Here is a 288,358-nt window from a genome sequence, read left to right on the forward strand (position 1 = left end):
GGCCGGAGCCAGAGTACACATCAGCATACAGGCAGCATACGTGATTAGAGAATTGCACCTGAAGTATTAGCTTGTGACTGAAGCAAGTGTGACACTGTAGACATAGTCTCTGAAAATTGATGAAAGTTGGCTCCTGGCTCCAAAGCTACAAATTGGATTTTGGCTCATAAATGGTATCATTACTTCAAAAATAGTGTTCTAGAGTAACTTTTTACGATAATAATGTAATCCTTCACTTAAAATCTGTGAGTATTACCTAAAATATTTGACCTATATTACAGTCATCCAGAAGCCAATTGGCTTGCCTAAAACCACAAAGTGAACTGAGGATAATGCTAGAAATGTTATCCAGCTCTCATGCTCCCAATTCCTTTCTTCAGTTTTGATATCTTTCAGATTTTTAGTATTCTGATAAGTGATTATAATATCGCACACTGGGAAATAGGATGGGGAGGCTCCCCTTTTGGCAGGTATCACAAGTATACGTGAGTGGTGTGCCTAACTCTTCAGTTGCAAATAATTACAATGCCAAACTAGACTGGGAATATGCTCAGCCTGCAACTCAGTGGTCTGCATCCTCTTGAATCTTAGTAAAGATTTAGTGTATTTACAATGGTAAACAACAACAAAATAATGATTTACGTGCATTCATACAGTCCATCTTACTGGCTTAATATTAAGAGATCAAACTAGAGATTCAGTAGAGTTGAATCTTTCTCACCTGACTTTCTCACCTAACTTTCTCATTTTACTCAAACTATACAGCTATGATTTTAGTTTAGATTTTACACAAAAATATTTCTTCCAAATACAAATTTGGAACACCAACTCTGTTTTGTCAAATATTGTATTAGCTTGGAGTTCTAGAATAGAATTTAGATACTGCAGTGTGCTGCGACGTGTAGCTTTGTCAATCATTTAAAAAAATCTCTGTTAGCAACACTCACTATGCTTCTAATTAAAAAAAAAAACCCACATTTCAGAATAAGTTTGTATCCATAAAGCCCCAACAAATGTGAAATAATCAGCAAGTACAAACACGACTTGTTTCCTAGTATGAGTAGAAGGGTTTGTTTAAATCAGCAGAGTTGATCTTTGCCCAAGTTAGGTCCATGTGCCAGAAAGCTGAAGGTCACCTCTGATTAGACTAGAACAGGATCAGCTGCAGCTTCAGAAAATGCAGTTGCTAATATGAACAACTGCCTCTTAGACAAAGTGGGCAGTGGAAGGTAAACCATGAGAAGGCAAGGACAGCTACTTGGTTTGGACCAGAAAGCACGCTCCTATTGTGACCGGGTCATTGTTACTCTTACTATCTGGCTTTGCAAATCCATTCAAATTTTTAATTCATCTTCTGCATAAAATCTCAGTCAAAGGATTTTCAGCAAAAATTATCAGCTGAGTTGATACGTAGGTGTTAGTTACGTTGGATGTCTTAAGTGAGGCCAAGAGGCTTCAGTCTCCACACAGGAAAACAGTAAATATCACTGTGTAATTCCTTTCTTCGTATGTCAAGCAAAGACAACCATTTCCGTTTCTTCCTGAAATGAATGTCATAAAAATCCAAAACTGCAATATTCACTGGGCTGCAGAAAAACAGAAGGATGAACAGATATCTCTAAGCATGCCTAGCAGTCTGAAAGATAGGTTCCCTGTAAACGAACATTTCAAGCCATGGCTAGTTTCTTGAGTAATCAAGAAAGCAGTTGATTAAATCAAAAGCAGTTGAAATATTTTATTATAGATGAATATAATTTCTTATAAGGCGAATATTTTAAATTTTTGGTAGTAGGATTGGTAGTAAAATAGGATTTGCTCTGTAATTCCTTTTTAAATTAGGGCTTGGGAAACATTAAAATCTCAGAGAAATGAGTTGTTTCATTTAATAGGGCTTGGAAACAGGAATGTCAACACAGGGCATCTATGGAAGTCTTATATCTCTAATTCTTTTATTCCTTCTCATAATTTCAGCAAAAGCTTTCAGCACAACATTTATCTGCAGTTGATGGATCACTGAATCCTTACAACTGAAGAAAATGAACATCAAAGATATCCAGTAAATTATTTTAATGGTTGGATCTTTCACAGAGCAAGCTTCACCTCTCGTATATTTTGTTTCCTATAAAAATACAGTTTATGTATGTTTTAAAGGCAGAATGTAGCTATAGCTTACTATTTGCTTTGATTTACGTTTCTTATAACTGAGCTGTAAGTGAACTTGACAGCTTTGTGGCCAAAGGGAAGTCCTGGTACTCAGGTTCCAGAACAAAAGGGCCTTAATGAGGTCAGAGTGGTAACAGAATGTAAACCAGAACATTTCTTATTCAATCTCATTATTACTGATGAGCCTCCAGTGGGTCCTCACTAGTTGTTCAGACTCCCAGTTTGGAATGGGGTGGGAGGAAGCAAAGACAGAAGTGAGAACAGGCATAAACTGTGACTAATATAGAAATTATTACAAATATTGAAATGTGTGTACCTGCTCAGAGTGAAATGCACGGACGTAGCCTTTTTTGGTCAGTACACCTGTGACTGACTAGCTTGTTTGGTTTTCAGATGAGTTATTTTCAGGGATATGAGTCTGAACCTTAATCTCTCTTTAAACGGTGAAGTCCATGACAATGGCATCTACTTCAAACTGGTTTCTGTTCATCTCATAAATGCTCACTGACTGCTTGTTTTGTTCAGGATACAGCAGGAACAGCTGCACACCCCTTTTCAGATCCAAAACTTGTTTAATGTTTTGTTCTCGTATCAGTTTGCAACATAACTCTTTAGCCTCAGAAATCTAGAAGTACAAAATGCGGGAGTGCAACAATAAGATATACTTTTAACGATAAGAAAAATAAATCTAGAGGAAAGAGGAGAGGAAAAATTGGCAATTCAAATTTAATAGTGCTTATGAGGACTTGAATGTGAATGATGGGTGTATGTACGATGAAATATTAAAAATTATCCCTTCCTTACTTACAAAGAATCTTCACACTGGTTGCTAAAGGCCTGAAGTTCTAGAGCTGTCATCTAGAAAGAGTTTATCATACCTTTTCAGATTGTGGTAACTGTTTCCATATATCCATATAGAAATGCTCTAGCCAAGGCTTTGGTAACTGAGAGTTATCAGCTCCTTTTTCTAGATCGTAATGGTAACATAACACTTTAAATTCAAATCTATTTGGGTTTTTTAAAAGTTTCTTCATAGTGCTTCACTTCACAAAAGGATTGTGGAATCCATTAGATGAATTTAAAACTACAGCTTGGAAATTGCACAGTTTGCAACAAGAGGAACAATAACTCTAGAAAAAAAAGAATGACTATTTGAAGGGGGAAGAGTTGAAAGATAACAGAAGACAAAGAGAGAGAGAGCTACATTAGTCCAGGCTCTAATGTGGTCAGTGATCACAGACCATAAGTCATAGTTTTTGTTCATCTTTTTTGTAACAGAACTTGAGCATGACTTAAAAAAAAGCAAAGATTTCTTAGGATGTACAAGAAAAACTACCTTATCTTTTCCTGCCACAGTAAAGCAAAATGATTTTTAGAATTACAAAAAAAGTTTTGGAGTGATACACTTAATTTGCCTTTTGCCCATACTTTTTTTGCACTTTGTCGAGAAAGGCCATACTGTCCCTGACAGATTTTTTTTCTGTTTTAATTTTAAGCTGCAAAGTAAACCTTGTAAGTTTGGCAGGAGGAGTCCATATATATTTCAGGGCAATATTTTGCAATTCTTGTTTTTACAGCCATAAACACCTTCTAATGCCAAAGGGGAAGAGGACTTTAGTCCAGATAAAATAAGATTCTTAAACACTGAAAACTGCACTCAGATTTATGGGCCAATTTTAATATTTGAGCTCCCATGCCAAAAGCTGCACATTCCACATGTGCAGCATGGGGTGTTGCTTGACTGGCTGCTTCCAAGGTCATAGCACATCAAGCTACATCACCCATCCAGAGTTACCCTAAAATCTATTCCACTAAATAAACTTGGAGTTTTGTTCTCAGAATGTGTTTGCCAAATGTTATTTCCATATTTACTTTGCCTTCTAGCCTTAAATCTTTTCATTTTTTTTCTTTTGTAGTATTTTTATCCTGTATCTTATTTAACACCTTTTAATAAGCTGAATTCTTACCAAGCGAGCACAACAACATCTGAAAGATGAAATCTATCTCTTTGATGGTATGAAACCATGACCCAACAGGCCCATCCTCTGCCTGGAGGGCTAGTAGGAGCTTCATGTTAGATTATTAAATCCTTTAGAAACTCAGGTATGTTTATTCATAATGCAAGGTATCTAGCCAACATTACAATTCTTTCCTCTTTTGAGTGCAAAAATAATTTACAATTAAAAAGTATTTGCCATTTTGCTTTGCCTAAATGATGCTCCCCTTTTATTCCCGAATAGTTTCAGTTGTCATTTGCTTCTCTCTGGTTTTCCAAATAGCTCATTTGCTTTGGTTCTACAGCATATTTAAATGAGGATTTACAATCGTGTCTCACAGAAACCAACAGGGCATGCTGGTGCACAAAACTGTTCCTTACCTCCAACTAAAAATAAACACGTTCCTTTGTCTTCCTTTGGTAGTTGCCTTTGCAAGATCTTGCTGGCCAGTTCACTCTATACTGAAACTTATACCTCTTACACCTTAAGTTCTCAAAGGCCTCTGTGACACATAGAGCATTCTCATTCTTTTTTTAGAAAAGCAAGTGAAAACTTGCTACCACAGCGACAGCGTTTTGACTGTCAAATGGGACATCACGTATGGGACTGCCTAAAGCTTTATTTTTTAATCTTATCTATTACTATCTTCAACAACTTTTATTTTTAGCATTACATTTTCTTGAAAGTAACGGTTTGCATTTTGCTATTTGCTTCATCCCTACCAGTTATACCTGAAATGTCATCTAAATATCACCATGATGTAGGAAAGAAATCAATCTACTTCTCTGCTCCTGAACTGTTTTTATCCTTCCATCCAAAGCCACATTGCTAGAGACCTTCCTTGTCTTTTCTCGAATTGATTCCTGGCAATTTAAACTTCACACGGCCAAATTTAGCCATCCTTTTTTCCTGACTCCCTCACACTTCCATCACTAGTAAAGGCACCATGCTACTAGTATTACTCTTTCTAACGAGTCAGGCACCTTTGACGCCTTCCTTTCTTTCCCTGTTCGTTCCTCTGTTCATACCACTCTTCACTGCTCTCACTCATCTCCTGCTGCTACTTCATCCGTAACAGTAAGAGATGACCTTTTCTCCGTCTAGGCAGTAAAAGACCTTGTCTAGGCTCCTTTTGCCTGCCACTGCTTCCTTTCCTGCCTCTCTTCTTTTACAATCCAGAGAACAAGGAGCTACTAAGATAATTTGTCTGGTTTTTGATAAAAATATAGGAGCACTTTCTTTTAACTCCATGTACAGCTTTACGTCTGCTTCACCAGAGTAAACTTAAATGTCTTATTCTTGTCATTATGACTCACCTATTAACTTGAGCTTTTTCTCTTTTCACTTTCCTAATGATATGACCTTCAGTTAATCTAAGTCCTCTATAACAGTTTGCAGATTTCTTTCAACATTATCTTGTAGGTGGAAAAACTTCCCCAAATTGGCTTTCCAGGTCATTAATCTTTCCTCAAACTGCTCCTTAATAGGTACCGCTAGTATAGTATTCATATGAGCAAATAAAATAATTTTCAGGGAATTTTCATGTATATAGCTCTCAAGAGATATGTTGAAACATTGACCTCTGCCATGTGTGTGCTTTTCTGAAGCCCCACACAATCCTGATCCTGAAACAGTTGTGCCTTGTGAGAAGCTTGTTCATGTAAGTAGTCCCAGTGACATCAACAGATTTAGTCAACTGAAGCTATTTATTTGTGAAAGGCATTTGCAAAATCCCTGCAGTATCCCTACTGTGGGGTCTAGCATCACATCTGGCAGTAGCCTACATTTGATCTTTTCTTCATCCTGGAAAAGGAAAAGAAACAGAAGCTCCGTGAAGTCCCAGCAGACTGTCCCTGCTGCTGTTGATTGTCAAAGGACAATGCTTAGATACTGATGAATGGTAGCACTATAAAAATCTCAGCATCAGTTGGGAAGGTTTGGAGTCATGTGGGCTGTGTTTGACTTGCTTTTGTGCACTATGAAATAGTCCATGTTATTAATTTTGATTAAAAATATACTTAGTTTCTATAGCTATTTCTATAGTTAGGGATGGTTGTAAACAGACTACGCGGATCTATCTTGCAGTATTTATTGATAATGGTGGTGAGCAAGGATGACTAATTCCAAGACCACAGTCTAATCACTAGCAGGACTTAAACTATGGGCCTCATGAACAACTTCTCTACAAACAAATCTTTTACTTATGTATTTATTTTCCTCTTAGATAGAAGTACCCATCCCTTTAGAAAATCAATATCTTGTTTTGAAATTCAGGTAATTTTTTATCTTTACTAGGAATAAATAAACTTACTAATGTAGCCATTCCTGTATCTTAATAAAACTAAAATTAAAATGTTAGTTTACAGGCAATCTGTAGATTATCAGTATTAAAAAAAAAAAAAACCAACACAACTATTCAGTATGGATTTAATGTGTGAAAATTTTTTGTTATTTTTTTATGTTAAAATTAGATGCTGTTAATTTCTTTATGCCAGTGAAGTAGTTTGGTTGTTTTGGTTTTTTTTTTTCCTCTTAAGTCTTCAATTTGTGGAAGTAAAGGTTTTTGGTTTAAAACCAAAATCATTACAAGTTCTTATTTATAAACACTTGAACAAAAAAAAGTAATTACTGGATGAATTAAAAAACACTTAAGAAATTAATGCAACCTCATAAAAAGTAGACAATGAGACCACTGGAAACAAACCTGAAATTAAGCTGTTCATCTGCACTGTATTACAAGAACATGCAATAGCAAACTGCATAAATCATGGACAAAGAACTTCTAAAACTCTTTGAGTTTCAGTAATGGTCAATGAAGTTACTAACTTGAGTAGAATTTATTTAAGAGCAACTCAAGAGCAGGGGGGAAACAAAATTATTTTCTTTGTTGCTTTTTGATATGTAGAATAGTTAAAGACCATTTGCTTGTATTACATTCATAATTTGGGTCTCATCATTCTCCCCCACCCAGTCCTTTCCATTGCTGGGTATTGTAAGCAACTGGAGAGGAAAATTTAGAAATATAAAAATGACACTTGATTAAATTAGACACAAGACAATCATTACTTATACTGCAAAAGCTAGAATTTGTGCTAGTGAATGACCATAATGTCTAACTCAAATAGGTGGAAAAATACATTTTGCCTAGAAATGAGTTGTCTTTGACATGAAATGTCAAACACTGCTTCTTTTTGACACTGACAAAGCTTGGCTGAACTCCAGTTCTGCTAGTGCTAGTAGTAAGGGCCAAACTCTCCATACCCAGAGTTGGGAGAGCCCTGTCTGAGTCTAGTGCTCAAGCCAGTTGTATTCCTCAAGTAAATATTCTTTTCATAAATCAGAGGTACTTGAAAGTACAGCAAAGTGGTTGTACTTTAAGACAAAATAAAACCAAGCAACTGCTTGACATTCTAGCTTTGCTTTAGCCTCCTGACATCTTTGTTTCTTCCTCCATGTTTAGTTTGAAGCATAAGCAACACCTGCTGGTGAAAACAAAGTCTATGAAACTGTTGAGCCATCCTCCTGGAAGAACAGGTTTGATCATTACTGGGAGCTCTGGGTAAATTGTTCTAGAATAAGAGAAGCTTGCCTATCACTATTTGGACTAATTTTGTAAGGGCAGGTAACTGGCTCCTTCCCAGAGTGCTTATCAGCTCTGTAGGGTGAAGGCTAAGTGTGACACAGCTGATCTCCAGGAGTCTGGAAATTCCTTTCTGCTTCTGAGTTTTGGAATTGCAGCTTGCAAGTTAGTACATTGGCAGAATTAATTAAAAAGTTCCTGTATCTTGCTACTACAGAAAAATGGTTATTTTGTTAAAGTAGAAATCCCAGCGTTATTCGGGGTTATGCCCTCATGTTCATTGATCAATTTTTAAAAAGAAGTAAAAGAAAACAGGGAATAAAACGTGAATACCCTGAGTTGGGAAACGCGTTCCACCACATACCATCTAGGATAATTATGCATGAGCAAGTGTCACTTGTACTTGTATATGATATCTGTAAGTGGAACAATTTCTGTTTTAAGTAACACTATTGTCAGAAGGCAGCAAGGGAACTTTCCTAGTTTGGTACCGTAAAGTGAATAATTAGACTGTAATGATTTCTCTTGTCTGTGATAACTGAATGTAATATAAAGTCAAGTAACTGGCAGACTACTTGAAGAGATGCGATCTTTTTTTCAGTTTAACAACAAAATGAACTTTGCCATGCAGGGACGCGGTCAAAATGTTTGACCGGTAGCCTTTCACAAATGCGAGCAGCAACTCTTCAACTTCAGAACATTGACTCATTACAGGTAATTTAATTATACTAGAAGTTTTTTAATTTAAAGAGTAGTTAACGTTCATAGGAATCCTGAAAAATGGCCAAAGCAGCACAGTGTGAGTATATTAACATTTCTCCCCATGAAAATGGATCTGAATCATGTGTTAGACCCCACACTTTCATGAGAAAATCAAGCATAATAAGTCATCTCTACTTGGAAGATCCAGAAGAGGAATGCTGACAACTGGAAATACCATTTGGAGGGCAAGCAGCATATGGAAGAAACATGAATTCTGCAGTGTCTAATTCTGCACAGTATTGTTAGCTTTCTCTGGGATAAGTAATAATGTGATTCTCGGTTTCAAAATATTTCTATAATAAGAAAATCATTTTTTCATGATAAGGGATGTTCTTTTATTCCAGAAATAGCGTGGATACTTCATCAAAGGGTTTGTTGGACCCTAGGCGTCATTTAGTGATAGGATGGATAACTGATGCTGCAGTGTATTTGCAAAGAACTGTACTATTTCGATGCAGAAGGGTGTGTTTTTTGGTTGGTTAATACATATTGCTTGACATATTTACAAGTGTCAGATTGTGTTCTCTGTTTATAAGACTTGTTGCCAAAAGGAAGGGGAGTAATATGGTCCAAAGTACTCCCCTGGGTCTGGAGTGCCAGGCTGTAGCAAGCAGTTTCTAGACAATGGCAGTTTGGCTACTTTGTCAGCTTTGCTCCTTACCAGTTCGGGGCTTTTACAGCATCTTTGTGCCGCTCTGTTTCTCGTAGGTGAACTGAAGGCGGATAAAAGTCTCTCCCTAGGATGAGTTTAGGCTTTGTTTGGCTTATAGGTGTAAAAAAATAAATAAATTGCAATTGTAGCTGAATGTGAATATTTAATTTGTGTTTGAAAACACTCTTCCTCTCACTAATATGGGCCCAGTCTTTGCAAGACAGAATTCCTGTTCGGTGTGACAGTGAAGGGCATGACGGATCGGATTTGTCAGGCGAAGAACGCACGTGGTAGGAACACTGGTCTTGGTGGAAATTTTCTTTTGGCCTAAATTCTATCTATCGCTCTGTGTACGTAATTTAGCTAAATGGCTGTGATGCTTGTTTGTGTTAGAGATTTGTTACTGTGAGGTAAGTCCAAACAAACTCCATTCAGTCATTAGAATAGATGCTAATCTCAATTTATTACGAAGAAAAGTAAATTGCAAAAAAGATGCCTAAATAAGATTAAAATCATGATAAGGAAAGCTGCCATTGAGCACAGAGAACTTTTTCCACTGAATCAGATCATTGAAAACGTCTGCGTTTCTGTGTTAAAGCTTAAGCTGGATCGCTAAATAATCGTCATCTTTTACGCAGCAATATTTGCTTTATATCACCTGTGGAACACTCCTGTCAGTGAGAAACTCAGGCAGGTGAGTTTTAATCTGGCTAAGCAGATCAGGTTCCTGCTGGTTAGAATCAAAGGGTCATTCCGAGCAGTGAAAAAATTGTTATGAATCATTTATTTTAAACAAAGTATTTAATATTTATTGTTTATTTTGCGTCTACCCTTTCTTCTTCTCCAGACCATGACTATTACAGGAATGAATTTCATTTGTTTATTTAACTCAGGTATTTTCGAGTTCCTTTTGTAAAAAAATAACTATACACAACGTCTTAAAAGCTGTTTCTAATGGAACGAATGTGGGACTGTTCGGGATTTTAGCGAAGTCGTGTTTCATGTGCTCTGCAGAACTTGGGCTTGAACTTGACTTTTAAAGGGGAGCTCTTGGGGGGGTGCCCTGATTTAAAAATTGGAATTAATACGTTTTGAAGCCAGTTTTAAACTAGTGTGAAAATTCGCAGGTGCTGTGGAAAAACCCGTCGGGTGTTTCGCGGTGGCGAACGGCAGAGCAGAGGTGAAGTGCAGCGGCTCAACAGATGGGAGCGGGGTCGGGCACGGCCGACGGCTCCGCCGCTGCCGCCGCCGCCGCGCCGCCCCGCACAACTTCTCTTAAATAACGTTTTCTGGCGGCGAGCGCCCCTGGGCGCGGGGCGCCCGAGCCGAGGCGGGGAGGGCAGGAGAGCGCCCAGGGCAGGCGCGGCAGAGCCCCCCGGGCCGCCGCTCCGGCAGCGCCAGCAACGAGAAAGTTTGTCCCGTCCCAAGAGGCGGAGGGCGGGACCCGCTCCCCGGCAGCGCCATCTCCGGCGGCACCCGGGAGCGGCGCGGCCCCGGCGGCAGCCCGCCGTGCGCCGCCCGGCCCCGGCCCCGGCCCCGCCGCCCGCCGCGGCCTCCCCCGGCGCCGCCGCAGCGCCCGCCCGCGCCCCGCTCCCGCGCGCCCCCAGCGGCCCGGCGGGCGCCGCCGCGGCGGAGGGAGGGGCCGGGGGGAGCCCCAGCGCCGGGCCCCCGCCCTCCAGCGGGCGTCACGTGGGGCGGCGGCGGCCAATGGCGAGGCGAGCTGCGCCTGGCGGCCGCCATTGCTGTCAGAGTGGAGAGAGGCAGAGGCGAGTGTGTGAGGAGGAGCGGGTGAGCGGGGCCGCTGGGCGGGCAGCGCCAGGCGGAGGGGGGCGAGGACGGGCAGGGACAGTGTTCCCTCTCTGGGCCGGGGCTGCCGCCCGCCGCCCGCAGCACCGGGAGCCCCGCACGGAGCGTAAACAAGGCGGCGGCGGCAGCGGCAGCAACAGCAGGAGGAGGAAAACACCATCCACCCACAGCCAGCGGCGGCAGCAGCGAGGGGCGGCCGGGCGGGGAGGGGAGGGGACACGGCCTCCGCCGGCACGCGAGACAGCGCCCCCCGCCCGCCGCCGCCGCCACTGCCCGGGGCCGGGACCCTCCCCCGCCCCGCCCGGCCCGTGTCCCGCAGGGGCCGCCGCCGGGCCGCGGGAGGAGACCCTCCCCTCTCCTTCCCCTCCGCCCTTCGCCGCAACGTGTGCCCTGGCCGGGGGGGGGCCAAACCTGGACGCGGAAGGAGGGCCCCGGGCCCCCCCCCTTCTTCTCTTCGCCCCGGCGGTGCTGAGGCGGCCTGGAGGACCGGAGGAGGCTTCCCCCCCGCTGCGTGCTGAGGGGCTTGGACCGAGACGCGCCCCGCCGGAGAGGGCTCCCGCCGGACCGGGCCGCGCGGCTTGAGGATTACCCGGCCGGGGACGGGTAGAGAGGATCGCGCCAGCCCCGTCCTCGGCGCCCGCCCGGCGGCCGGGCCGCCCCCCGCCCCCGCCGCGCCCCCTGCCGGCCGCGCTCCCCCGCTCCGCGCGGGCCGCCCGCGGCGAGGGGCCGGACCGCGGCTGCCGCCCCGGCCAGCGGAGGCGCGGGCCGCGGCGAGGAGTGCCTGCTGCTTCTCCCCCCCCGCCGGGCCCGTCTCCTCAGACATGCCCCGCTCTGGCGGCCGGGCTCGCCGAGGATCATGACTGCGGCGGCGAACTGGGTGGCGAACGGGGCCAGCCTGGAGGACTGTCACTCGAACCTCTTCTCGCTGGTGAGTGCCCGGGGGTGGGGAAACGGCGGCCGCGGCTTAACCGGGCGCTCCGCTGCGCGGCAAGTTTGCCGGTTGGGTGCAGCTGCCAGGGGCTTTATAGTCGGGGCCCGTGGGGCTGCTCCTCCGCTGGCCCCTCCCCCGGCCCGGCTCCCCGTGTTTATTTTGCTCTTTAACGTGGTTTGCTGCGAGTGTGTGTATTGCTCTCACAGCTGCGCTCCTCTGAATAGGAGAGCGTAGAGGCAACGGATTGTGTGTCCTCTGCCTGCGCTGCCTGTATGTACGACCATCTTCTCTGGTAAACTGTCTTTTCTCCCCGCCTCCCTTGGCTTTCCGTGCCCTCTGTGCTTTGTGCCTACCAAACTGTGGGGTTTTTCTCTCCTTTCACAATGACAAACGCCATTTCAGCAGTAGCAAACAGTCATGTAGTGTGATTGTCTGTCGGACTTATGCTCTGGGCTCTTGTGACTGCACGTCAGCTGTTGTTACAGCATCGTCTCCTCTTTGCATAGATCGTGCTTAGGGGCAAGAGGTAAAAAAAACCCCAAAACCAAACCTTTTAATTTTTTCTTCTCTGAAGAAGGACAGTGGCTGAAAATGTAGTATGCTGGATAGCTTGTTTGCATAGATGCTGTCTACCCATCTTACTGGTAATTGACAACTTCCTACTCATATTGCGTGGCTTAATGTTGCAGAAATTATGGTATCAGTTTTGACGAGCTACAGATTTGTAATTTATATTTAAAACAAGAAAACAATTTGTTTCTGTGTAAGGGCAAAGTCATTTGGAAATACCTTGTTTCACCTGACACATATCAGAACATTATCCCTTCTGGCTGGGCAACAGCTGAGTGAGCGAGAGGACTATTTGATCATCAAGAGCCTTCTAGTGCTAGCAGGGATAATGTCAGAGGGAAGGAGGGACTTTTTTAGTGCGTAGTATGGTGTAGTTAAAAAAAAAAAAACAAAAAACAAACTTGTAATGCAAGTTTGGGGATAGCACGTATGAAAGATTTATGGTAGATACCCCCTCCCTGCGTCAGAGCTCTGCCAGAATTGGAGGTGGGTGTATATGTTGTTGTTTTTCTAATAGAAAGGAAGAGATTGTTTTTAGCTCCCTTATAGGAATTAAGGAAAAAAAGAAAATTAGTTAAAAATGCAAATGATCAAGCTCTTTGTTTTATGGTTTTTACCTTTTATTGCTGTGTGTTTGTTAGTTTGCCTCTGTTTTTTTATAATGTATGTATGTTTGGTTTTTATTTTGCTCATACCTTTTAAGAATCTGGGACAAGAGCCGTAGTCACTTATGCTACTAGGAGACTGGCCCAGAGATTCTTCCGTGAGGATAAGTGCTTTGCCTTTTTATTGAACTTTTACATTGTATAAGTTTGTATCTATGCTTCTGTTTGGTAGCATTTTCTAATATTTATAAATATGTAGCAGTGCTATATGTATTGAGATGCAGGAATTGTTATGGTAATTTTGACTACACTGCTCTTACCCAGTAAGAAAAATAAAGCAGTAAGCATGACGGAGATAGTTGTATCTGATTGTAAGAGTAAGGTAGTGAATGGTTTGTCCTTTACAGAGAGAGAGTTGTGAAGTCCCCATTTATTAATGGAGAATTGAGTAGCATGTTTTTGAGAAGCGTAACTTTTCATGTAGTTGCAATCTGCAAATCTGTCACTGGTAAAAATAATTGTTGGTGTGTAATTAGCATAAATTATGAAGTGAAGTTATTTCATAGTTACTGTGGTTTGGTCTTCCCCCCACCCCACCCCCCCCCGACTAGAGAAATGTTAAATTTTAAATGGGTGTGTAATATCATTGAAATAAGTTTAGCAAAATTCTTTTGTAAGTGGATTTAATAATAATAATAGTGAGTTTAATGTGCAATTCTTTAATCTCCATACCTGTAATGCGGTGCTATGTATGAAACTAATGTTTTTATTGTTTTCTGGCTCTACTTGCAAAAAAAAAAAAGCAATACAGTAGTATTATTTTTTTTTAATATAGCATATATGCAAACTGTTAGGGTGATTTGTTTTATATTATGTTAGTATTTGTTAGGATTTATGCATCAGTGAAAGATACTGAGAAAGGAAATGCTAACTGGAAATATGTGGCCAACACCATTGACCCTTTAACCTCAAATTGTCATATTCATTTCAAAATTTATGAAGTGTTAAAGCTACAGTAGTGTGGATTACTAATTAGAGGAACTTTTGCTAATCATTCACTTTTTCAGTGTAACAGAACAAAAACATGCACAAACTAAATCAACTGTTGATGGGAATTAATTCATTTTTTAGGAGTGAGGTGGATTACAAATCTTTTTTTAAGCTGATTTTGCTATTGGAAGTTGACAATGCAGTTTTTTAATTTAGGCTTTGTTTTGGGTGTGAATCAAAGAAATGCTCTTGACTGGAGAATTACAGTTCTGAAATAGTTATAATCTACTTTGATTCTGTTTGTTTATGTTTAAATAATATTCCCACAAACATTTGTTTTGTTCAAGAGGGAACGCTATCTCCCCACCCCAGTTCTCTGTGGTGGGGGCTCTCTCAAGACAGAGCTCTGTGGTGAGTCTGTCTGGTTGCTGTAGTGAATTCGGGTTGGCTTTACAATTCATGATTTCTAGCTTATTTTTCCGTTGACTGTAGACAGTCTTTAGAGGGAGGTTAGGTACCACTGTTTCTTCTGAATCTTTTTGCAGAAAATATTTTCTAAAAGCTTTTCAGTAACTGATTCTCTTTTATCAGGGATGTCTAGAAAGTATAGAGGTCCTTAGTGTTCTTAGCTCAAAATATTTCACGTGAGGGGAAGGCACAGTCTTAACTTAAGGTTTTAAAGTTAGCTTTGAATATCCAGATGCTGAGTGTGATCTCAGGCTTGCATAGTTGGGTTTCATGAAGTGTCCCTCTGGACTTAGTGACGCAAAAGGCTGTTGTCTGTATTTTGTATTGCTCTATACTGAAGCAGGAATCCAGTGCTGTTCTAGAAAATGGGTTAATATTTGTATGCTCTTGTCAGGCAAAAAACCCAACAACCTACACAAAGAAATCTAGAATTTTGCTCTAAATGTAAAGCGTTTCTTAGTAAGATGATATAAGGGCCAGTTTACGTATTGGTTGTCAGAATACACCTCAGATATAAACTTGTTTATACTGGTATACACAGCAGATTAATAGATTTGCTCATTATAAATACACTTTCTGTCTGAAACGGCTATGTTTCTAGCACAGCAGTAGAAGAAATTATATTTATCCTAACTCTGTTTTTGCAGTAGTCAAAATGTCTGCTGCTGCTGCTTCGGAAAAAGAATGTCTGTTTATCAAAGCAGTATTTAATAAGCAATTGTTAAGGGCCACTTTATTTAAATACTAATTAAGAGTTGTCTAATAACTATTTATAGACAAAATGTTCTGAGGTAGTACGCTTTGTATTAAAACTTCAGACCCAGCTGGCAAACAGTCTTCCTATGAATAATCCTTAATCATAAAAGTAGTCTTACTGAAATTAATTTGACTTTTCCTGTGAGTAAGGGTTAATCATGTGATGGTGAGGGCTTGCATGAAATATGAAGATGTTTCCTCAACTGTCTAGCTTAGCTGCCATGGTGGATCCAAAGGCACAAGTCAGTGTGAAAACTGGGGTGAAGTTGCGTAACGTTTCATGTGCTGGAGCTGGAAAAAAGAATACAGCAAAGGGTGTCAGGAATGACCTAAAATTTGGAGTAGTTTTAATGTGGTGAAAGATTAGAGACTGTAGGAGTCTTCAGTCTGGAAAAGACATGATTGTGTTCGTGGAAAGTGAGACCTTTTTATAGAGGACTTTATAGAAACTGTTATAGAATATGTCGTGAGTACTTGTTTAAATGTGTTCTTACAGAAACGTGCTGCTAGAAAGGTCCAGTTAGTAGGAATTGTGTCTTTGTTCCAGTTAATGTTCAAAGGGAAATTTACAAACTGTAAAGGTCATTGCTGCTGTTGCCTTTTTTCAGTTTGCAAACAGGAACAGAAGTTGTTGCCTTCAATCAGTGAGTTTTGTTGCCGTTTTCAGAATGAAACTGAAAGGAGTCAAGGAAATCTGAGATGGCATTTGAATTATTTTCTTAAAGGTTTTTCATGGCATCAGAAAGTGAAGAATGCAGAGGTTGCCAGTGAGGTACTCTTTGGTGTTGCATAATTGTCAGTAAAGGACTTCATAGTAAATGGTTGATTGCCCAACCAAATCCTTAAGTAGTAGTAAATTAACCAGTAGTCATTCTTGCTTATTGTATTATCATAAATGCAGTGCTCCAAGCAGTAGGCTGTTATTTTGGCATGCAGGATGTTACATCACTACGTAGTAGATATCTTGCTTGTTTGAAATTTTATGTAGGTGTGAATTTGCATGTATATATATTTAAGAGATGGAATTAACCTCTCAAGTTTTCCAAAGGTATTTGATTCTTTAGTTATCTTTATCCTCAATTTTATTAGGTAGCGAGATAGAAGTAGAAAAATGACGTTAGAAAGCTTGCTCAATTCCTGCTAATAAAAGATTATTTCAGGTTTTAAATCACTTCAGTGGTAGGTTTTTATTATGTCCTGTCAGAGTATTTGACAGTTTAATGGTATCTATTAGGGTGTGAGTTTGAAGAAAATAGACCCAGATTAGCAGAGAGATTGGGACGGAGCGACGTTTGGTTAGCTTGTCCAGCTTTGGGAGTGGAATTAATGAATCTGTGTTGGGTAACTAACCTTTTCTGAATAACGCACAAAGAAAATCAGGTTCACAGAAGTGACATTTGCAGTTCAGGACAAAGCATGCTGAAGAATCTCAAGTTAGCCATTAAGAAATATTTGAGTGAGGTTTTCTTGAAATCCTGATTATCTTCTGAATGTACACATATACTGGGGCTGTGAATCCTTCTCCAATGACTATATTCTGATTTTGGTGACAGCATGAGTCCTTTTGTGAGACGGCTATTGTGAACATCAATGTGATTAAGAAAATACTCAAATATTAAGCTGGTGTATTAAAAAAAATAATCCTAGGTAACTACATCTTAAGAATCATAATTTTCGCTTGCTGTAATACTATCTGAAAATACATATTTCTGGATTTTTTGACATAATTAGTGCAGTATTGACATCATAACCCCAGTTCTTGAAACCCCTCCAGATTCATTTGGTCTTGAATTTTTTTTCCCCGTCTGCTTCTGAGAGCACTTCCTCTTGTGAAAGTGAGTAAAGAAGGAACTCTTTAATCCTGTATGTAGACCTTTCTTCTTTTATCTTCCTTCTTCACAATGCAATTCTTTTGAAAAAATCTGAAGAAACTGGAATTTTTGAGCTTCAGTGCAAGAAAAATTGTGGTGCATATGAGATATATCTGCTGAATATGTTAACTTGATTAACTTTGGTCATTAGATGAAGAAGAAATTTTTATGGATTTTGTTTTCATTTTTTTATCTAAAAAAATCTGTTCTCATCTATCTGGATGAGAATGCTTAACCTGTTGTCTCCACTTTTTCTTGATCATTCTAGGGAATTACACCCACTCCCCCGTGCCTCCCAGTCTTCACTTTTACATCCTTAGTCGCAGCAGCATCCTTTTATCAGGGTTTGACTAAAACATCCCTGCTCATGCCAAGAATGCTGCTACAAATTGTCTCTCGCATCCTCTGACTGGGACCATGTTGCACCTTTCTGTGTTCTTTCATTGTCTTCCCTTGTTGTTACATCGCCTCAAAGTTATTGTGCTTTCACTTCCAAAGCCTTGGGTCCTACTCCTTCTTTGCCTTTTATTTTTCATTTAGTACTGTCTGTCTCCTGACTCCAGTATACACCAGGATCATCAAATTATAAATTAGTATCTTTGGGTTTTTTTCCCAGTTGTTCCTTTGTATTTGTGGAAGGTTACCGGTTGATGTCCACAGACTTACTACATTGCTGTCCTACAAACCCTTTTCCTAAACTTGTTTGTCGGATCCTACAGACAACCTAGTAACACTGAATAGGTGGTTGATCTTTTCAGACTGTTGCCTTTAAGGCTGACAAGTATAGTTTTACATTCTTTCAAGTCTGTGTGTGCTCATTTACTGTTCTGTGGGTGAGTAGTGCACTTTTTTGTGTAGAGTCTAGCACAGTGGGATTTGCAACTTGTTGGTGCCATAGTAACAAAAATAATATGAAAAATACTGCTCTGACAAGAAGCGTGCTCATTTTAGTATTAAGTTGCCAATTTTAAAAGTGCACAAGTGTTTTCAGCAGAAGATCCCAAATCAAATCCAGAAGATTTGTTTATATGGAGTATGTATTTGCATGGGGGCATCCTTCTTCCTCAGACCAAACTTCTATACCGCTTTCATGTTAAACTCTAAGTATTACTTTAAAAATAGGTCCTCTTTCCCTGAGTTCCCCAACATCAACTGGTAGTTTCAAAGAGAAACCAGCTAATAAAAATATTCTGCTCTAACAGACCTCAAAATATTACTAAAACATTGTGTTAGATTCCCTCTGCACACAGTTGTGAAGTATATACCGCGGGGATAACAGGCCTGTGATACTAAGAATGACAGCTTGCATTGTTTCCTGCTGTGGCTTCAGCTAGTTATGCAGTCTTGCATTAGTATGATTGCTATACTGTAAAATGATAATGATGTCTGAACATGAACCACTTTGATACCATATAGTAAGTTTAACTTTTCAGATTGGGAGGGTTCTTAGCATTTTACTTAGTAAGATGATGCCTATTTTTTAGTATCTCACAAATGTAAAAGGTTTAAGCAGTCTTTCCTTTGTGCTGGGATTTTTGATTAATTTTGATAAATCGTGGCTCTCGCTTCCTACCTCAGTGTGTTAAAAAAATGTTATTTCTCATTGAGTCATGTGTGGCTTAATTCACTTTCCTGAGCAGGATTGCAATAGTGCGTATGGAAATGTGACTTGAGCTTTTAGTGGCATTCTCTCTTCTGTTTCTTTGAGAGAGGAAATTTTATTGTGTGTTGCTGTTGTATAATATGCCCCTAGGCAATATTTACGTTTATGTGACTAACACAGATGAGCTCAAACATACACAAAGACCTTGTCCCTATACTGAGGAATGTATTTAATCAGCTTATGAAAATGGAGAAAAATGGGCAGTCTTCTAAAATTAATTTTTAGTATGACACATGTATTTCTGTATCACTTCTCATTAGGCACTTACCTCTGCTTTCTTTAGTCAGCCAGTATTGCAGTGTAGTGTACTGTTCTTGTTTATGAAAAGAAAATAATGTTAATTACAGAGGAAAAGGTGTGGGTTTTTTTGCCCCCTCTTTCATTTTTTCTCCCTCCCCCTTCACTCTTCTTCCATGCCTTGGTGACCCCGAAAGGATTCATAAGCTCACATTTAAACCTGGATCATGGAACTGACCTAGTGAAAAACTGTTCCCCCTTCTCACTCCCTAGCCAGCTCTGTGTACCCCTTACTCCTCTCTTTCCCCACCAAGTTTTGGCAGCCGCATGGATTGAAGTGAGATCAAAGTGGCTGTGTAACCGCAATCCGTGTCTTAGAGAAGGAAATTTGAAGCCTGTTCAGTAAAACTTTATTTAATTCATCTTCTAGCTTTAAAAGAGCTATGCTGTGGTCAGTGCCTTGTTGTTGCCCATTCTTATAGCTCCATATTTGCCCATAAAATACAATATTTTGTGAGAACAGAGGAATGAAAACAAAACTTAGAGGAAAACTTCTGTACCTACTGACCAGGTATTGGCAACCTTCCGTTTTTTGTAACGATGCATTCATAGCTGACAGCTATGAGACATAAGTTTAAAAATGTGTTGGTTTGTTACAGTATAAAACCACGACTTTTTTCTTATGAATCTCTGGCTTGCTGGGAAGTTTTTGAATCTAGTCTAGTATATCTGTAATCTCTTAGTGTCAGGTTTTTATGAGTCTCACTTCGCGTATGTCCACAATGTTACTGAATTTGTAGGTGGTTCTGGGTGAGTTATAAAATTTATTCCAGGAACAAATTGTAGTGACCATGTCAAGTATTTTTATAAAAAAATTATTTCTGACAGAATAGGTTAATTGGTTAAATTACGTTATTCTGAATTTGCTGGTTTCATTTTCAGCCTAGTATTTCTGGTTATTTAATTTTGCATGTGTATTTTAATAAAATTTTGAGTTGAGTTCTCTGTGAATTTCCTTCTGGCAGGAGTTGCTGGATTCTTGTCTTTGCAGGAATGACAGTAAGAAAGCTGGCAAAATGAATCTACATGACCAGTCATGCAGGGGATTTATTTACTTCTTTCTATATTAAGGAAGATTCATACGAAAGAATTCTTGAGGTGGTGGTTTTTTTAAAGGTCTAAGGGATTTTGGCAGGCTACCTAACAATTTGAGCTTTATTTGATGTCACTGGTCAAGACAATGTTGATGTTAAAGAACCAGGGCTGTCTGATTGTATTTCTGCACTGTTACTGCCTTCCTAGCCTGGAGCCGGGAGTCTGGGCCAGGGCCCATTTGGGCAGGCAGCGTAGTTTGCTTTGCAGGTCAGTGATGGACACATGCTTAAAACGACTATGTGAGCTATTGTGGGTATTCACTAAGCAATGCTGCTTAGATGTGGTCTACAAAAATGTTCTAGTTCTGAGCTCTTAAATACAGTTTTTTGTATAAGGGAAGAAAAGGAACTGCATTCTTTAACTCAATATGCCAAAGTTTACTCTGCTTGGGTTGTTACTTCCTGCAGCTCGCCCCCCCCCCCCCCCTTTTTTTTTCCTGCCCATATGTCAGATTACTTGGTTTGGGAAACATCTGATAGCCCATTGTATGACTCCGATGTTTGACATTTCCTTCCTCCTTCAGTTTTAAAAAAAAAAAAAAAGTTAAAGTTGGGGGAAGAGAGAAGATTCCTTCATTTACTTGAAGATTTGCTTTTGTCACCTTTTTTCATGTGTTGGACTACTTTTCTGTAAGAGGGGATTTTTTCAATTTGGAAAATGGGCAGTTACTTAGTTCTGATTCTGTCTTTTTGAAGGGGACTTGAAAAACTAATCATTCACCCTGTCTTAGAATGAGGGAGGGATTCTTTGGCTAGCAAGTTGCACATTTGTTTGCTTTCTTTTGTGTGCCATCTGAAGCATGCAGTGGTAGTTTTCATTTTAACATCTGTTCTCAACCATCTACTCAGAAGTTAAAATATAATTGATTCCCTTTTGTAAAGAAACTGGCTGAAGTGTTATGGAACTCAGAGATGCCTTTTGGCATGCTCCATAAAATAGTGTCCGTAACCTGACCTGCAGGGTAGTTCACTACCTAAACCTAGGGTTTGTTAAAATGAAAAGAATGTATTCAGTTCCTTCTGTCTTTTATCTTGGAGATGGCATTTGGCTTCCAGTCATTGTATGCTTCCATTGCATACAGGCTACACTGGTATACATTCAGTTCTGACGTGGGTAAACTTCATTCCACTTCTTCCCCCTTTCCCCATAAAAACACCCAAACCAAATCAAAACCCACCATGTCTTATTTTTAAATGCTTTTGTCTGTCTTGGCTTTATCGGGTAGGTATGTTCTCCAGGTACATGGATAGGTCTTGCGTAGTAGCATCTTCTGAAACCTAGATTACTACCTATTCAGTACCTGTTTTGTTGTTCAGATTGGCTTTTCCATTTCCCATTCTCATGCTTGGTGGTGAGGCTCTAGCACAACTTCCCGTTTCATGTGTCTGTATTGGTGCAAAAGCCAGTAAGTACGAGTGTGTGGAAGTGCATGCCTATGTGAGTTTCAATCCCATGCTGACCTGAGAAGATGTTGCTGCCATCTTTCAGTTTACTGATATTTTTGTGTCTTGAATATTTTTGACTTGAAAGCATCTTTTCAAGTAATGGCTAAATCTCAGTCCTTTGGCTTCCAGCCGTGCTTATCATGCTATCCTTTTACATCTGTCTGATGAACTATTACAGCCTTTACAGTGGAAGAGAGCTGATGAGCCAGGCGCCAGTTTGGAACTGTGTACTGAGATTTGCTGAATCAATTAAGCGACTGGAGATTTGCTAACCAAAGCCATTCACTGAAGGTGAAAGATGTTGATGTAACTCAAAGGTCTTCTCTCAAAAATTCCTTCTTTTGTTCTTTTTTTTTTTTGGTGGTGTTTTATAATGAATTTTTTAAGAGTTCCCGGAGTCGGTCCTGAATGACTATTACTGTTTTATTGATGGATGTTTGGTACTGACTTGAGGATGGCAGGTCTGAGAGCTATTTTGAGGGTGATCATTGTCGCTGCTCCTCAAGTGTTGATAAAGATTTCAAAGATGCCAGTATGGTACCTGGCTAAACGACACGGCACGGGAACAGCTTTGTTGAGTCACAACAAAAATCCATCAAAGTGTCCTGTCTCCACAGTGGCCAGTGGTTGTTTGGCCTGCTGGATTTAACGAAGTGTTGTGTTGGTGCTTATCAGTTTAACAGCTGCTATGTTGTCAGTGACAGTAACCTGTATTGCGTGGCTTTTTGTATTTGGGAAGTCACCTAGAGGCTTGCTATAGCCACTTGTAGCAATGCTGCAGTTTTTCTGGGAGAAGAACAGGGGGCCCAAAAAATCTGTCGCAGAAGTGCACTCCCACTGTAAACATTAGCAGTTACCTGGAGAAAGATGTAAGAGTAGGTCAAGGACATAGTAATACTTCCCTTGAATCATCTCCCAGGCTCTATATGTATTTGGTTGAGAGATTTCTTGAACCAGGTAGATATTTAATAGACAATTTTTAAACTACTACCTAAGTTTTTATCCTGACACAGAAAGTTCAGCCATCTCGTTTTGGTTTGAGTCTGCATTCTGCTAATTTAATTTGATACCTGGAAGACACAACCAGCAGCTGTTCTCTAGAGACCCTCATCATTTCCCTCTTTTAGACCAAACAGTTTTAATCCTTGAATGCCTTTTGTTGTATGGAATATGTACTTTTTGACTACCCCTGTAATGTTTCTGTTTTCTCTACTTTTTGATGTGGCGAAACAGGAACCACAGTGAGCGATGAAGGTGCAGAGCTACACGTGAATCGTGATGGCCTAACAATTTCTGTGTCACCTTCTGTTTCTTTCATAAGAATTTGTAACACTCGATTATGTTTTGCCAACCTGTTTTTGCAGTGGACTCTAGGAGGCTACTGTTTCTCTTTCAGTATGTCAGCGTGTGCTCATTTTCCTTCCTTCTGCTGTGTTTTATTTTAGTCTTTTACTTCAGTATTTAACCTTGAAATTCTGTGATGGTTGGGATGCATATCAGCAATTTGGACCCTTTTATCAGATTACTCTTTCTTTTATGCTTGCCACTCAAAACTTCTTTGTTGGTAGCTTCTGCATCTGCCAGAACTGCTGAAATTTGAGCATTAATATTGGAGTCCTTTTATATTTTCCACTGGGAAAGATGGTACTTAGTTGCCACCTCAAATTCCTTTTGAGACTAGTCTGGCTTTTGTTTCTTTGAAACAATCTGTTAATCTTCCTGGCTGCCTCCTTTCCCACATAGCCAGAATCATACTGACATCTAGGAGAGAGAGGAAAAAATACCTCATTTGTGTCGGTACTGTTTACTTTTTAGACATAACAGCTCATGCTATTAGTTTGTGGCTTTTAATAATGGTATATGTGGACTCTGTTATTTTAGAAGTATCTTGAGTTTTCTGGTCCTTGATACTATGATATAGTATCTCAAATGTCCCCAGGTAGAGAAGTCCATCAGGAAGATATCTGATAATAGGATTTTGGTTACAGCTAAATCCTTCACTGAGACTTGGCAAAGATAAAAGATGACATACAAATGCCCTGACACTGTTGCTTGTCACAAACAGCTCTGAAGTAGTAGCATTTAGATAATCTGTTCCAGGGGGCATGAAGGAAGAAGGCAGCATGGTATGGAGTGAAGAGATTTATCCAGCAGAAAGCTGTTTCAGGTGCATGTGCTGCATGCAGTGGTGTGCTCAGTTTCTTGCTGGTTTTAAGAGCAAATGAACAACGACGACAACAAAAAAGTAATTTTTTTCATCCTTCATTTGTAAAAGATTGTTGGTGGCTGTCCTGTATCCTTTTTTTCCCAGCCACTTGACTCTGTGCTTATACAGGGAAAGGATTAAAGTCAAACATGTCATTCTGCTGTTGATTGGTTGCATGTTAAGAAGAATGATGCTCAACTCAGCTGATCATTCAGCTCTTTGAAGCACTAAGCATGGCACGGTTTTTCTGTTGGCCATGTGAGGCTCATTTCAGAATTAGGTTGGCTTTTTTTTTTAATGTGTTGGTTTTTTCCATTCTTGAATTCAGAGTATGAAAAAATTTAAAGAACTTTGTTTATGCAGTTATTGCAGTGCTTGTCTGCCGGTTGCTTGGCCTAACAGAAATGTCGTGTTGGAAGCTGAGCCACGGCTCATTCAGTGCACGGTAAGGCCTCTCTTCACTGCCATATGGTTTCTCCCTTTTTAAGGGGCAGAAGGGATAAGCCCTGAGGGAAGGGAACACAAACCATTCCCCGCTTTTTTTAAATGGATAGGATAAAGAGGGGAATGTTAATATGTAGTTTAGTAAATGATCTGATTTCAGGAGACTACACAGGGTTGAGATGGTTGGTTTGTTTTGGTTTTTTTAAACGAAGAGAATTATAGACCCAGGAGTAAAAGATGGGAGAATATCTGTGTACAGGTGCTTGCTGGTGCTTCAGTCTTACTGTAGAAAGTTGTGCTATCCAAATAGGAATCTTTCTCAGAGTGTAGAAATAATATATAGCTATGAAGAAAACTTTTTTTAGTTAAGCAATCTCCTCTGTTCCTTGATGTGTTTCTTGCTTCTGTTCTTTCAATTCACTTGACAGGGACTTAGGCAGATGTTACTAAATATTTTGTTTCAGTGGGCGTGGGGGACAAGAGTTCTTGTCAGCGTGTGTGTTTGCCTCCTCCATAAGCACGCGTTGTTACAGGGTATTTTCCAGTCGTCCTGTCTTTGTCCTTTTGTCCTTCCTTCGTAGTGAGGTGTATCAAGACGAGGTGAATTTTATCTCGTATTTAAATGGCTTGAGTAGAGTGTGAAATGATATTTTGTTGCTGTGTGAGGATGATGTAGTGAAATGAAACACTGTAACCAAAACAGATGGTGCTAATCTTGAATCTGTCTGCAAGATCTTATAGCATTTAATTAAAATGGTGGTGTAATTCCCATGACACCTTTAACTACAGTTTAAATCCTTGGACTATGAACTAAGGGCTTTCTTATGCAGATTTTTACTCATGTGAGTAGTCCTTAGTATGAGTCTCTAGTGGCTTCAGAATAGCTACTTATTTGAATGAAGCTCTCTAAGATGAGACTCTAATAAAACTGGCAAATATATATGGCATTTACATTTTTTATGTTCCAATTTGAAGCATAAATTGTAGATAAAGATACTTAGCAACTACAGTATCCTACATAGAAGCAAACAAAAATCTAGGTTAGAGAAATTGTTTAGATTATGCCTAACTTCAGAGGCTGGTAAATACAGCGTTTTAAGGTACCCTGGACAACTTAACATTTTCCCCTTGGTTAGAAGGGCATGTGATGAAAGCTTTTTCATTTTTATATTCCTTTTGGTTAACTGAAACTTGTTTGTAGACGTACCTGACTTCAGTGATGAGGTGTGTTTTGGTTTGGTTTTTTACATTACTTCCTTCTTTTCTTAAGAGAATTAGAGACACTTATGTTTGCACTGTGCGGACCTGAATTTGTCTGGGTAGCACCTTTTGGACAGGCAATTGGGAAGTATTTTTATACCTGGTTTTTGTTTTGTTTCAGGTAGGAGGATTGAGAAAGATAAAATGACCTGACCAATGCCATGTTGAAAGTCTTTGAGAGAGTCAGGGTTGGAGCTGAGGGCCTGTGTGATGGATATCTAGTTCTTATGCTCATAAGACCCTTCAAATCTTTTCTGTAGATATTTGCCTGCTTTTCAAGTATATCCTTCCTATTTTGGAAGTACTGGGGTGCTGATTTTCTACACTCTGGAGCCTGAATCTGCCTTAGCTTTTCTCACCTTTCTGTACTACATGAAGCAGGAAAAATAACATGTGATTATATAATTTTGGCCATTGTTTTTCATGTAGAGAAGTACAATAATACAGAAAGAACTCTGCCTTACATTTGGTGTGGCCAAATACAAGAATTTCTCAAACTTCTGATGCTCTGCCTTTTTCTGGTTCTGCTGTGTCTGTATTCTTGTATAATCTCTCCAAGGGAGCTTTGTGTATTAAAATGGGTGTAATTACTCAAGTCTTCTGGAGAAGTTAATTTAGAATTGGTCTGTCCATTTCCCATACAACATATATAGTTCAAAAAGCATTTGGTGGAGATGAGGAAAAAAAAGAGGAGGCGGAAGATGTGTTTTGTTTGTGTTCCATCTGCGAGGACTGCAGAAGAAGAAAATAGTCATAGTGGCTACACAGCACTAATTATATCTTCAGGGTTGCTGGTAGCACGCCAGAATCAAGTTGTGCAGTGTGAAATGTTACTGGGGAATTGTGATTTTTAGCAGCCTAAACTCTGCCAATCTGGAGCGCTGTGAGATCAGCAGAAGACCCTTCCTGCCTGTCTATTATTCTGATTTAAGCCTGAGGGGTGAAAAAGAATCAGAGCTTAGGTTTTATCTCTGCTAGGAATTTATGGTTCTGGATGCTGTCCTGGATTTAAAATGGCTCCAGCCCTCAGCTGTTGCAGATAGATGCGAAGGTGTCTGTATTTAGGGCAGCAGACTAATGGTTGTAAAAGAAAGTGCTAATTTGCTTTCTCTGTCTCTTCTGCTTGCTTGTGTGTATAGGGGTTATCAGAGGTTTGAATACTCTTAGTTCATTTCTTTTGAAGCCATTTCACTCTGCAGAGTGTAACGGTTAAGACAGTGACCTAGGAGGAAGGAAACCTGTGTTTGCGCTCCTTTTCAAAGAACTGTATATGACATTCTTTCTATGGCCATGTTTCTGAATGAAAGCGTTGGCATGGCTGTGTTTTCTTAATGCCTGTTTCTTGGGTATGTTTTGGATGCCTACATGGAATTTTGGGTTCGAACGCACTGTTCTATCCTGATAGCTGCTTTTGGTTACGTCAGAAACAGATCTTTTTTGTGTCTTGGGAATTTTACTGTAAGAAGTTGAATGTTGGTGAAGATTTTGTATATTACTGTTAGACGTTGAGATCTGATTTCTCTGTTTCCTTACAGGTTTGGCCCAGTGCATTTAGAACGGGCGTCTTACAAACACTTTGTTCTGTGTCCAATTGCAGCTAACTGAATTTAGAAAAAAATAATTTTGAAAAAGCCCCTCTTATCTGGGAAGTTGAACCCTTCACAGCACAGTCCTCCAAAACATATGTTCCTTTATAAACCAAAGCAAAACTCTCTTGCATAATGCATGATTTACTAACAATATTGGTTAATAGTAAGTATTTCTAAGTTCCTTTTTTGTCAGGCTTTTTAGTGTTAAGAACATTGTAGCAACCATAATAAGCCAAGACTATGCATATGGGAAAAGATGCAAGAAACACAGCAGATTACATCACCTAGCAAGACTTTTGCTTTGTTCTGCATTCATTTCTAAACAGTTGTGAGTAAAACAGCATGTTCACAGTTTTGTCCTCCGGCTGGCAATCTTGGTTGCTATCTCAGTGAGTGCTTCAGGCTGCTTTAAAACCAGCAGCCTTGCTAAAAGGAGCAGCTCTGCCCTCCCTGACCTGCTTTGCAGTCCTCTGTCTTACTGGTACAAGCATCTCTGTGGCTAGTTAATGAATCAGGTATGGGGACTGTTCTGACTAGAGGTAAAAACAGTTTAATATAATACTTCCAATTTTTAGTCAGTTCACCTCAGTATGAACCTATGCAAACAGCAGCGCTGCCATAAAGCGGAAGTGGTGGTAAAGTCAGAAGCAGATGACTGATGCAGGGAAGGCAGGCCAGTCCAGGACTGCTTTTGGCACCGGTGCTTGCTTGTGTTGGTTTAAGGTATATATTAACAACAGTCTCTGTGTGCAGTTTAATGTTCTGTTTTATCTGATTGGAGCTGTCACTGAAAGGGGAGATCCCACTCCGCTGCTGCTCTCAGCTGTGCGTTCTCACTCCTGCTCTTCTGTCTGCTTTAGTGATTATGTGGCTGCAGGGTAAGCTGTCAGTGTGCTGATCTGATAAACATTTTTCTTTCTTTTTGTTTCTCATCTTTAAATTGGTGAACTGATTCCATTCGCCCAGTGATTGCATGATCACTGGATCTAATGTCAGACTGGGAGACGGAAATGCATGGCTGGGGATGAGGAAGAGGCTGCCATTTTGGTAGCAGCCTGTGTTCACTGCTGATTAAGCATAAATGAAACAGTGTTTTTCACTTTGACCAGGAAATGATGTGAGAGATGTCGTTTTATGCTGCTACTAAGTCCAAAACCCCCAGTACTTGTCTCTTCCTTTTCTTGGGAGTCACTTTCTGTGTGGGTGGTCACTAGTGATCCTGGTTAGCTCTAGTAGTTAGTCATTCCTCACAGTCTATAGAATTAGACACTCCAGAAGTTTGTTAGTGTAGAATTAAATTGGATGCAGCTCTGCTGGTTTCTGTACGCTTTTCTGGACCGTATTTAATCTGTAATACGGATGGAATGTTACGAGTTGATACCTCTGAGCTACCAGAAAGCTGCAAGAGCTTGTCTGCTGTTTCAAACAGTTATTGCTGTGTTGATCAAGTGAGTGGTGCTGTTGAGTAACCTTTTTTGTTCGGCTGGGTTTTTTGGTTTTGGTTTTTGTTATCCTCCTATTCCATGTTTTTTGTGATGTACAACACGTTTGTAGTGGATTATGACATACAAACATTTAATGTTTTTTTTCCTAGGTTGCCTGTGCTGGCACTAATCTTTGGTGTTTTGTGATTCATAGTCCTATTCATTATACTATTTCAGAAACTCTGCACGTTCTTTTTCCAAGCTATAGATAGAGATCCATGTAGAACAGATGTAGATGTTTTGGAGAAGCATGTGTAAGTACTTTCTCTTAGAGTATTATGTAATGTGTTAGGTATTCCAGTGCTGCACAGCACCCTACTGGGAAAAAATAATTTTTGCCCTTCCCTTTTGCCGCCTCCTCCTGTGCTCCCATGCCCTCTTTTGTGCCAGGAACATGGCATATATGCTGTGCATCTTGGCCAGTCTTGACTATCTTTTCTGATTTGCTTTTCCATAGTTCCCCAACACTTTGAATGGATGATCAGCATTTCTGTCTGAGTGCAAAAGCAGTAGAGCTGGCTGTAGAAAGTCTTCAGCAGGGATAATCCAGTGCTGTCTGCGATTTCACCGCCATTGGTGTCCTGCTGACATGATACAGGATGGTAGCGTCGCCTCCGCAATGTGGAGCTGAAGATGACTGGTGGTTTAGGGGCACGCAAAAAATAAAAACAATTTCACTGCTGTTCAATGTTTTGTCAGATTTTTCCTCTTCCCAGTAGAGGTCAGCTACTGTATTGTGTGCCTGGTGAGGCCTCTGCAGAGGAAAATTAAATAGGCAATCTGGGTAATTCAGTGTTTGGGGAAATAGTCCTTGAGGCATAGTCACAGGAACTTTAGTCATGGGTCAGAACCCTGCTGTGCTAGGCAATGTACAGGCAGAATGAAGTGAAACTGTTTTAGAGGATATGTTTATAAGATCAAAGAAATACAAGTATTTTTTTGCTTGTGTTGTTGGTATGATGAACGTCACCTTCAGCTCCTCAGCAGTTAACCAGCTAGCTCTTGGACAAGTAACATCCTACTTCCAGTTATTGTGGTGAAGGAAAGTAAATTTTAGAGTTTAAACTTCTAAATGAACTAAGTTTGTGGACTTGAAAAGGGAGATCCTTTTGTACGTGACATGTAGTATGGGTTTTGGAGGAGCAATGTAGGCCAGTAGGTTAAATGTCCTTGTGCAGATGATGAAAATGGGAGGAATACGTGATTTGCAAGTCTTTTGTTTTCTTTAGGAGTAAAAATTCACCCTTTTTCTTGTTGATATTTTCTATATGTACTGTCCAGAGAAAGGAAAGGAATGTTTACTGTTTAAATACAGCTTAATTTATTACTGGTGGCAGGGCGGGCGTTCCTACAGCTAGTGTTGCCACTGCTGTGTCTTTCCCCTTCTCCCTGGCAATGACTTTTCTTGTTAAAGGTGTAGATGCTGTATTTGAGTTTTTGCAGCTCGTTGATGTAGACCAGCTGGCTTTTCCTGTAGGACCACTTTAGAGCTGAGCACGCTGGCTATTTCTGAGCAGCAAAGTGAAGGTGTGAATAGTGTAAATGAAGGTAATAACAGCAGTGAGAATGTGGTAACATGGGTTAGAAACTAGAATACAAGCCTACTGTGAACACAGAGTGTATATATACCACTTTTTTATTTGATAATGATGCTCATGCTAGCTAGACTAAAAGTCACACGAGTGTTCCCCCTTGTGTCCTGCGCAGACTCCCAGAGCCAGTGGAGAGTGGAGAGAAAGGAGAACGCAGCAACAGTCATAGGGACAAACTGAGAGTGGAGGAAAAGCGGAAGGGGAAACCAAGCAGCAGGCTGGGGAGGGGAGAGGAAGAGTGCGATGGGCAGGGTAATAGAAGTAGATGAAAAGGTAGCAATCTGGACACTTCAGAGACGGGAGGAACTGAATGTGATAACTGTGAATATCTGCTATTAAAAGTGAAAAAAAAAATTAGAACCATTGCTCTGCTGACCTGGTTCTAGCTGCCAACTCTTTCATGGTTTGATTACTTTGTCAGCTTCTTCCCTGGCAATTGTTTATTCACACTGCTATGCAGTGGGACACCTACACTCCTTCAGATTTTTACCCTGTGTAGAGGGAAAATCCTTCCCAAAAGTCTGGGTAGCCATTTTCCTGTTCTTTTTATTCTTCCTTGATGGTTAGTAAGAGAATTTGGTCTGGTCGAGAGACAGTAAATGGCAACTTTCCTTATTCTCTTTTTGTTCATTTGAGCAAAATAAAAAGCATGTGTGGTAAACCTGTAACATCACAATATGAAACTGTATTTCACCATTTTCAGTAAGTCACTTGTTTTCTTACGTCCTGTAGTACTTCCTGTTTGTGACTTTCAAGTGGTCAGTTTTTGGGCTGACACTGAACTCACGTGGCCACCGAGCAGCATGTAGGGAATGGGCCTTATTCCCTCTCCCTGTTTCTTTGTTTGTTTTTTTCCTTCTAATTTGTAAGATTACAATAAGATAACAAAAAGGTTAGAAATGAATGAATCTGCTGGAAATGAGTCAAGTTGTGGTGAAAAACCTAAATGCGGGGGTAAGTCAGGTTTATTCAGTACTGTTTCTAAGATTTCCCACACACCCCCCCTTCCTTGAGGGGGAACAGAGGAAAATATGGGAATAGGAGGAGTTTTTAACTTTGGCTGCTTAGAGCTAACTTCTAGGAATTAAACAGTGAAAATGAAACAAACCAGCACTATGAATATAACTAAATTTTAAAATCGTGATTTAATGGCTCTTTTTTTTTTTCCCCCCCATAGGCTGAACTCACAGGCATCAAATGGCGTAGGTACAATTTTGAAGGGCATGGGGACTGTGGCCCTATCATTTCAGCCCCAGCGCAGGATGATCCAATTCTGCTCAGCTTCATCCGCTGCTTGCAGGCCAATTTGCTTTGTGTGTGGCGCCGTGACGTCAAACCGGATTGTAAGGAACTATGGATATTCTGGTGGGGAGATGAACCAAATCTTGTAGATGTGATACATCGCGAGCTGCACAGTAAGTTATTCTCTTTCTTTGTTTCTTGATTTATTTATATTTTTTCCAGTGAAAAAGGAACTCTGTCGTTAAAGGCTTTAACTTACTACCATATGGGATTTTGTCACAATTTATGTATTAAGACCTAAAGGGGAAAAAAAAGCTTGTAAATTTGACTTTTCTGCTGCAAGCGATCTGCAGATAAAATGCAAAATAAAACTTTAAAGAACTTAGGACACCTATAGCCAACATCATTACTTAGATTTTTGTGACATCTTAAATGTGCTGTAAAGTTAGAATAAATTCTAGTTCAAAGAAAATAAACTCAGGCATAAGGTAATAGTTGATGGAATAAAACACCTATACTACAGAGTCAGGTAAACTCCAATGCACCACAGGTAAATCTGCAAGGTCAGAACTTGCCGTGTTGGTCATGCTAAAGGATTTGAACGTGAATGGAGGCAAGTGGCAACAAAGTGAATGTGATAAAGGGAAGGTAGGACAAAGGTGACAATGATCAGTTTACGTGATTGTGAGTTTTGTGCAACCTGATTGTCCTCAGTGTCTCCAGAATGTGTAGCCTTAAAATTAGAGAACAAAACTAACTTTATCTGTTGTGATCCATTTTGGCTATGACTATCATATGTATTTATATATATATTAATTGAAAAGCAATTAATATATAGTTGCAATTATGTATTGTTGCTATGAGTACACCTAGTTTGCCTGAAAACTTTAACTTTTAAAAGGTATTTTATTAGACTGCATGAATACTTGTCTCTTGTTTTACCTCTCATGTCTTGGATGAAAACAATGAAAGTTCACTAATCCTGGAATAATAATAGTAATTTAAAAAAAAAACCCAAACCAATAATAAGGATCAGTTCCTTGGTTTTTGCAATAAATTTTCATCCTGGTAGCCTTTAGACCTTCTGCATACTTGGCAATAAAATTTGTATGCCAGTTCAAATATATAGAATGCTGTATTTGTCAAGTGTGCTGTAGTTGTCCTTTATCTCCCCACCTCTGCCCCACACTGTTTTGGTCCTGGGTTATGGTATGTTCACTTTCTTATTTGTTACCCTGTTCTAACCACCTATCTTCAGACCATGACAAACTTCATACTTTCATGAATACCAGATTGTTTCTTTGGTAATATAGCCTGTGAAATCACAGATCTGAAACACTGTGTATCTTTAGGCGTATTTCGTACAGGTAGCTATGTGTTCATGTATAATTAAAGAGATGGCTCGGAAGTGCTGCACCAAGCCATTCCACATTAATTTTTTATGAGGCACCTGTTTTGAATGAAGGCATGGGTAATATTTCTACTTACCCAGCAAAGCTTTAATAATATATGCTTTTCTCTTTGTGAAATATAGTTTATTTAGTATTTCAAATGTAGTATATGGGACTTAAGTCTCTTTTTATTTGAAGGGAGCTGCAGGTGATAGCTTCTGTTTCTAATTGTTGTAAATTGATGTAGCTTGTTTATATCTAACATCTTGGTTACAACAATATAATGCTACTTCCAGTGATAATGGTATGGTGAAGCATTTAAATGTATGAATAGCTGAACCTGCTCAGATATAGTATGGGACAGAGTATAGCAAATAGAGAATAGCATCACTTTGCTATTCTCTGTGCACACATTTTTTTCCTGGTCCAAAATTTTATGGAGCATCCAGGCTGGAGCCTTCAGCACAATAATTTTTTAAGTAAAATTAAATCTGAAAATTGTCTGCAGGAGCACTGGTTTTTTAAGTGTCAACAGCAGCAGTATCACACTGATGATAAACAATGTGGGTGTAGTGTGTTTCACAACACTGCAGCCAGCTGTCCTGAAAAGATGTGTCTGCCCTGGTACAATAGCACTGTCATTGAGTGATCCTTATTTGCAGTGCTCTCTCACAGTAAAGTAAAAATGTCTGAAAGAGAAAGATTGTACAGAGGGATGTGAAGAGATGCAAAGTTGAGTTTGGAGATGGAGAAAGTAGGACTATGCATAACTCACTTAGGGGAATGAAGTACATGGTAATTGAAAGAAGAAGAAATATGCTCCTGCTAACTGTCAGGACCCTACAGGAATTTGGGAAGTAATCTCCTTTTCTTCTCCCTTCCACTGCAGGTTTTGGAATTCTCTGTAATGTGTGTAAATCATATAATGATAGGTTTACTTGTTCTATATTAAAAGCACATTGAAACGCTTGTAGTGACTTATCAGATAATAGTTTAAAGTGAGGTAATTGTAAAAGTATTATAAGTTTTACTGCTGATAGAGCTGTCTTGCTCTCTTCAGTAGTTTTTTAGAGTTCAAACATCAGTATTGACAAAATATTGAACATCAAATTCTGCCAGAATGAGGCATTTATGTACATGGATTCCTTGAAATATGACGAAGGACACTGTATTCAATGTTTCATGCAGCAGCAAGGCAGAAGAAACAAGGTTATTTTGCTTTTTATTGATAACCAGACCATAGTACTGAAATATTTGATCGTTGAAATTAGTTTCCTGAGTTTACATGCTCTTGAAAATATAAAGGACTTTGCATGTGGGCATACAAACAGAAAATAAGTAAGTTACTGAAGCATAGTAATTTACTTGCCTGTCAGCTGAGCCACCATAGCATGCTGTTTGTTTTTGGTATAACCTAGTCGTGAAATAAGCTGCATGGGCTTAAAGTCTTGTTCATACGGGTTGGATTGTCACTGTGGCCAGTCACTTATAGTTCAATGACCAGAGCTTTGTTTTTGTGTTTGTGCTCATACGTTTAGGAGCACAAGTCCCAGAAATCTGACACTGCAAATCCAAGTGGAAGACTAGAGTCTATCCGAAACATTTTCAGCTTTACAAATCCTGTCTTTTGAGATGTATGAACTTTAGGAAATAATGGCTGTTAATAAGATCATGAATTCTTACCAAGTGTGAAGTTCTTCACAATGTTTTGGATTTCTCTTTTCCTGCCTAGGACTTGTGCTTTAAAAGTGAAATTTTCATTAGGGTAATAGAGACATAAATTTAAGTTTTTCTTTTATTCATTCAAGTCTAAATTAGAACTATTGATTTTCCTGAATAAGAGTCACTCAAATAATATTGTATGACATTTAGTACTTTCGTTAAACAAATGAGAAGTCCAAACTGAGACTTTTCTTTCAGAAACACTTTTTAAAGTTTTGCATATGAACTGTGTGGGTTGCCTTATCTTTATAACATTCAAGATTGTTGTTTCCAAAATCATCTATCTGCCTTTAGTAAAAGAATTTCAAATAGTCATAGGGAAAGCAACTTAGTAGTTATAAACAACTGTTCTTAGTACCTCCTGTTTATGTAGTAGCTTTCCAAAACTGTGTAGATAATTAAATGCTGTCATGGGAGATTAAGTAAAAACAATTATTTGCAGAACAGCTATAGATCAGTTAAGCAGTTAGATTAGCTAGACAGCTGTGAATTTCATAGGTGTGTCTCTTGCACTCCTACATTTCTTTTTCCTACCAGCCTTAGCTGTTGTGTTCTGTTTTTTATTATGATTGGATTTCAAAGTTGAAGAAAGATGAAAGATCTTTATTCTGCCCCAAGTGAAAAAAGCTAATTGGTATGGGGTCACTGAGTGGGAGAAAAAAATTGAGTGATTTTACAAGTTTGAAAAAGTTGGGAGTGTTTTAGTTTGTGGAAGTTTTTTCTCAAGGATAAATGCTATTTAATGATACTACTGCCTGAAGAGGTTTGACAAGTGTTGCAGCTGCTGTACCTTTTCCCATAAAAATATTTTTTTGTAAATTCTGCAGAAGAAATGGAATGGAGAGGAGGTAGTATCTTACTGTTGGCAGGTTTTTTGACAGGAAAGTTGTAGATTTGCAAGTTGCAGTGATCTCATTTGCATTTGGTGACCAAATACCATCTGGAGCACCATAGAAAATTTATACTTGACTGTTGGGGTTTTTTCTTTTCTCCCACCTCCCACCTTGTACCCTATCCATTCCACGTAGATTATCAGCAGGTGATATCTGTTCCTTAGTTGCCACCTTTGCTTTTGCAAAGAATACTCATGTCTGACATTTTAAACAACCTTTTTGTCTGACAGTTTTGTCTATGAACTTGTATCTGCATATTGAGTTTATGGATATATTCAGTTTTGTCTGTTGCATCTGCGGTACAGAATACTTGAATTATCAGGAATAATGCAGGGATTATGATGTGCACTGCTACTGAGAACGTAGTTTGGGTGATTGTAAACATGAGCCTGGAGGTGGACTCTGGAAGGCTGTCAGAATGTTAGACAGTATCTTGAAAATGAATAAGATTCTGGGCGTTTGATAGAAGGATGCAGTTTTGTTTAAAGAACTATCAACTTAATAGCTTATTTGCCTGAAATCACTGATTCTGGTAGGTATTTGGGATTGCCATCACATGCGTTCCTCTGTGAAGCTATGAAGAGAAGACGAGTGAATATGAGGAACTTAAGGCATCAGTGAGAAACCCCAGACACCCATCTGTACTCTCCAGCCGTTATTGTTGGCCTAAGCAATGCATGGCACAGAAGTGAAAACCCTGTATTGTGACAGGTGCTCCATCGTATAGTTTCAAAATAGAAGCTTAACAGTACAAAGCTCCTTGAGAGAAAATAAATACAATTTTAGTATTTTGCTACTCTTGGGACAGTCATCCTTGAAGTGTTGGTAAAGTTACAGTTAACTCTTTAGTCGCTCTCACTTAAAATTCACTTAAAGACATTTTCCCCTCAAATAGATCAGATTGACAGTTCTTTCTGTGCAACTTTTTTGTTGCAGGGAGAAGGGCATGTGAAGGGAAGGTGGTATATGTAATGTTGCTATTTTACTGTGGGCTGAATTCTTTTGAGCCAAACCCTTTGGTTTTTATGCATTGGCTGGTATATGGCACTTGATCCACTAATTGCTGGAGGTGCTTCCCCCCAAAAGATACTAATAACCTTTGTACTATATTGGATGTAGAATGTTAGGATTTTGATGGAAACTCCTATGAAGAATAGATTATCTTGAATTAATTAGGTAAATCTTTCCTGAAATATTATCGTTCATGATATTCACAGCTTGGTAAGTTTAAAAATGTAGTTAAAACTTGATCTGTGACAGGAAAAACACGGAGGTTCAGTTCATTCCTGTTTATGAATTCTTGGCATATTGGGCTGACGCAGTCGTAATCCCCGTGTGCTGATAAATGTTGAGAGGAAAAAATGTTAGCTGTAGGAAGGACTTTTTGTAAGGCATCCACGGTAGACCATATAGTTGTGGCCCAGACTTAATTTCTGCTATTGTTTCTCCAACTGCAAATTGCTAATGGGCAGTTTTTCACCTACAGGAAAACAGAGCATGCCAGCTATGTTTTCAAGGATGTTTCCTGAGAAGAATAACTTGCCAGAGCTCAATCTAGGTATTTTTATTACAGCTAGGTAGGGTTCTTGATGCTCACTTATTAACTTCCAGATTTCGAAGTTTATTTTATCAGTTAAGTCTTCTAAATTAAGAAAATGTTAAACCTATAATTGTTAAGCACATGATGGTTTTTCAGTATTTATTAGGGATTTTTGAAAAATAATGGAAAACTTGAATTTTGGGGGGAAAAAAAAGGAATTTTTGTTGTTGTTGTTCTGCTAATGTAAAAGAGCGTAAAGGAGTGAAAAGTCTCCTTTACTTTCCGTTCCACTTTAAAATAGTCTATTTAAGGTTCTTTCAAGGTACTGTGTTTGATTTACTGTAGTTGTAAGGAATTGGGAGCTCTTCTGGGAGATACGAAATATGTTCTTAGCTAGTGTGTAGCGAGATATGTTAATTATTGAATGAGAAGATGTTCCTGTCTGTTGAAACATATTTTAAGTGTGTGAAGCAATGCGTAAAATCAAGAATAAGCACCCCTTCCTGTGAAATGGGTATACAAATTAATAGTATTGCTTTTAATGAAAGTGCTCTTAAATCTTTCATTCTATTATAAGATCATGAAAGTGGGAAAGAAGGGAGTGATTTGCTGCTGAAATTGCATTATGGCTAGCTTTGATACTTTCTTGAAATGACCAAAGGGTTATCTCCTTGTTTCCTGCTTTGATAGGCTTAGTTGAAGGGTGTACAAGCATGGAATGTGTATTACAACAATTTGTTTTATGTGCTTTAGATAACTACGTAAAACCCATAACTATTGTCATGCTCGGTATTATTTAGAATGAGACCAGCTAATACATGGAAAAGCAGTTTACGAACAAGGACTAAAAGGAATCTCACAGGAGCTGAAATGGAAGTATTTTTGAAGGCTTTCAATTTAAAAAGAAGCTACGAATATCAAGCAGCTGAGTACCACTTATTAATAATTTGAAGTGAAATCTGAAAATGGTTAATTGCCGGTTCTTGAGTTAAGAGTGGAATTGGCAAGTAGGTTCATATGACAGAAGACTTTATTGGAATATTAAGTTACTGAAAAGTCTGTTTCTGGGTTGATTACTTGCAATGAGATAAGTCATTTGCATTTTCTTAATTGCCTAGCATAGATTATTTCCAAAGACATGAAAACAAAGTTAAACTTTTACATTCTTTTGGAAAGAAGATAGGATTTAAAAGTGAATTCATACTTTCTCAGCTGGCAGAATTGTTCTGTGACCCTTATATTTGACACCGTTAATTGGTGTCCGGTGATTGCCAGTTGAAGTTTAGCTTAGACAAAATAAACTTTTTCTTTTAAGGAGGCATATTAAATGAGGTTATTATGCCATCATTTGGGATTAAGGAATTGCTTCATGGGAAAATGCCAACTCCTTTTATACACATGAAGTTGACAAGAGCCTTATTGTGTCTGGGCAAGATGTCTTCATTTTATTTTGTTTTCTTTTTAAAATAAATATTCTTCCCACCACCCCAACTTCTTCTCCCTTTCTACTTTAAAAATGGTTTATAGACAGCAAGGGTATGATTTGTTTAAAGGAAGAAAAAAAAATCAAACTTGAGCCTCCCATTTAGAAGTCAGATTGCGCTTACCTTTTCCTTAATTCTTCTTTTCTACAGTGGTTTTTCTCTCAACATTAACAGTGAATCTCAGTGTTCAGAGTAGTATCAAATGAATACATATGGCATTCATGAATTCATTATCAATTCTAGTCAACGATGTACCATTCTAACATATCGCATTTTTTCCCTTTTTACAGTCTGCAATAGCTAAGTCTAAAAGGTAACAAAAAAAATATGAAATCTACCTAAGGATCATATGTAAGAGAGCCTAACGCCTCTTTTTTTTTTTTTTTTTTTTTTTTTTCCCTCCCAAAAATTAACATTTTAAATCTTTTCTTATTTGGGAATTTGGAGATTTTACTGTTAATTGAAACAAATTAGCTTCTGAAAATAGTTTGAAGGAAAGACAGTGATGGAAGGTAAAGCCAAGCAATTCTCTACTGAATACCATACTTTTTCCTTTTAATCTTCCTGCTTTCAAAATATAAGCTTAGTTCAATTGAAATAGTTGAAATGTTGACTAATTAGTCTTTTAAGTTTTATTGGCCACACAATAGTTATTGTTTTTCTGTTGTGTTTTTGTGGAAAAATGAATTGGCATTCATTGTGAAACATTAGTAGCTGCATTCTGTAGTGACTGTTTAATGATTCTTTTGCAGAACTATTTCGGTAAGACTAGAGTTCCTAGCAAACCATATACATTTAAGGACGGAATAGAATTGGTGCTACAGAAGTGGTAGTGCACAGAAAGTGCTGGAAATCTGAAACAAGTTTATAATAGCTCGAATCCTTTTCAAATAAAAGCTAGAGTGAGGTATTACTAATGAATTGGAGAGAACTATTGTATAAAATGTGCTTGGAATTAACTAGAGTGAGACCAAACTGAAGTCCAACTTTTGAATGTAAATAAAATTGATGTGTTACCACAGGCAACTCAGTGAACCACGTAATTAGGTTTATTCCATGAAAAATGAGACATTATTCTGCAGCAAAGCAGTATGCAAAGGATTTATATTCTAGTTGTATGAAAATTAAACAATCATTAAAAGATTGTATTTTTAAACGTGCTGCTTGAGGGGGGGAAAATGAAAAAAATCCAATCAGTAGAATTTATTTTTCAGCAATGTGTTGGGCAATATCATCCACAGTAGTTGATGTTTTTTTGCTTCAGGGAATCTTTTTTTCCAGTGAAATGAACTCACTTAGCTGTGTGAAGTAAATCTAAGTTAGCTTGAAGTGAAATCTGCATTAATAGAGCTCATTACTGATGTTTGTATTTTCATGTAGTGAGTAATCCTAAGAACACAGGGTAAGCTCTACTGGTAAATTTCATCGTTAAAAATAGATAAAATGCCACCTTCAAAAAATAATAATAAAAAAAATTTTGCATACAATTGCATTTTGGTAATGCCATTTTTAGAATAATTAATGAACTTCTAGCGACAAACATGCTACTGAATTGCACATAGAAAACATAGAAACATGACTCTTCTGAAGTTAACCTGTAGTTTCTCTTTAGAGAGGTATGTTTTCCATTACATAAGTTACTTTCTTTATTTTAATGTTCCTATTAAAGGTTGTAAATCTTGATACAAAGTTCTTATACCCCAGTTCTGAGACTAGTTTCATTTTAAGCGGACTTAATTATACATGTGCACTTACTTATCCAAGGATTTGACAGTAATCTGTATAACAAGTACATTGGATACCTAGAAACATGTATGTATGGCAATTTTAAGATTTGATATATGGTTCAGTGTGTCAGTGATCAGCCATGAAATTTGAGAAGCAATGTGGTACACTGAGAATGAAGGTTTTGAAACGTGAAGTCTGTTTCCTGATGTTTATTTGAAACTACAGGGCATGCTGAAGTTGTAATATGGCATTTCCAAAACAGCATGTCATAAATATGCAAACAAAAAAATATTCTTGCATGGAATTAAGGGGAGGAGCAAGTGCAAAGCAATTGAGCTGTAGTACAGAGAATAGCTTAAGAATGAGGTTGAATTCTTACCTTTGCTCTTTGCCCACGGGAATTGTGGGTTTCAATAGAAAAAGAAAAGGGTGGAGTTTTGCTGTTAGTTAAATATTAGTTCTTTGTTTAAAAAAACCAAACTGTGTGTTGCAGTCATTCATATAATGACAATTAGAATTTGAACTTCCAGTGAAACAGTGTCAAATTGATTTTTCAATAATTAACATTTAAGTAGTTTGAAGGAAAAGTATACGCTAGAGGAAAGGCACACTACTGAAATGCTTTTGCATTCTTGTTGATCTAAATCACACTTCAAATTTTTTCACTTTCAGCTGAGCAGTGTAAGCATAAATTGTAACAAAGCTACCTGTGCTCAGTTTGTCTGATATCAGAAAATTGACTATTGTGTTCCTATTGTGTTCCTTTTAGTCATACAAATGCACTTCAATTGTCTCTGTATTCTCTTAGTTCAGGTACAGGCTGGTGTGAGACAAGTCACTGTTTCAGCTTCCATTACAGCTGATGACAAGGTTTGGAGCATCACAGCGCTCGGCTCCCTTAGTTTGCTTCTGCCTCTTACCATCCATAATTTTGACTCGGAACGAGACCACTGCTACTTCTGTGATCTAGCACAGTTAAACTCGGGTGTTTCTCTTAGTGGCCCGTTGCTACAGTTTGAAGTACCTGCCTCTGCATGAAAAAGCTGTGGCCTGAAAATAGCCATTCTTGCTAAAAGACCTTTACAATCCTTATTTCTGTTTTCTACTGGTACAGTATTTGCCAGTCTTTTCACAAAATCGTGGGGCATTTTTTGCTTTGGAATAGTGAGCCAAAGGTGTCAAACTGAAATGTTACAAATTTGTATAATAAATTGATGGGTGGATAGTAACAAATAACCAGGCAAAATTAGCACCTCAAATTTCTGGAGAAATTTAAGTGTGAAGCTCCTATATTAAGGAGTGTATATTGATAAACTTGGTCTCAATAGGAATTATAGAAGGTGGCAAGTATGGCAGTTTCTAAGCAGAACTCCAGGAAATAAATATCTCTTCTTCAAGAAAACATTTTTTTTTATAGCTCAACTTTTTCCATGACATTCTAGTTACTCTGTCTTTTCTGAAACATAAGTTATACCTTTTTTACAGCCAAGGGAAACTTCAAATCATAGGTGATGAAAGTATCATTGTACAGTGGTTTTTTTGCTTGAATGGCTTTAAGGATTTCATATTACAAAGAATACAAAAAGTATTCTTTAATGCTCTCTAAAGAGATGAGAAATATGAAAATTATTGTTATGTCTACAGGGGGAACAGGAGGGCTTATAGTCTGAGGTGTTTATGGTTCTGGAGAGTTGGTTAACCAATTGGGGCATGGCAGTTAAACCTCTTGGCCCCTTCCGAGTTCAATAAAATTTATTCTATGCAATATTTTGCAACATATGTCAACAAAACTTACTGAAATCTGTTCTCTAAGGCAAATGAGGGGGAATTGTGTGTGTTTTGTCTCCCCTGTATTTTTTTTCCTCTCCTGTATGAAAAGGATGCTGATAATATCATGGTAATAAGCAGTGTGATTATAAAGCACGTATGGCTTCTGTATTTGATTGATGTTTTCTGCTCTGGTTAAGCAATGGATATGATGTTGGACTGTGTTGGGTTGGGATAGAATGATGAAAGGCTTAACTGAAAATCCTGCTGAATGTGCCTGGGAATTCTGCCACTTTAAAAGGCTGCTTATCAAGAGGAATATGTGTTTCTGACAGAAGTTTTATAGGTTTGCTTTAAGGTGCAATTGGCTTATTGAAAGATAACATTTTATTTTTATTTTGTACTAGTGTTATATTTTGAATAACTTAAAAATAACTTAAGGATTCTGTTACTATCCTTAGCAGCCCTCAATTGATAGTCCAATTCTGATTTTCTTTAAAAAGCGAAGTAAGATTTTCATTGCTGCAACATAATAAGAGCAATTATGAAAACAAGATTTTTTTTTTTTCATTGTTGCAAAAGAAATAGATGCAGCTAATGCAACACCTGGATAGTAAAGGTGGTTCTTCTTTCCTTGTTTGTTTCAGTAATAAGCAGAAAGAATATATATGCCACAACTTTTTAACTGCTCCTGTGGATAGTTACCTCCTTTTCATGGTAAAAATCACTTCAGAACGAAAAAAAAAAAAGGAAGAGACTGGTACACTTCTGCCTCCTGGGAGAAGGAAGTGTAGTTCAATTTTAAGCCTGACCAGCCATTTAAACCTTTGTGCCATTTCACCTTTGTGCTATGTATTGCATTGAACGTCACTGTAAGCTTCATGTGGGGAACCGTATCTCTTTATGTAGACTGCAGTATATTGAAGTATTATGTTGTGTACGCAGAAACTATATATTTTGGGGGTGAATTGTTACAATTCAGCAATGTGAAAAAGGATTGAGATAAGTGAAATGCTGGGCTATTTAATAGGACACACTAAAAATGTGAAGTGGTATCCTGAAGTGATGTCAACATTGTTGCTGCTTCTTTTCTGCTGGCTTGTTGGTGCTTCCAGCTTAAGTAAAGTCCTCTGATCCTCTTAGAGTCAGAGCTAGAGTTTATACCCAGAGGAGTTTTACAGTCCAAATGGAGGAGTTCCCACTCTTCTGTTCCCGTTCCCATTCTCTGGGAAATAATTTATTCAGGAGCTAATAAGCAGCCGAGGTAAAGCTGAGAGTAATAAACAGCAATGTGTTTCAGAGATCTCTCTAGAGAGACTTTTTGTACCTGGAGAAGCTATCCATGGAAACATATAACTTCTAGACAGATATTCACTGTCCCAGATGTATGTAGAATTATTGCTCAGTCGTCCCCCCTCCGCCTTTTTCCTAAACTGAACCAGATTGTAGTAAGCATTATTTTTTTTATTAATATTTCTTTTGCTGTAAACCACAGTTAAGGCATGGAAAGTGGGAAGAAACATGTTGTGCCTGCGAGACTGTTACTGCTTAGTTTCAAAAGATATACACTATGGTACTCGAATTCCTAACGCCTCCCTTTTTGGTATATGGGTTCCTGCTTGGCCTTGTCCTGAAAGTTTCTCAGTAAGCCCACAAAATGTGTATAATTGGTGAGCAAACGTTACCCATAAGCACTCTTCATTCTTTACTTGCATGTCCTGTCCTAGACAGCTGTCTAAACTTCATGCCACAGAGAGATGCTCAGCTTTTAGTATGGCTGATCCTGTGTTTTAGCAGCTTCTCAAATTAAAGTGCTCAGATTATTATGTGTTATCAATCTAACCAAAAGATCATAATGCTTATAGATACATTAAATATATATGTATTAAAAAACCCCATTACTGTCTTTGAGGAACTAACTTTTGAATTGAATGGGAATCTACATGAGTTCAGTTTTCAGTTCTCTCTGTGGTTTTACAATTATTTTACAATTTTATTTATTTATTCATTCCCCAGTAGTAAAATTACCAGCAAACCTTTGTTATATATCCTCTAGGAAAGATGTTTGTTTGCTTTTTCCTTCCCTCTTCAGTAACTGAGTACAGTTTACATTTTGTCTGTTAGCATAACGCACTGAATAGGAGTTAAAAATAATTTTCTGAACTCAAAACTGACCAAAATACAAAATCTGTAGGAGGGCCATGGTAGATATATTAAAAGAAAAAAACAACCCAAATTACCACTTGCTATCTCTGTAGGCCTCCTGCTTATGCTCCCCTGTCCTCCCGAAATATCGGAAGAAGCAACTGACTTTTTAGTGTTTTCATCTCAATTTAGTTGCTTAGTTTAATTGACATGTAATCACTTCACTGAAAAAGTAGAGACCTTGGGTTACTCGTACGTTGGAAAATCTATGGTAGCTATTCATTATTAAAGATACCATTTTATATAGCTGAATGGTATATACAAGAAACATGATGCTGATTTAGCTGGAATAACAGAGGGATGTGGAAGGAGCTGCACACTGATAAGGCTGCATGATTCATTATTATGTTAGCTCAGAATCTTTCATTGCTCAAACTGCTGAGCTCTGTAGTTTTGTACAGTCATTTGTCTTTGTTTTAATGGGATTAAGTAATTATGTGTGCATTTTCTTTCATCTAACTAGCCTGATAAAAGCATGCAAAACTGAATAGCCTATAAATTGTCAGCTTTTCTGTTCTAGAAAAAGTGCTTTGATTGCACTGCAGTTTTTAAGTCTTAGTGCGTATATTTAGATGACCTACTGAGGTGAGTAAGACTATAGAAGTAGTTTATGTAACTAATGGGCTGAGGGTCTCCCCTTGGGAATGTGGCTAGGGGAAAGCTGATCTCAGCCTACAGTACAGAAATGTTAAGAGAACAATCCACAGCATTTTAAAGCAGAAATAACAGATATGTAACTTCAGGCAGTGTCATAAGTGACTCTTCAGCTGTTCTCCCAAACAGTGGGATAACTCTTCACTGGAACTAATCATATTTGGTATTGACATTTATACTTTGGCTATATCAGTAGCAGTTTCAAATACAAATTTTGCTGCTGCTTTGCAAAATCTCTGCTTTTGTCCTGCAACTGTTAAGACTTTCACTAGTTTTGTTAGCTTGATATCCATCTGATTTTTCAAGTATTAACTGCTAGTCATGTATCATGTCATATGAAAAGGGGAGCATTTGTGTTTAATGAAATCGTCAGGTGTTTGGTATGTGATGTCATCAACCCACTTAATTCTTTTTATAACTTTATACTTTCTGTATGGCATGTTTATACATTCAGTTTTATCTTTACTATTAATTCAATTTAAGTCTTGGTTTGAGAGTTTATGTTATCAGTTTAATGAAGTGGTTGTGTTTGCTTGCTGCTTCTTGTGTATTTTAAATACTAGTCTGGGGAAATATAGGTTTCAATGTATTCAAAGTGATAACTAGTAGTAGCTATGCAGTAGTCCTCTGTTAATTAATTTTTGAGTGATCTGCATATAAGAAGCTATAGTTTTTCATTCCTCTTCTGGCTTGAAGTTGTGTTGTCAGCAGACCCATTTCTTCTTTTCTGGAGTTTGCATATTACACTTGACAACACAGTTTCTGAATTTCGTAGAATTGTGACTACTTAATCCCAGGTAGCCATTTAAATTAACCTGTTATGATGAATAATGAATGACTGTATCCTAAAAATGATTTTTCTTGTTATCTGTACAATTTGTCAAAAGGCTTTCTGTCATTGTATCAGCACTGCACATATTAAGCAGTAACTTGTAGGACCCATGGCAGAAATGGACAACTTTCCCAACCACCTGTCTTTTGAGATCTATGGAGGAAAATAAACCAGTTCAGGCCACTTTGTTTGCTTGTTTGCCTGTTTTACAAATGGAATTTTGTATCCTGGTTTCCTAATGGGATGGATAAATTCTACCTGAATGTTGAGTCTTTCATATCCTTATACTAGCTCTCATCTGGCTATTTACAGTGCTTTGTAAACTCTCCAGTAGATTGCTGTAAGACTAGACGATACTAGTGGCTACTCTTGCTTCGGGTTTTTTAGCTGCCGAGCTGATTGTAACCAGGAACTCAAAGGTACCTTAGCCAAGCCAAGGTGCCTGCTTTTGTATTTAACATTTCCCCCCTGGCCACCCAGTGTAAGTTTCCTCAGCACTTTAACTTGTGAAGTTATCCAGGATGTGTATCCAGGATGTGAGACTGAGGAGGGAGTTCTGGTCCATGATTGCTTTTATGTGCTATGATAAACAAGTAGGCAATGCAAGTGATAAATGAAAGTTAAGGCAGGCTTGCTTGCTTGCTTATCACTTCACTTTGTCTTTCTCTGTTCTGGTAGCAGGGGCGAATTGGGAAAGGAGAGGTGTTGTGGAATTGTTTAAAAATAGCAGACATCCAGTATCCTTTTTTGTTGCTCACACTGTTCCCAGCTAAGTCGTCATGTGAATACTCATATGATTAAGAAAGTTGGATGATGACACAAAGACCTCTACAAAGTAATGCTTAAGGAAGATATCCTGCTGTGTGCATCTGATGCCACATCTGGGATGAGATTGTAAAAACAAAACAAAAAAACTCCCAAACCCCAAAAAACCAACCCTGAAATCCCATGAACTGTAACTTTTTAAAAGCCTTTGAATATATAGAGCTTGAAGGAAATTGAAGGAGTTAAGATATTTTGTATAAATATATTAGAAAAGAATACAGAGTGCATTCAGAGTACAAAGACTCAAGTTTTATTTGCCATGGCTGTTGTCAGTATGTAGCAAAACACTTAGAAGTATTGTCTTAGTCTGTCACTGTAACATGTTGAGCATTTGCAGTTGTAAATCCCTGTCGTATGTCAGAAATACAAAATTTTGCAACCAAATAAAAAGATACAGAAACTTTGGATTCACAAAACTTCATGCCATCTACCATAACCTGGGTTGTAGCTTCTGTTCAGTGTTGCAGCTGGCCAATGTATAAAGGGAGTTTTCAAAAATGTATGTACTGTGAAAATGTAGCTGTGTTTATGTAATGATAGTTTATTTAATGGAAGCTTTGCAAAGAATTTGACAGCCCTGTGCAGTGTCTGAGTTAAGAGGGTGAGACACAGAAGAAGTGCTTACACAGTCACCTTAAGCAGAAATTTTTGTGAAAGTAGATTAAGTTTTTTCAGAGGTGATACCTGTGTTAGTAAGTAATTCAGTGAAACAGAGCAGTTCAGTAGATCAAAGCAGTTGGGTTGAAGGTCCTGTAGTCCACACTATATGAAATTCGGGGGTTTGTTTCAGCTGGACCAGAAGCCCTCACCATGCATGGCTTTGAGTTAGTTTAAACAATAAACCTTCAGTTCAGACCCTTTTGTCCTCTTTTGGGGTTGGGGTGTATTTCAGCATGTGTGTGGAACAAAGATCCTAGCTTCGTTGCTGCCAAAAGGAGTCTGTTTTGCATATACCAGAACTGGCGGAGTGATAAGATAATAGGTGATCAGAGTTGCCCAGTATTTATGCTTCTTAAATACTGCTGGGATAATTTGGTTTGTTGTTTGTCTACAGTGGGTGTATTGCATGGATGGCATCAGTTCCTGGTGCCTTTTTCCATCAAGAGATGCCATTTGTTGTGACAACATGTATTTGTGTTGCATACATTGGTTTGAGCATGTAAGAGATTTGCTGCATCTTGGACTTCGTGTGCAAGTAAAGAAAGTCTGTTCAACATGTGTACAATAAAGCTGACGAACCCAGGATGCATTGAATTGATTGTGTATGTGTTACTCTGCTGGTCTGCTGCAGGGTTGGCTTGTGGTGGTCATTTATGTAGACTGCCAAATGTCTGGAAATCACACACAAATATTGAAAATCCTCATGTTTCAAGCACAGTTTCTAGGTTAGGAAGAGAGAACACAGCCACTGAAGGTGTGTAGATTGTTATTGTGGATGTGTGTTTCCTTTGTGATGCCATGCATGCTTTTCTGCTCTAAACGTCAGTATTGTGCTTGTATGTGAGGGATTACCTGTGTTCCTGGCCCTTTCATTAAACTGTAAGATCAATTACCCTTCTCATTTAAAATTACTAAATATTTTAACATTTCATCAGTATTTATTAAATATTTAAAAAATGGGCATCAATACTGAATTAAAATGTAAAGGGGCTTTTGGATGTTATCCGGTCAGTTGAAACAGATTTGGGAAAAGACAAGAAGCCTTTACTACTGACTCTTGGATTTCTCTTGGATTTAGTCTTGTAAGTAATGTGGTAACGGTTGGTTTCATGTTGTTCTGGATTAAAACTAAAACATCAGATTATATGATTTACATAGCTTAAATTATTTTGCTGTTATTATATTTACATTGGTCTTTCCTTGTATTTTTGTTAGGCAAATTAATTTCTTGTTAAATATTTGTGAAGAGAATTTCAAAATACTGTGATTAGTTCTTTTATTTTGAAAGAAATAGTTAACAAATAGGAAAATGCTTTTGGAGTGCTGAATTTCTGGCAAGTACCATTGGTACAGAGTGTACTGAACTGTAAATGTTGCAGAGTTAGCACAAACTGCCTGATATAAAAAGCACGTTTTTGTTATAAACACTGGCTGGCGAACAGAGTTGTTGGTCTTACAGAACAGCTTTAAACAGTGACTGTTGCTTTTGAGTAATATTAAATATTTGTCTTTTGGTGAATGTTGTCTTAAGAAAAATCACTGTAGATAACAAATAAACCAATCCTTTTATTATGCAATGTAAGTGCATTTGAACTTCCTTGTTTTTATCTAGACTGTTTCAGTTTAATTTATATGGTTTTAGGAGGTTATTCTTCACTTGAAAAAGTTTTGGGGTTTTTTTTTCTTCAAAAAAAAAAGTATTTGTACAGGTGTCTTCTGATTTCAAAAGGGGCTATATTCTTTCTAAGCTTTGTCTTGTTTTCTTTCCGGGTTTGTACTGACACTTCAGTGTGTCTGTTACTGTAGTGTTTCAAGTGACAGGAGTTGCAACAGTAATGGAAAATATCAACTTAAGTAAACATTTTCAGGAAGTATAAAGCAGTGTGAATGTGTAAACCTTTCCAAGCTTAAACTCTGTAAAAATGTTCTCTAGAGTTCTACCCTGTGAATGACGGGCTTGTAGATTTATTTTCTGTGGCTCTCTCTTTAATATTAAATGCTATGAACATATGGCATGCAGAGTGTCTCTAGACACTGTATTTTGTGAATGATCTGGGGTGTATTAACTTATAACCAGGATCAACTGGCCTTTTTATTATACAGTGTGATTTGTATATTCTGAATTCTAGGCTTTATGTCACCATTCCTTACTTCATCCTGTAGTGTATATCTTTCTTTTTTCCGGCTGTCTCTGTAAACTCAGCTGGGGGAGTTGAAGCTTTTCTTTTTTTTTTTTTCTTTTTTCTTTGAAGTAGTACGTACTAAGAAAGAACAGAATGGAAAAACTACCATTTTGGAGATAAGTTGCATTTTGTTGATCACGATAGCCAGTTTACAGTCAGGGATGATAATTTCTGAGCTCTCTGTATGCAGATTTGTAATTGTGTTGGAAGAGGAGGACAAAATGTTAATTTGACTTATTTATCTATTTTTATATAAAAATACCCATTGTTTAATTTCATTTGTCACTTTAAGTGCATCATTAATATTTTACCAAAATTTTTTTGTAGGGCTATAGATGGCCCAATTTAATCTACTTGTGTTTGCTAGACGTAAGGTAATGGATATCTTCTGGGATCTTTGGGAGAAAGAAAACAAAGCCAAAACCCTCTTACCATTCTGTATACCTTTGTTAGTATAGCAATAGTTTTTGATTTATAGTCATCTTATTTTCAATAGAAGCTAGATGTCTAGGACACTCTTCACAGGCCTGCTAGATGCTTGCCTATACCTTAAAGCATCTCAGTACCTTTTAAAATTGGCTTTTTATGCAGCAACCCATCTTTTGAGTCTAATACAATACTAAAAGTTCGGCTTGAAAGTCATGAAGGTGTGCATTGAATGGCATTTTAAATACCTGGAATGTTATATGTTCAAAACTCCCACCCTGAGACTTGGTGATTCAACAATTAAAACAGGGCTCTGATGAGGAGCAAAAAGGCTTATTATCCTTTATCTGATGACTATTTTTCCCTTTAATTCTAGCAGCTATGTTTAATATTTTAAGAAGATAAATTATCATAGAATTCTACAGTAGTTGAAGTTGGAAGGGACCTCTGGGTATCTAGTCCAACCCTACTGTTCAAAGCAGGGTCAAGTAGAGGACGTGGCCCAGAATGATGTCCAGTCAGGTTTTTAATATCTCTGAGGGTAGAAACTCCACAACCTGCCCAGGGAGCCTGTGTTCAGTCAACCTTACAGTAAAAAAGTTTTTTCTTTTGGTTTCCATTTGTGCCCATTACCTCTTGTCCCATCACTGGATCATACTGAGAAGTCTGGCTCCATCTTCCTCACTCCTTCTCATCAGGTATTTATACACAATGAAAGATACCCCGAGACTTCTTTTCTCAGGGCTAAACAGTCCCAGCTCTCTCAGCCTCTCCTTGTATGACAGGTACTCCCATCGTTTAATCATCATTGTGGCCGTTTGCTGGACTCGGTCCAGTTTGTCCATGTGTGTCTTGTACTGGGGAGCCCAGAACTGGACACAGTACTCCCAGTGTGGTCTCCCTAGTACTGAATAAAGGGGAATTATGAAGGGATCACCTGTGTAATCAACTGTAGTTCCTCGCAATAGCTGGGAACCATGTAAGAGACATTTAGGTCACAAGTGTCCAGAGAACATCCACTGTACCCCTCTTCTTATATTTCAAGTCTAAAAGTGCTCTTAACACAGTATATCATACTTAAGCTATATAAATCAAAAGACCACAACCTGCAAAAACTGCTGTGTCACAAAAATCAAGCAAGAGAGATCAAGAACGGCACCAATGTCTTAGATTTTTGTGATTGCTGAGAATTTTCTAGGTGAAATGAGCTCAGATGGTCCTAGGAAAGGAGAGTTCAAGCATTATAGGAGGCCAAAGTAAAATATAATTTTTCCTTTTTAGGTACTATTTGTGTGTTTGCGTAAACTTACTTTGTTAACTTGGTTTCATCTTCTTTGTAGTAATCTTACTATTCTGTATTAACCAGAATCCCCTATTGATTTGGGCACTCCGGAGTAAATAGGAAGTGCATCATCGCTCTCAGATTTTGAACTGATGGCTACATGACCGTAGCAGTCACTTTGTCTTCATACATGATAGCTGTTTCTTCTAGTCTTGAAGAGGCTGATGAGAGGTGTGGGAGGTTAATGTTGTTGCTGCTGTTGGCATGCCAATTCTTTAGATTTTATTTGTACTGTCCTTCATCTTCAATGAAATTTAAGTCTGTTGTGTAATTCATTAGGAACATATCATGGTTTTACCCACCCCCCTCACCCCCCCCCCCCTTTTTTTTTTTTTACCGTGTTTATCTTAATCTAAGCTTGGAAATTCTTGGGGGACAGTAGGTGCCTCTATCCCTTTTCTGGTCTTTAAAGATGAGCCCAGTGCCAGCTGAAGCTGTGTAGGGAACGAGTGATGGGGACAGGCCCTCCTCAGTCAGCAGGAGAGAAGGAGCTGCTTGTGTTCACGCTATTGCCGAGCATGAAAGAAACAAGTAATCAATTTTTGATATCAGTCATCTCCTGGTGTCCACTCAGAAGAAACATTTTGGTGGGTAAAAGGTGGAGGGGGGCAGATTTGGTTTTAGATCATAAATGAGCAACCTGTTTATCCCCTTTTTAACAACAAGGAAAATCTAATTACTTAATGCTTAACAAATGAGCCAAAGCAAACCTTAATCCGGTCTGTTTCTCTTTAACAAATTAAGTGTGCATGTCATTATTTAAATATCTAATGAGATTCTGGAAAATTTGATTAAACATACCAAGAAAACGTTGTGAAATGCAGCAGAGATTAAGTAAGAATTATACTGCAAATGAGCATAAATAATTATTTTTATCAATCTGATGGTGTCTATAGCAGTGCTCACTAATGGTCTATGTGACTTTCTTTTTTCTTCTTTGTTTGCTTGTTTTGTTGGTGGTTTGTTTGTTTTGTTTTTTTCTTTGTAAGCGTCAGTCTCCTGCTGTCTGTTCGGGGAATTCTCTTGTGGGAAGCTGTGCAGCCAAATGCTTTTAGAGTAAGGAAAGAAGGAACTTGTTTCTTGCTGATAATCTGTCCAGACATCAAGGGAAGAAAGTATCAAAAGGAAACTTTCTTGAGCTGAACAAATTTTGATTGGAAATGCAAGATTTGGAAATACAAGGCCAGTTTGAAAGGAAGTTGGAAACTTGACAACCTTCCTGTAAAATACGGCCTTTTTCTCTTTGCATACTAAATTTTGTGAGCCTATGATTCTTGCTTGTTTTTCCTTGCGTAGATTCATATGCTTATAAAAAAACTGAACTTGCTTTGTCACTGGGTAAATGATTAGCAATGGGAGAAAGTTAAACAAGAAATACTTTGGAATGTTAATTGTAAATCCAATGACTTCCTTTTAAAATGAACCTGAAGCAAAATTCTAGTAACTCTTATTAGGAAGAAAGAAATGTGGGAGTATAAACTAGTTGAAGCTTGCAATAGTTGAAAGGGGATCTGGCAATCTGGGCATGAAGGGGACTTTCCGCTGGCATTTCTAACACATTTTGGGGATATTTAGCAGCTTATAATACAACTGCTGCATGGGATCAGGTTTTGAAGCTGATGTATTTCTCCTCAGAAATAGTTTTAATTTCAAGGCTTGAACTTTGGATAAAAATATCTGTTAGGAGAATTGAAGGAAATTCAGTTTTGGATCACTGAGTCTTAGTAAGAGAATGTGTTGGCAGCAGTAGCTCTTGTAAGTAAGTGGTTATGTAGGTGTTTTAGAACTCAGTTACCCCTTATGACAACTAGTTAAAAAAAAATAAATACAAAAAGCCCGCAAAAACAACAGCAAACACCCCCCTGCCCCCAAACGTCATACCTGGCTTTAAGTTTTCAGTTCCTATCTTTTTTACTTTCAATATCTTCAAATTTAAGGCCACCATAATATAATTTCAACACTAACTGTGACTCTGTATGTGACTGTAAGAAATGACACCCAAAAGATCTAAGGGAAACTATAAAGCGAAGGTGAAAAATAAAAATTTCAAGCAATGTCTTCTGTGAAGAAGCAAAAATGTGGGCATTTTTACTACAAATTCTCTTGTTTTGCTACTAATAATTGAGAGTCTCATCTGCTGTTTTCTAAAATGGATGAGAAATTATACAAGGAAAGACTTTGCAAAATAGATGTGCTGTTCTGCCAAAATAAACAATTGTATATTTCCGCAATATTGGGAAGTGAGGATTATTCTTCCTATTTAAAGTAGGACGTAAAACTTACACTATTGGGAAAACTGCTGGATTGTTCTTGGTGCAAGTGGCACAATGCAATGCGGGGAGCTGCGGTGCGGTCTTGGGTATCTGCTGAATTCTTACTTGAATATCTGGAGTTCTGTGTATGTCAGTGAAGGCGTATGGTAAGAAGTACTGATGATAAGAGAGGAATAAAGATTTTCTTAATTTGGTTAGAAATGACTCCCACCCCCTTTCAGTATTTGATATATAAAAAGAATATGGTAGAAGATCTCTTCACTCATTCTGCCACAGTAAACCACAAGAAGAGTTGTTTAAACTAGATGACATATTTAGTAGTTGCCTTGCCAAAAAAACTTCTTCCTTTCAAACTGTAAATAGTTTTTTGTTCTGAAATAATGATCTTTTTATCTGCATTGCATTTTTCTCTACAGCTAGTCCCTTATTCGTAGAAGTTTATTTTTGTAAGGGTTTTCCAGATTTAGGAACTGCATTTGATGACTCATAGTATTTTTTTTTCCTTTGCTTTATGCCAGGTATGAGCAGCTGTGTACTTGATAATTAGCTTACTCTCTGCCTCTGCTTAAACACTGCATTCTTTTCAGTGTGTTCTGGCTGAGGGGGGAAAAATGTCGAATTTTTCTCCTGTTTGCTTTTTGTGTTCAGCCTACAAAAGCCAGTTTTACTAGGCTGTTGAAGCAGCCAGAATATTTAAATAGAGCATCGAAGTAAAAGGAGGACTAGAGAACTGCTGTAAATAATCCTTTTTTTCCCCTCCATGTTCACTTTCTCTGAACATCGTAATTCTGGATAGTATTGTAAAAGTACAGAGGCAACAAAAAGCAGATGGTTACTATAGTTTCAGTGAATGAAGGTACAGTTTTACTTGGCTGAAGGTATTTTCTAATTTCTGTCTTCTTGCCTGACATTCATGAAAGGCTTTCATAAACGCATTGAAGTACCGACTATTTTCATATATCATTTGATCTTTTTTACCTATAAAAGCAGAAGTACTATCTCTGATGTTTTTAAGTACATCCTTATGCTAACGGTTTTATTGCCACTATGGTTTACTCATAACTGCCTTCAGTTCTTTTGAATAGCAGAACTAGTTTCCTTATGCTGTGTCAGTCACAGTCCTCTTAAAGTAAATACCTCCCCCATTGGATAAAAGACAGCTATAACTTCAGGCAGAATTTTATTTGCTTGAACTTCAGAAAACAAAGAAGCAGCCATAGCTTCCACGTACCGAGTTGAGGTTGCGGTATGGGAAATCATAATAATTAGAACTGCGGAGGAAGTGATTAGATGACATTTTTATGAATCTGCAGTATCTGTATGTATGTCTGCGGTCATCTAAATAGATGATGTTGATAGATGTTATGCTAAAATAGACACTTCAGAATATGAAAGGGATTCTGTTTGCTGTTTTATTAAATGGGCATCTGCCCTATGGATAGCCTTTTTATTTTAAAGCTGATGTTACAGTGGTTAAATCTGAATTTTCTTTGTAAATTGCATAGAACAAAACTGTCCCCATGTCCCTGTGTGGATTCTTCTGTTGTGAGATCTTAATGTCTTTTGTGTAAAACTTGCTCTGTATTCCCCAAATACCTTGTCAGGTCTGTGACAGCTGATTCAGTAGCTAAACGTTAGCTGTTTTAATTCCTGTCACTTAATGAGTTCAGCAGCAAAACTTATTCAGCAATAGCCTGATGGCAACACCTACCACCACCAAAATGAAGAACTCTTACAAACTTCTGCCAAACAGAAATTGCAGTATATAGGCTTTGTACTACCAAGAACATTTTTTTGCTTGGTATTTAACATTGGAGATTGAAATAGGTAAATAAACTTTTTTCAGAGGAGAGCTTAAGAGTTAACAGAAGCATCCGCGAGTGGGTCTGTGCATATTATTGTTAGATGCATGTGGCCATGCTTTGTTCTAATTCTTGTTGTTGTTGTTGAGCAGAGTTTGACAGAAATTATCTATTTTAGTATGCATTGCAGATAAGTGCATGCATGGAAGTACATTTACTAGTGTGGAGGAAGACTGTTAAAAATTATAGCTTCCATTTTGGTGATTTTTTTTTTTATTTAAATTCCATGGAAGTGTCATGAAACATGCATGACTTTCTGAAAATGAAGTACAAGAAGAGTTTCGTGGTTTAGGTTTGTTAAATTTTTCTTCTGTAAGTTGGACTTTGTAGATGTCATGCTTCTTCCGCACACCCTGTGCCTTTTTCTTAACCTCTTGTCAGGAGTTTGGCATCAAGGGGTAAACAAAGAAGACCTTTCACAAGGTTTCTGACTTCTCTGAAGATGTGGGTGGTAGTAGTAGTCTGTATGGTGGTGTGGGGGTTTTGGGGTTTTTTTGTTTGTTTGTTTGTTTGTTTTTTCCCTAGACACTTCTCAAGCTACCCTCTTACTAAAGAATTTACGATAGAACTTTCTGACCCCTGGCCTGCTAGCCCACAGCATATTCTGTAAGACGAAATGCAGTGTAAAGTTTTATACGCTGTATAGTTTTGTAGTAGTTGGTAGACTCTTGTGAAAGAGGACTTCTGTGCAGAAGCTGTACTCAAAATAAAAATATTTTTCAACTTTAAAAAAAGCTTCCATTATAAATTCAGGTGTTTTAATCAGAAATGGTGTTTACTATGGGATCAGTGAAATGTTTCCTCTGTGAAATTGCTGAGATGGCTTAAATACTTGCATTTGGGGAACCAGAAGCCCCCTGGCTCATCTTTTTTAGTTACTTTGGATAACTGAAGAGTGTGTGTATGTATATACACAAATATATATACTTAATATATATGAAAAACAGGGTTTGAATGGAATACTAAGCATCTTTTGTGCTTCAGATTCAATTAGCAACTCAACATCTTCGTAAAGATATGCAGGACTGTTCACATTTAATGAGTATTTAATTTTATTAAGGTGCACACATGGTGTGTGTGGGCATGTGAATCCAAAACATACTTGGAGTTTGCTAATTGCACCCTATTCACACTGTATTATAAAGTAGTGATCTTAGTATTTCTCTGTATTGTGCATGGTGACTTTGGCGTTTGTGAGGTGCTCATTTTGGCAGCATTACGGTTTTCATCGTTTTTTCAGTATTTGAATTGGCATGTAGAACCGAGGAGGAGTAAACAATCCCAACTATTTTAAACTACAGTTACCATTTGTTTTTTAAGATTAGATGAAATTCAGCTTAAAATTCCTTTGTGCCAGCATTGGAATAGCAAGTAAGAAAATAACTACCATTTTCAAAAAAAGGGAATGTGAAGAATCTACAAGTGAATTCTTTTGATTTATTGATACCACCTTAGGCTGATGGGTTTTTATATTATCCCTTATTTAAGGAATAGATTTTTCCTTGATAGGTGTTATTGTGACTGTTAGTAGTGTTTTTACTGTAGAGAATTGTCAGTTTTGTTGTCTTTCATGCACTCTCTAAAATGCCTGCATAATTTCATGTTAATCCACCTTGATTTTTTTATTTTCTTACTCTAAAAGAAAAGGTTAAACAACTAGAATAGTAATAAACATAATAAAGGTTGCTGCTTCTTAAGAAAATGCAAGCCAGGAGCAGAGAATCACAGCAAGACAGGTAGAGGCAGCGGCCTCACCAACAAGGTCATAGTATCACAATACCTGATCAGGAACAACAGGCAGTCCATGAGGTGGTGACCAGCCAACAGTCCAGACCACTAGACAAGTCCATAGTGATGAAGCAGGTCCGATGTCAAGCCGGAAAGCCACATCAATGGCTCAGGATCAGAGTCGGAGAGGTACAATACCGGGCACAGGTAAGCACAGACCTACCTGTAGCTTAAGCTTAGGCTCCCACTCTTAGGCTCTGCCTGAGCTACAAGCAGCAGAAGGGGGACAAGCCCCTGCTGAGGCTTCTTATAGCTCTTGGTTTCATTCTTGGATGGCTGCACCGTCAAAGTTGGCCTGAGCCCAAGTATTTGAGCCCCCAGGAGTGGGGGGATTTGTTCAGGGATCTGACAGAATTAGGTAGGATCAAAGATCCATTTAGTATCCTGCAACCAATAATGACCTAGCAAATGCCTAGGGAAAGGATGCAAGAGGAGAGCCAGAATACAGTGAAGTGTCCTCCAGTTCATCTCCAAAGTTACAGCAACCTCCGGCTTAATGACATTTCTTAGCCAGAGGCTGTTTCTTTGTATTTCAAGTCCTTGCTTGTTCTGCCCCCCCAAATTTGTTAGACCTACTTCTTGAAACCCCATTAATTGCTGACATTAACAGTATCCTGTTGTGAGGTGTTCCCCATTTGAACTCACTCATGTAACCAGCCTCTCTTTGAGCATACTGCCTGTAGATTTTGCTGGGGTCCCCCTACTCCAAGGTGGTCAAAGTCACAGATAATTCTGTAGGGAAGAGGAGGTTCTGCCCCTAAGCTGCTTGTTGCTTTCTGCTAGCAAAAATATTTTAGAGTCGTCTGTTGAACTGGACTGAGGAATTGGCTGGGTTAAAATGGGAGAAAAGGAACTGAAAAACTGGTTGGGGACCAGTTTTTGGGAAGAGATGCTGTATTTTATCTTCTTGCTGAATGTATGATTTGAATGATGCAACTTGTAAGTTGTGGACTTGAAGTTTGTGAAGGCGGAACATACAGAAAGCAAAACTGTGGGAGGCCTAGAGAGGTGAATTGATTCCATACAAGGTGGAGACTACCACTTCTAAGTGAAATTTAAATAAGCTAATAGGAAATCTTGCTTTTAAATCTTGTCTAAGCTTGTTCGTTTTTTTTTTTTTTTTTCCTTGCTTGGTGTGTTGTTGTTGTTCCCCCTCCCCCCGCTAAATACAACTGAACCATGGACAGAGAGGTTGTTTGCAACCAAATCCACCACCCTCTAACAAGGAAAGCACTGCTTTTTTTTTTTTTTGCCCCCCCCCCCTTTTTTTTTTAACAGAGGTAGGTCTATCACCTAACATTTCTTTACTTAGATTCCTTTTTCATATGTTTTGGCTATCAAGAAAGATTGCACTTATTTACTAGATTAATAACTTTTCCTTTGGTTTGTGTCTGTTTTCAGTTGGCTAAAATTTGAGTTAAAGATGTGAAACAAAATTTGTAATCCTACAACTAATTCTATCCTAAATATGTTAAGGACTTACAAAATCGATCAAGTTAATCTAAAGCTATCTTGCCTTGAGACTTTACCAGTTGCACTTTTAAAATTTACCTGTTTCTGGCAGTCAGGTCTTAGCACTACCAATCTACAAGCATCTTTTATTTTGCAACTAATAATTTATTTGGTGAATAAGTATATATGAATACATTGATTGTTTATGCTCCTCTTCTGATACAGTAGATAAATTGAAAGAAAGCAGGCATCTTGTCTGAGACACTGGAGGCATTATGGGAGAGGTGGAAAGAGAGCCATAAAAGTTGCAGCTATGAAAGCCAATAGAGGACAACTTTTTTTGATGTAGAGAATCAGTGTTTAAGTCAAAGGCTGGAGTGGAAAGATGAAGTGGGGAGAACAAACGATGTTTCTGAATTAGGGAAAGGAGAAGACCCGGGTGCGTTTTAGGTAAAAACCTACACAGATTTTGGTTGTTGTCTTGAATTTTCCACCCACCCCTTCCCCTATCTCTCAAAATTTGGTTTTAATAAATGCCTTTTATAGCTTTGGCTAGAAGCCAGATGGACACTTCTGAGAGAAACTAGTGCCAGGACAGGAAAATCTCAACAAGGGTAACTTTCTAGTTAAAAGGTTGGTTAGACTTAAACACTGAGAAGGCTTTATGCAATTCATTGTGAAGAAAACGAATGATTCAACAGTGTTTCCATTTAAGAAAGTTATTAACTATTCCTGGCCTTGTCCCCTCATCTTCAAGGAGCAGCTGTTCAAATCGGAACAGGCAAAACTTTAGCAGCTTATCTAAACCAGGTGGCATAAAAGTAACTTCAGTCTGTAGAAGAAAATAGGTTTTGTCTCTAGGCGAACAGATTGTTGCTGACTTTATCTGTGACTATGCGTTCCTGTAGACACTGATGTCAGATGGGTTCACGCAGTATGATAACTATCAAAGAAAGTTGGAACAGAGTCAAGAAGCTTGTTAACAACACAAAATAACAACATAATGCTTTATCCCAGATGAAAATTTATGATATGGCTTTTGAATAATAGACCTCAATAATTCTGCTTTAGCAACAGCCCTTTCTTTTAAAGGAATTGTAAGTTGTTGATATTCACAATTTGTTCTCTTCCTTTGGAGATGTTCAGACTTTATTCCTGGCAGACTGGGGTAGGGTGGAGCAGGGAAGACTAATGTGACTATGGCTGTGTAATGCTGTATGTGAACTATTATTAAACCTCGCCAGCCTGGCTTAGATCTGTACACCCCAATCCTAACACACAGAAATGAATCAAATTTGTTTAGTCTGCTTGAGCAACTAGCATTCCTGGGGTCAAATAAAAATTCTCCATGAAGCAGATCTAGCAGTTCAACCACTAACTGGCCATCTTTCTTTTGATTCCTACAGTTAACTTTTTTGTGCAACATCGCTGTGTTTAAAAAAAAAAAAAAAAAAAGGTAAGAGAAAAGGAAATTAACAGGTATTAACTAGATTAATAAAAAAACAAGACACTGAAATAACACTGTTTTGTTCAATATCATGATATCCTTGATACCCAGAAGGAAAAAGATTATTAAAGAAAAGTCTAAGATCTGCAGGAGCTTCAGCTTTTTTCCTACTTAGTTATGCAGTGGATATATCCAAACCCTAAACATCTTAATCTCTTAAAGGCTGACACAGGGTTTTTCCTTTTGTTAAAGCCTGGAAGACTTTGATGTTTATAAATATGAGGAGGAGGAATTGCAAGGCACTGTACTGTATGTATATTGGTCTTTTAATAAATAATACAAATATAGATGGGCCATAATATGAAAATAACTTGCTGCAGGAAAAATTCCCCAGGTTACCTGATTATTCCCAATATCTACTGCTGTAATTTAGTAAGGAGAACTGTATAACAAGCCATGTCTGATGTTAATGTTGTGCTCTCTTTCTGAGTCTACTCTTTAAAGATCTGTGATTGAATAAATGAAATAATTTTTAAAGCTATTTTGCTTACCATTTCAGAGGAAGTTTAAAATTGATAAGGGATTGGGATGATTAGGAGGCTGTCATTACCTATAATTTTTGTAGTGTCTGTTTGAAAAAAGCATTTTATGACATAATCTCTTTTTTAAAATGTTTACATTTTATTCAGAATGGTTTTAGAAAATGAATGATACTAGGTGTACTTTTCTGGTGACTTTTCATGTTCATCTAATAAGTGCTAGAAAATCACTTCAGTATCAGAATATAAATTAAAAAGCAAAATAACTAGGCGCCTCCCCTGTTTTTGGCTAAAATTCTGAAGTATGACTTCTTGATCACTTACTACAAAAATAAAAGGTCTCATTTTCTCTGTTACCTAAGAATTTTCAAAAGTTCAGTTTTTAGCACAGCAAAATACTTTTCATAGAAAAGTCTGTTTAACGTATGCTTCTGGAACTATGCTGGGTTTTGTGTTTCTGCTTTAAAACATAACAGCAGTACTTCTTTCTTCTCAGTAACACAGTCCCATCTGCAAGAGGCACAGCTAGATTTAAGATAAATATCTCCATTTACCATATTTCTGAACTCTTGGCTTTACCTCATTAGTACTTCCTGCATTTTGCATTGAATTTAATGTATGCTGCCTTTTGTAATAATGATGATAAAACTATCCTTTTGTTTTCTGTTGTTTTTTGGATTTCTGTGAATCCATCATCTCTGAATTGGTTTTACATCTTAATCTAATTATCTTTACTGTTGCTTGCTGAATTCATTTGAACAAATAGAGCTGAACAATTTATGAAAATTATCAAAAACTAGTTCACTTATAATATTTTTGATCTTATTATTTTTCCTAAACTTATGCTTTCTTTAATGAAAAAGTGTATGAAGCATTCATAAATAAATTTAAAATGTAGATTGAGCTTCTTAAAATTCTGAATTGCCAAAATAGCATTAGACTTTCAAAATATACTTTGCAGTCAGAAGAGCTCTATCTCCTAGTGAGCTTATTATTTAAGATCTTCTTGCTGCCTAGGGCAGCGCGAGTAATTTTCTCTTCAGAGAAAGAGCAAAAATATTTTTATTTAAGAAAAAAACTCTTGTTGAAGCCCAGAAGTTATCTTTAAGTGCATTTTTCAAAAAGCTATAATAATGAAAACCAATTTCCTTTACCTCTGGTTCCATTAGATGAAAGCGTTTGGTTCAGCCCAAGTTTTCCTGCTGTGTTATTCTGTGTTCGCTGTTATTCAAAGTATTGTAGGTAAATTTTGTTCTGTGCTTGCATGTGAGGATTAAGCTGATAGAGAAGGTGTTTGGGACTTCAGTGTTCATAGCGGAACTCCCCCCCCCCCCCCCCCCCCCCCCCCCCCCCCCCCCCCATAAAATTATTGGGCACCCCTGAATGCCTCTTTCAAAGCTCACTAGAAACTTGTTTCAGTCAACAGCCGGAATGTGAGCATTAAAATATTTCCACTTTTATGGAGTGGACTGATGGATGTTTCCTCATCCCACACCAAAAGAGACATGATGGTTGGATATTGTTTGAGAAGTTGCTTTCAAGTATTGAGCCTGGTGGGAGATTATTTACAGTGAGAAGCTGGTAGCAATGAATACCCCGATGCATTCCCACTGGTCTTTTTTATTTGTGTTTGTGTGTTTCAACATTGTTCGGCTTTCTTGACACTTCTGAAATGAAAAGAAATTCCTAGGGCAGCATAAATATTGACCTCTCTCAGGATAAAATACTGTTACATAAATTGGTTTTCCAGCTGATCCATACAATGCTTATGGTAGATATCCTGGCGTGTGACTGACTCTTTATCCTCATCTACAGCCACTGTGCCATTGTGCTTCAGCCAAATCTGTTGCTGTAGAGGGAGTAGGCAGAGGCTGCTGCTGTTTGGATCTGGGTTGCTAATAAATATTATATCGGTACTCTCTGATGGTACTGTGGTCTCAAAGAATGTGCTGGCAGTGTTCCCCATCCTGATGAGCATGTCTTTCCTTCAATAAATTTTATTTACTCTGTAAACTTCTTTAGAAAGAGTCTTCCCAGTCATTTTATTGCTTTTAATTTCTTAAATCTGTATTTTGTCAGGCCATTGTTCCCTATTTGCTTGTCTTATGAGGGTACAGTACTGTACAGTATATATCTTCACAGCTCTAACCCTGCTGTTAGATTGGTCTTTATTTTCAAATACTGATGAAGCTACGTTATAGAGTTAGAAAACCAGGTCTGGTGACTTTTTTTTGTTTGTTTTGCTTAACCAGAGTTTACAGGTTTTCCCATCAGTAAGAGGAGATACACTCTAAAGCTAAATTTATATTTGTTATTTCAGGAATTTGAGCATATAATGCTTAAAACACTGATTGCTTTTGTAGATTTGTTTGTGTAGGTTAAGTTTACTCTGTGTTGGGATTCTGTTGGCTATTGGTGCTACTTACCTAATTCAAGTAACAGTTGATGCTTTTTTCTGTCTATTTTTTAACTGCTTATTTGTTTTTCCCTGTTCAGTTCTCATGTTGAGTGAGGGAAGTCTGTCAGCTGTAAAAATATTTGACTATACTTTTGAGAATATGTTTATTTGTTTAAACTAAGAAATACTGTCACTAGAAAAAAGCTGAGTGGAAGATGAGCATGAGTGACATATTGTGGTGTTTAGTCACATTAGGGGGCTTTATTGGTGTGAAGTGAGATCAAAATTTTAAATGATTTAGCTTATGAAGTTTGTAGATCCTATTAAAAGACCCACTTTATTTCAGCGCTTTGGTTTGGAAACACATTAGCCTCTTAGTGTTATAATAAGATAAATGTATTTAACTGTCTAGTCTAAATTGGGTAAGTTATAGGATAACATTTATTGCAGGGAGGCTGAGGTTTGTTTCTTTGTTTTGAGCAGAAAAATAGAAAAAGTCTGTGGGTTTTGTTGGGGTCCTCTCTTTCCTGTGAAATTCCTTCATTTTTATTCTGAATCCCCTGGCTACAGAGCCATGTAGAATAGATTTCATTTCTGGCAGCGATTAAGACTTCTGACTTTCAGTGTGGTGGAGCTGAAGTGAAACTGCTGCCGAGTAGTGAAGCTGCTGTACTGTACTTGAGGTGTGTGCCTGTGTGTATTGACATGTTTGTGTATTTGCAGGTACGAGTTCTGGATTGGGGGGTGTTGGGGATTTTTTTTGAGTGCATAATTGGTCTTTGTTTAATCCAAACTCACTGAACTGCTGCCAGTCTCTTCTTCAGTTAGGCAATATGGATCCTGTACTGTGGAGGGAGGGAGGTTCCACATCCTCTGTAATGTTTTCCAGGGAGGAATTGGTACACCTCTTGAAGTGAGCCAAAACTGAAGCGGTAGCATCTTTATTTGAGTTTTCAGTAATTTGTAGTAATCTCTGGATTATGTAATCATCATATTTGTCTCAAGCGCACTCAGCTTTCAATATTTATCTACTACGTGATAACTTCTGGCAAGTAATTAAAACCCTGAATCTGTTGGGTGTTAGGAATTCCTGTCTCCCTTATCTCCATTCCCTCTCCCACTTTAAAGGGTAAGAGAAATGATTCTACGCGTAACGTCAGTTTTCATAGGTTTCCTACAGCTGTTGGCACTTGCTAGTGTCTTACAGCTCCTGGATTTTATCTATTAATTTTCAGTGAGCCAGTACTGTCTGCATATACATACATAGCTGTCCTTCGTTACATAATGAAGACTGAGTTACCTGGGTGAGATGTCTGATGTGCTTAAAATGCCAACAGGCAGAGATTTATTCAAATCTGTGGTTTTTTTTTTTTTAAAAAAAGTAATAAAGAATAAACGTATTAGATGCTCAGAGTAGAAATTCTTAAATCATAGTCACTGTTTGAGGTTACTCCTTGTTACAGCTCACATGTATAAATCCAGAGATACTATGTAAGGGAAAACTGTATGAGAACTTGCTGCTTAAAATGGGAAAAATATGTTGTTACTTATATTCTAATAACACTTGCCTCATGGATAGTGTAAGGCACTCTACTAAAAAGAATTAAAACGATCTTTGTACTGAATAATAGTCTCTAGAATTGCATAAAAGAGTTACTTTTGTACTCTACGTAATTCTTGTGTTAAATCTAACAATTCATTTTTTTGAAAGCATTAACAGAAGTGATTGAAATGGATTCACTCAATAGAATAGATACCTGATAGCAGTGGTAATAGGGAAGCATTAATTGTGATTTGCAAGCATCCTCACCACTGGCGGAAATAGATGACCATGCATTTAGGACGTGTGAGGAAGAAGGAGTAAGGGGGGAAAATACTTTTAAGCCACATCCTTTTTCATTATGGTTTTTTTTTTTCATTTGTCGCATAAAAATGCAGCTCAGAGCTGTATTAACTTACCTGACTTCCACCAAATGCTTTCAGATGCCCTCTGTGACAGTAGAGCAGCCCCTGTGAGAAAGGAGGACAGCAGCTGTATGGAACAGGAGCTGTCCCTTTTGGGTGACTTCTGATGGCAGACTTGGAGTTGTCTTTTTCCCCCTCTAGGAAAACACAGATTTGTGGGTTGCTGATGCTGTAAACTGTAAGTTCTGAAATGTATCTCGTCCAAAAGACACTGCTAGGTAAACACCAAGACAAGACCACTGAAGTAAATAACTGTTTCTTGACATAAACACGCTCGTTTGAAATTCAGTTCAAAGGATGCCCTGGATGTAAAGGATATTACTAAAATGGTCAGGGAAGTATTATGTAACTTTTTGATGAGACTATATTTATTGAATAAGTATTTATTACCTGCTTTTCACTAGGTATTCTCAGTGTTATTGCGTTCAAACTATTACAAAAATAAGATGCAGAAAAAGTTGTGGCTTAAGTGCCTCCGAGGAATCCCTTTATTAGCTCAGACCAAGTAATGTCATCTTACATGGGATGAATTTGGCTCGTAAATGAAATTACTGAAATTTGGAGTGTTTTGTCCAAGGGCAATAAAGGTGAAAACAAGATTTGATCACCACACCTGTTCAAGGACTTATCTTGCAGACAGTAAGCAATTGTTCGATTTAATGGGATCTCTTTAGTAGAGAGAACAGTAAGTGCAAACATATGGAACTTATTCCCTTGACAGGCCATGCCAGGTTTATTTGTATACATAATGAGCTGTGCATAGGTTTTGAATTGCTTGCAGTGTAACTAGTGCTGTGACTTTGCTTTTGCTTCTTCTTTTCTTCTTCTTTTTATTTTCTTTTTTTATTCTGGGCCAGATGTGGGCTTAGATACACATATTTTCTTGAGCTATCAAAGTTCTGTGGAACACTTTTAGATTACTGAAAGTCCATAAAGCTGACCCCTTGTCGATCGCTTGAAATGTGATGCTTTTCTTACAGTTAAATGGTGTTGCCCATACTTCCACACAGGCCTAAGGCTCAGTTTTGCACATAATATACTAGTTTATAAATATATGCATAGTTTAGGAAGATGCATTAAAGAAGCAGGATTATTTATTTGTAAATTAATTACAGAATTGTTCTTTTGTTCATATGGGATGGTATAGTCTCACTTTTTCATTCACAATGAGGCATTCCCAGAGGCCGTCATGAGTCAAATATCTGTGATGCAAAAAAATTTTATGACCTTTCTCAAAAATCAGTCTTTGTGGAAACAAGAGTAGGTGTTGGTGAAAGAGATTTTTTTTTTTTCTTTTTTCTAAATAGGACAGATTAACGATAAAGAAACCAGAATATTTTTACGGAATGATAGATTTCTTCGTTCCAAGTATCTGAGATCAAAATAACCTCAGAGATAATTATTATATTTTTTTATTTCCTCCAGCTAAAAATCTGATTTGATTGTGAAAACAAAAGACAACTGTGTGTTTTCCCCCTACTCCCCTTTCCGCTTGAATTTCTCAAGAATTTGCAAAACCTTAAACAATTTGAAGATGTGCAGTGACATTTAGGGGTGATTCAATCCAGTACTAAATCAGAGCTGCTGCCAGTTTTCTGTTCCTAAAACCCTTTCAGACTTTGCAGCATCTTTGCTGTGGACGTCGTATCCTCTGTCTGTCTTAGTTTGAAGAGTGCTGTGCTAGTAAGTTTGCTACTCTTGTAGAGACAATTTCAGCTGAAATCATACTTAATGAAGCTTTTTATATATTGATGTTGGCAGTAGTAATACTAATGCTGAGTTTAATACTAACCTGTGTTTGGGCTGGCATTAGAGGCAATGATCTGCTTTTGGCCTCCGTGCCAGAAAGACTTGTCATCACTAGGCTGGAGAATGCCAGCGGGCTTTCTAGGCAGGTAGGAGATCTAGGCAGATACACTCTCCTTTTTTTTTTTTTTTTTTTTTTAAGTGGTCATTTGATTTGAAAGCCTTCGGAGTTCCTGAGTACAGACTGGTTTCAGAATAATGCAAGGTTTCAGCTAATGTGTGTCACGTGTCAGTGTGAAGGAGGGGTGAACCCCATCGTTGGGGAAACCACTTAGGAAGTGTACTGCTTTCCTGCTGTAACTTCACTAGGTAACTCAGTAAGTACCCTCTTTGTCTTCTGTTCTGCAGGTGATTGAAAGATAAAGCTAATTATTTTGCTTTTTGTTTTTAATGTACTAATTTTACACCCCCACCCCCCCGTGCTCTTTAATTTCATGTTGATCATACCATTTTCATTTCAGTCTTCAACTAGTCTGAAGTGTCCTCTAGAATTTCTGCAGCTTCCAGTAACACAAATCTTACATTGGTCAGGCTCTCCTCTGCCAGGCTGTCCTTCCACAGTGGACTTCCTGCCTTTTTAATTTGTTGCTGCCACAAACCTGCATTTTAAGAACAAAAAGGAGGCTTTCCCTGTAGAGCAAATTCAGTTCGGCACTACTGGAATGGCAATCCAGGGCTGCAGTGGAAGAATTCGACAAGATTCAACACTGCTGGCTAAGGTGCAAATTCATTAGGTAGACTACCCTTAGTGTTATATAGAATAACCTTTTTAATGCAGGCTTGGCAATACTATTCTTTGGGAGCTGTTTATTTTTATTGCATTGAACTAATGTTGTCTGGTAAGCATACCTTGAGGATTTTAAGCATGGTAAATTGCTTTCCTGGCCCTGAGAGCAGTATCTGTAGCTACTGTTACTGAGATCCCTGTCATAATTTCTTGAAACTCAGAAATTCTGCTGCCATTATTTAGCTGCAAAAAAAATCTTGCACATAAAGATGAGTACAGTGTTACTTTCAGTATAGGTTTTCGGGCGAGGCCACATACACGAAACTATTGTATTATTTCTGTTTTACGTTGCTCAGAATTTGTGGAACAAGTGCAGAAGTGGTAGTATCACTGTTGGATTTGACCCTCTCCTTAGCTTCCGTAAATGGAATGCTTTGTGGCTCTGAAGAAAAATCCCTAATCACTTTTCAGTATGTTCTTCTTAGAAGTTAAAGTTCTGGTAGGTAATGTTTGTATAAAATAATGGTTGAAAAATAAAGCACGCGTACATGTTTGTATAAATCAAATTAGTGTCCAACAGTCATCTCTACACTGTTAGGTCACCTGCTTCAGATGGTCAGAAATAGCTCTGAATGACCTGGGCCTATAGGGTGGTTTTGGCATGGCTGCTTAGGATGATTTTTAGCACTAGGACAAAGATGGTAGTAAAATACTTCTTAATCTTGTTGGAAGCTGTTGAACTAGGAGCATAAATCAGTTCTAGATTGGGTAATTGATGGAAAAGCACACAGAGGTGGAAACTTTCTTCATAAACAGCTGGTCTAGAGAAAGCTTTCTGACAGCTGTGGATTTAGGTGGAGAGTATTGGATAAAAGTGTAAAAACTAATATGTAATAAAATAGAAGAGTGCATAAAAAAATAGGGTATGTGCTGTACTTCAGACAGTGGAAATGCATCAGTAACACTTAATTTTTTTACCATCCGTTGGGACATCACAGATTAATCTAAACTTGTGTGGGTTTAGGGTTAACAAGAGGAAAGTGTTTGTAGAAACATCATTTGTCTGAAAGGTGCCTGTGTATTCTCGAGCTGTCGATTGAATAATGTTTGTGGAAAAAATTGGAGTGGCTTACCTGTAATAAATAGTGATATAATTTACTAGGAATTTTTTAAGTGTTGCTCAGTGTTAAAATTGAGAAGATGAGTTTGAACAGGCATGGACTTGATTAAAACAGTTGGATCATCTTTCAGCGTTAGCAGATATTGGTCATGTGTAGGTGGACTCTTTAAAATGTAAATCAGGATAAAATGAGCTGTTAAAAGCTTACTGTGAGTGGGTTTTGTTGGATTTATTTGTGATCAAATAATGCAGGCAGGGATTTGTGAAACATAAGAAGCAAAAATTCCTTCTTTATGGATGGTTTTTGATAAGCAACAAAAAAGTAATATCTACTTGCTTCTAAACCTCCCCCTCCTGTAGCTTTTAATATTGCACACCTGTAGTTCAGTCATAGTTGTAATCCAGCACAGGTATCCATATGGATAGCAAATCTTTTTTTTAAAGGCTGAGAGGGAACGAAAACAGTTTTCCATTCCATTTATCCTTATGAAAAGTCAAGTATTGTGCCTGATGATCCTGCAGTTAGGAAAATGAACTGCAGCCAGATGGGACTTGCATTTTATGGTAAAGCTGTTTAATTATCTGACTTTCCTCTGCCTTTATGGGCTCAAAATGTGAGAGTTTTAAGGCATTAAGGATTTTATTAGACTGACTGTCATTATTAATGGCATTACGTGTCAGTTGGTGCTTTTAAATCAAATTTGCTGGTTTCACAGTAGTTGTGCTTAGTGCTTTAGAAGAGGGGAATGAGGTGAAACTAAGGATGAAACCTACTGCTTTCAGTAGTTTTAGAAACAGTATCATTGGCTGGGTAAGAAATAGTAAGGTGGTGTAAGCTTGACATGCAAGTAGTCTTGAAAATCCTGTATGTGTTGTGCTGAGCAATAAACCAAATATGTTTGCTGTAGCATTAACTATCTCAAGGAGAGTTGAGTGTTCTGAAGAGTGCTGTATGTTTGTGTGCTAATATACCAAATCATGTGGCTTGATTGCTTTATATGGAGTTGAAACAACTATGCTTTTCAGTGCTTTGTCTTAGAAGAGGTATACAGTTGTTACTTTTTAAAGGATATGCAGTGCTCTTACTTGAGTGGCTGAGAATGAATTTTAATTTGTGACCTTTTGTTATTAAAGGATTCTATTTTTTTTGTGGAAAATAGTCCTAATTTCTGTGAATGTCAGAAGTTCATGGTCACCTGTGTTGCTGTTTCTATTTATGAACCTCGGTTTACAGAGGCTCTTTATTTGGTTCTTTTAAAAATATATTCTATTAGAATAGTCACAGCATTTCAAAGACTTTCTTGCCAAAATCTGATTGATCTTCTGCACTGCCGTATAATGTTAGTTGCGTTAATCTAGACGTCCTTGGCTGCTTCTGTTGCAAGTTAACTTATCAAAGTTTATATCTTCCACAGTGTGTTTGGAAATAATGGTATGTGTTGAACAAATACCATAATTGCATTGTGTAGTAGGTTTTTGACAGAACTCCACATGAAACAATTGAGGAATAAGTTAAAGTTGGAATATTAATAGTGTCCAGAGCAAGCAGTTGCCTGTGAATTGCAATTTAATGGAAACAGTATCTGAATTCCATGAACCGTTTTGATGAATTAACCTAAAAATCTCTTTCAGCTTGTAATAATAATATAATAATAATGTTAAAGTACAGTATAATTATTTCATTTTTATTTAAATTCTGTATAGCAGGTGTTGCTTAGTGTACAAGATTAATTGCTGCATAGTAATAATTTTCTCTAGCTCTAATGTTTTCCTGATAAAGAGCCTTTTTATAGGTGCATCAACCAAACTCTCTGCTCTTGGGTTATATCCACTTTGAGACTGGATACACTTGCTATTTGTTGTGGATTGGATGAGTGGGAATGGGTAGGCGATTGGCACACCTGCCATTTCCACAGGAGTACCTTTTTTTTGGAGGCTCTTTCACTTCTGCTTTAGCTCATACTTTCGTGTTTCAAAGTTTCAGAACTGTTTTTGTCTCCCTGACAAAATAAGACATGAGTGTTTGCATTTTCAATTTAAAAAATAGGAATATGAACTGCAAACAGGTATGAAAATATTAAATGCCTCTTTTTGTTTGCAGGGAACACTGTGGAAGTATTTGAAACTATACATTTCCTGCTGGGGGTGGTTTGTGTACAATGTCTATCCATGACATAGAAAATGGAAGATAAAGTAGTTCACAAATTGTACAAAATGTAGTCATTCTTCTGGCTTTGTGCTTCTGTGCACAAAATGCTTCCTTTTCGTATGTCTGCAGCAGAGCCTTTTGAGGAGTTAGTTGCCAAGTCAACTTTCCTGTTTGCTGCTACCTGTTCTGGGATCCAGAGTCTGAACTCATGGAAAAAGCAACTTGTATTCACTTACAGAGATTTGAGCGGAGATGTAAGCTTCACAGTGCTTGATGATCAAAGTTCACCTACTTCTCTTAGGCAGCGGCTGACAGTTTTAGGGAGTATGTATTTGGATCAGTCAAGATTGAGTTTCTTCTCCAGCGAGCCCCAGAATTTAGTAATTTATTTCTCAAGTAGCAGAGACTATACAGTATAGCGTACTTTGCAGTCCTTGTTCTGTATGTAATGATTGGTTTAAATATATCTTCCTTGAAAGCTTAAAACTTCATGTTAAGTAAGACGACATCTGTGAAATTCAGTCGGTTAATAGCACGGTACTAATGAAACTTCTGAAGCTATGGGCTTTGCCATTTTGAGATGTCCTTTGTGAATTCCATTGACTTCTACAGATTCTCAGCTTAACTGATTTAACTTAACTGATTTTAATACGTACATCAAACTAATTTGCCTCAACTGTCATGTAGGACTGATGAAAATTATTTCTAATGTTTTAGCTATCATACTGTGCTGTTCTTCTTCAGGGTAAAGCTGTAGCAGGCAGTTTTTCAATATAAGCATGATTCTTTCCAGTAAACCGGTCTTCTGTAACCTCACTTCCACCTTTTTTTTGCTTGTGTCCTTATAGAGAATGACAAAGGAGATGCTTGGAGTGCCATACAAACAATATAAGACCCTGAAGGCATTCATTTATTCATTCATGATTTATGGGCTTGGAAACAAAGGTCTTATCTTTCTCCAGAAGTAAAAGAAAACAAAATGAACAGAAGTGCCAGAAAATAAACAGTAGCATATTTCTGGGTTTAAGTCAAGTTACAAATCAAGAAAGCAAAACATTTAACACTAATCTATAAAATGGAGTTTCAGCCATTCTTAGATTCCTCATTTATTATGCTTCTGTTTTTATTATGCTCTTATTATTCCTCACTTATTATGCTCCATAAAACAGCTGAAAAAATTATTTTTTCTATGTGGATTTTTTGATTAAGCTCTTTTAACCTATTTTTGCTTTTGCTTCCAAAACTTTACAATTACTTTCTATAAGAAAGAGACTTTCTTAACTGTTGTTGGTTTAGTTGTATTTTAGCTTATTTTGTGGTATAAATATGCCAGTCTTCCCAGTCCTCTTTGTACTTATTTTTCTTTAGGCAGTGCTTAAAAAAGTAAAAATGTTATTGTTTGAAGTGTTTCAGCTAGGAAGAGTTATTTCTGGCAGAGAATGTGCCTTCTCTCAGCCAGCCCGCATCTGCTGTTTTGTAACCGTTTCCTGTCGGGAGGCCTGATCCGTGAGCTCTTTCCTCCTCGGGTAGTTAGGGAATTAGGGTGAATGAGAATTATTGCCAGAATCCACATGACAGGTAACATGGAGTAAATGAATTGGTTCGTGGATTTGTTTATAAGTAGTACGTCCACCTCGCATGAAGAGCCACCCTTGTGCAAACTTGAGCTTGAGCTACAAGACAGGTGAATGACCTCATCACCGGGGAAAAAGGGGCAAATTGTGCTTTCCCAGTTCTGTTAGCTCCACAGATTTAGAAAGCTTGGTTGCAGTACTAGGTGTAGTTCACTTCAGGTACTGAATTTGTAGTATGTATGTGTATGCAATTTAGGTATTAAAAAGTTTTAATAGGCTTTTGTAATCTGGCGCAGCGCGTAGGAAGTGTGTACGTGGGAGCTCCACCGGCAGGTCTGAACCGGTCTTCCTTCTCATGCTTGTAATTGTGAGAAGCAGCTGAGGACAGTGACCTCTGGCACAACTGTGTGGATATATATCCACAGCGGCAGTGAGAAATGAGAGGGCTTTTTTTTAAAGCAGCTATAATAGAAAAACAACTTCCATATGAAATTATCTTACTATCAAAGTACTTGGAGAATTTTCAAATTGCTTTGCGCAGCTGTGTTACCTTCAGTATCGAACACCGCTTTGATACCTACATTTTTTTAATGGATCGTGCAGATTTTTTCTCTTCAAGTTAGGATTTCCTTTCTTCTGCAGGAACATATGTTTTTAATATAATGAGGAATAAAGTTGAACACTTCTTCAGAGCTATACTCTATTGCAAATATCTTAAGAAATTTTCTACTGTTCTGTAAGAAAAAGTTTGTTTCGTTTTATAGAAAAATTCCTCTGCAAGTTTCATTTAATCAAATCCTGAAAGCTTTATCTGACAGTCATGATATTCAGTCATTTTCTATTTGAGCTATTTTTATTGGCTATTCTTTCAGGAATTAGGCAATGGTTATTACTCGTTAGGGGAGGTTTTTTCCATAACCTACAAAAATTATAGTATGTACTTTTACTGCAATTCAGAGAAAATAAATCTCTTACCAGACTTTTTTTTTTTTTCCTTTGCTTAAATTCAGATTAATTGGCTGTGGTAGTAGCTGTTCTTTTAATGATTTCTAACAAGGTCATATATTGAACAGTAACATCTATAAAAGGCTGCAGCAGTCTTCTGAGATGGTGTACTTCTGTAAGGTAAGCATTTTGTGTGAAAGGTAATACATTGGAGACAGCAGTGTTGTAGATCATTCTAGGCATGAAAAAGCTATTAAATACACTGAATGAATGAGAAATGTGGCGCTGTTGTTGGCACTCTCCTGTTCTGCAGACTTGCATGTAGGCAGGGCAGACTCTTTTCTTGCTGTTTTCAAGAGGCCATTTGCTGGTTTTTGTCAAAAAGAAAAGCCTTCCTCCCTCCTTCCCTTTTTTTTTTTTAAGCAAAAGCTCTCCAGGCCCTGTGAATTATTAAGATCTGTTAGCACAGTTGCTCTTTCTTTGGGAAATTGGCTGTCAGAAGTAGCAAGAGAGCTCTTAGGAGTCTCTTTGCTTTTGATTAAGTGGAACAGTTGGATCGGTAACAGATTCCAGATTTTATATGACAGTTACTCATTTCTATGCAACCTGTGCGATTAGAACAAATTCTCTGAAATAAGCATGTGTAGCTACATGCATATGCATATGTAAATATAAGAATTTACCCTAATCATAGGCATTGTGTGTATATACACACAAACACAAAATGTGACATACTTTAGATTACCATAGCATTCTCTTTGCTTTTCTTTGAACACAAAATGTTCAGGAAGGTATATGGAGGTGGATTTCTTACCGGCTGTTTTCTTACTAAGTAGAATCTACAGTGATATGATAAATATTATGTCACTCACAGTGTAACATAATTTGTATTTACCGCCTATTAATAAAGTTATAGTACAAATTCTTTAAAATTCTGAAGTGTTGGTTTTGAAAATAATCTTTGGAAGAATTGCAATACACAGCTTTCCTTCTTTCTAGAACCAGGAAGACTGGCAGTGTATAATATTTTTTGGTACAGTCTGTCTGTTTTCTTTATCTTCTCTAAGGAGAAGAGGATTTCTCATTAAGAAGTCCATCTTGTCCATCAGTGATGGACAAATGGATGCACTTGATTCAGTTTTATTTTGAGCCTATTTGCAATATACTGTGCTGTAGTACATTCATGTCTGGAAAGGTAATGAATATGTATTTAATGGAAAGCCTTTTCTGATAAATGTTTTGAAGTTTACCTCTTCTTGAAACAGGTTTTCAGCTCTGAGGATTAGCTTACTGAACTGTTAGCATATATTAGCATATATAACTTTCTGTACGGTGGAAGGAGATTTGTTTGTTGCAGTAGCATCTTTTAAAAGGAATATTTTGTTCTTACCAGACGATTCTGGCCTGGACCGCTTTAAAAAGCTGGAAAGACCATGGAGTGAGCCTCCTAAAGGGGCAACAAGATTTAGAGAACTTGGAATTTTCTGATCTCAGTGCCATCTTCTGGACTGCACTTGGACAAACTTATGCCTGCTATTTGAATATTTTTGATCTCTGTAGTGGAGAACTGGCTGAGCTGCTAGGCTCCGAGAGAAATGGTTAGTGGTACAAGGTCCAGTTGGCATTCTAGGTTAGCAGCGCTCTTTCTCGAGAGTTAATACTGGATTTGATGCAAAATATTGCACGTGAGATGGAATGAAGTCATGCACCAACCATTACAGCCTGGGGCCAACAAAGCAGCTTTGTAGAAAATGATCTGGGCTCCTGGTGGGCAACAAGTTGAATATGAATCGGTAGCAATGCCCTTATGGATAATTGCCTGCTGCTCTGGGAGTTGATTATTCCTTCCTATTAGGCACTGGTGAGACTGTGTCTGGAGTACTGGGTTCAATTTTGAGCTCCTCAGATGGGCAGACTGGGGTGAATCCAGCAGAAGGCGGCCAGAGCACGTGCCATGGCAGGAGGCTGTGGGGGCTGTGTTCTCTACAGTCTGAAGAATAGAAGGTGAAAGGACCACCTGATCGTTCTTTCTGGCTAGCTGCTGGGTGGCTCTACAGGAGGAGGAAGCAGTCTCTTTCTCTGTATATGCCCAAGAAAAATGAAAGACAACAGAAACAAGTTACCACAAATGGGCAGAAATTTCAATTAGGTATCATAGGGTTTTTTTTCCAACAAGGATGTTCAAACACTGTAACAAGTTGTCCTGAGAGGTGGTGGAATCTTCATCATTGGGAATACTCCAAACTTGTCTGGGAGCAGCTTTACCTAACTTACGATTTGGTCCTGTTACGACCAGGGAGGTTACAGGGGTTTGCCTGAAGAGGTTTTCAGTCTAAATTATTCTGTGATTCCTTTGCCTAAAGTATTTATGGAAGCCAACACCTCACTTGAGGGCTTATGTGGCCCAGAATAGATGTAGATGCAGGCCTTGTCTGCAGGAAAAAGCTGCATGTTTTCTGGTTTAATGCAAGGTTGATCTTAAGAGATTGGACATAATGAGCAAATGAATATTATGAATAGAATTTCTGTACTTACTGGTCTCTATGCCACACAGCTTCTGCTTTGTGAAAATTTCCCCCTTTTATTTCAGCTTGTTTTCTGAGGTAGAAATATTTTTTCTGTGGTATTTCAGTCTTAAAGAAATAAAAGTTCTCTGAACTGAAACATCCAGTTTGCTATTTAGAGCAGTTTGAACATTCATCGGTGGTGATGCATTGTGCTCTGACCCCTTTTTATAGCCTGAAAAGCATTTAGTTACCATTCTGTAATACAGCCTTAAAAGAAGAATACAGCATTTGCCATCTCTCTATGCTTTCACGCTTGTTTTCTTCCTTTTTAATGGGCCAGAGTTGCTTTCTGTTTCAATTTAGAATTGTAATTTCCTGAAATATAGCAGTCAAGACTCAAAATGATGTAAATTGAACAAAAAGAGTATTTTATGGCAAGTTGTAAAAAAGACAGCAAAATAAAAAGACTCGGGGCATCGAGAAACCTCTGTAACTAAATGCATGAGCCAATCCTAGGCTGTTTTACAGATTTTACTTGGTCATCTGCCTGACAGGGGTGTGTGTGCTTTTTTAGATCTTCTTTTTCTCTATGAGAATGCATGCTGTAGCTGCTTTTAACTACCTGCTACCTTCCTTTTCTGTACTGTGATTTGAACATCAGAATATTCTGTGACTTTCTGTGGAACTCTTGGTATTTATTTTGAGGGGACCTTAATGAAAGTGTGCTGTTTTGGCGGTGGTGAGGAGTCTGCCCGTGTGAGATCCTGGGTGCCTGACGTGCTGAGTAATCCATTCTCCACCTAGAAATTATGTTTTAGAAAATTAGAGGAAGTTGGTAAGAGGGAGTGAATAATTTGTGAGATATAATCAAGCTATTTTTTTAGCATGTTATCTGCTTCCTCTTTTAGGAAAATATTTCCTCTAAACTATCATCATATAAAGGTCCATCATGTGATTTTTATACTCTGAAACCAAAGCCTGCCGTTGGGGAAGTTGCTAATTAAGCAAAAATTAGATTTAACCTGTCTTATCTTAAAAGGCCAGTTCATCCTGTCATATCTACCTTCAGTCATGAAAGCACAAGTGTAGTATCTTTTTAATACAAAAAGTCAAGTCCTGGCTTTGTTGTGCTGAACAACATTTTCACCAATTTCTATGGGCCAGAACTTGTTCCTCGTTTTCAGACAGATTGAGTATCTGAGGAAAAATGGTTTGCTAGCTACAGTATGATTACTTGGCACACATCTTTGTGTTGAAAAGTTATTGAAATTGGTAAGGAATGGAGCTGGGTCTATGTAATAGCAGCCCCATAGTTTAAGTGAAGGCAAGATTAAATAAAACCATATTTATGTATTAATAAAACTGGATCTACAGCTACCCAAAACATAAAGATTTTGGAAAGGCTGCGCAAAAGCTACACCAGGCAAGGTGAAAGGTTTCCCGTGAAGTAACATTGCAATTGCAAAAGCAAGAGTACTGATTAGCGAATTGTGTGTTTATTTTAGAGAAGCAGGAGAAATTATCAGAGAAGCTGGGTCAGGAAAACTGGAGCCATGATCAGAATAAACTTTGGAATGGAGCTGTAAGAAAACCTCAGAAACTCTTTGGATCATTTGTTGTGTAGAAGGAAACTTGGAGCTGTGACCAGAATTGCTATTTCTTGCTGTTTGATTTCAGCTCTATTCAAGGAACTGGAAAGAATCTAAGGATGCAGCCTTAATCTCTTCTTCTGTGATTAAAATCTTCTGAAGGTGGTGTGCCTAGATTTGATTCTGGTAGGCAGTGTGCTTTCTAGGGGCAAAATGTATAAAGCAAGCTGGACTCAAGTTTGGATCCATATTGCTAGGATAAATAGATAAAATAGCTTAGGAAAGCTTTTGTTAAAATCTGTGGTTACTTGTATATCCTTTTGTGCCTTGGAGGAAGTTGGAATGGTTTGTTGGGTAAAGCACAAGATCTAAAACTAAAGAAATGTTGGATTTCATTGTTAGCCAGCTTCCAGGAGGAGCTATGGCCTGTCTCGTTCTTCCTTTTGTTTATGTTCTTCCTCACAACTAGAAAAATAAAAAAAGACAAGATGCCCCCTCCCTTACAGGAGGGCTGAGTTTCAAATCTTTTCTGTCCTTCTAAAGCTATTTGAAGGACTGTGTATTTGAAAATATTATTAATAATAACATGCATATAAACTATTTTTAAAGAAGTTAAAAGATCATTATACTTTATATAGGTATAGTGCATTTGGCTTCCAAGTAGATTACTTTATAATTAGGTAAGGGTAACAAAATAAAAAAAAAAAAGATTTTTTTACTTTGTTGGTGTGACCCACAGAACAGCTCCAAACAGTTCTGAAACCTTCAGAATTGTTATATGCTGATTTAAAAAAAAAAAAAAAGTCCCTTTACTTTTATTAATGTGTTGATTGTCTTCCAAAAAAACACAGGTGGTACTGTGAATAGTGTTTAAAGATAAAGTTCCAAAAGCATGGAACACAGTAAGCACACATAGTATTTATACGAGGGCTTAGATGTAACATTGTGAAACTCTATTGAAATACAGTAAAATGTGAGTGGTGTGCCTGTTTTTTCGGAACCTAAGGTAGGGCAAAGCCAAAAATTTGAGTAATAATGCCTCTCAATCTCACACAAGAATTTTGGATGTACACAGCAGCATGAGATAGTGGCGATGATTTATGGTTTGTTTATTTATCACTTTTCTGTAGGTAAGCTTTAGATGAGATATGCAGGGAATGCTTCTTCTATAGATTGAGACACTTGTTGCACTTGTTTTATGATCCATGGGTAACGTCTACAGTATGTCGTCTTTTGATTACAGAAAAGGCTGTAAAGAATTTCATGAGTTAAGATAAGGAGTAGAAAACACCAAGTAAATATGATGGCAAAACCTCAAAATAATACATGAATAACCTATAAATGTAAACTAATTTGAATAGTATGTGCCTACATAAATGATAGGTTTGAATTGCAGCACTAGTGAAAGGGTAAAGATATGAACACTTGAGCCATTATTTTCTTGCTCGAATTTAAGATCACCTGAAACTTGCTTAAAACTTTGATTAATGGCACCTGGTTGTGGAGCTGGCTGCAAGAGTTAAGCAGTCTTTTGGTGTCTTTGTAGATGGAATTGTTGCATGTTTGCTTGACAACCACTAAAACTAATTTAATAACCAAAAATAATCTAATAATTTATTGTTTAGATGGAAGGATAAGACACTTCTAAGTCATTATGGAGTTCAAGAGTTAAGTTTGTCTGGAATTTATGAATTGCCTCTGAGCTTATCGATACTCCACTTTTTTTAGTGGTGCGGATGTAGATTAAATGACAACTACAGAGATGTTTCAGATCTTACTAATAATGCAATTATTCCTCTAGCAAAATGCAAGGAAGCCACAATTAAGTAAAAAAAATTTACTTTTTGCTCTCCAGGAAAGAGTATACACCAGCTAATGGCTGTCAGCTCTTTTAAGCCTTTGGGTGTGTGGAGTGATTCTGAATGATATCAAAATCAGGTTAGCCCTTGGGACAGAAGACTGTTACAGAAGGAGAATAAATAATTAGAAACTTATGTTTTGTTTTTCAGCAAATAAGACATTCATAAGAAAAAAATACAAAGACTAACCTAATAAAACATTTAAGATCTTTTTCCTCATTAGATGAAATGAATTTGAACAGCTGCAAAAAATAAGCACTACCTACCAAGTTGATACTATATTCAGTTAAAAAATTAAAAAGGTAAATCTAATTTTCATAAATTGTCATGTTTGCATGTACGTTGGAAGAGGTACACTGTGCTCCTTCATTTTAAGCAATTAGTATTCTCTTAAGGTTCAGAAAACAAAAAGCATGGTTAAAGAGGTGAAACCAAGATGTAGAATGTAGTTACATTTTTAAAATATCACTGACAGTAACTGGAATGCTAACAGTTCTAAGGTGGAATATGATAAAAACACAAAGGTGTAGTCTTTCTAAATTTAGCTTTTGATTTGCACACAGTTGTGAAGTAGTATCTCTGTTGCTGTCTGCCTTCTATGTGTGTTTCCCTATTTTCATATTTTTAGTAGTGAGATAAACATCATTTTATCAGTGTCGTCTTTATTTAAACTACAAATTAGTGTAAATTAATCACAGTTAGTGGTTGCTTCTGAAGGAAGCACTTCTAGGATGGATGGCTTTTGTGTGTGTGTTTAATATGTTGATACTTCTTGTCGAATAGACTTTCTCACGCTGAGTGTTCTCTAAGTAATGGAAGATGAGAGGGTAAGGGAATTAAATCCCCGTTTATTCAGTGGCTTATTGTTTCTCTATTTCATCCCTGAAAACCTCTGAAAGATTAATTAATGAATGACAAACATCTCAGCTCCAGATATCCATCTGAAATACATGACGTAGCTTGTAGCTCATAATAAATTTATTATTACATGAGCAGTAAAAAGATATGAAATAATGCAAAATTGACAGAAACCCAAAAATCTCCAGCCTAATATTGATAAAGGGACAAAGAATTATTCCGAAGTTGTGGTATTCCTTTACCAGTCAAGAGCATTTAGCTCTTAATCACTGTCATCGAAGCCACCTCTGCACAATGTGGCGTATTTTCCAGGAGGAAGGCAGAGCAAAGAAGCAAGAGGGGGAGACTGGCTTGTTACTTAATTTTGTCCTCCTTGTAGCAGTAGAAAGATGAAGTTTGTTCTTACAAAATGTCATAACATAAAATGCCCTTTTTAGGCCTCTGTGGATGCTATGAAGAAAAGTTACTCATGCATTGCAGCTTTTTGCCACTGAAACAGGATTACAATATTTTAGCTATTCACGCAGTTGTTTTTAAGGCCTTTAGGCTATACAGAAACACGACATTGTATTTGTAATTACTATGTGTGTTACATGTGTAGCTTGTTTAGACATTTTAGACAGGGATGTGTTGTTTACAGCATGTGAACCCTGATGTACAGTCATGTATATAGCAGAAATTCTGTTTAAACAATAATTAATTATGCAATTTATTTTCTGTTTCCAGAAAATTATTTCCCCTTAAGCCTATATTTTGAGTGGTATTGGAAATGTTAGGTGCTCTTGCCTCTAGAAGGAGATGCTTCCAGCTGTGTTTTCAGGATCATCTTAATTTGAATCTGATCTACTTCCAAAAGAAACAGCTAATTCCTTCCCCCTTGCCTCCAGATGTGCTTTTCTGCCCCCATCTTTGTCACTGTTAGTGACTGCAAGTCACAAGAGGTCTGTGTGCTTGCAAATTCTGATAGAAGCTGAAAAATAGTATGAGGAAAAAGTGGGGATGGCAGAATGGAAGAGAAATAGGGGGAGGAAAAAATGATAGAGAGAGGGGTCAGGCTGTAGAAGCCAGGGAGCAAATGTCACACGCAATGATAGAATACATATTCAGCCTGTGTTGTGACATGGATATTAAGCTGTAAAGTTGTAGACCTTGAAATACCCTGAGGGCCTTCAGTGTAGCAGCCTCTAAACTAAGAAAATGGAGACTCAAGTGCTCACACAAAGCTCGGACAAAAACTCTTCACTGTGGTTTTCCTAACGCTACACCCGAAATGTGTTTTGGTACCTTCATTGCTGTCGAATCAAAGTTTTCTGTGCTCCCTGAGGTAAACGATCTTAGACGTCAATTGTTAAAAACATATAAAGTGAAATTCTAGGAGGTCCTGAAAAAAATGCCAGGGTTTAAGTGTAAGTAGGGATCTAAGCTGTGGTATGTGACACTTGGGGTAAATCTATGTGGCCTTCTTTAGGTACCAGCATGGGAGCAGTACCTGTATTCCCGGAGAGCTGGATGCTGTGTAGCTGCACTGAGCACAGCAATGAGTCCTGGGTGGTGAGGGTGTCTGAGCTCTTGCCTTATGTGTTGAGTGAGCGTTTGGTCACATTTCCTTCTGTGCGAAGCTTATGCATGTCTCTGAAATTTTCGGTTATAATTTTAGCAGAGCTGCACACAGATTAAATCAACAGCAAATCATAGTCCACACCTCTAACAAGGTATGTAATTCCACCTGCACTTGCAGGGTGGCATGCATAGCAGCCATTATCAGCTTGTGTGTGTGCGCACATAAATACGTAGATGACTTCTGCTCACTGGGAATTTTTTTATTGCTCTTGATCCAGAAGCTATCTATAGTTGCCTTTTTTTTTTTTAACTGCCTCTGGAAGAGAGCCAGAAAAGGAATGGCCGACATTAGAGTCTGTGGTCATACTGTTGAACATTGGCTTTCTGTCTGTCAGCTAGTACAGCTAGAGTGTAGCTAGATTTAGGGTGTGTCTGAAATTCATGTAAGGAATTCAGTACAGTAAATGTAAGTCACTTTGCCTGATGATAGGACAGGTTTTAGGGTGTTTTCATAAGAGAGTAACTGTTTTCCTTTCTCTGACCTAAGCAGATTTAAAAAAAAAAAGGGGGGGGGGAGGAGACCTAAATCTTCTAAGTTTTTTTTTTTTTAAGGTTTGTTTTAATTTTCATTCCATCCAAAGTTTGAAATAATTGGTGGTGTTTTGTGCAGAAATGTCGCTTACCACAGGTCTTCTGAATTGCTCTAAAGTGAATTTGCGGACACCTTGTGTTTCATTGAATGAGGACTGGTTTTTGCTTCACAGAAAACCCCTCTGCTCTAGCTGTAACTACACACAGACACTTGCTTTTGAGTTGGCTGAAAATTGTTGTAGAAGTCTTAAGTGTAAAGTTAGATAGCTGTCCAGCCTAGCAGCTCACTCGGATGGATGCTATTTGGTGTGCTGTTCAGTACTACTGATGGAACAGAGTGAAAGACGACCATCGGTGGAGAGCATAGGAGTTTACAGTGCTTCAGGCTCCTATCATTTATTTCAGTCAAATTTGAATGTTATTTAACAACACAAAGCCTTTGGTTTGTTTCTAATTTTTTGAATGATCCCATCACATTTTTGATGCCCAGAGTCTCTTACACGTGTGTGTTAGTCATAGATCTGAAAGGCTGGAGGGGTTTCTTTTTTTTCTTTTTAAGTTGAATGAATTCATACTGTTTTGGTTTTTATGGATGATGGTGCTGAAGCACAAATACTGCGTTACTTAGTTAAAGTCATCACTTTGCAAACCAGAGGAAAAGGAATAAAAGATGGGATTTCTCATTTTTATTTATTTTTAGAGCCTTATCCATTGCTTCCTGTCATTTTTTTATCTTTAAAGGAGTAAGTCTTGTACAACAAGCTTTGTTTTCTGCATTTTGATTATTTCCTTTAACAAATACCGTAAGTAATAAATATTCTATTGCTTTATTAAAAAAACAAAACAAAAAGCCCACCTAAAGAAAAACCCCCAAAACCAAACCCACACAAAAAACTCCCACAAATGCAAGGCAAAACCAAGCAAAACTTTTTTTTTATTTGAAGCATTAGTTTCTATTTCCTTGTGGCTCTAGCTTAAAGACATAGATCAGGATAGCCAATGTGGTTTGGGGGGAACTGACAGAATACAATTTCCCAGTATTTTCTTTGAAACAGTATTTTCTGTTCATAAATTATATAATACTTAAATATTTTTATTTAATTTACTCTCCCTCTTTTCAGATGTGGATATTTTTCTGTATAGTGAATGCAGCTATGTATAAAAAAAAACCACTGGTTTTGAATTCTAAGAAGTTAAAAAGGTCTTGTTTTTCAAAAATCAAACCATTCCAGATCAGTTTTAACCTAGATATTTCAAATGTGATTTGGTTTGAGAGAAACAGTTCTGTGAATGCTAACTAGAAAATATATCATCCCTCTGGGCAGATGCCATTAAATAAACATGTGTTCACTACTACATAAGAATATTATTTTTTCTAATGTGGCATATGCATGACAAGCACAGAAGGCTTAACTGTCAAACTTGAAAAAATATCTGTATAGCTAATTCTGTGCTTGCTCGAACTAGCTTTTGCATATGCTGTGTTGTTTTTCTGCATAAAATTCTTTACTTTTGCTTTTAAATATCTGTTATAATACTGTGACTATAATAAGCCATGAAGTAATAGAATATCACTGAATCCCTTTCAGGGAAATGATTTAAAGGAGAATATATGCTGATATAAATTAGATGGTATTGAAACACCTGACATATGTCAATATAATTTGTGATTAATTTGATTTTATTGAACAATTTTGGAGAACTTTCTCCTCTTTAGACATTTTGAATAGGCTGAACAGAGTGAAAATAATTTTGGAAAATGTAAATTCTGTTCTCTGTAACCGATCTTTAAAGGGAAGTTCTGCAGGTAGTTAGTACAAAATCCATTTTACTGGACATCATACTCATTAAACTTAAAAAAACCCAAACCAACCAAACAGTAGTCTTTTAAAATGTAACCGATGCAAGGTTTGCTGGATAGAAAGACATCATCGTCTAATACCTAATAAAAACATCTTTAACTCTAAACGCAAGATTTTTAATTATCCTCTATTAATATTATCAGCAACCTACCAGAGTGAGAACAGTGCAGAAATTCTCCATGGTTAAATAATCAGATTCTCTTGTTTTAACTTTTGAAAATAGGCTGTTCCTAAATCAAAGTTACTGGATTATGATGTTGTGTTGTGCATGCTGATTAATGTATGTAGCAGTACTCTGTTGGGATGTTATAATGTTAATTTTTCAAAAGTGTTGTAATTTACATTGAAATTAATGAGATAAAAACCCCATTTCATCTACTTGTATATGGGCAATTACAGATGGTGGGTTTTTTTCTGTTAGGTATTGTTCTGTTCTGGAGTTTTCCTTACTCGGGTTCTGGAGGAAGCGAGATATTTTTTTTTTCTCTCTCCTCCTCCTCTGACTCCCCTGAGTCAAAATGAGGGTTACTGTAGAACATGGGAAGGTTTGGGCACGGCCTACCTGTGGGACAATGTCGGGATGCTGAAGCTGGGGGCTTATTCTGCGAGGGAGAAGGGAAGGGATGAAAGAGCCCTGTGAAAATTGCGTTCTGCAGTTGTGCCTAGTTCCTCACCTCCTCTTTCCATCACCTTAAAACTTACTTTCTCTTGTGCAGTGAAATGTGACATTTACTTTGGGCCACTGGGAATAGGAGCCCTTACTATGAGCATAAATGCGAAAAAAGTATTAGACTTGAGCGTTTGATATTAAAGGATAAGGGAATAGGTTGACTGGAGTTTTCTGTAAACCATTAGAAGCTGGTAGGTATGTCAGTGCTTGAGATGAGCTAAGGGGAGAGAAGTCATTCTAGAAGAAAGGAGGAAATTCTGGAGCAGTGAAACATTTTGGTGAAGGTGGTCTTTGGCATTTCCAGACCTTTTATCTATTAATTCTTCTTTTGTCATCTAGACTATAGTTTGCTTAGTATCCTTGGACTAGCAGACTCTTGACTACAGAGTTCAGCAGCAAATAGTAGTTGTATCTGTTTTTTGGAAGGAGAGAGGATGAGTGGTTTCAGTGTGTCCTGAGAAATGATCAGGATTAATTTATGAAATCAGCTAGGCCAGAGACCTCAAAAAGATTAGGTTGGTTCAGCACATCCTCTTTCTGTTGACAACTGCCTATAAATGTCATCTGTTCTCTCTAGGCAAAGGTTGTGCGAGTGGGGTATGCAGCACAGAAGGCCTCTCCTCCGGGGCAGCTTTCTGTGAATAGCTGCTTCTGAGACTGTATGGCATGATCAAAATGAAATGATTGCTTTTAAAAGGTCCATTGTAAATGTAAATATAATTGTCAACAGAGATTACATTATTAACAGTGTCTTCCTTTCCCAGATGCTGTAGAAACATTATCTAATTAATCAAATATATCTGGACAGTCAAAATAAACAATCTGGCAGTGTTGCATGTCTGCAGAGAGCAGGAGAAAATGATGTTATTGTCTGTGGACTGGATAGTCACACTGGTGGTATGTCACTGGGACGGACTCGGGGGTTCTTCATGGCTGCAGGAATGGAGTCGTCAGACAGTTTCTTGTAAGGCTCCAGATGAAATTTTTTTGGTCGCGAATTCGTCTGTGACTTAACATTTGTCCATGTTACAGAGCCAAAAAGTGATCCAGTGAAACTGAATTGTGTGAAAGTTTTAGGAAGAAGACAGACAACAAAAGTAATGAAGTTTACAGCAGCTCGTGGTTAAGGTGACCTGTCACAAACATGTGTATCACCTATCAGCCATGTATTTTGGCCCTGTAAAAGACTGCTAGTTTCTGACTTTGAAGTAGCGTGTTTCCCCAAACCTACTAAAAATGATGTGCAAAAATAAATACAGCACATTGCACTTCTGTTCAGTTACTTGTTGTGAGTCCTACTTATATAATCAGTTGCATCTTCTAATAAATTTTGAAAAATCAGGGCTTATTGACATTCTAGATATGGTCAATTACTTTTGAAGGTTTAAAAAAATGGAAGTTTAATAATCATAATACTGAGAATTGTGTGAGAATGTTTATTTTGTAGATTTTTCTAAGTAGCAATCACAGGGCCTACTTAACTAACTCCATATGGCCAAAAGCATGTAGTCAGCCTTTAAGTGGGACAAAGAGTGTTGGAGTCTTAATGAAATATGCAGTAATCATCAGGGCTGTGTTAGCTCTTTGCATTATTTCACACTGCTGCTTTGAAACAAAGAACAGGATGTGGCACATTTAATGCTTTCCCCTTGAGAATCAGTTGGAGTAAAGTTCAATTTTTAATTCAAAAGGCAAGGGAAGCTGTTACGGAATTAAAGATGTGGATGCTGCCCAGATGAGCTATAAATAACTGATCCATGAACAGCAAAACCTCTCTAATAGTCATGAAAAGATAAATGTACACCCCTACAACAGCATATTCGTCCTAAACCTTTTCTCTCAGGTTTGGATTTTTTTTTTTCCTGAGTAATTTAGCTATAAAAAACGGCAACCAGTTAAACTGAATTAAGCTGGGAGAAGCAAATAAGAATTGTACCTTGCAAATATAATTGCAAGTGCCTTTCGTTTCATTGTTCTCACTGTATATTTTGCTATTCACACTTTGTGTGATCTTGTGTGACAAAACACTTAATGCTTGTGCCTGTTGGGGTGTGCATACAACCTGTGCTGCTTGGTCTTCTGAGGCATGAAGAATAGAGTGGCAGCAATCTTGATTCTCTTGGCTCCCGTCATTATTTTTTCGATTGACTGTCTCTGTCCAATTTACTGTTTAGCTTGTGGTGCCAAGTTTGTACAGCCAATGGTTTTGGTAGATTTTAAGGAATATCAAAGAGGTGTTGAAATGTCTTCTGTCTCTAGCTGACTAGCATACCAAACTATTACACACACTGAGACTTCACAACTTCGTGTCAAAATTTACTCAGCTTGTTTCAGGTATCTAAAAGTCTGAAATAGGTGAGCTAGCAAGTAGGACTGTATTCTTTGATGGTAATTCTTGGGTCATATGTCAAGGTCAAGAGAAGAGTATTTCAGTACCTTTTTGACTGGTGACTCTGTAGTTCTTTACCATCATGGAAGGATGCTTCTTGTCAGCAAGCTGCAGTGGGATCCTTCTGACATATGTCTATGGTTCTTGCAGACGTTCAATACTACCTTGTATTTCTAGCTGTTGAAAAGATGGCTAGCATAGATAAGGTAGGTGTACTCCTACAGGGGCTTCTTGGTTAAAAATAACATACCAAAGAGCAATAGTTACTGTAGGGTAACTATTCTTTTATGGCAGAACTCCCGAAGTGAAAATGTTGTTGTTGTATTGAGGTAATATTTCAGTCGTGATAGATTTGAAATTGCTTTTGAGCTTCCTCCCTCCCATTCTGTTGTTTGGATTAAAATGTATTCTGGTATCCACTGGGCAGCCAGCCAGTACTAAATTAACAGCTTCCACTGAAAAGCTTTTATGTGTTCCAAGGTTTTAGTGTGCACTTGTTTGACATGAATATCTCGGAGTTTGGAAGGTATCATTCCTAAGCATTATGAGTACGTAATACATGATGTACTCTTTTTTTTTTTTTGTTTTTAATTTTGTGTTTAAAAGTGTCTGTGGAGCTTTCTGTACTGTTTTCTTGAATAATGAATTTATTTGAAAATTGATTTAATGTTTTTAAAGGATGGTGAAGAGTATAAGACCCTTTTTATTTTATATATATACACACGTGCACATCTTCCTTTGATACACAAAAGTAAGAGTTTAATAAACAGCTACAGGATGATGCCTGTCACTTCCACTTCTCTTTCTTAATTTGTAGTTTAAAAATGAGCCAAATGAAAAGTTAATTTTTTTTTCTCTTAGTTAAGCTTGTGTGTATTTGATTCTGTAACTTTTACCAAAATTAGCTTATTTACAAATACTTGTTTGTACACTATAGTGTCTCCTGTATTTCTGTAGCCTCTACTTTCAAAGTATTCTCCTAGTACATTCAGCAAAGCATGTAAGGAATCCTGTTCTTTGGCATGTCACTTTAGGCATGTACATAAATCCTTTTCTCATTTACTATAGAATTTCATAATTTGTAAGGGGGTCAGTCATCTCAAAAATACCTCTGTTACCCTGTAGACAGTACTGGGCTATGAAGGAGTCACTGAAGTTTTGAACTGATCACTAAATCAGTTCAAAATAAGAGTTTTAAGAGTAAATAAGAGTTGCTGAGAATTAAGCAAGCAGTAAGTTCAAAGCAACTTTCATTAATCTTGCCAGCATTTTAATTTTGCAATCTTATTTACTTATCCGGTTTGGTGTTAGAGAGCAGTGTCTCCTACTAACAGACACGGTGACACCATGTGCTGTTCTGAATGAAGCTTCAGCCATAAAGCATGAACCTGGACTCGTGACATACAGAAATGGTGTGGAGGGGGTGTGTCTATCTGTCTTGAAAGACCAAAATGGTGATTTAATCTGTTTGTATTTCCTGAACATCTGCCTCTAGTATAATCTTTTTAATATTAATGTGTATATATTGTATGATTTTTTTTCCTAAACCTTGCTAATGTAAATTATTATCTGTACATTAATGTTGATTTAAGGTGTCCTTGGCTGAGGATACAGGACAGGGAGAGGGCGTAGTCATCGCAATAGTTCTGTGCTTCTGTAATGGCTGGAGTAAGGAGAAGCTGTCAGTTAATACTGTAATTAGGATCTTAGCGTTTCCAACGTAAGAAAGTCTGAGTATGAGGACAGCTTACAAGGTTGCTGTATATGCTAAATATTGTCCTTAACCTTGTCTTGGAAGCCGTTGTTGGCACCTATGGATGCAGCAGTACTGAGTCTGTGATAGACATTTTGTACTAATGCTGGCAGTATGCAGTGAACAAGAGGAAATGATGCAGTAACTCTTAAGCCTTTGGTCTAATTTGTGTCTGATGTCACGTTAAAAGGCATTTTAAAATCTATAGAGACCAAGAGGAAGTTGAGTGGGGTAGATTTCTTTTGAAATGCAGAATAAATATAGCATTCCAATGGTGACATCTTGTCAAAAGAAAAGACATTCAAAACAGTTTTTGTGAAATGCAAAAAATGACAGTAGTGAGAACAAGTATATATTGCCTTACAGATTTGCTGACAATTCATTGGGAATTTGTTGGGAATGAGAAGAATTTTAGGTATAAAACACTACTTATCAAACTTGTTTTCCCATTGCGGTATGAATCTCTTGCTTTATGCTGAAAAATATCCTAGTGGAAATGAACTACTTGTTAAATGATTTGTCTGTCTCTTACTGTTCTGTCTTGAAAAAGATTGTCATTTGTGGTGAAATTATTTCTCATGCTTAAAGGTAGGAACTTTATGCATTTTTCTACCAAGGTTCTGGTAGTTTTTCATAACTTGATTGATTTAAATCTTGCATAAATGAAAAATATCAATATTTTTCCAGAATTATGCCTATTGACCTAATTTGTATTCCTTTCTGAAGTCACAGGTAAGTTTTGGAGATAGAGGTTAAATGCTAGCAGTAGTGACTTTTTTTTTTTTTTTTTTTTAACTAAAACAGAGGTGATGCAATTACTTTAGACATTAAATCCTCTCTAATAATTGTTATTAGAAAGAAGCTGCATATTGACAACTTGAATGTGCTAATGCTTCAATATAATAAATAAGAAAAATGCGCCACAGAACATAGATATTGGTTATTATTTGTGAAATCAAGATGTATTTTGCTTCTCATGTGATACCTTCTGTGAAATACTAGGGCAATCTTCATGTGTCTGTACAATTAATTTTATTGGAAACAATCGCTGCCATGATTAATTCAGAGGTGGACGACCAGTGTAGTACTGGTGATGGTGGATTGAGTAGTCAAGTATGGTTGGGTCAGGAGATACAGATGTATAGAAAGCTGTGATCAGAAGGTAAGGAGCATAAAGATTGATACAGGGGATGATTTTTTTATATAAGACAGTATTATATCTGGATTCTTATGCCAGCAAAATGATATCTGGAGTAATTGTAATGTTGTGTGCTTAAAGGCAAAGGCCTCTTACAAGCTATATGGGTATCAAATAAACAAGGAGGAAAGAATAAAAGAGAAGAAATGACATTGTCAGTAGCGTCAATCATTGATCTGTTGGTTATGTTTGAGAATTGCTTTTTATCAGGATAAAGAGTATATAACTTAGTAAATTTCCAACAGGATATATTTCCAGTTGTTTTATACTCTACTTGGGGGGGGAAAAGTAAGCAAAACCCAGCCTTTTAGGAATTTTCAGTTGGAAGCCTCATTTGCTGTCGGATTATGTTTAAATGTTATAAGCTAGTGAAATTCTTTGGCCAAGAGAGATCAAGCTGAGCAGGGCTGCCAGCTTGATGTGCTATTTCAGATGGGTTTTTTTCATTGTTAATTTGCAGTTTAAACTCGAGCGCTGTGATTTTTATTTAGCAATGTAGGAGTGTGTATGTGGTTTGCAGTAGTTAAGAGTTGCTTTTTACATCCATAGCGTGACAAAGTCAATTAAGTATGGCTTTTCTGCTTCTGTTGTAAGTAGGTGAGAATTTGTGTATGGTTGTAGGCGTTCTGAAGTGAAAGATTTATCATATATGTAAAATCAGCTTATTTTTGCTTACATGAAGGACAGCCACAGTTCTTGCAGGCAGTCTTTTGGGTATATAGCTGTATGTGTACTTACTTTTTGACACTAAAATTGTTGACAGAAAGGGAAAATTATGATGTCCATTACAGTATCTAAATGTCAGTTAAAACAGCCTGACAACAGATTTCTTCTTCTTCCACCCCCACCCCCCTCCATATTTGATAATGATCCCACAGATTCCCTGTCATATTCAGTCAGTATCCTGAATTTGCTTGTTAAATTTCTGGAGTGTCCAGTGGAGTTGGTTTGATGTACGTGAGAGGAGGCTGTGGCCTAAGGCAAGCACAAAAGGACAAAACACTTCACTGCTGTGCAAGTGTTATCTGAAGCTAATGCGTGGTGACATGGGCTGCATGGTCAGCCACAACAGAGTTTCGGCTTAGGGCATACGAAGATTGCTGGGATCACAGTGTCAGCTCTGATTTCAATTAAGTCTTTGCAAAGAGTTCCATGCGTAGGTCCTTCTGCTTGACAGTTAAGGTCTTTCTTTTAGGATGTATAAATATATGGTTGTTATTTACTGAAATATTAGGAAAAAATTAAGTAGACTGAACTATAATCTTTTTATAGCTGTGTTTTTGAATGGGTTTACATTTTTTAATAAAATAAAAACTCGATTTTTAATTTTTTTCTTTTTTTTCTTTTTTTTTTTTTTCTTTTTAGAAAAAGCATTTTGTTGTTCTCCTGTACAATGAACCCCTGGGCTAGATGCCCAGAAACATTTTGAGTCTAGAAAGAAACTGCATGGCTGTGTGTGCATAGCACTGTCCTTGAGTGAATTTGTCTAAATAGCTGCTAGATGCCAGCTCGTGAGTGTGCAGTACTACTCTGCGTGGATTGACGAGAGCAAATTTCTGCCAGCGTGGGGATCTCTGCACTTCATATTGCACCCTGCAGACATGCTTCAAATGCCTTTGCTGTTCTTGCTCATGTTTGGTTCCATTTGATAGTTTCTATATTTCAGCGTGGTGCTATAGTGTGTATTCAAGGTTGTCTTGTAGGCTTGTCTACTTTTTATTGCCCTTTGACCCTGAACATTCTTAAGTATGTAAAATTATAGGAGGAATGTCCTTCAGGGAAGATAAATTCTTAATATTATTCCTCGTACAGTAGCTATTGCTTAACTGTTCAGAGCTTGTCTACATGGCTGAGTTTCTGCTGGCGTGCCTGTGTTGGTGGCTCCCCGGCCCCCACAGTGGAGGTGTGTTATTTCTAGAATAGGGACCTGCAGGGCCTGGGAATCGAATTAAACAGTCGCAGTCAGGAAATGTTTCAAAAGTGAGCAATTAATGTGGGTCTACAACCTTGGTTTCTCTGAATGGGAATGGGTAACAGGTAAAATACCAGTACGAAGAACAGAAAGTCAAGGCAAGTAATGGGTGGTACTTCTCCTTGTTTTCTTTGGGTTACACTTCAGAAACGAATCCCTGTGCGTGGCAAAATTGTCCATCCTTTGAGTTGCCTTAGCTCTTAAACTAACCCTCACTTTATACATAAAGCTGAAGGCTGGCAGGTGGAGGATAACACACCACAGCCTGCCCTCTTTTCCCCAATTACGTTCTTGCATATGACACTTTTTTTCCTGTGTCTTGTTTCCAGTATCCAGAATAAGACAACATCGACCAGGGCGATGTTGGTTTGTGGCTGTTTTGCCCTTTAAGCTACTGAATTAAAAATAGGAGCGGAAACATGGTGAATAGGTGACCTTTTGGTAATAGAGTTGTTCAGATTATTCCAAAATGATGATGCACGTGTGCACCTCCTGTAGAATTGATGCTAATGGTAACATTGCAAAGAAATACAGCTTGCTGGGAGGGACTCTGCTTTCTATTTAATTGGGAGGGTTACTGTCCATTGCGTATTTTATTAGTAGTAGCAGATCTCATAAGCACGTGAATTAAAAAGTTTAAGACAAGGAGTTAGAACATCTTCCAAAGACTAGTAAAGCTGCAGTTACAGAATACCTCTCTCTTAAAAAGACATCAAGAAACTATTTTTGTTTTCTATTTGTTCAGCTATTCAGTAGCCATTTGAGTTTTGGAGAGATTGAAATGGCAAGCACTTCTTTTTATATATATTTTTCCTCTTTCTGCATACTCCTTCCCGCCAAATGGGTGAGGGCATAGGAGCAAAAAGGTATTTAATGAATTACAATAGAGAGCAAGTAGTGAGAGACTTTGAGGAAAAGGGTAAGACTCCTCATTAGATTGAATGGAGAAGCGGAAGCCACAGATAAGACCAGGGAAAATAATCTTAGATTGTGAAAGTTGAGATCTATTCTGTTGTCTGAACTTGTGTAAATGTTGGATGGCTGATTTGAATAGAAGGGCTTGGATTTTTTCCATTTCATATGCAATTCAGGTAAGTTTGAAAAGGGGAAGAACACTTTACATATCATTGTAAGTAGATGAATTACTCATCCTTGAACTAGTAGACTTGGAGAAAAGTGCCACAAGACCTCAGAAACATAGGCCAGTTTTGAGGCTTTTTTTCCTATTTAGGCTGACAAAGGAAATATTCAGAAGCTGAGGAGGAGTGACTCGGTTTCCTGGCAGGTTGGGGAGCATCGCAGTAGTAAAGTGGGTTAGACGGCACAAGAATTCTCCTTACAAAAGTGCTGCCTCCACCTTTGGGTGGATCTTTGGTGTCTTGGTGACTATGATGGCAGGAAATGGGTATATGTTGATCCCTGCATCATGTGAATGGTCTAATTCGTATGTAGTTTATTGCTTGGCAGGTCAGTAGGTCTGAGTAGGCAGAAATGCCTGTTCGTTCCCCAGTTGCTGTGCGTCTTTTGACGTAATTAAATCCACTTTCAGAAGAGCTGAACTGTTTGGGAAAAAGATTAAACAAGACAGTTTGACTAATTGAAAATGAGAGAAATCCCAGATTCTCTTCATTCTAAAAGTCTGAAATTGACTGTGAACATTGGGTGTGCTTTATACTGTATTACACTTTTCTCTAAGTTAAATTATTCTTTCCTTCTCTCTTTTGTATATCTACAGATAAAGTAGATTAACTTGTCATCATCTTAACTACGGTTTTAATAAGGCAAAGGCAAGTTTTGTTACTGTCTATTCCTGGAGTCCTTGGAGAGCAAACCTTAGAAATATGGGTAGGTAATAATTTTTAAGGGCAATCTGCAACCCTGATTTTTCAGAAATCAAGTACTTGCAATTGCCATGCTTCTGACATGGCCCATATGCACTAAATGTAATTGGTTAGTCAAAAAGTGGCTGGAATAAAAGGAAAAGGAGGAGAGAGTCACGTAGGCATTGCTGGGATGGTTTGCCACTGCCTGATATTTAAGGTGAGAGTTCAGAAACAACTAAGATGTTTTCAACCGTGGTGAAAAGCTAAATTACAGAAGTGCTGTTATATTTGTTGCTGAGGAGGTCCTGCTGTGCAGGTAATAGTCCAATAAAATTAAAGAGTAAAATTAAATAGGTAATTTGTAATCTTTTAGGTAATTCTTACGTAGAGAAACATTCAACAATACTAAATTAAAATACAAATTTATGTGCCTTTTTTTCTGTTTGTGATTGGTACAACAGTTGCTTATTCTTAAATATGCTTTCTTAGGTGAGTTCTTATTCTTCTCCTGCTTACAAGCCCTTTCATTTTGTTTCTGCAATGAAGATGTAACAATTTATGACATCACATTAATAACCATGGCAACAGACTGTAAAGTGAACAACATACTACATTTGCATTGCAGAACCAGCGGTGAGGGAGATGGCTCCTGTTGAAACATGGATATGTGAAATAACTCCAACAGTGAATACAGGAGATGCCTGTGAAGGGGAATTTTTTTGTAAATGTGTTTTTCAAATTTTATAAAACTGATCTTTAAAAGGAGTTCCAAGTACAAAAGAATCAGAAGTTGCATCACTTTTTTGGTCGAATAGAAAGTTGTCGTTTCGTCCCGGGCCGTTCCTCTGATACCGCTGGTGATGAGCGGGCACTGATTCTCAGTTGTGTCTTCTGTTTGCAGTAACTCTCGTAGAAGAGATCTTTACAGAAGAGATCTTTATTGAACAGGACTGGCTTTAAATTAATAATTGCTATCTATATTCAGCCTTTATGAGAAAAGGTGCATATTTGATGGTCTCAGGTAGTCGGTGACTTCTTTGTTATTGTGCACAATTCCAAGCATTCACGTATTTCCAGAATGGCTCTCCAGTCTTCAGTAATTTGTTTTTTCCATCCCCAATGCTGTATACGATGTTGTGTCATCTTCATTTTTTTTTCCTGTAATACCTTCTGTTTACAAATAAGAATAAATAAATATATTCTTATAAATAAGAATACGCTGATTAAGAAGTTGTTTTTCTGTCCCCATCTGAAAAAGCATCTGTAGCATTCCGTGCTTGAAAAGGCAGATTGGAATAGATGGGGATAGGGAGGGAGAGGGGTTGTTTTCCAATAGTGAGTTTTTAGTACTTGTGGTTTGGGGCAGTACTGCGTTTGTCCCTCTTGCTTTGGCTGGCCAGTCTTACAACCAGCCGTGTATTGTGCTTGTCTGATTGCCATTTTGATGTTTCTGTGAAGCGGGAGGAAGAATTTGAGCACATCTACATTGATTAATTTTATAGCTGAAGTTTCCTGTGTTGAAAGGTGCTGCCAACATAGCAATTGTAATAGTAGATAGTGAAGCTCAGCGTTACAAAAAAGTTACCTCAGTGTAGCACAGTCCCTAATCATTACGGCAGCCTGGTTAAGTGTGAGCTTAAAAACTCAGAAATTTTGAAACTTTTCAGGAAAGACCAAATGTGTGAAACAGTATTAGTTAAAAATCAAAGATGCTTGAAAATATGTAAGTATCTGTTCAACCAATGGAAGTAATGGACATATGGATTTTCAAAGAACTTACTTAGCCTTTCTCAAGGGATCATTATACAGATTTGAAACTGGGCACTTTGACTAGATTATTTTTCAAGGAAGTTATTCTGCTTTTAAAGCTGTTTCATATGGAGGGTTTTATTTTAAAAGTAGCAATTAAACTGTTCCTACTCAAAATCTGCCCTCTTCTAATATGTTTATTATTGAATGTGGTCATTTTTTTTCAGAAGTTTTATTTTTAGCGTGTATGATCTCGTATCCTTTTCTTAATCTGAAAAACAGATCCTATGTGAAGAGTCCAGGAACTGGTTACATGCAGCTCCCTCTGCTGGCTCTCTGTCAGAAGATGACAAAAAATACGTTTAAAAACCTGCTTGACATTCTGCTGCCTAACTATCAGACCACTTCGTTGGTAGAACTCAATATGTGGTGGTGTTGCACAAAAGCTGTTATTTCACTTTTACTTCGGTTTAAATAGTGGCGAACTACAGTAAACATTTGCTCACAGAAGAGCACAAAGTATTTTGGCATGCTTGTTGGGGAGCACTAAAATCCAGTAAAGAACAAACAAAAATGACAAAAATATGGTTGTCTTGTCTCTGAAGTCTTTTCTAGCCTTTTATTCTGTGCCTGTGGTTTTGAAAGTCTACTGTTCTCTCAAAAAAGATGTACGTATGAAGGAAACGGTTTGCACTGTCACAGTTTTAAAAAAAGACTTCGTTTCAACCATTTCTGCTGTTCTTAATACCTAAATTCAAGTTGCATTTTAAATTTTTTTCAAAAAATAAAACTGAGAGTCTGAAACTTACCTTTTCTTTTGAAAATACAGTGCTTCATTTACAAGTGTCAGGTCTGACCATAAACATTTTTGCAGTGCTGTCAGGTTATTGCTGAAGCCTGACTCTCTGCTTCTAAAGTATGTATAAACATTATAAGATGAAATTTATTGCTTAACTTTGCTACTCGGAAAATCTGCCAGCAATATTAAATTTGGCTTTGCCTATTGCTAACTATTGCTTTCTGTTTGTTTATTTGGTGATTGATGGGTGGGGTTTGGGTTTTTTGAAATTGCTTCAACTTTTGCTTCAGCCAGTTTTTAAGTAAACAAATTGCAAAGTCAATTTTGTAGTTCACTCCTGTGTAAAATATTATAATGCATTCCAGTAGGGAGGCAGGAAAACAATAGTAAAATAAGCTTTAAAACATTATTTTCAAGTGATGTATAAACTAGAAGCAAATACGTTTGGTCAATGCTTTTTCTAGTTTTCAAAAAGTAATATGAAGAGGACTTATCTAATATGTTCCACATGTAATGGAATTAGTGTTGTAGTTCACACTTACAACCTTTAGCTGTTATGTTTGTGTTACATGGTGTATGTTTAAAATGGGAGGCTGCTATAAAAATATTTCCTATATTATTTAGTTCAATCAAAATCTTGTTTTCTCACAATATAACATTACAAGTGAGTTAAGGAAAAGAAGAGTTTCTAATGAAAATTGTTATTTCTATAACCATTAGGTTGAAAAAAAAATAAAGGAAGAGAAGAAAACAGTAGTCTGGGGGCTGTAAGTAATGACACAGTACCAAAAGGCAGTATGAACTGAGAAAAAATAAGCACAATTCTTAATTTTTATGCAGAAGAGTAAACTCAAATTTTAGCTAATGGAAAGCCAAATATTTGCTTGGTTAAATAAGCATACAACTGAGATGGAAATATTACAGTGTTTTGTTCCACAAAGTACAGCCTAGCTGGGTGGAAGGAAGATAGCCGTGATCATGGAGAGACTGGGCAACATTACACCCTTTAATTTCTCTATAAATGCATCTTTGGATAGGTTGGAGATCTTGTCTTTCTTTCATTTGTAATCTTAACATATCAATTAAAAACTGTGGCAGCCTGCAAGCATATTGTAAAGCAGCAGATAATAATGAAAAAAGCTGGCTTTCTTAAAGATGATTATATTTTTTCCTGTCTGTAAATGTGCTCGTTGTGTAACGCGAATGCATTAGCCTCCACGAAATGTAAGAAATGAAAGGCAGCAAGAAGCAGTTCCATTGTTATCACTCCAGGCATGTCTAATGAATCGTGTTTCCATGTTCTCTTGGTCACGCTGCGGAGTGCCCTTAGCCAGGGCTAAGCCTCCTGTAAAATGCTCTTTAGGATGATTGTAGCAAGCGCAGAAATGCCGGCTGCGGGGGGGCGGGGAGGGAATGCTGCTGAGCGCCCTGCTTTCCCCTGCAGCTGCAGGGATTACTCACCAGGGCTGGCGCAGGAGTGACGGCCAACCGGTTGAGTGGCAAGTGGAAGGCGTTTCAGGGACTTGGCTCGTCAGAATTGCAGTTTAAAATGGAATCGTCTGTCTTGAGCTGTGCAATTGTTTTTAAGGCAAACCTGCGTTCAAGAAGAGGGAAGAAAGCATCCCAGTACCGCTTTCCAAAATGATCTATATGTATTTCAAGAATGACGTCTTGCATGCTTTATAAATGAGAAAAGACTTTTGGTTCCTTTCGCTTTCCAAGTATGGATTAATACGAACTGTATTTTTCCTAAGAACAAGCTTTGTGTTCCTCTGGTGATGGCTGAACTTGCTCTAATTTCTCTTCAGAGACTTGCTGCCCTTGTACGTTCTGTTACCTCCAACAGTGCTCCTCGACTGTAGGGGATGGGGAAATATGCTCAACATGCTATTGATGAAAAACAACATTTATGTTTAGAGAAGAAAAATAGAAGCCCACATTCTCATTGCATTATCGGTGCAGAGAGGAAGATCTTACTGATGCAGATATAATTCAGTAGTTTTATTTTCTTTGAACCTAGAAAGATCAAAAGGCAGAAGTGGGGGGTTTGCAGCTGATGTGTGCAATGAGCGTTGCACTGGCTGTAAGTCCTAGGTGGTCAGTGAAAATGGGAGGAAATGAAGAAAACTTGAAGATTTGGAAGGGGAAAGAAGAGAGCAAATCAAGTTTGGAGAGTAGAGATTGTTTCCTGGGATTACGAGAGCATAGTAATACTTTGATAAATTTATTTTCCTTCAAATTTTTTGGGTTACTTTTATATTCTTCTGAGAAACTATTTTTTAGTGCCCTTATACCAAAGAGTTGAAGAGGGAAACGAGATGTAACGGAAAGTGAAAAGTTCAGAAATGTGGGAGGAAATGCTAGAAACTCCCAGGAGTAAACTTAAAGTACTTCTTTCTTAGTGGCATCCTTATCCCTTAACGCTTTAGAGGAAGATGGTGAGAATCTCCCCAAATTTTTAGTCCATTTTCACTATGGTCAGGCTACTGCTTTTCATCGATAGGAAATACGTCTGCAAAGAAATGTAAAGTAGCTTGAAAATAAATCTGCTTAACACAAACACATGGTGGGACAAATGAAACTGTAAATCAGGGATTTGGGGGAATTTTCTGGTGTGCAAGAGCAGGCTTCACACTGCGAACAAATTCCCGCTTTAGGAAGCAGTGTAAACTGCATAAAAACTGTGCCATATTTATGTTCATCTTACTCTCTCTTGGGACAGAGCTGGTGATTGTAAAAAGCATTCAAAGCAAAAACCACACAGCAAACTTAACTGTTTTATTTGGAATCTCTTACATCTCTGAAGCGAGCTGCTCAGCTCTCTGGCATAGCTAATTTTGCATTCCTACATAGAAAGCAGACTTGAGCTATAATTACACAGAAATGTTTATACTGATTTCATAGATAATAATTTTGGTTTTGGAGAAGTTAGATATTACCCCCGGATTTTTTGAATATTTTGGAGAGAACTTCTAAAGAACCAGAAGTGATTACATATTTTGCGTGACCAGTTTGTTCCTAGTGCCCTTTGAAATGTTGCGTAGTTAACCGTGATACTGAGAAAATTTCACTGTAAAGAAGTGGTGGTGTGTTGTGGTGTGTTACAATGGAAAGGCAAAAGAGACCGTGCAGGAGTAGAGGAATGTGAGAGTGTGGGACAGGAAGAGGGAGGGAATATAATATTTAATGTATATTTTATAAAAAATGGTTTTGTACCTATTGGGAGTGATAAAAGTAATACTTTAAGTAGTGCTAACATAATCTAAGTGCACATGGTTACCTACCATCTGTTTTTCAATAAATAGCTATTATGCTAATTTCTGTTTCAATGCGCAACAATTAAAGCGTCGTAGTATTCCTGTGATATTCAACAGCTGTTGCCTTTGAAGGTTTTATTTATCTTTCTGAAGTGCAACAATTTTAGTTTCATAGTCAACTCTGCTTGAAAGTGTTAGTTTTTATACAGAAAATTGTGCTCCATTGAAATGCAAACTTGGGTCGTGTCTGAACAGCAATCTTCAGTGATAGTCTTTAATATTCTGATTTCCCTGGAAGTGTGGTGCAGCACTCGTGCTGTTAAGGATACCTTGGTAGGACATTGATTGTAAATGCTTCTGTGCGTGTACAGCGCATATTCTCGGTGCTTCACGTAAGCTCTGTTTGCAAATAGATTAACACAAATGGATCATTCTGGTGAGCATTTCTTCTGTATCAGTTCTTTTTGGGCTGATGAGTTGACTTGGGAGACAGAGAGCCAAGATGAATTCTCAGTACAGTAAGAGTAAGCAGTACAATTTCCCTACAATCATAACCAGTGCAAGGAAATTAGATCTCTAAGTGGGTTGAATCTGATTTAGTAATAAGTCAATTTAATCACTAATGACTTCAAACACAGATTTTACAAGGTGATCAATGGCAGTATAACAATGATCGATCAATAGCATTGCATTTAATTGGATTTTTATGGGCATAATATAGTTTTTCAGAATTAATGTACCGTTGCATTGCTTTGTTATTCTTTTAACTCATTTTTTTAGAAGAAATGGTGCTTCAAAATGCTAGTTGGTCTTTGAAATATTGTTTTAAGGGCACATTAATAAAAACTAAAATGAAAAATTAAGTGCTTGCTTTTAGTAATTGAATTTCTGATTTTGTTCACGTTATTTGGCCATGTGTTTTTTAAAAACTGTATCTACACAAGGGGAAGAAACCCACATTCTTCGTATTTCATGGTAACAAGGAGACAAAATATCAAAGAGTAAGAAGGAACATGCATGGCTCTGAATATGAATCCTGAGTAGCTGCATAACTCCCCTCCCTCAGCAGTTTGACATAGTAATCTTCCCTTGAAGTAATCTCCTTGTCCCATGTGTCCTGCTTTAATCTATCAGTATTTCTGCAGTGTGCAGCAAGAAATTGATTTTCAGTAATTTTAATGGCTGAATAACTGGTCCTGTCCCAGAGTGTTTTTTCGTATTTGCAGTGGCCAATGTGGTAACTGAAGTCAGTGTTCTGGATAATAGGTTTCATTAGTTTTGATGCCTGAGGTAAAAAAGCAGTAGGTGGGAATAAAGACTGTTTTTGATGTCTAGACGTTCATTTCAGCTGTTGCTGCAATATGATACATTAAAAGGAAATATGTAACATAGCTCTGAGGAAATATGTATTCTTTGAAACTAATTCTACTTTTAAACTGCATAAGGCAGTGTGACCTGAATTATTAAAATGTGGGTGGCTGAATTTCTTAAAGGTATAACTATCTCTGCAATGCCGACGCAGTCTCAACTTGCTTTCTCTCCTTCCTTCCTACACTTCTTTTAAGTCAGTTTGGTCACTGAAGCAGAACAGAGATCTTATTATCTTTCCAGTATCTCTGCTGGGAGACCTAAAATTATTGAAGTGTTTGCTTTGATATTTTACTGTGACTTCTCTCCTTGAAATTTTTATAATAGTTCTTTTTTTGAGAACATGGCTGGCTTCATAAAAATCGTTGGACACTTTGAAGACCTTAATATCTCTGAGTTGAAAATAAAAAAAGACCCCAAGCCAACTAAGCCGCTCATTAATGTATGTTTAAATTATAAATTTCCAGTGTAAGTCTAAATTATTGTAGTTGCCTTTAATTCTTTTAACATCCGATCTGCAAGGATAAACTTAAACATCAGTGCAAATGTTCTATTCATTTTTTGAACCTATGAAAAAAAAGATAACAAACATTTAGAAACTTTATATGCGAAGGCTAGCGATTAATTCCCATTCTATATGGAGACTAGCAGGGAGATTTAGCACCTCAGTCATAATCCCTTATGATAAGTGTCAAATACATCTATTTTTCTGTTTTGATTTTCTGCTAATAATATCTTGGCAATGAGAAAATAAGAACTATTTTCTCTGTGGAAGATTTGTTTGCAATTGAAAAACACTGCATTGTATTCTTTTTCAGGTGTTATAACCAAAAGGTGTTTTACCTTATTCCTGTACGCATTTGTACATTGGATAATGGTAATAGGCAGGTACTCGGCTGTAACAGTAACTTTTATTTTTACTACACAGTGCCTCGTCAGCTTACACAGAGTTATTTTTTGCCATTGTATCTGTTAAAACATTGCTTTGGTGTTTTATTAATTTTCCATGAAAATTCTAATGACGATTTATATTTTCACTTTCTTCAGTATTATAGATTGAAACAATGATGCCTCTTCAGATAAATGGATAGAATATTCTTGTACAAAACTGGCTATCTCAAGTCTCCCATCTTCCCGACCCGCCCGCCCCCCCCCCAAGATACTGAAAATGTCACACTTCTTTTTGGATCCATATGCTTCTTTAGTGCTCTCTATCTCCACTGGATTTAAAGAACGTATACTGAGAATGATCTAGTAAGGGCAGTTAGACTGACTGTCTCAACTAAGCAGTTTATAGAATTACAGTTAATGGCAGAGATGATGTGACCTTACCTTCTTGATTTTTTTTTTTCTGAGAATCCAGATTTTTAGAGACAGAGTATTAATAGACTTAGTTATTTATTTTAAGAGGTGATTTCATTTAAAAAAATCCAACAAAGCACACATAGTAGTTGCTTATTTTGGTGAGAAATGTACTGGTAAAGTTATCCCTCGGTTGCAGGACAAACAGTGAGAAGGGGATGAACTGCCTGTTTTCCAAGAAAGTAAATGCTGCTCCCAGTTGTCATCCTTGACTACTCTGGAATGTACACATGCTTAGATAAGGTAATTAGCATATACAGACAAATATATATATACACACACAGATAGCGATATAGATATCTATATAAATCTATCACAGCAGAGGATCAGTAGATCTGACAGATCACACAGGTGAGAAGGAGCTTGGACTCCTGGAGGTCGTCCAGTCTGACATCCTGCTCAAAATGGGATTGCTGCAAACAACAGATCAGATTAGTGATGGCTTTGTCTACCCAGGTCCTTGGAAGCGATGACCCACAGTTTTGTCCCATCTGCTTTGCTGCCTTTCCAAAACTCTTGTCTCCTCTCTGAATTCCATGGAGGAAAAAGTAGTTACCTGCTCCATCGTACTCTTTCTCTTGCTAAAATTCAAACTTTACTTGATTCTTCCCCTAGAAGTTTTCTTTTTTGCAGATGGCTTTCACAGCTGTTGTATAGTGTCAAATTTGTTGCCTGTAAAGAGAAATATTTCAACTAGAGTAACAGAAAATACCTTCAGGACAGGATATAGGTGCTTGGCATAAGTATGTTTCTGAACCTGTGCAGCACCTGCTTTCTGTTAGCTGTGTGCCTGAACATGCTGTCAAGCAGCACTGAAAGGCTGACGAGGGCTTGAGTTGAAAGTGTTGAGTGTTAAAAGCATTACAAATTATTGTGTAGACAGACAGAGACCAACAGTTATTTCCTAGTCTTCAGTCTTCTATAAGGAATTTAAAATATTCTTCAAAATCTAAAATCTAGTTACGTTGTTACAGTGTGAGGAACTTTGCAATTTACAGGGATAGCCTAATCTCTAGTGATTTGCCAAGTTTTGTTACTGGTCACCATTTGCATCTTGAAGTTGTAACTTGCTCCCGTTATTTAAGCTCTTTTCTGCTGGAGACTGGATCAGGAAGCCAAAGAGCAGAAAGGAAGTGAAATGCTGCAGTTCTAATTTTTTTTCTCCTCATTTTTACTTCAACAGACATATGTACATACTCTCAATTGTGAGATGAACATTTTTAGTAGGATAAAGAAGTATTAGAGGTAATTACAGTAAGTATACTGCATTAATATATCTGGGAATCAAAGGCATTATTTATTATAGGAAAATGGTTATGAAGATGTCTTATGATATACTTAGAGATAAATTTAATAGGGAAACAATTTTATTTGCATTTCCTATATAACTTATGTGAATGCTGAGCAATAAGAAAGCCAACTTGGAAAATTAGAATATTGAGGGATGATACCACTTCAGACTTTCGCGTTTTCCCTGTCCCACTCAACTGCTGCTCCTCAGCCAGTCTGATGTCATTGGCAGAGTTGACCCTAGGGACTTACCTACAAGGAACCTCCACTGTGAGGTTAACATTGCTCTTTCCTGCTTTTCCTAGGCTTTGGGACACACTCCCTTGCATAGCTGTTCCTTCTCCTGAGTGCAGGATAACCATGAATACAGCTGTGGTGTTGCGTGGAGAGGGAGAGCGCTGCCAGTTTCCATTCCCTCATTTTCAGTCCCTTCTGCTGGGATACATAGGCCTTTCATGTCACACCAGTCCTGGGGAGAGGCATCTCAGTTTGTGGAAGAGTAATAGGATGGCATAGCCCAAAGAGGAGCTATGCCAGTCACAGCTAAGCAGGGCAAAAGAATACAGGTAATGTCCAGTGCCTAAAGAATTTGGTATTAAAATTATTCCAACTCTACAGAATATTGGCTCATAAACAGTGTAAAGCAGTATGATCTGATCTTATTTTTTCTGGAGTCAGTGGCAAAATTATACTTGCAGAAAATAGTTTTGAGAGATGATATAAGCTGTTCTTTAATTGGGTCCCATTAGTTTGTTGTGCATACTTGGGAGTACATGGGGAGTTATGATTGAGAACGTCAGAACTGGCTGTGAGAAGTTTCCCGTAAAATCATGGGATAGATTCTTGTCTCTCCCATTTTGCAGGAAGTTCTTAATGCAGGGACAATACCGGCTTCTGGCACAGCCGCTCTGGTAGGATTAGGGTGAAACTCAAGAAGCGCTCAGTGCTGTGTAATAGTGAATTTCTTTTGACTTTTACAGATTCTGTCAATTTCATGACACTGTCTAAAAATTTAAATTTTTATTTAGATGTGGAGTTTTCATAGAGGTGAACTCAGGTGTGATCTCTCTCATACTGTAATATATAACTGTTAACGTGTTTGAGAAAAGTGCAAGACTGTACCAGTCTTGCAGTTTCTTAGGCTTCAGTAGTTCTGAACTATATAGAATTTGTACGTCAATAGTTCTGAAAATGCATGGTGATTCTGAAGTTTCTTAAGAATACTGTTTTAAACATGAAATCTGAGCCCATGTGAAGTGCTATCTAGTAAACAGCTATGGCGCATTACATAGTGTCAGTAAGGTTTTGCAAGCATTAAAGGGGCCTTTAATGGTTTTACAGGGAAAGATATTTGGCTCATGCTTGTGCCCAAAAGCACGAGTCTGCCTTTTCATTCTTCTGAGGAAGTAACTGTGCTATTCGAAAAGGTGATATAGGTACTAAAGCCCTGGCTTCTTCATTCTGTAAAAGGAGAGAGACTCTGTTACCAACATTAGCATATCACAACATAACACATTCAAAAAATGTGCCTCTTCTTGTTTGAGGTTATATGACTTACGGTTACTGGGAGAAGCAGCAGAATAACGAACAATGCTGGGTTTTGAGGCTTTGAAGCTGTAGTTGAAGACTGCTGGCAATATTAGTATTTTTCATACAGCAGAAACTCCTTAGAAGCTTTACTTTAAACGTGATTGTAGAGTAAACTATACTTAGATAATAATCTCTGCATGATAGACATGCTGTTGGAAGGTTTCATCCTTTAAATTGGCCAAGGAGGGGTGTTAAGTATTCAGTTCTTAACATGCTGTAGAATTTATGTTTGCATTTCTAAAGATCTGCAGAGTATTCCTGTAAAATTGAAATGACAGAACTCAGACAATTAACAAATTCTTACTCCTTGACAAAGTTATTTAATCATCTGTTTTTACTCTGCAGCTGAGATTACATCTTCTGGGTGAATAAGATTTAGAATCTGGTACAGGCATACCAAAAATAGTTTTACTCTGGATAGTTTTAGCATCCAAAAGCAATGGAGTAAGGACAGCAGATATTTTTGAAGTTTGTGTATCCTTCAGGTACTCATGCAGGTGACTAGGTCATGCTGCACTCCACTGTGAGAGATTAATAGATTTTTTTTTTTAATTTTTTTTTTAGCTCTCTCAAATCTCTGCAGTTTGGTACTGAGTTTACGGTTTTTATTTTGGAATAAAAAACCTGTGTATTTCATAGTTTTGCTGTGTATTGCGTAAACTGCAATAGTTTGTCAGTACAACGGAGGAATTTCACTTGAGTGTGACAGTGAGAGGTTCAGGATAGTTTTTTAATGTTGTTTAAATTATGTAAATTGATTTTACACCTTTAATGATTCACTTTGTTTCTTCATTGCACCTGCGGTTAAGTTTTAAAGGATCTCTCAGCAGTCATGGCAAAGAATGGTCATGAATTCCTCACCCCCTACTTTAATATTGAATGCTACAAAGAAATGTGTTTGCTTTTATGCTTTTGTGTTTTTTTTTTAAATTCAAAGGTGGTGTCCTCAGCAAGTAAAGATTAAAGCTACTTTGGCAATATAGGTAATAGTTGAAACAGTTTCATGAAACATGCTACTGTTGAAAATTAAAGCTGTTGGAGTTATGTTTTGTATAAATGTTTGTATTTCCCTGTCCTGAGCTTGTTGACATTTTATGTTTTTGTAGTGGTAGAAGAAGGATTGTGGGAGAATGGACTTTCCTATGAGTGTAGGACCCTGCTCTTCAAAGCAATTCATAACCTTCTGGAAAGGTAAGAAAAACTCTATTGCACTCAAATATTTCATTTTGATACTTAAAATAAGGCAGGATACCTACAGACCATTTATATTATTATTGATCTTAAACCACATTTTTTGAGAGGTAGGACTTTAGTGCAAGAGACGCAGTATAGAGATGGTTCTCTTAAGTCGTTGACTCTGGTAATGTATCATAAAATGCTGTGCAGACTAATTAAATGCTCATGCAAAGAATAACGTCAATATATATTCTGCTTGCATTCTCATTGGGCAGCTGTTTCAAAAGCAAAAAAAAAAGTTTTCACCTTCTTGAGGTGCCTACAGAGAATAATTGTATCTGACCTCCAACCCCTTTGATGAGGTTAAATAGTACATACCTTAAGAGATAACATTAAAAGGTCTTAACTGTGTTCTTCCAATGATCCTAGTTACGTGCATCTTACAATTTGACTAAATTTGTACACAGTATTCAGGGTGAAGTTTAACAGTTCCTGTCTCTGACAGGCCTAATGTATCCTAGCATTACTTTCTTTTGTCTTGATCTATATATATATGCAAAGTTATTCTGTGATTAGTTAATACACTTAGGGCTTTTTCTTCTTAATCCAGCTATCAACTCTTAAGCTTACTGAAGATTATCTTGTTATTAGGCCTTCAGTGTATGACATTGCATTTTGGATTATTGCATTTTATTCCTTCTCTGTTACTGCAGTTCTTCAGGTCATCATCACCTTCCTGTATTATATTTCAGTTCTTTTTATAAATTTGGAGATCATCTCAGAATTAAGTGTCATTAGGCTATTCCCACTTTTTCTGAATTTATAATAATAATAAGAACAACAAAATATAATGCACCTCTCCTGTACGTTTGTGTTACTGTAATTTTGCCAAATATAGCATTGAATATTTTTTCTTTCAGAAAATAAGCGAATTGAAAAATACTTTTATCTTGTCTCATTTAGTATCCTATTTGCTTTGATGTAGATTTACTAGTAATCAGGTTTGCATTATGTTCCTGAGGTGGTGTTTCTGTGAGCGTAGTAACTGTCCCCTTGACTGTTAGTTACCTGTCCATATCTGCTAGCAAGTGAAGTTTGAATGGCCGCCTATGTGCATGTACACAGGTACAAGGACTAGTTGTTTTATTTCCTATCTCATCAGTCTTTTTAGGGGATTTTTACATAAGTAATAGACTACTTAGAGTGAATAAAAGTATAAAAATGAAATTCCAAGTCTAGAATGTTCACTAGTTCTTTTGTAGCTTTGCAGTATAAAAGGGAAAAATAATTTTATACGTGTTTATTAATCTGTGGTGCCCAGCCAACTGACCTTTAAGTATGACTCCTAGCGGATATTTTTATTCATTGGACCTTTTTAATTTTGTCAAGTAAACTTTTAATTTTTTTTTTAATTTTGAATAACTTAATTGAAGTCAGTTGGCAGAGTTAGCGGAATTGTTCTGTCCAGCTGTGACTGAAAAGCCTTCAGAGCTCTTTTTCTTTCAGCAATAGTCTTTGAAATACAGTTGGTCAACACACATCAGGCGTTTGCTGAAAGCCTCATTTCATGTCACCATAAGCTGATCTGACTCGTGCCGCAGTCTCAGCCTCTTGCCCTTGCAGATGAGAGTCCCACTGCTCTCTTGCCACATGCCGACAGCAGCTCCGAGGTGGTGGGGCTGGCTGCAGCCGGGGCCGTGCTCCGGAGCTGGAAGCCTCTGCTAACCTGCTCTTCGATTGGAGCTGCCATGGAGGCACGCCTTCAGGAACACCCTTGGTTTGGAAGTCTTGTAATGAAATAGTTGTCAAGGTGACTTAGGATAATGGTTTACCAAATATCTATCCAATTAGCTACTTTTTTTTTTACAGTAATTACATTAGCTAATTTTTACAGTATTATAGCTGCGTTTATTTTAAATTATATACTTTTTGGGGTTTTTTTGTTTGCCATACCAAATCTTAATATCATAATTATTTCATTTAAAATAATAGCAATAAGTGTGTAGGCTTTATTAAAAAGAGAAACAACACTTTAATTTTTAAAGACCCATTTTATGCTGTGTTTAGGAAAAGCTTGATTAATAAAAAAAGAAGTCTTGCATTTCTTTTTGATCTTATCAGAAAGTGACAGGGCTGTTGCCTGTGCTTGAAGTTTTGTGGGGTGTTTTTTGGTTTATTTTGCAGTTAGCAAAGAACAGATTTTCTTCTCTCGGAAACCTCTTGTGTCCCACCGAGATGTAATTTTCTTAGCGGGGCAGTTTGGTCTTTCTGACTGGCTACAGCTGTGGGCAATTCAGCTGGTACAAGGAGCGCTGGCCTCTGTGGGACGGGAGGGAGCGGGTGAGAGGAGGCCGCCAGCTGCCACATGCCGCTCAGAACCAGTTCCAGCCGGCTCTGTCACACAGCAGATCTGCTGCCAGCCAGAGGAGCCCACAGCACCACGGCTCAGCCTCATTCCATGAAGAAAGTGGCAGCTGCTGGAGAAGGGGCATGAAAAGCTATTGTGGCAGGAAAACCTGGCGGCAGGAAGCAAATGGCGGCAGGAAGAACCATGGTGTACCTGACCCCCACCTCCTCTTCCACCCGTCGCCTCACCGAGGAGTTGGGAGGGACTGAGTGAAACCTGCAGTGAAAATATGGGAAGTTGTGACTAGGAAGAAGGGAGGAGAGGTGTTTGTTTTAAGTTAAACCTGGGAAGGACAAGAAAGGGTATTTATGCAACTGTTTATGTTCTTTTGTGGTGTTTTTTTTCTTAGTACCCAAATTGGTGATCAGAAGTTTATCCTAATTGGCAATTTAGAAAATGTTAGAAGATCTGAGGAATTAATACTCAAAATATTATGGTATTATTTCATAATCATTAGTGTGCCCTTGTCAGGTCATTTTTTTCATAGAAAAATCGGAAATATGAGAGGTCAAGTGACAGTGAAATGCTCTAACAGCTGTACTGCTTAGGAAGAAAATATCACTCAGCCTTAACTAGAGAAATGAGCCAAGGAGTTCAGAGTACTTTATGTCCTTATTTCATGTGATTAAATAACTGCTTTTAAGTGTAAACTTATTTGGGATTTTATGACCAGCTTTTTTTTTTTAACGCAAGTTCATTGTTACTGTTAAAGACTAGTTACCACTGAGTGCTTATACAGTAAAAATAATGCCGTACTGTCATTAATTGTTCATGCGGCCAAATCTTTGAGATCCATGCTTTTGCAGTCGTGTTTCCCATTTCATACAGGATTATACCTTAAATAACCTGTGATTTAGTTTAGCATGTGAGGGTTGGCTGATTTTAAGGCCCGGTCTACCCATGAAGACTTTTTTCCAGGAAAGTGGTATTAGTTTGAGGCAGTTAAGCCTGCCATCGTGAGACATGATGATGTGGCATTGAAGTGTGTGTGTGATGGGGGAGAGTTTATTATATTTTTTGCTAGTACAGATTATTTTCTTCAGGGATCTGATGTAAACTTCACAGAGTTCCTTTTGTTTGTATGAAGTGCGCTGACACTGACAGACTTTCTCTGATAGCAAATATTTCTTAAGGAAACAGTTGCTGAAGCATACTTTATTTTCCCACCAGCACAACAGCAGTGTCTTTAGATCTCTGCTGGTTTAGCTTTTATATTCAGTTTAAGATACTGGTATCTTCAACTGAGCTGGATTCTTTTTGCTTTAATTGAGAAAGAGCTGTTAGAATTTTCTTCAGCCTAGCTTTAACTTTGGAAAACCCTGCCAAGTTTATACAGAAGAATTAGGAGCATATTAGTATCTACATTGTCTGTCGTCCATTTCCTATGTATGTCTTCCAGGTATGCTTTTGAAGAACAGATGACACAGTTTTTCTAAACCTTGCAGAATGTACTTTCCCAGAAGGTTTCATGTGATTTTTAATTTTTTTGTTTTGTTTTGGCTAATATCTAGCAACTGCTACAGAAATAAACTATTGGAAAACCTTGAAGAATGAAGAAGTATAGTTCTTCCATCTAAATAAGAAATATTGATTAGACATGAAATGTATAGGGAAAGCTCATATATTGCTCGTAATCTTAAATAAACCACTAGCAACAAACAACCAGTTTTTCAGAATTTTTGAAACATAATATTTACCTTACTGAAAAATATTCCCTCATAACAAATTTCTGTATGTGATCCCTTGGGCAGTATGTTCAGCTGCGTGTTTAATGTATGAAGCATACTTAAATAGTGTTGGCATATTGCTAGTGTGACTCGTCTGTACTGGTGGACTTAACTTGTCAACCTAAATAGGTTATTGATCACTTTGCATCCTCACTGTTAGTTTTTTTTTTTTTTAAGCAGAATAATACAGTTTCTGTAAAGAAATTGTGCATTTCTAAAGGGACCACAGAGAATGGGTAACTTATCGCTCTAAATTTAGTGATGTGGGAGTATGTTTGTTGGAGTGAGGTTTTCTGAGAGGGGAAACAGTAATTATGGACGTTTCAACACCTGAAATCATGCTGTGGATCATGTGAAGGAAAAATGGTTCATTGTTAATACAGGCTTAATACAATTTTCTGTCATTCATATACTATACTATGCCATTTACGTGCCAAAAATACAGGAATGCATATTCTTTATTATGAAGTTTGAGAGAAACACTGTATAGAAAAGAATCAGTGCTATGAATTGTCTTTGTTCAAGAAGAGGAGTTTGAAAAATAAGATGATGGATCATTCAGCAAAAAGAGTAACGTGGAACAGAAAAGATTCTGTCAGAGATGAGGGGGAAATGCATATATGAAGATGAACGTCAGTGACAGCATCATGAGATTGGACAGTGATTCTCTATGACTAGTGTGGGAAAATAAAGTGGCAAAGTTACATGGAACCCAAAAGCTACAAAGTTGATTTCAATATGGTGGAAATTCAGCTGCTTAATCCCTTAGATTTACTGTTTTTGAAGACTGCTTTTAATTACATTTTAAGATGTAACTAGTAATTGTTGCTGTAATTATTGTCTAGGTGCTTGATGGATAAAAACTTCGTAAGAATTGGAAAATGGTTCATAAGACCCTATGACAAGGATGAGAAGCCTGCTAATAAAAGGTAAGGTGATCTATATATCAAGTACTGTTCCTGTCAATGTTGTATATTACATGATGGTAATTTGATGCTGCATTTTGGTGGTAGTTTTTCCACTTCTTTTACCACATAACAAGTAAAAACACAGACGCTATTTGTTCACGTCAGTATTACATAGAAAGCAATTAAGTAATTTTTCAGGTCTTGTTATGATAAGAAGGTGAGGTTGGTATTTATCCCTTAACTCCGCAGAAATGTCACGGTTTTTTATATCTTTTGAATAGCATTTGCCTCTTTCTCTCATTATACAACAGAATTCCAGGTAGTTGTAACAAATGATTTGAATTTCTGGATGCTTAACCCCAACCTGACATTTTAAGCAGTAAAATAAGTAGTATATAGATTTACTTATTTATTTTCTTTAAAGATGCCGGCCTTGATATATAGCTTTCACTAATTAGGCAGGCTGACAAATGAGACCTATATGTCTGATTAATGCACTTCTCTTGCAGCAACATAACCATGGAGAAGGGCTAGCTGTCTCTACTTGCTCATTGCTATTTCCACTCCTAGCTGTAAAGGTTACAATGTTCTCAGATCTTCTGGTACTTGCATTTATAGTCATCCACTAAACAAGTTCTGTCAAAAATAATCTGAGTTAAGCTGAAACACAGATTTTCTAACGGGAATCATTTTGACAGAACTGGGTTAGGAAGTGACTAAACGTGCAGTTATGCTGGAAGATTTGAAGGTAATGAGCAAGTGGAGATGAAGTGGGGTGGCAACTTCTTCATCCAGCGTAGCTACAGTCACAACAGCATGTCTGATGGCAGCTGCAGGTACAGGTGGAAATCATTCTGTCCTGTAGATCGCATGTACCTTCTCCCTCTCATGTCTTTATCTCACTGCATTGTCTTACAACAGAAAGGTCTTACTTCTGTTACAGTGTAATGCTACAAACGGTTGGCTTCATTCTGTAACAGACTTAGTTAACCAGGTACCTCCAAACAGCAGTTTAAGATAGAATGCAGTAATTACACATGGATTTGTCTCCTTCCTAAAAACAGAAAGCATTAATTTAGCATGGGGATATCTCTCTTTTTGCTATTTACTCTTTGTGGCTAAGTAGACTTACACTGTGTATGTGTAACCTTGGATTTCACACTGATCTAATGGCAAGAAGCCATTGAAAGGTCCAGGTTTTTCCACACCTTTCTGTGTCCTGGCTGTATGTAACCACCTTCCTCCCTCGTGTTTTCTCTGCTGCTTTTCTGATCACACCAAGATCTAGTTTAATTTTCTGGAAGATTAATTCCCTGAAGTGACATAAGTGGTGTCTTTTCCAGCTTCTGGAAAAGGGAGACAGCTCCTTTCAGCAAAAGCTATTTGTTTTATCAATTTTACTGCAGCCTTAGTGCTCACATTAAATGTATTTGAGTCTCATGTCTGTTCCTGGTGTGTATCAATTTAAGGAGTGAAGCATCTGATACAGTAGATGGTGTCTGTCAAAAACAGCAGCAGCACTGGCATGGAAGGTATCGTTACTTTAGAATTCTGACAGATTAGTAGGTCCTGTGTCTTATTTACATGTGTGTAACACCAAATCACTTGTACAGTGAGGTCATCTGTAAGGGATAATTACATTTGTAAATATATGTACAGTATGCACATAAATATATCTGGTCTGGAATATGTTACAAAAAAATGAGTTCCTGTTGAACTTAAATTATATTCGAAGTATTTTTGTATATAAAACTGACATTTTTATTAAGAATTTTAGGGTTGAAGGGTAGACTCTTGATTTGAAGAAGATAATGTTTGTTGTTGGTTTGTGTGGATTGTTGGTTTGTTTGGCTTTTTATAAAGTACTTGTCACTATAGATCCTATGGGTAGACACCATTCTAAAAGCATTGATTTAACAATAATAACTATGGCCTAATTTGAGATAGGTTTTGTGTTGTTTCAGGTTGTTAATTTTTCTGCAATAAATATATCATTGGAGTTAACTAATCTTACTGAAAGATGGTAGTAAAGACTGCAGAAGTTGACAGTAGAGTCAACTGTGGACAGTAGCAGCAAATAACAGGTGGCTTTGGGGACTAATTTGTCCAGAGACTTTTTATTTAATCTTTTAAGCTTGCTTTCTCAGTATAGCACAAAAAGCTATCTTTACACAAATTAAGTGATTCACGTTAATTCCGTATAAATTCTTTGTGAAACTCTTGCTCTAAGCAGCCGCTTGCTGTAGATAAAGCAATAAGGAGCAGTCGCAGGAAGAGGTGGCCAACTGAGTGTGTTTAGGTATTTTAGCACTGTGGGCAATGTCTTCATAACCAAAAAAAAGTGGTATTTTAAAAAATAGTAGCTAAACCTGTGTTAATGTATAAAATACTAGAAATAAGTTGCCTGTATGTACAGTGATTAGGTTGAAGTTTGGGAACAGGTAATCCGTGTTGAAAATGCATGCACTATTCTCCTTGAATGGGGAAAGATACAGATAGATAGATCTATATAGTTATATACCCCCCTTGAATGGAGAAGAACTGAGCAGGTGTCATTCTGGCAAAGAAATGCAAATGGTTCTAAAGTCTGCTTTTATACTTGTGGCAAAGTTAGTCATTCCAACATCCCGAGTTACTAACTTCATTTCAGAAATATACTGAAAAGTCTTGGACTGGGTATAAATGAACAGGGAAGGAGTTAAAACTCATGCAGCTGGCTTTCAAGGAGTAAATTCAAATTCATTCAGGGCCTGTGATTTTTGTGAATGGCATTAAAGGAGAAGGGTGGGGAGGTCTGTGATTTTTAGAATGAAGTCAAAGATGAAGTGGAGCATGGCAGTGGCCGTGACCTAGTTAGTGCTGCGATGTGAAAAGGAGGTCTAAGAACAATAGATGACCTTCCGAGGCAGTATTAGAAACAATATGCAAGATGAGCTTTTCTGGTCTTCTCAGGAGGAGTGAGGGAACAGCAGAGGGAGTTAGACAGATCCGTATACCGTTCTGTTTTGCTTACAGTGCGAACCAGATGCTTTTGACAGGAAATTTAGCGCAGGACTTGTGGGTTTTCTTTCCCGAGTATCTTTAATATTATGTGTCACTTACTAAATAATTCTTCATGTTTTATTGTCTGTTCTACAGCCGTGTGTGTCTAAAATATGTTTCCACGCTACTGCTGGAAAATGGCAAACTTGCTTATTTATCTACACAACTTCCTAAAGGAGATCTGTATGTTTGGAGGTTACGGAATTTGCCTGATACAAGGCATTGATAGTGCCTTCCACTGTGTGGTGAAAATTCATATTCACAGTCTATTCAGAATCACTTTCCAAGTTTTGTACAGGGTTTTTTTGGTTTCAGAAAGCACCACCATAAAATGTTAAACGTCTTACTGACAAAAAAATTTAAGACCATCTTATGCAAGAATCTTTGCTAATTATTTTAGTGGTTGTTTTCTTGGTGTGTCGTAGGAAAGTGGGGGAAAAAATCAGTTTGTCTTGAACTGTATGAGCAACTTAACATAAGTTGTTAAGGTGTTTTTAATTTGCTTAAATGTAAAGAACACATGAAAAAAGTTGTTGCTTTTTGTAGCTTAAATAACTGATGGGTCATCCCCTCTTCCAAAAGTCTGTTAGGAATTTTTTAGCCTTAAGAAGAAAAAAAGTTCCATCAGTGAAATATTTTGAAGTAGAGTTTGTTTCTTTTTTTGTTACTAGGTGAGAAGACTGAAAGATAGGAATGATATCCAGATAGCCACGTTACCCTTTGCATGCTTGGAAACAGTGCAGATGGAAGGGTGGAATTAGTTAGGCTGCAATGAAATATAGTTCTTTAATTTCAGTTTCAAAACAGATTTCTGTTTGTTACTGTCCCATAAGACACTTGATTATGACAACCTCATGTGATGCTGATAGAATATAGAAATTTCTGAGTTACGAGTGCATGGGCTGTATCTTAATAAATACAGTACCCTAAGCATTCACGTGTCAGCTCTTCCCCCCTTAGATCTAATCCATGAACTTTTTACCACTGTAACAGAGTTCAGTGAGTACATCCATATCCAGTTGTGCTCAATAGCTGTGTTCATTTCTTTGCAAGCATCAAAATCGGCCATTAATCAGTGCCACCAAAACCTGAAGACTGCAGACACTTTAAGCACTGCTTCCTCTTTGAGATCCTGGAAATTATCATTGCCTTCAGTTTCCTGGGAGTAGTCATGGGACTTACCCAAGGAATATCTACATCAGTGATACCAAAATTGACATGCAGCATTGTTGCAAGCAACATTGCAAGCTGCATTCACTTTCTGCCATCCTAGGAACTCCTGTCAGTCCGTATCTTCATCTGAAAACATGAGATTTAGTGAGCCCTAGAGAAGAACTGCAGTGCTGTGCCAGGAGGAATTGGGAACTAGTGGAACTAGTGCCTATCTTAAGGCTGGAGCACCGTGTCTGAATCTGATATGGAGGTTTGGTCCTGGCACACAACATTACACAGATAGTGTCTTTTGGCAAACGGTATTAAGGTGTTTCATTAAAGGATGACATAATAAATTCAGTAAAAGGATGGTAAAACAAGTTTAAGTGATCTATTTAAATTTTTAATAAGATTTGAATTCCTCAGCTGAGAAAGGGTAACTGATTGATTGTGCATGTACAGTTCGCTGCAAAGCAGTAAGAATGTCTCAGTTTAAAACTGGAGGTTTTTATTTTCTTGAATTTGAGAAAAATAAGCCATGTAAGTTGTTTCAATTTTGTAAGTTTGTGTATTTGTATTTTAACCATGTTTTTAAAAAATTCAGTAATGTGATCGTATCTGTTTCTTGAAAAGAGTGTATAGTGATACTGTAGTAATATATACGTACAGTGTTGCCAACTAACACCATCGTAAATGAGGAAAGACTAGGAAGGAAAATAATAAAAATCAATCTGATTTAATTTTAAATAATGTGTGCTTATTCTTGACTTGTCAAATGTGATAGAAATACTGAGCAATAAGAAATACTGCGTATTTTTCAATAATTCTTCCTACCCCTGTAAAAATAAGCTTTTCTATTTCAGTTTAAGAGGCTTAGTTCCCAGACAAATATTTTCATATTTTTGAGGTTTAAATTCTGAAATGTTATGTTCATCTTTGCTGAGTTTCTTCTCAGTCTTACTTATGATTTCAGTAAAATCACACACCGAGCTAGTGTACTGTATCTGTGGTTGGTTGGTTGGCTTTTTGGTTTTGGGTTGGTGGTTTTTTTTGTTTTGTTTTGTTTTTTAAATTGGTAATCTTGTGTGTGCTAAAGCTGACTTGATTCTTACCTACTCTGAAATATTGGGTAGTGTACCCAATGGAATACAGTCTGCATTCATGTTTTAGCAGAAGGAATAGATATAAAATACAGATTATAAAATAAGTGTTTTCACATGCATTTTTCAGCAAAAGCTGGTGTCATTGATATCAGTATGCTTATGTTAAATTACTTTAAAACATATTTATAAATATATTCAAGTGTGTTAATCTAAAACCATTAATAAATATAAAGTATTTTTATGTTTTATAGACAGAAGACAGTAAAACTTTATTAACAACGTAGGGTTGCTTAAGGATACTATTAAGATGGTTTGGGAAAATGCTATTCAAGCACTACCATTTTAATTACTATTATCTATTGCGGATATATGTTACTGGTAGTCTTGGGTTATTTTGTTTGTGTCATATTCCAAGAATCTTGTATGTAAAATTCTTGATTGAAAATGTTAGCACACTGTGCAGGAAAAAAGCGTTTTGGACTGAAGGCCTTAATGTTCATGGGCTTTATTACCAAAGTAACTTTCTAGATAAACTATAAATCAAGGAGTGTTCTGTATTCAGTTGTCTGATATTTTTCATTTAATAATGAAAATAATAAAACAGTACTTTCTAAAAGATGGCAAGAACTCTCACAGAGCATACTGTAAAATTTTCATTGAATATATTAAATATATGATGCAGTTTGCATTACCTCTGCACAGCTCTACATTATGGTATGTAGCTACAGCCATTGTTTTTTATGAATGTCCTTCAAGAAATGAAACAGGAAGCTAGATTAATGTACTTGTAGCAGCTACCACTGAGGACTCCTTGCTTCATGATAATGACCCAGCCTTTTCATCTTCCTTTCCTGGGGTAAGAGCATTAAAAAGACAGTGGCAAATCAACCCCAGGCACCGATTCTTCAGATTCCTTGACCCTTGCCAATCAAGATAAAGTCGTGGGAACAATAGAAGGACTCCCTACGTGGGGTCATTGGTAAGATGTCACTGGAGCAGTGCTTCTAGTATGCTGCATATACCCACTTCAGCTGATTCAGATGATGCTGTAGAGTATCTTACACAGCTGTTTGCCAAATGCATGGAACAGAGCCAGACAGCTAAGATAAAACATAAGGGATGTTGATAGGTGTGCCATTGGTTGTTCAGTCCTGTGATATTTTGTGTTTTGTTGATAGACATGAGTTTGAAATTCCTTCTTTGCAAGTATACCCTTGTCTTGATAACGGGGGTTATATTGTTGCGGTGACCTCTTTGTATGGATGCAGCATTAGCTCAAAATGGGACTGCTGCTAATCAAATTTTATTGTGGTATTTGCACTGTGTGTTTTGGAGTGCCTGTGTGTCTCTGGCAGCCACAATGTAGATTGTGGGTCCCTCATCTCATACAGAAATTCCAAAACATGGGCAGGATGGTATGAGGCAGGAGGGTATGCAGCAGAATTGGCAAAGGTTGGTAATCTGGTGTGGCAGAATCTTGTAAAAGGATGTTTGTAAACTCCAGTTGTTTGGCTCCTAGTGAGCTTCCAACACAGAAGCAAGATGCTACTGACCAACATCCACCAGTCTGAAATGAATTGTTAGCAGAGTTCTTATCCCTTTCTGTCTTGAGAAAGAAAAATACTGTCTGGCCCACTGGCTTTAAAGGTAGCCTGTTTTCCTGTGCTGTGCTTGAGGCAGTGGAAATATTTAAGGTGCTGTCACAGAGTATCATGGAGCTTTCACAAGTTTGATTTTGGTGAGGTGCCTGAGACTTTGGATTGCCTTTTTCCTTCTGACATACTCTGAATCCATCCATTTTCAACGTATGTTTATAACTACCATTTCTTTGTAGGATTTGGAGGAAGCCAGGATATATGGGATATGTATGTTGGGATATATGTGTTTCCGTGTGGAGCCAGTTACACAGTTCAGGTCACCTTTTTCACCATTTTGGGGAATATGGTGGCATATACTTTTGTAGATTCCAGTTTTATAATGCAGATCAGTTATCTCTAGAATTTTGAAATTAAGGATCTTTTTACTGATTTAATGAATGTAAAGGAACAAATACATAAAGCTGCTCTTGTCATTTTTAACTTCTGGATTTTGTAAAACCTTTTCTCGTAGCTATTATTTGCTGGCAACTTTTATTGTATATACAAATATTTATATATAGATAAGGTTAGTGGAATGCCTACATATATTCTGAATATTTGCATTATTTAATGTAACTGAGATGCTAGAGTCTTTTTCACACTTTTGTAACTTTTTTAAAAGATAGTTATCTAAACAGTTGAAATATCTTGGACTGGGGGTATACAAATGGCAAGTAGTTCAAGAAAATCAGAGTTGCGTATTTCTGTCTGTTTCTTTTCTTTTTTGTGCCTTGTTTTTATTTATGTAATTTAGAAGTGACTTAGTATCTTCATCAAGTGGTTTTGAATATACTTGTGTCAGACACTTGAACTTCAATGACTATATGTGAAGCCTGGCTTAATCAGGACTTGGTGACCAATTAGTGAAGTCCCACTAATGTTTAAGCTCCTTTTCTCATTATACACTCACTATTGGCACTGTTTATAAAGGATAAACTAAGTGCCCCTGATGTGCTGTTAATTAGATTTGTCAGGACTCCCAATTGCACTGTCTGCCAAACACAAGTGTTGTCACTTACTGTATCAGTAATGAATTGACTTAGGGGCTTTTGTAGATATTTAGAGGGCCTTAGTTTTGAATACTTAAATCTGTTGCAACTATAATTGTAGTTACAGCTATAGCTCTGCTTACTGTACTGCAAGAACCTCCACAAACAAGAGATAGCGGCTTTCTTGAATTTCTGAAAATCAAGCTGCATTTTGTGCTTAAACTGATTTAAAATCCTTGTAGGCAGTATGTGGTCTTTTGAGTTCTGCAAAAACAGTGGCACTGTAGGATTTGTTTTCAGTCCAATTCAGAAGTGAATACGCTTCCTTATATTCTCAAATAAAAATGGTGCCTAAAGCCAAAAAATTCTTCTATGTTTCTCCAAAAATAGGAAAGAAAACTTCAGTTGAAAGCAATTCCATTGAATTATTTCAGTCAACAATAATACCTTTTTCATTTATTTTTCTGACACTTTTATACCTCTTTAACTTAATCTTGAAATACAACTTTGTTTCAGAACAGAGTTATCTAGGTTATTTATTCTGAAGGTCTGTTTTTTGAGACTTATGTTCACTTAAATTTTTGCTAACCCTTATTTTCTGAAGACTAAAATGGAATTGTACTGCAGTATGTTTGATTGATATTCCCCCCCCCCCCCCCCCCCCCCCTTTTAGCCAGTGTGGAACCATTTCATTCTTGGTTAATCTGTCTGCTAGCACACCTTCAAGCATTAATGCCGTTTTTGCGATCTTGTTCATTTTAACTGGCTGAAATCATGATTTCAGACTCTCTCTTTTCTCCTTTCCATCCCCCAAATCTGTCTTTCCCAGTCTTTGTCTTCCTCCTAATCATGTTTGGTTGCATATACTTTTAGTGACTTCTCTTGAATGTGAGCTGTAGCAGGTAGTATGCCAGCGCAGTCTTCTGTGCATCTCAGTAGTCTGTAGAATAAGTATTTTAAAATATTGCAAAATAATGTCATCTTTGTGCAATACCACACTATCCGTTATGCATTGTGCAATCAGGTTGCTTGTTTAAGAAATCATTGGATGATGTGATATAAATGGACTATTCTGTGACTGATATATCAAAAAAGTTATGGAAATGCTTATTTTTAAAAGATATTTGGCTGGAACCATTTATAAAGTTTAAGAGAAGGCTGAATTAGTCTTCTGAATGCTTTTAGTGTTTTGGCTTATTAAATTTTCAGATTCAGGATAATAACACAGTTTTAAAGTAGCTTGTCTTTAGTATTAATTTACAGCTAGTTTAGAAGATAGTGAATTTGAATGAACACTTGGTATATCGTATATAATCTAAATAAGGCTATATAAACCAATTCTTCTGTGTAGGACTCGTAATAAAAACAAACCTATGTTCTTCCTTTTAATAATGAACCAGTGAGCTGTAGGCCGTCCTTTTCATGACTAAAATGACCATTGCAGAGGACCAATCTGCTGATGTACAGTAATTACAGAGTGAATACATCTTGAAATATATCATCACTAATGAACTCTGTTAGCTTCAATTTACTTGGCAACTGAGTAAAGCAAAATAAGTTCTAAAGTATGGCTCCAGTCCATTGTTGAAAGTACAGAAGTAATGTGCGCTGAGGTTTTCGAGTTACTTCTTCCCACATTTCTCCCTTCTGTTTGCTTCTGAGGGTTCGTTATTTTCTCCTATATAATCACTGTAACTGAACTCTGTTCTGAGCTCAGTAGTATTTATTTTTAAACCTGTCTAGAATGAGAGGTGCTGCAGTTAGAGCACTTATATTTGGTGGTACAAACTGGATAGAGTTTGATTAGCAAAGTGTATTAAGAAGCCACTGGTTGTTATTCTTGGATGCTTTCTCTGAGTGCATTGTAGCAAGAAGTATTGACTGGTGACTAGGCTTTTACTGTTCATCTTTGAAAAATCTCATATTGGAAAAAGTCTAGCTTTTTCATGGAAAAGACCGGGGCAGGATGGGTAGGGAGGAAGAGGTTCTGGCAACAGATGTGTGATCAGTTGCCTGAATACCTCCCTCAAACTGAGATTTTGGGGTGAATTGTTGAGGAATTTTGCCCTTTGAGGCCAAAACTTCAGAAAAAAAGCCTCCTGTCCTCCTGCTCAGAGTTGCACAGTACACCTCATTCCTTCAGTCTGAACTTCAGACAAGTTACATGTGGTCTAAGCCTGAGGCAGGGTGAAGAGCAGGTCATTTCTCAGTCACAAATGGTGGGCAACTTTCAGGTACTCTTAGTTTGACAGAGAAGTGACTTTATATGTTCTGAGGGTATACACTTACGAAGTTCAGAAATCCTGGACAAGTAAGCAAACACTGGATAAAATTTTGAAAAAGAAAACTGGAGCCACTTGCTGTGTTTGGGTCTGAGCTGACTAGATTCACTTTAGGTTGGATATATCCACGTGTATGGCTCTCTTGCTTCTGACTTAAAATGTAGACAGTCCTCTCTTTCATACTGTCAGTCATAGCAGACATTGTATTTATGTTGTTTTCTTTCTGAAAAATCAGCAAACATAAATACCTGTAATAAATCAGGCTGCATTTAGTCTTTCTAGACTTTACCCTGATAATAAAGCTAAGACTGAGTAATTACTAAGGAGTAGACCTTTTTTCCAGGTGCCCAACAAAGAGCTCATCTCTTTGAGTATTGACAAACTAATCTTCTTTACCAATCATATGCTTCATACTGCCATCTACTGACATCACATTTTGTCACTGCAGCAGGGGATCAAATCATGGCTTGCCTCTGTGGTAAAACATGTGGTCCAAACTGCTTTGTTATAATTATACCTCTGCAGATTTGCTATTATAATACTTGGATGTGGATACTGTTCTTCAGGATTTAAAGTACTACTTTTGGATTAGCTTCTGTCCGTTACAGAGAGTTTACATTACAGAGGAAAAAGGCACTCTAAATCCTGAAACTGTGTTTGTGTAGAACTACTTCAGTCAATATTTTGGTCAGGGTTCATCTATCCAGGGAATTGTGGATGAAGTATACTCTGATCTCAAATTACTTGTGTGGCAATGCCTTTTGATCCTTGATGGTTTATAAGGAAAAAAAAAAAATCATTCCTCATGCATCATTGGATTTAACAATGTCTATGTGAATCTTTTGAAATTTCCTCCCGGGGTGGGGTGGGGGGGAAGGCATTCCATGAGAAGTGGGAGCCACTGCCTTGTAGGTAGCTATGTGAATCGTCCAAGGACTTCCAAAATATGGTCTCATGATTCAGGACATGACATGGGAGAGTGAGAGACTAATCCTAATGGCCACTCTGCAGTCATGACAGGACTGTTAGGAGAAGAATCTTAGAAGGACAAGATGATAATTCAGGGGTAGATTGAATTTCCCACCAGAGAAGGGAATTTTCTGTTGTCTTTGAGGAAAGCAAGCTGCAAAAATTACTTTGAGGGATCTCATCTCTTTTTAATCTCTTCATGTTACCAGCTGTTAAAGACATGGGGAATTGCAAGTGTTTTTTGGATGATGATATCAGTACATTTAATTATATAATTTCCATCTGTTGACTGGAAAGCTGATGGAGAAGATCTGAAGGAAGAACATTAAAATATCTTTTTTTTCTTGTTGAAGGATCCAACAGTCTAATTTATGGAATTGGATGTCTAATGTATGGAATTATCTTTTTACTAGTCTTCAGATTATGTAGAAGCATGTCTGTGTGCACGCACAATGTTGCTTAAACCACATTTATGATCTGATGTTTTGAAGAACAGTTCCCTAGCACAGGGACATATAGTGAAATTATTTACTGTCCCACCCAATTCCTAGAAAAAGATTTAATTTAGGAAGGAGCGGAAATGTTGCCTGAAGAGTTTCAGATCCTGTCTGCTTTGGACACAGCCACGAGACCGATGTGACATTTAACCAAGTAAGATAAAAAGCAGTGTAATATAGTCACTCTGGATGTTTCAGGAAGCTGTCTGCTATTATGTGCTTCTAGTTTCTTAAAAAGAAATATACCCAGATACTCTTCTTAAATAATCCTTTAATGTAAAAGTTGTCTCCAGCAGTGGTCAAAAGTAGAACAGCTTAGGGAAGACTATAAGGTCATGCCAAGAATACAGTTATTTTTCTGTACACTTGGTCAGCTTCCTGCTGGTTTTGGCAATACAACTTGACATATTTTTGTGTTTAACAACTGTTGATGAATTTTTCTTTTGTGAGTTTAATTGAGTTTGAACCCACACAGAATTTCAGCACGCACTGAATTGTTGGTAATTAATACCATAGCTCATCTATGCAATGGGTGGAAAAAAGTCTAGGGTTTTTGTTTTAATTTTTTCATTCATTAGTGTAGTGTTAGGTCTTCTACTTCCTGTATGAAGGAGAGAATGTAACTATATCCTTTTTTGTCTCAATCCTTTTGATTTTAGTACACATCTGCTCTCTCCCTGTTCAGTTAATCTCCTTCACTATGAAGACTCCTTATGTATTTAGCTGTTCTTTGTGTGGAAACCATTCCATGTTTCCTACCTTTCTTGTTACGTCCTTGTGCACCTCTTACTTCTACTGTCATTCCTTTAGACTGAAGAGATTCAGAATGGCACCTGTTTTTATAGGAATACTTCATGGTTTTCTGGGCTGTTGCAACGGTATCTTCTGTTTGTTCTGCATTCCTTTCGAAATTCTGAACATTGTTGTGTTTTTTGTTTGGAATTTTTTTGTTATTTCTGAACTGATGTATCTCTGTAGAAATGTTTACTATGGATTCAAGAACTTCTTCCCTGGCCAGTGATACCTTATTCAAAGCCAGAATCCCCAAGGAAGATCCCCTCCACACACACCACACACCCCCACCCCCCCCCCCGCCCCGTAACCTTTTCTGTATGTTTATCTATATTGAATATCATTTGTGGTTTTTTTAACCCATCTGGTCACTAACTCACGTGAAGGTATACTGCAGTTCTTTGCCTTAAGTTCTGGTTTTCATATTTTTTTCAGTATCGTAGTAGCAGAATTTGTTATCATGCTGTTTGCCCTCTTCTTCTAATTCTCATTATTTAGGCTTAATAATTGTGATGTTTCTTTTAAATGCAAAGTTAAGTCAAGGACTGTGTCTCAATACTGTGAAGAAATCAAAGGCGGCTAAGTGATCTCAGGAGAGGTACTTCAGTAGCTGTAGTGTTTGTATAAATGAGAGAACTAAAAGAACTAATTAAAGTAAGCTGGAGCAATGTATAAACTACCCGCACAGACCTGTTTAATACAGTTTAATCCAAACCTGCAGGACCTTTATGGTATTAATCATAAAAATCAATAGAGAAGTAAATATCTTACTGATGGAAGTTACCATAGACAAAGCTATTCTAAATGAAGGAATTAAATATTGTGAAACAGTTGATTGAGAAATTCTACTAGCCAATGGGTTTAATTATGCATTCCCCCACCCTGTGCATCACACTTTAATTTTATTTCCAGGAGATAACACTAATACTGTTAATGGGACTAAATTTCTCTTCTTCTATTGTAGTGAATGTTTTCCTAATATGTAATAAAGCGTGCAGTATAGCAGGATTTTCTGTTGTACTTCATTTTTCTTAAGGCCGCTATTCTTGCAAAAACATGAATGTTCACAATCATGTCACACGTACACTGGTAATTTCAGCTGTATTCTCATTTTCCCTTTATGTAGCATTTATAATCTTTGAAGATTCATTTTGGATGTAAATGACTAGTTCAAGAGTATGAAAAGCAAAATTTATTTAATATTCCAAATTTGAATGACTGTTTTGTGTGAGTGGAGATGATTTACTTTGAGTTGAAAAATAAACTAGTCAATCCTTTTACAATACACTGTCATAACAGAGATCTGGGAATAAGAGTGTTAGTTTGGTGATTTTTTGTTTTGTTCAAGTTGAAAACTGTAAACCACTGTTTTGAGACTGGACTGACTTTGTTTTATGGCGTATTTTTTGTGAAAGTTCATTTGATTATGTATTTTTAAGAACAGCTTCATGTACTGCAGCTTTGTCATTTGTGTGGTATTACAGAAAAATACAACTCTCCTGGAGAACAGATGGACCAATAAACTCTTCACCAAACCTCCATACTTATTTTAGAATCTATTTCTGGTACAGTGCGATCAACAGCAACAAAAAATTAAAAATAGCATTGCTTTATTTTAGACTGTCATAATGCCTTTCTGCTTTCTGACAGCATGCTTTTTATTACTTATGCACTTGTATGACCTGTCTACTACTTGGAGGTGTGCTTTTTTTTTTTCCCCCCCCGCTCCCTGTTTTGTTGTGGACTGCTTTAATAAAGCTGAGCATACAGTTTCCTTGATGCAAAACTCAAGAGATTAAGGATTCCACCACCGTTGGAGCCAGGGGGATATTGTTCTTTCTTCACTGTGTCATGTTACAAGAGGTTTTGAGATACAGTTGTTTCACGCTTTAAAAATTTCAGAGTTCTTTTAAGAGGGTTAAGCATTACTCTTTAAGTTTATAATTTGAAGAAATAATCTGGACCAAAGTGTTTTTAAAATAACAATGTTTTCTGTAAATGTTAATAAACAATTAGAATCACAACTGAAATCAAGTGCTTATGCAGTTGGCAATGTTACAGTAAATTCACCTGTCTTTATGCTTTGCAGATGCATACTTTACTGAAATTCCACTGCTTTGTTTTGAAAAGTACTAAGCTGACTTTATTGATGTGATTTTACTGTTAAGCTTTTAAATATTATTGCTTTTTATAAAGCTCTCTATAAAAGCCAGTCAAATTAATTATTACATACTGCATTGGTAGCATATTAAAGCAAATAAATAGATTAAAGCAGTTTATAGCAAAAAGTACACTGGAAATGTAAACACATATTAAGCCAGAAAAAGATGTGGTTAGTTACACACATAAAACAACTAGAAGATCAGAGAGAGTCAGCCTCATTTATTAAACAGTCAGATGGCACTGCAAAATAATAAGATCAATGTCATTCTGCCAAAAGCAAGCAGACCGCCAACTGAACTACGTAAAAGACTCATCTCTCTTCTACTGTTCCTAAATCTGTAAGATAATTTTTCATTGTCGTTAAAAATCTTGAGCAACTTGGTTTTGGGGGCAATTAATAGCATCTATATGTTTTAATATGCAGGTAGCTACTTGTAGGGTTTTCAGACATGTTTAGGCACCTACTTCGTGTTTATTTCAGTTGGAGTTGGGCGTTATTTGTTTCTTTAAGATCCTGCTTGGTGTCTTTTTCTGTCTTGCAGCAACCAATTGCTTTTAAAATCTAGCTCCAGAGTTAGTTGGTGATGTAAGTCCTGTGTTCAGAAGTGAGTAAAGAATATTAAATACAACTGAGAGTTTGTGAGATTTAGCATTTTAAATGCCTGAGTGTTTTTTGAAAAAGGACTTAAAATTTTTTTGAAAGTTTTATATGAAAGCTTTAATTTTGTCACTTACTGTTGTTAGCTTTCTTTCACAGTCAGCTTCTCAAGCAATTTCTGTTAAATGAGGAAGGCTTTTCCAACTGTTTTTGAGACTGGCAATAGAAATGCATATTTGTTAAAATTTTTAGTTATGCATAGAATTATTTAACTTTGCATTCATATGGCTGTGTGTGTGCACATATGCACACAATCTCAAAATATAACTTTTATGCACGTAGTTTCTGTCAGCATGCTAGAGAATATAGTTCATGTGCAAAAAACCCTCAGCTGACACGCTGCTCTTCCTGGCTTTCTTTGTTTTGAAACAATTCTGGAGCATCTGTCATTGTTTCACACAATTTCCTGTAAAGCTGCCTGTGGCAGTTGCACTCATTCTTTATTACCCAAGGGCTTTGCTAGCTATAAAATAATGTATCTGACTACCTAATAGCCTAATATTCAGCCTTCCCTGGAGAAGTGGGAGTGGAAAGCTGTTTTTACTTTCTTTTTTGCTGACCATGCAAACCTGACCCTATCTGAGCAGCTTTTATCTGTATTGTCAATGAAGTAGAAGGGATTTCCTATGATAATGGCTTCTGTAGCTACTAGATGGCCCCTTCTCTGTACCAAAGAATGGCACTGATCAAATTATATTAAAGTTCTGCCTTAATACAGATGACACATCTGTATGTGATTATCTTTTTAACAACCTCTTGGTTTTTTGCTTTGTTTGCTTATTAGTTTAGAGGCCGCTTATACTGAAATAAACTGTAAAAATGGTACAAAAATATGATGCCTACAGATGCCTAGACTCTGCTTGTAGGACCATTACAGCATATGCACAGGCATTACATCTGTACATATGTATAGATAGATATGTGTTCCCGCTGTTCTTTTTAACTACATTTTTTGGTAAAGAAAATAATTTTCAGGTATTTTTAGTGAAAAACTGAAATGCATATACCGAGCTGCTCTTCTATTTTGTAGTTGAATAAACGAATGTTTTTTCTATAGAAATTTTTCTATAGAAACCTAAATAACAGCAGTTAGAATTAATTTAAATTTCCTAAGCCAAATAGTATTGCTTAAAGATCAAGATGTGGTAAACACTTCACTATTAGTTAATTTGGCATGTGAACAATTCCATTGGGATTACTTATAAAACCTTATAAAGGTACGTTTGAAGAATTAAATTACACTTATATGTGTCGGTGCTGGAAAAGCCCAACCGTGGACCTACTGTACTAGTATGCTGTATAACTCGATGTTACTAAAACAAACAAACAAAACCCAAATGCAACAAAAAACCTGTCTTAAAAAATTAAAAATCATAGAGCAAAGGAATACTTAACCACTGTTCAGTTATTTTTCTTTCAAATGAGTTACTTGCAAATAAAAAAATGTTAATATACGTTTGACTTACCATGAGGTAGGCCTCATGAGTAATGAGAAGTGAAATAAACTAATGAGAGTAACAGTCGGGAAGCATGGTTTTGTGGGTGAATTTCTCACTGTGAGCATAAACTCAATATACATCTGTATTGTAGAAGGCAAAAGTGCAGTGTGTTCTGAACTAGGGTAAATAATGAGATGAGAAATGCATTTGAATGTTTCAGTTACAACATCATGTAGAAAGTATTGTATATGATGCATACTAGTTTTAATAGTACTCTGACTCCTTCATCTGCAGTTTGATTACTTCAAGTTCTTATTTAAAAAACACTTGAGCCGCACATAATTTCAGAATATCACATTCCATTGAAGCTATTGTAACCACATGATTGTTTAAAGTTATGTCCTTACTTCCTTGTCTGGCTGAATTAGGATACAGTCTTCATTTGTACATTCCAAACTCATGAGAAGCTTCAAAGAGATTCTTTTCCCAGCCAAATAGCCTGCCAGTGATACTTAAGCTTTCTGATCTGAATGTGGAATCGAAATCTCCATTTTAAATTGAGCAACTTTTTTGGACTGTTTCCTAAAGTGGGTATTAGCTATGTTTGGAATATAAGATTGTGTGATACACTGTAAAGGCTTAACTAGCATATAAGCTGCCTAACTCACTTGTGGACTTTCCACTTGCAAAGCAGTTCTGCAATCTTGAATGTGTATTAATAAAACCCCTCTGTATGTACCAACACATATAAAAACAGGAATTGTGTATTCATATTTTATGTTCATGTTATACTATCTTATGCTAGATACTTATTATTCACATGTTTTTGCGATTAAATCATTAATCGTATGCCAGTCATATACCTATACAATCTTAAAACTTTCCCAATGTGACATTTAGGTTCCAAAGTACACTGTATGTTTGGCGATACTTACTCACAGGATGAAGGGAGTTAGCTTCTTCCTCCCTCCTCCGTATATGACCTTTAGATTTTGTACAGGTGATTATTTGAGATTGGTAATATATGGGTGTTTATATATCTCTGTATGTGTGTTTAGAAATATCATGATCTCCTCATCACTGTGGTGTTATTTCTTTTTTCTAATTAAAATTTGATTTCATGGCATTATTTTGTTGGCAGAATGCACACAATATAGCTTGCATTTCAAGAAGCACTTCAAAAATGTAGTAATATTTTTAGGAGCTTAAGTTTAGATGTGAATTTTATGGCCAGGTAACTTATAATTTAAGTCAACATTTAGATTTTTCTTGTTTGCTACTTGCTCTGACCTAGTCTTCATAGCAGATAGTAGCATTTGAAGAATCTTAACAAAATCTTTTTGATTAAAATTTTGCCTTTCAACAGTAGCATTATGAAAACATTTGCTAATGGTTGAAGAATGTTAGCTAAGCTGTTCCACCCAGGTCATTTTAATATTGGGAGAGTGTTTGTTGTTGAAAGAAAGAGAGGAATGCAAGTAGTCTGATCTTTTCCAAGGAAATACATTATTCTAATGCAGAGTTCATCTTGATCTGCATCTTCAAAAGCAGGTATACTACAGTATTATTTTATCATTTGTCAAAATCCCATTGTGCTAGGCTAATCAATTAAAACACAGCAACCACCTTACCATCAAAGTCTAAAATGACACAAGAGGAAACAGCTGAAGCAATGTAAGAAAAGTGTGATACAGGATTGACTCCATAATAGATGGCAATTTGACCACCAGCAGTAGCATAACACTTGCTAGGATCATATGTGTAATAATTTGCCCATAGGTGTTAATCTGCAAACTGAAAGACTAATATAGGCAAGCAAAATTAACAGCGACAACGCAAAATTAACATAGACGTTATTCTCTTCTCTTACTTCGTAGTACACTCTAGCCTTTACTAGCTCACTCTTGATACATTTAATAGCTCACCCTGTGTAGAAGCCAGCGCTGTGGAAGACTGTCGTACTCAATAGCTGGAGCTGGTTGGTTCAGTTAGTGATGAAAAGATCTAGTGCTGGATTCTGGCAAGGTGTATTTGTTGCTACAATTTTTTACACCCTCTGTCAAGAGGAGCTTGCTATAGAAAACTTGCCTGAAAGAAAATAGCAGTCACAATTCTGTTCCACTGCAGGGAACAGAAACTTTCTTCTGGAGTGGGGTGGCAGGCTTTGCAACCCACCCAAGTGCCTTGAGTTAGAAATGGTACGTCTCACAGGAAGTTCTAGTCTAGTCATCGTGGATTGCAGGAATTAGTGAAGTTTAAATTCTCTTGTGAAGTGTTGTCAATGAAGCCAGCCAAATCCCAGGAAGTGGTTAAATTCAACTTTTTTTTTAATGTATGTCTGTTTTTACTTAAATTTTTACTTTATTCTGCTGAGAATCTACTTAAAATATTGAGAGTGAAGGTAGACACTAACAAGAGAATTACTCATTCCTCAGGTTTATACCATTTTTTACTGTTGGTTTAAAAAAGAAAATGAATGACCCTGCCCTGAGGTACAGGATGGGAATGCATGAAGAGTAATCCTAAATCTTTTTCTGACTACTCCTAACGCTTTTATGTTTTTATACTTTTTTAACCCAGGCCACTTAATTCCATATGAGAAGGGTTGGCTCTTATTTGTGTGTTACAGATAGAGAATACAAAGGTGTAGTACAAAGTTGTCTTAAATAGGCTAACAGAATTAAATGTAAGCCTTTTGTTCATCCTGCCCTCTGGAAGAAAAGGGTCAAATCATGTTAAGTGTTTAAACCAAGCTAATACTACTGCAGAGTAGTAACTCTTTCTAGGAGTCTAGAACTCAGACACAGGCGTAGGGCTTATATGTCCCTCCATGGTGCCAAATTTAGTTTCTTCAGCTCAATGGTTGCAGTCTGTGCTTCTAGAATGAAAGAAATCATAGAGAAATCTGTTTCTTCAAGTGACCTAAATAATTCTCCTTATTCTTACACTCAGCTATGTGTTACTCTTTGCACATGCAACATTAATAGGATCAGATAATATCGAAGACTTGCGGGTTTTTTCATAATTATCTGTTTAACCTTGTGATTGAGGGTAATGTATCTTCTCCATCTGTTACTAATTCAGCTGAAGTAAAACTAGTTTGTCCGTTTGGAGGCTCTTGGCTTAAATGCTGATGAATAACTGTGAGAAGCCATGAATAATGTAATTAACTGACTTTGTATCATTTTTAAAGGTAAAAATGGTTATTGATGCAGGCCAGCAGTATGAATTCTAGGTCAAAAAATTTCAAAGCTATGTTAATTCTAATGGATGTTTTGCAATCATTGTGTGAAGGAATTTTGTAGACGCTGTTTCAACTTCCATGTTCTGAAACTCATCACTGCGCTTCACACTAATGAGCAGACTGGGGAAAGAAGCCAAGAAATTAATGGACCACAGAAACTAAATTACCCTTTCAACCCTGAAGGAAGTCTTCCCTCGTACTCAACTCATGAATTGATCCTAACACAAGGAAAACAGAACCTGCTAAAGCCATTTGACGGCGGTGTCTTGCCTTGGTCTTAAATCTGCATAGTTTTTACAAAACCAGACTATGTCTTGTTTCTAAGTAATTTTCCTAGATTTAGATTTCTTTCAAACTTCCACGTGTAATAAAATTTGGCATCTACCTGAAGTGACACCACCACCCCCCCACCCCCCCCCCCCGCTCCTTTGACTTCCTGTGGCTGCTGGAAAATTGAAATCCTTTCTGGTTTATGGAGAGAGGTTTAGAAATGGAAATTCTAGGGCTAGCTTGGATCGGTATTGCACTACTTACGATCAGCCTTTGTTATGTTATAGAAGAACAAATTGTGAGGAAAAACATAGTTAACTACAAAGTTCTCATGAGACACGTGTTTTTAGGTACTTTAAGAATCTTGGTATTGTTTGCTTAAGAAAAAATAAAGCCGTACAGAATCCAGTCTGTAATTACTTTCATATGGTTTAATTCTTTGGCAACAATTGTAGTGTGTATACTGTACCCAACCAGGGCTGTATACTAGTTCATACATAGGCACCAGTAGTTAGCTACAATACTAACTGTTACTTGCAGCGGGGCACTGTTATAGTCATTGCAAATTTTCTCAGTCCTGACCACTTCTTTAAACCATTATATGTCTTACTCCAGTAATTTTGTACTGCAAAAAGATGTTACCTTCCTCCCGAAACCCCGACAGACGCAGTATTTTACAGCCAGTTATGTGTTTGGTTTTTCACTTAGGTGACCTTATTCTTAAGGTTCACAGGTACTCTATACGATCATTATATGTATACTTTTACAGACAAGTTTTTAAGAGAATAATATGGATGCCGTGTTTTCAGCAGTCATTATGAATGTGTAATGAAAAAGATGGATTTTCAATATGTGTAGCTCACCTTTCCCACCTCTAATGTTGACTGCAGTGACTCAACAACTAGAACTACTGAAAAATCTTTCTCTGCTTAGAGTTTGTGAAGAAATGAACCACCAAACCTGTCTAATGCTGGTATAGCTTAAATTTGCAAGAATTGTTGTATTCACATGGTTTAAAGCAGTTCTTGAGAAATCGTACTAGCAAAAGGTAACGCTTTGGTCATACAGCTTCATCTCTAGTAGGGCTTTTGCGAGTGTAGTTATGTCTGTGAGGAGTGGATGGGATTGAAGCTTTCTTCTTTATGCCAGCAAATGTTTTGAAGTGTTGGCTATGTTTCATTAGGATTTTTACACCTGAAAAATCATCTCTAAGTGTTCCATGCTCTTTTTAGCTTAAGATAAGTAATTGTATTTGTTCTCTTGGTGATGTGTTCGTCGTCGTCGTCGTCCCCCGTCCTCCCCTAAGAAATCAGTGAAATGGGTCAGGAGAACTGACTAGGTATGTTGAACGAGATGAGCTGTTTCTAATTCTCTTAGCTCTTTTCAAGATATTCTTAGGAGTACCAGAAAGAACAGCTTCCCTTTAAGCTTGGTGGAGGAGTAGTTGTGTGATTGAAATAAGAAGAGTATCATGTTCCGTCACTATAATCACTATGTACTAAAACTTCCTTGTAGAAGGATATGTGCAACATTTAGTTGGCAGTTGCTAGCCATTACACAGCTGCCAACCTCTCAAACTTCTGCAGTGCTTCTACTGGGATAAAATAGCAGTAGATTCATGCAGGATTTTTGATACAGGTCTCACTTTGAAACTGACTACTTGTGTGACAAAAATAATTTCTACATATGAATATGTAAATATATTTTCACAAACATATAATTTCATTTTTATCATTGAAATGTTTCTTCCTCTAAGCAGATACTTGTTGAAAGTTATATTTATGTAAAATACAAATGTGTGGCTTTTTACATAATGTTAGAAATTTCTGTATAATGCATACACACTGACAGAAACAAATTGTCTCATTACTGATACTCGTTGCAAGTTGCTGGCTGTCTAAACATAAAATGTTCACAACTTCTGTCACTTACGTATTATTGGCAAGTGTAACAAAAACCTAACACTTTGAACAATAATTTTACACTTAATTTTTACACAAGGACTGTGTAAAATCCTGTATTCCAGGGAAGCTTTTATTTTTTCTCTGCAAGCCTGTCTTAACTAAGTGTCTTAAAGAGGGAAAAAAATAGTCTACAGAATGCGTAAGAAATGTGGGGACTTTGATCCTTATAGGCCGTTGAAGTACCAAGAAAGTATGAAATCACTCGTGCCTCTTGTTAATTTAGCTGAGGAGGGGTTGTGTTCGGGATGGGAGGAAGGGGGCTTCTTTTTTTTTTTTTCATTTTGAAGTCTGAGCGATTCCTATTGAATTGTGTTGCTGACAGTTGAAGCAGAATAACATTTAAGAACTTAAAACTGCTGGACTACTGCTTCTGGTGGTTTGGGGTTTGGTCAGGAGGTGAGACATGGTGTATGATCTTTTGCTTCCTCAAGATCATAAATATTCTGCTCCTTGGTTTGTTTTTTTCTTCATTTGAATTCTCAATGGGCTTTTATGAAGTTGCTTAATAAACTTCATTTCGTTGAGAAATGTAGATGTAGTTGGGTTAAGTTGCGTACTTAAGTCTAAGTGGTTGGGTTTGACCAAAAGTTACAATGATGAGATGAGAATATAAATCAGTTTCCTTTCCCTGCTTCAGTCTCTTAATTGTATTGTCGTCCAGGCATTGTATATGCCCATCAAGGCTCTCTTATTTCTCTCATTAAAGTGCCAGTTCTCTGTTTTTTGCAGAAATTCTTTGAATTCATTCATTCATATATTCAGTATTTTCTCTTTCATGGGTAGAAATTTGATTCTCTTGGAATCCTGCTCTAATTAAAAGTAAATGCTAGGAGTTGTTACATTGGTGCAATGTGCAGTTCCAAGTGATTGCAGTGATGTATTGTGCATGCAGGCAGAGAGTCGATTTGCCTTTTCTGCACTGAGTGGGTCTGAGATGTCACAGTGTTTGTCAGCTGTCCAGCTATGCCTTGGATACCTGCAGGGTCTGGGGCAGGTTGTTCTGTTTCCGTTTATTCCGGAAACTTGAACAGTGTACAAAATCGGATAAAACATTTTTGAGTTGTGTAGCAGTATGGTACTAGCAAATACAGTTTTATTGTGAATACCAATAAATACTGACCTTAAATTAAATCTTAACTGAAAAAATTCCAGAGATTTGCTTGATTTTGACAAATGCTGATAAGGAAATGCTGCCTTTTTTTTTTTTTTTTCCCCCTCTCATTTCTTTTCAAAACTTAAGTCTCCCTTAAGTACTAGGAGCACAGGCACCTGATAAGAGACATATTTGTCTTGTCAGCTCATCAGTATTGGCAGCTAATACTGCAATGGGAATGAAGTTGAAGCAAAATCTTGCGTGAAGTTGTTTATTGCTTGTCTGCATTCCTATCTGCAGTGTTTGCCATACCTTAAAGAAATTCCTACTCTGATGTCATTATTTTTGCCTTTGTGCAGTTAGACTAAATGAATGTAATTTTATGGATTTATCTAAAGAATGATTTTCTACGTTTGCTTTTCCATTTTGTTCTTGAAGCAGATTGAGTATAAGAAGAAACAAGAAAACATTTTCTTCAGTTTGGATATTTTACTTAATCACTTACTGTAGTGTCGTAGCTTAATGAGCAATTTTAGAGCCTTGTATTTGTTTTACCTTTTTCAATCCTAAGTTGTAGTAATTGTGTTGAACAGTAGAATAGTGGCGTAGGCTTCATTCTTTTTTTCTTTGCTGAAACAGGGTATATTGTTTATTAGAAAACATTTCTTAAGCTGGTTGTTCAGGTGCTTTCTTTAAACTGATTGGCCTCTAGCTTCTTTTAATCTGTAGTATTATTATTTTTCCTTATGTTTCCATTCTGTGGATTTATGACAATGTGTAGGAAGCTGCAAAGTACTAATAGTTGGAAGTGGCAGTTCTCTGCTCCGTGTAGGTATGTGGAGAGTATTTTACTGCTAAATACTGATTTAGGCCATTCAAAACTTTTATTTAAACTAATGACGGGCTTACTGGGGGTACAATGTTATTTTAAGAGCAGTTTTCATTTGTCTTGCTCTGGTGTTGTTTACAGTACAGAAAGTTAATTTCTTCAGTGATGTAAGAGGTACTACAATGGGATTGTTTATTTCATCTCCTCTGTCAGAGGAAGGTACTGTTACCAGGGATGTGCTTACTCTAGTCTGTTCTTATTACAGGGTAACAAAATAAGACATAAATGTATGAATGCTGTGTCTAACAAGCAGAGTTCTCAGCAGGAATGCAGCAAAATCTTTTATAGCTTCTGACATGTTTTCCGTTTTCTACTCTTGGACATAAAGTACCCGTGTGATTTTCTTTGCAAATACGTTACCAATAAACAGTAGACTTCAAATCTACATTTGTAGTATTCGTACCTAAAGTTGTTATCCAAAAACATGCCTACCCGTATTATCCTGTGATGAAAGACAGTAGATTTTTAATCACAAAATGCCATAGAAATTAATGAAGCTATAAAAATGCTAGTCTAATTGCAGAGGGCTTACAGCCCATTCTGAAATACAGATACCGTGTAGATATATGCTTACTCATCTGTCTGTGCACGTTTTACAGCTGTCTATCAAATTGTGCATACTTGATATATACATACATCGATTTGAAGACTTACGCTCCCCACACTTCTGTATCCGCTGTGTCCCTGGCCTCATCTGGCATCTGTTTTGCATAACTTTGCTGTTGTGTGCTCTTGTTGCTACTTTACTGGCACAATAGAGACTTGGGGAAGATGGAGGTGGTTTTGCCTCATCCCCCAGAAAGGGGCTACGCCCCACAACCAACCACTTTTGCCAGCCCTTGTTTCACTAAGGTGGAGGAGCTTGGAGTCGTGGGAGGAAGAAGTGAGGGAGACTAGAAAAGTCCATTCATTTTCCATGAAGAGGAGAGAAGATCCAATCTGAGATGAAGCAGCATTCAGAGTTTATTTTTCCCTATTTTGTACTCAGTATTATTGAGGTGGGGCGTAGGGAAAGAACATAGGAAGATGATCCTCACGAAGAGTAATTGTATGTGATTCTGACAGTGGGAAGAGTCTGCTGTGTTATGAAATGAAAATGTAATAATGATATTTTACATTTTAATCCAGAGATTAAAGGTATTTAAAGATATTTAGGCCTGATAGTGTCTATTTATGCTCTGCTTTTGTATGTAAAAAAAAAAAAAGATTATTTTAAGAAATTTAAGATTGTGGGACCTTTGCACAATGTAAGTCTGACTTGTGCTCCATGTTTGACCGTGCAACTGAATGATTAGGTCTCTTTCTAGTCTTTTTGCTGTACAAGGGAATTCTATATTTCTCGCATGCACAGAGAAATGTTAAGAAACATAGAATCTGTCAGATTTGTTCTGACAAGGTTAACAATAAAGATGACAAGTGGGAAGAGAGGTTTGGGACTTCAAGCAGTAACGCTCTACTGAGGTCTGCCAGGCTAGGCTTAGAGTCAAGGTCTCAAAAAAACCCCAACAACCCAGCCCACCCCCTCTCCAAAAAAACCCAAGAAACATCGCCCACCCGCCCCCCCCTCCCCCCCCCCAAACAAATACAACGAAACCCCACAATCAAAACTATCCACTATACTCCACTTTCCAAAATAATTAACTTGTTTTTCCCTCACTAAAAAGAAGGAAGAATTATATTTTATGAGCTTAATATTTTCCTTTCTTCTGTGTCTCCTTAACTTGGTAGCCTGTTTTACAGTTCATACTTTCTGCCTGCCCAAAAAAGTCAAATCCATTCAGAATTTTGTTCTCTGCTGGACACCTAAGAGAATCTTCTCTTTCTGAATAATTCCTTAAAAAAACCCCCACAAAACAGTGCTAAGAAAATACTTTCACCTTTTGAGAGTAATGTTTGTAGCGCTTTAAAGCATTCTTCTTGTATTTTGGCCATTTTGAAGTTTGCTGTTCTTTTAAATCTGCTGTTTCTTCCCAATAATTATTTTTTGAAGGAAAATAAAACCACATCTTTATGAAGTAAATACTATTATTATTAATGTATTGGTAAAACTAAAACATAAAAAAAAAAAAGTCTTTTAATTGTGTGCAGAAGACACATGCCTGTAGCCTGATTCTCAAAAACACCTAGCATAAGGATTTCCAAAAATTTTAGCCTTAGTAAAAATGCCCACTATCCTAGTACAAATAGTGTGTAAATCTGACAGTAATTCCTTGAATCTGACTCAGAATCACTTGTGGAAGATAATGATCCTCATGAAAATTTTTTCAGGTCATCCCTAATACATTTCCTTCATGTGTCAATCGTAAAATGACATCCTTTAAAATTAAAGCACATATACAGATTTCTTATTTAATATCTGAGTCACTTAATGAGAAAACAAAAGACTGTAGACAGCTAGAGTTTGCTGAATGTTTTCTACTCGCTGGTTACATCTCTGGATTAAATGTTCCTCAGACTTATGTACCTATGTACTCAGTATACTCTTGTGTACTTTTCATCTGTCATGGAAAAAAAGGAAAAATAAAAGAATTTATTTATCAAGAAATTCTAACTCAAAGCCTTTTCTACACATGGAGGATTTTAGATTTTCCCAAAATTGCACTACATTTCACCACAGTGAGGTCTTATCAGTAGTACTGCTTTCCAAGCTTTGGATTTTCTCAAAGGAACAGTGGACACCCTGCCTAAAAATAAAACCACATCCATCTGCACCCATTTTGCTCTTCATCCAGCATAGGATGTGATCACAAATACTAGCATATTCTCTGAAATTCAGTTGTGCTTACTGGAAGGTATGTATAACTCCATGGTAACAAAAGCACTCGGGGGGAGTAAAGGGCCTTTGTTTTAACCCTTGTGAAATAAGACTTCTTCTCATTCTCTCTCTCTCTCAAGTATATAGTTGTTTGGATTGTGATACACTCCATTTCCAGTTAGTGATTGTGTAGAGTGACACTGAGACGGTAGCAGTTGCTATGGTAACAGGGTTTAAGTAGTAAAGATGCAGGTGTGATGTCATTAGGGCAGCATTGCCTCTTTTCCCCCTCAAGTTAAGAATAGAGTGAATTTACAGATATTTTTAAACACCATTGTGTGACTCCGTTCTGTACCGATTTTGTGCAAACAATTACCTCTTATATTTTAGACTTAAATTCTGGAATAAAATGCAAGTGTGGACTTAACCTTTTTGCCATTCTATTGATAAGGATGTTTCCGTAGGCCAGTTCTGTCATTTCCATGACAGTAAGGTCAGAAAAGTTTTAAAGACAGAATAAAGGAACTCAGTAGTACCTTTTTGTGCAATGTATCTGTTGCCATCTGTAAATAATGGTATCTCTGATTTTCAAGACCTTCTGTAACACCTGAAAACAGTCTTATTTTACAGTGGAATTTTTTAATAGGTCACTAAGCATCGACAAAGAAGGCTTGTGTTTTTCTGATAGTTAAATTGGGTGGGTAGCTTGCATATTGAGGAAATCATACTCCCTAAAGGAAAAAGCGAAACAATTTGCATGTTCTTTACTCCTTTCGTTCATTTTCAATCTTAGTATTACCAACCTATTCCACACAGGAGACCACACATTATAACCTTTGCTCTGACTTTTCTCTTTGCTCTTCTGCTCACGTGTATTTATGTGTCCTTTTTTCTAGGATAGTTGAATGTATCTCGTGCAGAATGTATCTTGTTGATTGTGCTAAAACAAAGGAGCTTGATAAAGGTCTATGTGCAGACAGCTATTTAAGTGTGTGATGGAAGCCTGACATCTCTGTGGGAACAGTGTTAAGATTATGCAGCCTATTGTACTCACATCTTCAAAAACCTTCTCGTGTTTCCTGATAGAAATCAGACTGGTGAACAATCCCACCATTTACCAGAACATTTTCAAAAGGAAGCGACACCCCCTTTCATAGGGCATGTAAACACAGTATTGTGAAGACTCTGCCTGTTTTCCGATGCCAGGGGTGAAAAAAAGAGCAGTTCAGTGTTACCAAGAAATTTCTATTTTCTGCTGTTAGCTCTCTTTTCTTTGGAGCAGAGGGATACCAGGATGTAACATATGCTATAGCTGCTGGGATGTGGTGGATCCAGACAGCTCAGTGTTGATAGCTGTAGAGAGCAGACTGAGTACTAGGTGAGGCTGCACAATGCATAAAATCATTGTCCGCACCACAGAGCCAAAGATGTGCCAATACAGAGACCAAAGTTTGAAGAGGCAACGGAGACTCTTGCTGACGTTGTGCGAGAATTTTCTGGTAGGGATGATCTTTGACCATTCCTTTCAGTAACTTGAGTTATTTCCAATTGTCTGCTCTTTACAATAGCACTTGTTCTTTTCCATGGTAATAAAGGTGCTGGGAAGACTTGCAGGAGTGATTCCTGAACCATTCCAGGAATTCTGAACTACCAACAAAGAAAAATATTCTCGGGCTGCCTTGCTTATTCCGAGCTCCAGTGAAATAGCAAGACACAATAGAATAAAACATAACATGTCAGCCATTGATTGAGGATGCCCGTCTAAACAAACAACCTTGCATTAGACAAAGTTGTGATAGGTTCTTTCAGAGGGGCAACAGGGATCAGTGGAGGTTGATTCCGTTGGGGGTGAAGATTTTTTTATATGTCAAAATAGCTTCTAAATAAACTGTGTGTGTGCTTTATAGCTGATGAGACATTGCTTAATATGACTGGCAAAAGTGAGAAGCTTAAAAAATGAGAGTAGAGGAAATAGAGGTACAACTGCTTTTCTTTTGGTTCCATTTTATTAATTATGGTATCAGACGTTTTCTATAGGCTAGACTGAAAAAACCTGGATCCTGAAGCTGCAGACTATACTGAGGGATATCAATGTGACTTCAGTCTAACTCATTTCCCTTCTCTCACATTTGCTGGTAACACCTGTGTTTTCTCTGTTTCTGGATTCTTCAGGAATAGGATGGTAATAGCTGTAGCATGGACTTGAGTTTAAATGTTCAGAAATTTTGGCAGGCTGTCAAGTTACCGGGCAGGGGGGGAAAGCAACCAGAATTGGGAAGTGGTTATTTATTTTTTCTTCACCCTATAATTCAGTCAGAATTTAACAGTGTTTAATTGAAAGCATGAAGAGAATGTTTCTGACCTTGAGGAAAATCCTGCCAAATCTCAGTGACCTGTTAGAAATAATGAAGTCTTAGGGGTTTTCAGAAAAGTTTCATGAACCTTGTACAATCTAAACACTTCAGAGGTATGTGTAAGTATGGCTACTTTGCCTTATAATAGCTTGCACGTATCGTTTATGGAGTTCAGCTTTTCCTTGCATTTAGATTCCCTTTCAGTACTTTATCTGGTGAGGCTGGTTTGAAGATCAGGGCAAACTGCATCTTTTTTCCCTGCATGCCACTTATATGTGGGTTTGCATTCTCCACTGAAGCTCAGGATTACATGTATGTAGATCTCTGCACACAATGCCTATACGCATGCAAGAGTAGTGTGCTTTCTGCATGGTGATTAATAGACTAAGCCAGCTCTTAGAGTAATTTCTTTAATTTTGTTTCCATTTTTGGATTGTAGTAATTTTAACAGCATTGTTTCTCACTTGCAAACAAACATGTGCCATCACAATGGCTAGCATCACAGAACCAGCCTAAAGTTTCAACCATTTCATTTCTCTACGTGGGTGAGAATTCAGTGCAAAATTGATGGTTGCAGCACATTCCTGCCTAAGGAATTGTTTGAACTGGCAGAGATCCTGAGTCAGCAGTATAGATGGCAATATAGGCCAAGACACAGGCACGGGGTTTTAAAGAGACTAAGCCTACTTAGGGTTTGCACAAAGTTCTCGTGTTTCAGAATGGAGAAATCGGTAACTGCTTATCGCAACTAAAGACTGAAGATGAATAAATGATACTGTTTTTCCTTTCTCTGCTGATCATTTTGTTTCGGAGTGTACCAATGTGAATGGGTGCTGTTCACGAGAGCTTTCTGTTTGCTTAAGCATACTCTGCAGCACTATTTGTAGTTTCGTTCTTGCAAAGGCACATAATTGGTATGCCAGGCATTTATATAAAATACTTCTCACCGCAGAAATGTTTTTGTGTGTGGTGGTAGCTTCTTTGGGTTTGGGTTTTAGTGGTTTTTTTGGGTGGTTTTTTTTTTGTTTTGTTTTAGCAGCAGTTTCAGACGGAAACTTGTTCTTAATTCAAGGGAAAAACTAAGGAGGAAATCATTTATATTATAAGATTACATGTTGGAACTGAAAACAGGAAATCTTTCATTTAGTATGATAGAATAATTATTTTTCCTTCTCATGTGATATTCTTGAATTGTGTTCTTGAACATACTTTCTTTTAATTTTCAGATAATTTATCATATGTCTATGTAAATGTTTAAAATACAACAAATCTCGGACTGATGTACAGAAATAATATTTTCCTTCAATTTGTATTCATTTGAGCTCCATGTGGTTTCAGGAGGTGTTTTTAACTACAGTTTATTTGAAATACTTTTTCAAACTTTTTGCTTGATTGGGCAGCTTATAGAAAAGGTGAACTTGGTGACTCATTTTCAAATTTACCTTTTTGTTTAAATAGAGAAATCCCATGTTCATTCTGATACTTTTCAATGTGTTATTTTATGGGAAAGTAAAATGTCCTATCCAGTTCTAACATTGGTGAGATTTTGAGTGGTTTTAATAGGCCAAAAACTCAATTTATTTTTTTTTCCCCTCTTAAGGCTATGTTGCTGGAGTTTACTGATTTGGGATAATGTCCAATACCTCTGTTACCCATCTGAGTAATGATTTCCTTGGCTGACAGATCCAGCTCTCTCTATCTTTGATACCAAATTATTTTCCTGAACCTGGTAAACAAATGAAGTTACCATCTTCATAAAGTGATATGAAGTGATACAGTGTGACTAAATTTGTTAAACTAGGTACGTGTGCTTGGCAAGAAGAAATGAAATCCTGATTACAGAAGAGTAATCCTAGAAGGAAGATGGTTATTACAGAACCTGAAATTTTGGGCTTTCAAGTCAAGAAATGAGAGGGTAAACAAGACGTTATCTTCCAGAAATAATTCAGGACAATTTAGCATTAACTTACATATACAAAAGACAGAAAAGCAGAAGACTAAGGTGACATAGAGAAAAGCCTGTATAACTATATTTAGAGAAGAGAGGAGCAGTAGGTAGATGAGGACTAGAAACTAACGAAAATCAAAATAATTATTTGGGACCTGAAATTGTCATTTTAAAAAAGAAAACATTCAGGTTATGATTGGGAGCTGGAGCACTAGAGAAGAGAGTGTGAATCTGGTTGACTGAATTGTGAGTCTTTATTTTTAATACTTCATATCCCTGCTAATGCAGTTCTTTCTCCATTACTAAACGTGATTTGTGTGCCACCTGTTTCCACTGCATTCACTCTCCAGGGCCATCAAATGGGAGTCAGCATGTAGAAGCTAAATTATTTGGAGAGGATTCAGTGATTGACTTAAATGTAAAGGGATTAATTGGTCTCTAAACTAGTCAATTAAACTGTACTCTGAAAGGGGAAAGATCACAAATGCATGGCAATGAATAAATTAATGCATTTTTCATGGTTTTAGTATTTTCTACATGTTGCTTAATATTGTTTCGAATCATAAAATTTGTTCCATTAATTGTGATCGTACTGCATAATGGACGCATGTGAAATAATTTTGTGCAAGCATCCTCCTAAAGGACAGCTGGTAGCAGGCTTACAGCACAAATTTAAATGTATATTAGTAGGTATATTCATCTTTTGTAGTCTCTTGTATACACTACAGCAAAAGGTAACAAATTTTCTCTGAAACCAGGCTGTAAAATGAATGGGGTTCAGGTGTCTTAAATTTGAGCCCGTTCTGTGTAACTCATTAAACCTTGTGCTCTTTAACAGAAGTGTGGAGGACATCATATACTTAGTCCTTGGTACTTGAGCAAGGTGTGCAGTACAAAGAAACTTAGAGAGATTTAGATACTTTGCAGTTTTGGGTTTTTTGTGTTGGTTTTTTTTTTAATTCGATCAAGGTATAGTTGGGTGGCTTTTTTTTTCTTTTAGGGGACAAAAAAGGCATTCGTTTTACAGTAGTGCTGTCCTCCTGCCAAATTTAAGAGTTTAGCTGCAAGTCCTAGGAATATTAAAGCTCTCCGTCAAGTTTCATATCTCTTCATGTTCTGTAATTTAAATATTGGGTTATTATCATAGGTTTATAATCATGTAAAGAAGATTTGTTTTGGGGGAGAAATAAACATAGAGGGGAATCAACTGTGCCAGCACTTGCAAATCCTGTTTCCAGTTGTCATTTTTAAATTGATCTAAGATGGTCAGAAGTTACCTAGCTTACATGTTCTAAGAGCATGGCTGCTGCTTCTTCACTGGAGAGCTCCCAATGCTGAAGTTTACCTGCCAGAAAAACTAAAAATTGGCTCATACTGGAAAATGGGTACATGGGTTTAATACCTCATGACTTTGGATTTTTTTAAGGTTGTGTGAATCTGTGACATAAAACTTGTGATATAATGTTTTTACTTCTACTTTTCCCTTGAGGTGGCCATGGTAAGCAGCTGTTTGAAAGCACAAATCAAAACTGCATTAATGGTTTTTAGATTTTGAGAATAATATTCGTTGTCTTTTTCCTTTGTTGAAGAAACTAAGTAACCACGTTTCCCCCTGTTGATGTGCTTGCTTTGTGAATGAAACTGATAAATGTAATTTCATCTTCAGTGAACTTAATGACAACAAAGTATGGGCTTATGTCCTTTCTTTCCCTCCCAGTTTGCCATATTTTTTCAAGAATATCCTTTCTGAATGGCCTTAATCTAATATAATGCTACTTTGGATAATAGCGTTCAGCTTTCATGGGGGTGAAGGGAAGAAGGGTGCATTAACCTACATTAGCAGACAGCAAAAATAAGCATGTGTTCAGAGGCCTTGCTAAGAAGAGGAGTGGCATTTGATATGCTATGTTTTTATTTTTATAACTTAGACGTCACAAGTATGCTATGTATTTGTGGTCTGGTATCTTAACTGTGGTGACAGAGCCTGCATGCATGTCTGGAGAGCATCTCTGACTGAGCAAAAAAGTAATTTAAATTGAGATACGGCAAATTAATTGTAGTGTCTATTAACTTGTGAATTACTATGGATTGATATTACTATGCCAGTGCTTCTCAAATTAGTCAAAAAGGAATGAAAAAGAAGACTGCATGCTTTTTAGAAAATTAGGTTCTGTTATTATAGGAAGCATTTGTCTTTTATGAGATCTCAGTTTTCATTATTTTTGAGCCCCATTTTTAGGACTTATGTACAACAATCTTCTAATCTTTGAAGATTTTCGACAAAATAATTTTGAAGCTGCACACAACCCCTCCCTATATTTAAACATGTAATGCAAGCAGGAGTGTTTAAGTGGCAGTGTCCTACTATCTGCTTCACTTTCTTTCCTCATGCTATTAGCAATCTGAGAATCATCTTATGTTCACGTATTATATCTCCTTATACTTTATACCTTCTAGTTAGGGTTGTTGTAGAGCAGTTGTCAGCTGGTTTTGTTCTAATATTTTTTAATTTTTTAGGTCCGTCTAGCCTTGTTTGAACAGTACTGTCGTGGTAGTTTCAACTAGGTGTTCCCACACTGAGAAGATGTTTTGATGGTTACTGAAAAACTCAGAGCTATGTTACTTGTACAAAGAGGGCCACATGTATTATATAAACAAATAATGTGGTATTTCAGACTTTGCGTACGTAATTACATAGTAGCTCTATAAAAATACACACAGTAATGCTTATATACTTCACAGTATTCTTTCAACTTACACGGGTATTGAGAGTAATCATTTCTAACAAATTGTTATTGAGACCAAAGCCATTTTAAGGCAAACCAGATTCTTAAACATCTTAAATTTTTAGCTTTCAGAGCTAATTGTGACGTAACCATCAAGATAGAATTTAGGTAATTTTTGACATTTTGCTGTAAAAGAAATTCTGTATTAACCCATGTAAAAAGTCTTTTCAAAAATGCGCAGTTTTGAATATAGTAGATACGGAGCAAAGATGTGGTGCCAAACTTATTTGTGGCTTTGAGTGAATCCATGTAACAAGGACATATAGAAGAAAAGAATTGTCTAACATGATTAGTAAGGGACTGGTAATGACTTGTGGCTTTACTCCTAGAGAGTATTAATTTATGAAAATGAAGCTCCTAATGTAAATTTAGTTTGATACTCTTACATACCCGTGTATGTTAAGTATTCTTTTTGTTTATAAGCTGAACATGATTACAGTACTAACTTGACTTAACATACAACTGGTGCAGTTAGGGTGTAATATTGAAAACTATGCTAACTTAATTTGAAAAAAGTAATCTCATTTTCGTCATCCAGACTCTACAGACTGACTTGTTCAATATATGCTAGTGCCTGTCATGTATCAAATGTCAAACCTCTCAACATTTCCCTTGCCCTTTCCCCCTTTCTCCAGAGGGATAGGAGGACTCTGCTTTCATGGTTAAGATGTCTGGCAGAGTGTAGATGGCACGGCTGGCTGACTGGCAGAAAAATGCCTGGTATTGGACATTTCAGTAGCCCACCAATTGCCAGGATGCAACAGCTGCTAATTGTAGAGCAGCATGGCACAAATATTAATGGAAAGGATGATATTTTTACCTGCTTTATGACTGCCGAAAGCATCTTTATGGGGGGGTAAAGGGAAGCTTCAGCTATATGTGGATCTGTGACCCACAGATGAATCATTGTGCAACTGTGCCAGTCAATGATTCTGATACAGCTCACTTTGTGAGACTAAGTAATTGATAGCTGTATTATCTGTGATAAAATTGCTAAGGAAAGCTTAAATTTAAGAAGACCCAGGGTTTAAACTTTGCAGTACTGAGCTGTTAATAAAAGGTCAGTTTATGCCTCTAGGCTGAAGAAATGGAATAGTTGGTTGGCGAGCCTCCATCAGTGCTAGTCAGACTTGTTCTTGAGTTTTAGGTTATTAATATTCAAAAGGATTTTTTTTTCAGCCCTGATCTCTAGAGCACAACTGCTTATGACAGTTCTGAGGTGATTTTATGCCTGTATGGTATTTAATGAAATGCTACGACTAACAGCACAAAAAGAGGGCTTTTTTGGAGATACCACATGTAACTTAACATGTAACTTACTCATGTGCCATGAATAAGTTATGTGTCACTTTGAATATATGTGCTTATCTGGCTGCATTCCTGTTTTAAAGAATATTAGATCTTCTATGGAAATGAATTTTCCAAAGGAGTCCATTTTAAACACTGTGTGAAAACGTAGTGATTCAGACAAGGAGAGAGAGATGTCAGGGTGATAACAGCAGTGAATTTAGAAGTTTTATATGCAGTTTTTCCTGATGTTGGTATTTTGAGTACGGTAAAGCAGGAAAGATTGCATCCATTCTGACAATTTTCTAGTTAATTATAATTAATTTTGTAGTTATTACCAGCTGGTGCTATTGTTTTTAGAATAACTGGTAATACTGGTACAGATATGAGCAAGTTCCTGATTTTTGTTAAGGACATATATCTGAAGAAGCTCACAATTTCAAGTGAAAAATCTATGTTTATTTCAGCATTAACCTGAATGTACCTTTAATAACCTTCATGTTTCTTTTTTTGGTATGCTTTTATATTTTTTTGTAAAGCCTATATCCTGTATTACAATAGAAATACGGTCACAACAACTTCTGTGTTTCCTAAATAGGGCTGGATCTGGTCTCTTATCACAGTGAATTTATATTCATAATGAATATGACAAACTTGCAGAATAATTTTTTGGTACTGACATTTTAAATAATTCAAAATAGTTGTAGTTCTAAATCAGCACTCTTCTGAAGTGTAACACAAATGTTAAAAAAAAAAAAATGCATTCAGTAATCATTAGTCCCTTGAGCTATACATTGTGGTATAGTGCTGACTACATCACTTACATGCTGCTAAGGGAAGAATGTTGGTTGTGATTTCATTGCAGAAATTTTATTTCATAGATCCATGAGACCTCTTTTTTTGTTTTTGTCAATTTTATCTGGTATTGACTAGATTTAGTAAAAACTGGATTTTATTTAAAAAATCGTAATTTAGCACATAAAATTTTTAAGTGATCTGAATTTCTGGTAGAGGAAACTTTCTCTGTTTATCTAATCTTGTCTGCAGACGGTATATTTTCTAACCCAAATGTTCATAAGTTTTAAGTGTTAGTAGGAAGATGCACATAATCTTCACCTGCTTAGTAGTACTGTTTGGATTCCTGTAGTTTGATCTGCAGGTGGCATTCTGTTACAGAGATGAATGACATCCCATTTGCAGAGCAGGAATTGTGTAAAGTTGTTTTGAATGGGTTATGCTTCTAGTCATGAAGTGTTAACTAAAAAAACCTGCATTGCCATACTCTGATTTTAACTGGTTAATTTTTATATTAGCAGATGTATTGACCAGCCTTTTCGTGCCATTTGTCATTGTCCCATATTTCCACATACGTGGTATGAGGATAAATGTTATCCTTGATCCAGGGGCTTTCAGCCTTCCTTTTTACTCCATGTTGCCTTTGATAATATGAAGGCATGATGATATGAAACTGATATGAAGAGCAGGATTTGTCCCTAGATGTAGAGAAAAGAAATACGTGGCAGTGGTCACGGCAGCCTGCTGCCTAATTTAATTATTCAGGGATGTTGTGTTATCTTGGATTATTTCTTTAGTAACCATCAACAGTCTAGGAGTTACTTCAGTTCATCTTAAAAATAATGAGAAGCAAATTTTAGATCAGAACAGCATATTTTGACAAGCCACATTATATACACATGTGCAGCTAGTAATAAATCAATAAATTTCTATGTTCAACATGCAACACTTATTTAATATAGAAAAATAAAGTTTTTATTGTGAATATTTATGGGAGATTTTTACCTATTATGGTGTAGTATTTCACTGAGGATCACAGGAATAAAAAACCTGCTACTTCAGTTGTAAGTGGAAGAAAATCTCACAATGCCGGTATGTGGGAGGAGCTACTTACACATTTTAAATAATCCATTAGTAAAAAACGAACTAAATATTAAACATACTTTAATGTGTTGTAAAAATGTGCTTATTTCTTTATAGGTATAGGTTTCAGGGAAAGAATGAGATGGCTATTACTGTAGAACATGTTCCTCCCTGCAGAAGTCGTGTGGCAAAAGCTTGGTGATCCTCTTTCCTAAAGTGAAAACTTCTCTCCTCCTAATCTTGAGCACTGTCACAGTATAATTTACTTACAGTGTGTAAGTCCTGTTACGTTATTCTGTATATAGTCTAGTCCATCTTTATTAAGGTCATTAAAAAAAGCAAACATGGAACTATCTTAATCTAAGACATCATAAACAGCCAGTGCAGAAAATGCAGAGCAGTTTGTACTGTGTTCATATTAAAGGTTATGTATGTTGTACGTGACCTTTCCTCCAGCAAAGACTTGAAGTAGGTCTTGTACGTAGAGAGACTACAGTATAATTACTCCTCAAAATGTTAGCTAATGTGATGTGCAGCAGTTTCCCCTTGACTTCTTGGAGGTGTTCGTACTGCTGTTAGCCCTGTCATGCTGCAGATTGATGTATCCATTTGAAGTATAAACTCCGGTATCCCTCCAGGCTAGCAGGTCATCTTGTGCATACATTTATACAGAGAAAAGAATAGAAGGTTGTTAAGAGATGAGATCAGGGAGAGAATCTCGATAGTAAGGCATATATTAGCCTTGGCAAGAGGTTTTGTTGGTGACAACTGAGGAAGTGTTGAGATAATAAGTCTGTAACACAGAAGTGTTTAGATAATGTTATCTAAATGCTTGCTGCATTGTGAAACTGTTATCTTAGTACTTTACTCCACCACTGGAAAAACACTAAAGGTAATTAATATTCATACCAAGTTTCTGTGCGCACATCTCATACATTAAAAAAAAAAATCCAACAGAATATGTGAGACAACGTACTGACTTATAAAATACAATCATTAAAAGACCTGGATAGTTCTGGGGACTGATGTTCTCTTCCCCCTTCTTTTTTGAGGGGGCACAAGGGGAGGGGAGGGAGAGAGAAAGAGAGACAACAAAAGAAAGAGAAAAGGAGTAATTGCCACAGCAATATGATTTAATCTGCAACTTGGTCTCCTCTGTTCTTACTCTCTGCCATACAAAAACCTGTGACTTTGGGCAGAAACGGCTACAGAAACGCAGATTGTTTTCCCTGTGTAACCAGGTTTCTCCCAGTATCAGTTTCCCTTGTTCATGAGACAACAGTGTGTGTCACATGAAGAAAAGATGTTTAAGTCCTGTGATATAGTGAAATGGCTGCAACACATGGTTTCAGCTGGGTCTTCATTAGCCTTCAAACAAGCTCCTGCTGAAGGGACTGCTGCAGTTCAGTGCCACAATCCTCTCTCCAGCTCTAACACACAGCATATGTTGGATGCAGCTGGGCAGCAAGTCTTTGATTGCCAGTGGTTAATATATGGAGTTATAGAGCATGAAATAGGCTCTAGGTTGCTGTTTCACATATTTGAGTATGGGCCTGCATCTGAGGCCATAGCGTAGAGAAACCAACTATATGAGTTTCATGCCTGGTACAGAAATGTGGTCAGCTTTGTGCTGCCTACCATTTGTCAGAAGGCTGTTGTATCCAGAAAACTCTGGAATTGTGTCATGTCTGGAAATGCTTTCCTTTTTGGTTTAGTTGTGGTTTCTGCAAAAACTGTTACTAATTATGCCATGTTTCTTGAATGTATATTGCGAACTACTGAAGTTGTACTTCTGAACAGCTTACTTTGTCTTATTTCAGCTTGGGCAACATTCAAAGCCCATCTGGTAGGCAGAGGGCATGTTATGGGTTACTTGCAAGCATGAGAAATGCCACATAAATGTTTTGCCTCTCAGACTGTATCTACACTACTTACTAGACCAGACGGGTCATGATCTCAAGAACTGGCGTGCTATCATCCAGACTGCTTGACTGTTGCATGCTCCCTACTTGGCTTTGAGCAGTGGCAGCTAACATTCTTCCAAGGCAATGCCCAGGAGAGGTTCTGGGGATAGCACAGCCAAGGGCCGTTTCCAGTAAATCAGTGTAGACAATACCTCCCTTTTGGGGATGAAGAGGTTTTACCATATGAACATGCCATTTCCTCTAAGAGCCAGAAAATGTGTCCTGGCCTTTTTTATTTGCTGCTGTTGATGAAGTCTCTGTTTCAGGTCCTCTTCCGCTCTCTTGGTATATGTGAAGAAGCTTTCTCTGCTAACACAGCTGCCTGGCAGGTCCCTGTAGTTCCTAAATTGGACCATCGTATGTCTTAGAAAAATGTACTGGAGATCTGGGCACTATGAGAGTTGCATCATTTCTCTCATTTAAGGAGAATGCATAGGCCACTATGCATTGGAACAGAAGGTCTGACTTCTCTAAAATCAAAGCAGAAGGCCTCTCTTCTCTCTTCCCATTACATTCAGTCTGTGGTTGTGTGGGAGCTTGTTCAAATTCAAACTTCACTGAGGATATTTCTTTCCAGATTATTTAAAAAGAGGTAACTTTCATACAGGGTTATTAATTTACTCTCTCCTGTTCAAGAGTGTTACTGACTGTAGGTGTGTCCAGGTGCTGCCATCTCCTGTCCAGACCACCACTGTGACCTGCTAGTAACTGTCCTGTTGCTTTAGATGAATTTAAACAAGAGATTGCCAGCAGCCTAGCGGCAGGGAAAGAGAGCTCAAGCTCGTCTGTAGAGAAATAAGTATTTTAAAAAGTCTCATCCTTGAAATTGTTCTGAGAACAGGATGAATGTTTACAAATACAGGATTCTCAATTTTTCACCACATTTTTCTAAGTAACTTTTAGTGTCAGTATTGTCATCTGTTTCCCATTGCACTTTCTGGCTGCATGAGTAGGTTGCAGTGTTTGGGACGAAACCTAGCTTAGAAACTGTACGCAGCACAGCAGCAGGTGTTTTTTAAAATATAAAAGCACTTTTCAGTGAATGATTTCAAATCATTAAAATAATAATGATAAAATTCATCTCATAAAAATATTTTTGGAATATCCATCTAATAAGGAAAAAAAATTGTGATGTTCTTTTAATTTTTTTTTGTAGATTCTTCTTGGTGCCCCCCCAAATCTCAAGGAAGTAATTGTTATTGGCATTTTTTTATTATTATTTTCCTGAAGTAATTGATTTCTGCCTTTGCCGTCCAAAATGACGTATTTTGAAATCTGTTATGAGGTACCGTTTGACTTTGTACACAGATGTACATTTAGTATATACATTCAAAACTCAGATATGAATTGCAAGACTTGGCATTTTTTTCATTGAGATTGAAGAGATTATTTCCATACAAATAAAGTTTGAATGCAGACTAGCACAGTTTCCATTGGGTATTTATATAAACCTACTAACAAATGGAAAAAATACATAAATCCGTCAGATGTTCTTCTTTCTCTGCCAACGTTGTGTGGTTTAAACCCAGTCATGTATTCATAATCCTCATCTGATTTTGATATATAAGTAAATTTAACATAATGTTATTTCCTTTAAGTCATTTATAGTAACTGAGGCACTGGCATTCATAAAGATTACGGGAGGTCCTAAATATTACGTTGACAAGGTATTCAGCTACATTTTTTAGGCATCTCAAAGGTTATTTAAGGTAATGAAGATCTTAGAGGAAACATCTGAAAGACAGTTGTTGTTAGTTGCAGGTGATTAGGTGCCAAATTGAAAGTTTGATTAATGTAAATACTCTTTATTTGAAGGTTTTTCTGTGTTGTGGGGAAAAAAATACTGTAATACTTCGGAGAAGGACATAGATCTTTTCTTCTGTTACAAAAGATTATATGACATTGCTATTTCTTTTTTTGGGCTTTTCCTTAGCAATTTCCTTGCTCTTAAAAGGTAGGGATCTAAACACCAAGAACAGATTCAAAATAAAATTAAGGGAAATGGCACTGAATATTTGTCACTGTGTAATTGGGGAGTGATTTGTTTTGTTTTGTTTTCTTTGTATTTCTATTAATAGAAGCCTTTTATTTAAACAATTAATTTTAGCACATAAGTCTCTTTCAGTGAATATAGTGGAAATATTCTTGAAAGTATATGCTCAAGTGTTCTGCTGGCTCACGACCACAGTGCTCAGCATTTTTCAGACCTTGGCCTTAATGCAGCTATAGTTGGAAATAACACATATTCTATATACGTTCTATATATTCAATTTGGGAAGATGACATCCTGACTGAGGCAGCCATCAGTCACCTGTAAAGGAAAGAAAGGTTTCTGAGAAGGTAACTGTGAAAAGTTATGTATGAGTGAAAAGTATGGCAAGAGTACCATTACAGATCTGTATTCTTTTTAAATGTTTCTAATTTTTATAAAATAGGATGAAAAGAATAGGTCTTACTTAAGTTTGTTTTGAAATTTTCTGATGGAAAACTGCTGCAGCTACCGCTGTCTCTGGTGGCACTGTTTGTAAGCCTGAAAAAAACAAGGAAGGGAAGAAATTAAAAACCTCAAACCCTAAATGGTAGGTAGCTGAATTAATCCATCTGAAGTATATTTCATACTTAGTTCACAGGTACATCGCTAAGCATTTTCACTTTATGCTACACCCGAGGCATAAATAACTTTAAATGCTCCCAACTTTATTTTTTTAATGCATTAGATGCTTCAGTCTGATTCAGGTTTCTGATTTGGAACTTCTAGGGAATATATGGCACGTTGTACTCCCCTGATAAGGATCAATAATGTCTGGTGGATTGCTCAGGATGGTCACCTTGCTTTCACACTTCCACCTAAAGAGGCTTTGTCCCTTCTTCCTCTCCTCTGGGTAGCAGTATAGGCTCAAAAACATGATTCTGAAGCTAGTTTTCTTCCTTGTGCAATTCATTCATACGTGCAAAGTAAACGTACAATGCAGCTATTCAAAATTGCTCGTATTTTTATTATTGTACTTGTTCTGAACAGGTATAAATTGGCAGCTCAAGGTATTCCAACAGACTTTGTAGAGTAGGGGAAATAGTTTGGAAGCCATTTCACATGCCTCTGGTGGTTTCTGATATTTTGCATGTCAGGGAGATAAGAAAGAGTACAGAAATGAGTAAGTTTAAAAACCTGGAGGGATAGTAGAGTGGATTCTCAAAAGCCTGTCAGTGTCAGTTTTTGAACTAGGTTGAAATAAATTTAAATAAAATAAAAAAAAAAAAAAGTCTGAACATGGTGCTGAATGTTTTTAGAAACTCTTGTCTACACTGTTGTAAGACTCTAGTGAGGACCTGAACAATTTATGTATTTGAGATCTTTAGTTTGAAGTATGAGGGTCTTGATGTACACTGTAAAGCTATAGCTCAACGGTTATGAAAAGTAAAGCCTCAGTGCTCAGTCTGCTTCTGAAGGCTGACTGTTTTTAGCTTGGTAAGTTTTCTTCTGCTTGAATTTTATTTGAAGATCTGTCTCACATTTGTAGCAAGAGTGATTTCTGCAGCTTGGTATTTAAGGAATCGTGTGAAATGTACTAAGGAATGTCAGGAGGCTGGGATGTACATGCCTGAGTGGTATACATCACAGAGTGCGCTTACGCTATTTTCTTGAAATAGAATTCATATTTGTAACAAAAGTAAACATTTTACTCAGAATCTGCCAGAAGCCTATTAGGCGTGTAGGAAGTCCCCAGGCCTTGATCTTTATTATTTTTGGTCTTGAAAGCTGAGCTTATAGCAATGACTCTGGCACCAGAGGGAGCATAAAATTTATCTAACTGTTTCTTCTCTTGCAAAGCACTGTAAGACCGCCCCCAGGAGGAAGGCCTAGGGAAGGGAGCAGGAAAGAAAGCTTAATGCTGGACATGCGCAGGCCGGCTAGAGGCTTACTTGCTCAGCAGAGAGTGCTTCAGACCATGAGGACTCGTTAGCTGTGGTCTGAAGAAAAGGAATACTTGAGTGACTGAGATTGGTTGGTTCTCTTTCTATAGCTGAGCATGATTTACTTTGGTTCCAGTGCTAGAAATGATCCATCTTTCACTAATGAAGTATTTATTGCTGGTCATGAGTAGTAATATTCATTACTATCATTCTTTAATCTATCCTATTTGCAGGAAAGTAAAATGGCCTAATACTGTATTTATGTATCTTTTTTCCTGTAATCAGTTGTATACACTTTTAGTCCGAGGCTATTTAATTTTCTTAACTTAATGATTAATTTTGGTGTTAGCTGATTCTCACTTGAAAAGGTTAGTGGCATGCATTCCCTTCCCTGCAAAAACAAATTAATGTTTTGTCTTTTAAACTCTGATTTTGTCTATTTCTTATTCTCACAGTGTTTATGGATAGTTGCGAATGTTGCATAAGATTGCACGTGATTTGTTCATGCCAGACCACTTTGCAAGAGACTTGAAAGAGGCCCTGTGTGGTCCCAGAAGGCTGGTTTTTTTTCCCTCAGTTCAATAGAAGACAAGCAAGACTTTCACAGTCAAACACTGTAGGAAGCTTGCAGAATCAGGAGGATTTCTGTGTGATATCCTGAAGACAGGAGTTGAAAATGACTACTTTACAAATAGCTTTGCTCTCTGCTTTAGAAAGGCTGGCAGGCTGCATACTGAACTCTTTGCAGAGATTATCCCTGCTTGATCTTAGACTAGATTTCTCGTGGTTTTTTAATTTATTAAGACCTTTTTTATATTAAGGGCTATCATCCTATGTAAGAAAACTAATGGATTTTGATTAAATAATTGGGCTTTGCTTTTATTTTTGTATTTCTTGTATGTGCAGAAATCTGTTGTTAAAACAAACCTGAATTGGTCTGTTTTTCTTCTTGGGGCAAGATAGCTGGATAGAAATACATGGAATCTATGACCCATTTTATCCCATGTCCCGTTCCCTCCCTCCTTCCCCCTCTGTGTAAATTAATGATCAATTTACTTCTGCAACACTGATAATAGTGAAATTTCTGTCCCTTGTGAAAATGGAAATCTAATGAAACCTTTTATTTCATGGAATTAAATTATTCCTACAAAGTACTTCTGAATACAGGATGATAGCACCAAGGAAGTTTAGTTGTTATCTGTCATTTAAGTAATCTTTTTCTCTCCAGATTTTTCTCAGCTGACCGTTTTGTTTGGGTTTTTTGTGGTAGTATTTGAGGCTCACAGAAGAGTAACTTGTAGTACAGGACGAAAAGTTGTTCTACATGATGTGTAGAATCATTCAGAGATTTAGTGAGATTAAAACCGCTTCCTATTCTAGACCGTCAGTGCCTTTGTTTAAAAATAGCTGACAGTAGTAGAGCAGTTGGTTGACTTAAATACTAAAGTGAAATTGTTATAGTTGCCTGTGTTATTTATTTTTGGTGAAGGTAGTTAAGAACTGTCTTTAAAATACTGGTTACATTATGGCTGGCCCAGTGCCAAAGCCAACAGCTATAAAACTATGCGCAGCTATTGTATTGGACAGAAAAATTACTGCATAATTACCACTTCAGCTCTGTAGATTTTTAGTTGATTAAAATGATGATAAAAAGCATGAAATGTGTTTTGTTTTCTTTTTTCCTGTGGCTTTGTGGTAAGGAATATTTAAGCAAATAGTTAGCTGTGATGGGAGGTCATTCTATGGGTAGAATAAAGTGGGAACATTTTAAATACCATTTATTTCAAATTAAGTTTAATCATCAGTGGCAAATCCATGTTTCATCTTAGACCATTGTCAACTTTTTGTAATATTCATGTGCTTTTATTTTCTTTAATGGAGATTCTCATGAGGTGTTAGACAAACATCTTCCCTATTCCTGTTTTATTCCTTTTCAGCTAGAACCCATTGCAGAGTGAATTTTGAAGAATTTCTGAAGACCGCTATTTTTACTACTTGAATCCTGGTTAAAATCCCATTTGTTTGTAATGATCTTATTAATTGAAACAACTAGGGAAACAAATCTTTGAGATAGTTGCCAATATTGTCAAATAGTTGTCTAGCGACAGGTCATTCTGTCATATATGGTTATCAATCAGTCAATGAATCTGTATTCAGTAGCCACAAGTGACAAACAGAAGAGTATATATTTGGCCTCTAAGGCTATGGAATCACTACCTCTATGAGTTCATTAACATGCTAATAAATCGGTTTCTTGTTTTTCTCCCCCCTCCTCCAGTGAACATTTGTCGTGTGCCTTCACATTCTTTCTTCATGGGGAAAGCAATGTGTGCACAAGTGTGGAGATTGCTCAACACCAGCCAATCTACCTGATCAATGAAGAGCATATCCATATGGCCCAGTCCTCACCGTCACCGTTCCAAGGTAAGTGAGCTGGATTTGGAACTTTGTGTGCTTAACCTCACTTCTGTGTGGCAGGGACTTCACTCCTGCTGACGTTATCTTCAGAGGTGAGTAAAGTATGGCTAAGTAACTCTTCAAATGGGTTAAATTTCTATTCAGGTAGTTGTGGACGTAAGGGAAAAATGTTGTTAGGACTTCAACGCTATAGCTAGCCATAAATAGTATGGGAATTTTCCAGAACTTTCTATTCATTAACATTGTTTTTAAAGGTACATGCATACAGTAAATAAAACAAAGAAATTCATCATTTTTGTTTAAAAAGACTTATTCTTTAACAAAGTGGGTGCACTGATTTGATTTTCTTACATGGTGTCTAGGTCAGTGGGCTCAAATCTGTAACTTCAATGCTATGTGAATACAAATACTGAGCTTATCTAATTTAGGAGTACTTTTCATTCATAGATTGTCAACTATTTTGGTTTTTTTTTTTAAAAAAAGGGGGAGTGTGTGTGAAAATGTGTCAGAAACAATGAAAAACTTGAAGTATCTGTGACTATTTATTTGCCAGTGTAAGCAGTTAGGGTTTTACAGAATTAAGTTAATGGCTTATTAAATTCATGATGCAATTGTGGTGCAATGCTCTACATCAAAAAAATTTAAGAATATTTGAGTCATTGAGTTATACTGGTTTTACTACAGTCTGAAATTATAATTTCAAAGCAATTAAAGCAAGAAATCTTTATAAAATTAAACATACAGTAAAGAAGCACAGACTTTAAAATGAGCATTTATCGAGACGTTAATTTATAGAAGCTTTATTGAAAAACACCTTTTTTGTAAATGTAACTTTTTGACAGAGGCTCAGACACTTAAATCATAGAAGATTTTATTTCAGTGAGCTAAATTCATTACTCTCTTGAATCAAATATGACTAAAAGCAAAATTAATTCTGAATGGAAATACCTGTTGTTGAGCAACTAGTTCTCCTTATTTGTTATGACTGTAGTCTTCTTCATATATTGCTATCTCTATCCTTTTTAATGCTGAGAAGTCTCTAGTACCATATGTTCCTGGTAAAAAACCCTATTGTTGAGTATCTATCCTCTATTACTTCCATGTATGGTCATCCCTTTGCCATAGCAAGTGCTATTTCAGTACACTTAGATGAGTTCATTGTGGAAATTATTAAACTAAACTGCAAAAAGGTCCATTTTTAGCTCAATAAGGATGGCTGAACAGCAAGCTAGTGCAGTGTAACGTAGCTCTAAATTCATACCCTTACCTGATTTTGTGGTAGCTTTCCCTTGAAGACAGATCCTTAAATCAGCATGTGGATGGAACAGTGACTCAAGGTAGAGAGGCAGAGACTGGCTGATACATAGTTGAAATATACGTACTGTAGGGACTGTTGTGTCTTACTTTGCAGTTTTGGTGAGTCCTTATGGTTTAAATGGTACACTCACGGGCCAGTCATATAAGATGTCAGACCCAGCAACTCGTAAATTGATGGAGGAATGGCAGTATTTTTACCCTATGGTGCTGAAGAAAAAAGAAGGCATGAAAGAGGAAGAAGAGTTGGGATATGACAACGATTTCCCTGTGGCAGTTGAAGTCATAGTTGGTAAGTTTCAGTATTCTGCCTGAAGGATTATTTTCCTCCATGTGATTAAAAAAAAAAAAAAAATCTAATTAATCAGAAACAGGCATTATAATTTTCCTATCTTCTCTTGTAGCTCTCTTGACACTGAAACATCTGACTAGTTATCTTGCCTCAAGCTTCTGTACTCCCTGTATCCCACATGCTATTATTGACAGTATCAAGCTACTTGTTTCAGCTCTGTACTGGTTATAGAGGGTTAGATGTATATTAGTATTTGAAATTCCTTAGCTCTTTATATTTCTGATAATAAGTTTTGTCTAATTGACTTTGAAAACAAGTTGAAGTAGCTAGGGCTGCTGAATATTATCAGGTGCATTTAAGACTTTTGGTTTTTTTCCATTTCTTTGTAGGCGGTGTAAGGATGGTATATCCTTCAGCCTTTGTTCTCATCTCCCAGAGTGACATCCCCATGTCACAGAATGCTGCCAATACTGGAGGACATATAAATGTGGGACAGCAGGGGCTTGGAAGTGTGAAAGATCCTGCTAGTACCTGTGGGATGCCACTCACTCCACCCACTTCTCCAGAGCAGGCCGTTATGGGTAAGCAATAAACTTGGGAGGCTGGAGTCAGTCTTTCATTTTTGCATAGCTCATGGTAAGTGAGGGTAAGTATGTGAACAGTAGCAGATTAAAGACAGGCAATAGACTGAAAGTTAGGAGAGGACTTTTTCTGTAGGTCTGTGGTAAATGAAAGCCAATGCTTTAAACATCCCTGAAGAAGACACATCTTTAAACAAAACTGTGCGAATTCAGTTAAGCTCCATTTTCTATAACTGCATTATCTTTGTGCAGTAGTGCAAATACCTGAGAGACTGGATTCTGACAGTGTTTTAGACAGATCTTGCCAGTGTTTATGAAGTGCTGGTTTTCTTGTGTGGGGATGGGAGGAGGGTGTTGATTCATTGCGGTACAAGAGTACAGTGAACATACAAGAGTACGTAGCTCTTTTTGTGAAGAGCTAGAAATACAGCACTAACTAAGCATTCATGTTGGTATAATAAAAATTTGCAAATGCTAGCTGCTCTTTTTGCCCAACACAGTTGGGTTTTAATTAAGGGCCATTCAAAAGAAACGCATAAGTTTCTGGAACTGGTAAGAAGGAGCTGGGCTTCCCAAATGAGGTCTGACATAGGCTTGCATCATATGCAGATGGCAAATGGAGTGCTGCATAGTATTTGCAAGTGAGTTACGTGTTTTGTCTGGATAGAGTATGCCCCTTTCAAGTATTTGGATCCATAGTAGTTCTAATCTCAGAAGGCATCCAAATGCTTGGTATGTGGGGTACTAGATCCTTAATATCTTGCTTCGTTGAAATGAATATATATATCCTGTTGCTCCTCAGAAATGAAAATAAATATCTGTAACCTGTCATCGTCTGGAATACAGACAAGAGCTTATGATTAGTTGCTGTCAGTGTGGTTATGCTGTAACGAATTCAGGACTGCAATTCCAAATGAGAACTAAGGAACAGAGGAGTCAAACGTCTGTTTGAGTGCAAACTTCTAAGATGATAAAGTAAAAACAAACCAAAAAAAAACCAAAAAAAACTGATATAGAAAAAGAAATGCAGTGATTTTTTTTTTCCCCCTCAAAAAATGTTTTGAAGGCATGTTTACAACTAATTTTTTTTTTTTTTCTGTGTAGATTGTCTTCTGAACTTGCTCTTTACAGACTTGCCAGTTACTAACAGAATTACGAGATAGTTGTGGTTGGAAGGGACCTCCGGAGATTTTCTTATCCAACCCTTCTGCTCAAAGCAGGGTCAGGTAGAGCAGGTTGCTCAGGACATTGTCCAGTCAGGTTTTGAATATGTCCAAGGACAGAGACTCCACAACCTCTCTGGGTAACCTGTTGCAATGGCTGACCACCTTCACAGTAAAAAGTTCTTTCTTATGTTTAAATGGAATTTCCTGTATTTCAATTTATGCCCATCGCCTCTTATCCTTTCACTGGATACCACTGGTTACATCCTCTCTATTCTCCCTGTCAACTATTTGTATACATTGATAAGATTCCTCCCCCAGCTTTCTCAGCCTCTCCTTGTAACCTTTATTAATAATGATGTCACAAGTACTGGCATGTTTTATGTTTTGCAAATGACTATTATTTGGAATTGAGTTTCAGTTCACAGAAGATTCTCTGACTTGAGTCACATTAGTGTCCTGGTTTATCAGTGATTTAGCAAAATCATTAGAGACCACTCACCACTGGGCAACCTTCTTCTGCTGGAACTTGTACTTTTCTTGAACTTGTTGGTTAGTGCTTACCAGATTTCACAAAGCAATAGAAGTGTGAAAGACATGAAGTTCCTGCAAGTTTCTGTGAGACTATGCAGCCAGATGGGGATAAAGAATCCTTGTTATACCCTCACTGAGGTCTAATGAGCTGCCAAGCTAGCTTAGCCTTTATTAGATAGTTCTGTCACATCAAGAGGATCAATCTTGATGCAAAGCCAAAGAAAACTAATCATCATTGGCTTCATTGCCATGGAAGTACTTGTCTGGATTCACTTGTCCATGAACAGTATCTTTATATGAAGACTATCAAGAGCATTTAGTATTTACTGGTAATAATACAGAATGTGAGATTTAAATTCACTTTGAATAGTGTTTTTCAAGGCAACTGATAGTTAAAATAAGCAAAAAGCTTATTAGTAACTAACTGAAGCAAGACAATTGACTTCTAAATAACAATCTGTGTTGAAGTATTGATGCATATTTTAACGTGCTATTGTATTTTTAAATTTTTCAGGTTCCTGTTAAACTTGTACAATATCACAAGGGGATTCTATTTTAGAATATTTATAAACTATTAATATCTAAAAAGTGTTCATATTGTCCAATCTGGCAGTCACAGTTTCTGTTTGATCTCTGTTATTGTTTGAGGGCAATATGAAATTGTATCAGAGGGGTCCATCTCTAGCGAACAATGAAAGGATTCCTATATATTGTATCATACACCATTTTAAAAGACCTTGAGGAATTGGAGAAATGGATTGGAAAAACATGTCATGCAGTTCAGAGTCAGTAAATAGGATACATGAACTGGATTGGTCTGAGGCACATGACTAATACTTCAGTTCTGCCCGGTACTAGCAAAAATGTGGTTGTAGTACCATGTCCAGTTTTGAACACTTAAAGATGTGGACCAATTGGATGGAGTCCAGGAAAGTGCAGTGAGAATGATTATAGATTTTTGCAAACAGGACCTATAGGAAAAGATGGAAAGAATTGAGGTTGTTTAGTCTAGAGAAGAGAAATTTGAAGGAGAGACAGTGTAACAGTCTTCAGAGACATAAAAGGAGAAAAAGAATAATCTTTTCTCTGCGACCAATATGTGATGAACCTAAACTGGAGCAAAGCAAAACTAGGTTAAACATGAGGAAAAACTTTCTCTGAGGAAGGATAATGAAGTGTTAGAATAAACTGGCTGGTGGGAAGCTACAGAATTTCCATTAGCAGAGAGGTGGGTGGGTGGGGTTTTGGGGGGTTGGGGCGGGGGGGGGCTGTTTGTTTTTAAAGAACAGGTTAGTCAAATGTGTTGATCCAGCTTTGAAGCAGGGGATGGACTAGATGATCTCTTCGTGTCTCTTTCAACCGTATTTTCCATGATTGCGTCTAAAGTACGTAACAAAACAAATTGCTACTGAAAGTAGGGAATGGCATTTTTCATGTGTAGAAACAGACTGCACCGTAGGGATTGTGCAGTGACCTCTGGTGAGCGGCTGGTTGTGTCCTCCAGTATTTATACCATTATATGACGTAGTTATTTGTGTGTGTTCCAGTATTTTGTCAGTGATTTTCATGGATAAAAATTAGTGTCAGTGTATGAGAACAAAATGGTTTTGCCTGCTGCAAAGTTCTGTTTCATGTTATGCGCTGTATTGCTGTACTGTATAGTATAAACATATTACAGAATTTTGGAAAACAATAATTAATGCACTCAAATGTAACTTGAAAGCTCTGGTAGCTCCTTGGTTATCCTCTCATACCTCCTATCCTTTCCTTTCCATCATACTTTTTTATTTTCCTGGCAGTGGTAACTGTGCTATTGATGTATGTGATGTGTATGTGTGTGCATTATGTTTGTTTATACACACGCATTCCTTCCTGCCCCCCTCCTTCCCCCGCAAAAGGAGGACAGATTGGCTAATTCTGAAGTTTGGACCTGTTTTTTTGATCATCTGTCAAGTTCACAATGTTGTAGAACGTTTGAAAGCCAGCGAAATAAATTGTTAGAGCCACAAGCCTCAGTATGTCTAGGGATTTATGGTTTTGACTGCCCTTTTTTTTTTTTTTTTTTTAATTAGAATGCTTTACAAAAAGAGAATCGGGGAAGGTCTAACTGGAGAAAAAAATATATAAGCATGAAGAATCAAAGAAGATACAGGGTTAGGCAGCTTGTGCACAATTTTAAAAGTTGTATTTTGAAAGTCACCTAATAGAAATCAGCAGAATTACCTTGTTAGATGCAGTGATGTACAGCAGTGAATCCTTTCAGCGTTTCATTCTTAAGGCTTCTTAAATTGCGTCAGGCAGAAGGACGAAGTATTCTGTACACTGATTTGACCTTGTTAAAATGCGGCATATCCTTACTTACTTTTCCATCCAGAGCACAGAGTAGTGTTACTCAGTCACCAGGCCAAATGAACCTAAAGCTCCCTCTACTGTTGTAGTTTGTGTTTGTAAAGATGACTGTGTTAGATTGCAGTTAATCTAAAACAAAAACATATTTCATAGTAGAAAAAGAAACATCTGCTTGTACAATAGCTGGTAAGGTGTCTGCATCGCAGACAGAAGGAAATGAAGTGCAGAACGTGAATCAGAGTTTTTGGGCTATTAACGTGCTGAAGTAATATCTTCATTTGTTATCTCTTTGATAATCATACAGTGTTACCGAGAACCTCACATAGTATGTTAATAGTATATACAAATGATCAACTGTTGAACAATTTCTGTGGTAGTATACATCTCAACTGTAAGATTTTACCAAAGCAAGTTTTGATTTTGGTGTTTCAATTCGAGCATATTATAAAGAAATAGCATCACACTAATCCATTCATTTCTTCAGTGAGGTTTTATCTTGAGTATAAAGCACTGATTCTTGCTTTGAAGTAGTCTACATAAATTATTGGTTTTCTTAATAGACGCTTTTAGAAACATCCATATTATAATAAATTTAGTCTTTAAAGCAACTCACCAAAGACTGTATAAATTCAAGTTTAACGATAATTGTGAAAAAACTCTATCTGTACTATTTCTTAGTGATTGAATACAAGGCTGTAGGGGGCTATCTAAACTACCTCCATTTAAGTGGCAGAGTATATTGTCTCACGTGAGGTGCAGTACTCGCACGACTGTATTGCACATGTACCGGGTATAACCTAGTGCCATCTTTGTTACCCCAAAGGCAAGTGTTGCTTTGAAATCTAGTTTAGTCAGTCTTTTGTAATGATGCTTTAGGCATTTTCTAGTGAATGTGAACATCTGTGTAGTCAGCAGCCTTGTAAGAGGGAAAGTCTTTTCAGGAAAAAGTATCAAATGTGAATATTGAGAACAGCTATAACATCAATGCTTAATTTATGTTGCAGGAGAAAGTGGATGCTCTCAGAGCAATATCAGCCACTCAGCTGTACAGGAGGGGACAGTCAGTGTACACAGTCCAAAGAAATCGGGCAAGATTACTCCAAAATTTCACAATCATATGGTTCACCGTGTCTGGAAGGAATGCATTCTCAACAGGTCACAGTCCAAGTAAGGCAGCAGTTCTGATGGTTTTGTTTATTAATAAACACATAATATATATTTAAAATTGTAATAGTTTTGCCTTAGGTAGTGTTATTCTTCACAGAATTCTTTTGCCACTAATCAAAGCTAATGATGGAGAACAGCATTATCAAAGAAAATTTGTTACTGTGTTCAGCTGAAAACTGCTAACACTTAACATTGTATTTGCAGTTGTGTATCTTAATTGTGACAGTCTTTGAGGTTACAAATCTGTATATAATATGTGCCTTCAGCTAGATGCTTTCAGATTGATTAATTGCAGTTTCTAGCTCCAGTTGTAGTTACTAGACTGAAAGTCAGGTGACTGAAGAACAAATAGTATATATTTGATATTTAGAACTCTAAAGGTAATATTTGTAAAGCATTACATTACATGTGTTGGACTGAAGTTCCAGTCGACAAGGATATGGTAAATTCATGCAGTTAGGCCTTTGTTGTGGTTTAACCCCAGCCAGCAACTAAGCACCACGCAGCCGCTCGCTCACTCCGCGCACCCAGTGGGATGGGGGAGAGAACCAAAAAAAACCCTCGTGGGTTGAGATAAAGACAGTTTAACAGGACAGAAAGGAAGAAAAATAATGATAATAATAATACAATAATAATACTAAAAGAATTAGACTATACAAAACAAGTGTTGCACAATGCAGTTGCTCACCACTCGCTGACCGATGCCCAGTTAGTTCCCGAGCAGCAATCCACCCCTCCTGGCCAACTCCCCCCAGTTTATATACTGGGCATGACGTCATATGGTATGGAATATTCCTTTGGCCAGTTTGGGTCAGCTGTCCTGGCTGTGTCCCCTCCCAACTTCTTGTGCCCCTCCAGCCTTCTTGCTGGCTGGGCATGAGAAGCTGAAAAATCCTTGACTTAGTATAAACACTACTTGGCAACAACTGAAAACATCAGTGTGTTATCAACATTATTCTCCTGCTAAATCCAAAACGTCACACTGTACTGGTTACTAGGAAGAAAATTACCTCTATTGCAGCCGAAACCAAGACAGCCTTTGTTACTGGAATTTTAAAGTATATTCACGGCATGGTGTGCCCTTAAATCTTTATTTTTCTCTATTTCCATGTGATTTCCTCATTGCATATGTCAGAAGAATTTTCAGATTCAGTTTAAATTGCTTGCCCCTTGCTTCTTGTGCTCAGCTCCACACAGAGCTATCTGATGTAGAGCTGGTACCATCCTCCCACATAAATTAAACTATTAGTTTTAAGGAGTAGTAGAGGGAACTACTGTTAAATACAGAATTCTATTTCAAAGGTGAAGTAGAAGGAAGTAGTTTATTTGAGGGGAACATATGTGAATTTATGTATATGCATTTTTAAAATTTTACTTTACAAAAGATGATAACTACTAAAAAAATTTTATCTTCTTCAGGAGGAATCAAATTACAACTGCAAATTTGGAAGAGGAAGTTCCTAACAATACTGTTTCTTGGGATTTTGTGGATCCAGTCCAAAGAGTCAGTTGTTCTTGTTCCAGGTGAGCTTTGAAGAGAGTAAGCATTTATCATATTGGAAGAGCTCTGTTTAATTCAGATAGAGGTACACTTACAGAAGGGAGTTACGTTTTAGCTGAGAGAAGAGGAAACTCTAATATCAAAACTGTGATCATCACTCATATTCAGTTGATTAATATGCATCTCGTATCATTGTCACTTGCAGTAGTCAACTTGAGTGGAAAAAAGATCCTAGACTAGAGAATGGGGGCTAGAATCACTCAAACATTTCTAGTTCATAATGAACACATCCTTCAGGCTTTTCAGAGATGTGAGCTTTAAAGTTTGGAGTGGTAAGACTGATGATGAAGAAAGGCAGAAGCTGCCTAAGTTTCAGAGCATCCTGATTGAGGGATAGTGCTACTGTCCCTGTTTGGAGGAAGAGGAAAAATATCCCTAAGAATCAGTTTACTCCATGTACCTCTAGTCAATCTGCCATGACTCATCGGACACCAAAAAACACCCGAGAGAATATAAAACCTTTGCAGCATGGTCATCCACTGTCAAGTGATCAAAAAGAAATCACAGCTCACTTACACAAACACTTTAAGAGTTTATTAAATTATCTGTCATCTTTGATGAATGCTTAACGTTTCAGTACTGCTCAGTCAGGAAAGGCAAACCAGCACCACCAATTCTGCTTAACCATTCTTAAAATTGTCAGAGAGATGTTACAGGGCTAGAAAAAAAACAGTTTCCAGTGAAATAGTCTTGTGAAACTGCTTCTACTGGAATTTTTAATTCCTAAGGTCACCATCTACTTATAAGATTGGTAAAGATGTTTTTATGACCTAAAGAAGTTATTCCTTAAGTATGCACAGATGTAAATGTCATTCATATGATCAAACAGAAATGCTGATCATGCTATGCTAACCCCTTTGGTGGTTTTTTTTTTCCTTTCCTGTCTCATTCCCTCTCATCCCCCCTGCCCCTGCCTAACTGCAATAAGGGTCTGTGTCAAAATAATAGTCAACACAACAGTCAGTGATGTGGCTGAAATGATTCTCTGCTTTTTGTCTGTTTGACGCATAGCTGTTTTTCTTGTTTCTTCTTTATTTTTCTTTTAACAGCGAGGCAAACTCAAGAATAATGCTGTTGTTAATAATAGTAAAGTTAATATATTGTCTAACCAAATCTTTAAACGTGTTACCTGCCACAGCAGTCTCTGCAGACCTTGCTGTATAGATTTGGCTGTACGGAGAAATTTAGGAATGTAGGGTTCTCGCAATCTCCGAAGGGTTGTTGATTAGAAATTTCCATTGCCCAAAATTGCATGAAGCAAGATTGTGTCCTTGTACCTTTTATGTTTGACTTCTCATGAAGCCAGTTCTTGTGTATTTGGAAGAAGAGATGAAGGGATGCAGAGGAACTGTGCATCATATGGAGGGCAGAGTGTTCAACCCGGAGACTCTGTGCTGTATCCAAAGTGAAAGTGTTGCTCTTCTGCAGCCTTGCTCTTTACCCCTGATTATATGTTGCTTGTATGTATATACTCAAGAATGCGGAACAGAAATGTTTTGTCAGGATGCCAAGTGTTTCCTATGGAAAACTGAGGTCCAGCTTCGCCTGGAAAGCATGGGGAATCAATAGTGGACAATGGAAACCTGATTCTATGGATAGATTTAGCTGCATTTGCAATTTCACATTGTCTCTTAATGCCTCCAGTGATAACTACATCATGCTAGAGTTAGTAAACACAGCAATTGGGAAATAAAAACATTATCCTTAAAGTGAAGGCAGTACCTGATTTCAAACAGCAATAAAAATTGTCTGTATAGCTGCAGAAACTGGACAGCTACTGTCGTATAGATATTGTTTCAGTCATTACTGTGCCCATTCTATGTATTGTATAAATGAGAGTATAAATGTCAAGATATGATCTTAAATATGGAGTCTTAAAGGGTTGTCTGGTACTCGGCATCAAATTCAATCTTGTATAGATCCAGCTTTGTGTGTTGAAGAACAGAATGTCTAAAATAATTTTCTGCAGTCAGTTAAAATACGGTGAATGATGGAGAATTAAGTCAATGAAATGTTACAAGAACATGCTTAAGGCAAATCTTCAGTTACTAGGGCATTAGCTCCACATTATGGGTGATTGCAGCTAAAGACCATCTGCTGCAGCAGAGAATTTGCAACATGTCCTGATAACAGCAAAGCCCACAAAGAAAGCCAGGACAATACCAGACAACGTGAATGGTTACACGAAAAAGGTGTAGCAAGTACAAGAAGTTGTATTTGTACGATTTGGCAGCTGCTGTGTACTATAAAACTTGGATATTTTCATAGCTAAATCAGAAAAACAGAACTGGTTTTCTTCAATCTAGTAGTCCACTTTACTTGCAGTAATGTGGTTTATCTTTCTGAGTAATAAGCATATGATATGCTTTGAAATATTTGGTTGCAGTCCTAGATATTGTTGTTTATAAACAAAAATAAGGATGGAGTGATTTATTTTGAAATGGTATTTAACTTTAAACAGGTATAAATATTAAGCACAATACGTCTTTCAATTTCTGCTTAGCTTAAAAAAACCCAAACAAACAACTAAACAAAAAACCCCAAACAACAAAAAAGGCCGATAAAAATACGGACAGAGTTAGATGTCCCTGTTGTAACATCCTTGGGGACCATCAGCTATATAATGAAAATACTGTTTAGCAGTACCTGAAATATGAAATTCAGTCCTGTGCTTCCCAGTCGCAAAGATACTGGATACAAACTGAAAAAAGCCATGTTAAAATATGAAGCCAGTAATAACTTTGTATGTTACTGCATTTTTTGTTTAGAATATTTTAAAATATTTATTCATGCTTTTTTCATTAGTTGGTAGGGTTTTTTTTCTCCCCCCCCCCCCCCCCCCCCCTTTTTTTTTGTGGGGTGTTTGTTTTGTTTTGTTTTTGGACTAGAGTTGTACTTATTTTTTCTTACCTGATATGGAGGAGGAAACTGCCCTGAAAGCATCCCGCCGTGTGTTGTGTCTGTGAACATAGCTAAAACAACTCCGATCTGTATCTTTTGTAACAGATGCTCAAGACTGTGCAAAAGTGGTGGTGTAGTTCCACAGCAGTCATTTTATTTGAAAGGCTATCTTTCTTTAGGGTAATGAAAACAACAGTAGCTTGGATTTTTTTGTTATGTTACCTTCCATCTGAGCAGTACTAAGCTTTTATAAGCATTAAATCTTTCCTTTGAATGCTATTTTCTGGAGATAGTCATTTTCCATTTTATAGGTCAGAGAAACTGCAGCTGAGTTGGCTTGAACGACCTGGTCCAGATCATGTGACCATTCCAGAATCTGTTAAAAGATCAGGAATAGACACAAGATTTCTCAGTGCTGTTCTTTGGGTTTGGTTTTGTTTCCCATTAGATCAGACAACCGTATAAACCATGCAGTGACTTGTTTCTGCCTCTGCTTTCAGGCACAAGGTTTTCAAACAGCGTTGTGCTGCTGGCTCCAGCCGTCCCCCAACGATAAATCAGCCAGGATTCAGCGTGGGAACATCATCATCTTCATCATTGCCACCTCCCGCCTCTTCAAAGCACAAAACAACAGAGAGACAGGAAAAAGGAGATAAACTGCAAAAAAGGCCTATGATGCCGTTTCACCATCGGCCCTCTGTGACTGAAGAGCTATGCATGGAGCAGGACACATCAGGGCAGAAACTGGGATTAGCAGGAATGGAGCCCTCTTTAGAAGTCCCTAATTCCAGAAAATACGAGAAGCCGCTATCTATACCTGCTAGAAATCCAAGCAAGCAAATTAATATGAATCCTATGGATTCACCCCATTCCCCTACTTCCCCTCTGCCTCCCACACTTAGCCCCCAGCCAAGAGGTCAGGAAGCAGAGAATCTGGACCCACCTTCCGTACCTGTAAACCCAGCACTCTATGGCAGTGGGCTGGAGCTTCAGCCGTTGCCCAGCTTAGATGATAGGACAGTCCTTGTTGGACAGAGGTTACCTCTGATGGCAGAGGTCAGTGAGACAGCATTATACTGTGGGATAATTCAGAACAATGAGTCACTAGATATGTGGAGGACCTATAGTGTCCCATCAAGTGACGATCCAGAGTTCAGGCCGCCAGACCTTCCGTGTGAGAGATACGATGCCAAGATGGAAATAAACTCGGACAGCACTGCACTAAAAAGGTAAGAGTGCAAATTGATCTGAGTGGTGGTTTTATTAAATCTAGAAGCATGACCAAAATCTGTTCTCAGTTGAAACTGAAACAAGTAGAAGGCGTCACTGTAACATCAAAGATCATGTATGCTGGAGATAACGTTAAATACTTAAATAGAAATGTGCTATTGTAGTATGCCTTATTTTTTCATATCTGACTTTGGACATTGTAAGAACTGATAAATCTTTTTGTAACCTATATCACAGTAATTTGAGCAAATGTAAGAGTTTTATTAAGCTTATGTATTTGATCATTTAAAAACAGAAAATCTGTGTTTAGCTATGCAACCTTCCAGCTACATAAATGCTTGGTTTTGAGTGAAATTCTGTTTATGGCACTGTAGAGGCAATTCAGTGTGGTTTGTCCAGTTGTGTGGGTTTAAAATTGCACTGCACCACGCTTTCTGTGAGTAGTAGCTGATACTATATTATGGAAGAATACTGCTTTTTTGTAAACCCACTGTCGAATCTTTGAAATTGATAGAAGCTTTACTATTAACTTCAGTCTCTGTAGGATTGAAACTCAAAGCCCTAACAGTCTCTTTGGTCTGTACACAGAAAAGAGCAAACGCTAATCTCTCGTAAATGTTACCTTAGAAAAACTATGGTTAACGTATAGTGTCTTCCTCAGTGAAGAACATGAACTACCTAAATTTTAAGGAATTTTTAGCTGTCTCTTTCTTTTTTTAATTTTTTTAAACATGGATTTTCTTTTATGCAAAGTTATTTATTTACTTATTTTTAACTTTAGCATGAGAGTTTGAATTAAATTTATGCCGGCGTAAAAATTATTTTTTCTAGGTTTGCTAGGCTGAAAAGGTTATGTGTACTTCAAAGTGTTTTGATTTACATAGTGACAAGATTAATTCTTTCTTCATTGTCCCAAAGTAGTTCTTAATACAGTAAGATGTTTAATACTAGATGTAGGCAAATGCATCCTTTATTTGAGGAAAAAAGCATATTTCTACTAGATCAAGGAGGATGGAGTGAGACATGGGCTGTATTTGTGTGTGACAGCTACAGATCTTAAGAGCTGTTATTTTTCTTTCCTGTAAAAGGTATGTTTGTTTTTTTTCATGATGGCTTTGTTTGCTTGTTTATTTTTACTTTCAGGCTCTTAGCACAACCTAATAAACGGTTTAAAATTTTGGAAGAGCAGAAACCAGTGCAGACACTGAACTATCTTGACCCCTTGCCTCTAATACAACAGCCTGGAGAAGGCTTGGGAGACGCTACTGATCCTTACACTTTTGAAGATGGTGATATAAAGTACAGCTTCACTGGCAATAAAAAATGCAAACTTGGGGCTGAGAAGGATCCTTTGAAAAAGAACAAGGTAACATGTAAATCCAGAGTCTTCATCATTAACATTCTTATTGGACTTACAGTACTGTAGCACAGTATTTGCTCTACAGCTCTCAGGAAGACAAAAGTCTGTTCCACAGATCAAAATCAGAGAGATTATGTATTTCTTTCCTGCACTGGCTCACAGGAAAAAACTTCATTTCGCTATGGTCTTTTTGAACTGGTATGTGCTGGCATCCCTCTGAACCTGTTTGTATATGAAAACACTGCTGTTGCAAGGACTACTTCCTGTTTGTATATATTCAGCTTGACCAGCAGCAGGTTCCAGATTTAAGCTAAGAAATAAAATATTTTGAGCCTTATAGTCACTTGTAGAGGTGAAAGAATTTGCTGGGCTTTCTCCCCCCGCGTCCCCGCTTGCTTCAGCTTGACATTATCACCTCACTGTAAAGCTCAGATCTCTCCAGCCCAAGTATATTTTTCTTCCCTTGGGCAAAATTAGTGTACCCTTCTGCTGAGAGGATTAGTGGCAGGGACACTTAGAGGTGTTCTTCCATATGTGAAAGAAAACAATTTGATCACCATTCTTTGGTCATCACCTGCCCTATATGCATGATACTTTTTATATATCTTACCCATTATGGAGCTGTTTCATTGTCTGGCTACTCGCTTATTTGTTCTTGTGCGGGTAGCCACCACGCTGAAAATTCTCGAAGATGTGCTTTCTGGAGAAATTGAGGTGGCTAATTTTCTGTACTGGCTATCAAAGTTAACTGCTGTATATGGAATCCTTTGTAAATCATACACAATGTTACTTCATGTTTTTCCTGATACGTAGATAAACAGCGGACAGCTGTGTTCTTTTCTCTTCTTGAATTTTTTTTTTTCTTCTCAAAGCATTTAATCCAGGAAAACAGTTGTTCTTACATAGCTTAAATTAATATCCATTAAAAACTCTTGGATTTTTTTGTATAGTCAGAAGATGGAGTTGGTACCAAGGAAATCCCCACAACAGGTCATTCTACACCAGTTCCTGATGGAAAAGATGCCATGTCTATTTTCAGTTCTGCTCCTAAGACTGGTGAGTAAAAGTTCTTTAATTCACTCTGCAAAGCAAAAATGTTCAAAGCTATGCAATAAAATCTGAAAGGAAAAATCACATACTGAACATTTTGCTGTAACGTGAGAGCTATGGACAGGTCCTGAGATGGAAAAAACTTGATTCTGCTTGTCCTTTTTATAATAACATAATTTTTTCTTTTTTTTTTCTTTTTTTTTTTTTTTTTTTTAAGAATATTAAAGTTGAGCAAGTAGCTACCTTCATTCTTTTCTGATTGACCTTCAGTGCTTGCTTAAAACTTGACTGGAAGGCTACTTCTAGGCTACATCATAGAAAAGGGGCCTCAGTGATTCTTGCTTATCCCTTGTTTAGAGTGAGAAGTAAAACTGAAAAAAGGTGATTTTGTGTTTATTAACTTTGCTCCCATTTTTCATGTGTTTTTCCTTTTCCTTTTGATAGATACCCGGCAAGACAATGCTGCAGGCCGAGTAGGCTCTGGTAGCCTCACACAGGTGACAGATCTGGCTCCATCACTTCATGATCTAGATAATATCTTTGATAATTCAGATGAAGATGAGCTTGGTGTAAGTCTTTGTAGGACTGAGTGTTCTGTAGACTTAAACCTTTTCCAAAAAAGAGGAGGAGGAGGAGGATGGAATTGTAGTGAGGAGTGATTATCCCTAATAGATAGGAGAGTTTCTAGGTAGGCAGGCTTGGATTTTAACTAGGAAGCATTGCTGGCAAAGAGAGGTGTCCTTTCAGGGAGATCCATTGAAGAGAGAAATCATCACTGTGTATAATTCAGGAATATTAGGAGATCATTTAGGTAGCATCAAAGCTTGTGTTGTCTGACAGTTTTTCAGTCATGAGGGGAACCTGTATACAACTAACTTGCTGACTCAGTCATTGCATAGACAGGCTACAAGAATACTTCCATAGGTAAAGCAATGTAGTTGCTTCATAAATGCATTACATCTAGTTTTGTGTCCTTAGCTTTTGTCAGTATTTCGTGTTTGTTTGAGAGTTACGGAAAAGATCCTGATTTTATTAACTGGTGATTTGTTCTTTTACCTTGTCTGAGAAGCTGCCCAAAGAAAAATAAATTCAACCTTACTGAATTTCAGTAATTCTCTGAAGCATGTTTATTTCTATTCCTACAAGCAGTTTATTTCAGTGCAAAGAGAAATAGTTGTTGAATATTAGGAAATACAAAAGGAAAAGCAGATGTACGTCAATTACCAGGAAGAAAATCAAGGCATATGGAAAGGCAAAGATTTGAATAACTACTATTTTTAAGCTTATTCTAATATAGCCATAATGATACAGAAGGTGATCCTAAACTGACTGATAGTAGGTAATAGCATTTAAAAGTCTAATGTCTGGTTCTTGGCAGTGCTTTTCAAGTACACCAGTTTATTTACCACTTCTCCCTGTTCTGTGGTTCCACACAAACTGCACTTAAGATGTCGCAGTTAATATGCAAATCTACTAGAGGACTCTTCTGTCAAAAAATTACTTTTTTCTGTGAAGTTGGCCTGGACAGACCTAATGTTCTTCCTGTCTTAAAAGTTGCACGTGTTGAGCTGTCCCCTGTGGTAGTCTGTTTATGGCATTCTTACTCTCAGTGTCGTATTTTCATTATTATCTTAGAGTAGTCCAAACATGGAAGTGAGTAGGGTAGTCACATTAATTTCAAGCTCAGTGCTTGCGATAACATTTTCAATATAATTTGTGTATATATAGATACATATGCTTATATGTATGTGTCTATATACGGGGGAGGTGTGTATAGACAGGCAAGTATTTCAGAGACTTTGTTTTGTTTTGTTTTAGTGTTGAAAGAGAGGAAAAAGAAATCCAGGCTCCTTGGAGGGAGCAGATGGGAGAGTAGAAAAGTACACTTTTTTTCTTTCTTGTGAAATCTCATTCAGAGAGTTTTCAGAATTTTTAATAGCTTATGAATTCTAATATTTTGTATATTTTTTAATATGATATGTGATTATTCTGCTTTTAGGCTGTATCACCAGCTCTTCGGTCATCAAAAATGCCTGCAGTAGGGTCTGAGGAACGCCCTGTAGGGAAGGATGGTAGAACAGCAGTACCTTACCCACCAAGTAAGTAGCAACAACTGATTACCACTTTGTTGACAGTTAAAAATCTCCTTACAGCTACCATAGTGCCTTTTTGTAGGAGGCTTATAATGTCACTTTTTCAGGACTAAGAGGTAGTGTGCTTATTTTGTTCTGTAATTACCAGATACCAATATTAAAAGAGGATAAGCAGATTTAATGAAAACAGTGGATGGTAATATAGACATACATTTTTAATGTGCCTACTGAGATTTGAGATGCTCTTCTTTTGACATTATTGTCTTAGATTGGAAGTATGGGAGGGATTTGTTACAAATTTCATTTAGAAGCTATCCCCTCTATTCTCAATTCAGTATTTAATCTCAGTTAGTCACTTACACCATTACCATATCCCTCTTTAAGTATAAATAATTCTTTTTAAAGAATTCAAAGAATTTAAAGCTGTGACTTAACAATTGGCCATTATGGTGCAACCTGTCTTGGAAGAAAATTCCATTCAGCATTCAACAAATTCAGACTAAAATCACCTTCAGGGTGATGCACTTCTAGATGTGGAAGTGCATGATTAAAATGGGATAACTAGGTTCTAACTGGAGACACATTGTAGAGCTTTTACAAATGGTTATGGTAGAAGTGATGCTTGTGCAGGCACTACACATGTACAAGGAAGCCTATAGGAGTGCAGGAAACCTAGAAATTAAATTTAGTATGCTGAAAATATATGAAACACAGATTAAAACAATAAGGCTTTTTTGCAAGGACTGTGCCAACAACTGTTGGGAATGATAACTTTTACTCTGAGATATATGGGCTTTCTTGCATTTCTTGCACCTGAAAGGAGGTTGTAGTGAGGTGGGTGTTGGTCTCTTTTCCCAAGTAACAGGTGATAGGACGAGAGGAAATGGCCTCAAATTGCACCAGGGGAGGTTTAGTTGCATATTGGGAAAAATTTCTTCACTGGAAGGGTTGTCAGGCATTGGAACAGGCTGCCCAGGGAAGTGGTTGAGTCACCACCCCGGGAACTATTTAAGAGACATGTAGACGCGGTGCTTAGGGACATGGCTTAGTGGTGGACTTGGCAGTGTTACGTTAACGGTTGGACGCGATGATCTTAAAGGTCTTTTCCAACCTAAATGATTCTGTGATTCTATTTATATAGGTGGCATTTCACTTGGGATGAAAGAGATTGTGTATGTGTGAGAGGAGGAAGGTGAGAATTTTTGGTATAGTACTAACCAATCACATTATGAATTACAAATTACTTAGTGGTGAGGAGGAAGAATTTTTGATTTTTGTGGCCGCTATAAGCAGAAATCAAATCTCTCTGCAAATCATTCTTTAATGCCTTCTCATTAACTTCAGCTGGTAATGAGAACAAATTGAGGAGAAGAAAAAAAAAGAACAGTCTGAAGGAGATGAGTCAGAGTTTTATGGACCCATAAAAGCTGTGCTGATTTACTCAAATGTCTGAAGCGTACAGAGATTGGATTTTGACAGGTTTAGATGATCCATAGCTTTTTAAAATATGCAAAGCTTTTTCAAGCATGACACACATGAAAATGAATAATGATAGTTAGCCTGTTGCTGTAGGGTTGGGGGATTTTTTGCAATTAAACTTTTTTATGAATCTGCACTGCAGAATTTTGCTAACTGGAGTGAGCTTGAGTGTGAGAAAATGATATACTATAGAGCTGTATGAAATAAGTTAAATAGATACACTCCACTTCTGTTTTGTAGCTGTCCCCTTGACACCAGCTGTTGAGGCATAACGGTATCTGCAGGGAACTGAAATGCCTTGTACATCATAATAAAGCCCTGCTGACCACATTTCATTTTAACCTTCCTTCCTGTCCCCCTTTCTCCAATTCCTAAGGCACACGTCTCTTGTTGAAAAACAGAGGCAGTAGCTAATCCAGCTGGCATCCTGAAGATGATATTTCATACTAGCGTTGGGTGGAAGATAGTTTTTTCCATTCTACTGAACCTGTTTTTGACATTAATTTATCCTGTATCAGGACAAGACTAAGGTCTTTTAAATTCAAAGACTGAGAAAGGAAGGGGAAAAAAAAAAAAAGAGAAGAACTGAGTGGGAATAATTCATAGCTCATTGTTTACTACTCCAGGCTGTGAAAGACTTTGGGTTCAGCTTTGACTGTTATTACCAACAGAACTCCATTTTGAGAGGACTTCACCTATTTGAGTTGTTTCACTTTGTCTAAAGAATTAAATAGACTGGCTGTCTCTGTGCACAAAAGAACGACATTCAGGTTTTGGCTCTGTTAAGGCAGAGCGGAGACACATCTTGAGGTTGCAGCATCCTACAAAAATGTACTGTTAGTGTATGTATTTGTATACTATATATAATTTTAATTCCATCACTTATTTCTGTGTTTTTCAATTAGTTTTTGAGAGTAGTACTATGTTTCACCAGTTTGGATTTCCACAACACAGTGTTTACCAGTCAGAAATCCATCTGTATTTATCCATCTGTATTTATTAATGAATTTTCCATAATCTTTAGGCTGCAAAAGTTATTGAATACAAGTATGTCCTTGTGTCCTATCAGCCTGGGTTGGCTGTATGTATAGGAGTGGAAATGGAATTGGGCATTTAGTGTGTCAGAAAAAATGTTTGAGAAGAGACACCTATGGGAATTTACCCTTCTCTAATTTGAGTATTTTAACAAGTCAATTCACCAGAGTGATGGTTATGTCCAGAGAATATCCGTCCTAATTCAAGTCAGGGAAAGATAGCATACGTTCTGAATTTTAAGCAAAATATAAATATGGAAGCTGGTAGTTGGAAGGAAAAAGAATGTAGCTGGGGAGAAAATACCAAACTTTATTCTGATTTTTGTTTGATTGCATTGCACTTTATAAAGCATTTCTTCTGTTGGGGTTTTTTGTTTGTTTGTTTCGCTTAAAGAAGAAAAATATATGATGGATGATTACATTCATTTACGGAGAAGTAATTTAGGGATTTTCCTGGCTTAATGTCTTGTGATGCAAAATTACAATTTTGTGGCTTCCTCTGACACTGGTCACTTTTGGATGCCTGGCCGTCTGATTCTTAAGCAAAATTGCCTATGTTTGTGTTAGCAACAGTAGCCTTGTCTTCTCCTCAGGAGTTATGTCGCTATGGACCAAATGAGACTACAATGACTGTATGTCAGTGGAAAAATGCAGCTAAGTGCATGCTAATTCCAAAAGCCTCCTGTTTTAGGGCTTGGTATCAGCTCTAAAAAAGGGAAGAAACTACTCTGTATCTCCTTAGTAACAGTTGCTGGGGTGAACATTGCATTAATGTCAATTAATCTCTTCTATTATGAAATTTTTTTGTTGTTGCTGTTTAAATTGTACATAGAATTTGTGTTTCTACCAGTTTGTTGTTTCTGCTGAACAATAAGCTTGCAAAGTATCCCTAGGAATTGTTGGAATTTATCCCTAGGAATTTTTGGAATTTATCCCTAGGAGTTAACTTTTCATCTAGATTTATACTGGTGTCAGAACTCTAGTAAGTTTGTAGAATCTTTGCTAGGTTGTAACTGAGGAAATAAGAGCTAGTATTGAGTCAGTCTCTTCTGTTTTATTGGATTTTCTTGAGAATTTGTATTTTAATGATTAACAGTGCGTTATTTCATCATATTTAGCTGTGGCAGATCTCCAAAGGATGTTCCCAACACCACCTTCTTTAGAACAACATCCTGCCTTCTCCCCGGTAATGAGTTATAAAGATGGAATAAGTTCAGAGACTGTGACTACCTTGGGAATGATGGAAAGTCCTATGGTGAACATGGTTCCAACACAGCTTTCTGAGTTTAAAATGGAGGTGGAAGATGGATTAGGTAGCCCTAAACCTGAAGAAATTAAGGTAACATGCCAAAGATGTGGTATTTTCATAATCTCATCTATGTATGTTTTGATTTTTTTATAAACAAGTCACATGTAGTGTGTGTAGCAGACTACTTTAACAAATGTGAACTGGATCCATATAAAGTACCTATCAGTCTTCAGTTGGAAAAAAAATTCTCTAGTAAAAGAGCTTTTTAATTGTTTCCCTGATTTTAACTATAGGTATTTTTCTTCTCGTAATTTTATGTTTGTAATGTTTTTGGGTGTTCTCAGGAAACAAACAATATTGTATGTGAAATGAGCCCTATGCCTAACAGAATGTACATATATGAAAAAGCATCATACTTGTGACTAAGTAGCTGTTAAATGATTTATTTCTTCAGATAATTTTTCTATAGCACCTTTTATGTATAGCCACTCCTTGCTGCCAGTCCCTGGGGATGCAGCTAGGATAAAATCATGCATGTAGAAAGGCTGCCTTTTTCTCTCTGAAATGTTGCCTTTTTTGGTTAGGGTTGAAAATCTCTGAGAAAGCCCAGGGGTTGAACTTGCTCTGTTTCTTCTTCAGCTGATGTTACTTCACAAGTTTTAAGGCCAGATGGGACCATTCTTATCTGACTTTCTGTATAACACAGGTCAGGTAATGTCACATAGTTACTCCTATATTGAGTCCTATAGTGTATCTGAGTAAAGAACTATTTTTAAATGGGGACTCTGCTGCTGGGTACTCGTACTCACCTCCCCGACTTTACATATCAAGATGTATCCATTTTTCCATAGCATCGCATAAAAGGACTTAACATAAGCACCCTAGTGTACATTGATTTGTATTTCATTGTTCCATCTTTAACACAGATTAAGAGGTAGGATAAAATCATTCTGCCTGCTTGTGTGTATTCTGCATTACTTAACTTTTTGGGCCAATTTTTGTCACTTTTGTCAGAAGTTATTGTTATCATATTTCCATGCATATAGCCTGAGGGGTTTTTTTTAATTTAAAAGTGCACATTTCCGTGTAGAAATACACATCACCTTGTTCTGCTGCAAGCTCATTTGTACGCAGGTAATAAAAAGGGAGATACACACTGTAACTCTGTCTTCCTGGTAGTCCCCGACCCTTGATTTTATAGCCTAATTCTTCTCCTTCAGGCCCACTCTGTCCCTAATCTGCCACAGCCTGTTCCTTCTATTTCAGCAGCCATTTCTCTTCCCAACACCACCTCCTTCCCTCTCATTTTGTGCTCCTGTGAATGTTGGAATTAGCTGAAGGATTATTTTTAAGCATCTGCATTGCTGAGAGCGCTATACATGGAAAGAAACAGCACTTGCAGTTGCATGGACAAGAAGTGGCTATATATCAATATGAGAATACTGATATATAAATTTATCTTAGTATAAATGATTTAGCTATGAATTAGTAAATTTTCCTGTGTGGCAGTAATAGTATACCTTAGGCAGACTGAAAGTAAAGCACAGGCAAGCCACAGGGTGACTTTCTCCTTAAGAGCATTCAGTTTTGTCCCTGTCCCTGGGGAGAAGTAAGACAGCTTGTTGTATTCAGGGATTATGTCTCCATATTATGATAAAGTATGTCTAGTCAGACCCAGGAGTTACCAGCTCACGGGGCTGCAAAGTAAGCTGACACCTGTGAAGGGGCTGAGCTGGTAGAGAGCTTTTACAAACAATTCTGTTGAGAAAAAGAGACTTTGCAAAAGTATAAGGGAGTTAGTTATCAGTGTGCCCCTCGTGAAGACAGTTTGCTGCCTGGAAAGCTAGGCATATGTAGCAAGCCTGCTTTGTTATTGCAAGATCTCTTCTTCCTTCTATCCTAACTTCATAACTTGAAGGCATTATGAGAATAGGCATCATCTTAGAGGCTTTGCTGAAGTACAGCTGTCCATTTGCCTTGTATAGTTTGTTTATCTACCAATTTTTATACCATTGTAGAAGTTTGAAGTAAGTTTTTTATAAGGTTTGTAAGACTTTGCCTTGCCACGGACCTTGCTGGGTTTTTTCATCTGTGCAGTAAACTATTTGCTTAAGACTAGGATAATTTGGGCCTGGAAAGAAAATCTGTATTGGAATTTGTTCAGCTGAAAGTTTTTGAGTGGAAACAGATTTTAGGGTGTCATTGATACTGAAGATATTTTAATCTCCCTCACAACCATTTTAGGAGTATTAAAATACACATTTTAATTCTGCCTAATAACATTTCCAACAGCACAGTTTACTTGCTTTTAAGTGTGTCACACCTGCTCATATACACCAGTGGGGGAAAAAAGCACCTAAACCCATTGCTAATCATTTTGAGAACATGTAAGTAGATTTCTTGTGCTGAGTATTCAGCAGCTGAAGATAGTAATCCACACATTTCTCATCTCTCAATGCTTTACAAGGTGCAAGGGAAAAAATGCAAAGATCTAACGAGATGTTAAATACTGAAATTCTGAGAGAGACCACTGTTACTATTTTAATAATGATTTTTACTTTGCAGTAGTGCCTCAAAAGCACTAGCTCTTCTGAAAGAAACTTGGAATAGCTCTAGAAACTCTGGCTGAAGTTCTTGTCATCATTCTCTGCAAACAAACATGACAGTCAATGAAAGTCCAGTTTGACTGGACTTCATTTATATTTATATTTAATAGTATGTTTACTAGATTGTTTATATATTTATATTTAATACTATATTTATATTAAATATTTGGCACGTGTAAAGTGTCCACTGTTATTACTTGGATTATATTAATCCCCAACGTGGGGCTTATTCAGAGAGGCTGACTTAAGGCACCTGAGGTTTCTTCACACTGTGACTCAGCCTCTCTCTCCATTGTCAGTATAGAAGTCTTGCAAAGATCAATCTTTTAAGTGCCTAAATTAGGTACCTAAAGCTAGGTAGTATGAAAATTTCATAGTACACTACTCACTTTTCAGACATAGCTTCTCTTAAATGAGTCTAACCTAATTGTGAAATCTACTGATGTTAAAGTTATATAGCATCTCAGTATAACAAGGAGCCTCAGCTGAGTTTCCTTGAAGGAACTGCTCTTGAATGTTTTGTAGAATGAATAAGTATACTTAATTTTGGAAAAAATGCAGTTGTAGAGGGTTCAAACAGTACAATAGGTTTTAATTAAAAATAAATATCTAAATATAAAGAGCAACCTTACGATATTGTTGTAAACCATGTCACTTGGATGTTACAGGATTTTTCGTACGTGCACAAAGTTCCATCATTTCAACCTTTTGTGGGCTCCTCTGTATTTGCTCCACTGAAGATACTGCCAAGTCAGTGCCTCCTACCTCTGAAGATACCAGATGCCTGCATTTTCAGGCCTTCTTGGGCTGTTCCTCCTAAAATTGAACAACTTCCTTTGCCGCCTGCAGCCACTTTCATTAGAGATGGCTACAAGTAAGTACAGGCTTGTAGGAAATTAGTTTGTCATACCCATACCTAAAATGGCTCGTTAATTAAAATCTTTGCATATATTAACAGTGCTTTACTACTCACCAGAACCATAAAATAACCTGATAGTAGGAATGTTTGAATTAAAAACGGCTTTGGGAAATTGGTGGTGCTACAGTATGTGTCCACTACACTCTTAGTGCTTTTAAAAGAACAGGAACATGTGGTACTTGAATTAATTGCAATTTCTGATACAGGAAAATACTGTAATTCAACATAAACCAGAAGTGTTAGGGAATAAAATGCACTTAACCTCTCATGTCTCTGTTCTCCCATTTCAGTGTCCCGTTCTCTAGCCTACAGTTATGCTCCCCTCTTGTTTGTACTTGTGTATTCAGTTTGAGGTTCAATCTGATGATATCTGGTCCTGATGATACCAGTTTGCCTTCTGAGGACTCTTAAAATTTTGAGTAGGCCTGTGACAGCTCTCTTCTCCGTGTTCTCATGTTAGCTCTTCTGCGTTCTTATGATTTAACCTGAATGGGTCACATATGGAGCTGCTAATCAGACAAATGCTGATCGGATGTATGCTATTCTCCCCTTTCTAAATACTAAAAGAAAAGATGCTGAGTATGAGAGTGCTGTGACCTATAAGCAAACACTGCTATTAAATTTAAAAGTTTGTATTCCTTACTCAGTTCTCAGAAATTAGCAATGTTTATGGAATAAATTCATTGCTGGAGATTTTGAAAGCTATCAAGTATTTGCACCATTAAATTAATAAGACCTCTTAAAAGGCATAATAGTAGTACAAAGGTCTCCTGCTGCACTGCATTCATTTCTAGAGGAGGTACCCTGTATCTTTAAATCAGTCTGTAAATCCTTTAAATCAGTCCTTTTCCAGCTCCCAAGGATCCTTCAGTGTTCTCAAAAGAATTGCAAAAAAGAAATTGTAAACCCTTGATAGTGCCTAGGGAGCAATTTAATTCTCAGTTTTTTTCATAATAGTAACTGATTCACCAGGCCTGAGCTGGTTATTAATTTCAGGTATTTGTTGGGGAAAAAAACCCTTTCATTTTCAATATAATCCAATTAGAGTGAAGATTATTACTGCAGGCTTCCGACAGAGTGGTGATTGCCAATCAAGGTTTCTAGGTCACCTTTTCTTATTAGTCTGAGGCATTCAGTATGCTTCAGATTCAGAACTCCTTCAAACCTTTGTTCATTTTTTTTTTTTTTTCCTTCTCTTGCTTTGAGTTGGACATACATCAGTTCAAGGTAATAAAATGATTCTAAGGAATAAGGTCTTCACTATTTTCCTTTTCAAGACGCTAATGATGTGTGAGCATTAAAATAGTACTCCTTTTAAATAACACACAAAATACACAGTAAGAACAGACAAACATGAAAAAACCCTGTTTCCCCTCCTTTATCAAGAGACTCACTGAGTTCTTACACTTTTTCCTTGCCCTAATACCTAATGAACACATTTCAAGAAAAGTGAGCAGCTTATTAGCAATTTGGAAAGAGAAAAGTTAAGATCTTATTCTTTTGATTGGCCCCATATTACCTGTTTCTTGGTATGAGTCATTCCAAAGAGAAGATACATCTCATGGGAATGTACAAACTGTACTTTGGTCACTTGAATTTGGCAGAAAATGACAAAAACAGAGTAATAAAAACCAGTCATGACAGGAGATGACCCAAAGATATGATTCTTAGCTTTACTGGACTGAGTTTGTAATGGAATGTGTCATATTGTGCTGTAGACTGTGTAATCCTAAATGAGTATTCGCATTTATAGCATCTGAAATACTGTTATCAGTTGCATACCACCATGAGGCAATAGCGTATATGTGCCACATGCATGACTTCTGACAGCTATTTAAAGTGATGATTTCTAAAATAAAGTAAGATTTATATGCCTCTGAAATGTTTTCTTCGTTTCCACTACTGTGTCTCTCTTTACAGGTACCTGTGTTTAAAACAACTACAGTTCTTTCTTTTTTCCCTAAAAGAGTTACAAATATCCTAAAATCTTGACTTGATAATTTGTCTAGAGATTCTTCTCAACAGCATTTGAGTTTTAGGCCATGGGAATAATCTTTAAGAGGGCTAAGTGCCTGCGATGATACCTTTTTGTTATACTGATAAGAAACAACAGTGTTCATGATGAGAATTACGATTTTAGTTGAGACATGAGTAAAAGGTTACGAGCAGAATGTGTGTTCTTTCTTTACTACAGTTACAATGAATCCTTTCAGTTTTTACCATCTTACCTTGTATTTAAAAATAAACAGTCTTCACAAGCAACCAGTTTGTGATGGCATTTGACTCTTATTTTTTATTTATTTCTTGTAGCAATGTGCCTAGTGTTGGGAGTTTGGCCGACCAAGACTATCTTCAGATGAACACTCCTCAGATGAATACACCAGTGACGCTAAATAGTACTGCTCCAGCCAGCAACAGTGGAGCAGGAGTTCTGCCGTCACCAGCAACTCCCCGCTTCTCTGTCCCTACCCCACGCACTCCCAGGACCCCAAGGACTCCTAGAGGTGGGGGTACTGCGAGCGGGCAAGGATCTGTAAAATACGACAGCACAGATCAAGGTTCACCTGCTTCTACCCCTTCTACAACACGACCGCTTAATTCTGTGGAGCCAGCCACTGTTCAGCCAATCCCAGAAGCCCACAGCCTGTACGTCACCTTGATTCTTTCAGACTCCGTGTTGAACATCTTCAAAGACCGTAACTTTGATAGTTGTTGTATATGCGCCTGTAATATGAATATTAAAGGTGCAGATGTTGGATTATACATCCCAGATTCATCCAATGAGGATCAGTACCGTTGCACCTGTGGCTTTAGCGCTATTATGAACCGCAAATTAGGTTACAACTCTGGGCTCTTCATTGAGGATGAGCTGGATATTTTTGGCAAGACCTCAGACATTGGCCAAGCTGCAGAAAGACGACTGATGATATGTCAGAGCAACTTGATCTCTCAGATGGGAGAGGGAGCTAGAAGGAGCCAGGAACCTCCAATGAGCCTCCTCCTCCTCCTCCAGAATCAGCACACACAGCCTTTCACATCTCTGAGCTGCTTGGATTATATGTCCTCCAATAATCGTCAGACGCTCCCATGTATGAACTGGAGTTACGACAGACTGCAGGCAGACAGTAACGACTCCTGGATAGAATGCTTCAATGCCCTTGAGCAAGGCAGGCAGTATGTGGACAACCCCACTGGTGGAAAAGTGGATGAAGCCCTAGTAAGAAGTGCCACTGTACATTCTTGGCCTCACAGCAATGGTATGGGTCAAAACAGATTTTTTTTTTCTTTGAATTTTTTGGTGACCTCTAAATTTGTTTGAAACTTGCCAATCATGAGCCACTTAATCTTTTTGTGGGAAATGATATGCATAAAAATATTACAGAAATAAAGTAGATTTCTGAAAGCTCTATAAATTACATCTAAAGTGTCAGTAATCCAGTTGTCCTTAGACTTTGTTGTCTAAATTGTGAAAGAGTCTGTGGAAGTTCACAACTCTGAAGCAGAGATGCAAAACAAATTCAAGTATTGGGGGGAAGGCAGAATTATGGCCTCTTTTTTTTTGGAGAAGGGTATAAGCAGTCAGCAGAAAAGAAATGCTCTGTATGAAAGTGTCACCAAGGGGAAAAAAAAAGTGATTTTATAATCAAACATTACCTGTTTATATGCTGAAGATGCTCTGACTTCTTATGAACTGAGCTGGACAACAGTAACATTGAAAGGTATGTGAGAAGGACTATGATGACAGCTTTATTTCAGCAATGTTTTCATAAAGTACCACATCAAATGCCATTAAGCTAATTAGAGTTGTACAAATTTTGTGGGCATTGTGAAGAGCAATATGAAGGAACAATAAACAAAAAAATTTTGCCACCTCAAAATAATTCTTCCTGTTCCTTACTGAAAATGATTGATGCTCCTTTGTCATTTGCAGTATTGGATATCAGCATGCTCTCCTCCCAGGATGTGGTGCGCATGCTGCTGTCGCTACAGCCCTTTCTCCAGGATGCTATCCAGAAGAAACGAACAGGAAGGACCTGGGAGAACATCCAGCATGTGCAGGGACCACTCACCTGGCAGCAATTCCATAAGATGGCCGGACGGGGAACCTATGGTACATACATTGTGGTATATGCCAACAGTTAAAATGAAAGCATAGTTTTCTAGAAATGTGCACTTTCTTCTGGAAATAACATTAGAAGAAATGGGCTCTTCATATAGCTTTTTGGGGGGCGGGCTCTTCACATAGCTTTAAGATGCCTTAAAAGGCATTTGAAGCACGTGCTTGAATACCGTAGTGGAGGTTTTACCCTTCCAGATCGATGAATATTTACAGAGTGCAGAAATGCTGGATGAGGATCAAACTCCCTATCTGAATCTGTGTTTTGGCTTGTACTGAAGCTAGCTGGTATATAAATAACATGAATAGAGGAAGCTGTTAAAATTGTACCAAATCATAACGAGGAAGAGGGGCTTTCTGAGCCATACAGATACACAAAAAGTGGGTATGCTTTCTCCACAAAGAGGTTTGCTTGTTCTTAAGGTTTCCCATAGTCTTAATAAGAAGTTTCAGTTTAAGTGTCTCCTGGCTATAAGTGACACTTCTGGAAAATACAAATTACAAAATACATTTTGTATCTGCACATTTGCAAAATAATGACTGACACTTAAATATGTATTTCTCGCCTGCAATTTATTTCAGTCTTAACCAATGCAGTCTTGCTTAGGTTTTTTTCTACAGTTCCATCGTGCTTTGCTTTATTTTCTCTCTGTTGGTATTTGATATATTGCTGCTTTCCTTTGGGGCTGGGACAACTTGTGGTAACTACAGTTCCTGTCTAAAGCTATTGTGCTTCACGAGGAGTACTTCTAATCTAATAATTTTTCCAGCATTTGTAACTTTAAGAATTAGGATTTGCCAATTGTTACCAGAGAATAAAACTGAAATTACCATATAGTAAGTAGCAGAGCCTTTGATATAGATTCAGTAATTTTTACTGAATGTTGACTTTATTAAAAAGTTGGATTATATTCTACTGGGTATATTTTTGCTTGAAATTTTCAACAATATTTCTTCTAATGAGCACAGTGTCTGGGAGATACCATGTTAAACTGGATGGTAATCCTCTCAGCTGTGACAGCAAGTGCTCTGGAGCACTTCCTACAGAGGGGAGCAGGAGGCAATTTTTAGAATTATGATAACTTTGCTTAGTATTATATACCTGGGAATAAGTTTGCCTAACCATTTTACTTAGTAATTTTGCACAACCCAGTGGAGGTAGATGAAGAACTGTAAAATCAGATTTTATGTATTCATGTTATTACTTTTGATTGAATAGGAACTTGTGAGATGTGGTTATGGTTATGACAAAGTAAAACCACAAGATTAAGCCTCGGGAGAGGCAATACATGTATTTACAGTATACTGAAAGATGTTTTACTGCAACTTTCTAGGAAAGTTTAAACGGTGCTTGGATCAGCTCCCTCTACTTTGGCTGACTGCACTTTGATTTTATGACATTTCTTCAGTACAGTATAAATCTTTTCCTTTATTAAATATTTTTTCCCAAGGAAAAAGGCTGTGGGAGAACATGGTTTATCAGGCATGATACAGCCTCGATATATGTTTCCACTCTATGGTCAAACTTCTAGGAGACACAGCATGGCAAGGGATTAGTGATTTCCAATATTGCTGTAAAAGAACCCGCTTCCTGGTATATCAGAGAAGCCACTTGCAGTTAAACCGGTTATTTTAACATTTTTTCTTTCTTTTTTTCTCTTTGAAGGCTCTGAGGAATCTCCTGAGCCTCTTCCGATCCCAACTTTACTAGTGGGTTATGACAAGGACTTCCTGACAATCTCTCCGTTCTCCTTGCCATTCTGGGAGAGGCTGTTGCTAGACCCATATGGGGGCCATCGGGATGTCGCCTATATCGTGGTGTGTCCAGAAAATGAGGCCTTGCTCGATGGAGCCAAAACTTTCTTCAGGGACTTGAGTGCTGTATACGAGGTTGGAAAGAGGAACCACACCGAATTATTTCTTTTTAAGTGTCATTTCTGCTCTACTGCATGTTCGTTGGGAGAAATCCATGTTTTTTAAAGTAACAATTATTTGAATAAGGATTTCTTTCGTTTTGAGGACTTTCTGCACTTTCAGAGTCCAAGAATACTATCTAATTGAGTTATACTGTGATTCTCCATGCATTTCAGGGTATTTGTTGCCATCTGCTCTTTCCAGTACACATTCTCTTATTTTACAGAGGATATAACACTAGTATTAATACAGTTGCAACCTAACACATGAAGGCCCAACCAAACCTAAAGAGAAAGGATCAGATTAAAGAAATTGTTGCTTTCTTGTAATTGCTAGGCTGGAGATAAAACCATTTCCTTTTGTTAGCATGCACATTGTGTACTACTGAATATGTAAGATTACTTTGTAACGTTAGTTTTGCTGTAAGGGCAATTCAAGTCAACAGATAAACGTAGCCTTTTGTTTTTATATTTATTAGGAAGCCACCAGATGTGTGCTGGTAATAAAGGGTTTACGCTACAAACCCGTCTGCATAACTTACTCAGGTGCTTGGCATCTAGTTACAAGCATTTCTTCTTTCCTCACCAGATGTGTAGACTTGGCCAGCACAAACCAATCTGCAAAGTGTTACGTGATGGGATTATGCGGGTGGGAAAGACTGTGGCACAAAAGCTAACGGATGAGCTCGTGAGCGAATGGTTTAACCAGCCTTGGGGCACTGAGGAGTGCGACAATCATTCCAGACTCAAACTTTACGCGCAAGTTTGCCGGCATCACCTAGGTAAGTCTACCATGGCACTAGCAAGGCTGTTTCGTTTTCTGTGGGTATTTTAGAGGGTATTTGCAGTAGGTGGAAATGGGGCTTTTTCTCAAGGTACGGATTATGATCTTTTTAAAAATAAAAAAGGTATTATGAGGCTTTATCTTAATTTCTTAATCCTTCCATGTTAAATTTGCCTACTTCAGAAAGTTTTTGTTGTTGTTTATCAGTTTCGTGATCATTTCAGCAATTCAAAAGCCAATTCTTATCTTTTTAGAAAAGTCAGTTTGGTATAAGATGTTTGTATGTCTCAAAGATGTTCCACTCAAGACTGAATGTATAAATTGATCTGGTTTGTATGCTACTGATAAGTATAGTCACGCCCGTGTGACAGAATGCTGTGCATGGGGCCTTCAAGCATAACATTTATTTATATAAGAGGCGAGTTCACTAAAACTCTGCAAAGGAAGAGCGAGTTAACACAGGTGAAAAAGAGAAAGTAATAGTATCCTTGATGACTGGGGCCTCAATCTACTGGGTGTGGATACTTGGAACCACATTACCCTGAAGGCATGGTCTCCTCTGGACCTCATATAGGCTTATTTCCATCCTGAAACAGTGACACATTTTCAAACATTAGTCTTTTTTTGTTCGTTTTTTGATTTGGTTTGGTTTTTTGTTATGGCAACCTGCCATATTTGTTCTTTTGTAACATAATGTCAGTTGTGCTTGTTTCATGAAGGAGTGTAGAATCTGAGAGTATGGAAGGGTATAAAGTTTGCTGGGGTAGTATCAGAAGACTGGTCCTGGCTGAGCCTGGATGAGTCCCTGGCCTCATCTAACGTTGTTCCCAGATTTCATCTGGGGAGAGACATGGTTGTTCCATTCCAGAATGGATCCAGAGGCAACATAACATGTATTGTGTATATGACTGAGAAATGGGATCTTGGCACAAGACACAGACCCATCCAAAACGTCACTGGAAATACATTTGCTGAGACAGTGCTGGTCAGCAAGACAGGCAGTGACCATAGAACACCAGCCACGTAAATGTTTCATGCTTGAGCTGAAATGTGCAAACTACTTTTTTGTTTTAAAATAGTCAGGAACTTTTAAGCGGTTTCTTGAAAAGTGCTAACTCCCTTTGCTCTGAAAAAGGCGTGAAAATTCTTAAGTCTGCTTCCTTTGAGGACTGATGATCTGGTTTTGGAAAAAAGTTTAAGCAAACATATCAGAGTTAGCTGGGCAGTTGTACAGACTGCTGAATGCTCACCCTATCCTTTGAGGAAAGTTTGGCAGAACAGGCTAGGACTCATCTAACTCAAATGACCCTGTTGCCTCATTCAGTCTGCATTTAGTTTTAATTTACCACGTAACTGGGAGGGAGGAATTATTACAACACTACTTAACATAAATACCCCAGGCTTACATGCAGAAATATGTAGCATGTGCACAGCCAGTTGAGCAGCTGGGCTGTTCAGTTCACACCTGAGGCATCTGGCAGGGGCAGTGTTGGAAACTTCCTCTGCTGGTGATTTACCACACCTGAGAGTAAATAAATAATAAATATTCATTTACTTATTTTTTTATTCATTTAGTACTTAAAAATAATCACTGTGTGATATCTCTTTTTTTTCTGATACTGAGGAGCAGAAATAACTATATTAAAGTTTGTCATTATTGTAGCTCAGGTAAAAAGGACTTCTAGATTTTCAATCTGACAAAGATAACCTGTAGTAGATTGCCAAGCTGAACACTAAAGCTGTTATGGCAACACAATCTAGCCAGAGATAATGACATGTCAGTACCAACTTTGATTCACAAAGCTCCGCAAAGTCAGACCTGTTTTTAAAGACGTTTGATTCATGTCAGTTAGAACTGAAACCCTGAAGAATGGATTCCAAAGTAAATATTTATAATGGAGATTATATTCACTTAGCATTTGTATACTCTTAGAATATTCTAAAAGTGCAGAAAATACTGTATGACTTTATGGTTAATGCAGTTCACTTTGATCTGACAGACTGTCATTAATCTCCTTTCCTCTTTATATGCTATTTCAGCACCTTACTTAGCCACTCTGCAGCTTGACAGCAGCCTATTGCTACCACCTAAGTACCAAACCCCAGCGCCAGCAAACCAGACACAAACAGTACCTGGGAACACTGGACCTGTACCCTCAAATTCAACATGTCTTTCAGGTGCTGGGGCACCAGCAACAGGCAATTCTTTTAACTCCACACCCAGTGGTGGGACCGCTAGCCTTCCAGCAGGAAGTAGTTCATCCTCTGGATCCTCTGTGCCACAGCTGTCAGCATCTTCTGCAACACCCGGCGTTAACCAGATGACCACCACCTCTACTCCGGGGTTTAGTGGGAACGTTGGTTCAGGGCAAAACACCAGCACTGGGGGAAACACAGCAGACCGCTCGCAAGGAAGCACAGGTCCTGGAGGAGAGACAGAATCAGGTCAAAACTTACCACAACAGCAACAGGAAGGACAGGAAGGGTAAGTTACTTAAGTGCTCGAATGACTCAAAGTACTTCTAATTAAATCTGCTGTTCTCCTGCTTTCATACAACTCATAACCTTTAAGCCTTATGTAAATCCTTGAAAGGAGAAGATTTACACGTGCAGTACTACTGACCCGTTGTAAATGGAGCAGGGCCCGTTTTTATTTGTTCGTAGCAGTTACTGGTAACAAGGCGTTGGAAAAAACAAACTTCCCCTTTTTCATTACAAGAAACAAAGCTTGATTCAACTGCATGAACATGGGTGTTGTAGTTCCGTTTGAGATGCCTTAGGATGCCCCACCTGGCCTGCATTTGCAGTACAAGAAAAACACACGGTGTCTCATAGGTTCTGTGCCATATCTGCTAGCTTGGTCTCACCTGCGTCAGGTACTGCAGGGTATCTCATTTGGCACTGAATGCCTCTTACATGGGCAACTCCATCACGTCTGTAATGTCAACAGATACAAAACGCAATCCATGGATTTTTTTCTAATTTGCTTGCATTGCAAGTGTTGTTTTGCAGGCAGGTATACTGTGAGGTCAGGAAACAGGATTATATTGCTGTTACTTTAAAATAAATTTTAGCAGCACAACTTTTTTAAAGACTTCATTATAAATAGTCATCCATCAAACATATAAAAATTAGGAAAAGGTTTTTTAACATTTTATGTAAGTAACTTCCTGAGTGAACATGTTTTTCATTACTCTCATAATAATGCATATTACTAATAGTCATGATATATGTTATGGAGTTCCTGTATCTTAAGTGAAAAGCCCACATCCTGTTGTAGTTCGGGTTATCCTTAAGACATCTGTTCACTGGATCTGTGCAAAATACCATTTTATCAACTGCAGCATGATTTCTGACAAAGTAAGTCTGAGCTGCTTTTTATCACTTACAGATGTTGAGCCTCCTATTCATGGTTGAGGCATGGAGGAGTGTTTTACCAAGTAAAAAATGTTCAGTTGCTCCTTCCATTACCAATGGAACCTTTTCTGTAACTAAACAGAGGACTTCAGTCTCCATGAATATTGCTTTGGCACTTTTCCTCAGTTCTCGATTCCTCCTCTCCCCCTTCCACCTCTCCCAAAAGAAAACCCTAAACAGCACCAAAAACCAGGCATGCACATACGTAAAAAGAAAACTCACAGAGCTAATATTAGTCAGCTTTTCCATATTCTTCAGACATAATCTATTCTGATTGCATTAAATGAGATTATGTTAGACTTTATGGTAGGTATCTTTAACACATAATTAATAACAGGTATTTTGGATTAAGAACTGCTGTAAGTCATCTCTCCTCAATCACTGTTGTCATGTTTTTTAGTTTTGCTTCTGAACATAAGAATCACTTAGTACTCCCCATTTTCCTCCGCTGCTTCAGCCTTGCACACCTTTCCAGAAAAACAGTAATTAACAATTGTAACTTGCCTTGGAATTTAACAACGTGTATGTGTCTAGTGTTACAGAGAGGGAGAGAATAGGGATTCCCACGGAACCAGAGTCTGCGGACAGCAATGCCTATCCTCCAGCAGTTGTCATCTACATGGTGGATCCTTTTACCTACACTGCAGATGAAGAATCTGCCTCAACCAACTTTTGGCTGTTAAGTTTGATGAGATGCTACACAGAAATGTTGGATAACTTGCCTGAGAATATGAGGAATTCTTTCATTCTCCAGGTAATTCTACCTTCCTCTGTATCTTCACACTGGAGAGTCATTCTATCACAGCACACTTTTGAAACATACACTATACTAAAAGATACAAAGTGGAAGATAATGTATAAAATCTAGGTGACGTTTACAAATTATTTTGTTGACAGTACAAGTGTATATATTAAAAAAAACACTTGCTTTTGTTTTGATGAGGAAATTAAATTAAGGCAGCCACAGTATCCTTGCATCAAATCTGTTGCATGGTTCTAGCAATCATATATGCTAGATGCTTCCTGAAGAGGGATTTCAGTTATTTAAGTTGCAACTTGGGTTGCCATTGCCAAAAATGTCCAGTTGCTCCTTTGATTACTTGGCATGTTGAGTTGTTTACTTTTTATATTCTCTTGATTTATACTGTTTAATCCAAAAGAAGTATGTGAAACCAGACATTTAATGCAGAATTTAACTATTGTATTGTTATTATCTGCTTCTTAAAAATAATTTACCGTGTAACTTGGCATATAATAATAGTTACTTACTATGGAATTACTTAAGAATTGAATTTGTGTAGTCAGAAGCAGAGCTTGGCCTCTTGCCCAGACTGCCTGTGTTTTGCCAGGCCTCTTCTTTCACAGTGGCTCAGCCTAAATAAATGGCCGGGAGAATGGGAGGCCAGAGATTACAAGCTATGCATGTGCGTGTGCAACACATGCAAGAAGCAGCATGTGAATGATTTCTGTATAACTTATTCATGTATGCTCAACTTGGCTTAAAAGTATTTTAATTTAAAATATAAAAAAAAGAATTGGAAGTTATTATAGTGTCTCAAATTGGGCATGGAAAACATTTGTCATTTTTGGTAATCTTGACCTCGTCGTTCCCTGAAATGATGGGGGAAGGTGTCACCAAAATATTTCAGGCTTGGGGATGAACTGAAAATCAGATTCACAACTTCATATTGCGGTAGACTGCTGGCAATTTAATTGATTCAGACCTGAAGATACTAAAAATAAAATAGCCCCTGATATCGCAATGTCTGAAACACAAGAACATGTAAACTGTATATTGAAATTGTATCTTAGTCTGTATAAGACAACTAATGGGCTTACCAACTCTTTCTAAGTACTGTTTTTCTAGGCACTTACTTGTTTCTCAAAATATGTGGCATTTTGCCAGTTTCAGTCAAAACAGTAGACTATTTTCTCTAAGTAAAGGGTAACATGATATAGTTACCAGCACAATATTCTCACAGCTGTACCACAGTACACACAAATATACAGTTATTTCAAAATAAATCAAACTCAAACGTTTACAGATTTATTACAATTCATATACAGAGTGGAAAAGCCCAGCTTCTGAAATTCCTGGATAAAGAAGTTGTCTTTAAAAAACACGCAGTCACATTTAGTAAGTAGAATATGCTACCAAAGTTCCAATGGTTCAAGCAAGAACCATAGAGTAGTAAAAGTTTTGTGATACTTCAGTTTTATTACTACTGAAAATATTTGTTAAAAGAATCTGCTTGGGTCTCGTAGTGTTAGATACAACATAAATGTTTTGTATTGACGGTTTCTGCTCCAAAGATCTCACTGTTCAAAAGAAAAGATGTTTCCACAGCCACGTGTAGGACATTGTATTTCTCAACAGTACATTAAACAAAAAGAGTTTACAGGGATTTAATTCTGATTTTAAAAAGGATTTGAACTGAAAACATTATTTTTGTTACTCTTTGTTTACTTCTGAAGCAATGTTGTGCCATTTCTCCTTCCTGTTTTTGTTGTGCAGATGGGTCTGAACCACCAAACTCAAATCTCATTGGCAAATCTTACTGTAGTTCTGTTTCTTGCTGGTTGAACATGTAAATTTAAGTGTCTTGCTTCACATTACTTTCTGAAACAAATAAAACTGAACAGAACAGCAGCATAAGATTGCTGAGTTTCCATTGTTCACTAAATTGAAAAGGAGAAACAACCACATAAATCATTATAATAGAATCTTAATTCTGCTCTCTACAGTCTTCTTTAAGAATGACACCATAGTGCTGATACCAAACAAATACTAATTCTAACCACAAACTATGGAACCAAACCTGCCTAAACACAAAGTTCAGAATAACGAGATTAAGTAGTAAAGGCTACCTGCAAATGAAGATGTTGATCAGAAAAACAGTTAAAAAAAAAAAAAAAAAAGTGTTTGAATACGGGTGTTTGGTTTTGGACTGAGGATTAAAAAAATTAAAACTACCTCCAAGTTTTAGGGTATTGCTTTTAAAAGCCACTAGTAGTTACTTCTTGTGGTATACTTTGATAAATGTTATACATGTAATTAATTATGTGCCCTTCCCAAACTGCAGGATGAATGAGAAAGTGACCTTCAGAAAAATAAGACTTGACTAGGGAAAATAATCTGTTCTTTTTGTGTAGTTGACTGGGTTTGTCATTCCATGATGATTATATCACAGAAAGCAAAATTCATTTAGAGTTTCTAGTAAGCTGTGTTTGTCAGCTATTATTGATGTATTATAGTACTATTCAGTTATTGTTGCCCTATAAGAAGACTCTTCCGTTATATGGGACGGCAGGAGTCTTAGCTTTCTGAGAGATTTTGCAACCTTAAATATATCATTATAATGGAAACAGCAGTTTTGTATCAGGGAATATAGTCGCTGAATGTTGCAGCCATTCATGCAAAAGGGCAGTAGCCCTGATAGGAAGCTACAGATACTGTAATGCAAATAATTGAATACCACATACAAAGTGGCGTGATTGTTAAATGACTAATGAATGTGTGAGTCTGGTTTGAAATTAATGAGCAGCTCTTTGAAGACTTTCAATCATGTTTTATTGTTTATATGAATTATATAGATTGTGCCTTGCCAGTACATGCTGCAGACAATGAAGGATGAACAGGTTTTCTACATTCAGCACTTGAAGTCTTTGGCATTTTCGGTGTACTGCCAATGCAGGAGGCCATTGCCCACACAGATTCACATCAAGTCTCTCACAGGCTTTGGGCCAGCTGCCAGCATTGAGATGACCCTCAAAAATCCTGAGGTTAGTATTGGTGTCAAGAAAATGAAAGGCTGTTAATAAACTGTAACCACTTTTTTCACGTATCAAAAAAAGAGTAGAGAAAATACTTTCAGGAGTATTTTTTCAAGGTATAGGCAATATAAAGGGAAAAGGTAAACTAATACTAAATAGAAAATAGTAAGAAACATGTCAGACTACTTGCTTTCAAAACATTTTAAGCTTCTGGTTTTGAGTCATAAAGCAAAAGGTTACAGATCAGTGTGAAAGAAGAGAAAATGTGTGCCGTTACTTGGGATTCTGAGACATTTTGTAGTTTTAGTCTGTAGTACTCCTACTAGAAAGTGTTTATGTCCAACCTTTATTTATATACATATATGAAATAAGTTCCTGTGCCTAATTACAGATTATATTAATTCCCTGAGGTAATGGAGAAATCCCCCTATTTCAGTGGGCTTATCTTTCATCTGTTTTTTAAACTGTAAATATTTAAGCCCCACTTCTGGAATTTCAGGGATTTCAAAAGAAGAATAATCCATCCTACTTTCCATGAATGTTTTTCATTCTTTGAAAGATAACGATGACTGTTTTATTTAGATTTAATGGACCAACTAAACACTTTAACTCTTACCTTGGGATAGACACATGCTTGTTAGGGTTTAAAAACCTAGTTTCAAAATCATCATAAAACCAACCTATCAGCATGTTTCATTACTCACATAAAACCATAAGCTCTCACTGAAAATTTCCAAAAGCAGTATCACCCCAGGCATCTCCTCTTCACATGCTCTCCTCATGCTTCCCACAAAAAGGTATCTGTTCAGCAGGATGGATTTTGCAGCAAGTTACAACAGTCATACTTCAAGGTATTTAGGTGTAAGGGGAAGAGCAATAAACTTGCAAGACCCCTGCAAGCATCTCCCTCCCTTTAATTAATGTTCCTGCACTGTTGCCAGCATGGTATACTTCTAGAAAGTGACATAAGCAGAAATAGGATAGCCCTTAATGTCTCTTAGGAAACACCATAACTTACTTTTCCTTTAAGCTGATTAACTTGCACTTTGCATTTCATGTTTAATTTCCTGAAGATACAAAAGACACCAGAAAAGGGGCAAATGTTTTCATGAGCAGCTTGCATTTAGCATACTTAATTAATCAGATCTCTACTTTTTCCATTTTACATGCGTTTGCTATCAGTCTGCTCTGCAGACTTCCAAACTTTGCCTGAAAAATTAAGAAAATACCCTGACCATTTCTAAATTATTGAGCGTGTCTGGTCAGGCCTATCATGTTTTTTTCTTCAGAGAGGAGTTATGAAGCAAAGATGGGTTAGGGGCTGACCATCTGGAAAGCGGCTTTGCAGAAGACCTGGAGGTCCTGTTGGACACGATGAATGTGAGCCAGCAATGTGCCCTTGCAGCAAAGAAAGCCAACAGCAGACGAGGCTGCATTAGGAAGGGTGCTGACAGTAGAGCAAGGGAGGTGATTATTCCCCTCTCCTCAGCACTGGTGAGGCCTCACCTGGGAATGTACTGTGTCTGGTTCTGGGCTCCTCAGTACAAGAAACATGGACGTACCGGAGCAAATCCAGCAAAGGGCCACAAAGATGATTAGAGGACACGAGTATCTGGCAACTGAGGAGATGCTGAGAGCGCTGCAGTTGTCTAGCCAGGAGGGCTCTGATAAATGCGTATAAATACCTGATGGGAGGGAGTAAAGAAGATGGAGCCAGGCTCTTCTCAGTGGTATCCAGTGATGGGGCAAGAGGCAGTGGGCACAAATTGAAATGCAAGAAATTCTGTTTAAATGAAAAAACACAAGAAAACTTTTTTACTGTAGGGGTGATTGAACACTGGAACTAGTTGCCCAGGCAGGCCGAACATCTCCATCATTGGAGATGACATCCAGTATCTCTATATGTCCAGTGATGCAGATACTCAGTGTCCTGGGCAACCTGCTCTAATTGACCATTTAAGCAGGAGGATTGGACTAGACGATCAGAGGTTCCTTCCAGTCTCAGCCTCCTGTGATTTTATGACTTTTTTTTTTTTAAATAAAAGATGGATTTAATAACTTATTACTGTTAGGCTCTGCAGGAGGACTGCACATGTATTATTTACAATACTGATTTGCTTCTGCTTATTGTTAAATGGTGTTGAATGGCCTTGATTTCTTATGTCCTTTTACAGGTTGGTTTTCTGAGGGGTGAGGGGTAGTTTGTTTCTTAAAGAGAAGCATTATCACATGTACAGCAGATCTGGTGAATTAGTTCAGTTCTTTTTCGAAAACCAAAGTATTTCTGAAGTTAAACTGTGAGCTATAAGACTTAAAGAATTTCTGACATCATGCCTGATGTTCATGAAAGTATGTTATACCTAACACCTAGATAGAAAACCATACGTGAAGTTTGAGCTCTGCCTGAGCAATTTCTGAGTTGAAGTCCTTGGTACTTCACATCAGATCGTGCTGTCCATTCTGTATGTATGTGAACAGACGGAGGTGAGCAGATGCCGTCAATTGTAGCAAAAGGATATACAGAATAACAGGTTTAAATGCCTGACCATTTCTGAGACTGGTATCACCCTGTCCAAAGACTGTTTTCATACCTTAGGCTCCCTGTATATAAAAAGAAATCTTTAGATAAGGTTTGAAGTGCATCAGTTTTAACTAGCAGAAATGAATTGTCTATAACCACGCTTTTCCCAATATCTCTCTTGACTGTGAATGCCTTGAATTTATTTATTGTTTCAAACTCGCATTTTTCTGTACTCACTGCCCATCTGTGTTTGTGTGTTTCTTGCATTAAATAGTTTTTGATATATCTGCTAATGATTGTGTTGACTTTATTGCAGAGGCCCAGCCCAATCCAGCTATACTCGCCTCCTTTCATACTGGCACCCATCAAAGACAAACAGACAGAGCTGGGAGAAACATTTGGAGAGGCCAGTCAGAAATACAATGTGCTTTTTGTTGGATATTGTTTGTCTCATGATCAGCGTTGGCTTCTGGCATCCTGCACTGACCTTCATGGTGAATTGTTGGAAACCTGTATAGTTAATATTGATTTACCAAACAGGTAGAAACCTTTACTTTTTACATTGTATCTAGGTCTATAGTTGTCATCCCTCACTCTCATCACTTTCTTGCACATCCCTTCTAATGATGTGATCCCTTTCCTGCTGATGTGATCATGATAACGTTACAGTGATAACATTTCAGTTGGCACTTTTATAACTTAGAAACTGCAGAGGAAAAAAGTTACTGTGTTAGATTTGTTTTACAAATGCTACCTACAAATCTTACCTTCAAGAACAACTGGTATGTTGCTCAGCATATTGACACCTCTGGCATGTCACTGCAGTAATAGTACTGAAAGCAGACACATACTTTTTCTGCTTCTTGTTAGTAAAAGGTAAGTTAGGCACTCCACAGAACTGTAAGAATTCCTATAGAGGGTAAGCAGTGAAATAATTATATAGAATAGAAATCTGAATATTGTCCTTGATTCTCTTCTTACTTTTTTTTTCCCCCTTCCTTAACCTCCAGGTCAAGGAGGAGCAAGTTGTCTGCACGTAAAATTGGTCTGCAGAAGCTATGGGAATGGTGCATTGGTATTGTACAGATGACATCACTGCCTTGGAGAGTTGTAATCGGGCGGCTCGGCCGCCTAGGCCACGGGGAGTTAAAAGGTATGAAATGTCAGTGCTGTCACCACCTGTGGTTTTGGAATGAAGACACGGCCTCAGTGTGCAAGGCAGAATGACTTACAGAATCGATCATGAACCTTAAAAACCAGAAAATTGAGAGTGATAATCCTACCCTGGCACTGAATTTTTGTATTGGTTTGCATAAACAATTTGCTTGTTTGTACACTGGGTTTGACATTACTCCCTCATGTCTTGTAGTCGTTGTGTAGCTTAAGTAGTATTTGCACAGTGTACTTCCAAGTGGAAGTCATGGGTTTCGTCACATGTTAGAAGAAGATCTGAACAATAGTTATCCTGTCATAGAAATAGAAACAGGATTCAATTCTAATTCCTAAACTTAAACATAAATTAAACAAACAAAAAAATTCTTGCAAAAAAAGTTACTGAACAAAATAAATTCATTTTTTTTTCTGTGGTATACAAAACTAACTGATAATCGGTGTTAACCAGCAATAAGGTACTCTCTGCAGCCTGCAAAGAGTTCCCAAGATTTAGCGTTCCTAACAGCTTTGTGGGAACTTAAAGGGAGCTCTGGAGTGTTGGAGGTATAGGTGCCTTAATCCAACAAGGGTAGGGACTGCCTTGCTTCACTTCAACAGTGATTCCTCTCGCTAATTTAAATACATGCATTCAGCATCTTTTCTTCCATTTCTAATGGCTGCGGCCACTATTCAGGTTTTGTTTGGTAACTGATTGGAAGAAAATGGGATTCTGAGAGGGTGCTCTCAGTCTTTGCCCGTCTCCTGAGTTGGAACATGAAGATAAATTAGGCAGGAGGATAAAGATATTTCATGAGTGTTTGTCCTTTTACACTAATAACTGAAGGAGACATGAATTCCTCTGGTTAGCTTATTGTAAGAGATACTGTATTTCATGAGATGGGAAAAAAAAATTAAAACCAGTGCACAATAAATAACAATTCAGTCTGAAAGCACAAAGAAATACTCTAGGGGGGGAAAAGCAGTAATTAAATGCCTTCTCCCATATAGTACATGCGGAGAAGAGCTGTTGCCTGCCCTGGTAGGGGAATTTGGTATCCGTCACACACACAGGAGTTAAACGGAACGAAGGCAGGAAAACAGATTAGGAATTTAATCAGCAACTCCCTTCCTCTGCTTGGACACATAATGTTATTTAAATAGCTAAATGTAGTTTCTTGAATGTATATCTGCACCTCCACTGAAATTTGCTTTATTTAGTGTATTTTGTTCGTAACAAAGTTTAACAAAATTCTCTGATGTCGAGTGTGTGAATTCATATCTCTTTGCTTACGTTTCAAGTATTCCAATTATGCAACACGTTAGATGAAAACAGATGTCCTTTTTGAAAAAAGAATCAGTGCATTTCAGGAAAAGATTTGTATGTAAATAAAAAAACATTAAAAAAATCTTAAAAAAAGAATCCTTGTATGTTGCCCTGTTTCACATCATGTAAGTACCTCCTACCTACAGGTAGAATGAAAGACTCATTCTTAAAGAAACACATCATCAGTGATCTGTCAGAGTAATGCAGTTAGCTCATGGGAAAACCAACAAACTACCACAAAATAAAATACTCTGCAGTAACTGCTTGACTGCCCAGTTTGCAGAGCCATACACCCTGTTTACATGGGGAGGCAGTCCAGAATAGTACAGTGCTAAAGAAAGGCAAAGTGTTATTAATGTTTTGCTGTTTTCAAGCAAGTGCTGGCTATTTCAGAACTCCATTTTGTTCTATCATAATGTTTATTCATTACAGACTGGAGTATCCTCCTTGGGGAATGTTCCCTGCAGACAATCAGCAAACAACTAAAGGAGGTGTGCCGCATGTGTGGCATCTCATCAGCAGACTCTCCTTCTATCCTCAGTGCCTGCTTAGTTGCCATGGAGCCACAGGGGTCATTTGTTGTGATGCCAGGTAAATTTTATCCAACTATTTAATGCCAATGAAACTTTTCTTCTTTTATCATATTTAGCACATAAGCACATTAATTTTGGGAGACTTCTGAGTCCAACAAGATGACCTTGATTAGCATGGCTAAATGTGGTAGAAAATAGGTTAAGCCAGCAGAATTCCCAAAAATACCATGAAGAGATGCTACAGTGGGAGTGTAGGCTCCTAGGGGGAAAGATTACTGTATGCCACTGTCAAACTGATGACCTTTTCCTTGGGGAGATCATGTTTTCAGGTAGACCAGTTCTCATCAGCTGAAATGTGATGATGTAGACACCCTCCTGCAAGGAGGCTTGCAGACACTGTAAGAACAGTAGAAGACACAGTGTAAGAACTGTGTCTACAGTGTGAAAGAGTAGGAGTCTATGTAAATGGGAGTAAGGATAAACCTACCTGCCTTTTCATACGCTTATGTTATTTAGAGAGTTCTATTATAAGCAGTAGTCCATGGAGTTAAGTTGAAATAAAATTAAATTTTGAGGTTCCCTTTACTTATTTGTTATATTACGTAAGCATGTACTTTTTAATGTATGTGGTGACATATCCTTACAAACTACTCTGTTTTCTTAAGTTTAGAAATAAAAGATTACTACATGGAACAGAATTAAATGAGCTTGAAAATTACTCATCAAGTTGAATAATTTTCAAAGCAGAGATTTGGTAAACAGATGGCAAGTTATGCTTTTTTCCATGTCAACCGAAGTGGGGTATATTGCATAATTATACAGATGTGTGTGTCAAAAATAAATTTAACTTGCTCATTTAACAAGTAAATCTTTGAATAAGGGGCAGCAGAATGAAAGGAAAGGTGGGGCATTGTATGGGAATTCACATAGCTAAACATCTATCTCTACAACTTGTGATCTTAATTTCAAGCTCTTCTAGTAATTTATTCTTTTTAAGATAAGAACCTTGAAATGTGTATTAGCTTGCAAACCCAGATTAGATGCACAGAAAGTTAATTGAACATAGAACATATATTTTGAAGGTGATGCAAATTAATGTCACTGCTGTTGCTTCTGTTCTGGAAGATGCTGTCACGATGGGATCAGTGTTTGGCCGGAGTACTGCGCTGAATCTGCAGTCATCTCAGCTGAATACCCCTCAGGATGCCTCCTGTACACACATCCTGGTTTTCCCAACCTCTGCTACTATCCAGGTAGCACCAGCAAATTACCCCAATGAGGATGGATTCAGCCCTACTAATGGTAAGTAAGCAAGCACGTGTCTAGTGTAAGAGGTGAAATACTTGTGAATGTTCGGTCCCCTATTCAGAACATCAGCAGAGCTGTACCAGTCGTGAATAAAAAAAACTGAGTGGACCAGTGTTCTCCCACAGACCCCATACTGCCCCAATTTAATTCAAAGAGAACAACACTGTGCTTTATACTTACAAGATAATATACTATGTTTTTCTGAAGTCTGTTTTCAGATAATCATACTGATTTATTCCAAAAGTGATATGGACCAATCAATATGCAAAATGGCACAGACTATAAAATGCTTTTTCTTGTTGTTGTGACTTGACCAGGCCAACTTGTTTTTTATAGTAGTTGTTCGCTTCATGCCCTGTTTTGTACAAAGCTTGTGAGGAAGGAGGTACTTGTTTTAGAATTTTAATCTTCCTGTAAAGCACGCAAAGTAGACCAACCTGAGAATTCTTAATGTTCACAGTGTGCTTTTTCAAGTGTATTTAACCCTATAGTTTGTGTCAGCAAGAATCTGGTTAATACTTTATATCAAATAAGTATTTTCCTAACTGTTTTGCCATAAATCCTAAAAAAATTATTGTAAAATAATTTAAACCAAGAGTAACTACAAATATTTATAATAGAAGTATTTTATGAAGAGGGAGTTACAGTATAGAGAGGAAGAAAAGCCCACTATTTTTAAGGAAAGAGTCTGCTTTGATCTGTTCCTCCTGGAATTTCAGTGGGCCTCACAGAAGGAAAGTTACCCCTCTTAATACTTGAGCAGCTGTCCTTTCGAGGCCCCACAATCCTGACTGAATGCTGCGCTGACAAATATTTAACCTGCGTTAACCTGCCCTTTAGTGCTTCAGATGCTAATTAGAATCAGGTACAAGAACTGGCGTTTTCCAAAATGGTGTTAAATTTAATTTTCTTAACTCTGTTCTACTTAATGATTAAACTGCTTCCTATGCTATTAGCCATCTCATTTATGCTTTGGAGGCTAAGCAGAGCATGACATTAGTTCTGTTCTGTTTACTGAGGTTGTAGGACAGAAGTTAATAAACTTAAGTTAATTCATTGCTCTTGCGATCCAGTGTTTCTCTTCAGAAGATGAAGAAAAACAACCACCTGCCTATTTCAACACTAGGACTTCAGGTGAAATTAGTTCAAGACACACACATCTTTTTCCATTTTCATGTGGAGTAAATTCTTCTTTTGCAAGAGAAGTTATTTACTATAATATGTAGAAATGCATGACCCTTATTTAGGGCTCCATGTCTTTTAGTATAAATTTGGCTGCAATTCTGATTAATCCAGTTAATTCAGACAGCTCCCACTGTCCCTTTCTGTGCCCTAAAATGTACTTTAAATGTCATACTGTTTAAACGTCTTTGCCTGCTGAGAAATCTGGATAAGGAAAAAAACCCTATAAACCATATTGTGATGCTTGTAATTTGTGTTTACAATGTCTTAGCTTTCCATCATGTAAATTACTCGTGGTATCATAACCTGTGTTGCAAATGACTGAGTAATGGAATGTACTTCTCATAGAATGCAAACACATTTTCACTGTATCTTTATGCCCTTCCCACATATTAACACAAACCAAATTAAAACAGCAAGTTATGATAATAGAACTGTATTTAATTTCTGAGATGAAAGTAAAATATTAAAAGCTGCGTTGTAGGAAGCCGTGGTGCAGTATTTGAAATAATCATGAATGTACATTGCCTGTGAGTGTGGAGCAGGCCTTGCTGCCCGTATTGATTCTGTGAGCAGTTTCCTTGAAGCTGCTAGGACTGCTCCCAGAATATTTTGAGCAAACGTGCCAAAGCGCTGGTGTGTAGCACTAGAAGCCTGAAGAGCAGCACCTGCTGAGAGTAACATACATAGGTTTGTTTAATGTATTTTAAGCATTTTGTTAATGGGTTTCTGTGACCAACTGCAGAGAGGTGTCATTTTTCCTGTTACAAAGTTCAACTTGGATTTTTATTAAGCTGGTATGACAGGATTTTTGTTCACTCTGACCATTCTTAAAATTCATGATTTTAATAAACGTCTGCCAATTTTTCCTTTCAAGTCTGTGCGGTTGCAGTCAAAGATACTAAGAAGAATTAAACAGTAAAGTGTTTATCTCTGCTTTCATCTGTCTCAAGAGTATGTTAAAAAAAAAAGGAATGATGATAAATTAAAGGGGATGGTAATAAATTACAAAAATTTCTTGAAAAAAATGAGTACAGCACATTGGAAGTTATTTTTCTTTCTTTTCCTTTTCAGATGACATGTTTGACCTCCCATTCCCAGATGACATGGACAATGACATAAGAATTTTAATAACAGGGAATCTTCACTCTTCACCAAATTCCTCCCCAGTTCCTTCCCCTGGATCACCATCTGGCATTGGAGTGGGATCTCACTTCCAGCATAGTAGGGTAAGGCTGTAGCACTTCAGGGCATATGCTACTTAAAATAAAACACAAAGAAACCCCAAGTCCTCCAACAAAATCTTTTTTTCTTGTAGATTCTCAAACATAATTAGGTCAACAGCAAGCAGAAGTTAATGTTAAAATTGAAGGTGCTGGTTAAATACTATTGTGGAAGATGTCTCTGCCTTGACTATTTACATTTCTGAAGTTAATTGTTAGTGTACAAGATAATTGAGAGGAAGAGAGAAGGAGGAGAGAGAAGCTTTATTTTTGCATGGCAGAGCCATATCTAATTGCCCTGTATAAATTTAATCTGTACTCATCCATTTTTTTTTCTGGAAAATCATATGGAATGTCCCTGGCACAAAGTGACAAGTCTTTGAGAGAAAGGAAGATATGACAGCTCTGTTCACATGAATTTCTAGGGGAGGCAAGAAGGGAGATAATTCTCCTAATAATAAAACCCTACCAACAGAAACTCCGCAGGTGCTGGATGTTTATGCAAATGTTGTTTTCTTAGTAAAACTTAGCCCAGAGCACATAGTGTTTGTACGTTATTTTTGCTTGAAGTGGCTTTTGGAAGTTTGTTCCAACACCAATGATCATTTAAAATTATTATTTTTGTTAATTTGGTAATTCAAGGTATTTTTCTGAATCAGCTTTAGCATAATTTGGATCACATTTGATGGAACTCTTTTACTCGTACATTTAATTGTGTAAGAGACTTAGCTGTACTCTTAAAATGGTTTCCATCACAAGTATGTAGAAGTTTGATGCTTCATAGTTTCCTGTGGAGAAGTTTTATTCTAGAAATAGTACATTTAAAGCAGTAGCATATTACTTCTTTACTAAATAATACAGTATTTTATTAAAGAAACAGCCTAACTTTTCTACAAGAAACAGATAACCCCATGCATTTAAAAGCTCTGGTACAGTATGATTTAAGTGACTGGATCTGGATCTGTGACTATCACTGGCGGCTTTAAACAGTCTCAAGAGAAACTATAAATCTGGTATGAAAGGAAGTACAGAATAGATACTTAGAGGAGGTATATGTACAGCTAAGATAGTTGCCCGTGAATGATGCTACTCATTCAGCCTCTGTAATAAAGCACTGCATTTTTCTAAATGTAAATAAGATATCTTAAGAAAAGAATTCTCACTCCCTGAAAATGACTAGCTAAATGGTGTTAGTTTCACCACCTGGAAGGAAAAAGTCCTGCATGTATTTTCCTTGCAACCTCTGCCAAAATGCTTCAATGGTCAGCTTAATACAGCCTGTGAGTGAAAAATAACGTCTGCATCAGCCACAAAAATGCTAATACTGTATTTTGTGATCTCAGTATGCAACCGCCTCACCTTATGTTAATACTCCAACCCACTTTTCAAAGGCTAAATAATTGCACATTACTGTCACTTGGTTATTTCAAACTGGTATGTGGGCAAATTAAAAGTTTTAAATTCTGTTGCAAACCCTCCAGCCATAAATCACAACTCATCACTCATTACAATTTCTCTCTCTCTTATTTAGTTCATTTAACGATCTCTATTATGTATCACTTTTAGAAATGCGTTTACAAAACTTATTCTCAATGGAACTCCATCCGAGTGGCTTAAGAACAGCACTGAAAGGTTAATGACCAAAGAGCTTAGAGACCTGGACAAGCCATTTCTAGATGAACCTGTCGTAGTAATTCAGTTTAACCATTAACAAGGGCCTAGTAATTGATGTGTAATTTTTGGCTTTAAAAAAGCAACAGCGTGTGATCATTACCTTGTGGGTCGGGGAAGGTCAAGCCTTCGTCCATGTAACCCGTAATTGATTGCTGCAGTTTAGCAGTGTAAGTCCTGATTGCTCAGCAGCCAGTTTCAAGGTTTGCTGTTAGGCTTTCTGAGTGCCCACAGCCAGGTGAGCTGCAGCCTTCTCCAGGCTTTATGGAGTGTTTAACTTTCTTTGATTCCTGATCAAGATACTACTGTTGGAGAAAGACCTGCCTGAAGGACTAGCAGCGAAGGCTTTGTGATTAAGCCGGTCTCTGTGCAGTGGAATCTTTTTTTTTCTTTTTTTTTTTTTTTTTTTTTTTACCTGTTGACTTAAAAGATGTTTATGGATTAAATGAACTGCTATCCCAGTGCTTCTGGGATAAGTTACAAGCTAAAATACTTCACAGGCATCTTTTGGGTTTTTCCTCTATGAAATAAAAGTAAAAGTAAAAGCAAAACACTAAAGGGTGTTTCCAAAAAGCCAAATGCATTTAAAATAGGAATGTACTCTAGAATGGAATGGCAGTCACCCTTTCTGATACCTAAGGAGGCCCTTGTAGGTAGGTAAGGATATGTATGTATACACACACATGGGCTGAGGTAAGCAAGCTCACACCAAGCATTCCTGTCCAACAGCCTCGGGTATGGAAGGTTCATCTAGGTTTTACTCTACAGAAGTAAAATCACAAACATACATGCTGACAGGCAGCGACTCAAAGTCTGATGAAATTGGTTTTACAGCCAGTTTCTCATTGTTTAACTCTCTCCTCTCCAAATAACTCTCTGGTCCATATATAAGAATATGAGTAACTAATACTGCAAAAATACAGTATATAAATAAATGAATAAGTGATATAAATTGAAAAGCAGGACAGGCATTTCCTTTTCCCCACACTTCCTCTGCTTGGTAGTACAAATATAAATAAAGCATAGTGTCGTCTGTCCAAGTGTCCATAGCAAGGAATAGCAAGTGTAGCATTTTTTTTCCTAAGCTATCAATGTAACTAACTGAAAAAGCAAACACAACCAAATTATAAAGATGCAGATACTCTCTGTTCTTCCATATTTGAGTGCGTAACACATCCTTCCACTAGCTGAAGCCAGGAAGATCTGCAGTGCAAACTGCTGGTTTTGATATGTATAGGAAAAGCCTGTGAGGCTTTATAAACTTAAATTCAACACTGGTCTACTCTCTGCATGCACACAAGAAGCTGCTCAGATTCTTAGCCAGAGCCCACTACCTCTAAGTTACTCCGTAGCATCAAATTCCACGTGTACTCGGTTCAATTTAGGAGGTTAACATTGCTGTTTGGGAATCTAAAGTGATTCTGGAACGTAAGCCTGGAGAACCCAGCTACAGGGGAAAAAGGAAGGGAGTTGACAACTTTGACTAAGATTCATGAATGACTGAAGGATAGCTCGTTAATAACAAGACAGAACTGGATTAAATACTGAGTAATTAATAAACAAAATTAATGTTGTCAGAGTGGGATGTAATGACATAAAACAACAAACCTGCCTTTTCAACTCTTCTTTCAGAGCCAAGGGGAGCGTCTCCTTTCCAGAGAAGCCCCTGAAGAACTGAAGCAGCAACCTCTCGCTCTTGGATACTTCGTATCAACTGCCAAAGCTGAGAATCTTCCACAGTGGTTCTGGTCATCCTGTCCTCAGGCACAAAACCAGTGTCCCCTCTTCCTGAAGGTCTGTCTTGGTATCCTTTCACAGGGAAAGAGTAGAAGAATTCTATTTATATCCTATGAATTTTCTTTGAAAATGTTGGCTTTGCATGTTACCACAACTGTGACAGTACTGGAAACGGAAATGCAATTTTAGGTTTAAATTTACTTAAGATAGCTGGCTATTAAAACTTAATTCTCTGTTGCTAAAGCCCTTACCTGAAAATGGAATAGTTTGGCAGCTTCTAAATACAGAATTGTCAAACGTGTAGCCGGTATTACAGAAGTGCCCCAGATTTCATTTTCAGTCAGCCTAAGACAGGAGGGACATACCTTCTATTCTGCTGTAATCCAGTTATGACACATAGATTAAGAGTTAGAAAGGAGAGTAGCACCTCCAGATAGAGCATTTACTATCCATTTCTATTTCCCTAGTTGTAAAAGTTGCACAGTGGAGTCTGTAGTGTCAGAGTGAACCTGATACCTTCCACTCCAGAACTGCAAGTGCTTGCAAGATGTATACAGCAGAATTAGTTCAACTACCTGAGATTCACTGATCCCTGTAGAGTGTCAAGCAGCTTCTTATTTGAATGAATCAAAAAAATGGGAGCTAGTGAGCATGGAAAGAATGTGAAAAATCTGCCTTGAATAGCACCACATAACTATTCGAGCAAACAACTTATAGAATAATAGGGATAGTACCACTTACTTTATTCATTCTCAGCTTAATTAACAAATACTAAACATTCTTGCAAGTCTCTGAACTAAATTCCCTCATCCATGTCTATCAGGCAATTACCAAAGTAAAGGTGTTCAGTATTTCTCAGTTCTTTCCTCGTGCAAAATAAGCAATTTTAGGACTGATGTTAACAATGACCTGCAGTCGGCACGGCAAGCTTTATATTCAGTATAGCACCTCCACCAGCAAAGTACTGAACCTTATTCCTTACACTCTGCGCTCTTCATGGATAGATTTCCCTGAAGTATGTGCTTTTCTTTAAACCAACGGAATGGAGATCTCAAAATAATAATGAAAAATAAACCACCGTGGTTTTGGAGCTAGAGATGAAGTTTTATGCTAAACGTAAAACTACCTTTTTTTTTTTTGTGAATGAGTAATCCAAAGACTATGTTTCAGTTCCAGCAGTAAAAACATAGTCAGCAGAGCTCCAGGCAACTTTATGAATTCCTTCTGTAAGCTTATACTAGATTTGTACTAGAGAGAAGGAGCCACCACCCTTCCCTACCCCACCGCCCCCCAGCCCAACACAATTGCTCTCTCAGATCTAGGCTGAATTAAATGTTTAATTTGACTTGGAACATACTGGTTTGGTTTGGACAATTTTTAATAAAAGCAAGGGGCTGAATTCATGCAGTAACTTGCCCACCATTCAGTGGGCAGGTGGTGCTGTCTCCTTCATGCTGCACAGTGCTGCAATTAGGAAACTTGTATGGCATGTGAGGCATACAGATTCAAGTCATCTTTGTCTGATTTGGATTAAGTATTTTTGAGCTAAAGGTATTTCAGCTCTAATGTGCGTGCCATAATTGGAGGAGCATAAATTAGAGGTTTTGCCTCGGCAGGCTGTGTGGCGTATTAGGCTGCCCACTTGAAAGGCTTACATGGTTGCTCTACCCCCAGCACGTGATCAATATGAAATCCCTTTCCTCCTCCCGTATAAACTACTGCACAAGCCTTGCTCCGGAAGAAAGATGAGACAGATGGAGAAAGCGTACCAGCAGAGAGCAGGACGAAGGCTGCACTAAGCGTCCTGGTTGGACACCCCACCTCTGTGATGGGTCTCCTACGGGGAGTTTGAAGACTCAGGATGGTTTGTTACTGAAATACCAAAAGAACCACTGACACATCCCCTCATCGCTTCCTCCCTGACTAACATTAAGAACAGAATTCAGCATTCTTTTTTAAAGATCCTTGATTTTAGTCAAAAAGAGAAGTCAGCTTATTCAAAAATGTAATCATTGTGGAACTTGGAAATACACATGGTCACAGTGGGTTCAACAAAGAATTGCCAACTTTCCATGCTGTCCTGAGACAATTCAGAATATATTTGTTTACTGTGAATCTTTAGAAGTACTTGCTATATGAAGAGTTAATTTGTGCTTTTTTTCCTTTACGCAGGCCTCATTACATCACCATATCTCTGTAGCGCAGACAGATGAGCTTCTACCTGCCAGAAATTCTCAGCGAGTTCCTCACCCCCTTGACTCTAAAACTACATCAGATGTCTTGAGGTAACGCCTTTTAGGTTTTGCATTTCCTCCCTAAGGCTATGGGGACTGAGCTCTGACATTGCAGAGGGACCTTTTCTTTTCAACCTGGCAAAATTATTTCTTAGCTTTATCAACAGCTTATAACTCTGCGATGCCCTACACGTGTGCCTCAGAGCAGTGGGCAACTCTTACTACAGCTGCTACCTCCACCACCAAAGAGCAGGACTTTGAGGGTTACTTCATCAGTTTTCCGTACTACTGTACAAAACTGTGTAAAGGAAACTTACAAACAGCTTTGCCTTACCAAGTGGACACCTTGGTTTGCCTCCCAAGGAGTGTCCTCTTTACCTGGTGGTCTGATCTGGACCGTATCAATAATTACTTTTACTCACCAAACCGAATTGATTTATAGACGGAGATACAAGTACTCTCCTGATACCAGTATCTTAGGAATTGGGATATAAAGGAGACATTCTTCCTGAATGCCTCCATCCCACCTGTTGGGGACTGAAAAAAGATCTGTTTTACGGGACAGCTTGCAGGGTGGAACACACCAGTGAACGAACAGGTACATTTAACCAAGTAGAGAGTATCAGCAGAAGAATATTCATGAAGAATAATCTAATCTAAGAAAATTGGTGGTGTATGTATTATTGTAGAAGATCTGAATTTGCATCCTCTTAGAGAACTGAGCTATCACAGCTGTCCTGGGGTACTACTGTCTTTGTTTTGAGTAAAAGGATGATGCAATGCATAGGGAAAGGACAAGATACGACAGATACAAGTTCCGACATGAGAAATTCTAATCAGATACAGGATCACACAAAAAGTGTGATCAAATACTGGCACAGGTTGCCCAGAGAGGCTGTGGAACCTCTGTCCTTAGAGGTGTTCAAGACTCGAGGCTCTGAATACAGTGGTATTGGGCCCTTTATGATTCCCTAATCTCTGCTATGTATTGGGGAGGGCCTACATTCAAATAGCTTGGTTCAACTTCAAACATATTAAAACTAAAAATTCGTGCTTCCCCGCCCCCCCTTTTCAGTGAGTTTCCTACTTTGCCAATGCCACCGGCATTAATACAGCCAGGCAGTCCTCATGACATTGCATCTCCAGGAGAAACCAGAGATAATTTTAAGTAAATCTTCTGGAAAAGGCCAGAAGGAAAGGAGTAAACAATTCCAGTTTTATTTCTCTCTGCATTTCTCTTCTGCAGGTTCGTTTTGGAGCAGTACAATGCACTGTCCTGGCTTACGTGTAACCCTGCCACTCAGGATCGCAGCTCCTGCCTTCCTGTCCACTTTGTGGTGCTCACTCAGTTGTACAATGCCATCATGAATATACTTTAATAGATAGAAAAGCACTTGTTCTTCTGGCTTATTCTCCCCTCAACCTGAGAAACGTGCCACAGTCTGCAAAGATCACAGTTTTGCTTCTCTTCAGACCAGTCCTGTGCTGTGCTTCTGTTCCTCCAAAAGCACACGTGAATTCTGCAGTGTTCAAAACTAAACTACCCATTAACATCTCTGGCAGCTTCAGTCCAAAATCTGGGAACATCCAAGAACAGTGAACACAGAGTAACCTCAAGCCAGTGTTAGTTTGGTGGCCCAGTAACTACTGGTCAGTGTGATTATTTTTTTTAATATTTTATTTTTTTAAGGAAGACTACAGTATCTTTTTGCATTAGGAACTCTGATAAACAACCGAGAGCAGTTTCAGCCCTGCAAGTAGAAATACCTTGTAGTGACCAGTTTGGGTTGTCCAAAACTTATTTTGATGTTTGATCACTATAAACTGGGACTTTGCAGGAGGAAAAAAAAAAAAACCACCACACAGTTGTAGTCTCGTATAAATATTGGAGTTTTCTGTCTACCTGGAGTTCCTGTCAGAGTGGATTGGGATGAATGCATGCATTTGTTACCTGTCCATGTAGATATGAATGGTCTGGAGATACTTTATTTATTTTTAGGTTTGGGGAGGGGAGGGATTAAATTATAAAGGACCAGGAACAGTAGAATATCTTAAAAATCCAGCTCCGTTCCACTGTAGGGTTATTTATCTACATACCTCTCACTCTTCTGACCTAGAAATCAAAAATGAAGCTAATAACAATCAAAGTCCAAGCTGGGAAGGGAAGCGTGTTCTGGTCAGGATATACCGGTGTTTTGAGGAATTCTCACCTGTATTTAGCCTGGTTAAAGCAAGAAATGGCCAGTGTTTAATGAAGGATAACACTACCTAATGGAGGAAGAGCGAGTGAGAGGTAGGGAGGAAAAATACTTTAAAGCCCAGTGTAAGGGCAAATGGAAAGTGGTAAATTAATCTATTGTAGAGCTATGATTGAAATATATTTCCAGTAAATTTACTGATGCTAGAAAACTATTTAGTGAAACCCAAGTCGCCCTTTAATTCTGGGCAGACTCGTCCATGTACATATCCAAAAATATGGTTTTTGTTTACACTAAATCAGTTACAAATCTGGTGTATTTTTTCTGACTATAGGAATATTATTTCAAAGAAATAATTTTTAAAAATTATATCATTAAATTAGTACTTGAAGTTATACCACTGTGGTGGAAAAGTTACTTTGTTTAGTAAAATGATTGCCATTTTAAAGGTTAATGGCTAATTGAAGTATTTTTATGACTCCTTCATTCCAGGCTTCAAGGGGTTTATATTTAAACTCCATTTTCTAATGTTTGTTGTTGCACTGTGCAGCAGGCATGGACTGCCTTATGTGAGGGGTCGGGCACTTTGATCAGGCTGTGTGACCTAGTTATCTATCTGTGGAGAAAAAACTACAAATTTTAAAGTTCTTCCAAAAGACTTTCATGTTCTGGTTAAAAAAAATGAAATTCTATGATTTTAAAAAGTATTTTTCTTGAGATAATGTAACATTTAAAACAAATTATATAAAAGAAAAAAAAAAAAAAGAATTGCTTGTGTAATGAGAAGGTGAAGTCAGAGAAGTAGCCTGTAAATGGATTATTTCATTCTCTGCACCAAACCTCCCATGTGGGTATCCTCTTTGCAATGTATAGGTTAAAAAAAAAAAAAAAAAATCTGATATCAAACCATTTGTATCTAATGTGTACAGTGTAAAATTGACTTTAAAAATATTGCAGTACTATTTTTTCTTAATCAGAAAAGAAAATTCTCAAGGCCTTTTGAAGAGCATAAAAAGATGAAGATTGTAAACTTGTATAAAAAAATTTAACTTGGGGAGGAAAAAATGTAAAGTAGACATTTGTAATCTTTTACCATTTGGGGGGTTATTTGTTCCCAGGATTCATCTGAACTTTGGATTATTATTTTGTTTATTCTTTTTAAATGGGCCGTTTTTATCCAGGGGCGTTTCTTCCCCAGAAACCTGGTTCTAAGCAAAAATTAAAAATAAAAAAAGGGCAGCAAGGAGTAGTTTTCATCTGGTGTCTTTTATTTAATTTTTTTAAGTTAAGAGAAGCTGGTGACATATTTATACGTTTTTGTGCAAAATAAATGAATGGCAATAGATTTTAAAGAAAAATCTTATGTACTTCAGTGTGAAAAGTTCTGTATAATATTTCCCTTAAATATGCATTATTTTACTTGTGAGTTTTTTACTGAATTAATCTGAAATGTACAAGCCCTGGCTTTCCTACAGAGTGAAGAAAGTTATTTTATTTTTTTTTTTATTTCTAACTTTGGAAATTCATGCCTAAATCAGAATTATTATTACAGTTGTTTGAGCTAAAGGGAGAGGGAGGGGGTGGGGAATGTCCAGCATGCTTGTATGTATATTTCAGAACCTTTTTTAAATGTAAAAGCTGTACATTTCTGGGGAGTTCTGAATTTCTTTTTGGTTTTGTTTTTGGGTTTTTTTTTTTCTCTGAGCATTTTGCAGTGAGCTTCTTTTATATATAGCCGACAATTTGAAAGAAAACAAAAAAAAAATGTGAAGTTCATTTTAAATCTACAGTATATCGCTGGTACAATACACTAAAAAAAGACTTTGATAAAAAGAAACAATAATAATAAAGACCTCCATTTTAAATGTCATTCATATATACCTTGTGGATGAGAGCTATATACTTTTACACACTTTTTTAGATGAATAAATTATTGAATTACTGAAACTGTTGGTGGAGTTTTATTCTTATGGGTATTTTCTTTAACTCTTAAGTTGTAGCATTCCTAGTGAAGGTGGGCTTGCATTACAAGGTATACATTCAATGTGATATGAATGGGACTGAAATGAATTTAAAGGCTCTTTAGTATTTATTTACTTCAGAGAGACGCTCTGCTGCCTTCCCTGAATTAACCCAGCGCCTGCCTGCCTTTTTGACTTGCTGCATGTTGTTAAAGCTATAGCTTTGTGAGACTCCCTTTCAGAGTAATAAGGCTCATCAGAATGTGTAAAGGCTCGCACTGCAACGGTACTTTTCTTTAAAGTTGAAAGCAAAGCAAAACGGAATAGTCATTCTATTTAAAATCACGTCTCTCGTGAGAGGCAACGTGGTGCCACTAACGTAAATGCCGAGATGAACAGATTTAAAATTCTGCCAAATGGGGTGGGTGGAAGCAGCCTGGGATAATCTGGCGACCCATGAGCAGTAGTTGCTTTGCATTAGCAACTCTCATCACAGGAGCTTCGTCGGTTACAGATGAAATGGCTCTGTATACAGCAGGTAAGTCTTTAACAGGAGATTTCAACGGCCTATCATTCTTGTAACCTCCTCCCCCCTGCAGCAGGGTTACAGACGGGGTAACAAGTGCCGCCAGCCCCAGATGGAAGAGGAGTACGAAACCAGATCTGCCGCTGCGGGTTGCTCGGAGAGGCTGTAGAATCTCCGTCCTGGACGAGCTGAAGACTCAACTGGACACGTCCTTGAGCGGCCTGAGCGAACTATACCTGCTTTGACCAGGGGCTTGGTGGGACTCTTAGACTTCAGGAGGTCCCTTCAAACCCCAAGACATTCTGTATTTAGCAGGTTCATTTCTAAACACAGACGTCCAAAAAAATTATAAATTAACAACAAGACCCCAAACCCTTTCACTGTGCTACATCTTAACAAGACCAGAGGTCTATTTTGCATTCATCTCCTGTAGGAATAGTTCTGGGAAAATCTTGAAAACAGAATTTTCAGATAATATGTAATTTTCTGTACTTAAAGTGACAAATCTGTGACCTCCCTAAGTGTATTTTAAATACCGTAGCCCTTGCTTTACTCTTAAACAAGAAAAAACAACAGCAAACTACAACCTGCCCCTTTCTTTCTTTCCAGTTGTAACTGCACCATCAGGTATGGCTGGCCTGTGCTGCTGGTGGGAGCCATCTATTTTCAGCAGTGCCGACTGTCAAAATGAGGTGAGAGAGTTTCCGCAGACCCAAAATGCTTTTAGAACCGGTCTTTGTAGCTCGCTCTCTTGCAAAGTATACTAAAAGAACTCATTTTCCATGAAGAGATGGAGCCCACGCTTGCATCCATTGATAGCTCCTGTGACTGTATCGGGGAATTGCCACTCCATTTCATGGCTGTTTTAATGGCTGCTTGGGATTTCCTCAGGAGTTGTTATTTCTAGCCCACTTCAATTTTGGTGCATCTTATTTCTAAATTTAAAGTTGGATACTTACAAAAATAGTCCCTAAGATTTTGCCTTTTTTTTTTTTTTTTTAAACTTTCAAGCTTGTATCTTTTAGTTCACTTTACTATTGGTAAATCCGTAACAAATGACGTTGTACAATTAACTTGTACAAGTTCTTACAGAATAGTTAGACTTCAGCTTTCCATTGTGAGTGCTGTAAGCACATGGAATTACTGCAGAGCAATATTTTTTAAATGGAGATTACTTTGTGGCTAATTCATTGGCTTTAAAGACAAAAACTACCGATTAAATATTCTGTTCCATGAGGACTGTAAGGAAGAATTGAATGAAAACACTAAAATCTCAGCTGATTTGTAACAATAATGTAATATTGATGACAAATGGGTACAAGTCTGTGGTGATGGTCTCTGATACCAATGAAGAAACAGTTTTTAAAGATTAGGCTGACATTAAGCTACTTTTCCAACCGCCATTTCTATTTTTGGCAAAACATCGTGGCCCCCTGAAAACAGTTTAAGCACATGTAGAAAGCATCAGAAGTCACGAAAGTAAACATTAGGTTTATGGTCAGTCTCTCACCATTTATATTGGAAATAGAAACAGCCCTGAGATCCCCAAACAGGAAGTCTTTGGTCTTTAACAACAAAGCCGTATTTACAAAATTATGCTGCTTCCACTTCCCTATTTTGAAACCGAACCTTACCGCTCTAACAAATGTTTATGTGGGCAGACCCTGTTTTATGCTTAACTGACTGTTCCTCTACCAGGTCACACAGCAGCAGTCCCATAGGGCTTTCCAGGGGATATATAAACCTCAGTGCTATTTTAATGAAACCCGAAATACTCTTCAAAAACCTGAAACAAGATGACGCCAACTTCTGCGAGAGGCCAACTCTGAACACAGACTGCCCTCAGCTGTCACTGGCTGAGATCCACCTTACCCATCGCCTCTGCTCAAGTCAGCGTTCAGGCTCCAGTTCTGAGACCGTTCAGTACATGTCAGCTCTCGCTCTGGTTCTAGACTGGGACTTGTCAGCCAACTGGCAGTCTAACCATGCTATAAGCATATATAATAGAGCTTATATAAGCTATAAACATATAATACATGCTCATTTATCTGTATAAGCACTAGCTTTTTTGCCTGTAAGAACTACTTATTAAAACCTTTCAGAATTATGATACCATTAAAAAACCAAAACCAAACAAAAAAATGCTTAGCATCGAGGCCCCTTCCAGAAAGCCAGCATGGACACTAATTGCTAGAACTTACTACAACGTCTTTCTACAAGAACATCTTTTGTGGTCCTGCAACAAGAATCAAGGGCAACACCCGCCAGAGTCCACTGGCTACCTCTGCTTGCTCCACAGAGAGTGTGCCCACAAGGCCCAGAGACTGGTTTAATTACAGAAGGCATTCCTCGACTCTAACATGGAGTTGAGGACGCTACAACAGCCTCTGCTGTTAACACCTTCCCTCCCAAAAGCCATGTGTCTCTTTTTCAGTTCTTAACCAACCTTCTGGTACCCAGCCACCTCCTCTACCTTTACACCCCGGGAACGTGGTTGCTGTCCTACTGCACAGGCACGTTTTTCTGTTTGACAGATGTTTCATTTCAGAAATACCTGCTTCTGCAAGATATTTGACATTTACACATCAACATCATCTAACTTCACAGGCAGTGATACTCACTCCAGCTGGTTCATTTTAAAAGACACAGACAGGCCAGCAGAAAACTGATTCAGCCCACGTGGCAACCATAGCAGGCCTAGGTCCTTCAGAAATGGAATTTATTTTCTTTACGCAGTAAATTAGACATATGTTTAAAACAGTCCTACCAGTCTGACACTCTCTTTGTTTTTATTTAAATATTATGCCATTGAGGAAATGTCAAACTGGTATAAATCTAGGAACAAACTGCATTCTGAAATGCATCGCTGCTACGTCGAGTTTTTTGAGAACTTCCTGCCAACAGATTCCAATATCCAGAATCCCAATTAAAAATGGAACACCCCCACACACACACACACGTCCCTGCACAAAAAGCTCCCAGGTTCTTGCAATTCTGTAAAACCTAATCCCACAGATGAGAGAAAAAAAAAAACATTGTATTTTTTTAACTTTGCAGTTGGGCGAGTGCTTTAAAAAGTCTTTTTAAGGCAACCGTTTTTCAATCAGCTGTGATTTCCTGCGCTCAGTGATAGCTGTGAAGTGTCCCACTGATCACACCGAGTATCTTCTCTGTGCCGGGGCTGTCCCCCGCACCCGTAAGTCACAGTCATGTCCCTCCTCTTCCAGGAGAGGGCACGTTTTGATGGCAAATGAAACCACGGAGTCTCATAGCACCGGCTTTAAAAAAAACAGCTTAAACTACACACATCTACAGAGCTGGATCGTTAAAGGTCAACCACGCGAGCAGGTGTGGGTTCACTGGTCAAAGTGCTCCACCCCTGCTTGTAATCAGTTTCGGTGGTAATTTCATTAGTGCCTGGGGAAAAGACAAGTAGAAGAGAAGCAGGTGATGGGGTAAGGTGCGTATGGCAGGGAAAGAGAGGCTGTTAATCCCAGCAGGGTAATGGCCCATAGAAGTGCTAAAAGAAAGGTGCTGTGAGCAACTCTCCTAGCTCCTGGGTTAAGCAGCAATTCAGAGTTAAAAGTAATTGCCCTTGTATTTCTTTCCCCGTTCAAAAGCTGGGAGCATGTGGAGAAGGCGTTCTGCTGCAATGACACCCGCTGGTGCACGACTGGATTGTCAAGCAACGGACAGGAGAGAGAAAAGAAACCTGAATGGGAACACGGAATAAGCAGCGTTCAAGCCTGCTCTCAGGGTGACTTTAGACATAAATAACAGGGAGCACAAGTGGAAAACAACACATGCTTCAGAGCGGGCCTGTCCCATCAAGATCCATGTTGTTCTCTATTGCAGCAGAATGACAGAGGGAGATAGGACACCCCTCCTTTGCTGCTAGCAGTGGAATTGGAGATTCCCCCCCCATCACTTGTTTGCCCTTCTCTTAGCACTTTGTGTTGCTGACTTGTTTTTTGATGTTGGGCCTTTTTCGCTAGTGAAATGTTGCTTCTATTTAAAAGAATCATTCTTCCTCTAGCACACGCAAGTGAACATACAACACTCTTTCCACAAGTGCATTTTTGCACTGAGGTGGGAAAACCTTCTCTCCCTAAACAATTTCAGTCAGAAGCAGAGAGAATATAGAGGGGGGAAAAGACAAGCAAGGGAGAAGCGTGAATTAAAAAAGGAAGAAGGTGCATTAAAATATTTCAGCAACTAACCTGAGAACATCTGTGTGTAGAAAGTGGCTCCGTTCCACCAACTGCAGGAGTTAGGCTTCATTTTCCTAAAATGAAGGAGAGGTTCCCAAAACTTCTGCTTTTGTTAAGTTATTAAGGCAACTTAGATTGCTGAGTCTTCTGTCCATACAGGCAACATAAACTCTTCGTTGTAGTCTACAGATTCTTGATCGGGGAGTGGGACTTAGGATGACCTCCGTTACATTTGCAAGATTCTCATCTGCCGGGTCCTCCACTGCAATTGCTTTCTTGTTACTTTTGACACTTGTTGATTTATGTTCTTTCTGAATACCGCAGGGTAAGAACCAAGGCCCAACTTAAGTCTGGACTCCCTTTTGCTTAAAAAATAAAAATGGAAAAAAGTTTCTATCCAATGTCATTGCAAAGGAAAACCTGAAAGCAAAATCTCAGTGCAAATGAGAAAATCAGAAACTGGGTTTTTCTTCTTTTATACAGCTTGAAAACACAGTGGTTGAGTTCGGACTGGGGATCGTACAGGAACTTGCACGCCCCTAACAGTACACACGTTAGAGCTGGACAGAAGGTCTTGTTCCCTCTGCTGAACCCAACAGCCGTACACAAACGCACACAAGCAGCCGAGCTGCCAAGCCAAATTGCACTTGTTCTCCGCAGCCATCAGGCAAAGCCCTGCAGAGAGCACCAGGCCACGCTTCCACCTTTCCCTCCTCTCATGGTTCTGCAGGAAGACACCCCGCTTCCTGTCCTGCAGCCCCAGTTAGACCTCTGCCCACTCCTGCCTCCCTCCTTCGCGTTGACATTTAGCAAACAGCCAGGGAGTGTTATGCTGTCTCAGTTTCATAGGCATTACCACCAAACCAGCGAACAGGGCAAGCAGACGGCAGCCCACGGTACCTACGCAGGTGAGGGGCACTGGCACTAAGCATTAATGGATAATCTCAGCATGCCTGAGGCCAAGCACTTCTGGAATGGAACTGCTGTTCCAAGTTTCTGTGCAACTACTATCCACCAGTTCAGCCTCCTAAACAATGTATTTCCAGCTATTGAGTCTACAGTTATACAGAAGAACAGCTCCAGATTTAATAAGCAAATAAGGGAGGCATGCTAAAAGGATTGGGTGGAGAGGAAAGATCTAAGCTTTAATTCTAAACCCGCCAAAACTGATGTGTGTTACTGTGCAAATTGTTGGCTTTGTTACTCCTTGTCTGTGTAACAATCATACTGATACGCTTGTCTGGATCTCTGGTTCATTGTAAGTGAAAGATCCTCAGACAGAAGAATGCAGAGCATTAGTCTGCAGACTTTAGTCAATATAGTAAGATGATACAAAATTATTCAGGACAATGAAAACTGAAACTTCCTGCAGACTTACAGAAAGATCCCAGAATGTTGAGCAACTAGCCAATAAAATGTCGGAAGGAATTCATAGTAAGACACAAAAAAATTTTTTTAAAATTATGCCAAACACATAGATGTAGAATTGCCTCTAAAGTAGGATACAACCTTAGGATATGAGATAAATTAGGATGTAACATTCAAAAGATCTCATAGTCACTGTAGGTATTTACATGAATAAAAGTAGCACAATGCCTGTGAAAAATCAAATAAACTGTTAGGACTTAAAGTGAGAGAAAGAGAGTAAAACAGAAAGCACAGTCAAGCCACTGTATACACACAATTTGCCTATGCCTTCAACTCTGCACATTCCTGGGGCCACCCCGTCACAGAAAGGATATAATAGAACTGCAAAGGTACAGAGAAGGATAACAAATATGATCAAAGACACGGAAGGCCCACAATAAAAAAGAAAGACTAAACAGACCAGGATCATTCACTTCAGCAAAAAAAAGAGGGATGTCTGAGGTTAAGCAAAGACCAACAGGGAATGGATTGTTCTCACCACGAGACCTAGAAGACACCCTCTAAAATCTGCACAGGTATGCTGGTTTTGGCTGGGACAGAGTTAATTTTCTTCACAGTAGCTGGTATGGGGCTGTGGTTTGGATTTGTGCTGAAAACAGGGTTGATAAGACAGAGATGTTTTCGTTATTGCTGAGCAGTGCTTACAAAGCGTCAAGGCCTTCTCTGCTTCTCACCCCACCCCATCAGCAAGCAGGCTGGGGGTGCACGTGGAGTTGGGAGGGAACACAGCCGGGACAGCTGACCCCAACTGACCCAACGGATATTCCAGACCATATGGCATCATGCTCAGCATGTAAAGCTGGGGGAAGAAGGAGGAAGGGGGGACGTTCAGAGTGATGGCATTTGTCTTCCCAAGTCACCGTTACGCGTCATGGAGCCCGGCTTTGCTGGAGATGGCTGAACCCCTGCCTGCCGATGGGAAGTGGGGAATGAATTCCTTGTTTTAATTTGCTTGCATGTGCGGCTTTTGCTTTACCTATTTAACTGTCTTTATCTCAACCCACAAGTTTTCTCACTTTTCCAATTTCTCACTTTTCCCCCATCCAACCAGGGGGGAGTAAGCGAGCGGCTGTGTAGTGCTTACTTCCCAGTTGGGGTTAAACGAGGCCGAGGCAGTTCCCTCGGCCTGCCTTCGTGTGCCCCGGCCCCTCACCGTCCCGAGGGCCCTGGGCCCGCACCCCACGCCCCAGTGTCCTTCCTGGGCTGGGGAGACCAGGAGGGGACAGAGGCGTCCAGACGCAGTTGCCAAAGTACCAAATAAGAGAGAGGAGAAAGCATTTTTACTTTCTTGTTACTTTCTTGGTTTATTGGCTTTTCAAGAGTTTTTGGTTGCCCAATCTTGAAAAGAACTAACGAAGCAGCTAGAAGGGGCCTGAATGCTGAAGGCCGGCGCTTCTTCCTGGCAGCCCTGCGGTCTTCTGCGTCTCCAGAGGAACGGCTGTCTCTCTGACGTCTCTTCTCGATCTCTGGCTGTTCTTCGTGCGCCGCCGCGGAGGGTCTGGCTCCATCTCCAACCTGCCGTCGGGCAGCCTTCTCGTCCTCAGGCCGAAGAAACCCCACCTCCAGGCCCCAGGGACCTCGGTGGCCCTCTGAGGGACTTCTCCCGGCACAGCAGCCCGGCGGAAGCCATGCTGTCTCGTCCCCTCTTCTTGGGGCTCAGAGCAGAGGAGATGGCACCCCTTCGGAAGGGGTGAGGGTAGGGGAGAGGGTGGGGGCCGGGAAGGGAGGGCTCACAAGACCCCCGGCCATCAACAAACGAATTGTTGATGCCGGGGAGGTGGAAAATGTGAGCCTGCGGGCCGGCCAGGCGCGGAGGGCAGGCACCCAGCTAGTGCCAGGTGCGGCGGCCGGGCCGGCGGTAGGGCGCTGGCCGGGCGCTCCTACGGCACCGCGTCGATGGTGCTGTGGAGGGGAGCCCTGGCACGATGGAGTGGTGCCAGGGGAGCCATCCTGGAGGTGGATCCACCTCCATCGGCTCCTCCTCATCTGGAGGTGGATCCACCTCCATGGGCTCCACACCACCAGCTACATAAGCGATGGCCATAGCCACCGCGTAGCTGATGGTGCCTCCCCTCCGACGCCGCCTCTTCCTCCGCGCCTCCCGCCGCCGCTTTTTGGGTTGCCCACGCAGAGGTGGGCAACCGCTCGCCTCGCTGCTGTGGGTCCTCTTTCTGCCCGCCATCGTGGAGGTCGAGGACCCGGACGCTCAGCGAATGAGGGCCAAGCGCTGGGGGCCCGCTATTTATAGGGTCCGGAACAGAAGGCTGTGAGGTAGCTCGTGACATCAGGAGGCCACTGTGACGGCTCTGCAAATAACCATATATGGCTCTTGTGGCAGCTGGGGGGCCTGTGGCCTTAAAGGTCCCCTACTGTGGGAGGAAGGGGGGGGGGGGGGGTGAGGGCCCCTTTCCTGGGGACCGCTCCCCCGTGTCCATTCCTACGGGAGGGACACTGCAGGGATCGGGGCTGAAAGGTGGGCAAAGTTTTTTCTGAGGAGGGCCAGAATTGTTTGGACTCTACCCACCCATCCTTTTCGCCGTTGTAATGGCTGAGGGATTGTTAACCATCTATGTGAGCCAGATGGCGACTTGCCACCAACTTTGGTGGAATTTGGATCAGGCCCAATGTGAGTGAGTCCTTACAGAGCTCGGGGAGACGAGGGGGAAACTTTGCAAGGCCTAACTGGTTCAGAGGAGCGAGGTGGCAGGCAAAGAGGATGAGCGCTGTGAAGCTGCTGGTACCGTTGCGCTTCATCAGCAGAAGGATACGTTGCTGATTTCTCGGGGTGGATGGCAACAGAGTCTGGATGTGATTCACGTGTGGCTCCTGGGAAAACGAAGGGGAGCTTTACCAACTGTACCTGTGAAGCCACACATCCTCTTAAATCACAGCAGCTACCAATCCGTCCCCAAACCCAAGCGCTTTGTGCAGAGCACTGCTTACAGCCTCACTTCTCAGCCCCTCCCAGTCCTGGCCAGACAGGGAACACCAAGACCCTACTGCAATTTTGGCAGTCCTAGCAATGGGTCAGACCCACGCTGCTCCAGCCCTAGAACGCATCACCTCCACCCCAGAGGTACAACTGCCCATCCCAGCGCCGTTTCTGGATGCCTCTTTCCACTAGAGGAAACTTCAGCTGGAGGAGATGGTCTTCCTGACCTTTGTATCCAAAAAGATGCGATCCAGCTACACTGGATCTTATTCATTGGAATCCGTGCCATCCCCTTCTCTCATTTACCGCTTATTGCAGGGAGCTTTGCTTGTGTGTGTGTCAGCATCAGGATGCTTTGAGTTCAAGGCTCCTGCCTGACGTTGGCTGAACTCTGCTGCCTCTCCAGATGGGGACTGGCCTGGCATTTTTCAGGCAGGAGCAAGGTAGTTCTGCTACTCCTATCAAAAAGCATCAGCATTCGCATCCTAGCAACGCCTAAGAGTCCTGCAGCAATGGTCTGGAACTTCACTCCCGAACAACTGCAGGATCCTGATGAAGTGATAGAATGTTGGGGAAAAAAATGCCGTGGCTGCTCCAGAGAGACGGTACTTACTGCACTGGGCTGGGCCCCGGCTGGCATCTACCAAACACTGCTCAGTATCGTGCAGCACCCTCAAGGAGAAGAGAGGGAAAACAGACCAACAGACACTATGGCTAAAGCAGACACTGTATCAGTCGCCCCTATAACTAAAAAGAAACAATGGAAGCGGAAGTCAACTGGTTTAGTAAGGGATGAAGAAGCTTCCAATTCTCTCCTCCATCCCACGGGGGAGGAGTGAGCGAGCAGGCGTGTGGTGCTTAGCTGCCGGCTGGGGTTAAACCATGACATATAGGAAGCAGCTGAGGGAGGAGGAGAGTGGTTTGGTGTCTAAAAATCCTCGTTTTGCTTTCATCCTAAAGCTACTATATCCTTATATGCTTTAATCCTAAATGGAGGATCCTTTGATGAAGAGGATCCTTAGAGCCTTTTAATCCTAAAGCAAAAGGATCCTTTTAATCCTTTGGCATCTAAAAATCCTACTTTTGCTGTAATTGTCAACCTTTGCTCGATATGAAGGGCTGAGGGAGGAGAAGAGGGGTTTGGTTTTGGCATATAAAAAGAAAGGAAGGGGAGGAAGAAAGCACAGTTTGCCCGGTCACTTTTTCAGGCCAGTCAGGAGAAGATGGCCTCATCGGATCATAAACTCACAGAATGGCTTGGGTTGGAAAGGACCTTTAAAGATCACCTAGTCCAAGCCCCTGCCATGGGCAGGGACATCTTTCACTAGACCGGGCTGCTCAAAGCCCCAGCCGACCTGGCCTTGAACACTTCCAGCGATGGGGCATCCCCAGCCTCTCCGCGCAACCTGCTCCAGGGTCTCACCACCCTCACGACCAGAGGCAGTTCCCTCGGCCTGCCTTCGTGTGCCCCGGCCCCTCACCGTCCCGAGGGCCCTGGGCCCGCACCCCACGCCCCAGTGTCCTTCCTGGGCTGGGGAGACCAGGAGGGGACAGAGGCGTCCAGACGCAGTTGCCAAAGTACCAAATAAGAGAGAGGAGAAAGCATTTTTACTTTCTTGTTACTTTCTTGGTTTATTGGCTTTTCAAGAGTTTTTGGTGTCCCAATCTTGAAAAGAACTAACGAAGCAGCTAGAAGGGGCCTGAATGCTGAAGGCCGGCGCTTCTTCCTGGCAGCCCTGCGGTCTTCTGCGTCTCCGGAGGAACGGCTGTCTCTCTGACGTCTCTTCTCGATCTCTGGCTGTTCTTCGTGCGCCGCCGCGGAGGGTCTGGCTCCATCTCCAACCTGCCGTCGGGCAGCCTTCTCGTCCTCAGGCCGAAGAAACCCCACCTCCAGGCCCCAGGGACCTCGGTGGCCCTCTGAGGGACTTCTCCCGGCACAGCAGCCCGGCGGAAGCCATGCTGTCTCGTCCCCTCTTCTTGGGGCTCAGAGCAGAGGAGATGGCACCCCTTCGGAAGGGGTGAGGGTAGGGGAGAGGGTGGGGGCCGGGAAGGGAGGGCTCACAAGACCCCCGGCCATCAACAAACGAATTGTTGATGCCGGGGAGGTGGAAAATGTGAGCCTGCGGGCCGGCCAGGCGCGGAGGGCAGGCACCCAGCTAGTGCCAGGTGCGGCGGCCGGGCCGGCGGTAGGGCGCTGGCCGGGCGCTCCTACGGCACCGCGTCGATGGTGCTGTGGAGGGGAGCCCTGGCACGATGGAGTGGTGCCAGGGGAGCCATCCTGGAGGTGGATCCACCTCCATCGGCTCCTCCTCATCTGGAGGTGGATCCACCTCCATGGGCTCCACACCACCAGCTACATAAGCGATGGCCATAGCCACCGCGTAGCTGATGGTGCCTCCCCTCCGACGCCGCCTCTTCCTCCGCGCCTCCCGCCGCCGCTTTTTGGGTTGCCCACGCAGAGGTGGGCAACCGCTCGCCTCGCTGCTGTGGGTCCTCTTTCTGCCCGCCATCGTGGAGGTCGAGGACCCGGACGCTCAGCGAATGAGGGCCAAGCGCTGGGGGCCCGCTATTTATAGGGTCCGGAACAGAAGGCTGTGAGGTAGCTCGTGACATCAGGAGGCCACTGTGACGGCTCTGCAAATAACCATATATGGCTCTTGTGGCAGCTGGGGGGCCTGTGGCCTTAAAGGTCCCCTACTGTGGGAGGAAGGGCGGGGGGGGGGGGTGAGGGCCCCTTTCCTGGGGACCGCTCCCCCGTGTCCATTCCTACGGGAGGGACACTGCAGGGATCGGGGCTGAAAGGTGGGCAAAGTTTTTTCTGAGGAGGGCCAGAATTGTTTGGACTCTACCCACCCATCCTTTTCGGCGTTGTAATGGCTGAGGGATTGTTAACCATCTATGTGAGCCAGATGGCGACTTGCCACCAACTTTGGTGGAATTTGGATCAGGCCCAATGTGAGTGAGTCCTTACAGAGCTCGGGGAGCCGAGGGGGAAACTTTGCAAGGCCTAACTGGTTCAGAGGAGCGAGGTGGCAGGCAAAGAGGAGGAGCGCTGTGAAGCTGCTGGTACCGTTGCGCTTCATCAGCAGAAGGATACGTTGCTGATTTCTCGGGGTGGATGGCAACAGAGTCTGGATGTGATTCACGTGTGGCTCCTGGGAAAACGAAGGGGAGCTTTACCAACTGTACGTGTGAAGCCACACATCCTCTTAAATCACAGCAGCTACCAATCCGTCCCCAAACCCAAGCGCTTTGTGCAGAGCACTGCTTACAGCCTCACTTCTCAGCCCCTCCCAGTCCTGGCCAGACAGGGAACACCAAGACCCTACTGCAATTTTGGCAGTCCTAGCAATGGGTCAGACCCACGCTGCTCCAGCCCTAGAACGCATCACCTCCACCCCAGAGGTACAACTGCCCATCCCAGCGCCGTTTCTGGATGCCTCTTTCCACTAGAGGAAACTTCAGCTGGAGGAGATGGTCTTCCTGACCTTTGTATCCAAAAAGATGCGATCCAGCTACACTGGATCTTATTCATTGGAATCCGTGCCATCCCCTTCTCTCATTTACCGCTTATTGCAGGGAGCTTTGCTTGTGTGTGTGTCAGCATCAGGATGCTTTGAGTTCAAGGCTCCTGCCTGACGTTGGCTGAACTCTGCTGCCTCTCCAGATGGGGACTGGCCTGGCATTTTTCAGGCAGGAGCAAGGTAGTTCTGCTACTCCTATCAAAAAGCATCAGCATTCGCATCCTAGCAACGCCTAAGAGTCCTGCAGCAATGGTCTGGAACTTCACTCCCGAACAACTGCAGGATCCTGATGAAGTGATAGAATGTTGGGGAAAAAAATGCCGTGGCTGCTCCAGAGAGACGGTACTTACTGCACTGGGCTGGGCCCCGGCTGGCATCTACCAAACACTGCTCAGTATCGTGCAGCACCCTCAAGGAGAAGAGAGGGAAAACAGACCAACAGACACTATGGCTAAAGCAGACACTGTATCAGTCGCCCCTATAACTAAAAAGAAACAATGGAAGCGGAAGTCAACTGGTTTAGTAAGGGATGAAGAAGCTTCCAATTCTCTCCTCCATCCCACGGGGGAGGAGTGAGCGAGCAGGCGTGTGGTGCTTAGCTGCCGGCTGGGGTTAAACCATGCCATATAGGAAGCAGCTGAGGGAGGAGGAGAGTGGTTTGGTGTCTAAAAATCCTCGTTTTGCTTTCATCCTAAAGCTACTATATCCTTATATGCTTTAATCCTAAATGGAGGATCCTTTGATGAAGAGGATCCTTAGAGCCTTTTAATCCTAAAGCAAAAGGATCCTTTTAATCCTTTGGCATCTAAAAATCCTACTTTTGCTGTAATTGTCAACCTTTGCTCGATATGAAGGGCTGAGGGAGGAGAAGAGGGGTTTGGTTTTGGCATATAAAAAGAAAGGAAGGGGAGGAAGAAAGCACAGTTTGCCCGGTCACTTTTTCAGGCCAGTCAGGAGAAGATGGCCTCATCGGATCATAAACTCACAGAATGGCTTGGGTTGGAAAGGACCTTTAAAGATCACCTAGTCCAAGCCCCTGCCATGGGCAGGGACATCTTTCACTAGACCGGGCTGCTCAAAGCCCCAGCCGACCTGGCCTTGAACACTTCCAGCGATGGGGCATCCCCAGCCTCTCCGCGCAACCTGCTCCAGGGTCTCACCACCCTCACGACCAGAGGCAGTTCCCTCGGCCTGCCTTCGTGTGCCCCGGCCCCTCACCGTCCCGAGGGCCCTGGGCCCGCACCCCACGCCCCAGTGTCCTTCCTGGGCTGGGGAGACCAGGAGGGGACAGAGGCGTCCAGACGCAGTTGCCAAAGTACCAAATAAGAGAGAGGAGAAAGCATTTTTACTTTCTTGTTACTTTCTTGGTTTATTGGCTTTTCAAGAGTTTTTGGTTGCCCAATCTTGAAAAGAACTAACGAAGCAGCTAGAAGGGGCCTGAATGCTGAAGGCCGGCGCTTCTTCCTGGCAGCCCTGCGGTCTTCTGCGTCTCCGGAGGAACGGCTGTCTCTCTGACGTCTCTTCTCGATCTCTGGCTGTTCTTCGTGCGCCGCCGCGGAGGGTCTGGCTCCATCTCCAACCTGCCGTCGGGCAGCCTTCTCGTCCTCAGGCCGAAGAAACCCCACCTCCAGGCCCCAGGGACCTCGGTGGCCCTCTGAGGGACTTCTCCCGGCACAGCAGCCCGGCGGAAGCCATGCTGTCTCGTCCCCTCTTCTTGGGGCTCAGAGCAGAGGAGATGGCACCCCTTCGGAAGGGGTGAGGGTAGGGGAGAGGGTGGGGGCCGGGAAGGGAGGGCTCACAAGACCCCCGGCCATCAACAAACGAATTGTTGATGCCGGGGAGGTGGAAAATGTGAGCCTGCGGGCCGGCCAGGCGCGGAGGGCAGGCACCCAGCTAGTGCCAGGTGCGGCGGCCGGGCCGGCGGTAGGGCGCTGGCCGGGCGCTCCTACGGCACCGCGTCGATGGTGCCGTGGAGGGGAGCCCTGGCACGATGGAGTGGTGCCAGGGGAGCCATCCTGGAGGTGGATCCACCTCCATCGGCTCCTCCTCATCTGGAGGTGGATCCACCTCCATGGGCTCCACACCACCAGCTACATAAGCGATGGCCATAGCCACCGCGTAGCTGATGGTGCCTCCCCTCCGCCGCCGCCTCTTCCTCCGCGCCTCCCGCAGTCGCTTTTCTGGTTGCCCACGCAGAGGTGGGCAACCGCTCGCCTCGCTGCTGTGGGTCCTCTTTCTGCCCGCCATCGTGGAGGTCGAGGACCCGGACGCTCAGCGAATGAGGGCCAAGCGCTGGGGGCCCGCTATTTATAGGGTCCGGAACAGAAGGCTGTGAGGTAGCTCGTGACATCAGGAGGCCACTGTGACGGCTCTGCAAATAACCATATATGGCTCTTGTGGCAGCTGGGGGGCCTGTGGCCTTAAAGGTCCCCTACTGTGGGAGGAAGGGCGGGGGGGGGGGGTGAGGGCCCCTTTCCTGGGGACCGCTCCCCCGTGTCCATTCCTACGGGAGGGACACTGCAGGGATCGGGGCTGAAAGGTGGGCAAAGTTTTTTCTGAGGAGGGCCAGAATTGTTTGGACTCTACCCACCCATCCTTTTCGCCGTTGTAATGGCTGAGGGATTGTTAACCATCTATGGCGACTTGCCACCAACTTTGGTGGAATTTGGATCAGGCCCAATGTGAGTGAGTCCTTACAGAGCTCGGGGAGACGAGGGGGAAACTTTGCAAGGTCTAACTGGTTCAGAGGAGCGAGGTGGCAGGCAAAGAGGATGAGCGCTGTGAAGCTGCTGGTACCGTTGCGCTTCATCAGCAGAAGGATACGTTGCTGATTTCTCGGGGTGGATGGCAACAGAGTCTGGATGTGATTCACGTGTGGCTCCTGGGAAAACGAAGGGGAGCTTTACCAACTGTACCTGTGAAGCCACACATCCTCTTAAATCACAGCAGCTACCAATCCGTCCCCAAACCCAAGCGCTTTGTGCAGAGCACTGCTTACAGCCTCACTTCTCAGCCCCTCCCAGTCCTGGCCAGACAGGGAACACCAAGACCCTACTGCAATTTTGGCAGTCCTAGCAATGGGTCAGACCCACGCTGCTCCAGCCCTAGAACGCATCACCTCCACCCCAGAGGTACAACTGCCCATCCCAGCGCCGTTTCTGGATGCCTCTTTCCACTAGAGGAAACTTCAGCTGGAGGAGATGGTCTTCCTGACCTTTGTATCCAAAAAGATGCGATCCAGCTACACTGGATCTTATTCATTGGAATCCGTGCCATCCCCTTCTCTCATTTACCGCTTATTGCAGGGAGCTTTGCTTGTGTGTGTGTCAGCATCAGGATGCTTTGAGTTCAAGGCTCCTGCCTGACGTTGGCTGAACTCTGCTGCCTCTCCAGATGGGGACTGGCCTGGCATTTTTCAGGCAGGAGCAAGGTAGTTCTGCTACTCCTATCAAAAAGCATCAGCATTCGCATCCTAGCAACGCCTAAGAGTCCTGCAGCAATGGTCTGGAACTTCACTCCCGAACAACTGCAGGATCCTGATGAAGTGATAGAATGTTGGGGAAAAAAATGCCGTGGCTGCTCCAGAGAGACGGTACTTACTGCACTGGGCTGGGCCCCGGCTGGCATCTACCAAACACTGCTCAGTATCGTGCAGCACCCTCAAGGAGAAGAGAGGGAAAACAGACCAACAGACACTATGGCTAAAGCAGACACTGTATCAGTCGCCCCTATAACTAAAAAGAAACAATGGAAGCGGAAGTCAACTGGTTTAGTAAGGGATGAAGAAGCTTCCAATTCTCTCCTCCATCCCACGGGGGAGGAGTGAGCGAGCAGGCGTGTGGTGCTTAGCTGCCGGCTGGGGTTAAACCATGCCATATAGGAAGCAGCTGAGGGAGGAGGAGAGTGGTTTGGTGTCTAAAAATCCTCGTTTTGCTTTCATCCTAAAGCTACTATATCCTTATATGCTTTAATCCTAAATGGAGGATCCTTTGATGAAGAGGATCCTTAGAGCCTTTTAATCCTAAAGCAAAAGGATCCTTTTAATCCTTTGGCATCTAAAAATCCTACTTTTGCTGTAATTCTCAACCTTTGCTCGATATGAAGGGCTGAGGGAGGAGAAGAGGGGCTTGGTTTTGGCATATAAAAAGAAAGGAAGGGGAGGAAGAAAGCACAGTTTGCCCGGTCACTTTTTCAGGCCAGTCAGGAGAAGATGGCCTCATCGGATCATAAACTCACAGAATGGCTTGGGTTGGAAAGGACCTTTAAAGATCACCTAGTCCAAGCCCCTGCCATGGGCAGGGACATCTTTCACTAGACCGGGCTGCTCAAAGCCCCAGCCGACCTGGCCTTGAACACTTCCAGCGATGGGGCATCCCCAGCCTCTCCGCGCAACCTGCTCCAGGGTCTCACCACCCTCACGACCAGAGGCAGTTCCCTCGGCCTGCCTTCGTGTGCCCCGGCCCCTCACCGTCCCGAGGGCCCTGGGCCCGCACCCCACGCCCCAGTGTCCTTCCTGGGCTGGGGAGACCAGGAGGGGACAGAGGCGTCCAGACGCAGTTGCCAAAGTACCAAATAAGAGAGAGGAGAAAGCATTTTTACTTTCTTGTTACTTTCTTGGTTTATTGGCTTTTCAAGAGTTTTTGGTTGCCCAATCTTGAAAAGAACTAACGAAGCAGCTAGAAGGGGCCTGAATGCTGAAGGCCGGCGCTTCTTCCTGGCAGCCCTGCGGTCTTCTGCGTCTCCGGAGGAACGGCTGTCTCTCTGACGTCTCTTCTCGATCTCTGGCTGTTCTTCGTGCGCCGCCGCGGAGGGTCTGGCTCCATCTCCAACCTGCCGTCGGGCAGCCTTCTCGTCCTCAGGCCGAAGAAACCCCACCTCCAGGCCCCAGGGACCTCGGTGGCCCTCTGAGGGACTTCTCCCGGCACAGCAGCCCGGCGGAAGCCATGCTGTCTCGTCCCCTCTTCTTGGGGCTCAGAGCAGAGGAGATGGCACCCCTTCGGAAGGGGTGAGGGTAGGGGAGAGGGTGGGGGCCGGGAAGGGAGGGCTCACAAGACCCCCGGCCATCAACAAACGAATTGTTGATGCCGGGGAGGTGGAAAATGTGAGCCTGCGGGCCGGCCAGGCGCGGAGGGCAGGCACCCAGCTAGTGCCAGGTGCGGCGGCCGGGCCGGCGGTAGGGCGCTGGCCGGGCGCTCCTACGGCACCGCGTCGATGGTGCCGTGGAGGGGAGCCCTGGCACGATGGAGTGGTGCCAGGGGAGCCATCCTGGAGGTGGATCCACCTCCATCGGCTCCTCCTCATCTGGAGGTGGATCCACCTCCATGGGCTCCACACCACCAGCTACATAAGCGATGGCCATAGCCACCGCGTAGCTGATGGTGCCTCCCCTCCGCCGCCGCCTCTTCCTCCGCGCCTCCCGCAATCGCTTTTCTGGTTGCCCACGCAGAGGTGGGCAACCGCTCGCCTCGCTGCTGTGGGTCCTCTTTCTGCCCGCCATCGTGGAGGTCGAGGACCCGGACGCTCAGCGAATGAGGGCCAAGCGCTGGGGGCCCGCTATTTATAGGGTCCGGAACAGAAGGCTGTGAGGTAGCTCGTGACATCAGGAGGCCACTGTGACGGCTCTGCAAATAACCATATATGGCTCTTGTGGCAGCTGGGGGGCCTGTGGCCTTAAAGGTCCCCTACTGTGGGAGGAAGGGTGGGGGGGGGGGCTGAGGGCCCCTTTCCTGGGGACCGCTCCCCCGTGTCCATTCCTACGGGAGGGACACTGCAGGGATCGGGGCTGAAAGGTGGGCAAAGTTTTTTCTGAGGAGGGCCAGAATTGTTTGGACTCTACCCACCCATCCTTTTCGGCGTTGTAATGGCTGAGGGATTGTTAACCATCTATGTGAGCCAGATGGCGACTTGCCACCAACTTTGGTGGAATTTGGATCAGGCCCAATGTGAGTGAGTCCTTACAGAGCTCGGGGAGCCGAGGGGGAAACTTTGCAAGGCCTAACTGGTTCAGAGGAGCGAGGTGGCAGGCAAAGAGGAGGAGCGCTGTGAAGCTGCTGGTACCGTTGCGCTTCATCAGCAGAAGGATACGTTGCTGATTTCTCGGGGTGGATGGCAACAGAGTCTGGATGTGATTCACGTGTGGCTCCTGGGAAAACGAAGGGGAGCTTTACCAACTGTACGTGTGAAGCCACACATCCTCTTAAATCACAGCAGCTACCAATCCGTCCCCAAACCCAAGCGCTTTGTGCAGAGCACTGCTTACAGCCTCACTTCTCAGCCCCTCCCAGTCCTGGCCAGACAGGGAACACCAAGACCCTACTGCAATTTTGGCAGTCCTAGCAATGGGTCAGACCCACGCTGCTCCAGCCCTAGAACGCATCACCTCCACCCCAGAGGTACAACTGCCCATCCCAGCGCCGTTTCTGGATGCCTCTTTCCACTAGAGGAAACTTCAGCTGGAGGAGATGGTCTTCCTGACCTTTGTATCCAAAAAGATGCGATCCAGCTACACTGGATCTTATTCATTGGAATCCGTGCCATCCCCTTCTCTCATTTACCGCTTATTGCAGGGAGCTTTGCTTGTGTGTGTGTCAGCATCAGGATGCTTTGAGTTCAAGGCTCCTGCCTGACGTTGGCTGAACTCTGCTGCCTCTCCAGATGGGGACTGGCCTGGCATTTTTCAGGCAGGAGCAAGGTAGTTCTGCTACTCCTATCAAAAAGCATCAGCATTCGCATCCTAGCAACGCCTAAGAGTCCTGCAGCAATGGTCTGGAACTTCACTCCCGAACAACTGCAGGATCCTGATGAAGTGATAGAATGTTGGGGAAAAAAATGCCGTGGCTGCTCCAGAGAGACGGTACTTACTGCACTGGGCTGGGCCCCGGCTGGCATCTACCAAACACTGCTCAGTATCGTGCAGCACCCTCAAGGAGAAGAGAGGGAAAACAGACCAACAGACACTATGGCTAAAGCAGACACTGTATCAGTCGCCCCTATAACTAAAAAGAAACAATGGAAGCGGAAGTCAACTGGTTTAGTAAGGGATGAAGAAGCTTCCAATTCTCTCCTCCATCCCACGGGGGAGGAGTGAGCGAGCAGGCGTGTGGTGCTTAGCTGCCGGCTGGGGTTAAACCATGCCATATAGGAAGCAGCTGAGGGAGGAGGAGAGTGGTTTGGTGTCTAAAAATCCTCGTTTTGCTTTCATCCTAAAGCTACTATATCCTTATATGCTTTAATCCTAAATGGAGGATCCTTTGATGAAGAGGATCCTTAGAGCCTTTTAATCCTAAAGCAAAAGGATCCTTTTAATCCTTTGGCATCTAAAAATCCTACTTTTGCTGTAATTCTCAACCTTTGCTCGATATGAAGGGCTGAGGGAGGAGAAGAGGGGCTTGGTTTTGGCATATAAAAAGAAAGGAAGGGGAGGAAGAAAGCACAGTTTGCCCGGTCACTTTTTCAGGCCAGTCAGGAGAAGATGGCCTCATCGGATCATAAACTCACAGAATGGCTTGGGTTGGAAAGGACCTTTAAAGATCACCTAGTCCAAGCCCCTGCCATGGGCAGGGACATCTTTCACTAGACCGGGCTGCTCAAAGCCCCAGCCGACCTGGCCTTGAACACTTCCAGCGATGGGGCATCCCCAGCCTCTCCGCGCAACCTGCTCCAGGGTCTCACCACCCTCACGACCAGAGGCAGTTCCCTCGGCCTGCCTTCGTGTGCCCCGGCCCCTCACCGTCCCGAGGGCCCTGGGCCCGCACCCCACGCCCCAGTGTCCTTCCTGGGCTGGGGAGACCAGGAGGGGACAGAGGCGTCCAGACGCAGTTGCCAAAGTACCAAATAAGAGAGAGGAGAAAGCATTTTTACTTTCTTGTTACTTTCTTGGTTTATTGGCTTTTCAAGAGTTTTTGGTTGCCCAATCTTGAAAAGAACTAACGAAGCAGCTAGAAGGGGCCTGAATGCTGAAGGCCGGCGCTTCTTCCTGGCAGCCCTGCGGTCTTCTGCGTCTCCGGAGGAACGGCTGTCTCTCTGACGTCTCTTCTCGATCTCTGGCTGTTCTTCGTGCGCCGCCGCGGAGGGTCTGGCTCCATCTCCAACCTGCCGTCGGGCAGCCTTCTCGTCCTCAGGCCGAAGAAACCCCACCTCCAGGCCCCAGGGACCTCGGTGGCCCTCTGAGGGACTTCTCCCGGCACAGCAGCCCGGCGGAAGCCATGCTGTCTCGTCCCCTCTTCTTGGGGCTCAGAGCAGAGGAGATGGCACCCCTTCGGAAGGGGTGAGGGTAGGGGAGAGGGTGGGGGCCGGGAAGGGAGGGCTCACAAGACCCCCGGCCATCAACAAACGAATTGTTGATGCCGGGGAGGTGGAAAATGTGAGCCTGCGGGCCGGCCAGGCGCGGAGGGCAGGCACCCAGCTAGTGCCAGGTGCGGCGGCCGGGCCGGCGGTAGGGCGCTGGCCGGGCGCTCCTACGGCACCGCGTCGATGGTGCCGTGGAGGGGAGCCCTGGCACGATGGAGTGGTGCCAGGGGAGCCATCCTGGAGGTGGATCCACCTCCATCGGCTCCTCCTCATCTGGAGGTGGATCCACCTCCATGGGCTCCACACCACCAGCTACATAAGCGATGGCCATAGCCACCGCGTAGCTGATGGTGCCTCCCCTCCGCCGCCGCCTCTTCCTCCGCGCCTCCCGCAATCGCTTTTCTGGTTGCCCACGCAGAGGTGGGCAACCGCTCGCCTCGCTGCTGTGGGTCCTCTTTCTGCCCGCCATCGTGGAGGTCGAGGACCCGGACGCTCAGCGAATGAGGGCCAAGCGCTGGGGGCCCGCTATTTATAGGGTCCGGAACAGAAGGCTGTGAGGTAGCTCGTGACATCAGGAGGCCACTGTGACGGCTCTGCAAATAACCATATATGGCTCTTGTGGCAGCTGGGGGGCCTGTGGCCTTAAAGGTCCCCTACTGTGGGAGGAAGGGGGGGGGGGGGGCTGAGGGCCCCTTTCCTGGGGACCGCTCCCCCGTGTCCATTCCTACGGGAGGGACACTGCAGGGATCGGGGCTGAAAGGTGGGCAAAGTTTTTTCTGAGGAGGGCCAGAATTGTTTGGACTCTACCCACCCATCCTTTTCGCGTTGTAATGGCTGAGGGATTGTTAACCATCTATGTGAGCCAGATGGCGACTTGCCACCAACTTTGGTGGAATTTGGATCAGGCCCAATGTGAGTGAGTCCTTACAGAGCTCGGGGAGCCGAGGGGGAAACTTTGCAAGGCCTAACTGGTTCAGAGGAGCGAGGTGGCAGGCAAAGAGGAGGAGCGCTGTGAAGCTGCTGGTACCGTTGCGCTTCATCAGCAGAAGGATACGTTGCTGATTTCTCGGGGTGGATGGCAACAGAGTCTGGATGTGATTCACGTGTGGCTCCTGGGAAAACGAAGGGGAGCTTTACCAACTGTACCTGTGAAGCCACACATCCTCTTAAATCACAGCAGCTACCAATCCGTCCCCAAACCCAAGCGCTTTGTGCAGAGCACTGCTTACAGCCTCACTTCTCAGCCCCTCCCAGTCCTGGCCAGACAGGGAACACCAAGACCCTACTGCAATTTTGGCAGTCCTAGCAATGGGTCAGACCCACGCTGCTCCAGCCCTAGAACGCATCACCTCCACCCCAGAGGTACAACTGCCCATCCCAGCGCCGTTTCTGGATGCCTCTTTCCACTAGAGGAAACTTCAGCTGGAGGAGATGGTCTTCCTGACCTTTGTATCCAAAAAGATGCGATCCAGCTACACTGGATCTTATTCATTGGAATCCGTGCCATCCCCTTCTCTCATTTACCGCTTATTGCAGGGAGCTTTGCTTGTGTGTGTGTCAGCATCAGGATGCTTTGAGTTCAAGGCTCCTGCCTGACGTTGGCTGAACTCTGCTGCCTCTCCAGATGGGGACTGGCCTGGCATTTTTCAGGCAGGAGCAAGGTAGTTCTGCTACTCCTATCAAAAAGCATCAGCATTCGCATCCTAGCAACGCCTAAGAGTCCTGCAGCAATGGTCTGGAACTTCACTCCCGAACAACTGCAGGATCCTGATGAAGTGATAGAATGTTGGGGAAAAAAATGCCGTGGCTGCTCCAGAGAGACGGTACTTACTGCACTGGGCTGGGCCCCGGCTGGCATCTACCAAACACTGCTCAGTATCGTGCAGCACCCTCAAGGAGAAGAGAGGGAAAACAGACCAACAGACACTATGGCTAAAGCAGACACTGTATCAGTCGCCCCTATAACTAAAAAGAAACAATGGAAGCGGAAGTCAACTGGTTTAGTAAGGGATGAAGAAGCTTCCAATTCTCTCCTCCATCCCACGGGGGAGGAGTGAGCGAGCAGGCGTGTGGTGCTTAGCTGCCGGCTGGGGTTAAACCATGCCATATAGGAAGCAGCTGAGGGAGGAGGAGAGTGGTTTGGTGTCTAAAAATCCTCGTTTTGCTTTCATCCTAAAGCTACTATATCCTTATATGCTTTAATCCTAAATGGAGGATCCTTTGATGAAGAGGATCCTTAGAGCCTTTTAATCCTAAAGCAAAAGGATCCTTTTAATCCTTTGGCATCTAAAAATCCTACTTTTGCTGTAATTCTCAACCTTTGCTCGATATGAAGGGCTGAGGGAGGAGAAGAGGGGTTTGGTTTTGGCATATAAAAAGAAAGGAAGGGGAGGAAGAAAGCACAGTTTGCCCGGTCACTTTTTCAGGCCAGTCAGGAGAAGATGGCCTCATCGGATCATAAACTCACAGAATGGCTTGGGTTGGAAAGGACCTTTAAAGATCACCTAGTCCAAGCCCCTGCCATGGGCAGGGACATCTTTCACTAGACCGGGCTGCTCAAAGCCCCAGCCGACCTGGCCTTGAACACTTCCAGCGATGGGGCATCCCCAGCCTCTCCGCGCAACCTGCTCCAGGGTCTCACCACCCTCACGACCAGAGGCAGTTCCCTCGGCCTGCCTTCGTGTGCCCCGGCCCCTCACCGTCCCGAGGGCCCTGGGCCCGCACCCCACGCCCCAGTGTCCTTCCTGGGCTGGGGAGACCAGGAGGGGACAGAGGCGTCCAGACGCAGTTGCCAAAGTACCAAATAAGAGAGAGGAGAAAGCATTTTTACTTTCTTGTTACTTTCTTGGTTTATTGGCTTTTCAAGAGTTTTTGGTTGCCCAATCTTGAAAAGAACTAACGAAGCAGCTAGAAGGGGCCTGAATGCTGAAGGCCGGCGCTTCTTCCTGGCAGCCCTGCGGTCTTCTGCGTCTCCAGAGGAACGGCTGTCTCTCTGACGTCTCTTCTCGATCTCTGGCTGTTCTTCGTGCGCCGCCGCGGAGGGTCTGGCTCCATCTCCAACCTGCCGTCGGGCAGCCTTCTCGTCCTCAGGCCGAAGAAACCCCACCTCCAGGCCCCAGGGACCTCGGTGGCCCTCTGAGGGACTTCTCCCGGCACAGCAGCCCGGCGGAAGCCATGCTGTCTCGTCCCCTCTTCTTGGGGCTCAGAGCAGAGGAGATGGCACCCCTTCGGAAGGGGTGAGGGTAGGGGAGAGGGTGGGGGCCGGGAAGGGAGGGCTCACAAGACCCCCGGCCATCAACAAACGAATTGTTGATGCCGGGGAGGTGGAAAATGTGAGCCTGCGGGCCGGCCAGGCGCGGAGGGCAGGCACCCAGCTAGTGCCAGGTGCGGCGGCCGGGCCGGCGGTAGGGCGCTGGCCGGGCGCTCCTACGGCACCGCGTCGATGGTGCCGTGGAGGGGAGCCCTGGCACGATGGAGTGGTGCCAGGGGAGCCATCCTGGAGGTGGATCCACCTCCATCGGCTCCTCCTCATCTGGAGGTGGATCCACCTCCATGGGCTCCACACCACCAGCTACATAAGCGATGGCCATAGCCACCGCGTAGCTGATGGTGCCTCCCCTCCGACGCCGCCTCTTCCTCCGCGCCTCCCGCCGTCGCTTTTTGGGTTGCCCACGCAGAGGTGGGCAACCGCTCGCCTCGCTGCTGTGGGTCCTCTTTCTGCCCGCCATCGTGGAGGTCGAGGACCCGGACGCTCAGCGAATGAGGGCCAAGCGCTGGGGGCCCGCTATTTATAGGGTCCGGAACAGAAGGCTGTGAGGTAGCTCGTGACATCAGGAGGCCACTGTGACGGCTCTGCAAATAACCATATATGGCTCTTGTGGCAGCTGGGGGGCCTGTGGCCTTAAAGGTCCCCTACTGTGGGAGGAAGGGGGGGGGGGGGGCTGAGGGCCCCTTTCCTGGGGACCGCTCCCCCGTGTCCATTCCTACGGGAGGGACACTGCAGGGATCGGGGCTGAAAGGTGGGCAAAGTTTTTTCTGAGGAGGGCCAGAATTGTTTGGACTCTACCCACCCATCCTTTTCGGCGTTGTAATGGCTGAGGGATTGTTAACCATCTATGTGAGCCAGATGGCGACTTGCCACCAACTTTGGTGGAATTTGGATCAGGCCCAATGTGAGTGAGTCCTTACAGAGCTCGGGGAGCCGAGGGGGAAACTTTGCAAGGCCTAACTGGTTCAGAGGAGCGAGGTGGCAGGCAAAGAGGAGGAGCGCTGTGAAGCTGCTGGTACCGTTGCGCTTCATCAGCAGAAGGATACGTTGCTGATTTCTCGGGGTGGATGGCAACAGAGTCTGGATGTGATTCACGTGTGGCTCCTGGGAAAACGAAGGGGAGCTTTACCAACTGTACCTGTGAAGCCACACATCCTCTTAAATCACAGCAGCTACCAATCCGTCCCCAAACCCAAGCGCTTTGTGCAGAGCACTGCTTACAGCCTCACTTCTCAGCCCCTCCCAGTCCTGGCCAGACAGGGAACACCAAGACCCTACTGCAATTTTGGCAGTCCTAGCAATGGGTCAGACCCACGCTGCTCCAGCCCTAGAACGCATCACCTCCACCCCAGAGGTACAACTGCCCATCCCAGCGCCGTTTCTGGATGCCTCTTTCCACTAGAGGAAACTTCAGCTGGAGGAGATGGTCTTCCTGACCTTTGTATCCAAAAAGATGCGATCCAGCTACACTGGATCTTATTCATTGGAATCCGTGCCATCCCCTTCTCTCATTTACCGCTTATTGCAGGGAGCTTTGCTTGTGTGTGTGTCAGCATCAGGATGCTTTGAGTTCAAGGCTCCTGCCTGACGTTGGCTGAACTCTGCTGCCTCTCCAGATGGGGACTGGCCTGGCATTTTTCAGGCAGGAGCAAGGTAGTTCTGCTACTCCTATCAAAAAGCATCAGCATTCGCATCCTAGCAACGCCTAAGAGTCCTGCAGCAATGGTCTGGAACTTCACTCCCGAACAACTGCAGGATCCTGATGAAGTGATAGAATGTTGGGGAAAAAAATGCCGTGGCTGCTCCAGAGAGACGGTACTTACTGCACTGGGCTGGGCCCCGGCTGGCATCTACCAAACACTGCTCAGTATCGTGCAGCACCCTCAAGGAGAAGAGAGGGAAAACAGACCAACAGACACTATGGCTAAAGCAGACACTGTATCAGTCGCCCCTATAACTAAAAAGAAACAATGGAAGCGGAAGTCAACTGGTTTAGTAAGGGATGAAGAAGCTTCCAATTCTCTCCTCCATCCCACGGGGGAGGAGTGAGCGAGCAGGCGTGTGGTGCTTAGCTGCCGGCTGGGGTTAAACCATGCCATATAGGAAGCAGCTGAGGGAGGAGGAGAGTGGTTTGGTGTCTAAAAATCCTCGTTTTGCTTTCATCCTAAAGCTACTATATCCTTATATGCTTTAATCCTAAATGGAGGATCCTTTGATGAAGAGGATCCTTAGAGCCTTTTAATCCTAAAGCAAAAGGATCCTTTTAATCCTTTGGCATCTAAAAATCCTACTTTTGCTGTAATTCTCAACCTTTGCTCGATATGAAGGGCTGAGGGAGGAGAAGAGGGGCTTGGTTTTGGCATATAAAAAGAAAGGAAGGGGAGGAAGAAAGCACAGTTTGCCCGGTCACTTTTTCAGGCCAGTCAGGAGAAGATGGCCTCATCGGATCATAAACTCACAGAATGGCTTGGGTTGGAAAGGACCTTTAAAGATCACCTAGTCCAAGCCCCTGCCATGGGCAGGGACATCTTTCACTAGACCGGGCTGCTCAAAGCCCCAGCCGACCTGGCCTTGAACACTTCCAGCGATGGGGCATCCCCAGCCTCTCCGCGCAACCTGCTCCAGGGTCTCACCACCCTCACGACCAGAGGCAGTTCCCTCGGCCTGCCTTCGTGTGCCCCGGCCCCTCACCGTCCCGAGGGCCCTGGGCCCGCACCCCACGCCCCAGTGTCCTTCCTGGGCTGGGGAGACCAGGAGGGGACAGAGGCGTCCAGACGCAGTTGCCAAAGTACCAAATAAGAGAGAGGAGAAAGCATTTTTACTTTCTTGTTACTTTCTTGGTTTATTGGCTTTTCAAGAGTTTTTGGTTGCCCAATCTTGAAAAGAACTAACGAAGCAGCTAGAAGGGGCCTGAATGCTGAAGGCCGGCGCTTCTTCCTGGCAGCCCTGCGGTCTTCTGCGTCTCCGGAGGAACGGCTGTCTCTCTGACGTCTCTTCTCGATCTCTGGCTGTTCTTCGTGCGCCGCCGCGGAGGGTCTGGCTCCATCTCCAACCTGCCGTCGGGCAGCCTTCTCGTCCTCAGGCCGAAGAAACCCCACCTCCAGGCCCCAGGGACCTCGGTGGCCCTCTGAGGGACTTCTCCCGGCACAGCAGCCCGGCGGAAGCCATGCTGTCTCGTCCCCTCTTCTTGGGGCTCAGAGCAGAGGAGATGGCACCCCTTCGGAAGGGGTGAGGGTAGGGGAGAGGGTGGGGGCCGGGAAGGGAGGGCTCACAAGACCCCCGGCCATCAACAAACGAATTGTTGATGCCGGGGAGGTGGAAAATGTGAGCCTGCGGGCCGGCCAGGCGCGGAGGGCAGGCACCCAGCTAGTGCCAGGTGCGGCGGCCGGGCCGGCGGTAGGGCGCTGGCCGGGCGCTCCTACGGCACCGCGTCGATGGTGCCGTGGAGGGGAGCCCTGGCACGATGGAGTGGTGCCAGGGGAGCCATCCTGGAGGTGGATCCACCTCCATCGGCTCCTCCTCATCTGGAGGTGGATCCACCTCCATGGGCTCCACACCACCAGCTACATAAGCGATGGCCATAGCCACCGCGTAGCTGATGGTGCCTCCCCTCCGCCGCCGCCTCTTCCTCCGCGCCTCCCGCAATCGCTTTTCTGGTTGCCCACGCAGAGGTGGGCAACCGCTCGCCTCGCTGCTGTGGGTCCTCTTTCTGCCCGCCATCGTGGAGGTCGAGGACCCGGACGCTCAGCGAATGAGGGCCAAGCGCTGGGGGCCCGCTATTTATAGGGTCCGGAACAGAAGGCTGTGAGGTAGCTCGTGACATCAGGAGGCCACTGTGACGGCTCTGCAAATAACCATATATGGCTCTTGTGGCAGCTGGGGGCCTGTGGCCTTAAAGGTCCCCTACTGTGGGAGGAAGGGGGGGGGGGGGCTGAGGGCCCCTTTCCTGGGGACCGCTCCCCCGTGTCCATTCCTACGGGAGGGACACTGCAGGGATCGGGGCTGAAAGGTGGGCAAAGTTTTTTCTGAGGAGGGCCAGAATTGTTTGGACTCTACCCACCCATCCTTTTCGCCGTTGTAATGGCTGAGGGATTGTTAACCATCTATGTGAGCCAGATGGCGACTTGCCACCAACTTTGGTGGAATTTGGATCAGGCCCAATGTGAGTGAGTCCTTACAGAGCTCGGGGAGCCGAGGGGGAAACTTTGCAAGGCCTAACTGGTTCAGAGGAGCGAGGTGGCAGGCAAAGAGGAGGAGCGCTGTGAAGCTGCTGGTACCGTTGCGCTTCATCAGCAGAAGGATACGTTGCTGATTTCTCGGGGTGGATGGCAACAGAGTCTGGATGTGATTCACGTGTGGCTCCTGGGAAAACGAAGGGGAGCTTTACCAACTGTACGTGTGAAGCCACACATCCTCTTAAATCACAGCAGCTACCAATCCGTCCCCAAACCCAAGCGCTTTGTGCAGAGCACTGCTTACAGCCTCACTTCTCAGCCCCTCCCAGTCCTGGCCAGACAGGGAACACCAAGACCCTACTGCAATTTTGGCAGTCCTAGCAATGGGTCAGACCCACGCTGCTCCAGCCCTAGAACGCATCACCTCCACCCCAGAGGTACAACTGCCCATCCCAGCGCCGTTTCTGGATGCCTCTTTCCACTAGAGGAAACTTCAGCTGGAGGAGATGGTCTTCCTGACCTTTGTATCCAAAAAGATGCGATCCAGCTACACTGGATCTTATTCATTGGAATCCGTGCCATCCCCTTCTCTCATTTACCGCTTATTGCAGGGAGCTTTGCTTGTGTGTGTGTCAGCATCAGGATGCTTTGAGTTCAAGGCTCCTGCCTGACGTTGGCTGAACTCTGCTGCCTCTCCAGATGGGGACTGGCCTGGCATTTTTCAGGCAGGAGCAAGGTAGTTCTGCTACTCCTATCAAAAAGCATCAGCATTCGCATCCTAGCAACGCCTAAGAGTCCTGCAGCAATGGTCTGGAACTTCACTCCCGAACAACTGCAGGATCCTGATGAAGTGATAGAATGTTGGGGAAAAAAATGCCGTGGCTGCTCCAGAGAGACGGTACTTACTGCACTGGGCTGGGCCCCGGCTGGCATCTACCAAACACTGCTCAGTATCGTGCAGCACCCTCAAGGAGAAGAGAGGGAAAACAGACCAACAGACACTATGGCTAAAGCAGACACTGTATCAGTCGCCCCTATAACTAAAAAGAAACAATGGAAGCGGAAGTCAACTGGTTTAGTAAGGGATGAAGAAGCTTCCAATTCTCTCCTCCATCCCACGGGGGAGGAGTGAGCGAGCAGGCGTGTGGTGCTTAGCTGCCGGCTGGGGTTAAACCATGCCATATAGGAAGCAGCTGAGGGAGGAGGAGAGTGGTTTGGTGTCTAAAAATCCTCGTTTTGCTTTCATCCTAAAGCTACTATATCCTTATATGCTTTAATCCTAAATGGAGGATCCTTTGATGAAGAGGATCCTTAGAGCCTTTTAATCCTAAAGCAAAAGGATCCTTTTAATCCTTTGGCATCTAAAAATCCTACTTTTGCTGTAATTCTCAACCTTTGCTCGATATGAAGGGCTGAGGGAGGAGAAGAGGGGCTTGGTTTTGGCATATAAAAAGAAAGGAAGGGGAGGAAGAAAGCACAGTTTGCCCGGTCACTTTTTCAGGCCAGTCAGGAGAAGATGGCCTCATCGGATCATAAACTCACAGAATGGCTTGGGTTGGAAAGGACCTTTAAAGATCACCTAGTCCAAGCCCCTGCCATGGGCAGGGACATCTTTCACTAGACCGGGCTGCTCAAAGCCCCAGCCGACCTGGCCTTGAACACTTCCAGCGATGGGGCATCCCCAGCCTCTCCGCGCAACCTGCTCCAGGGTCTCACCACCCTCACGACCAGAGGCAGTTCCCTCGGCCTGCCTTCGTGTGCCCCGGCCCCTCACCGTCCCGAGGGCCCTGGGCCCGCACCCCACGCCCCAGTGTCCTTCCTGGGCTGGGGAGACCAGGAGGGGACAGAGGCGTCCAGACGCAGTTGCCAAAGTACCAAATAAGAGAGAGGAGAAAGCATTTTTACTTTCTTGTTACTTTCTTGGTTTATTGGCTTTTCAAGAGTTTTTGGTTGCCCAGTCTTGAAAAGAACTAACGAAGCAGCTAGAAGGGGCCTGAATGCTGAAGGCCGGCGCTTCTTCCTGGCAGCCCTGCGGTCTTCTGCGTCTCCGGAGGAACGGCTGTCTCTCTGACGTCTCTTCTCGATCTCTGGCTGTTCTTCGTGCGCCGCCGCGGAGGGTCTGGCTCCATCTCCAACCTGCCGTCGGGCAGCCTTCTCGTCCTCAGGCCGAAGAAACCCCACCTCCAGGCCCCAGGGACCTCGGTGGCCCTCTGAGGGACTTCTCCCGGCACAGCAGCCCGGCGGAAGCCATGCTGTCTCGTCCCCTCTTCTTGGGGCTCAGAGCAGAGGAGATGGCACCCCTTCGGAAGGGGTGAGGGTAGGGGAGAGGGTGGGGGCCGGGAAGGGAGGGCTCACAAGACCCCCGGCCATCAACAAACGAATTGTTGATGCCGGGGAGGTGGAAAATGTGAGCCTGCGGGCCGGCCAGGCGCGGAGGGCAGGCACCCAGCTAGTGCCAGGTGCGGCGGCCGGGCCGGCGGTAGGGCGCTGGCCGGGCGCTCCTACGGCACCGCGTCGATGGTGCCGTGGAGGGGAGCCCTGGCACGATGGAGTGGTGCCAGGGGAGCCATCCTGCAGGTGGATCCACCTCCATCGGCTCCTCCTCATCTGGAGGTGGATCCACCTCCATGGGCTCCACACCACCAGCTACATAAGCGATGGCCATAGCCACCGCGTAGCTGATGGTGCCTCCCCTCCGCCGCCGCCTCTTCCTCCGCGCCTCCCGCAATCGCTTTTCTGGTTGCCCACGCAGAGGTGGGCAACCGCTCGCCTCGCTGCTGTGGGTCCTCTTTCTGCCCGCCATCGTGGAGGTCGAGGACCCGGACGCTCAGCGAATGAGGGCCAAGCGCTGGGGGCCCGCTATTTATAGGGTCCGGAACAGAAGGCTGTGAGGTAGCTCGTGACATCAGGAGGCCACTGTGACGGCTCTGCAAATAACCATATATGGCTCTTGTGGCAGCTGGGGGGCCTGTGGCCTTAAAGGTCCCCTACTGTGGGAGGAAGAGGAGGGTGGGGGGGCTGAGGGCCCCTTTCCTGGGGACCGCTCCCCCGTGTCCATTCCTACGGGAGGGACACTGCAGGGATCGGGGCTGAAAGGTGGGCAAAGTTTTTTCTGAGGAGGGCCAGAATTGTTTGGACTCTACCCACCCATCCTTTTCGGCGTTGTAATGGCTGAGGGATTGTTAACCATCTATGTGAGCCAGATGGCGACTTGCCACCAACTTTGGTGGAATTTGGATCAGGCCCAATGTGAGTGAGTCCTTACAGAGCTCGGGGAGCCGAGGGGGAAACTTTGCAAGGCCTAACTGGTTCAGAGGAGCGAGGTGGCAGGCAAAGAGGAGGAGCGCTGTGAAGCTGCTGGTACCGTTGCGCTTCATCAGCAGAAGGATACGTTGCTGATTTCTCGGGGTGGATGGCAACAGAGTCTGGATGTGATTCACGTGTGGCTCCTGGGAAAACGAAGGGGAGCTTTACCAACTGTACGTGTGAAGCCACACATCCTCTTAAATCACAGCAGCTACCAATCCGTCCCCAAACCCAAGCGCTTTGTGCAGAGCACTGCTTACAGCCTCACTTCTCAGCCCCTCCCAGTCCTGGCCAGACAGGGAACACCAAGACCCTACTGCAATTTTGGCAGTCCTAGCAATGGGTCAGACCCACGCTGCTCCAGCCCTAGAACGCATCACCTCCACCCCAGAGGTACAACTGCCCATCCCAGCGCCGTTTCTGGATGCCTCTTTCCACTAGAGGAAACTTCAGCTGGAGGAGATGGTCTTCCTGACCTTTGTATCCAAAAAGATGCGATCCAGCTACACTGGATCTTATTCATTGGAATCCGTGCCATCCCCTTCTCTCATTTACCGCTTATTGCAGGGAGCTTTGCTTGTGTGTGTGTCAGCATCAGGATGCTTTGAGTTCAAGGCTCCTGCCTGACGTTGGCTGAACTCTGCTGCCTCTCCAGATGGGGACTGGCCTGGCATTTTTCAGGCAGGAGCAAGGTAGTTCTGCTACTCCTATCAAAAAGCATCAGCATTCGCATCCTAGCAACGCCTAAGAGTCCTGCAGCAATGGTCTGGAACTTCACTCCCAAACAACTGCAGGATCCTGATGAAGTGATAGAATGTTGGGGAAAAAAATGCCGTGGCTGCTCCAGAGAGACGGTACTTACTGCACTGGGCTGGGCCCCGGCTGGCATCTACCAAACACTGCTCAGTATCGTGCAGCACCCTCAAGGAGAAGAGAGGGAAAACAGACCAACAGACACTATGGCTAAAGCAGACACTGTATCAGTCGCCCCTATAACTAAAAAGAAACAATGGAAGCGGAAGTCAACTGGTTTAGTAAGGGATGAAGAAGCTTCCAATTCTCTCCTCCATCCCACGGGGGAGGAGTGAGCGAGCAGGCGTGTGGTGCTTAGCTGCCGGCTGGGGTTAAACCATGACATATAGGAAGCAGCTGAGGGAGGAGGAGAGTGGTTTGGTGTCTAAAAATCCTCGTTTTGCTTTCATCCTAAAGCTACTATATCCTTATATGCTTTAATCCTAAATGGAGGATCCTTTGATGAAGAGGATCCTTAGAGCCTTTTAATCCTAAAGCAAAAGGATCCTTTTAATCCTTTGGCATCTAAAAATCCTACTTTTGCTGTAATTCTCAACCTTTGCTCGATATGAAGGGCTGAGGGAGGAGAAGAGGGGTTTGGTTTTGGCATATAAAAAGAAAGGAAGGGGAGGAAGAAAGCACAGTTTGCCCGGTCACTTTTTCAGGCCAGTCAGGAGAAGATGGCCTCATCGGATCATAAACTCACAGAATGGCTTGGGTTGGAAAGGACCTTTAAAGATCACCTAGTCCAAGCCCCTGCCATGGGCAGGGACATCTTTCACTAGACCGGGCTGCTCAAAGCCCCAGCCGACCTGGCCTTGAACACTTCCAGCGATGGGGCATCCCCAGCCTCTCCGCGCAACCTGCTCCAGGGTCTCACCACCCTCACGACCAGAGGCAGTTCCCTCGGCCTGCCTTCGTGTGCCCCGGCCCCTCACCGTCCCGAGGGCCCTGGGCCCGCACCCCACGCCCCAGTGTCCTTCCTGGGCTGGGGAGACCAGGAGGGACAGAGGCGTCCAGACGCAGTTGCCAAAGTACCAAATAAGAGAGAGGAGAAAGCATTTTTACTTTCTTGTTACTTTCTTGGTTTATTGGCTTTTCAAGAGTTTTTGGTTGCCCAGTCTTGAAAAGAACTAACGAAGCAGCTAGAAGGGGCCTGAATGCTGAAGGCCGGCGCTTCTTCCTGGCAGCCCTGCGGTCTTCTGCGTCTCCGGAGGAACGGCTGTCTCTCTGACGTCTCTTCTCGATCTCTGGCTGTTCTTCGTGCGCCGCCGCGGAGGGTCTGGCTCCATCTCCAACCTGCCGTCGGGCAGCCTTCTCGTCCTCAGGCCGAAGAAACCCCACCTCCAGGCCCCAGGGACCTCGGTGGCCCTCTGAGGGACTTCTCCCGGCACAGCAGCCCGGCGGAAGCCATGCTGTCTCGTCCCCTCTTCTTGGGGCTCAGAGCAGAGGAGATGGCACCCCTTCGGAAGGGGTGAGGGTAGGGGAGAGGGTGGGGGCCGGGAAGGGAGGGCTCACAAGACCCCCGGCCATCAACAAACGAATTGTTGATGCCGGGGAGGTGGAAAATGTGAGCCTGCGGGCCGGCCAGGCGCGGAGGGCAGGCACCCAGCTAGTGCCAGGTGCGGCGGCCGGGCCGGCGGTAGGGCGCTGGCCGGGCGCTCCTACGGCACCGCGTCGATGGTGCCGTGGAGGGGAGCCCTGGCACGATGGAGTGGTGCCAGGGGAGCCATCCTGCAGGTGGATCCACCTCCATCGGCTCCTCCTCATCTGGAGGTGGATCCACCTCCATGGGCTCCACACCACCAGCTACATAAGCGATGGCCATAGCCACCGCGTAGCTGATGGTGCCTCCCCTCCGACGCCGCCTCTTCCTCCGCGCCTCCCGCAATCGCTTTTCTGGTTGCCCACGCAGAGGTGGGCAACCGCTCGCCTCGCTGCTGTGGGTCCTCTTTCTGCCCGCCATCGTGGAGGTCGAGGACCCGGACGCTCAGCGAATGAGGGCCAAGCGCTGGGGGCCCGCTATTTATAGGGTCCGGAACAGAAGGCTGTGAGGTAGCTCGTGACATCAGGAGGCCACTGTGACGGCTCTGCAAATAACCATATATGGCTCTTGTGGCAGCTGGGGGGCCTGTGGCCTTAAAGGTCCCCTACTGTGGGAGGAAGAGGAGGGTGGGGGGGGCTGAGGGCCCCTTTCCTGGGGACCGCTCCCCCGTGTCCATTCCTACGGGAGGGACACTGCAGGGATCGGGGCTGAAAGGTGGGCAAAGTTTTTTCTGAGGAGGGCCAGAATTGTTTGGACTCTACCCACCCATCCTTTTCGGCGTTGTAATGGCTGAGGGATTGTTAACCATCTATGTGAGCCAGATGGCGACTTGCCACCAACTTTGGTGGAATTTGGATCAGGCCCAATGTGAGTGAGTCCTTACAGAGCTCGGGGAGCCGAGGGGGAAACTTTGCAAGGCCTAACTGGTTCAGAGGAGCGAGGTGGCAGGCAAAGAGGAGGAGCGCTGTGAAGCTGCTGGTACCGTTGCGCTTCATCAGCAGAAGGATACGTTGCTGATTTCTCGGGGTGGATGGCAACAGAGTCTGGATGTGATTCACGTGTGGCTCCTGGGAAAACGAAGGGGAGCTTTACCAACTGTACGTGTGAAGCCACACATCCTCTTAAATCACAGCAGCTACCAATCCGTCCCCAAACCCAAGCGCTTTGTGCAGAGCACTGCTTACAGCCTCACTTCTCAGCCCCTCCCAGTCCTGGCCAGACAGGGAACACCAAGACCCTACTGCAATTTTGGCAGTCCTAGCAATGGGTCAGACCCACGCTGCTCCAGCCCTAGAACGCATCACCTCCACCCCAGAGGTACAACTGCCCATCCCAGCGCCGTTTCTGGATGCCTCTTTCCACTAGAGGAAACTTCAGCTGGAGGAGATGGTCTTCCTGACCTTTGTATCCAAAAAGATGCGATCCAGCTACACTGGATCTTATTCATTGGAATCCGTGCCATCCCCTTCTCTCATTTACCGCTTATTGCAGGGAGCTTTGCTTGTGTGTGTGTCAGCATCAGGATGCTTTGAGTTCAAGGCTCCTGCCTGACGTTGGCTGAACTCTGCTGCCTCTCCAGATGGGGACTGGCCTGGCATTTTTCAGGCAGGAGCAAGGTAGTTCTGCTACTCCTATCAAAAAGCATCAGCATTCGCATCCTAGCAACGCCTAAGAGTCCTGCAGCAATGGTCTGGAACTTCACTCCCAAACAACTGCAGGATCCTGATGAAGTGATAGAATGTTGGGGAAAAAAATGCCGTGGCTGCTCCAGAGAGACGGTACTTACTGCACTGGGCTGGGCCCCGGCTGGCATCTACCAAACACTGCTCAGTATCGTGCAGCACCCTCAAGGAGAAGAGAGGGAAAACAGACCAACAGACACTATGGCTAAAGCAGACACTGTATCAGTCGCCCCTATAACTAAAAAGAAACAATGGAAGCGGAAGTCAACTGGTTTAGTAAGGGATGAAGAAGCTTCCAATTCTCTCCTTCATCCCACGGGGGAGGAGTGAGCGAGCAGGCGTGTGGTGCTTAGCTGCCAGCTGGGGTTAAACCACAACAAAAGGCCGGGACAGCTGAGTACAGGATTGAGGCCCACCAAGGAAACATCACCCTCCTAAACTGGGTTTCTCCCCTAACCTGAAACAGAGCCAAGACTAATCAGTCCCCTGCACTAGACTGCCCCAGCCGAAAATGACCACAGCAGAAGTGCTGGTGATGCCACTCAACCACCGCAAGCACAGCCCAATGGATCAGCTCCATTCTGCTTGTAGCATGGCATCACACAGCAGGAAAACAGGCAGGCCTTCAGGGCAGGGGAAAGCGGACTCTGACACCCCTTCAAACGCAGGATTGACCTGAAGAGGTGTGTGTCCCAAAGCGCCTCAGGCCCGCTGGACGAGGTGGCAGCAGGGATGCAACCAGCCACACCTCTGGTGGGGATCCGCCTGCATCCTTCCGCTCAGCTCTGCACTGCTTCTCAGCTCCTGATGACATATCCCCTCTGGAACCCATGGGAACAAGCCACCGCTCACACGCCGCTCGCACACCGCCCAGCCCAGGTGGGAGGGGGCGCTGGGGGCGCGGGGCGTGCGCTGCGGCCATCGGGGGCACAAGTCGCGGCCGTTGGGAGTCACGCGGGGTACGGCTCGGTTCGGCGCGGCTCCTCCGCTGTGCAGGGCAGCGTGCCGAATGGGAAGCTCGGCCATTCGAGACGGTGAGCACTTTCTTGCCAAAAATGGCTTCATCCTGGGCCCTGATTCAAGCTAAAGTCTAGTGAAATACAGAGATCCACTGTTGCTTCAGTAGGTTGGTAATGGGCAGGTACTGCACCTTCACTTCCTTCTTTCAGGTGTACTGATAACTCCTCTGGCTGCGCTACAGGTAAAAGAGCCTGTTTTACATCAGGTTTTTATTAAAGAACTACTCTCCCCATTCCCAACCCAGCACGTCTAAGAAGCTTGGCTGAAATTTTAGCATCGTTAACACCCCATCAATGCTGTGTGAAACATGCCTGTAGGCCAACACTGGGAAAGTGTCCATCTGGAATCCATCCCTGGCATGGATCAAAGTCACATGAGAGCCTGTCCCTGGACATTTGGGAGACTCTGGTGTGGGGAGTGGCGGCCTGTGGTAGTCCTAAGCATTTGAGACTTCTGATCAGGTCTAGCTGTCAGTAGCCCAAACTCTCTGTCCATGAATTATGCTCTGGCTGGTGGAGGGGACGTAGAGGAGAATATCCTGTTGCAAAGGGAGCTTGCTCATCTTTGACCAGAACAAGCCAGGTGAACCCTCACTGCTTTGCAAGATGAAACAAAGCTGAAGCTTCCAGCAAGGAGCAAGTACCAGCTGAAGAGGAAAAGTCTGAACTCTTGCAATTAATCTGTGCAGGAAGCAGAAGAGCAGGCATTCAGCAGCTGGCCGAACTAAGGATGAAATCAGTACAGAGATGGGACAGGGAAAGAAGATCTTCATATACAAAAGGTTTGCTTTGTTCCTCTCATACTTCATGTCAAGGAATCTGAGAAGGACTTGTAAAATCTAGGACAACTTTTTTCAGAGCCGCATGCCCTGCTTGACTGACAGAAAAAAATGCAGGCCATAAATGTATTACATCCATAATACACATCTGCAGTGCATTCAGGGCCTACACAAAAGTGAACAGGCACACTCATCCAGCTGGGAACATAGCCGCTGTGCACAGTTTTCCTTATTGGCCTGGACCAAATTCTGAACATCTCCAAAGAGAGATGTGGAGTTTCCACTGACCAGAGCAGCACAGAGGAAGGGAGTTTCTTTTGAGATAGTGCCTGATAGCTTCCCACACAGCAAGCTGGGTGAAGTTTAAATTATCTACTTCAGAGCAGTGAAGGACTGACGTACTTGAACTCTGTAAGGTTTGAATTACTCAAACGCCTCCTCTAACTGTAAGACTTTGGAAATAAATCTGAAGGGGGCTGATTAATGCCAAGCTCACACCCTGCTCCCCCTAAAGGCACAAGGATGCAGGCATGGCATCTTTGGTCCAAAAGAAGACCTTGCAGTTGTCTCTGTTGTGCCTGTCTCTCAACAAACGGTCTCCTCTTCCCAGAGATTTTCACTCTGGCAGCACTTGGCCCTCAACACATATCAATTGATATATAGTGCTTGTCTGGACACATTTGGACCCGTTCTGATTCTCTGCCCCTTTCTTCTCTCCCCTGCTTTCCAAATAGCCATCCATGACTGTTTACTTTGGCAACGCCTGCAAAAAAAAAAAAATAGTCTCAATGAAAAAGAAAAATCCATTAGGAAAAGCCAGCTGAGTGCTAAAAGGCCCCTAATCAGTGGAAAGTTTAAAGAGCACTGCTCTGAGAGAGGCTGCAGTGCCTTTCCAACACCTTCACAGCAATGTGTGAGGCTACGACATGTCAAAGTGAAGCCCCAAACACAGGCACTGTGCCAAAAGAACTGGTTTTGTTAGGGCTGAGGAGAGTGTGTATGTCCGGGTGGGTGGTGGGGAGGGAGTTGTTTATGTAAAAACAACTGCATCAGAGCAAATAACTGCAATCAAATCCATAAGATTTCCCCTAGCTGGTTACAGCACATAGCCTTGGCTATTCTTCTCAGTCAAAAGTGAAATGAGAGAGGTTTATCTACAGCCCAGAATTACACCTTGATCAAAGCAGGAACTTAAATTTTAAGGGCCAGTGCAGGTCAAAGTAAGGGGACCTCAGCAAAGCCAGCTGGCACAGAAAGGCAGTGCTAGAAGAGGATCTGGTGCTGTGGAGAAAGAAATGCCCTCAAAACTGTTGTCTTCCTTGATGTCTGAAACAATAAATTCAGCCAACAGCTGGAGAAAGCAGGGAATATAGTTCAAGCTAAAATGCAGCTGCCCAAGAAACACCTCTCAGCTACTGATCCCAAAGTGAGAAATGACTGTTCATTTAAGCTATATGAGGTATCTAATGCTCCAGTCTCTGGGTAGACTTACTTGCTTTGGGTTGCAGAACCCTCTATATTTCAGACCACCATCATCTAACATTTCACAAGTCCACCAAATTACGGATTTCAAAGCATCATACAGAAGTCAACAAACTGCTCCTTTCAGTTCTTCTATGAAGAAGAAAGATGCATGTTTTTCTTTCAGGGAGCAATCAAAATATTTGTAATGAATCTGCTGCTCTATGAACTGTTTTTTTAAAGCTTGATAGAAACAGTCAGGATTAGGTTTAGTCTCTTCTCTTTCATCTTGATAGTTTTTAATCCAGCATGTAAGGAAGCTCAGGCACAATTTAGCCTCCAGAAAGTCTATGCCGTTAAAGTATGTGTACACTGCAGTCCGAAGGTGAGCTTACAGATCAGGAAAACCTACTCAAGCTAACTGTATATTGCCAGCTCAGCCTTTTGTGTGCACTGTACAAGCTTGTCTTCAACTCCAGGTAATCATGCTGTATCTACAGCCTAAATCACTGCCATGACATCTTTCAGAATCTGTGCTATCTAGCTGAAGATAGCTCAGTATATCTATATAATTCCCAAACATGGACAATAATACAGACCAGCCCTTATTTGCATGCCATAGCAAGCACAGCAGTTTCAGATTGCTGCAGGTGGAATATACTCTTGGAAGGTGCTTTGATTATTGAAACCAAACCCTTTAATTTTGCACAGAAGAGAAAAAGGATTGGGTGAAGGGCTTGGACTGGTCGTACAGTGTACTATTACAGTAAATGTGATCTCTTCTGCTGCTCAAGATGAAGAATAGCTAATCAAATTCGACTACTTGAGGCAGAGGCAAAATGGAGACACAAAAGAGAAGGGTGTTTTGATACACCACTTCGAGCTATTTTTTATCTTTCACACAAGCTATGTAGACCCCCCCACTCTATACAAAATTCTAACACATGCCTAAAAAAGTGTCAATAATTTAAATTATGTTGGGCTACATATAAAGCCATACAAGAGGTAGAAGTCCCATTATGTAAGAGGCTTTCAAAGTCCAGGGTTGTTCTGAATGGAAACAAATTTGCTTCCTCCTCTGATCTATTTGGAAACTTTCAATGAAGGAAACTTAGAATTCCCGTATTGTTTTGGGATATTCAAAATGTCTTGGTGTCAACTTTTAAGAATTTTGCATTTATACAGAAAAGCAAAAAGGTATTTTTGGTGCTCTTAGAAGTCTTCCCATAACTCCAATTTTATTACAGAATAAAATTCTAGTGAAACATCTTAAACTGAGAAAGCCACGGAAATTCAGAGAAGTATCTATCACACTATGAAAACTTAATCACCAAACCCTCAATGAGATCCATACAGCTGGGAATGATTCAAGTACAAAGACTACAGCATAAACTGAGTTTCCCTTCTAGCAATTAGAAAATAAACTGATATGGAAGAATAAAAACAGCTGTGTCCTGAACCTTTTATCATCTATAACAGACAGCTGTAGAAAGACCCATTACCCTCAAATGGGCAGAAGTAGCAGGTAGAGATGAAATGCCTTTGAATTAAGTGATTATACTTTTTGGAATAGCCTCCCTCCCAGCAACAAAATCTGGAAATATCCAGCATGCCTGCTGGAGCAGAAACAGCATGCAGTCTGGGCTTTCCCAAGAAATACTGTACTGTTGACAATGTGTAGATATGTTGCTATAGTAAAACATCCCTATCTGGGCAAGATTCAACCCACTTCAATTATCTTCTTGTTAGAGGACTTGATTCATTCAGTATTTTCACCTGTCTCTGCTGTCAGCCAATCCTAAATTACCATCTGGCTCTCTTGCTGACCAATCCCATTCAGCCTTTCAGGTATAGATAGATAGATATATATATGCACACAGCTGCTCCACTTCCCACCTATATAAGCCTTATATGAGGCCTTCATGTTTAGGTTGGGGTTTGTTGTTTTTTAAAAAGCTGTTTGGGGGTTTCTAAACAGTCTATGTTTAAGGAACTCTTACCAATCTCTGGAATTAATTTCCAGCTACAGCAGCCTGCAAGGTAAGAAGAACTCTCTTGTGCTGATAAACTTTCAATGTATGTGTTGCTATGTTGGTATTTCTTCTGTTGTTCTACATGGTGATTTGGTTTGGTGGGTTTTTTTATTTATTTGGAAGGATATATGCCAGACAAAGATGTAGCAGGCTTGCTTTCTCACAGGGAGCTGTACAAGGATTGTAAAACTATACCCAGTTGCTAATAGCTTGTTGTTTCCTGGTTAGGAGAGTGGTTTGGGTTAGACTGCTACTGTCTACTTCTTAGCCTAAGACTCTTTTTCTGATGTAAAACCACATGTCTGAAGGGCAAGCCTTAAGCTCATGTGGACTTATAGAAACAGTCTTTGCTTGTGAATGTGTGGAAGTAGGCAGTTCCTGTGTCTTCCATATTGTTTTGCCTACAAAGGTATTACTAAAAGTATTTGAGAATCTCATGGATTGATAAATAGGATAGTCTTGGAAACATCTCCCTGAATTCTGATGGAGGAATTGAGAACAAAATCTAAGCTAGAGCAGTATGCTAAGTAACCTGAGTTGCTGACTGTTTTTTTTGTTTAGATCCCTGCCTAAGAGGCATCTTGCATATCCTTGACATGCTCTGCTCTTCCTGGGTATTCTCTCTCTGTTAGCAGTGAATCCTCATATCTTCTGTTTAGCTGCCATAAATGCACTGCTTCTCCTTTCCCCAAACTGACAACAAGCCTTCTGTTTACCAGCTGCCTACCCTTGTACTTCAAGGCTATTACTTAAAAGTTTTTCAGGCTTTCTGCCTGGGATTGTGACTGCTGCTCCTACATGCTTGTCCAAAGTACAAAAGGAAAGGTTACAGGAGCAGTACACAGTAGGCACAGGGTATGCCACAGCTCATCGTGAGTGGTCTGACACCTTACATTTGCAAGCTCTTTCTTCTTTTCCACCTCAGGTGGAAAAAAAGGGCTGGTGGAGGCTGGCCACTGGGGCTACCCAAAGAAGAGTGTTTGGGGCTGTCTCCTGGCAAGCTAATGGTTTTTTGCCTTGTGTTGTCTGTTTCTAGGGCACACACTTGTTCTAGCTGGGCTGCAATTCTTTGACTGACTATGTAGGTTAGGTTTGAATTTGAATGCAAATGTGGTCAGGTTTTAAGCTGTGTTGGATTTTTTTATAACAGGATGCAGTAGCTGCTTATATTTCTCAAGAAGGAACTTGAAAAATATTTTATATTGTCTGTACTCTGCTCTTACAATCAACAGCAGATATTACTCTAATTTCCATATGGAAAAATAATGAGGTCCACCGATTGGACTCCTTAAGAATGGGAAATGTCTTGGATCACACAATGGGCATCTACCCTCTAAATGACAAGCATTTCACAGTCCTTTATAGCCCCTTCTAGTCCGGGTCCTGAAAGCAATCTAAGATCAGTACTGAAGTGCATGATCAGCATTCTCTAATACAGTGATAAGCTTAACCTCTCTAAAAGAGAAACTGAGGCACAGAAAATGGAACTGACTTGTCAAGAGTTGCTCAGGAAGTCTGGAAAGCCTAATCCAGCAGTGGCAACTGAAACTTTGATTCACAGGCCTATACTTCTGGGTACCCTTCCCTGCCCTTTCTTTTTCTTACTTTAACCTGTAAGAAAATCAACTCTGGGGATAAGTATTTGTTCTTCATCTTCCATGGATTGAAATTTCAGTCCAGTAAAAAACTTGCTGCCAAGAAGTACTTGCTAAAGAACTGGTGATGCTTTTAATGACAGCAGTGCTACCTGGATGACAGGGAGACAGGAGTGAGAGAGGCCAACCATAAGTTCCATGACAGGAAGTCTTCTGTCCTTCTTGACATCTATTCTGTAGTCCTACCTTCCTTTCAAGTACCAAGCACCTCCCTTCTAATAACCAGAAATCTGTGAAGCACTTGGCATTCTGAAATGCTTTATAGATGCACTGAAAACCATATAAAGGGATGTATAAAAGAAGACATAAATAGACCTTATGCAGAATTGATGGGGGTGAAGTTTAGGGGAAGAAAAGCCGGAAAAGTGTGCGCTTTCATTTTCCTTTTTTTCTTCCCCAGTTTTTCCATCCTGAAGTTTCGGTGCTGTTAGACTCATGACTTGTCGCTGACCAGGAACAAGGTTTTGCTTTTCCTCACCAGCTGGGAGTAGATAGTCATAGTGTTACAACCACCATCCCTGCAGCAAGCAGCTCTCCCAGCCAAGTTCAGATGAGAATCTGTCACTTTGCAGAAGGCCTCTCCTGTCTCTTGGGCAGCAAGAGTCTGGGAGACTGAACGATTTGTGGCTCATGTACATCTTTGGAAGACTAAGGGTCATAAAAGCCATTCTAAATGGGCACTTTACTGACAGCGCTCACCTTTAATGGCCTTTTTGTGAAGTTACAGCTTGGCTTTTAGGCCCTTTTTGCAATTCATCACTTAATCCATACACGCTACCTTGGCCAAGAGTCGGACAATGGGGCCCACTGTGTCTGGTTTTGTTATGGAGCAGCCAGAGTGGCTTTTAACTAAAACAATGTATCTGAAGGAGAAAAATGTAATCACCTTGAATTCCCAACTGATTCAACTTACTTAAGGCAGCTTTGCAGACACTGGTGTGTGCAATCAATGAAATCAAAACTGAAGCCATGTAAGTATGGCAGAAAGGAGTAAGAATGTACGTGCCTTTGCATGTATAAAATATGAGGGGAGAAAATGTGCAGGGAAGAAGGAAACAACTACACTTGCAGCTAGGTCTGGAAAAAGACTATTTTTCTATGTTATGGAATCTTTTGCGATTAAATATAAGGGTATGTTAGATTGGCAAGGAAGTACTGTTACACAGCCCTGAAATCAGCTGGGGGCCCTTCTAAAGGGCCTTTCAAAAATCATGTGTCTTCTGGGACAGATCAATCCTGTAATCCATTTGTCAGTTCCTTTTAGGAATTGGAGGTGAAAAGAGGGTAAAACTGATCCCCCCTGCCGGTCTCCTAATGCTGCTGCACAAAGGATAGGTGGTTTCCCCTGAAACATGTAAGCCCAGGGTGCCTTGGTGGCAAAAAAGGAACAGTCCAAACCCTGCTGAGACTTGGAATACATCAAACTAACTTGCCAAACTCTCCTACTAAAACACTTTGATACAAATGGAAGAGGTGTATGCACACCCTTATTTGCAGGAAAAGGGGAAGGACTCCTTCTCCAGGTACCAAGGAAATATGTAACTTGCCTTCTGGCACTGCTGTCAATCTTCACAGAACCCCTTACTTACAGGAGGGAGTACCTCACTGAAATCTACTTGTGATCCTGCATATGCTTCCTCTTTCCAGGGTGCTGACTACTGTGAATCCAGTGGGAGCAGGGACATCTGGTACAGGGAAGGAGTGGGCTTCAACGTGATGGAGAAGCAGTATCTATATTATCACCTCTTGGCTCAGGAAGCCTAGTAACTTGCCACTTCAAGGTGGGGCACTCAAATGAGACCACCTGGCTAGGGGTAATCTTTATTTTCCCAAAACTTGAGCTGTTAAATTAAGATTTTTTTTTTTAAATGAGATGACATTTTTGGCTTAGCTTCCAGTTAAGCTAACGTGGAAAGCTACACAGCTCTGGAGGCTTCTAGAAGCAATTCAAAAGATGAAAGTAAAGCCTCTAGAAAGCCAGTAGGGAACACTATACTTTTCTGTGGAATTTATCCCACTTTAATTTGGCTCTAGGTATGTAAAGCCAAGCCACAAATTTGGCAACCAAGTAAGTGGGTGGCCAGTCCAATACTTCATAGAGTAGCAACTGTTGACCTCAGTTAATTTTTTTCAACAGTTGATCCCTTTCTACACTTAGTCATTCCACCCACATCCTGATTTTATCAGGTCTTCAGTCTTCCAAAGAATCTCCCCCCAAAAGGGAAGTAGGACACACTCTCCCCCTTAACTTAACTGTGTAACAGAAGCCAAAGCAGGCAACAAGAATTCAGCAACAGTGGTGTTTGCCTGTGGAGACTGAAGCTTGAATGACTGTGTGCAGTAGGCCTGTTGAAGCATTAACCCCCTTTGCTTTTTGTCTCTTAGACCCCCACACCTGCCTGCCATTTAGCTGCCTCTGAAGGCTGGCCAAGGGACATCAGATCAAATAATAAAAGCCATACTGAAGCAGTGTTTCAGCTGAAACAGTATGAGTGGAGGCGAGATGGGGATTGGAAAAGGCTCCCTATAAAAGAGCCCACACATACATGCGAGAAGGTCATTAACTTGTGCCTTGTGCTATCTTTGCAGTCTCTGCTCCCTCTCTCTCAATTATTACATCAGAAGGAAATGAGAGCACTTTGCCAAATACTAATGGACTTGATGTTTTCATAATCTCAAGTGCACAACAATCAGAGCTGTTTATTTTCCAAAGAAGATGGGAACCAGGGGAGGAGGCTGAAGACTGAGAAGAGGTTCCAGAAAGCTCGAGCCAGTTCCATATTCATTTCTTGCTCCATCTTTAGCTGCCAGGCTGTTATTTATCTGAATCATTCACTAGACAAGGCCCTGTGCTTCCTCAGGAATGTGTCAAAAGCCTGTAGAACTGCAAAAGAGGCCTCAGAGAAACTAATATTGTTCTTCTATTAAGTCATCTGTGCCATTCTGTTAAGGAGGGGGAAAAAAAGCCTTATACAGAAGGGCTGAGACTGAAAAACAAACATCTAGGAACACTCTTGCAGTTACAACTCTTAACACTCATTTCTGGGGGAAAAAAGGTAATGAGGGTAGCTAGATACTGTCCTGTGGTCAGTGTTCCTGTGCTGTTCACTATATAGCAACTGACAGCATGTGTCCAAGTTGAGAAAACACTTTAGAATCCCACTTCAGCTTGAATTAAGAAGCTTTAGTCTGCTTTTTGTATGCGTGAATGTAATGATACTGCTACATGTTTGTTTCTGAAGAGTAGCAAGAACCATTTCTGGATGAAATGTGGTGCTGAGGAGACATGAGAAGATATGACTGAGCTGACAGGAGGGGTCTCTGCAGTGGCATGAAGAAGTCAATTCTGTTTCCTGTTGTCAGCATTCAGTTTCCCTACAACTTGAGAGTTGAAGCCTGCATGAAATCCCAGGTCTTGTTTACAGAGGGAGCTTAGCAGGATACTTGTGCAACCTTAGATCTATGCTGGTGTACAAATACTGAAGTTTCCCTAAAGAGTCAGCTAGGACTGTGAGGCTTCTGAGCCACTGCAGTCACCAGGTTGTTCCACCTAGTGGACTTGTATAGAGAATTCTAGTCCCACTGGTGGTGTGTGACTCAGCGGAGCTATGGCAGGCATTTGCTTTTACTAAGTGAAGCCCAAGTCATCACTAGGAAGATAAGGAAAGTTTGTGCTCTTCCTTGCTGCTCAGGCTTTGGAAGGTTCTGCCTTTGACAGGGGTCTTAAATTCTCAGTCCCTGTTAGTCTAACAGACACCAGTAATGGGAATGTGTATGCAGGGGCTGATATGGAAATGACTTAACCAGTCACACCAAAAGAGAATTTTCAAATGATCCCCCAACAGCATCTTACTTTCTCACACATCAACTTTCAAAGGTCGTAACCAGACAAAGGCTTTACATAATTTGGGAGAGTCTTGGGGCTGAACTGGGACTTAACTTTCCTAGTGTGTGCATGTACTTATTTCTACCTATGATCAACTCCCAGGAACTCCCTGTGTTCATCTATACAGGCGTATGTTCTGGGCCTTTGACAATTCTGCATTGGGTCAAGAAGCAATAGGGCTCTTCATTACCACTGTTCAAGCATTTTTCCCCACTATCTTAGCAGTCAGATTCCAGCTGTCTTGTATAGAAAAGAGCTTACAATCTTGTCTCCTACAAGCTTGATATCTGTGTTGTATGCAAGATCAGAAAGTTTTCCTGATAGTAAAACAAAGGATTGCCTAGTCTGCTTCTCTGAAGACTGAATAAAACACATGTCAAGTAGGAACGAAGTTCCTAGACCCCATGTTAACATCTAAAATCACAAGGATATTTATAAATAGTGAATTTGAGTATCGGACAAAAGACAGCCGCAGTAGAGGAAAGGAAGCTTGTGCCGTTCCCCAGGCACACTGCTCGGCGACAGTTGCCTGGGCTGGGGACACTCCCGGCAGCACCCGGGAGGTGTCGCCGCAGCCCAAGGCTGGCGAGCGCCTGCCCTGCTACCTCCGACCTGCCAGCCGCGTCGGACTGTCGCGGTGTAGCACCCACCTCAGCGGGCGTCTTCTGCCCACGCTGGAGAAACTGGTTTCTAAAAAGGGGCCTATGGGACAACTGAATGTCAAATGGTAGAACTAGACTACCTGGGGTGCCTCCTCTACGATGTTCTCTGACAGCAGCAGGCTGAAGTTCCCCATGCAAATCTTTCGTTTGCCCATTCGAAGTTGTTAGTGCTTCTGATGCGCACGCAGGATTTTTACCTGCAAGCCAGGGCTGAAGGTGTGGGTCTCTACCTGCTGCCGGATGGGATGCCTTCTGTGTGGCATCCTTTGTATTAAAGCCTAACAAATGTTCGAATACAGAGGGATTTTGGACTCAGTCTGACAAAAGATTGAAATTTTGCATACGGAAGAGATCTGATGAAGATCTGTTTCACTCATATTAAAGCAGATGCAAATTTAAAGAATGCTTTCACTGAGGACATAGTTGTCTTGGCATCATGGGACCGCATCATGAGAGTGGAAGGCAGTATTGGGCATCTTGTGGACCATGTCAGTAACTCCATGATTTTCAAGTGTCATGAGTGCCATTAAACTTTAATAAGAAATTTATGTAGCACTTGTTTGTTGCTATCGATGCTATAATTTTGTTGTACTTGAAAATACAGCATCCAGTACAACAGATTCTCAGGACTGGCTGGTCTTGTGGCATTTTCAAAGTACAAACTGGGCAGCAGTGGATAATCTAGGGTGGTGATTTATAACCATGCACATCAGATTGAGAGGTTTTCTGTATGCCTCTGATGCAGGCATCACAATGGTGAAGTAGACAATGAATATTTTAGCATCAAGCTTTAAACGTGTTTTACATCCTGAACTAATAAGCTGCTGGTATACAGGAAGAGACAAATGTAGCTGAGATAGGAAGTGATGATTATCCCCTGCATAAAGTTAAACTGTATATAGGAATACTGAATGTGGATGAACTGCCTGTGTCACTTTCAGAAAAACGAAATATCCCACACTGCAGAGACTATACTTGGAGGAAGGGAGATATAGGGGAAAAAAAACCAACAAACACCAAAAACCTCACCAAAAAACTAAAATGTGGAGCAATCACTCTAATCCTTTGGAGCTGATAGTTGGAAATGTACCCAAACCACATCATGAGTAGAAAGTCCATCCTCCAAGAGAAAACAGATGGGGATGCTTTGTGGCCCACGTGGATCCTCCCTGTGTATTCACTTACGGACTACTCATTAGAATCTCATGGAAATTTCTAATTCAATGAAATCAACCTTCTCCCACTCCTTGGTGGAGTGTTCCTTCAATCAGAACCAAAGGTTTCTTAATTCCCACAAAAAATGTGTGTTAATGAAAAGGAGAGGCAGATGGCATCATCAAGGGCTGGGCAACACGGGCAGCAGCTATACAAGCAGGTATGCTTATATATACCCTGATAGCTGGTCCTGCACTACACACATTCCTGATTGGCAGCACTGTTGTACTATTCTCTCCCTTGTTCTTGTCTCGAGCGACCCAGCAAGGTTATATATGGTTTTTCCCCTCAATCTCTAACAATGCATTTCAGTCCTTGATACCACTGGTGGCCCCACTGAGACATCAAAGCACCTTGTTCACTGTTTTCAGATTCCTTCTCCTATGTATTTCTGGATGCAACATTCAGGAGTTCTCCTAGGAGTTTTGCTTGCATTTTAGCTCTGAGATTTCTATTAACTTTGCCCCCCTTTTTTTCCTCCCTTAAGAATTTAAGTACGTAGCTCAGGCATGTACTTGCCTCACTTTAAGCAGTGGCCAAAGGCTATTTAATGATTTGGGTTTATACAAATCACACTGCCTGCCTGCCTAAGGAACTAAGTACCTGTGATACATGGTAAAAGCACAAATTCTTCTGTTAGAAACAGGTTTGTGTTTAAAACAAACTAATGTACACCCAGAACTTTCCTCAATGATGGCTAGATGAAAGCTGTTCAGCCCAAATCAGCCAGCTCCCAACTGTCAAAACTTTTCTTTACCTTTGGACAACTGAGGGGGGGGGGGGGGGGAGAGTGTGGAGGACGTTAGTTTCTGGCTTAACATTTTTTTCACAATCAACAGTGAAGGACAGGAGTTGTGTTGTGGCTCCAAACTCTTTTGTCTTCAGCTACTTTAGCTACCCACGTAGTGGGCTTTTTACATGTTAGAATTTTCCTACTAAAGCTCCTTGTGGCCGGAGTACTTGAATTCTTGAAATAGTACTGAGTGATTACTGCCCCTCACTCAGGACAGTTATGTAGCCCTTCAAAACGTTGCTTGCACTTTTTTATATTGTGTCCTCTCCATTATAAGTGTGCGTGTGGGAAGATGCCCTAGAAATTGAGCAACTACATAGGTTTCAATGCTGGTGACAAAAGGAGGTTAATATTTGCAAGCAACCAATGTAATTTCTCTTGGCATTAAATGATTCTCTCACCACTGAGATGGTCAAGTATCTGTACTGATAAAAGCCTGTGTTTTTACCATATTGTTAGGCATTGCATTCTTCTGTTTAGCATGTATGTACCTCAGAGTTAAAAGTGCTCAATCTGCTTGCTGGGGCTCACCATGCTGTCTTCTGTAGTTCCACTTGTGGTCCTCTGCATCACAGGACTAGATACAAGCCTGTGTCTGTGGGGAACCCCAGGGAAAGAAGGTAAGGGTTGATCCAGTGGTGGGACGTTGAAGTAGTTCTTGTAAGCTACTCCTGACTGGAAAACTGAAGGTATGGTGCCTTAGAACAGGAATGGCCTATTAGCAAATCTTACTCTCATGAGAGGGGAAAAAAATATTTTAAAAAGTCCTCCCTCCCCCTGCAAACTTTGGAGCTTGATGGTTTTTAATTCAATTATTTTTAATGAAGCTGTAATTCTGGGTTAATAAGACTCACAGAAAGACTGTGGCTCCCTTTAAAAAGAAGTACAAGAGTGGAGACCTGGTAGAGAGGTGTTGATAGCTAAACATTTAAAAGAAAAGTGTAATGGAAGACATGTAGGTAAATATTCTGCAGCCTTTTGACAGCTTTGGAACAGTGTTGTCCAGCTGCAGCATCACCCAATAGAAAAAATATCTGCAGGTCACATTTTCAGCTTTCCAGAGCACTTGAATCTAGGGCAAGTGTTATGGGGACAGATCCAGGTCTGCTACTCTGCATGGCATTCTTCCTTTTGTGCATCACCATGGTAAACAGTTAGGGTTGCCAGGAGCTTGGATGCATTGTTTGTCTCACTCCCTCATCCGCTCTCCCCCTCCTTCACCAAATGCTTTCTCGGTGATTAGTTACTGAGTACAAGGGGCTCCAGTTACCATACAGCCTGCCATCTCTCCTCATTTTATTGGAACTAATATCCCACCTGCGATGATAAGGTTTAAACTTGTTTAATCTCCCAGCTTAGCTGTGGTGTTTTAATATTTTTAAAATGGTTGTTTCAGAAAAAGGGGGATTTAAACAGGTTTTGAATAAATAATAAAAGCCCTTCTCACAGGTTGCAATGCAGGCCGGGAGGCATGAACCATTTTCATCAGGTCAGATTTCACGTTGGGTTATCCCAAGGTGGCCTGACTTTGTGGCTATGGATTTACAATGAAACAGTCAGATGCAAAGCAGTTTATGGAGGAGAAACTGCTTTAATAATGCATTTCCTGCTCAGCAAACAGCAGATACAATGACATTCATAGGGAATGGGAAAGGGAACAAAATCTCTCAGAAAAGGAACCAGTTTCTCCCTGGAGTTTAATAAGTTTTTTTGCTACTACAACATATTTGGGGAGATAAAGGTTGACCTGAGAGACATCAGAATGTACAGCTTTCAGGTGAGAAATAAGAGGCAGGTTTGTAACATCTTGGGCCTGATAAGCTGAAGCCTGATCTGCATTGTTTCAAATTTAAGGGAAGGAAAATAGGTTCTCATTTCATGGCGGAATTTCACTGGCATAAACATAAGACTCTCCCTCTGGAATAAGCTGGATAATGTGCATTGTGCTGACATGTAGAACACCTTAGTTTGTCTCCACTCCTTGTTCCCTGGACTGGGAATGCTGTGTTCAGCCTCAAGACGAGGACTGCTCCTGACTTCTCTGAGCCAAATCAAAGCCATAGTACCAGATGTTCAGAAGGGTTTTGTCCTTTTAGTTGAAGCCACTAACATGCTCTTCAGGCTTACAGAAGCATGTGTGCATGATTGCGGTTGTAAAGCCTGTAAAACTAGGCAAGACTTTTATAGCTTTGTTCAAGACAGTTCTCACTTCTCCTGCATACTTAGGCACAATTTGTGTTGAAATTTGAGTAAAGTAAAGCACAGTGAATAAAGTAGAGGTGGCCTACCCTTTTTTTAAAGGCAAAAGCCTGCCAGAAAGCAGTCAAGTGATCTATGGCTCAGTTTCAGAAGAGCCCAAGCAGCACCAACTGGATGACCTTAGTGCTGTGCAAGTGCAATTCTTTTCTTATGGTTGCAGAAAAGATAAGGTGGGCATAGGGCTGTTACACAAATACTGTTTATATTACTTCTGGGAAAAAGCCCTGTCAAACATAGTAATTCTGTGTCCTGTCTCTAAGTCATACCAGAAGGGAACTTGGTTTCAGTCAGCTTCAAGTGAAGGGAGAGCCAGCATGTCTCGAAGATGGATCTAGCCAAGCTCTGAGCTTATGCTTGCACAGATGAATTTGGAAGTGCAACTCACGTAAACAAAACTAGCTACAACTAGATGAATTAGCTGTGTCACCCCAGGTGGCCTTCTCACTAACCTGGCTGAGAAGAAGAGATGGACACACAAGTCACTTTGGGGTAGCAATGAGGACAGTGAAGAGGATAAAATTTTCATTGGTGCATAAAACCCTCTCTTACATAGCTAAAATTACCTTTGAGCTCCTCCAGGAAGCTTCTATGGACAAACCAGCAAATAAGAGCAATTTACTTCACAGCATATAATCATATTTCCAGTATTCCTACCTATTCAACATAACCACAGGGCAAAACCATGTAAAATCCAGATCAGGTTGGGTAAATAGATAACACTAACAAACCACTGCCTCCATTGCACCTTCTATTTGAGGGAAAAGAGGCTGTTTCAGCATGATTTCAAAAGCATTACTCTAGTTTTGCATCGCCTTGAAATAGTGAAGTATTATCCCTATCTTTTTTAGTAATGCCACAGAAGTCAAGTAATGACTTGCTACGTATACTGCTAACTTTGTGAAAAGCCCTGTGGGCAGAACCTAAATACCCTGAACTGCAGTTGTCTGCCTCAACATAAAAGCATCCTTCCTCACCAAAACCAAACAAAACCCACACCTAAATTCTTTATGGAAAAGATGTGGTATTGCAGGCTGAAGGGGATGTATAAAACAGGAGAGTGTTTTTTTTTTTTTAAAAGGAAGAGTGGGATAACAGTGAAACTGGGACCCATTTGTCTACTAAAACCAAGGTAGGGAAAAGAAGAGCTGAATAGAATAGGTCAATGAAAAGACAGGCAGTTTGCTCTGAGGATCATAAAAGGCAGGGGGGGCTTAAAACATCAATATTACAGTGGAACTTGAACTGCAGGACAACCAAATATCCTTCCATAGGTTCAGAGTATTACATAAGAGAACCATCCATATCTTTGGTCTTCTCACATGTATGGAAAAGGCAATTTCCACAAGGGCCCTGTAGTAACTAAAGAACTTGTTTTTCAGTTCCTTGAATGTCAATTTTCATTTGGGGGCTGGTATAGAAGGGCAAACATACAAATAGTTGAAACTTACAAGTTTAAGAATGAGCTGAAGTGTAATTTTAGTAAAAGAAACATCTGGCCAAGTGATATACAGTGTTTAGCTGGAACTTCACTAAATCAGACAACAATGCAGGAAAGCTCTGTAGTTAGTCTGACACTAGATACCTATATGAATAGTAATAAGCTCCACTAATTGCCAATAAAGCAAAGATTTGTATCATATCTATTACAGGTGACACTTTAAGACTGTTCTAAGGCAAAATTTCAGACAACAGTCATAGGCTGCTACACTGCTTTGGTTTTTTTTACCAAGTGTGGTTTTTCAACTAGCATCTGTTCCTCCACAAGGTTTTATGTTCAGTTTTTCAGAGTATACTAATTGCAGTTGTTTGGTTTCAGGTTATACAAATATAGATAGTGGGATAATGAGTTCAAAAATAGCTATACCTCTCTGTGCTTTGTACCAGCCTGTGCATCTGCTTAAATGAGCCACACTCTGATCTGTCTCATAGCCTTTTGTCCCTTTCAACACTTAGTAGCATCAAGTAAGATTTTTTTCTCATCTTAGCTATTCTCAGCATGCTTTGTCCAGAAGAAAACTTAACTGGTGTTCCAACAAAGCTAGCTACTGTCTTATACCCTGCCTTAGCTTTACTACAGCATCAAGTAGGGACCTTTATGTTGAAGAAAGAACAATAATCTTAACACCACAGGGAAGACCTTTTAGAAGCAGCAGAAAGTCCCCCATTTCTCTGCAAAGAGATAGAGTTAAGCCCACAGAAGGGCAACACCAAAGGCCCTGAGAGAGAGGTTGACTATCCTGTACAAACTGAGGTTTCCTGAGGACTATTTAAAAATCAAGATTGTTGATCTTTTTGGAGGAAATACTAAACCTGTCTGTTACATCTGGGTGGGATAAAAGTTGCAGATAACAAAACTATTATTTTTGTCTGATTAAGTATTTGTCAAATACTGTGCTATAGATGTTGGCACAGGGGAGAAACGCCTGAAATAAGTGTGCTTAATGCAGTGTTGCATGCTGTATCATAATTGGATTCTTTCATTCTTGCTGTAACTTGGTGGACTGAAAAGCCATCAGGAGAACTTCATGCAGTGGCAGAAAGACTGACACTATCCCTTAACAAAACAGGGAAAGTAACTTTCAGGATCTTGAGTGCATATCAAACTCTCACTGTCCTTGAAGATTCTAGTACATTTCCAAGTTGATTTAAAATAATACTAACATACATTCTTCAGGTGACAGGTGAGAACACTTGATGAGATGCCATGAGCAAACTTTCTGGTCATGTATGATGGCAAGATGGTCTGAAAATGCCATCCCTGGAGAATGTTTAGGTTTTTGTTTAAATCAATCCCTGCTATGGCTGCTGCTGAATTATGCAACACAAACATCATCACTGTAGGACAATCATGGGTGAATCTCACTTCTCATGCCTGTGATGCTCGCATGTGTTTGATTTCATGGGGATAATTTTGTCTTGACTTTAACAGGCGGGGGCTCTACACCAAGGAAATGGGTTGTGTGAGAAGGACCTGTGTGCAAACTAAATACAGTTGGCTAGTGATAAGGGAATGCATATAGCAATTCCACTTTCCGAAATGTAAAGGAAAAGGACTTTTCTATGCATGCCAAACCCCTAAATATGGGAGCATTCTTGTGGGGCTGGTGGGAGGTTATCTGTGCATGCGACCCCTCCCCCAATAAAGTCACTGTATAGACATCACCCCTGAGTAAGCAAGAGATGGGCAGAGAAATGGATGCAGAATTGATTTGTCCAGTATATCACATGTCACTGCCAGGATAAGAAACACAATTCCACTCTGATCCTCCTCCTTTTGGTGCTGCTGAATACAGTGCCTTTCATATTAGGCGGTGGGGGTGATGCTCTATGTCCTATGGAGAGGAAATAAGCAATATGTACCACTGAATAACTTGTGTGTTGCATCAGTAGGAGCTGAAATTTGTTTGGGTGGTGTTTTCTTTCTTGCTGAGGGTGGAAAATCTGATGGATACAGATCTAGCTACAGAAAATAGGGGTCATTTAAACTTGTAGAAATTGGAATCTGCACAAGCGGGTCTAGAATGCTACCAGGCTGGTTTGCAAACAATTTAGCAAAGGAGCCAGCAACTGAACATGACTCAAAACAGGAAAGAAGCAAACCCACTGGAAACGGCCATTTGTGAAGCAATAATTATTCCTTGTTTAAGTGGAAGGTCACTGGAGGAAAGCAGTGTCTAGAATTAGAAAAGTGACAAGTCCTATTCAGGGAAGTACTATGGCAGATTTTTTTAGCAGTGAATCTGACTTAGGGGTACCTCGTCATGGCCTTGGGTGCTGCTTTCAGTTATGCTGGTTAACTGTTTGTGGGGCAGCAGTATAGACTGAATCACTGAAATAGCTGTCTGTAAAGGTTACTTTGAACCAGAAAAATTTATCTGCTTCAGCTGATCATCCAGCCCTGTGAATCACTGTACTGCTATAACAGCCAATTTCTAGCAGCTCAGATAAGTACCTAGGAGTAATGGGACGGGGGAAGCTAGGGAAAGAACTGCTTCATATGAGTTTGCTGCTGATGGAAGGGTATTGTGGACATACCCTTTTAATTTTTAGGGATTTGATCTGCAAATCTCATACTTCATGAGTAAATCCTACTCACAAAAAGATCTTGTTCACTTCAAACAATCCCCCAAGAATGCAATTTGTAACAAAACCAGCAAAGACTTAAGCTTCTGCTTTAGAAGAGCACTTTTGTCCACAGACTTCATATTTAAAAACACATTAGAAACTAAACTATACCTTTTCCAGATAAAACTGGCCCATTGCCCTACCTGTCACAGGATCTGCATTATATTTATGAAGAAGGCAGCTAGCTTTCCCCTGCCAGCCGCCGGTGTCCTCAGGTGCAGGACGTGCATATAATTTGCTCTTGTACCTCAATCAGTGAGCAAGCAGACAAATAGAGGAAATTAATTTCTCTCGTTCCTTTCCCTCTGTCCTATTTTTTACAAGAGCCTTTTAAAAATGTTGCTTACTATATGATTACGCACAGCAGGGGTTTGTAACAACCTCATCTTAACTCCACTACCTCTGCCCTTGCTGTGGAATGATTGGTTGCCTTGGCAATCTTCTACATGCGGTGCTCAAAAGCTACAATTACAGTGCTCTTCTCAGTAGTGATCCTCTTAGTTCCTTTTCTTAGAAGTTCATGACAAGGAGATACAAAAAGATATATATAATGGATTTTATTGCTCCAGCCTTCTGTCTCCTTCATCCCTGAAGGAAGCAAATCTGCACTATCTAAACCTGTTTGCTCTGCAGCAAGGAGAAAAACCTTCTGTTTGTGTAGGATGAAGTACTGTGTTAGCTGAATGTCACAACCAGATAAGTTAAGCCACCTGAGGTGGTAACTCTGAGTCCCATATAAACCCTGAGGACTAGAGCAAGGGCCTCTTGGGCCATTCCACAGCAAAAGAAGCTGTGAAGAAACCAGTTTTGTATTGCATTACAAAGACTTCAGATCAAATGTGCTTACTCTGCAAGTAAAATGACTGCAACTTTAACTGCTGGCTCTGCAAACTCAAGATAAATGCATATAAGCAGTAGTTTACACTGAAATAGGATGGCCAGTTGCGTCAACCCCTTATCAGTTTAGAGTTTACAGGCCAAATCTTGTGCTAAACTAACCAGTCGCATGTTATCTGTGTACAATAGTGATGGACAAAAGTAAGACCTATGTCAGCTCTGTGACGTTAGCAAGAGACACTAAGATCCAGTGCACTATTTTTCTTGACTGTACTTGCTTTGCTGGGTGAACATGGGTTTTTAAAATAAATTAAAAAAAAAATTCTGTTCCTGAAGTTGAATATGACTGGTAACAGAGGGGGAGCAAAGCTGTCAAGTGAATTCTCACATAGTACATCATTATTTTAGAGAGAAATCTGAGGACAGAAATGAGGTTAGTTCTATCTCTGCTCTCTGTAAGCAGTGGATGGATGCACAAAATGGTCATATATTGTTTAAATCTACATGCTAAAACTCTGTATTTTGTGCCTCCATTTGTTGATAGTGTGAGTACCTGAGGAAAGACACCTGTTTTTCTTACTGCTGAGATGGGTAGGCTTGCACAGTGAGGGAAGTTGTTCTCACCATACACAAACTGTGGGACTTCATAACAGAAATGCCTAATTGCAGCTGGCATTTTGGACACTTTCGGTGCCTGTGCCAGTGGGCACTTGGCTGATGAGTGACATCCTTTCTGATATGAGCAATGTGAAAACTGCAGAGGAGACTAAAATGCTGAACTGCTGGTTCAACAATTAAGAGCCTAAAAAAATTGAGCAGTCCTAAAGCCTAAACAGTTCAGTTCTAACTGCTAAAACAATTTCAAAAAAGGAACATAAGTTTGCAATTTTGTACACATGGGTCTCTTTCTCTTTTTCTCTTTCCCCTCTGCTGTCAAGTGTGACCAGAGATGCTGCTTTGAACCAAGATGGCAGCCACCAGCAGCTGGCTGAGATGCCATTGTTAATTAAAGTCTTCATTCTCAAATGCTGCTCAGATTCAGGAAAGGGTGAGAAATGCCACATATGAGGGCCATGAAAACAGCACTATCTCACAACCAAAATCACTAATGCTGAACACTTCCAGGCAGATCACACAAATACTTGGCATACACAGATCAAATTCAAATCTGACTTGGAGGAACAAAACTCTACTGACAATAAAGGTTCTTGCTTCAGTTGAGAAGCTACATGAAGAATATAAGAACCAGCTCTTCATATATTAAATACTCTTTCAGTACCCGTTTGAAGGGTCCCTGCTCTCAAAAGGGTGTGCAGTGTTGGGGAAGGAAAGTGGCAGGCTGTTCCTACAGAACTAAAATGCACTGATTCTTCTCAAAAAAAGTTTGGGAGAAATCACAAGTGCTACCATCTCACTGATAGTCCAGATGCCTGAGAGTGAGTCTGCCAAAAGCTCTGAAATTGTCACCCCTCACATGGGTGTAGATATATCTAATGAATCAAGATTGAAAAAACTTCCATACATCAGAGCTGTCTGTTTTCAAGACACTGTAGCAAAGTGACTTTGCATTAGAGGAGGAAAAGACTGCAAGCCTTCAGTGTGGTGTTCAATGTGATAGCTTTTCCTCAGTGTGATGTTCAGCCCAATACTGAAATGCTATACCGGAGAAGCCCTTTGCTAGGTTCATTCTAGCAGATGCACATGGCCTCCCAAAGGCTTGGCTAGTTGATGTTTTTAAGAAACAAAACAAAATCTTCAAAAGGACTCGGCAATAACAGTTGTCACCAATTAAAAGGCAGCAATTCCTACAGTGAAGTAGCTTTCCTTATTCAGCCATCTTATCTTTATAAAGAAAAATGTGTTGCCTCTATCTCCCTGTGCAGTTTTAAATAGAGGGACAACTTCAGAAGCTCAATCCCATCCTGTTATGACAACCCAGATATCTACTTGTCACTGAGCACCTTCAAACTCTACAGTTTTAGCAGTTGGAGTTGAGTACTTGACTAACTGTTGCTCTCCTGAATATTTTAAGGGCTGTTTTTTAGTTGTTTTTTTTTCCTCTGGAATATTCATTAACTACATGGCAATATATTTGCTTGTTTCTCATGTGGCTGAGGCAGGTGGTTGAATATGAAGTCCAATTCTTGGTTGTTTTTTTAATATTTGTCTTTGTATTACTGGTGGGGATCATTATAACATTAAACTCCAATGGGAAAATGTAATCCCAAAAATGTCCTGCTTATATTGTTCTGAGTGGTTCTGTGCAGGAATTAATCACAAAGCAAGAAGTCAAAGTAACTTGCTTTCAAGTCTACTTTTATAAATTTTACATAATAAGCACATGTAGAGGGTAGTCAGGTTGCTAGACGTAGGACAACGTTTCTGCTCAGACTCGCCCAATGCAGTTTCCTTTGCTGTTATGCACTTTTTTATTCACAGACTAGCCATCTCTTTTCCAATGTTCATTTCCTCAAAAGATGGAAACTGGTGTCTGGAGGAGTCAATATGATGAATGCAAGACAACTGTTCTTTATGGTCACAGCATTGTGCTGTTTGTAGTCCTCCAAACCTATCATTCAGTGACACTGTTGCTACATCAGGCAAGGTTAATCCTGCTTCATGGTATTTCAGGATTTATCAAATTTCCCTTGCTGCATATACCAAATCAAGAACTGCATATTTCTGAGTGATTTAGTGTAATTCAAACGAACTCTTCACAATGAGCATAGGCACCTTACCCAAATGTCATACAGAAAAATCCCTCTTAGTCTTGTCTTTTAGTCTTTTGAATATCACCAGCTCTTATGTAAGTTTAAATCTTCAGTTTGAATGTCAGCTGATTACACTGGCCTCCCTGTGCTTGCCTGGTAGTAACATTTAGCTAACATTGTTCACTTGCACATTTCAAGGTGCTTTACAAAAAGTGTCTTCATTCCTGCCCTCAAATCTCAGGAAACTGAGTCACTCATCCAAGTCATAGCTGAAAGTAGTTTAGATATCATAAGCATTTTAGGTAGCATTTTATTCCTACATACTGGTAGGCGTCTGGTTGTTCTGCTTATACACAGCAATAGTATGTTTATCAAGCTCATTCTTACTTACTTCAGCCATATACTAATCCCAAAGCTTGAAGACATAACTAAATGAGAAAAAACAAATTTGGGCTGGATGCTAAATGGCACAAGCCAAAGTTCACTGAGGTCAACTAGAAAGCATCTTACAGGCTTCAAAATTACTTTGAAAGAGTTTTCAGTATAAGGGGTTTTATTATTATTACTATTACTTCAGGATCAGGTTTCCTAGCTTTAGAAAGAAAATAAATAGAGAGCTATTAATCTGGTCTGTTTTGTTAAGTTTTGCACGATATCAGTAATGTATTTCCCCATTTCAGATTACATGAAGTCTCTGGACCTTCAGTCAAACAGCAAACACAATACACAGGTACTCTTGACTTTCTTGGTACCAGCACACTCTGTAGTCAGTTGTGAAGTCCATGTTTGTTTTTCCTTCCAAGAGCCAAGCAATCCAATAGAATATTTGGAGCAGGTTTCTGCTTCAGCAAGGACCCAAGCTTGTTTTTGGTCAAAGAGTAGCGTTAATCTACCACTTAATTGCAGGCACCTTCAGGGCAGAAATTGGCAGCCATTTAACATGATGGAGTAATGTTACACACTAGTTCAGGACAGAAAGCAAAGAATCATGTATCCACTGAAAATTCAATGAGACATTAACAGAGAGAATATAATTACAGCTGGAATTTGGATGGGATGTCAGGATTAGCACCTCTATACTTGCAAAGAGTGCTGCAGGATGTTTAGTAACCATGCCACCCAATGAATTACATGATCTATGTCACTAACTGCAATGCTGCATTTACTTGGGAGCTCTTATCGTTGATTGCTCTGTAATTCTGTTTAAAATGTATGGAATTTGACAAGATCACATCTTGAGATGGCATGCAAGCTACAACTGCACTTAACTAAATCTCAAAGAATCTATGCATCTCTACCTTTTTGCCCTCTTCTTTTTCTTGTGTTTGTTGCACAGTCAAAGGAAACAGCTTTTTATGTGAATGATGATTAATAAGCAGCCCTGTTGAAGGGTGATGTAGCTGGTGTTAAGAACAGGCTCTTTTAATAGACACTTTAAAATGTGTTCTAACATGTGAAAATGATAGGCTGTCAAATCGCCATTCAGGTGTACACCAAGATAATAACATGCATTTGAGAAAAATGATAAGGTAAAATACACATTTTTACAGTATGAAGATAAATAGTGAAATACACACTTGCCGTGCCTCAATGTAAAGTAAGGGGGGGGAAAAAAGAAAAAATCCATTTACAGTGGAATTACGAGTAGTCTAGACATCTCCATTGCCTTGTGCTTGAAATATTATCAACTGAATATGTCTGATCTGCTGTATTTGTGCAATTTGTGTATTAAGTCCTCCCCCTTTATAAAATGTTTTGATGTCCAGTTCTTATTTCATTCTTTAATCTTTATTATGTGCCCAACAAAAGCATTCAGAACATTTCCCAAAATAGCATGGGAGACCAAACATAGAGTGCCAGCCCTTTAAAGAACTAGATAAATGAACTCTGAGACTGTTGCAGATGTATTGAAAAATCTATGGAAACTTCCCGTACTGATTCTTTGCTTTTCAGGATTTCGTAGTTAACAAGATAACCTGAGCAGTTTGTGGTAGGATCTTCCAGTTAGCTGAGCTTCAATGAGAAGGATATAGGGCCCAATGACATGCACGCTGCAGAGAGCTACTGAGTCCATCAGAAAAGTTAAGTAAGTGTCACATTTGGTTAAGGATGTGCACGTACTGATGGTACTCCACTTGAACTAGCGCCAAAATGAAACAAGCCTTCAGAGATGTACTTCAGGTGTATATTAGACTTTCACATAAAGGCTTGAACTCATGATCTAGCAGCTACAGGCTTCTTAATGTTTAAGGTTACTCTAATTCTCCAGCTTGCTAAACTTGAAATAAAATAGATGTTTAGAAGTGGATCCCAATGTTTTAAATAGCACCTAGATGGGCTAATAGGGCTAAACTAGGGCTAGACTAACATACCACCAGCTATGTGTAGCGACTGCAATCCAAATCTGAACCCAGATCTTGCATTTGCAGCTCAGGAAAATCCTGAAAGTTATTTTAAAAGTGAATGGGAATTCTGGTTCCACAAGTTCAGCTACCATTTTTAATGTAAATACAGAATCACAACCACTGATAAGGAGACTGAGTACTCTCTTTTTAGAGACATCTTCTTTGATTTTAAAAGATCCTGCAGATTCTCAACTGCATTTGGTTTGGATTCAAAAAATCAGGATTGTGTCTACTCTTCCCAGAAAAATTGACTTCCTTTGAGTAGGTCCTGAAAGTTCTTATGTATTGATCCCAGACTGAAAGGCTCATGTCCCAGTTCAAATAGATAAGAGTTGTTCCTCCTTTTGTCTGGGGAAAAAAAACAAAAGCAGCAATGCCCAGAATGCCAGTTTGAACCATGCAGGAAGCTTTCCTCACCTGAGTAGATTGCCCTGGGGAGACAGGGTAGATACCCTATGTGGAGTTGTTCCAAGCTCTTCAAACCAAGCATCAAAGCAGCAACCCTCTGGCTTAGAGGTGAGAAAATGATGCCCTGAGGCACAGCTTCTGTGTCAGGCAGACAGCAAGCAATGGGCTTGTGAAATAATATTTGAAGAAAGGTAAAAAAGAACATGAGGGAGAGGGAAGAGATTCTTCTTAGCTGCAAAGTAAGGCTTTTCGATCACAATCTCTGACAAAGAACAGCACTATTTGGACAGTAAATCACTGTGGCCCACTGAGAAACCTGTGCTGATAAAAGAGAGTCTGACAGGCCAGGGAAGAGGTTCAGGGTGGCTTGCAGGGAAAATCTTTCATTCCAAACACACACACACCAGACCAGCAGAGGCAGGAGGAGCAGGTACAGGCAGGCAGTCCTGAACAGGAGGGTGAAATGGGATTTCAGTTCGTTCTTTCTACAAAGAGGATAGGAAAGCCCCTCTCTGATGCCTTTATTTGGGGGGAAAAAGAGGGCTGCGTTAAGATTAAGATTCTTCCACCTATGTTGTCTTCCCATCAGCTCCTGGGTCTAGTGACAGAATCCTAAATGACAGGGCAGCAAGGCAGATCTGTCAGTTCTGTGGAACAAACTTGAGCAAGTGCCACTTGTTTGATGGCAGCAAAGTATGGCTGTGGAAGGTATTTGCAAATCACAGCTGGATGCTCGTTAAAAAGCCTTGGAGAAAAAATGAAGAAAATAAAGTACGTAGGAGCTGGTCAGACTTGAGCAAGATAAGTGACCTCAGTCACAATACAATGACATTGAGTGTGTTCAGAGATCGCCCTTCATGCACTTGGTACACAGCTAGCAGGGCATGAGTGACCTACAACACTGTACGTTTCTTGTAAAACTTGCACTTCTTTGAACCTGCTTACTTTATAGTGGCATGAATATCACATTCTTTCCCTTCCTTTTTCCTTCCCACTCTTGCCCTTATGCACTTTAGTTTTGCCCCCATAGCAAGAGGGAGTTTAATGTGGTGTAATTTATACCTCCTTAGAGGTAAGACGGAGGGAGATTGGAGGAAAAGCAGCTAGTTGAAGAGTTTAAGCACTTTTCTCTTGATTGCTCAAGCACTGTTGGTATAATATTTCACTATTCTGCAGAATTTGTGGGAGATACCTGAAAGACCTGAAGTGAAGAGGTGATTAGAAGGAAAATAACAAGGAAAGGTTTAAGAAAAGCTTAGGCAGATTTTTTGTTCCTTTGCTAGTGGAAGGGACAGATATGGAAGACAATGCTTTGCCCTTGATACTAGATACTAACCTTGATACTGACCTTCCCATTATTCCATTTTAACTATACCTGCTTTCCAGGGTCTGCTCCATAGCATTAGTGTAGAACCATCCCAACATTTTCGTGTTCCTCTTACTTTCCAGTGTTCCTCTTAAGTTCCATTCCTCTTAAGTTTCAGTGAGCTAGATATAAGGACTAGGTGATGAGAAAAAGCCCTCCCATGCCGTAGTTTGCCCCGGGCCATTTCTGCCAGTCCTGCAAAGGTATATTGTGCCAACAGAGCAGCAGAGCGCCTCAAAATGCATCAAAGATTCTATTTCTGAAACTTTAAGCAGTTATGAGTTTCTCATTGAGGTTATTCTGTGATTTCTAAAGGTACAAACCAGCAATGCTGAGGTTGTCTTCCTCCTATATTTGAGGTTTACTTTCCACTGGTCATAGCAGAATCTCTCTGTGATCAACGCCTACCCAGAACATCTTGCTGTGTCCTGTTTTTTGCATTTTACTACTGGTCCAGCTAACTTGGCATTCACATGCTAAGTTGCAATTTACATGTGAACTTCCTTAGTACACTTGAGGGAATGGGGAGGGAGAAAACACACATAGGTGGTGAAGCACTAGACTCTGCTATGAATGAGCAAAAATACATTTTAAAAGTATTAAATAGAGTATTAAAAAAAAGCAACAAAAACCCCAACAAACAGCTAGAGTCTACTGTTGTCTTTGTCTACTATGGAAAGCTTGAAAGGGGAATTCCGGATTCTGCCATTATAAATAAATCGCCAGCAGCAAGGAGGTACTAACTAGTTAGACACGGTACTTTCCCCAGGAGAAGAGTATCCTGTTATATCATTGAGAAACATTCTAACCTGAGGCAACTGATCTTAACAGTTCAGTGTCTTAAATTTAGGGAGAGAGAAAAGAACAATGATAGCACTTGCTCTTCATTGAGGCACTTGCCTCGAGAGGCCTCTCAATTCCACTTTAGATGAACAAAGTCACTGTCCTTCTGTCAAGCGCTCACATGTAATGCAGTTCCATAACTTCACTGATCAAGACTATTTAAATTGGGTAAACCTTGTAAATCTTCTCACTGGAGAGACAGTGTCTTGGAGCTGCTATCAAATCACACAAGTGGAGTCAAATTAGATTAGATCATGGCTAAATCTATCCCAGCATCCTGTCTGTTACAATGGTCACTAGTGGATGCAAATGCAAAGCTTATAAGAAACAAGGCAAGTATAAAGTAATCTTGTACCAACTCAGCCCCCCAGGAATTAGGGATGTTAAAATAGATGACTAATGCTTTCATAGCAGGCTTTCACCTGAATGAAAGCCACCTTTCCTACCTCCTCCATCTCTACTTTGAAACTGCAACCTTACAGTCAAGATATATGCAGAAAAATGTGTCTAATGTGTTAAGACAGGAAAATTTCTTAGCAGAATTCCCACGTGCTGACAAAAATTAATGTTGAGATGACAAAAAGAGCTTCAACTGAAGGGAGAGGTTAAAACAAAGTTGAGGGCTTGACAAAGTCTTCATCCTTGTAACTAATAACCTGGCTTAAAAGCATTCATTCACTACTTGACTTAACCCTGTATCTTGCATCTTCCTTAAGAAAACACTGACACAAGGCTGTTGTATATTTGGGGATAGAGAGATGCTCTTGATCACTCAGGTTTAGTTCTATTTTTTTTAAATAAAATATTAAGCCTAGGCACAAGAAAGACTAACTGTAGTACACTGTTCAGCCCACTCAGAGGTTAGATGTGGGCTCAGCTTACTTCAGATAGAAAGGGGTAATGAAACTGGGCCTTCTAAATCCTTTGGTGGATGCTTTCAGTAAGAGGTTAACAAGTAAAGGAGCAATGGCAAGTACTTTTATGAACATAACCTCTGTTTTTTTGTTTTTCTTACAAATGCCCGCTCTCTTCTTCCTCCAAGAAATGGTTAGGTATGTTTTGTTTTGAGTTGGAATGTTTCTTTTTTAATACTATATAGAACTTTCTGCCTCATTTTAGTAGCAAAATGAATAATTTAGTCAGTGTAATCTGAACCTGTTTTTCTATGTTTTGATTTGGCTGTCAGACCCCCCCGATTAAATTAGTTATTGAGAGGCTTGCTTCTGGGAGATCCTGTATTTTCTAACAGGAGCTGAAGGGCATGGACATCTCTCAGTTGGTAGTTTAGCTGTTTCCGACCAAGAGTGATGAGCGGTTAATGTGTGTTTGTTTCTCTATTCTAATACTCAGCAATGAGCTATTCAGTGGACTGATCCAAGTGGTCACAAGCATGCAGAAAACCCAACCCAGAATGCATTTTCATGAGTAGATAGCGAAATGTCCAGATAAGATCCTTCTCTTTTCAAAGATCAGATCCAGTGAAGCTGGAAGAGGACATGTTGAAAAATTCCTTAAGCATTCACATGATGCTCTCATGTATATGGTGTCATACGGAACAGTATTTCAGAGTTCATATTCCAGACACCCTCACTCTTAGAGGCAGCTTGCTTAAAGGTAATGTGACCACCCTGAATGGCTGCATTCACTAAAGCTAATTTCTTCCTTCTGTCTTGACTGAAAGAACTTTGTGCCAATGAGTTTGGTTTTTTCCTTCTTTAGAATGTGCTGAGTAAATAGTTGGAGCCATGTATAATAACAAAAACAGTTTTAGAATGCTAATTCTTGACCTCTGATAATCAAGGGTACAGTATTTAATATATGTACATATTTCCAGCAGGCTATAGCCATGTCCTTTTGTTTTGCAAACTGTACAACCACACTACAAAGGAATGGAGGCTTAAAACATGGGAAATGATGCCCTTTTGTTTGAAGGTACTCAGAAAAAGCCAACTCCAGACAGATTATTTTTACATACATCTAGATGCTTCAAACTGCAGATGGGAGGTGCTTCTGAAAGTCTTATTAGGCCCTTGTCTAAAAATCTGAGTACTAGGCACCTTCTACATTTCTAAATATGGTCTAGGAATTTCTTATTCTACCTTCAGCCTCTGAACATTAATAATTTACTCTGAACTAGAATATGTCTGTGCTTAGAAGAGAAGAATGTAGCTAAATAAAGACTGTGACCTCCCCCCCCAATCTAGACAGAGCTAAAGGACCAAATGAAGTGTTACTACAATACTGAAAACATAATGCAATCAAAAATTAAATGCTGCAATGATCCAATGACAGAACAAAATGTTGTGCCCCTATTCTGTCCTCTAACGCTGCTGTCGTCGTCTTCCTCCATCTCCTCCTTGCCCCCAAAAAATGGTTAAAGATCAACAAGTTGCAATCTGGAACTGAGCGCATGGCCATCCAGCTCACTGCACTGAAGACAAGCACAGGGGAAAGCAGATAGACTACATAATTTGAAAGAAAAAGCCAAGAACTTTCTTTTACTTCCCCTCATCCTGGATCAGTACCTAAAAGAGATTTTTGTTTTAATAACATTGTATTCCACCTAGAAAAGAGGAATTTATGCATGACTACCAGGCTGCAGAACATAAGCTGCTACTGTTGATCCTTTTTAAAACATAGAAATACAGGTGGATTAAATCATTCTGTATAACAACTGTGGGTAAATAATGCCATGCTCTAGGCTTCATACTCAGGTATTCAAAAGAAAAGACCTACTTTCACATGCAATTACCTCACTATCAGTTTCTAGAACCTACCTGCCAGTTAATCATCCAGTGTGGGAGGCCCTCATTTGAGAAATGGAGTATGATTGTAGGCAGTGGGGGAGCCCAATCTCTCTCAAATTCTGACCCATATGTGCACTCAGGGATATATCTTTTTTTGTATATCAGTATGCATCTGTCTCTTACAAGAACACATACAGTTACTATCCTGTAGACCCTGAGAGTTACGAACAGGTACAGCTGAACGTCCTCTTCAAACCTTTCCAAGCTCAGAATGCAGACCCCCTGCGGCAGCTCTGACCTGCGGCAGCTCTGACCTGTCTCACCACAGTACAGATACTCTACCGTTCTGACAGGCTGGCAGTTCATCACCCACATGAAAGGCTCTGATCTCCCCTGTTTGTCAGCAGAGCTGTCACAGGTGAAATTTTGCAGATTTCCAAAGGTAGGTGAATTACAGAGTCAAACATGACTTGGGGGCAGAGAGGAGGGCAGGGAGTATGCAGTTATAATTTCTTTAAGTCTTCAAGATGTCTCGGGCATGGTACTTGGTGCTTCTGTCTGGCTCTTGCCCATGACTGTACTGGAAGAGGCCTAAGGGACAGTTCTTGGAATTCTTCAGATTGTCAGGGACCTGCTGGCTCAGCCAATGGGCTACATATGGATTTCTCGGCTCTAGGAGGTAAAGATTTAAGACCTGTATTGAGCCATCTTCAAGACTTTCACACTTCCAATATTCATATTAAGTAGGGCCTTCTGAGCCCAAAACTTTTACTTTCTTATACATGAAACTTTACTTTTCCATAAAGTCTTATGTTTTGAAGTAGTTAGGAATCTTATGAGCATGGAAACATGAATCCTGTATATCCTGTACAGAGCCCTGATACAGGGCTCTGAATGGTAATTCCAATGCTGCAGTTCAGAGCTCTCAAGCTGTCAGAATGCATAATGAGACTTAATTTTTGGTGGTGAGCTGTGACTAACGATAACGAACACTAGCTAGTTGTGTTCCTTCTTTGTAGTGGAAACTTGGAAACAGCCACAGACCAACAGTCATTTGAAGGACTCCTCAAAAAGAAGCAGCAGACATCTCAGGGAAAGCCTAACCATGACCAATAGTAGAGGAAAGAGAAAGGTTATAGATTTATCAAGTAGGAAAACTAGTTATGTTAAAAGCAAGAAGCATAGTAAGCAGAACTGATCAATCTATGCATCACTTATGTATTCCCTAGCTAATGTTGCTGGTATTCCAATAATCATTTGACAGTGTTCTACTTTCTCTGTAATTGGTCAAGCATTTAGCAAATAAACTATACAGCAAATACTAGTGAACTTCATTAAATAATACATTTTCCTCTCCTTTCCATTGGTATTCAAGTAGCTCAGTGGCACACTGTTTGGGAGGGGATGAAAGTAAAAAAAAAAAAAAAAATTAAATACAAAATTGACTGACAGTGTGAAAGCTAAGTCCAGTTCATTCTAAACAGATAATTTTGTGATAGCATGAGTGATGAAAGGAGGTCAATACTCTCTGCAGGCAAAGTCAAGGGTCAAAATGCACTACTTGCACACTCTGAGTATTTCCATCTTCCCCAACATAATATACACTGCGTATACTTGTGTGATTCTAGCTGTCCTACCCTTAATCTCCTATTTCTGGTCCCTTCAACCTCAATGCTAAAACATACTTTCCTTGTGAGGAAAAAAAGTGGTGAAAGTGACCAAAATAGATTAATTTAGAAACCTACACCAAGTATCAGTACAGGAACTGTCTCTTAAGTAATTGAGCCACAGTTTTAACTCTACAAAACAATTTTGTTCTAACAGATCTATTGCCCAAAGCATTTCCTAGGTATACCTGTGTTGTTGTTATGTATTTATTTTATTGCTTTGGCCAGTCAAGCGTTGAAGATACAGGCCTCCTTCCCTTGCAATTCTGGGCTCTGACACTTATCCCAATCGCCACCTACCTGAGAGGAAAGCAGGATATTCTAGAAGATAACTCTAGCATGCTAGTCATAACATTTATGTGGACATGATCTCTACCCTATCAATGCTATCAAGGTGTCTCAAAGGAAAATAAGGTAGAACAGAAGCAGCTCAGGTTCATATCATGTGCTGCTATAAATAGTGAGGAAAGGATGATGTTAAATGTGCAACCACTTCCTTTTTTTCAAATGTATTTATCTATTCTATATTGGGAATGAACTGCCTAACTGAAATATCTCTAAATGCCAGCAGAAATGTTTGTGGCTTAGGAATGCTGTGTGAAATATCATCTTCAGAGACGCAATTTCCTCAGTGTCCCCCATATGGGCATATGATGAATCCCCATCACAAAAATAAACATACCATTCTACTAAATGCTGTTTATATATAAAAGAATTGGCATAGACAAACAAACTTGTCGTTTACATAAGAAGACAAGATTGTGTCTCTACAGGGACCAGTACCAAATGCTACAGATGAAGGTGAAATAAAATAAAAACTGATAGGACAACTTGCCCCAAGGAGAATTCTTCCTAATTGTGAAAAGTTAGAGAATGGCTGAAAGACGAGTTCAGACAGTACAAAAGGAAATAGGTATCAAAAAAGGGACACATGCCGGGAGAGTTTTGCCAGTTACACAACTATGCATAAGCTAAGTTTTTTTTCCACACAGACTAAGTCTCTTTAGAGTTTGTGATGGTTTTTTACACACATGGGAGCAAAAAATATACTTGGTTCTGATAGGGCACTAAAGAGGTCTGCATTATCACCAACATTCATGTAAGCTTCTAAATAGCTGTACAGGGTGAAAACTTTCTGAAGCATTCCCTGGTTTTCATAGCACAGCCCATCAGGAGGGTCACAACGAAGCCTCATGATGAGTGGCTACGGTGCATCTGGAAGGGGTGTCTGGTTTCTGAGCCAAGAGGCAGAAGCGGGACCCCAAGGGAAGGCTCTGTCCCTGACCCCCTTTGCCCTCCCTTGTTCTGATCTTTATTGGGCCGTCTGCCTCGTAGCATCAAAGGCAAAAGCAGGCCCGTGATTTGTCCTACAACAGCTCTATAAAAAACATAATTGCCCAATAACCCTCTGTCTGCAAACCAAGCCATCTTCCTGTTTCTTCTCTCATAAAGACTATTTGACAAGCCTGTTCCATCAGCTTATAAAAACCTAGAAATAGTTGCCTTCCCTGGAAAGAAACTTTGGAGAAAAACAGAGAAGAAATTTATTTCTCTTATATATATATATCTGTAGAGTGTGTGTGTGTGTGTATACACACATACATACACACTAAGATTTCCACAACAAGTAAAATATGTAAACCACTTAAGACAGCCAAATTACCTACTGGCATGACAAGCAAAAGAATTATTCCTTCTTAAAATAAGGAAGTAAGCACTACATATTGAATTTATAGTCAGAAATGTTCTGTACTTGAAATTGAACAAAAATGACGTGGAGTATGTGCTGCTAAACTAGAAAGGGAACGATCTGAAAGTGGTGCAGTAAGAATTATTCTGAATATCCTGGCATTATTCTGAAGTTGCATATGATCAGAGACACTTTAAGGTTGTTCGTTCTTATGCTTCTCTTTCTCTCTTCTTAAAGAGCTTGTTTTCCCCCCATAACAACATTGCTGCAAGACTCACCAACAAAAATGATTCTTCAGCATTCCCTTCAATAAGGATGGTGATGTAAATTGTCCAGTCACCTTCTGGTTAGTGTAGGGAGTAGCTCATTCAGACGACATTCTGTCCTCAAGTATCCTTGAGAAAATACAGAGAAACTCCAAATTAAAATTGGTATACCTAAGCTTTAAATCTAGATCACTTTGTGCTTCAGCCACTAAAAAGTAATTTTAAGTAATCCTTTGACTAAATAATCTTGCTTCTGACGAAAAGTTTTAAAAAATCAGTTATCCAACAACTTGTCTGACTGTCACAGGTTTCACTTGAAATATTTCATATGGATACACAATTAAGATTTGATTTGTGGTGCTGAGATTTACACTCCCAGCAAATGTAAGAATATTGCGTTTTAATTTACTTTCAATACAAAATAGTTGCTTTGATATGCCGGAGAACAACTGCCTTGGGATCTGTTCCTCCCAAATGACTTCAAATAAGAATTCCTCTATTAACGTTAGTGGATGAAGGATCAGACTCTTCAAAAACAAACAAATAATTTATGACTACTGCTGTGGGCCAAATCTTGAAGTGTTTACTTTATTACACATGCAAGACTGTCATTGAAGTCAATGAGGGCCTCAATGAGAAAGAAAGGTGGTGTTGAAGCTAAGGGAAGATGCTGATTTCATATTCCACTGTTCTAAATCCATGGACGTTTCAGAATACTCAGATTTCACACTGGTGTTTTTGTGACCCAGGATTTGATTTTACAGTTCTATGTAAGCAAAAAACAAAAATCTGGGACAATGATAAAACTAGAAACCCTAAGGTGTGCTTGTAGATAAGGTCATTCTGAAAGGATGCTGGAAGTCATTTTGCTGCTCATTTTACAGCCAAGGCCTTTTTAGATTCTGTGTCTGAACTCAAGGCAGTGGGTGCCTTATCAATTTTTTCTTGACTTCTAACTTGAATGACAAACAACAGTCTGAAGTGGACCAAACAACTTTTCATCTAATATGACTGATAATCTCTCTCCAGCTCTATTGGTGAACTGTATGTTCAAGATATTTATCAAGCATGTATCTAGATTTCCAAGTCACAGCATGCAGCACTATTTACTATCTATCAATAAGTTGGTGTCCTTAACCAACAGCATCACACCTTAGCTACAGGTAAGCCAGGACTGGAATTAATTCAGCTACTTTGAATATGCCAGCTCCAACTTAGTTTGATCACCAGTCTTAAGACAGTTGCTGCAGTATCTCTTAAATTCATTCTTGGCATAACTTCAACATTTCTGTCAAAATGAACAAAGTTCATCAGGTAGATTTTTTGAGAAATAGGGTGGATGAGTAAGAACCAATAGTTTCTTGGACTACTGTTGCAAGTTCTCCTGCATCAGTTAGTCTGAAGTCAGTTCAGCTCACGTGATTCAACTTTTTTTTAAAGCAGATTGACAAAAGTGGGATTGTCCGATGGTCTTACTATAATACATAGCTATAATGTTGGATAATGTCAGCACCTGTAACTTGAAAGTTTCAAGTAATATAATAAATAATTTCATTCACCGTACATAGGATGTCTCTTCACATATTTTCCTAGCTTTTTTCAGTCTTACATAGAAATGAAATATTTCATTTCTTTTCCATTCAGTTATCTGTTCTCTGATTTGTATTCACATAACTAATTGTCTCTGTGGGACTGAATCTTGATTACAACTCTCTATCTCCAGATTTTTATACAGCTGCCGGTTGCTGCTGGCTAACAAACTGGTTCCAACATTCAGTCTCTTGATTTCTTATCATGCATTGATTCATCTCTGTTCAGTGGCCTCCTATGATTAGACAATCAAGTTGTCAAAAAAGAACCATTTCCCAAGTCTTCTCTATTTTCTCTGCATTCCTTCTGTTCATCACAAGGCCAATGCATCTTCATGTGTGTCTGTGCTCTGCACCTCCCCAGCAGATACCACTGAAAGTTTTCAGTAGTGAAACTTCTGAAGTATCTTCTACCCCCTCTCCAGGCTCTTTCCTTTTCTTCCTATCTAGTGGAGAAGCAACACCTCTCTATCTTTTCACAAATTGGAAAGAATTAATTTCTCAAGCAGCTACATTCAGAGTGACCTGCCTGGTGTGGGCATGAGTGCCTGTGGCCCAAGGCAATACAGTTGACTTGTCTTACAATGTGAGATGATATAGGAGTCCTACTTGCTGTCTTAAACACTGTAAAGCCAGCCTTAAAGAACTAAACCAACTTTAAAAAGACAAAAGAAGAAAAGAGCCAATCACCTAAAGTCAGCGTCTGCCTCTTTCTCCTGATGTTTCAACTCTTCTTACCAATCCTCTCAGTGCTTCCCTCTATCTCCTCCCTGGATAGCTTGTTCCCTCTTAGTTCATGTAAGTGGTGAACACAAATATTCTTAAAACACTTTCAGAAGTAATGTATATACATTGAGTGAATACTGAGCTTACCCTACGATGAGAAGACGGTATTTTTGGTCAATGAAGACTTCAGACAGAGTCTCAAGTACAGCTCATCCAGAATAGCAGACAGATGGTGGTCAGGCACATACCTCAGTCATCCTGATCGTATTCTACATACTGCCCAACCTAGGAATTCCTTCTTCCTTGTGTCTACCAGTAGTCTTGTCTTCTGTTCAGGAGCCTACTCCTCCCACCTAATTCGTCTCAAGGACTCCCTAGGGATTTATTCTCCTCTTTGCCGAGGAAACCTCTTAGCAGCATAGCTAACCCTGTTTCTGTAAAGCTGCCCCTTCCTCTAGCCCTATGTGCCCTCTGCAAATGGCATGCCAGTCTTAGGAGCCAATTGCTAGCACAATACCTCCACCTGGGGGAACCAGAGAACCACAAAGAGCTCCTTCCTTATGGAAGGTTCCTGAGTACTCTTTTGCTTCAGGCAGGAAGTTAGCTCCTAAATATGCATAATCAGACTCCAGGCTTAACAGTTTTGCCAGGTCCAACACCAGCGTCGAACAACCAGAACTTGGCCTAAAACC

At 40.1% G+C, this 288,358-nt stretch overlaps 1 protein-coding gene across 1 annotated transcript; it reads left to right on the forward strand.

The window, feature by feature from the left end:
• The first annotated feature begins 11,715 nt into the window (after positions 1-11,715).
• Positions 11,716-214,454, forward strand: MED13L (mediator complex subunit 13L). Its single transcript, XM_050907030.1, has 31 exons — positions 11,716-11,888; positions 31,404-31,641; positions 106,318-106,402; positions 111,367-111,450; positions 156,775-156,920; positions 158,326-158,520; positions 158,910-159,101; positions 164,152-164,314; positions 165,734-165,838; positions 169,277-170,005; positions 171,150-171,372; positions 172,317-172,422; positions 172,861-172,985; positions 174,416-174,515; positions 178,141-178,361; positions 181,546-181,751; positions 184,107-185,053; positions 185,728-185,907; positions 187,580-187,803; positions 188,416-188,608; positions 190,651-191,095; positions 192,562-192,781; positions 195,622-195,810; positions 198,639-198,862; positions 199,333-199,475; positions 201,231-201,389; positions 202,457-202,633; positions 204,896-205,050; positions 208,348-208,509; positions 210,625-210,737; positions 211,933-214,454. The coding sequence occupies exons 1-31, from the start codon at positions 11,817-11,819 to the stop codon at positions 212,063-212,065; spliced, it is 6,654 nt and encodes a 2,217-aa protein (XP_050762987.1). The 5' UTR covers positions 11,716-11,816; the 3' UTR covers positions 212,066-214,454.
• The last annotated feature ends 73,904 nt before the right edge of the window (positions 214,455-288,358 follow it).

The sequence above is a fragment of the Gymnogyps californianus genome, chromosome 16, assembly GCF_018139145.2.
Source record: "Gymnogyps californianus isolate 813 chromosome 16, ASM1813914v2, whole genome shotgun sequence".
Taxonomy (NCBI): Eukaryota; Metazoa; Chordata; class Aves; order Accipitriformes; family Cathartidae; genus Gymnogyps; species Gymnogyps californianus.

What these genes read in the sequence shown, in the direction of transcription:
- MED13L (XM_050907030.1), top strand. Translation starts at nt 11,817, where the DNA reads ATGACTGCGGCGGCGAACTGGGTGGCGAACGGGGCCAGCCTGGAGGAC. An exon ending in GGCAGTTGAAGTCATAGTTG is followed by an intron (nt 158,521 to 158,909) that starts GTAAGTTTCAGT and finishes ATTTCTTTGTAG; the next exon opens with GCGGTGTAAGGATGGTATAT. An exon ending in CTCAACAGGTCACAGTCCAA is followed by an intron (nt 164,315 to 165,733) that starts GTAAGGCAGCAG and finishes TATCTTCTTCAG; the next exon opens with GAGGAATCAAATTACAACTG.